The 288,358-nt window shown below is 36.2% G+C and overlaps 8 protein-coding genes, 1 long non-coding RNA gene and 1 pseudogene across 10 annotated transcripts; 6 read left to right on the forward strand and 4 right to left on the reverse strand.

The window, feature by feature from the left end:
* The first annotated feature begins 10,461 nt into the window (after positions 1 to 10,461).
* Positions 10,462 to 12,192, forward strand: LOC125818849 (LRR receptor-like serine/threonine-protein kinase FLS2). The gene has a single exon (XM_049498365.1). The coding sequence runs from the start codon at positions 10,462 to 10,464 to the stop codon at positions 12,190 to 12,192; it is 1,731 nt and encodes a 576-aa protein (XP_049354322.1).
* A 16,362-nt stretch (positions 12,193 to 28,554) lies between these two features.
* LOC125818850 (receptor kinase-like protein Xa21) lies at positions 28,555 to 208,554 on the forward strand. The gene is made up of 3 exons (XM_049498366.1): positions 28,555 to 29,167; positions 52,045 to 52,112; positions 208,324 to 208,554. Exons 1-3 carry the CDS (start codon positions 28,555 to 28,557, stop codon positions 208,552 to 208,554), a joined length of 912 nt encoding a protein of 303 aa, XP_049354323.1.
* Positions 60,243 to 91,544, reverse strand: LOC125818815 (uncharacterized). The gene is made up of 2 exons (XR_007442420.1): positions 91,449 to 91,544; positions 60,243 to 60,513 (listed from the first exon to the last, which is right to left on the reverse strand). It is a non-coding gene; the product is annotated as an uncharacterized LOC125818815 (long non-coding RNA).
* Positions 60,280 to 196,499, forward strand: LOC125818793 (receptor kinase-like protein Xa21). 2 transcript variants are annotated; one of them, XM_049498304.1, is made up of 3 exons: positions 60,280 to 61,504; positions 164,758 to 164,825; positions 196,334 to 196,499. In XM_049498304.1, the coding sequence occupies exons 1-3, from the start codon at positions 60,280 to 60,282 to the stop codon at positions 196,478 to 196,480; spliced, it is 1,440 nt and encodes a 479-aa protein (XP_049354261.1). In that variant the 3' UTR covers positions 196,481 to 196,499. The 2 variants fall into 2 exon arrangements, with proteins under 2 accessions (XP_049354261.1, XP_049354260.1); XM_049498303.1 differs by lacking the exons at positions 164,758 to 164,825; positions 196,334 to 196,499 and adding an exon at positions 61,631 to 62,003.
* Positions 208,555 to 212,977: 4,423 nt separating the features above from the next.
* On the forward strand, positions 212,978 to 218,383 carry LOC125818851 (receptor kinase-like protein Xa21). Its single transcript, XM_049498367.1, has 5 exons — positions 212,978 to 213,015; positions 215,997 to 216,489; positions 216,751 to 217,684; positions 217,863 to 218,101; positions 218,159 to 218,383. Exons 1-5 carry the CDS (start codon positions 212,978 to 212,980, stop codon positions 218,381 to 218,383), a joined length of 1,929 nt encoding a protein of 642 aa, XP_049354324.1.
* A 27,116-nt stretch (positions 218,384 to 245,499) lies between these two features.
* LOC125818853 (probable leucine-rich repeat receptor-like protein kinase At1g35710) lies at positions 245,500 to 246,888 on the forward strand. The gene is made up of 3 exons (XM_049498368.1): positions 245,500 to 245,508; positions 245,853 to 246,319; positions 246,414 to 246,888. The coding sequence occupies exons 1-3, from the start codon at positions 245,500 to 245,502 to the stop codon at positions 246,886 to 246,888; spliced, it is 951 nt and encodes a 316-aa protein (XP_049354325.1).
* Positions 246,889 to 250,801: 3,913 nt separating this feature from the next.
* LOC125818854 (receptor kinase-like protein Xa21) lies at positions 250,802 to 252,047 on the forward strand. The gene is made up of 3 exons (XM_049498370.1): positions 250,802 to 250,981; positions 251,024 to 251,555; positions 251,704 to 252,047. Exons 1-3 carry the CDS (start codon positions 250,802 to 250,804, stop codon positions 252,045 to 252,047), a joined length of 1,056 nt encoding a protein of 351 aa, XP_049354327.1.
* Positions 252,048 to 262,602: 10,555 nt separating this feature from the next.
* LOC125818855 (uncharacterized) lies at positions 262,603 to 264,415 on the reverse strand. Its single transcript, XM_049498371.1, has 6 exons — positions 263,934 to 264,415; positions 263,821 to 263,833; positions 263,335 to 263,616; positions 263,120 to 263,239; positions 262,675 to 263,033; positions 262,603 to 262,630 (listed from the first exon to the last, which is right to left on the reverse strand). The coding sequence occupies exons 1-6, from the start codon at positions 264,413 to 264,415 to the stop codon at positions 262,603 to 262,605; spliced, it is 1,284 nt and encodes a 427-aa protein (XP_049354328.1).
* Positions 264,416 to 266,395: 1,980 nt separating this feature from the next.
* Positions 266,396 to 268,069, reverse strand: LOC125818857 (uncharacterized). Its single transcript, XM_049498373.1, has one exon. It carries the CDS (start codon positions 268,067 to 268,069, stop codon positions 266,396 to 266,398), a length of 1,674 nt encoding a protein of 557 aa, XP_049354330.1.
* Positions 268,070 to 276,994: 8,925 nt separating this feature from the next.
* Positions 276,995 to 280,587, reverse strand: LOC125818858 (uncharacterized; annotated as a pseudogene).
* Between the last annotated feature and the right edge of the window lie 7,771 nt (positions 280,588 to 288,358).

The following is a 288,358-nucleotide window of genomic DNA, read 5'->3' on the forward strand; positions in this document are numbered from 1 at the left end:
GTTCGTAGTTTCTTAGGGTTAGCTAGGTACTACAGAAGGTTTGTAGAGGGATTTTCTTCAATTTCAGGCCATTAATGAAGCTGACTCAAAAAGCAGCTAAGTTCCAGTGGACTGAGGCTTGCGAGCACAGTTTCTAGGAGCTTAAGGACAGGTTGACATCAGCACCAGTTCTTGCATTACCAGACGGTTCAGAAGGCTATGTGGTGTATTGTGATGCTTCTGGTGTTGGGTTGGGATGTGTTCTAATGCAACATGGTAAGGTTATCGCATATGCTTCAAGGCAGTTGAGGAAGCATGAGAAGAACTATCCTACCCACGATTTAGAGTTGGCTGCAATTGTGCATTCTTTAAAGATATGGAGACACTATTTGTATGGCATTCATGTTGACATCTTCACAGATCATAAGAGCCTTCAATATATATTTAGACAGAAGGAATTAAATTTGCGACAGTGTCGATGGCTTGAGTTACTGAAAGACTATGACGTGGATATTTTATATCATCCAGGAAAGGCGAATGTGGTAGCCGATGCCCTCAGTAAAAAATCTATGGGTAGTTTATCCCACTTAGGTGTTGACAAATGGGAGCTTGCGCGAGAGCTTTATCAATTAGCTAGTTTAGGAGTCAGATTGTTAGAGGCAGACGATAGTGGGGTCACAATTCAGGATACAATCGTATCATCTCTAGTTGTAGAAGTAAAATCACGGCAACGAGAGGATCCTAGCTTAGAGAAGCTTAGAGCCAAGGCTAAGGATCCACAGTCTTTAGCATTTGATATAGCAGAAGATAGAAATCCTCAGATATAGCGGTCGATTGTGTGTTCCAAATGTTGCAGGGTTTTGACATCGAATTATGGAAGAGGCACATCATTCCCGTTATTCTATTTACCCTGGTTCAACGAAGATGTACCATGATATTAAGGAAATCTATTGGTGGCACAGGATGAAGAAGGACGTTGCTGAATTTGTGGCATAGTGTCCTAACTGCCAACAGGTGAAAGTTGAGCACCAAAATCCCGCTGGGCTAGTTCAGGAGATAGCCATTCCTTTGTGGAAGTGGGAAGCAATTAATATGGATTTTATTACAGGGTTACCTCAATCGCGTCACAAGTTTGACTCTATTTGGGTAATTGTTGATAGACTAACAAAATCAGCCCACTTTTTACCAGTCAGGGCTACTTTTTCGGCCAAAGACTATGCAGGGCTTTATATTAGAGAGATTGTTAGGCTACACGATGTCCCAGTATCTATTATCTTTGATAGAGGCGCACAATTTACCGCCAACTTCTGGAAGTCCTTCCAGAAAGGACTGGGGACACATGTTAATCTTAGTACTGCCTTTCACCCTCAGACAGATGGCCAGGCTGAGCGTACAATTTTGACACTCGAAGATATGTTACAGGCGTGCGCTCTAGACTTCAAGGGGAGTTGGGATGCCCACTTACCTCTTATAGAGTTCGCATACAATAATAATTATCATTCCAGAATCGGGCTGGCACCTTATGAGGCTTTGTATGGGAGAAAATGTAGATCCCCCATTGGATGGTTCGGTTGATTGGACTCGACTTAGTTCAGAAGCTAGCGGCACCGGTTGTTCAGCCTGACGATTTGGAGGGCGTCATGCCACTACGGGAGCAGAAGATGCTCGGGGTGTTCCTTAGACTATCACCGCCGAGGTTTTCTGGGGCAGTGGGGGAGGATAACCACGAGTTTCTAGTTACTTGCCGCGAGCGGCTACAGACTTTGGGTTTAGTGGAGTCGAGAGGGGCAGACTTCACCGCTTACCAGTTAGACGGTCCCGCCAGGCAGTGGTGGCATACATACTTAGAGACCAGGCCAGCTGGGTCTCCACCGGTCACATGGACTGAGTTTTCAGAGGCCTTCTTGGCCCGATTTATTCCCAGGAGCATCAGAGATCAGCTCAGAGATCAGTTTGCTCGGTTAGAGCAGGGCTCCATGACAGTATCAGAGTATGAGGCCCGGTTCCACGAGCTCTCCAGGCATGCCGCCATGATATTACCTACTGAGGAGGAGAGGGTTCGTTGTTTTGTTCGGGGTTTGAGACTACATTTGCGGATTGAGACTCAGTCTTTTGTCTCAGCGGGCCGCTCATTTCTGGATGTAGTGGACCATGCCCGCACTATCGAGCAGCTCCGTCGCGAGGCCCAAGGGGCAACGGCAAGAGAGCTAGACAGGAGGATAGCTATGATAGGCGCCGTTTCAGACCCCGAGAGTCTTATGATAGATCCCAGCAGAGGTTTCAGTCGGGTCAGTCTAGTAGCCCCTTCCAGGCTGCTCTCCAGGCATCAGAGGGTGATCAGCACCGCCATATTGGTTTTAGTGCCGGTCCTAGTCGGGGCCGAGATAGTTCACAGATGGGTTCTTCTGGCCGGGGTAACCGACCTCCAGCTCTCAGTCGACAGTCCCAGGGGTGTTATGAGTGTGGGGATTTAGATCATTGGGCCCGCGAGTGTCCCCATCGCAGGTTAGCCTTACCCGCTCCACAGGCAGTTAGGCATGCGCCAGCACCTCCAGCTAGAGGCAGAGGCCAGGGACAGGACCGTAGGGGTGGTCACCAGGGTATACGGGGTGGTCCCCGAGGAGGCAGATTAGGGGGCAGAGCCGATGCACAGGGTAGGGGAGTCCAGGCCCACTTTTATGCAGCTCCAGCTAGAGCAGATGTGGAGTCCTCGGACGATGTGATCACAGGTACAGTGTTATTATGCCAGCAGCCCGCCTTGGCTTTATTTGATCCAGGCTCTACTTTTTCGTATGTTTCTGTCTACTATGCCTCTCGATTGAGATTGATGTCTGAGCCTCTGGTAGCGCCGTTGCGTGTGTCGACCCCCGTGGGTGAGTCTTTAGTAGTGGATCAGGTATTTCGATCTTGCTTAGTTACTATCCAGGGGCGTGACACCCGGGCTGACCTTATATTGCTTGACATGGTTGATTTTGATGTGATTCTGGGCATGGATTGGTTATCCCCTTATCGCGCTGTTTTAGATTACTTTTCTAAGACTGTTACCTTAGCCATTCCCGGTATTCCTCCGGTGGTGTGGCAGGGATCTCGTGGTAGCACACCAGTTGGGGTTATCTCTTTTATTCGTGCTAGGAGGCTAGTGGCTAGCAGATGCTTATCATATTTGGCCTATGTACGTGATGTGAGTAGGGAGGTTCCTCCGGTTGAGTCAGTTCCTGTTGTTCGTGACTTCATAGATGTGTTTCCTACTGATCTACCTGGCCTACCCCCAGAGCGTGATGTTGATTTTCCGATTGAGCTTGAGCCAGGTACTCGCCCTATTTCTATTCCGCCATATCGGATGGCTCCTGCAGAGCTCAAGGAGCTCAGTGTTCAGCTTCAGGATCTCTTGGGTAAGGGATTCATTCGGCCTAGTGTATCGCCTTGGGGTGCCCCAGTCCTCTTCGTGAAGAAGAAGGACGGTACTATGCGATTGTGTATTGACTACAGGCAGCTGAACAAGGTGACGGTGAAGAACCGTTACCCCATGCCTCGTATTGATGATTTGTTTGATCAGCTTCAGGGTGCCGTGGTATTTTCTAAGATTGATTTAAGATCCGGCTACCACCAGTTGAGGATTAGGGCAGCGGACGTCCCTAAGACCGCATTTAGGACTCGTTATGGCCATTATGAGTTCTTGGTGATGTCGTTTGGGTTGACTAATGCCCCTGCCGCCTTCATGGACTTGATGACACGTGTGTTCAGGCCATACCTTGATTTATTTGTCATTGTCTTCATTGATGACATACTGGTATACTCGCTGAGCCGGAGTGAGCATGAGCAACATTTGAGGATAGTGCTCCAGACTTTGAGAGATCAGCGGCTTTATGCCAAGTTCTCAAAGTGCGAGTTTTGGCTTGAGTCTGTAGCCTTCTTGGGGCACGTGGTGTCCAAGGAGGGTATTAGGGTTGATCCGGCGAAGATTGAGGCTATTCGTGATTGGCACAGGCCCACCTCTGTGACTGAGATTCATAGCTTCGTCGGATTGGCAGGCTACTATAGGCGTTTTGTTGAGGGATTTTCTACTATAGCAGCGCCTTTGACTCGGTTGACTCGCCAGGATGTTCCCTTTGTTTGGTCAGAGGAGTGTGAGGCGAGCTTTTTGAGGCTCAAGGAGTTATTGACCACCGCTCCTATATTGACTCTTCCAGTTGAGGGCGAGGGCTTCACGGTGTATTGTGACGCATTCGGCGTTGGTTTGGGTTGTGTATTGATGCAGCAGGGCCGGGTTATTGCTTATGCGTCGAGGTAGCTTAAGATTCATGAGCGCAACTACCCCACCCATGACTTAGAGTTGGCGGCGGTAGTTTTCGCACTTAAGATTTGTAGGCACTACTTGTATGGAGTTCGATGTGAGATCTATACCGATCACAGGAGTCTTCAGTACATCATGAGCCAGAGGGACCTTAATTCGAGGTAGCGTCGTTGGATTGAGCTCCTGAAGGACTATGACCTATCTATTCTCTATCATCCGGGCAAGGCGAATGTGGTAGCGGACGCCTTGAGCCGAAAGGCAGTGAGTATGGGTAGTCTATCCTTCTTATCTGTTGAGGAGCGACCCTTGGCTATGGACATTCAGTTCTTAGCCAATAGCATGATTCGGTTGGATATCTCAGATTCTAGACGTGTCTTGGCCCATATGGGAGTTCAGTCTTCCTTGCTTGACAGGATCCGTGGTTGTCAGTTTGAGGATGAGGCCTTGGTGGCCCTTAGAGATCGAGTGTTAGCGGGTGATGGTGGTCAGGCTACCTTAGATCCTGATGGAGTGTTGAGATTCGCCGGCCGCATCTGTGTTCCGAGAGTTGGGGATTTGATACAGTTGATACTTTCTGAGGGCCATGAGTCTAGATACTCTATCCATCCGGGCACAGCGAAGATGTATCGTGGTCTGAGGCAGCATTACTGGTGGAGTGGCATGAGGAGAGATATTGCTGACTTTGTTTCCCGTTGCTTGTGCTGCCAGCAGGTAAAGGCCGAGCATTTGAGGCCTGGTGGCGAGTTCCAGAGATTACCCATTTCGGAGTGGAAGTGGGAGCGTATCACTATGGACTTCGTTGTGGGGTTACCTCAGACTTCTAGAGGTGTTGACAGCATTTGGGTCATCGTGGATCGGTTGACTAAGTCAGCACACTTCATTCCTGTCCATACTTCCTACAGTGCTGAGAGGTTAGCCCGTATCTACATTCGAGAGGTGGTTCGTCTTCATGGTGTGCCTGTTTCCATCATCTCAAATCGGGGCCCACAGTTCACATCTAGCTTCTGGAGGACCTTCCAGGATGAGTTGGGTACCCGTGTTGACCTTAGCACAGCTTTCCACCCGCAGACTGATGGTCAGTCGGAGCGCACGATTCAGGTTCTTGAGGACATGTTACGGGCTTGTGTTATGGATTTTGGAGGTCAGTGGGACCAGTTCTTGCCTTTGGCAGAGTTTGCGTATAACAACAGCTACCACTCTAGTATTCAGATGGCCCCATTCGAGGCATTATATGGTAGGCGTTGTCGCTCTCCAGTTGGTTGGTTTGAGTCTACAGAGCCTAGGCCGCGTGGTACAGATTTGCTTCAGGAGGCCCTGGATTAGGTGAGGGTGATTCAGGATAGGCTCAGGACGGCTCAGAGTAGGCACCAGAGTTATGCGGATCGGAGGCGCCGGCCTTTGAGATTCTCTGTTAGTGATCGGGTATTCCTCCGTGTGTCGCCCATGAAGGGCGTGATGAGGTTTGGGAGGCGGGGCAAGCTTAGCCCCAGGTACATTGGGCCATTTGAGATACTCCGGACAGTTGGAGAGGTTGCTTATGAGTTGGCCCTACCTCCAGCATTTTCAGCCATCCACCCGGTTTTTCATGTCTCGATGTTGCGGCGGTATGTTCCTGATGAGTCCCATGTGCTCCAGTATGATGCAGTCGAGTTGGATGATCGTTTGACATTTGTAGAGGAGCCAGTTGCCATTCTAGCCAGAGATGTGGGGAGATTGCGCTCGAGAGCCATTCCTGTTGTTAAGGTCCGTTGGAAACATCGTCCAGTTGAGGAGGCTACCTGGGAGATCGAGCATGAGATGCGGGCACAGTTCCCCGACTTATTTGAGCATTCAGGTACTTCTTGACTCTTACTTTCGCGGACGAAAGTTCTTTTAGTAGTGGATATTGTAATGACCCTCCAGGTCATTTTTTTTTTAAATTAAAGAATTCATTTCATCGTTTAGAGCATTCCTGTAGCGACCCCAAGTCATTTATGACTTGCTGGCACTGACTGTTCGGTCGCCTGGTCGTTCGTTTGGGTTTTAGGCCCGTTTTCCTGTTTTGGAGATTTTTATAACTTGAAAAGTTGACTTTCGTCAACCTTCTTGGAAGTCGTGCTCAGATGAAAATTTTGACGGCTAGGTTAGCTTCGGAAGATCGATTTTGTTCTAGAACGACCCTTTGTTCACTTCCCGAGATTTTAAATAGCAGTTGTGGAATCTGGTTCAAAACGATACTGGATGTGGGACCCACTTTTCGTCGAAGCGAGCTCCAAATGGAAATTCCGCCTTCACCGTTGAGTCCGAAATATCATTTCCAATCAGATTCCATATAAGGTTTGTATTTTTCCGACTCCGAACGAGTCCGAAACATCAAAACTTAAGTTTGAAGGGTTGTAGAATTTTGACGCGGCGGTGACGTGGCAGAGCCACGTGACGACACGTGGCAGAGGAGTGAAATCTGGAAATTTCCAGAATTTAAGACGAAATTCGTCTATTTTTTTTCCTTCAACTTCAACTTGAGATTGCTCCTTCTTTTTTAGTCCAAATTAAGTGATTCAAAAGGCAAACTTCAAGAGAATTTCGAGGGGAATCTAGCGGTGGTCTCAGAAACGCGAGGGGAGGTTTCATTTGAGGTAAGAAATCGATTTTTAGCCACTGCCAGGGTGATTTCCGGATGGTTTTGTTGTTGAATTTTGAAATGTGATATCTTGATCATTGTAAGTCCGTTTTGAGTCATTCTTGGGGCTAACTTGTAGAGTTTTTCGCAAGGATCGTCGTGGTATAATCTGTTTGGGTTGAAAGGGCCTCGTTTTTCCGGAAATTGGTGAACTAGGGCCTGCTACTTTTAATTGTTGTGGCTGATTTGCGGTGTTTTAAGCATCTGTTTGTGCTATAATTTTGGGGTATTAGTTTAGTAAGGTATTTGGGACGTTTCCACGGAGTCGATTTTGAGATTCTAATTGTGGGCCCCACAATCCCGTTTTAGACCCGATTTTGGGTCCGTCTTCGAAAAATATAATTTTAGTGTCAATTTATTCGTAATGACGAGGTGATTAACCTTTTGTTAGTGGGGAAACATTTGGAGACCGTTCGGAGAGGAAAAGATCCGGTACCGTGAGTCGGAGCACGCGTGATCGGCTTTCAGGTAGGCTATGGCTTTCTCTCGTGAGATTGAGCATGTTTAGGCAGTTGTTTATTGATTTGCTTGAGTATGGAGGGGTTCGGGTGTCGAGCACGCTAAATTTCTATAATTCCTGCCTTAGACCTTATTTCGGGAAAGTGTTTGATTATGACAGCATGTCTCTTGATATTATTGAATATCCATATCTTGTGGTGTATATGATAATATTGAATTGAAGTATGTTTGGCCTTAGTCTAGGCTTAGACTAGTGTTGCCTTAGACTTGCGAGATTTCGGATGTCGTTGGGCAATAGAACTTTTTCCGACGTCGTTTCGGACGGTCAGCTCCTTGTAGACTGATATAGCAGACTTGAGTCTGATAGTCGGTAACTCAGCTTATGACCTTGTATCCATAATGCCCTGCTTTTCTATTAGCTACAGTACCCGGTTAGAGTCCGTGGTCCAGCTTACCTGTGATCTGGTTTTGGCTACAGTACTCGGTTCGAGTCCGCGGTCCAGCCCACCCGTGCCCGACCTTTGGCTACAGCACCCGGTTCGAGTCCGTGGTCCAGCCCATATAGGTTGACTCATTAGCTATAGTACCCGGTTCGAGTCCGTGGTCCAGCTTGCACGTGGTGTATTCCTAATTCCTCACTAAAGCTTCAGTTTAGTCTTGATTACTCTCATCTGTAGGTTGAGGTTTTGGAGGTTGGAGAGATTCTGATTAAAGTCCGGGACGTAATGAAATCCTGGAATATGATTGGGAATGGTTCAGTTAAAAGTCCGGAATTTGGTAATATTGTGATAGACCTTCTAGCTCCATTATTTTACTTCAACTGTCGGTCCATATGCCGGGCTTATGGGGGTCCGTTCAGGTGGTTTCTTTTATTGTGCACGAGCGTACCCGTCGGGTTTATGGGAGCCCGGCGGAGTTAGTTAGATTGCTTGTCTTTGTTGCCTGTACGCTCGTGTACATACCCCCATTTACTACTCTTTGCACTTGATGTGACCCTTTATTTGCATTTCAGTTTACTTTTGCTTATCTTGCTCAGTCGACCGATGATGCCTACTGGGTACTTGTTGTTTTGGTACTCATGCTACGCTCTGCATCTATTTTGTGATGCAGGTCCGAGCACTAGTAGCCAGCGTTGATCTAGCTTGGAGTAGACTTATCCGGAGACGGGGGTGAGCACACGACGTTTTGTACTATTTCAGTCTCCATCTGTATATATAGACTTGTCTTTTTCCTTTCGAGACAGTCCAGTCTCTGTTGTCCGGTTCTAGGACTTGTACTCATTTTGTAGTAGCTCTGTACTAGTGACTTCCAGGTTCTGGGAGGGATCTTTATTTGTATATATGTTTTTGGTTTGCTTCCGCCTGTTTATATTGTTATTTGCCTACTCCTATTTAATTTCTACCCTCAGACCCATTACTTGTTGTTCCGGGTTACGAGTTGGCTTACCTGCTGGTGGGTTATAGTAGGTGCCATCATGACTTGATAAATCGGGTCGTGACAAAATCCAATTCAGATATAACTTGCCCAACGCCAATAATATGACCTGATTTAATCTATAACATTGACCTACCCAATTTATCTTTAAAACATAAAGAAGCCCTAAAACACCTCTTCTTCTCTATCTAGCAAAGGTAAGTGTTGTTTGATGAAGTTGAGCCATCAATTGTGTGCTCACCAAACAATTGTAACATGCACTAACAAATTACCTCGATTTTCATCAAAATGAAGCCACACATTAGCCCAAAAATGTAATAGTAAACCACTACGAATTGGATTTATTTTAAATTGAATAGTTCTTTTTATTCAATGATTTAAAATTGTAAGTTCATGTCCACTATTTATTATTAATTGATAAGTGTTAATGCTCCCAAATGTTTTGATGATCTCCTTACAAATGCACGGACCCGGTCCTCTGCAGAGTATGCTCGTCCAGGGTCATATGTTGTATAGCTGGAAAGTTGTCTGCGTCAGAAGGTTGGTGAGATGCCAGTGTCCTGAACCAATCAGAACGAACGAGGTTGTTTGTACGCTGGACAATAGCTCTTCATGGTTGATATATTCAACTCACAAACAACAAAATTATTCATTCATTCAAAGAGAGATATTCAAGCTTCAAAATAGCAGAGACCTGATAGAGTGTATTATGGCTTTCTGTACCAGCTGTTACCTTGAGTGCTTGTAATTGTGCTTATATTGTAGGAATCGTTTCGTTTGTGATTGAAACGTTTGAAGCTTGTGTGAATCATTGTAAGAACTTAGTTGTGAGTAACTTAGTATCTTACATAAAATTCTATATTAATCAGTTAGGATTAGTATAGTGGACAGTGTTGTATCTTCTTAGGCTCAGTTAAGTAATAGGTGATATTACTTAGTGTGGAGATTAGCAGGTTAATCTCAAGTTGTAAACTGTGTTTTACTCTTGCTTGTGAAGATTAGTGAAAGCAATTTGAAAATCCCTGTGAGACAGGTCGTGGTTTTACTCCCTTGAGCAAGGAGGTTTCCACGTAAAGTTGTGTGTACAATATGTACTTTCAGTATATATTTACATTTAGTATTTATCTGCTTTTGTCCTTGTAAATTGTGCTAAGGACCTGGTCCTATCGTAGCTGAGTGGACGTATATATTCCAACATTAATATTAATAAAATTTCACACATAAACTTTGTACTGTCTCAGTAACAAAAGGTCAAACGACATGCTATTTTCTAATCTTATCTTAGACTGTAGAGACTTCCATTGACTTGGTTTTGGACCATACAATATATATGATCCATATGTTTTTGTCTTTATAAAGTTGGCCAATGTGAGATGATATTGCAATAAAAGTTTGTGGGAATCTTTAATTTCTTCTCAAATCAATTAGTCAAACACAAACTGATACTCTTTATAAATAAATACAAGTGGGGATGGAATTCTTACCTTTTAAACAAAAATAGAAACTTGAATGAGATAATCAAAAGCATTTAGGCTTGGAAAAGGTTAAGGGTAAGACTTCATACACTTGTGAGATTACTTCATAATACATTTGAAAAACAAAGGTATCAATCTGTTTCCAAGTGCATAGTAATATCATGAAGAAGAACATTGTCTTCTTGATTCTTCTCTTTCTAATTCAACTTTCTTTATCATTTGCTTCCTCAAATGAGACTGACCTACAAGCTCTATTAGCTTTCCGAAATCTTGTTACAAGTCCCACTTATTTTTTGGCCAATAAGTGGACAAAAAATACCTCTTTTTGCTCTTGGTTTGGTGTCACTTGCACTCGAAAGAGCCAAAGGGTTGTGACCTTGGCACTTCCTAATTTGCAACTTCAAGGCACAATTTCCCCGTCTTTGGCCAATTTGTCCTTCCTCAGTGTTCTCAATCTCCAGAACAACAGCTTCTGCGGTGGCATCCCTTTTGGACTTGGCCAAATGCCTCGTTTTCGAGTGATTGATGTTAAAAACAATCAACTCAACGGAAGTATACCAACAAATCTATTTCAAAACCAGAGAGTTCAAGTAATTTCGTTGGCTTTCAATGAACTCAGTGGTAAAATGTGGAAAGGGCCATGGTATGTACCCAAACTCAGAGTCTTGGATCTCACCAACAATAGCCTCACGGGTATGATCCCTCCTTCTTTTGGAAATGCCACAAAAATGATGAACTTCATTTTGTCTGGGAATAGAGTCAGCGGCAACATTCCAAAGGAGATCGGTAATCTGAGCCAACTTGCAGACTTGTCCTTGTTGGATAATCAATTAACATGTTCCATTCCCAGTACACTGTTTAATATCTCGTCGCTACTTGGCGTATCTCTGTCATTCAATAGCCTTTTTGGTCCTCTCTTGCTAGATGAAGGGAATAATGTGTCGAATCTGTACTTTTTAAGTATATCTAACAACCAAATTTCTAGTTGCATTCCTTCCAGCATATGCCAACTCACAGAGCTCAAAGTTTTTTCCATATCTTTCAACAATATAACTGGAGACATACCGAGAAATATTGGTTGTTTATCCAAGCTCGAGACGTTCTTGATTGGCGACAATCCAATAAAAGGGACTATTCCTACTTCATTGGGAAATATTTCCACCCTGCGATATATTTATTGTCAAAACAATCATATAGTGGGGCAAATTCCTTCAGAACAAGGGAAGCTATCAAATTTGAGGCAATTAAGCTTTGGGAAGAATTATAATCTTATTGGTCAAATTCTAGAGGATATTTTCAAAATATCTTCTTTGGAAATAATTGATCTCAGTTTCAATAACCTCTCAGGTAGAATTCCAACCACTACAGGTCTTCATCTTCCAAACATTAAGGATCTTATCTTGGGAGACAATCAACTGGAAGAAGACATTTCATTGTTCATAACAAATGCTTCTAAGCTTGAGATACTGGATCTAGCACAGAACTTCTTTGCCGGAACTATTCCTAACAATTTGGGGAATCTCCGTGAGTTGCGAGCACTGCTCCTATATACTAATGAACCAACAGAGCATGAGTTGCGATTCTTCAATTCTTTGGTGGACTGTAGGATGTTGAAATATCTACAAGTGGGTAACAATCCATTGATTGCCGTTCTGCCCAATTCTATTGGGAATCTTTCATCTACTATTGAAGACTTTCATATAGCAGATGCACACATCAATGGCCTGATCCCCACAAGTATAGGCAACATGACCGGTCTTACATCCCTAAGCCTCCAAGGAAACAACTTGACAGGGAGTATTCCTTCTGATGTTGGTAAGCTTAAACAACTTCAAGGGCTGTATCTATATAACAATAAATTGCAGGGACATATTCCAGAGCCATTTATCTAATTTGGTTCAATTAAATCTGTATGGTAATGAGCTCTCTGGATCAATTCCAAAATGCTTAGGAAATCTTAGCATGCTACTAAAGCTTTATTTGGGTTCTAATAAATTTTCATCAAAATTTCTGTTGAGCCTTTGGAAGATGAGTGGTCTTCTCTATCTAAGTGTGTCACAAAATTCAATAGAGGGAGAGCTTCCATCAGATATTGGGGGGACTTAAAGCCATTGTAGAACTATATCTTTACAATAATCACTTTTCAGGTGTGATACCAACCAGATTGGGGGAACTCCAAAACCTGTAGTATCTTGACCTATCCAACAATTTATTTTTTGGCCAAATTCCATTATCCTTTGCCAACTTGATAAGCTTGAATTCTTGAAAAATGAGAAAGTATGCAAGAGGTTTGATACCGAATGTGAAGTGATGAGAAATGTTAGACACATAAATCTTGTTCCAGTGATTACTACATGTTCTAGTGACTATATAAGAGCCTTTGTTCTGCTATTTATGCCCAATGGAAGTCTAGAAAATTGGCTGTACAAAGAAGATCGCCACTTGAACCTTCGTCAAAGGGTCACTGTAATGCTTGATGTAGCTATGGCAGTTGAATATCTACATCATGGTCATGTCACTCCAATAGTTCATTGCGACCTAAAGCTGGCCAACGTTCTTTTGGATGAAGATATGGTGGCTCATGTTGGTGATTTTGGAATCTCTAAAATTTTAGCCATAAGCAAGTTCATGGCTTAAACCGAGACATTGGGCACTCTTGGATACATAGCACCAGGTATAAAAAAATTTACTCTCTTTGATTTTCTCTTATATCATAATTAAGCCTCTCCAAATTCTACAAGTAGAAAAAAACAAGTTTTCATTTATGCAGAATTATTGTTGTATTTCAATTGAGTAACTTTTCTTCAATCCTTTTCTAAGAATATGGCTCGAAGGGAATAGTGTCTGCTAGTGGTGATGTTTATAGCTATGGCATCATGTTGACCTGAGGAAATGGATAATACAATCTTGATGAAAAGCTATGCAATGAAAATCTTGACCTGAGGAAATGGATAATACAATCATTTTTTGGGAGTATGATGGACATTGTGGATGCCAATTTTTTTTGTGAGGAAGTACAAATCACTTGTAAAAGTGAAATGTGCCTAGCCTCCATGATAGAATTGGCTTTAGATTGCACAAAGGAAACACCAGAATCAAGAATAACTATGAAGGATGTAGTGAAGAGGCTTAACAAAATAAACAACACATTTCTGGAAACATAGAAGTGATCAGCATCTGTTCGGATGGTGTTGTTTTGTGAGCTGCAAGTTAATATGATGCTTTTTGTTTCTTTAGTAAAGTCTTCGTATAGTATTACTTGGAGTCATATACTGTTTGTAATTTCATTTGAGTATTTTAAACCTATTTTAGTTTATCTATTTGTAATTATGTTTTGAATGCACTATTTTGCTTTATGTTCATTATTTGTATTCAATAAACTTTTTTTGATAAACTGAGCACTTTTCATTTCCTTGTACTAATTACTGTATTCTTTGGACTTTAGATGCAGAACAGGAAATGTGCTTTTAAAAATCAGAGGAACATCGCATTGACTCGCTATCACAAAAAAAGGATTTTAGGCATTTTTCATGTATTAACGTTAGTCCAGTGAGCCATTGATAATTAGTGATTGACCCCCAAACTTGAAGGGAAAGTGGTGATTGTTACAACTTCTACACAAGGTATTGGATTTAGCATAGCTCAGAGACTTGGATTTAGCATAATTAAGCCTCTCTAAGGTCTAAAAAGAAAAAGAGCAAGTCTTTATTTATGCAGAATTATTGTTGTACTTCAGTTGAGTAACTTTTCTTCTTCTTTTTTCTAAGAATATGGCTCGGAGGGAATAGTGTCCACTAGTGGTGATGTTTATAGCTACAGAATCATGTTGATGGAGGTTTTGACCAAAAGAAAGCCAACAGATGAAGAGATATGCAATGGAAATCTTGACTTGAGGGAATGGATTACACTATCATTTTCAGGGAGTATGATGGACGTTGTGGATGTCAATCTTTTTTGTGAGGAAGAACAAGTCACTTATAAAAGTGAAATCTGTGTAGCGTCGATGATAGAATTGGGTTTAGACTGCACAATGGAAATGGCAGAATCAAGAGTGACCATGAAAGAAGTAGTGAAGAGGCTTAACAAAATCAAGAACGCATTTCTGGAAACATAGAAGTCATGGTGTTCTTTTCTGAGCTGCAAATCAATATGAACCTTTTTGTTTACCTGGTTTCTTTTTTAATACTACTTGAAGTCTTTGAGTGGTTTTGGACCTAATTAACTCTATCTATATGTGATTATGTTTTGAATGCAGGAAAGAAACCAGAAATAAAGGTATTTAGCTGCACTATTTTTGTTTCTTCAATAAAGTTGTCGTATAGTACTACTTGAAGTTTGTAATTTCATTTGAGTGGTTTTGGACCTATCTATTTGTGATTATGTTTTGAATGCTTGAAAGAAACCAGAAATAATGGTGTTTAGCTGCACTATTTTGTTTTTTGAATGTAATAAAACAATTAGTGAATTGAGCACTTTTCATTTCCTTGTACTAGTTACTGTCTTCTTTGGACTTTACCTGGACAAGAATTCCAACAAGCCTATCTTAACACCAGAGAGTTCCAAAGAAGAATTGGTATTCTGAGCATTTTTGTCGTCCTTGGTCGATAATTAATTAACATGTTTCATTCCCGTAACACTGTTTCATTCCGATGGTGTGAAATTTGGAGTTTCTAAGTATATCTTGTAAGATTAAATACTTTCAGGATCTTGAACATGATAATCTTACATAGAGAATGTTAGGGAACATACCTGATGAGGAAGACATCATCACAGAGAAAAGCGGAAGCGATAGTCGTAAATTGGTTTCTACCTCCTTGCCCTAACTTTATGTTACCACAACCATCAGCGCTGGAATTAATGTAGAGAATATGTGGTAACCCTAATGGGTGGAGGGAGGACCAATTTATAGAGGTTATGACTTAATCTGGTACGTCCATCAAGTAACCAATGTACGGACGAGATCTATTCCTTATTAAATATTATTTATGGTATTACTTTGATTCCAAGTAAACTTGGGCCATAAGTAAGAAATAATTAATAGTAAATAAATAATAATTCTTACATTCTCCCACTTGGCCCAATGACCATATAACATTAATATTTAATAAACATTAGTTGCGCATCAAATAAATCTCTTCTACAATGTCCATCATAAATACTGCAATATAACAAACTACTAATGCGAGTTATGGCGGTTGTACATAAATTTTAAGTTACATACTTCCTTCCATATACTACTGCATTAGCAACTTATCATACTAGGTTCATAAGCTATAAAAACATATAACATTTTATGGTCCACAATAATGTCTCATAGAGACTTATCTAGTGATATCTCAAACAATAATGTGTACACCATTATGAGAAACAAGAAATTCATTAATGTATATCAAAAACATATAATTTGAGCTCAGAGTGTAAAAATATCATAAGTGCATCAATCATAAGTACAACCAAGACCCATTCTTTGAACATGTTCTTTAAATGTCTTTGGTTGTAAGCCTTTTGTTAACGGATCTGCAATCATGAGATCAGTTCTAATATTCTCAAGTAACATTCTTTGTTTCTGAACTTCTTCCTTAACAGTAAAGTACTTTAATTTCATATATTTGGCACCTTTGGAGTACTTATCGTTCTTGGAAAAGAATACTGTTGCAGTATTATCACAATAAATTTTCAGCGGCTTGGTAATGGTGTCGACAACCCCAAGTCCTGAAAATAAAGTTCTGCAGCCATAATGCATGAATTGTGGCTTCACAACATGCCACAAATGTTCTTTGTAGTTTTTTTTTTCCAGTGGTAAATTCCAGGATTACTTTGATATCTTCCTAGCATTCTGACCAAAAAGCTAATATACGGTCTTGTGCAAGTTTGAACATACATCAAACTTCCAAAAATAGAAGATAAGGAATTATTTTCATTTCTTTTCGTTCTACATCATTCTTTGGGCATTGCATGAGATTAAATTTGTCCACTTTTTGAATAGGAACTATTATTGCTGAACAATTGTTCATGTTAAATCTCTCTAGAACTTTTTCGATATAACCTTTTGAGACAGTACCAATAATCCTTGTGATCTATCATGGAATATTTCTACCCCTATCACATAGGATGTCTCACCCATATTTTTTTCATTTTAAAGTTCATAGAGAGCAAGTATTTTGTCTCACGCAATATGCCTAAATCATTAGCAACAAGTAAAATGTCATCAACATACTTGACCAACAATATAAACTTACTCCCACTAATCTTTTGGTATATTCACCGATCAACGGTAATTTCCTTAAATCCAAAAGATGTTATGGTATCATTAAACTTTATATACCATTGTCGTGAGGCTTGTTTGAGTCCATATATTGTCGTCTTTAGCTTACACACCATTTGATTTTTTTCTTCTTTAATTTCGAAACCCTTTAATTGGTCCATATAAACATCCTCATTCAAGGTCTCCATTAAGAAAGACAGTTTTCACATCAATTTGATGTAACTCTAAATCATAATGAGCTACCAAAGCCAAAACAATTTTTAATGAGTCTTTCTTTGAGACCGGTGAAAAGGTCTCTTTATAATCAATGCCTCCTTTTTTAGTGTATCCCTTGGCAACAAGTCTGGCTTTATATCGTTCTATATTGCCATTAGAATCGCGTTTGGTCTTGAAGACCCATCTACATCCGATTCTTTTAGAACTTTCTAGTAATTGAACAAGATCCCAAACTTTGTTGTATTCCATGGATTTTAACTCTTCATTCATGGCATTAATCCATTTATCAAACTTAGCGCTTTTTATGGCCTGTGAAAATGAAACCGGATCTTTGTTAATTCCAATGTCAAAATCTGACTCTTGCAAATAAATCACATAATCATCTGAAATGACCGTTTTTCTTTCTCTTTGAGATTTTCTTAATGGCACTGTTTGTGGTTCATTTGCGTCAGATATTTGAGAGTTAGTTCCTTTTTGAAGTGTTTCACCCAAATATTGTTCAACATTGTTAAAGTGTTCTTCAACAAGAGGAACAACATTTGTTATTGGTATGGAAGTAGGTACATTTATGGGCAATGAAATATTTACCCTTACCTCATTAATTTCCACACTTTGTCGTTCAACACTCCCACTAACTTCACCATTCTCAAGGAATTTAGCAATATAGACCTGGACATTATTTTGATTCGTTATACTTCCCATAATATTCACCACCTCTATCTGACCTAATGATTTTCACTTTATATCTAATTGTTTTTCAACCTTATTAACGTACACTTTGAGAGCGTCCGCTGTTTGAGATTTTTCTTTCAACAAATAGATAAATCCATAATGTGAAAATCATCGATACAGATGATAAAATATTGTATCCACCTAAAGATGGAACATCAAAGGGTCCGCAAATATCAGTGTTTATAATTTCAAGAAGTTGAGTGCTCCTTGTGGCACCTTTCTTGGTATGCTTGGTTTGCTTTCCTTTAATGCAATCCAAACATATATCAAGATTAATAAAATTCAGATTCGGAAAAATCTCATTCTTTACTAATCTTTTTAATCTTTTTTTGGATACATGATCCAAACATTTATGCCACAAATAAGCAGGAGTTTCATTTAGTGAACTACGTTTCATTCCAACAATTTGATAAATAGTAATAAGGAATTCAGAAAAAATTATTATCGAGTTTCAATCTATATAACCCATCAATAAGAACACCAAAAACATAAATAATATTCTTATGTAAATTGAAACAATCATGTCCAAACTTAAAAACAAATTCAGAAACATCAAATCTTGAAAGAGAAATCAAATTCCTAGAAATTGAAGGAACATAAAGAGTCTGTAATAAATCAAGGTGATGTCCAGTCTCCAAGATCAAATTATAAGTCTATATGCCTTCAATTTTAGCCTTCATATGATTTCCCATGAACAAGAGATCCTTATTTGGATTTGTAGTTTGGATCGTAGTGAATCCCTGCAACATAGTGGATACATGAGTAGTTGCACCAGAATCAAGCCACCAAGTATTATTAGGAACTTCTACTAAATTTGATTTGAAACATACAAAAGCACTAAATGTACCTTTCTTTTCAAATCAAGCTTTACGTTTCAGGCAATCTTTCTAATAGTGTCCTTCCTTTTTACAGAAACGACACACATCAACCTTGAGTTCCTTATAAGCATTCTGTGGAACTTTAGCAGGTGCTTTCTTTTTCTTAAACTTGTTGGATTTCACTTTAAGTCCTTTACCAACTCCTTGACCTATGGGGTTAATGGAATGACCTCCTTGTTTCTTAAGTCTTGACTCCTCTTAAGTAAGCATACTGGACAATTCACTAACATTCCATTTATCCTTAATAGTGTTATAGTTAATTTGGAATGGTCCATACTCAAGAGGCAATGAGTTCAAAATGAACTGAACCAAGAAGGTGTCATCCACTTTCATCCCCAAGGTCCTAAGTCTTGCTGCAATGTTAGTCATCTCGATGATATGATTTTGCATACTACGCGACCCATCAAACTTCATGGTCGTGAGTTTAGCCATTAGTGTACCAACGAGAGACTTATCAGCAGAACGAAAACGTTCTTCCATAAGCTTCAGGTATACCCTGGCACTTTCTGTTTGTGGAATAGTACTCTTAATGTTGTTAGCAACAGTCATTCGCATGAACATAAGGCATAATCTTTTTGAGCGTTTCCATGATTTATGAAAAGACTTCTCATCCTCACTGCTCTTATCAGTAATGGCAGTAGGTTTGTCATTCAGCAAAGCCAAGTCAAGATCCATTACACCTAAGTGGAACTGTACTTGTTCATGTCATTCAGAGAAGTTCAATCCATTGAACACAGTAACAGACGAAGCATGCGAATGAAGGAATAACTGCAAAATAGATATACATGCTCACAAATCAGAAAATAATGTGAATTCAGTAAAGCGATAAAAATATATCGTAATTCTCCTTTGGGTAGATACTACGACACACTGTCATAATTTAAATGCCAATTTTATCTTTAATAGGTAATTGAATATTTTTTAATCAAACATATACGACATCTTTGGATATATACAATATATGCTTGACTAAAAAGCTTAATTTACCTCATAATTTTCACTATTCGTAGAATGATTGATTCACCTTTGAGTAAATTCTTAAGTTCTAGCAATAGTGAAAGTCAATTTATCTATTTATTTTCAATATAGGCATTTCATTAACTTTCATAGATAAATGACAATTTTATGAATGCACATTTTTCTTAACCATACTAGTTTGGCCACTTTGGTGACTAACAAACTATATAAATACAAATGCACACATAATATCATAAAATATTGTGCATGTGAATAATTTTATACAATTTAGTTTGGCCACTTTGGTGACTAACAAAACTATAGAAACATAATACATGCATCAAGTGATCATAAATATGATATGTGTAGACGATAATTTCTCTAGTTTGGCCACTTTGGTGACTAACAAACTATAGAAACATAATATATGCAACAAGTGATCATAAACATTGTATGTGTAGATATTAATTTCTCTAGTTTGGCCACTTTGGTGACTAACAAACTATAGAAACATAATACATGCAACAAGTGATCATAAACATTATATGTGCATACATTAATTTCTCTAGTTTGGCCACTTTGGTGACTAACAAACTATAGAAACATAATACACACATATAATTTATTGCTTAGTATAACGACCACTTTAATTTATTGCACAATTTTAAAAACAAAACATAATTATTGTATTATGGAAAGATTAAGGTTTTTCAGAATTTGTGCAAATTAAATTTTGCTAACAACACTTTATTAACATAAGAATCCAAACACCTTAAATAGTCAAGGACAAAATTACGCTACTACAAAAGGATTCAACAATAAGTTTGAATATAATTTGTTTGGACAAAATTAAACTTACAAGAAATTTTCTCATTAAAAAGTGTTGCTAATCACAAATTATTAAAATAACAAACAATAAGTTGCACGTAATATTGAAATTCTTATTAACGTAATATTGAAATTCTTATTAACTGTTTATACACGTGTATTAGATTCCTTAGTTGTTAATGTCAATAATGACTTGAAACAATTCAATATCATATATAATTTTGTATGGAATCAATAGAACCATTATGCATAAGGTTCAACGAAATTTTGACAAAATAAATAAATAAAAATTTACTTATTTTAATTAATTTCAGAAGAGATACGAAGATTATCCGTTCAAACAATCCAGGCTTTGATACCACATGTAAGATTAAATACTTTCAGGATCTTGAACATGATAATCTTACATAGAGAATGTTAGGGAACATACCTGATGAGGAAGACATCATCACAGAGAAAAGCGGAAGCGTTAGTCGTAAATTGGTTTCTACCTCCTTGCCCTAACTTTATGTTACCACAACCGTCAGCGATGGAATTAATGTAGAGAATATGTGGTAACCCTAATGGGTGGAGGGAGGACCAATTTATAGAGGTTATGACTTAATCTGGTACGTCCATCAAGTAACCAATGTAAGGACGAGATCTATTCCTTATTAAATATTATTTATGGTATTACTTTGATTCCAAGTAAACTTGGGCCATAAGTAAGAAATAATTAATAGTAAATAAATAATAATTCTTACATATCTCACAATCTAACTTCTGGTCACATTCCTTCCAACATTTGCCAACTCACAGAACTCAAAATTCATTCATTTCTGTTAACAACATAACTGGAGAAATACCCTTCAAAAAATAAGTGAAGGGTATTTTATTATAAGTTTTCTATTGGAAAGGTGTGAGGCTTCTGCTATAATCTTGAGTTTAATTGCGACAAAAACAATCTAACAATTTCATTGAAAATATGTTTAGATGTTCTTTTCTCATTGCAAAATGGTATTTGTTGAGTTAAGCAAGAATTAAGGGTGTATTCTTTATAGGGGAAAAACATTTCTCAACTTTTTCATATATGGTTACAGAGCAGTTGCTATAGATTAAGACTTCAGTTACGAATAACTCACTGTAAGAAAACAAAAGGTATATATATGCGGAACTTTTCTTGTATATTTGATTGATCTTTTCTATTGTGCAAGGCCTTGTATATATACAGCAAGAAAAAGAATCCTAACAGTTTACTAATAACAAAGAAAAGACTCCTAACAAGACATGTATACATCCTATTCGTAGTTAACTAGTACAAGTAAGTTAGCTTATAATACTTCATCCCACTGTTGGCTGAGATTGTTAACCAACTGTGCCCAAAAGACCAAATCAAAGAACCAATAAGCCATTTGAATCTGTGTGCGGATGCTCAGTACTCTTTGTACTTCTTGTCTTCGTTAGTGAGCAGATCAATATTCACACCAACACCCTTCATCAAGTTGGAGGGGATGAGAATACGCCCAACTTGCCCAATAAGGTGTGATGCAGAGGCAATGGTTTAGTGAACAAATCAGCTGGTTGGGATGAAAATTGAATGTGAGAAAGTGAAATGCAAGGTGTGCCTAAGGCTGGTTTTATTAACAATAAAAAAAAAAGATCTTTAAGCAAGGTCCTATGCCTTATTTTACTAATCCTAATAAGGTAGCATGCCTCTACTAATTACTGGATTTATTGGATCTTGTTGTTGTTGTTGAAACTGTCATATGATTTTGTTTTGCCAATCACATCGATAGGTGCCTTGGAATAAATTCCTTAGTCACCTAACCATCCCAACTATGTTGCCTTTCATGTGTCTTCTCTTTGCTTATGTTGCTTCCACTTCTTCGTTGCTTAGTTGAGATCTCCCCATTCTTGGCTACCTTACCAAATAATATGTCTAGCATATCCTCCTCATCATCTCCGTCAAACATGTCACTGCCCAAGTCAATATCATGAGTTGTAGTTGGACTAAGTCTTGAAACTACAACTTCTGGCTCATGGCTCTTTTCCAATATCTTGATCGTAATGGTCAAATTCTTTTTAGAGTTATCAACCATCACTTCCACAGAAGAATTGGTAACCTTATAATATGGTCTAAATTTAATTTTCACATACCTTTTTTACAATGCATTCAATTGAGTTCATCATGTTCAAAATTCTGATATTCATAATTTAATAAGACTTAAGTCATCCACGGCCCCTTAAAGTTGTCCGCATAATTCACTTAGACTCCTGATATGACTTGTACTTATTGAACACTTAAATTGTTCAAGACATGTACCTGTTTAAACACAAAACGCTGATGTGTCAAACTAAGTGTATCTCAGCAATTGAGCGCTTGAATGCATTTTTTTTATTTTTTGAAAATAAATTTATACCTTCTTTCTTGACACTTGGCATGTATTGACTAAATAAATGAAAAATTAATTTAATTACATTATCTTTTGATTAAAATAACCCCACCCCCACACCCATGTACCAGTCCTCTCTTCTTCAACCCCCAATTTTAAAGACTTAAAATTTCTCTGCCTTTTGTTTTGGCATAATACATATATTGGACCTTAAACTTGGCTTCAAATTTTAACTTTGACCTCCAACTTTCATAGTGCACAAACAAACACTTTAACTATCCAACCTTTTAATAAATAAACACGCGATTTTTGGAGCCAAGAGCGTGAAATGCAAACGCTTCCACGTGTATTAGTGAGCCACTCAATGGCTGCCAACTAATTAAATACTTTACACGTCCATTTTAGAACTAAAAAAATAAAATTAATTAAGGGTAGAGTTGTCATTTCAGCATTTTTTTTACTGTTGTAGGCCTCGAAATTTACTCCTAACTCGCGCAAAATACGTGCACATCATGCGTTTTGCCAGGTAAGACACGCGTGTTTATTTATTAAAAGGTTGGATAGTTAAAGTGTCTGTTTGTGCACTATGAAAGTTGGAGGTCAAAGTTAAAATTTGAAGCCAAGTTTAAGGTCAAATATATGTATTATCCCTTTTGTTTTTGCTGTTCTTTTTTTTTTCTTCGTTTTTTGTTATAGACAAATAGTCGAACTTGCAAGAAGAAAGAAAAAAATTGACCACTGAAGTCAAAAAGTCTATTGACATTTATGTATCTCTATTTTCATAACTTCGATTGAGCAACCATCACCATTCTTTAAACTTATTGAAAATAATATACATTTTTTTGATATACTTTGATTTCTCTTCATTATCGATTTCGAAATAATTTATCGACGTAAATTATTTTTTCAAAAATCTCAATAATCACCGGAGGAATAGAAAACAATTAACAGGAGAAGAAAAGGAAAGAGGAAAGGTTTAGGTGGGTGTATTCGGGATGGGGTGGGGGACATATTTTCTTTTTTGTGATCGCCAGAGGAATCAATGGTTGGATGGCGATGGCGGAATCACATGGAAGAAAATGAAGAAGAAAGGGCAACAGGTTAGATGAGGTGGGGTGGGGGAGAGAGATTTTCTTTTTTATCATTTATATTAATTTAATTTTCTAGCTTATTAAAGGGTGAAAATTATATTTTATTTTTCAAATTTAAAATTTTAGGCCCATGTGCCATGTGTCATAATTCTATTCGTGATTTTGTCAAGATAATGTGTGTGATTTACACACACAATATTTTTAAAGCTAATTGTCATTTGATGTTCAATAGATAAATATTCGCCACTACTAAAGTGTCAACTAGGTAAAGGTCTCAGTTGAAGTGTCTAAGTGAATTATGCGGGCAACTTTAAGGGGCTGTCAATGACTTGAGCCATTTAGATAATGTGGTATGTGTTCACGTGAATCCACATAAGCTAGATGGGCTGGCGGAGATTACAATGTGGAGAATTGAATCCTCATCAATGTGCTAAAAGTTTTAAGTAGAAAGACAATCACCCGAAATTTCAATAAGTAAAAAAAATTAATTTGTTTGAAATTTCAATAAGTATAATATTTAGAATTGACGGTGGAAACTACCGCGAAATTGCTCCAAAAGAAATTTCAAAGGAAATGACATTAAAATAACTATTGTGTAGTAAATTTCAAAGGAGATGACATTAAATTTCAAAGGAAATTTATTATTGCAATAAAGATGGTTGTTGACATTAGTCGGATTAGGTAAGACTGTAAGAGCTAATTAATTCTAATTAATTCTTCCTCCATTCAATTTTACTTGTTCATAACATCAAAAAAAGATGGTTACTTTTACTTATCAAATTATTTTTAAAAAACAAAAGATAATTTATCATTTCATACCGATTTTACCCTTATTATTAAGTACATCCGTGATCCGCCTGAATGGTATCTTTTTACTTGCTTCAAACATGACCTGTGTTTGTTCACTGCCTGACCTCCCATTCACTTGGTTCTGGCCATATAAATTAATGCAAGTTTTTTAATTTATATCTATACTACCTTAAAAACGTGAACTTCCAAATTTAAATATTGAATTACTATAATACTCCAAATTAAAATATTTATCTTATTTATTTAATTAATTGTATTATATTAAAAGTAGATACTTTTTTATCATTAAAGGGTTGTGATCCCTATATACAATAATGGAATTAAGTAATACATTTGAAAAACAAATCATGCTTAAACTATTACTCTATTATTTGGCGAGTTTCATACCTAAACTATATGATGTTCACATTAAATGTCATATTCCTCCTCCATGAAGTTTTAATATGAGCTCCTGGGTTTTGTAGTTTATGTATTAAACTTGCAAAGCGAAAATACTTGAGTGGTTTATTAACCTATTCACTCTTAAACGAGTGTTGTGATTACTATATCTCTCAGTTATATATTACATATAAAAATCTTCTTAGAATATATATGTTCACAAGTGTTATTAACTATACAGTGAAATCTGGAAAAAATAAAAATAGAAGTACAAAACACCAATTTTTTAGAAGAATATTATTTTGTATTCCCCGGATTTTAATAACACAAGCAAATTTCTAGTGGAAGAGTTACCATAATAATAATAATGAACAAACCATAGATTATAATTAAATAGGGTTCCCTTATTTATATGAAAAAGAGATCAAACAGAATTCCTTCTACATTTTAATATTTTATCAAATAATTTTCAACTTAAGGACCATTTCATCATACCAAAAAAATTAATGTTTTGTATTACTCCCTCTGTCCCTAATTACTTGTCCATTTTTTAATTGACACACTTATTAAGAAAACAATAATTGATGTAGTGAGTTTATCATTTTACCCCTATTAATTATTAAGTGGATGAATTAAAAATTAGTTCTACCATTTTCAAAGTAATTAATTGAGGGTATAATGGATAAATTTTTTTTTTGTCATTTCTTGATTTGTCAAAATGAACAAATAATTAGGAAAAATTAAAAAAAATGTGGACAAATAATTAGAGACAGAGGGAGAGGGAGTATGATTAATGTGATAGTACCTGTGGGGGCAGTGAAGACTATGGAAATAGTGATATCGAAGACTTGGGCAAATACCAATTGCTCTGTCAACATAAGTGTTGCTATATAAATTATATTATTTTGTATAATTGGAAACATGTAAAAAATTATATTATTTTCTATTGAATCATTTTTATTTATTATTTAAAATATTTTAATAGTTTTAAAAAAATTATTTTAATAAATAATGTTTTATCACTCTTATAACATGTAAGAAGTTAAAATTAAGTTTGAACTCACATGAAATCACATATACCCGCAACCCGCCCGCCCCACATTAATTAAAAAAAAAACCCATTCAACCCGCTCCGAACAACCTTAAACCCGTCCCACCCCACATAGCCTTAAACTCATTCGGCCCCGCATATCATTGCCGTCCCTATATATAATAATGGAATAATGTAATACATTTGAAAAACAAACCAAGCGTTGAAGCAGTCTGTTTCCAAGTGCATATACAGTAACAACATGAAGAAGAACATTTTCTCATTATTGATTCTTCTCTTTCTAATTCAATTTTCTATATCATTAGTTCCTCAAATGAGACTGATCAACAAGCTCTACTAGCTTTCCAAAATCTTGTTACAACTCCCACTCATTTTTTGGCCAAAAATTGGACCAAAAATACTTCTTTTTGCACTTGGTTTGGTGTCACTTGCAGTCCAAAAAGGCAAAGGGTTGTAGCCTTGACTCTTCCTAATTTGCAACTTCAAGGCACAATTTCCCCCTCTTTGGCCAATTTGTCCTTCCTCAGTGTTCTCAATCTCCAGAACAACAGCTTCCGCGGTGGCATCCCTTATGAACTTGGCCAAATGCCTCGCTTGCGAGTGATTGACGTTAAAAACAATCAGCTCAACGGAAGTATACCAACAAGTCTATTTCAACACCAGAGAGTTCAAGTAATTTCATTGGCTTTGAATGAATTCAGTGGTGAGATGTGGAGAGGGCCATGGTATGTACCCCAACTCAGAGTCTTAAATCTCAGGAATAATAGCCTCACCGGTATAATCCCTCCTTCTGTTGGAAATGCCACGAAGTTGCTGAACTTCAGTTTGTATGGGAATAAAGTTGGCGGCAACATTCCAAAGGAAATTGGTAATCTGAGCCAGCTTGCATTTTTGTACTTGTTCAATAATCAATTAACAGGTTTCATTCCCGCAACATTGTTTAATATTTCATCACTTGTTGCCCTATCTCTTGGAACCAATAGCCTTTCTGGTCCTCTCTTGCTTGGTAAAGGAAATATTGTCTCAAATCTCAACTTTTTAAGTATATATGACAACCAAATTTCTGGTTGCATTCCTACCAACATATGCCAACTCACAGAGCTCAAATTTTTGTCCATATCTGTCAACAACATAACTGGAGACATACCAAGAAATATTGGTTGTTTATCCAAACTCGAGAAGTTTTATATTGGTAATAATCTAATAAAGGGGACTAATCCCACTTCATTGGGAAATATTTCCACTCTGCAATATCTTCATTGTGGAAATAATCGCATAGTGGGGAAAATTCCTCCGGAATTAGGAAGGTTATCGAATTTGAGGGAATTAAGCTTTGGGATGAATTATAATCTTATTGGTCAAATTCCAGAGGCTATTTTCAACATATCTTCTTTGGAATTAATCAATTTCAGTTTCAATAACCTGTCGGGTAGAATTCCAACCACTACAGGTCTTCATCTTCCGAACCTTGAAGTACTTCAGTTGGGAGGTAATAAGCTTGAAGGGGAAATTCCGTTGTTCATAACAAATGCTTCCAAGCTTCAGATAATATCGCTAGATGATAACTCTCTCACAGGAACTATTCCTAACAATTTGGGGAACCTTCGTGAGCTGCAAATACTGCTTCTACATACTAATCAACTTACCAATGAACCAAGAGAGCATGAGTTATTATTCTTCAATTCTTTAGCGGACTGTAGGATGTTGAAATATCTACAAGTGGGTTCCAATCCATTGAATGGCGTTCTGCCCAATTCTATTGGGAATCTTTCATCTACTATTCAAAACATTTATATAGGAGACACACACATCAATGGCCTCATCCCCACAAGTATAGGCAACATGACCGGTCTTATATCCTTAAGCCTTGGCGGAAACAACTTGACAGGGAATATCCCTTCTGAGATTGGTAAGCTTAAACAACTCCAAAGACTCGATCTATCTAACAATAAATTGCAAGGACATATTCCAGAAGTGGTATGCAATTTGTCTGATTTGAATCAATTATATCTGTTTGGTAATGAGCTCTCTGGGTTAATTCCAGAATGCTTAGGAAATCTTAGCATGCTTCAACAGCTTTATTTGGCTTCTAATAAATTTTCATCAAAACTTCCATTGAGCCTTTGGAAAATGAGTGGTCTTCTCTATCTAAACATGTCACAGAATTCAATAGAGGGAGAAGTTCCATCAGATATTGGAGGACTGAAAGCCATTGTAGAACCATATCTTTCCAGTAACCACTTTTCAGGCATGATATCAACCAGATTCGGGGAACTCCAAAATCTGCAGTATCTTGACCTATCCAACAATTCATTTTTTGGCCGAATTCCATTATCCTTTGCCAACTTGATAAACTTGGAATTCTTGAATTTGTCTTTAAATGCACTGTCAGGTACTATTCCTAAGTCTTTGGAAAAACTCTCATACCTTAAAAGCATTAATGTTTCATTTAATGATTTAGAAGGTGAAATACCGAGTGGTGGTGTGTTTGCAAATTCCACTCTGCAATCATTTGTTGGGAACAAAGGTCTATGTGGAGTGCACATATTAGAGATTCCTGCTTGTGCTATCACTAATCCTGGAAAACAATCAAAGCTTAAGGAGGTTCTGCTAAAAATTGTTACTCCAGTGGTTATTGCATCCTTTCTGATATTCTTGTTCGTTTCAATTTGGATAATGAAACGACAGAAGAAAGGGAAGTCCAAAGATGTGGAGAAGATACCGGAGATGGGGACTCATCAATTAGTTTCTTATCACGAGATTCAACGAGCAACAAATAATTTTGATGAATCCAATTTAATTGGTGAGGGAAGCTCTGGCTCTGTGTACAAAGGCACATTGTTTGGTGGAACTGCAGTGGCTATTAAGGTTCTCGATTTGGAAAATGAGCAAGTATGCAAGAGGTTTGATGACGAATGTGAAGTGATGAGAAATGTTAGACACAAAAATCTTGTTCCATTGATTACTACATGTTCTAGTGACTATATAAGAGCCTTTGTTCTGCAATTTATGCCCAATGGGAGTCTTGAGAATTGGCTGTACAAAGAAGATCGCCACTTGAACCTTCATCAAAGAGTCACTGTAATGCTTGATGCAGCTATGGCAGTTGAATATCTACATCATGGTCATGTCGCTCCAATAGTTCATTGCGACTTAAAGCCAGCCAATGTTCTTTTGGATGAGGATATGGTGGCTCATGTTGGTGATTTTGGAATCTCTAAGATTTTAGCTGTCAGCAAGTCCGTGGAACATACAGAAACATTGGGCACTCTTGGATACATTGCACCAGGTATAAAAATCTACTCTCATTGATTTTCTCTTATCATAATTATATTTCAATTGAGTAACTTTTCTTCATTCCTTTTCTAAGAATATGGCTCGGAGGGAATAGTGTCCACTAGTGGTGATGTTTATAGCTATGGCATTATGTTGATGGAGGTTTTGACGAAAAGAAGGCCAACAGATGAAGAGATATGCAATAGAAATCTTGACTTGAGGAAATGGATTACACTATCATTTTCACGGCGTATGATGGACATTGTGGATGTCAATCTTTTTTGTGAGGAAGAACAAATCAGTAATAAAAGTGAAATGTGCATAGCGTCGATGATAGAATTGGGTTTAGACTGCACAAAGGAAACGCCATATTCAAGAGTGACAATGAAAGAAGTAGTGAAGAGGCTTAACAAAATCAACAACACATTTCTGGAAACATAGAAGTGATAATCATCGATTTTCTTAGCTGCAAATTAATATGATGCTTTTTGTTTCTTTAATAAAGTTGTTGTATAGTACTACTTGATGTCTTTGTGATTATGTTTACTCTATGATCTATTTGTGATTATGTTTACTCTTATGATCTATTTGCTGAAACAATTCAGAATGCAAGTTCCAAATAGTTCCTACACCATTGGTTTGAATACCGAAGGAAAAATCAGGACATTGTAGACGAATGCAGAGTCTGTCCAGTGAATAAAATCTTTGGTTTTGTATAAAAGAGCAGTAGTTCCTCTGTTTTCTCTTTCATTTCCTATGACGACTCTCCAAATCCCATCAGGCCCTAACCACGCGGTGGCCGGGTTGGGTCCCTAAACAATTCTTTCTCCTCTTCATTTGGTGTCATGATTGGACTACGAGGTGATTTAACCCATTCGACTAGGTAAGGGTTGGATGGGTCTCCTGAATAAGGTAAATACTTAATGTAATATTTCACAAAATCACGATAACCTCACCAACAACCGTTGATGTGATATTTTTGGAGTTCTTACCTTTAAACAAAAAGGAATAAGCTAGTTGGGCAAACGGGAATTACAATCTGGAGAATCAAATGCTCATCAGTAAAGTAAAAGTTTAAGTAGAAAGTCAATCAACCGAACTACTAAGAAATATGAATCCAATTATTGTTATTTATTAATTTAAAATCATTGTAAAAAATTATAAACTTAACATCATAAATCCGCCTCTCATGTGGATATGTAAAAGGTCAAGCAACTTGTTTTAGACAGCCGTTGACTGACTTTTCTCAATCAATTCCTTAACCCTTAGTTTACGCAATTCCTCAATGTGACGACATTTCAATAATGTGTAATACCCCACAAATAAGTTTGTGGAATGGCCAAACACATATGTAGACCCTTAAACTTGTCCTTAAATTTTATTTTGGCGCTCCAACTCAATGTTGGTCCATTTTAACCCTTCAACTCCAACTTTTATGTTCCATTTTGGCACTCTTTTTCAAAGAATCAACTAAGTGGGATGTGAGTACTTCACATGCCATTATTGTGTGAAAAATAATGGATGAACATAGTTTTTTTAAAAAAATATATATTTTTTTAGAGTTTTTGTACATTATTGTATGAGAAAATAATCGACGAAAGTGTGTTGGTTTTTTTTTAAAAACAATTAGTTAAATTAAATAATATCACATATATTTTTTTTTCATATCTAGTCTACTTGGACTAACTCAAATATCAGTTTTCTAATTTTTCATTCAACTAAATACGAGTGAAAAAAAAACTCATGTTCATTGCTAATTAATAACACTACAAAAAAAATATTGAAAGTCAATAGACTTCGTTGGATTGTCATTGATTTATTTAAGAAAGAAAATCGACGCACTTTCGTTGGTTATTTTTCACTCAAAAATATAGGGAAACTCTTAAAAAGAAATTGTTACTTTTTTTATAAAAAAAATAAAATCAATGATCATCTGTCAGTTTTAATTTTTTACATTAACTAACGGATGATCCCCGATTTTTAAAATGCAAAATTGCAGTTGAATAACATATATAGAACTAAAAAAATCATAAAATTAGTCGTTTGTATTATATGGTACATAAAAGAAATAGAGTGGAAGGATAATCTTTTATTATTTTTAAAAAAATACTTTTTTTTCTTTCACTCTTTTAGAGAGTGTTTGATGCACACTCTCTACCATATCAATTAGAAGTGTCAAAATGGAACATAAAATTTGGAGTTGAAGGGTTAAAATGAAACAAAGTTGAGTTAGAGTGCCAAAATAAAACTTAGAGACAAGTTTAAGGGTCTGCATATGTGTTTGGCCTTGTGGAATTATCACAACCATTTAACTTAATTATTATATCATTTTTGTCCACCTTACATAAAGAGTGTGTGCACTCTCTCAAAGAGAGTGAGCACCTAAAATAACTAATATAATTTTATTTTTACACGTGTTTTATTATAAAATATATTTTCTAATTATTTTAACTTTTTTTCCTTATTATTTTCTCTTTCTTTCTTCTTTCTTCTTTCTTCTTCAAAAATTCATTGTCATCTCCATTGAACCTTTTCACTTTCAATGTCACCATTTTTACCACAATTTTACCTTCTTCTTTTTTTTACTATTTGTTTTACTCTCTTTAATTTTAAAACTTTATGTAAATATTTTTTACATTTCGAACAACTTGATAAACCCCATTATATTTCAAGATGATTAGGATGTATCATATAGTTTTTTTAAATCTGATTTCGATCAAGTTCTTTCAATTTTCGGGGAGTTCATTGATTCTTTTAAAATTATCATTTCTAATTTTGAAGTTATATGAAAAAAGAGTGTTATATTCTAGTGTTTTGATGATCCTCACAAATACAGGGATCCGGTCCTTTGCAGAGTATTTCCATCTAGATTCATAGTGGTGCATAGTTGTAAAGCTATCTTTACAGCTGCCTTGTCAGGTTGGTTGGTGAGATGTGCAACGTACTTCACCAATAGGAAGGGCGTACAAAGTTGTTTGTTTAAATGATCAAAACCCTTGTTGGTAACTGCTATATACAACAATAAACATTATTCATTCAAGAAGAGAGAGAGAGAGCCAACAAGTCTTTTTCAAGAACTCAAGCATCAAAGAACACAGGGACCTGGTCCCGAAAAGTCTGCGTACGAGAAAAGGACGAAAAGACAATTGTCAAAAGGTTGTCGACTCTGATATGGTTGGTGCACAACTTTTCATAACAGCAGGCTCTCAGCCAATAGCCTCGTCCCAAGGGTTTGTGTCCATGGTGATACAGTCTCTTCTCAAAACACAAACTCAAGATTTGGCAAACAAAGTTGTGAATTTCTGAAAATTCATAAGCTTAAAAGGAAAGGTTAACTTCAAGGAAGAACAATGATCATGCTCAACAAAGGGACCTGATAGAGTGCTGAAGCGTCTTTGTTGAGTTTGAGCTTTGTGTCTATCATTTTATAAGGTTCATTTCAATAGACACAACCTCAGTTTTTTGTATCTTGAAAATTCTCAAGAACACAAGCAAAAATCCCATCTATCAAGAAGTATTATCCTCAAGAGCACCTGATAGAGCTGCAAACTGTCTAGTTGTCTTAGGATTATATCTTTCGTGCTTATATTGTAAATTTACTCCTTTTTGGGTATGTAGCAAGAGTTAATGGGAAATGGAGGGAAGATGAAAAGAGAGGAACTTGGAAAGTTGGAAACTTTAAGAGCTGGGAACTTGAAAAGTCCTCTTATGCTTTAGTGAAAAGACATTTCTCCCTCATCGGTAGTGGAAAGAAAAATAGGAGAGTTTAAATATAGAAACACTCCTATTAATTGTTAAAAGGGTTGGAAAGAGGGACCCCCTAGCTTTGTCGTCGTTCGCTCGACTTCGGCTTCGGAAAATGATCGAGAGATTATTTTTTGGACAAAGTTTGTTTTAATTATTTAGTTAGTTAATTAACCAAAACGTTTCAATTATTTAGTTAATTGAACGACTTGACTTGGATTCGCGCGCGACCCATTTTATTTTTTCCCGCTGTTGGAAGTGAATGTTCTGAAAGGTTGCAACTTTCAAGAACAACCATGACTGTTTGAAAGGTTGCAAACTTTCATGAATGGTCGTGTGGATTCTGAAAGGGTTGCAACCTTTCGGAACCAATTCCTTTTTCCTATAAATACATTGATTCTTCAGACTTTTTCTTACGAATTTTTTTGATTTCTTTTTTTTTTCTTTTGCACAAAATTTCTTCGTGTACTTTACTACTGTTGAGTGGTTCGCTGACACTAGAGTTTTGGGTATCATCATTCTATCTTAGGAGGACATATTCCAAATCAAACCTCAGATACTAGAGGGGAATAATTTCCTTAAGGGGACACTGATGCATTCAGTTGCTTGATCTTTTCTATTCTGTTTTTCCAGATTCTGGTACGTTGTTACAACTTTTAGTTTGTAAATTAATTTATGTTCTTCTGCTCTTCACTAGTTCATTAAACTTTGGTAACTTCGTGTTTCTGCAAAATTTATTGGAATCAGTACTACTGTTTTTAAACACAGATTGGCAACATTCCTAATCTATAAAGGAATTAGATCGTTGTTCAGTTCATCTAAAAGTCTAGATTGATGTTAACTGATTTAGTGGGTAGTGTTGTCTTTGCTTACTCAAATTCTAAATCATCTAGGAGCTAGCTGATTTAGTGGGCAATTTTGTATCTGCTTAGTTAAAATCTTAGTTGTCTAGGGTGAAATGACTTAGTGGGCAGTGTGGTATCTACTTAGGCTCAGTAAGTAATAGGCGTATTACTTAGCTTTGATATTAAGAGGTTAATCTCGTTGGTGGTTGTAATCTGTGTTTCACTTTTGCTTGAGAAGATTAGTGAAAACAGTTGAAAATCCTGTGTGACAGGTCGTGATTTTACTCCCTTGAGCAAGGAGGTTTCCACGTAAACTGCTGGTGTTGTTTTTTGTTCATTATTTAGTCTTCATTACTGCTCTTGCTAAGTCAAGGGACCTGGTCCGTTGGCTGATAGTGGACGCACTTATTCTATCAAGGAGTAATTGATGATATCTCCAAAATTTTAAATTTTCTTAGAAAAATAATTAGTTTTGTTATCAATAATTCAATAATAGTGATCGATGACAGTGGCAGCACCACTCCTAAAACTCCACACGAAGAGAGTACTGCTGAATCACCCGAGTATATATCAATCTCAAATTAGCTATTTGAATGAACTCCTACAGTATCCATTCTGCCTTTTCCAGTGTTATTTCACTCCAAGACAATTCTGTTACAGCAACTAAGTCTAGAATTACTTCTTAACTATTTTTCTTCTTATATTAACTCAGAAACATGTATTACGTATTCCGAATACAGGCCTCATATTGGCATTGCATCTCCCTTTTTCTAGTATTGTAATGAAAATGATGCTCTCAATACTTCATATTTCACTGTCCAGTAAATGCGAATCTACCAACCTAAGATGCATATGTTAAGAGATCATGATCATCGATTAGCAATATCAATATATCATGATGTGAGTGGTATAGGAAATAGTTTAAATATACCCCTATACTACATGAAATAGTTTAAATATACCCCTAGTTATTCTTTCGAGCTAAATATACTCCTCCCGTTATACTTTCGAGCTAAATATACCCTTATGACTAACAGAGGACACATGTAAGGTTAAGATTAAAAGAACTATTCAATTTAAAATAAAACAAATTCGGATACAACCCGCCCCACCTCAATAACCCGGTCTAATCTATAACATTGACCCACCCAATTTTTCTTTCAAACAAGGAAACCTAACGTCCATTGAGTACCCTCCATTGGCACATACACTAACAGGATCCTCCCACTTTGGATCGATTTTATTTTTAAAACAATGATAATCAAGCTCAACTCATGGTAAGTTTCCCATGTTATGTTGGATGTCCCAAAATAAATGAGACTTTCAGATCAAGCTCAATGTCTAGGACTCTGAAATTCGCCCAGAAGGTCAAGCACGAGTAGTAGTAAAATTCTTGTTGCTAGTGAAGTTTGAAACTAGCTACTTCGTTATTCCACAAATTTTCAGTTTTCCCCTATATATATATATATATATATTTCCTATCATTATCGTTCCAAAATAACATTTTTTATTTCAAATCTTACAAGTTTGTACTCGTTTTATCTAATTTTGATTGTTGATATTGTTGTTTTCCTCACCTGTGGCTAATGTTCGAATTAGACAAGAAAAAATAGCTCCGAAGAGAACTCAATTGGACATTAGGATAACTTGTTTGGAAGATAAATTATGTGTTAGGTCAGGTTATTGGGGCGGGGCGGGGCGGGTTAGAATGTGATTTATTTTAAATTGAATAGTTCTTTTAGGGTGTGTTTGGTATGAAGGAAAATGTTTTCCTGGAAAACAAGTTGATTTTTGACTTATTTTCTCATGTTTGGTTGGTGAGTAAAAAATATTTTCCGGAAAAGATTTATAGTGTTTGATTTAAGAATGAAAAATATTTTTGAGAAATATCTATTATTTTTACTAGAGTAGAAAATAAATTTTGAAATTGAAAATAGTTTTTAAAAACAAACTTGAATTTTTTTTGGGGGTGGGGGACTGGTAGGGGGTGGGTGAGGGGGGGGGGTCAAGGGTAGGGGGTGAAAAATTGAAATTTTGAAGTTGAAAATATTTTTTAAAAACAAACTTAAATTTGTTTTTGGGGGGTGGGGGCTGGTAAGGGGGTGGGTGGGGGGGTCGAGGGTTGGGGTTAAAAATAAAATTTTGATGTTGAAAATATATTTTAAAAACAAAATTAAAATTTTTTTTTGGGCGTAGGGGGGGGGGGGGGGCGGGCTGCGTAGGGGTGAAAAAAATGAAATTTTGAAATTGAAAATATTTTTTGAAAAACAAACTTAAAATTATTTTTTGGGGGTGGTGGGGGGGGGGAGTGGTAGGGGGGGTGGGTCGGGGGTCGAGGGTCGAGGGTCGAGGGTAGGGGTGAAAAAATGAAATTTTGAAATTGAAAATATTTTTTAAAAACAAACTTGATTTTTTTTTTTTTGCGGAGGGGGTGGGTGGGTGGGTGTGGGTTCTAGGGGTGAAAAAATGAAATTTTGAAATTGAAAATATTTTTTAAAAACAAACTTAATTTTTTTGTGGGAGGGGGGGGGGCTAGGTAGAAGGTGGGTGGGGGGGGGTCAAGGGTAGGGTGAAAAAATGAAATTTTGAAGTTGTAAATATTTTTTAAAAACAAACTTAATTTTTTTTCTCTTTGAAGGGGGTTGGGGGCTGATAGGGAGGTGGGGGTGGGGGGGTGACCGGAGAGGGGGTGGGTGATCGAGGATCGGGATGAAAAAATAAAAATTTGAAGTTGAAAATATTTTTTAAAAACAAATTTAAATTTTTTTTCTTTTTGAAGGGGGTTGGGGGCAGATAGGGGGGTTGATGGGCGGGGGGGGGGGGAGGGCGAGTGTAGTGGGTGAGGGGTAAAAAAATAAAAAATTGAAATTAGAAATATCTTTTAAAAACAATTTTTAATATTTTTTTGGAGGGGGTGGGGGTAGGGGTAAGAGTGGGGTAAAAAAATTGAATTTAAAAACAAGCTTTAAATTTATTTTTTTGGGGGGGGGGGGGGGTGGTTGGGGGATGGTTTGAGGGTAGGGACAAAATAAATTGATTTTTTCAACAAAAAAATAATTGTAATTTGAAGTTGGAAGAGAGTTTTGGAAAATGTTTTCCTTAAGTTTTGAGGGGAAGTCATTTTCCTTAAATTTGAGGAAAATGAATTGATTTGGAAAACATTTAGCCCAACCAAACATGAGAAAATTGGAAAACATTTTCGAAAAATGTTTTCCTTCGTACCAAACACACCCTTAATCTTAATCATTCATGTGTCCTCTGTTAGTCATAAGTGTATATTTAACCCGGAAGTACAACGGGAGGGGTATATTTAGCCCAAAAATATAACTAGGGGTATATTTAAACTATTTCATATAGTATAGGGGTATATTTGGCCCTTGGCCATAAATAATATAGTAAGTCAATAACACGCGATATAAACAACACCAACCAACATTTAAGTACCAAACACTAAACTCTAGTGCTATGTAATTTGTAACAATTGCTCAAATAAATCCATCAAGTATCATGCCAATACCAGTCTGTCATAGGATACCACAACCAGTGGCGTAGCCAGGAATTTAATGAATGGTGTCCAAACTTTTAATAGTATTTTTTTTAAAAAAGCAACGATTTAAATTACCAAAACAAATAATCAAGTTAAGCAATGTTTAATTAAATATAGGAATATTTTAAATAGAATTACAAGTGTATAATTTAAAACTAACATAAATAAATAAACTACTATTGAAAACATAATTTAAATATATTATTACAATTGTACTCGACGAGATTTCATATCCTGAAACGTTTTTATAATAGACACATTAGAAATAGTACGAAATACTTTCTTTTCTACATAAGGCACTATACAACCGTCTAAAAACTCATCATCCATTCGATTTCGCAAGTCATTTTTAGAGTATTTAAATCAATGCTTTGTTTTTTAGAAGAATGTGACAACATCTCTAATTGATCTACCATTGTTTCTTTATTTGGTTGTCTTAGAGAAGTCGAACTTTTTTTTGGTACTCTATTATAATAATTCCTCATGTCTATTGAAACTTGAAACTAAAATATTAAGTTGGTTATTTTTATTATAAAATAAGAGAACGAGAAGAAAAATCAGAGAGAATTATTGAGATTCTATTCTTAATAATATTGTGATATGATTTGGGTAAATGAGTCTCATATTTATAAAGAAAGAAAACCTTGTTCCATAAGGAAGAAATATTAAAATTTAAGGAAATCTTATTCCATAAGGAAAAGGTATTAAAATTTAAGGAAATAATTCAATTTTAATTGAAAAAAATCCACAAGAAAAAGTATTAAATTTAAGGAAATCTTATTCTACAAGGAAAAGGTATTAAAATTTAAGGAAATAATTCAATTTTAATTGAAAAAAATCCACATGAAAAAATATTAAATTTAAGGAAATCTTATTCTACAAGGAAAAGGTATTAAAATTTAAGGAAATAATTCAATTTTAATTGAAAAAAATCCACAAGAAAAAGTATTAAATTTAACGAAATCTTATTCTACAAGGAAAAGATATTAAAATTTAAGGAAATAATTCAATTTTAATTGAAAAAAATCCACAAGAAAAAGTATTAAATTTAAGAAAATCTTATTCTACAAGGAAAAGGTATTAAAATTTAAGGAAATAATTCAATTTTAATTGAAAAAAATCCACAAGAAAAAGTATTAAATTTAACGAAATCTTATTCTACAAGGAAAAGATATTAAAATTTAAGGAAATAATTCAATTTTAATTGAAAAAAATCCACAAGAAAAAGTATTAAATTTAAGAAAATCTTATTCTACAAGGAAAAGGTATTAAAATTTAAGGAAATAATTCAATTTTAATTGAAAAAAATCCACAAGAAAAAGTATTAAATTTAACGAAATCTTATTCTACAAGGAAAAGATATTAAAATTTAAGGAAATAATTCAATTTTAATTGAAAAAAATCCACAAGAAAAAGTATTAAATTTAAGAAAATCTTATTCTACAAGGAAAAGGTATTAAAATTTAAGGAAATAATTCAATTTTAATTAGAAAAAAATAGTTAGTAGAGCCGGGATTCGAACTTGAGTCTTGGGAGACCTTCATGATACTATTAACCACCAAGCTACTAAACTTTTATGTTAAAATCATGCATGTTTATTTACTTAATTGAATTCAAGCAGTCAAAATAATTACAGAAAAAGAAAACAACCCTGCGGGGAATCGAACCGGGATAAAGAGTAGGATTGCACAGGCTATTGCCAACTCCACTGCGCATCACTTTGTTATTTGAGGGGGTCCAAATTCTATATATATCAATATAAAGTCAAAATTTTACGTGTATATATAATATAATTTTTCGATGAAGGGTGTCCAATTGGACACCCTGGAGCCTACGTGGCTCCGCCCCTGACCACAACACATGGTTGAAGCTGCATCACAAACTCTATTGCTAAAATAAGCCGATCTAAAAGCTCGATTGAAGGAATATAAAAGAAACCAAAATTATAAACCCATATCGAACCCAACCCATTGATGGTTCGTCAAAAACATCATTATAACCATAAGCTGTCATATTATTGCTATGTTGGCCATAAAAGAAGGCCAACAAATGAAGAGATATATTAGAACGCTATTACTGTTACTGCACTCCACACATGTAGTTACTGCTTAGTGTTTTTACTGCATAGCTGCACTATTTTTTTTTTCTTTTTTTGAATGTGATAATGAGTGAATGTGAAAAAAAAATTTAGTGAAAATAATCTAACAATTTCATTGAAAATATGTTTTAGATGTTATTTTCATACCATCTTTGATCGCTACAGATGCCTTAAAAACTAATCCATTTCCTTGTAGAAGTTGGTCAAGCTCAAATCAATCTTTACAAAAGGACAAGGGTGAAATAAAGAAAGAAAAAAGTTGTCTTTGCCAAATAAAAATCAAGAGAGTTATTCCAAGCGAGGCCAACCTATTCAAAGAGATCGAGAAAGCGGAAGAAAGAAGTTCTAGAGTTAGAATTTCATTTGTGTTTTAGAGTTGCATTGATTCATCTTTGAATCAGTGTTTAGAGGTTGTTCTTGGAGAGTAGAGTCATTGAGTGAGCTGTATCAAGAAGTGGGTTTGACTTCTTGCAGAGTAGAGTCTTGAGTGAGTTGTACCAAGAAGTGAGTTTGACTTCTTGGAGAGTAGGCTCTTCGATTATAGTTAATCAATACAGAGTATAGGTACTAGAGTTAATTAGTTCCTTGATTATTGAGTTGTAATCTTAAGTTGTGCTTGAAGAAAATAAAATTGTGGTGTGGTTTTTCCCTTCCTTGAGGGAGGAAGGTTTCCACGATAAAATCTTTGTTTTATTGTGTTGTGTCTTTACTTAGGCAATTTTACAAGAACCTGGTTCTTTATTAGGGGTGAGGTCTCTTCAGTAGGAATTTAGGAGTGAATGAGATGGTTTGATTATGAAAACTGATTTTCTACACGTTTAGGGTAATTTGGATGACTTTCTATAGGTTTCTAGGACAATAATACCCTTAAAAAAATGAGCTGGGAGTTAGGATTTTACTCCAGCAGACAATGAGGTCTGTATTCACTTCGTAACACGGATCATCGCGAAGTTATTGTTAGGTTAGAGCGTCTCCAGTAAATCAACCATGATGTTTTACTCAGAACTCTAATTGAGGCAAACTTGGTGGCGTTGGAAAGATGATTCATAGAACTATAATTTGATAGGTTATATGCCACCTCATTCATTATATTCTGAGAGATATGATTGTCTGAAGTTGACCTAAGTATAATCTTATATTGAAACTCAATCGGTAAGAAAGATTTCAATTTAACTTTGTGCTCGAAGATTCTAGTGACCTCAATTGATATCCAAAATCATTCCCCAACTAAAGAATTAACCTTAGCACCTAAGAAACATTAAGAATCACTCGGCGCGACCTTATATGAATGAAGAATAGAACGGGTCTTAACTTATAAATATTCGGGGTGTAACAATCAAGATTTAACATGTGAAACCTGTTGGGAGTTTATTTGCCCTGATTTCTTACCATAAATAGGTTTTCCTTTTAGGGAAATGTTTTAATATTTTGAGTAGTCATTTTCTTGTAGGAAATGTTTTAGTACTCTATAAATATATGATTGTTTCTTCTAACTTAATCAATATTCACAATGTAGTCCTAGGGTTTTAAGAGTTACGATTGTGGTGGAGAATTTTGTGTACCTCCTTGTATTCCAAGGGAATTGATTGAGGTTGTTTCTCCCTATATTTTGTACTCTCATATTTATAGTGGATTGCTTATCTCCTTTGTGGACGTAGGTCAATTGACCAAACCACGTCAAATCTGTCCCTTTGGTGTGATTCTCGTTTGTCTTTTTACTCGTGGTCTTACGAGGTTTGCTTTGCTAGCTTTCGCGTTACACCTGATTATTTTCGGCCCTAACAAGTGGTATCAGAGCCAGATTCAATGATGGAGTCAGAGCCATGGTTCAATGATGGGGCCAGGTTAGAGATGAGTGTTCATTTTGGCGGGTGTAATTCTGGCCGCAACCTTTTTGACAGTAATGCAGATCTTTGTTGGAGAAATTGTTTCAGAGAGGTTCTCTATGTCGAGATGTAGATTTGAAGGAGGAGATTATGGAGAAGAGATGCAAAATCCTAAAGATTAATGTGAAGAAGGTGGAAAAATTTATTTTGTCAGAAATTCAGGCCAAGGGGGAGATTTGTTGGGATTTATTTCCCCTGATTTCTTACCATAAATAGGTATTCCTTTTAGGAAAAGCTTTTAATATTTTGAGTAGTCCCTTTCTTGTAGGAAAGGTTTTAGTACTCTATGAATATATGTTTGTTTCTTCTAACTTAATCAGCATTCACAATGTACTCCTAGGGTTTTAAGAGTTACGATTGTGGGGGAGAATTTTGTGTACCTCCTTGTATTCCGAGGGAATTGATTAAGGTTGTTTCTCTCTATATTTTGTACTTTGATATTTATAGTGGATTGCTCATCTCCTTTGTGGACGTAGGTCGATTGACCGAACCACGTTAAATCTGTCCCTTTTGGTGTGTTTCTTGTTTGTCTTCTTACTCGTGCCTTCTTATGGTTTACCTAAATTTCACTTACAAATATACTATCTTGACTTTTATTTTGTACCCAAAAATTATCTTCCTATCAAATCTTCACATTAATTCATCTTCTATTGGGTTTGACTCCACAAGGGCCAAACCAACTCTTTCAAGAAGGCTAACAAATGAAGAGATATGCAACAAAAATCTTGACTTGCAGAAATAGATAACACAAACATTTACATGGACTATGATGGATGTCAAGAGGCTTAACAAAACATAGTAAGTTAGTTTCTGAGCTGCCAGTTAATATGATGTTTTTTGTTTACCTGGTTTCTTTTGTAATTTCATTTGAGATTGTAAATTAACTTTTATATGCTTTTGTAATTTCATTTGAGTGGTTTTGATTGCCCTAGAGGAGCCTTTCTCATAATTTAATGGCATATTTGAACTTTTTTCCTTATAATAATAATAATATGTTGTTGAATTTAAATTGGGAAACTTCTAAAAACTTTTGCAAATAGTCAAGTCAAGGTTGTGGAAACAAAGCATATGTGTGAGTGGCTGTGAATAATTAGGAACTTCGTAGAAATGAATTTCTTGATATTTAGTGTAATTTAATTTGTTATAGTAGGTTAATTATTACTCTTTCCGTTCCAATTTACTTGTCAAATATTTTTTTAATTTGATGTCCCTTTTTACTCGTCAATTTTGACAAATCAAGACAGGACAAAAAATGTTTTCCTATTATATCCTCAATTTATTAACATTGAGTTAATGTCTTTAAAAAATGTAGTGAGTAAATATATTTGGGATCTCATTAATTAATAGAGTTAAAATGGTAAACTCACTACACCAATTATTATTTTCTTAATAGCCGTGTCAAATCAAAATTTGACAACTAAAAAGGAACTGGCGATATATTTAGCTTAAGTTACTTCTTAATGTTATTAAATAGAGTTGACATAATATATAAACATGTCATTTTACTAGATCTTAATTAATATTTATGCCCTCGGAGTGTTCACAAGTGGACTGACTTTTCTTTGGTTTTGTGAAAATAATGCATGCAAGTTGTCAGGTACTATTACTAAGTCTTTGAAAATGATGATTTCAATCAATTTCCCTACCACTCAGTTTACGCAATTCACCTACATTCTTGTGTTTAATTTGTCAATGTATGTCTCAATATGATGACATTTCAATTAAAGTTTGTGGAAATCACAACCATTTAACTTTATTACTATGCTTATAAAAAAAGAAATCATTTTATCTATAATTGTTAGAATATATGATAAATATATTCTAGATATTCTGATTTATTAGAATATCTGATAAAGATATTCTGATTCTTTATATATATCACATTAGTTAAGTGTATATTTAGTTCCTATTATAGCTAGTTAGTTTCCTTAATTATAGTCTTGTATTGATTGTATATAAACCCATTGATATCAATGAAATAAGCAAGGGATTAAACTCTTTCATGGTATCAGATTTCTAGGGGCAAACCTTCCGCTTCCTCTTCAACCCCCCCCCCCCTTCTCTTCTTCGTCTCTTCTTTATCATCATGTCGGAATAAAAAATCTTCCTTTCACCCTGCTTTTGATGTATCCAACATCAAGAACCATGTTCCCATCGCTCTTGAGATGGAGAATGTCCAGTATTCCACATGGGCGGAACTATTTAAGATTCACGCACGATCCCATCGAGTTCTTGACCATATTATTCCTTCGGCAAAGGACAAGGAGAAAATGCCGAAAACAAAGGAGGAGAAAGAACTTTGGTCGACTCTTGATGCTACTGTTCTACAGTGGATCTATGCCACTATATCTCATGATCTTCTACATATGATTCTTGAGCCTGACACCACGACAGTGGAGGCTTGGAATAGATTGCGTGACATATTCCAAGATAAAAAACACTCTCGTGCCGTCACCCTTGAGTACGATTTCACTCATGTGAACATGGAGGATTTTCCAAGTGTCTCTGCCTATTGTCAGCACCTCAAATCTTTGTCGGACCAACTCAAGAATGTCGGTTCTCCCGTCGACAACAATAGACTAGTTCTTCAACTGGTCTCTGGCCTCACTGAACCCTACAAAGGTGTGGCCACTCTCATTCGCCAATGTGATCCTTTACCCAAATTTTATCAGGCCCGTTCGATGCTCACTCTTGAAAAGGCCGGCCTTGCTAAGAAGGCGGCACATAGCTCCTCATCAGCTATGGTTGCTCGTGAGTCGACTGGCTCACATGATATTGTTGATCATTCCTCTTCACACCGTAATACTAATGGTGGGAAGAGAAACCAATAACACAACAATAATCGCAACATCAATGGTGGTCGTAAAGGCAGCAAGGGTGGTAGCGGCGGTGGGGGTAAGGCCAAAGGTGGTGGTCAGATGGGAGGCGGCAACAACCACGGTGGCGGACAACAACCAACAGGTTAGCATCCGCTAACCAATTCTCCATGGGCTGGAGGTCAATCGTGGCCTTGGATGGCACCGTGGACTCCCTGGGCTATACCTCCTTGTCCATATCCGTCAAACTCATGGACAAGGCCCAATTATGGACAACAGCCGAAACATCAGCCTGGTATACTTGGGCCCAGACCGCAGCAGGCCTACACGATAGCTCCAACTCCAACCGACATTGAAGCTGCAATGCATACTCTTGGAATAACTCCTCCGGATGCGAATTGGTACATGGATACCGATGCCACTTCTCATATGACATCCGCACAAGGTAACCTCACGTCTTATTTTAATATGAGTAATAAACGTGGTATAATAGTTGGAAATGGTCAATCAATTCCAATTCATGGTTATGGTCACACTAAATTATCTTCGCCGTGTCCTCCCTTACAATGAAACAATGTCCTTCATGCCCCTCACCTTGTTAAAAATTTGGTGTCAGTGAGAAAATTTACAACCGATAACTCTGTCTTTGTTGAATTTGATCCGTGTGGGTTATCTGTGAAGGATTTTCGAACAGGGAGACCGGTAATGAGGTGTGAAAGTCGGGGCGAGCTATATCCCATCACTACTCTAGTCACTTCTCCATCTACTTTTGCCGCTTTGGTACCATCCCTTTGGCATGATCGTCTAGGTCACCCGGGAGCACCTGTTTTGAACTCTCTTAGGAAGAATAAATTGATTGAATGTAATCAAATTAAAGACACTCGTATTTGTCATTCTTGCCCTCTTGGAAAACATGTTAAGTTGCCCTTTTATCCTTCAAATTCTCACACTATTATGCCATTTGATATTATCCATAGTGATCTTTGGATGTCCCCTATTTTGAGTTCATTGGGTCATCAATACTATGTCTTGTTTGTGGATGATTATTCAAATTTTTTGTGGACTTTTCCTTTATCGCACAAATCACAAACGTTTTCCACATTTTTGAGTTTCAAGACATTTATTCGAACCCAATTTGAGCGGGACATAAAGAATATTCAATGTGATAATGGCACATAATTTGATAATGGCCTGTTTTGGGATTTTTGTAAAGAAAATGGTATTTCGTTCGTCTTTCATGTCCTCATACATCCCCTCAAAATGGGACAACTAAAAGACAAATTCGTACGATCAACAACATTGTTTGTACTTTATTGGCCCATGCGTCCCTTCCTCCTTTTGGCATCATACGTTGCAAATGGCGACTTACCTTCTCAATATCCTTCCTCATAAGCAATTAAATTATTAGTCTCTTCTTCGCATCCTTTATCAAAAAGATCTATCTTGTTCTCACCTTCGAGTGTTTGGGTGTTTATGTTATGTGCTTATTCCCTCTACAACCATAAACAAACTCCAACCCCGGTCAACTCCTTGTGTTTTTTTTAGGTATCCGTCAAATCATCGTGGGTATAAATGCTTTGATTTGTCATCTAGAAAAATCATCCTTAGCCGTCACGTAATATTTGATGAGACACAATTTCCTTATGCAAAGTCTCATACTTTTCAAACTCACACTTATAGGTTTCTAGATGATGGGCCATCTCCCTACCTGGTCCATCATTTCACTACCTCTCTTAACCCACAAGTTGCACCTGTTCCTAACGCGCCCGCACGCACCTCGCCCAACCTAGCGAGTGGTTCCGATGTGCCCAGAGTGCATCACGGCCTTTCCCAGTCGATCACTGGCCTTCCCCAGTCGACTACACCGATCCCATCTACTCTTTCCACTCTCCATCCAACTCTCTTCCTCGCCCCCCTCCAATCTCTCTCTCACGTCTGCCTACGGGTCCAGTTACTAGGAGTCAACATGGGATTACAAAGCCTAAGAAGTCTTTCAACCTTCTTACATCAACATCTAAATCACCCCTCCTAGTAACCCTGTGTCTGCTCTTCATGTCCTAAATTGGAAATTGGCTATGAATTATGAATATAATGCTCTTATTGAAAATAAGACGTGGGAGTTGGTTCCCTGTCCTCCAAATGTTAATGCAATTAGGTCTATGAGGATTTTTGCTCATAAAGAAAGATCTCATGGTTCATTTGAGAGGCATAAAGCCCGTCTTGTATGTGATAGTAAAACTCAACAGGTTGGCGTGGATTGTGGTAAGACGTTTAGTCCAGTCGTCAAACCAGAGACTATTCGCACGGTTCTCAGTTTGGCTCTCTCTAAAGCTTGGCAAATTCATCAGCTTAACGTCAAAAATGCCTTCTTACATCGGGAACTCAAGGAGACTGTTTACATGTATCAACCTTTGGGGTACCAGGATCCTGATCGCCCTAATCATGTGTGTTTGCTGAATAAATCTCTCTATGGGCTCAAACAGGCTCCAAGGGCATGGTATAAAAGGTTTGTTGACTATGTCCGTACTCTTGGGTTTTCTCAAAGTACTTCGGATCATTCGTTGATCATTTATCATCGAGGTACTTCTATGGCTTATCTTTTACTGTATGTCGATGATATCATTTTGACTATTTCGTCGGATAAGCTCTGTCAGTCTATCATCTCCCTTCTAAGCTCGAAATTTGCTACGAAGGACTTGGGCAATTTGAACTATTTTCTGGGCATTGCAGTCACTCGTCATAAAGGTGGTTTATTTTTATCACAAAAGAAATATGCTATTGAGATCATTGAACGAGTTGGCATGTAATCATGCAAGGCATCTCCCACTCCGGTTGATATAAAACCGAAGCTCGATACTACTATGAGCAAACCGTTTGAGGATCCATCTCTTTATAGGAGTCTTGTTGGAGCACTTCAGTACCTTACATTCACAAGACCTGATATTACGTATGTAGTGCAGCAGGTATGCTTATTCATGCATGACCCGAGGGAGGAACACATGCACGCACTTAAGCGCATTTTGCGCTACATACATGGTACTATGGACTTTGGTCTTCACCTATTTCCTTCATCCACAGCCACTCTTATTTCATACACTGATGCTAATTGGGGTGGATGCCCGGACACACGATGTTCAACGTCGGGTTACTGTGTCTTTCTGGGTGATAACTTGATCTTTTGGTCCGCAAAACGCCAGGCTACTTTATCCCGTTCTAGTACAGAGGCAGAATATCGAGAGGTGCCAATGTGGTTTCTGAGTCATGTTGGTTGCGAAATTTACTTTTGGAACTTCATTGTCCTATCCAACAGGCTACATTTGTGTATTGTGACAATGTGAGTGCCATATATCTTGCTAGTAATCATGTTCAGCATCAACGCACTAAGCATATTGAAATGGATATACATTTTGTACGAGAAAAGGTGGCTCGCGGCCAAGCTCGAATATTACATGTCCCCTCGCGTTATTAGATTGCAGACATATTCACCAGAGGTCTTCCGTTGGTGTTATTTGAGGATTTTCGGGACAGTCTTAGCATTCGGCGACATCCCGCTTCGACTGAGGGGGCGTGTTAGAATATATGATAAAGATATTCTAGATATTCTGATTTATTAGAATATCTGATAAAGATATTCTGATTATTTGTATATATCACATTAGTTAAGTGTATATTTAGTTCCTCTTATAGATAGTTAGTTTCCTTAATTATAGTCTTGTATTGATTGTATATAAACCTATTGATATCAATGAAATAAGCAAGGGATTAAACTCTTTCGATAATGACAAAAAAAAAAAATAGTAGTTATACATATGTTCTAACATGTAATTTAAGACTAAAAAGTTCAAAAGTTTTCAATGCCTTCTCAAATGGCCTGTCCAATCATACTATGTCATACAAACTAGAACATAGGGAGTTGTTTATGTATAAACAACACACAGACACACAAATTAAATGAAGAGTGAATAGGTTAAAGAAAACTTGAAATATTCTTGTTTTGTTGATTTCATACCTAAACTAACGGATGTTCTTGTAAGGGTTGGAGACAAAGGGGTGCAAGCAGGGGCGTAACTAAATGGGGGTTCGGACGAATTCAGTAGTTTTTCCGTAGATCCTAAATTGTTATTAAAAAAGTAAATGAATATATATATATATATATATATATATATATATATATATATATATATATATATATATATATATATTAACTTGTGAACCTCTAACAAAATTGATTAATTTATTTATTGTTATTAAATAAATAAATAAAAATATATATGAGAGTGTATATCAAACTTGGTTCTGGACCATATAATATATATCCATATGTTTTTAAATTTATTTCTTAATAATGCAAGTAATTGATTGACCATATAATATAAATATATATTTTCTTTCTTTCTTAATAATCCAAGTTGACTGACTTTTCTTAAATGAGAAATTTCCTTGCCCCTGAACTTACGCAAACGCAACACTCTTCTTGTGTTTGTCTTTATAAAGTTTGCCAATGTGAGATGCTATTGCAATATAAGTTTGTGGAAATCATTAATTTCTTCTCAAATTACAAACGAGTAAATATCTTATAAATGTCACTCCAATAGTTCATTGCGACCTAAAGCCAGGCAATATTCTTTTGGATGAAGATGGTGGCTCATGTTGGTGATTTTGGAATCTCATGGTCTTGACGAAATGAAGGCCAACAGATGTAGAGATATTCAATGAAAATCTTGACTTGAGGAAATGAATCACACAATCATTTTCAGGGAGTATGATGGATATCGTGGATGCCAATCTTTTTCGTGAGGAAGAACAAATCACTAGTAAAAGTGTAATGTGCATAGCGTCCATGATAGAATTGGCTTTAGACTGCATAAAGGAAATGCCAAAATCAAGAATAAGCATGAAAGATGTAGTGAAGAGGCTTAACAAAATCAACAACACATTTCTGGAAACATAGAAGTGATCAGCATCGCTTCGGATGGTGTTTTTTGTTTCTTTAGTACTACTTGGAGTTATGCATTGTTTGTAATTTCATTTGAGTGGTTTTGAACCTAGTTTACTTTATCTATTTGTAATTATGTTTTGAATGAAACTATTTTGCATTAGCTTCTTCATTTGTATTCAATAAACTTCTTTTCATTTCCTTGTACTAATTACTGTATTCTTTGGACTTTAGAAATGAGTTTATTATGAAAAGACATTATACAGAGGAACGTCACTTGGACTCGCTCGCTATCACAAAACAGGATTTTAGGCATTTTTCATGTATTAACGTTAGTCCAGTGAACCATCGATAATTAGTGATTGACCCCCAAACTTGACCAGACATTTTTACGCCTAATTTTATTTATGAGGAATAAAATTAGCTGACCAACTTGTTTGGTGAACCGACCTTTAAACAGCCTTTGAGCTATGTCATGACATATTTTTCCGTCTAATTACTGTTGACATCGATGATTTTTATGATTCGATTATTAAATTAATTAACAACGTCGTCATCGTCATCGCCTATCCAAGAAGAAGAAGAAGAAGAAGAAGTAGTAAATATCATATTTCTCTCTCTCTACACAAGGTATTGGATTTAGCATATCTCAAAGACTTGGATTTGAAGGTGCTTCTGTTGTTATCTCCTCTCACAAACAGGTTTTTTCTTCACTCCAAAAATTAGTGTGAGGCTTCTGCTATAATCCTGCGTCTAATTTTTGTCCTTGGTCGATAATCAATTAACAAGTTTCATTACCGCAACACTGTTACCTCTTGCTTGATCAATGGAATATTGTGTGATATCTAAAGTTTCCAAGTATATCTTACAATTTAATTTCATTCATTTCTTTGAACAACATAAATAGAGAAATACCCTTCAAAAATTAAGTGAAGGATATATATTTTATTATCATTTTCCTTTGGAAAGATTAGTGTGAGGCTTCTGCTATAATCCTGAGTTTAATTTCATTGAAAATATGTTTTATAGGTTGAATGACAATTTGATTGCTAGACATGTCTCAAAAACCTTGCTATTTTAATACACAAGATTTTTCATAAACAATGTCACATTTATATAAAAGAATCAATAAACATTTCTGTTATAACTTTAGTGACCTGAGTATGAGTATAAGCTGAAAGAGATCAATTCTACTTAACTGCACATTTTTTCCAATTCATGTTTTCTCTTTGTAAAATGGTACTCCTTTGTTGAGTTAAGAAAGAATTAAGGGTGTATTCGGTACACGGGAAAAGTATAAAAAGACATTTTAATATTTTGTCGTTAAAAATATTATATTAACTACAAAAAGAAAATTTGTCTCCAAATATGTACTAGTATTTATGACGAATCGTGATCTTCATCTTCTCATTGCTATCCTTTTCCATAAGAACAAATATAATGGACCAGTCTCTTCATTCTTATTTAACATGGCAGAGTGCGCACTGAACTTAGCCTCCTCTCCTCCTGCTCTCTCTGCTAACTTGTGCATCGGAGAAACTCAGTGCGCAAGTGAAAGTGTACGATTCCGAGGAGGAACTTGCTGTGGCTCTAGCGAAGTACACTGCCTATTTATCGGAGAAATTTTGTAAGGAGAGAGATGTTTTTACTGTGGTTGTTTCCGGTGGTTCACTTATCTAGTAATGATTGATTAATTCTCTTCGTTTCTACTAGGAAATTGGCGGAGCCACCATACCATATATTGATTCAATAGACTGGTCGTAATGGCACGTTTTCTGGGTGGATGAGAGAGTGGTTCGAAAGGATCATCCTGATAGCAATTATATATGATGGTTTTCTATCCAAGGTATATTTGCATCCCTTCCTACAATATATTTATTGATTTTATTTAGTGCTGCCAACATACTGTGTACTTTCTTCATTAGCTTTCTATTTCACCCTCTCCTCTGTTTATTTGTTGTTTTTCCCCCAACTTTTGTGATCTTTTGCTTGTTTGCCTGGTCAAAATGTGGGACGTACTAGTGATTTGATTTCCTCTCATCAGATACCCCAAAGTATTAGTAGAGTTATTCAGATGAAATATTTGGGAAAATCAGTTGAGAAAGTAATTATGTGAGGGCGTTAGGCCAGCGGAATGCTAGTCATGCATACTATAAACATATCTTTTTCCTGCAGTTTATTCTCCTATTGTATTTTATCTACAAGTTAGGCATGTGTTTGCATCAATAACAGATTGATCATACCGAATGCAAAGGAAAAATATATGGTGGCACATTTTGCAGCTGCTATATTCAGGATGGAGCCGGTAATACATGTGAGGCTTCTGCTATATTCATGAGTTTATTTTATATAGAGGAACATCAAAGTCGGTATCAGAACAGTATGTAAAGAAGCTAAGGTTGATTGTTTAGGTAGTAAAAGAAGCATTTTTCACAACACTGGAAGAAGCAATGGGAAAGAATCAATTAGCTGTTTCTACTTCAGAGTATTTGTCAAACATATGAAAACTGATTTCTGCATCAAAGCTTTGCACATGTGATTACTATATAATTTATTATTGAATTAATATAATCTAATTTAACTTTGAAAATGAGTCAAATTGACTTTCGAAAAGCGCAACATGACAAAGAAGATCGCCACTTGAACCTTCATCAAAGAGTCACTGTAATGCTTGATGCAGCTATGGCAGTTGAATATCTACATCATGGTCATGTCACTCCAATAGTTCATTGTGACCTAAAGCCAGCAAACGTACTTTTGGATGAAGATATGGTGGCTCATGTTGGTGATTTTGGAATCTCTAAAGTTTTATCCATAAGCAAGTCCATGGCTTATACAGAGACATTGGGCACTCTTGGATACATTGCACCAGGTAAAAAAAAATCTTCTCTCTTTGATTTTCTCTTAGATCATAATTAAGCCTCTCTAAGGTCTAAAAGTAAAAAGAGCAAGTCTTTATTTATGCAGAATTATTGTTGTATTTCAATTGAGTAACTTTTCTTCAATCCTTTTTCTAAGAATATGGCTCGGAGGGAATAGTGTCTGCTAGTGGTGATGTTTATAGCTACGGCATCATGTTGATGGAAGTCTTGACCAAAAGAAGGCCAACAGATGAAGAGATATTCAATGAAAATCTTGACCTGAGGAAATGGATAATACAATCATTTTCAGGGAGTATGATGGATGTTGTGGATGTCAATCTTTTTTCTGAGGATGAACAAATCACCAGTAAAAGTGAACAAATCACCAGTAAAAGTGAAATCTGCATAGCGTCGATGATAGAATTGGGTTTAGACTGCACAAAGGAAACGGCAGAATCAAGAGTGACCATGAAAGAAGTAGTGAAGAGGCTTAACAAAATCAAGAACACGTTTCTGGAAACATAGAAGTCATGGTGTTCTTTTCTAAGCTGCAAATTAATATGATGCTTTTTGTTTATTTTTTAATAAAGTTGTCGTATTAGTACTTGAAGTCTTTGAGTGTTTTGGACCTATTTTACTCTATCTATTTGTGATTATGTTTTGATTGCTCGAAAGAAACCAGAAATAAAGGTGTTTAGCTGCACTATTTTGTTTTTTGAATGTGATAATGTGGGGGATAAAAATAAACAATTAGTGAAAATAATCCAACAATTTCATTGAAAATATGTTTTAGATGTTATTTTCATACTATCTTTGATCGCTAGAGATGCCTTAAAAACCTTCCTAATTTTTTCATAAACAATATCTTCATATTTCTATCCCTCAAGTCAGGACAATAAAACATAGCAGTCTGGTCAAACAGAGAAGAAAAATAAAACAATACAAGGCCAAAGAAAAAGTTATTTTCTCATTGCAAAATGGTATTTGTTGTGTTAAAGCAAGAATTAAGGGTGTATTCTTTATAGGGGAAAAACATTTCTCAACTTTTTCATATATGGTTACAGAGCAGTTGCTATAGATTAAGACTTCAGTTACTTTAGATTAGCTCACTGTAAGAAAACAAAAGATATATGCAGAACTTTTCTTATATATTTGATGATCTTTTCCATTGTACGTATATATATATACAACAAGAAAAAGAATCTTAACAGTTTACTAATAGCAAAAAACAGACTCCTAACAAGATGTCTATACGTCCTATTCGTAGTTAACTAGTACAAGTAAGTTAGCTTATAATACTTCAGCCCACTGTTGGCTGAGATCGTTAACCAACTGAGCCCCAAAAGACCAAAAGAACCAATAAGCCATTTGAACCTGTGTGTGGAGGCCCAGTACTCTTTGTACTTCTTGTCTTCGTTAGTGAGCATATCAATATTCACACCAACACCCTTCATCAAGTCTGAGGGGATGAGAATACACCCAACTTGCCCAATAAGGTGTGATGCAGAGGAAATGATTTTGTGAACAAATCAGCTGGTTGGGATGAAAATTGAATGTGAGAAGTGAAATGCAAGGTGTGCCTAAGGCTAGTTTTATTAACAATAAGAAAATGATCTTTAAGCAAGGGGCCTACTAGCTGATTTAGTGGGCAGCGTTGTATCTGCTTAGTTAAAGTATAAGTTGTCTAGGGTGAGATGACTTGGTGGGCATTGTGGTATCTGCTTAGGCTCAGTAAGTAATAGGCGTATTACTTAGCTTTTGAGATTAAGAGGTTAATCTCGTTGGTGTTTGTAATAAGTGTTTCACTTTTGCTTGAGAAGATTAGTGAAAACAGTTGAAAATCCTGTGTGACAGGTTGTGGTTTTACTCCCTTGAGAAAGGAGGTTTCCACGTAAACTGGTGGTGTTGTTTTCTGTTCATTGTTTACTCTTCATTACTGTCATCTAAAATGTCTATATGCATCATAAAAAGAATAATAGCTATATGGCTTTAAATGAGGACGATAACTAAATAGGCTTGTAAGGTGATCATTTCTTTTTGCAAACAGAGTCGTTACTTCAATGCCCTTGCTGCTAGAATCCCGCTGTTCTTCCAGTAGCCACTCAAGAGACAAGATGAACCAAAGAATATATAATATGAGCAAGCCACTAAATAAGAAAGGTACAAATACTGCAAAATTTTCGAATAAAACTACTACTGTGGTGAAAAAGAAACACGTTCTGAATGTAGTTGGTATTACACATTGAGTTCTCAAAAAAAAGAGGTTGGTATTACACATTGATCCAAAAGAGGAATCAACTGAGCCTACCTGTTTGAAAAGACAAATAGCAAGACACTGGCCTAGATCTCAATCGAAAGTCCATTTCAGCAGCTGCTACTATACTGAACCATCTGGGAATGCATCCTGCTTGCCGTTGACATATATAGTACTCAACAACTGCTTTCATTTGTCCGAGTGATATATAGTTTACATGAACTATAATAACTGGTTTCAACTTCTTCAGATTAGCATCTTTTCTTACAGTCTTGAATAGGACCTAGGTAGATATCCATTGTTCTCCTGGAAGCGTATATACCCAGGATGTGATGGAAAAGCCAGCTCTTCACTGAAAACTGCCTGGTCCCAGGAATTTGGCTGAGTAGTAAGCCGATCTAAGAGCTCGATTGGCCAAATATAAAAGAACCAGAATTATAAACCCATTTCGAGCCCAACCCATTGATGGTTCATCAAAAAACATCATTATAACCATAAGCTGTCATATTATTGTTATGTTGGCCATCATGTTGATGGAAGTCTTGACGAAAAGAAGGCCAACAGATGAAGAGATATGCAATGAAAATCTTGACTTGAGGAAATGGATAACACAATCATTTTCAGGGAGTATGATGGACGTTGTGGATGCCAATCTTTTTTGTGAGGAAGTACAAATCACTTGTAAAAGTGAAATCTGCATAGCCACCATGATAGAATTGGCATTAGACTGCACATATCTGGAAACATAGAAGTGATCGGCATCTCTTCGGATGGTATTCTTTGTTAATATGATGCTTTTTGTTTCTTTAGTCATTCGTACTTCCTGGAGACATGTATTGTTTGTACTTCAGAGTGTTGCATTTCCCTCATTTTGTGATTTTAGATTTGAGTAGTCTTCAATATGTTTTGAATGCTTGAATAAAATCAAGAAATATTATGGAAGTGTTTAGCTGCACTAGTTTACTTTCGGTTAGCAACTTACTTTAATTTCAGTTTTTTTTTAGCAACTTACAAAAATGACTATATTTATAGGGTTATTAAAGTTCAATAGCTATAAATATGGTATTTATAAAAATGACTACAATTTAACTCTTTTTCTAGCTATATTATTGTATATGTTTTTTATTTTTCTATTTATACACCGATACAGTTTTAATTATAATGAACTAAATAAGGAAACTGTATTAATTGTTCAAATTCAAATTAGTTTATTTATTTATAAAAGGGAAAAATGACAAATATACCCCCGAACTATTGTAAATGGTATGCAGATACCCTTCGTCATACTTTATGGGCATTGGTGCCCCTGCCGTCCAAAAACTAGAGTGTATATGCCCTTCACGCTAACGGAAGACTAAATAGGGACACGTGGCGCAATCTTATCCTTTGATCCGATGTCGGGTCGATGGATAAGATTATGACACGTGTATGTCCGTTAGTATAAAGGGTATATATGCTCTAGTTTTTGGACAGCAGGGGCACCAATGTTCCTAAAGTATGACGGAGGGTATCTGCATACCATTTACAATAGTTTGGGGGTATATTTGTCCCTTTTCCCTTTATAAAATGTAAAGTATTAATATATCAAGGATACAAGTATTTGTAAAAACTTAATGTATTAATATATTAACAAGATAAAGTATAATAATTTAGCATATGAACACGATAATCATATTTGAAAAATGAATACATTATTGTTAAACAAAAAAATGAATACACCAATATAGTATACATATAAATACATTATTGTCAAACAAAAGATGGATATATTTGACAATACATAAACAAAAAACATGAAAAATCATAGAATGTGTAGGTAGCAAAAGTGTGCAAGCATTCAGCTGTATAAAAAATGAAAAAAACCAACAAACGTCAATCTCTTTTTGGTCAAGTTTTTCTTATAATACTTGAGGCTTGGAGTTTACTCATGTATTTGTTTATAAAAAAAAAGATTAATGTATCCAATTATACTTGTATTGCCTAATTAACCTTTCAAATTCGATAGATTACTTATGTATCCAAATATACTTGTATTCACAAATCACCATTTCAACTTGTGTTAATATTAGAATACAAGTATCTATGTATATAACTATTCTACTATATACAAATTTGACAATACACAAACATCGATCTCTTTTTGTTCGTGTTCTTCTTGTACTACTTTTTTTTTATAACTATAGCCATTGTAATGTAGAAACAAATAATTCTTCAATCAAAAGCCTATAAAAATAGATGCAATAGATATGTATACAAATATGATCTTCATAAAAAGAGGAGAAAATCAATTAAACGATATCTGATGAATTCAAATTACAAAAATTGCTCCTAGCATCATCAAAAAGATCTTAAATTGGAAGAAATTTGGGAGAAAATTGAATTTTTTGTGATGTAGGAAGATTGATGAAAGAGAAAGGATTAACGAGGGTAAACATGGGGAACCAATCGCATAAAACATGCCTAGACATAATTAATTAGTTGTGTAATAATAATTTTCCTATTTAATATTAATGACTTTTCTGATTATTTATATATAATTAACTTTGCTATTTTTTGTGTAGTTATATCCATATAACATAAAAATAAAATAAACTGTAGCTATTTATTTTAAATGTATATTAATGTTTGCCATATTTTGTAGTTTTTCCTTTTGTAGAGCTGCTCAAATATAAACTATTTGTTACGTTAATTTTTATTTCAGTTTTCATTATAGAGTAAAGCAAATCTAACTGTCTTGCTCATGCGTTTCTTTCTTCTTATTTTTTTTTTTTTGTACTTTTAATTTGTCATATATATTAACTTTCACCTTTAAGAATGAATTTGATAAAATGTTTACTCATTTTTTTGTTGAAAAAAAAAGCTGAAACATATAGCATTAGGTTAATGGTGGATAAGTCATGTATGAAGAGACAATAAATTCTATAAAAAATAATAGTATGTTTATAAATACTCTGATTTCCAAACTATAAATAATAAGACTTTTACACCTTAATTTTTAGTATTTATGATCAAATAATTAGTTTAAAGTGTTTGTGGATAAAATCTTAAGGACCATTCCATACGTTTGCAGGGAAGATTTGAGAAATAATTAAGGGCAAGACTTTGTACACTTGTGATATTACATTGACTGTTGTTGTTGTTGATGCCGTGAAGACTTGGGCAAATACCAATTGCTCTGTCAAGTCAACACATAAAGTGGTATGATATAATTGAATAATATAGAGTCGTCTCTATTAAGGAATGTTTTACCGTGATGTGATACTTCCCAATACGAATGGAAATTTCCTCAAAAATAAAACTACTTGTTACGTAATAAATCGAAATAATAATGATCATCAACAAATTATTTTTTATATGGTTCCTCACTTATATATTTTAATTTTTTACCGATTTAGTTATGTCTTACTTGAGCCGAATGTTTCCAAACTGTCTCTCTACCTTCAATACAAGATAGGAATAAAACTGTGTACGCATCACCCTACTTTCTGTTCCTTAGGAAACACACTGAGTAACATAAATAATAGAATAGAGCCTTTTAATTTTCATTATTATTATTATTATTATTATTGATTATTCATTATTTATTATTATTATTGATTATTCATTATTTATTATTTATTATTATTATTATTATTATTATTATTAAATCACCAATTTACCCTCCATTAGAAAAAAAGAGCTATTACAGGTTAGTTGGTCCAAAGATGATAAATGCATGTGGGGTTATGATGGCAACTTAGGTCAAGCAACATGCAATTTTTCCAAACTTGTCTTACACTGCATGACCCCTTAGGTTGACTTGGGTTTGTACCATATATATAATGCAACCTTTTTTTATTTATATAATTTTGTTTTAAAATAATTTAAGTTAACTGACTTTTCTCAATCAATTTCCTTAACCCTTAGATTACGCAATTCCTCAATGTGATGACATTTCAATAATGTGAAATACCCCCACAAATAAGTTTGTGGAAATCAAAACCATTTAACTTCACTAGTACGTTTGTAAAAAAGATAATATATTTAACTTTAAACATTTCAGTTTTTCTATAATGAGAAAATAAATAAATTATAGTCATACATATATTATGATATATTTAAGATTAATAATTTCAAAAGTTTTCACTGCCTGCTCAAATTTCTTATCGATTCAGACTATGACATATAAACAACAAACATACCCACAAATTAATGTATTGTATTATTGATGTGATAGTACAATTGCTTTGTCAAGTCAACGTACAACAGAAGTGTTGCTATATAATGGAATAATATATACATTTGAAAAACAAATCAAGCTTTGAATCAATCATGAAGAAGAATATTGTCTTATTGATTCTTCTCTTTCAAATTCAATTTTCTCTATCACTTTCTTCCTCAAATGAGACTGACCAACAAGCTCTACTAGCTTTCCAAAATCTTATCATTACAAGTGATCCTAGTCATTTTTTGACTAATAATTGGACCAAAAATACCTCTTTTTGCTCTTGGTTCGGTGTCACATGCACTCCAAAAAGGCAAAGGGTTGTAGCCTTGACTCTTCCTAATTTGCAACTTCAAGGCACAATTTCCCCATCTTTGGCCAATTTGTCCTTCCTCAGTGTTCTCAATCTCCAGAACAACAGCTTTCGTGGTGGCATCCCTTATGGACTTGGCCACTTGCCTCGCTTTCGAGTGATTGATATTCAAAACAATCAGCTCAACGGAAGTATACCAACAAGTCTATTTCAAAACCAGAGAATTCAAGTTATTGCATTGGCTTTCAATGAACTCAGTGGTGAAATGTGGAGAGGGCCATGGTACGTACCCCAACTCAGAGTCTTAAATCTCAGGAGCAATAGTCTCACGGGTATAATCCCTCCTTATGTTGGAAATGCCACAAAAATGATGAACTTCGATTTGTCTGAGAATAGAGTCAGCGGCAACATTCCAAAGGAGATCGGTAATCTAAGCCAACTTACAGGGTTGTTTTTGTACAGCAATCAATTAACAAGTTTCATTCCCACAACATTGTTTAATATTTCGTCACTTCTTGCCTTATCTCTTGCAATCAATAGGCTTTCCGGTCCTCTCTTGCTAGATGAAGGGAATATTGTGTCAAATCTGAAACGGTTTAGTATGTCTAACAACCAAATTTCTGGTTGCATTCCTTCCAACATATGCCAACTCACAGAGCTCAAAGTTTTGTCCATATCTTTCAACAATATAATTGGAGACATACCCAGAAATATTGGTTGTTTATCCAAACTCGAGGAGTTTTATATTGGTGATAATCCAATAAAAGGGACTATTCCCACTTCGTTGGGAAATATTTCCACTCTGCAATATCTTTATTGCAAAAACAATCGCATGGTGGGGCAAATTCCTCCGGAATTAGGGAAGCTATCAAATTTGAGGGAATTAGGCTTTGACAATAATTCTAATCTAATTGGTGAAATTCCAGAGGCTATTTTCAACATATCTTCTTTGGAAGTGATTGCTTTCAGTTTCAATAACCTCTCGGGGAGAATTCCAACCACTACAGGTCTTCATCTTCCTAACCTTAAGGAACTTAGCATGGCAGTCAATAAGCTGGAAGGGGAAATTCCATTGTTCATAACAAATGCTTCTAAGCTTCAGATACTGAATCTATTTAGTAACTCTCTGACAGGCACTATTCCTACTAATTTGGGGAATCTTCGTGAGCTGCAAATACTGCTCCTACATACTAATCAACTTACCAATGAACCAACAGAGCTTGAATTGCGATTCTTCAATTCTTTGGCGGACTGTAGGATGTTGCGATATCTATCAGTGGGGTTTAATCTGTTGAATGGCATTCTGCCTAATTCTATTGGGAATCTTTCATCTACTATTCAAAACTTTGAAATAGCAGATGCACACATCAATGGCCTCATCCCCACAAGTATAGGCAACATGAGCGGTCTTATATCCCTAACCCTTGGCGGAAACAACTTGACAGGGAGTATTCCTTCTGATGTTGGTAAGCTTAAACAACTCCAAGGGCTGTATCTATATAGCAATAAATTGCAAGGACATATTCCAGAGACGGTATGCCATTTATCAAACTTGGTTAAATTATATCAGTATGATAATGAACTCTCTGGTTTAATTCCAGAATGCTTTGGAAATCTTAGCATGCTACAACACCTTTTTTTGGGTTCTAATAAATTTTCATCAAAATTTCCTTTGAGCCTTTGGAAGATGAGTGGTCTTCTCTATCTAAGTGTGTCACAAAATTCAATAGAGGGAGAACTTCCATCAGATATTGGAGGACTGAAAGCCATTATCAAACTATATCTTTACAGTAACCACCTTTCAGGTGTGATACCGACCAGATTGGGGGAACTCCAAAACCTGCAGTCTCTTGACCTATCGAACAACTCATTTTTTGGCCAAATTCCATTATCCTTTGCCAACTTGATAAGCTTGGAATCCTTGGATTTGCCTTTAAATGCCTTGTCCGGTACTATTCCTAAGTCTTTGGAAAAACTCTCATACCTTAAAAGAATTAATGTTTCATTTAATGATTTAGAAGGTGAAATACCAAGTGGTGGCGTGTTTGCAATTTCCACTTTGCAATCATTTCTCGGGAACAAAGGTCTTTGCGGAATGCACATATTGGAGATTCCTGCTTGTGCTATCACTAATCCTGGAAAACAATTGAAGCTTAAGGAGGTTCTGCTAAAAATTGTTACTCCAGTGATTATTGCATCCTTTCTGATATTCTTGTTCGTTTCAATTTGGATAATGAAACGACAGAAGAAAGGGAAGTCCAAAGATTTAGAGAAGGTACCGGAGATCGGGACTCGTCAATTAGTTTCTTATCACGAGATTCAACGATCAACAAATAATTTTGATGAATCCAATTTAATTGGTGAGGGAAGCTCTGGCTCTGTGTACCAAGGCACATTGTTTGGTGGAACTGCAGTGGCCATTAAGGTTCTGGATTTGGAAAATGAGCAAGTATGCAAGAGGTTTGATACCGAATGCGAAGTGATGAGAAATGTTAGACACAGAAATCTTGTTCCAGTGATTACTACATGTTCTAGTGACTATATAAGAGCCTTTGTTCTGCAATTTATGCCCAATGGGAGTCTTGAGAATTGGCTGTACAAAGAAGATCGCCATTTGAACCTTCATCAAAGAGTCACTGTAATGCTTGATGTAGCTATGGCAGTTGAATATCTACATCATGGTCATGTAACTCCAATAGTTCATTGCGACCTAAAGCCAGCCAACATACTTTTGGATGAAGATATGGTGGCTCATGTTGGTGATTTTGGAATCTCTAAAATTTTAGCCATAAGCCAGTCCATGGCTTATACAGAGACATTGGGCACTCTTGGATACATTGCACCAGGTATAAAAAAGAATCTACTCTCATTGATTTTCTCTTATCATAATTAAGCCTCTCCAAGTTGTAGAAGAAAAAATTGAATTATTGTTGTATTTCAACTGAGTAACTTTTCTTCAATTCTTTTCTAAGAATATGGCTCGGAGGGAATAGTGTCTGCTTGTGGTGATGTTTATAGTTACGGCATCATGTTGATGGAGGTTTTGACCAAAAGAAGGCCAACGGATGAAGAGATATGCAATGAAAATCTTGACTTGAGGAAATGGATAACACAATCATTTTCAGGGAGTATGATGGATGTTGTGGATGCCAATCTTTTTTCCGAGGAAGAACAAATCACTAGTAAAAGTGAAATCTGCATAGCGTCCATGATAGAATTGGGTTTAGACTGCACAAAGGAAATGCCAGAGTCAAGAATAAGCATGAAAGAAGTAGTGAAGAGGCTTAACAAAATCAACAACATATTTCTGGAGACATAGAAGTGATCATAATCTGTTCAGATGGTGTTCTTTTCTGAGTTGCAAGTTAATATGATGCCTTTTGTTTATTCAGTGAAGTCGTCGTATAGTACTACTTGGAGTCATGTATTGTTTGTAATTTCATTTGAGTGTTTTGAACCTATTTTAGATGCAGAACAGGAAATGAGTTTATTAAGAAAAGACTTTATACAGAGGAACATCACTTGGACTCGCTATCACAAAAACAGGATTTTAGGCATTTTTCATGTATTAACGTTAGCCCAGTGAGCCATCGATAATTAGTGATTGCCCAAACTTGAAGGGATAGTGGTGATTGTTACAGCTTCTACACAAGGTATTGGATTTGGCATAGCTCAGTCAGGATTTGAATGATTCTTCTGTTGTTATCTCCTCTGGCAAACAGGTTTTGTTCATCACAACAATTTGGGTGATTCTTTCATCAGTTTTCCTTTGGAAAGATTAGTGTGAGGCTTCTGCTATAATCCTGAGTTTAATTGCGACAAAAATAATCTAGCAATTTCATTGAAAATATGTTTTAGATGTTATTTTCATACTATGCTATAGACATATATATGATCATTTATACTTATAGGTTGAATGACGCTTTGATCGCTAGAGATCTCTCAAAAACCTTGCTACACAAGATTATTCATAAACAATGTCACATTTATATGTGAGAATCAATAAACATTTCTGTTATAACTTTAGTGACCTGAGTATGAGTATAAGCAGGCTGAAAGAGATCAATTCACTTAATTGCACATTTTTTCCATTTCACATAGTACACATAGGAATTCAATTGGGAGAAGAAAATCACAGCTTAAGAATTAAGCTAAGGGTGAATTCGGTACAGGGTAAAAACATTTCTAAAATAAATTTGACCATTAAAGTAATAAACCCAAATTAGCGGTTGAATCAAAGAAGTAAAAAATTTCACGTGTGTGAAGGATCAATTAATATATCCTACATGACTTTTTAAAAATTAAAACTTAAAAAATAAAATTTAAAATTTATGTTTTCACTTTCTTAAGATCAAAATGGTATATCTGATTTATTTGTGTAAAAATAATGAAATATATGATCTACTTTTATAATGAGGGTATATCAGCTCTAAATCGCAAAGTTGAGATGATATTGCAATATAAGTTTGTGGAAATCATTAATTTCTTCTCAAATTAATTAGTCAAATACAAACAAGTAAATATCTCAAAACGTCACCCAACTTTGAAAGATTATCCTGTAATGTCATTCAACTTTGTTTTATATCAATAAAATCACTTAACTTTGAGTTTTTCTTTTATAAAATTACTCAATCAATTTTACCATTAAAAGTAATAATTTTACATGATAAAGTCACCCATCATCCCCGTCAAATATGTCACTGCCCAAGTCAATATCATGAGTTATAGTTGGACTAAGTCCGTCAAATTTGTCACCACCCAAGTCAATATCATGAGTTATAGTTGGACTAAGTCCGTCAAACTTGTCACCACCCAAGTCAATATGATGAGTTGTAGTTGGACTAAGTCTTGAAACTACAACTTCTAGCTCATAGCTCTTTTCCATACCTTGGTGGTAATGGTCAAGTTCTTTTTAGAGTTATCAATTGTCACTTCCATAGAAGAATTGGTAACCTTATAATATGGTATAAATTTAATTTTCAAATACATATTTTACGATGCTTTCAATTGGGTTCATCATATTCAAGATTCTGATATTAATAATTTAATACTTATGTTTAGCATGTACAACCATGATGATTGATGGAGTTAAAAGGCAATTAATAAGGAAGACCTAAAATCATACGATAGGAATTGTCTTGATAAATATATACAATTTCCTAGAATCCATGTAGAGTTATCGAAAAATCAAGCACGATATATAGGAGATAAAGAGTCATATTACATGATAACCAGTTGGTTGGTATCAAATGTCCTAGTTGTAGTACGAAAGTGATAATGTATCATCTTTTTATAGGTTGGTTGGTGCAATTGAATTTTACATTATTGTCTATAAATTTTGCTCACTCGTTCGGGATTGAGACATAATAATTTTGAATATTCTATTCTCAGATATTGCAATGGTAATAGATGTTCAATGCAAGTTGTGACGTGGTCAGGGGGAGATCTAGCTAATGTGGTATGTGTTCACGTGAATCCACATAAGCTAGATGGGTCGATGTGGATTACAATGTGGGGAATCAAATCCTCATTAATAAGCTGAAAGTTTAAGTAGAAAGACAATCAACTGAGCTACTGAGATTTCCGCCATTTAATTATTACTTCTCCTTTGCCTATAATAAAAATTAATTTCTTTGAAATTTCAAAAGGTATAGTACTTAGAATTGACCGTAGAAACTACCGCGAAATTGCTCCAAAAGAAATTTTAAGGAAATGACATTGAAATCAGAGGTGTATCCAGGATTTCAAAATCCCTCTTGACTTGTAGAACTTGATTTTCAACTAAAAATCTTGTTTTACCCATTCGATTTCCGAAGTAATTTTTGAACTATTTTATCCCCGGTTCCTAATCATATCATTATGGGTATCGTTAGGATCCTTTTGATGAACTATATCCATTATTGATAGTTGGGGATTATTCGGGTGATCGTGTGGCTGAGGAGGTGCTCTGATAGAGTTGTTCGTGTGATGTTTCGGCCTTCGAGGTAAGTTTGGCTATCCATTTCTTGGCCTGATATGAGTAACTAACCTTGGTTAGGAAGTCAACTGTGAAATGAGTAGTAGTATGAGTCTTAGAAGTTGGTGTGGTTGACCTCCTTATTTTGTTTGTATGACGACTATTTGTTATGCTTAGCGTGTGTGGAGGCTTGTGTTATACTTTTAATTGTTGCTGAAAACCTGTGATATTTGAGTAATTGCTCGAGCGAGCGGTTGTGTGGCCAATCCTTAATATGGCATTGAGATGCCTAAGTTAGGGGATTGACTTGATTTTTGGAACATCTTTAAAATGAAAGAAATTCTTTCTAAGTGGTAAAGACTGATTTTCAAATGGTTTCACCTATTATCCTTATCATTTGAGAACATGTTTCATGACTTGCTTGGGAATCTAATACTATTTGACATCCTTGATGAATTGATTATGCATTTGTGTTGTATATGTTGTGATGCATTTATCCTCATGCAACATATCATTATTTATGGAAATATGAGAAAGTAGAGAAACACGAAGAAAATGTGACATCTTACTTATATCCTGGATCATGAGCTAGGTGGCAAGTTGATGAGATTATGAGACAGGTATATCGACTTTGAGTCCCCCATGGGTCCTTGTCTGGAATATAGGATATAAAGATTCATATTACATGATAACCAGTTGGTTGGGATCAAATGTCCTAGTTGTAGTACGAAAGTGATAATGTATCATTTTTTATAGGTTGGTTGGTGCAATTGAATTTTACATTATTGTCTATAAATTTTGCTCACTTGTTCGGAATTGAGACATAATATATCGAATATTCTGCTCTCAGATGTTGCAATGGTAATAGATGTTCAATGCAAGTTGTAATATGGTCAGGGGCAGATCTAGCTAATGTGGTATGTGTTCACGTGAATCCACGTAATTTAAATGGACCGATGAAGATTACAATGTAGGAATCGAATTCTCATCAATAAGCTAAAAGTTTAAGTAGAAAGAAAATCAATTGAAATTTCAATAAGTAAAAAAAATGAATTTCTTTGAAATTTCAACAAGTACATAGTATTTAGAATTGACAGTAGAAACTAACACGAAATTGCTCCAAAAGAAATTTCAAGGAAATGACATTGAAATAACTATTGTGTAGTAAGTAGTACTATCACTATATATATTTATTATTGCAATAAAGATGGTTGTTGACATTAGTTGGATTAGGTAAGAGTTAATTAATTTCTCAGTTATATATTACACTAGTTTCTTCGCACGTGCTTCGCACGTGTGCTTCGCACGTGTGCTTCATGAGAATTTTTATAGATACGTTAGAATGACTAAAATTTCATGGAAATATATATATGTAAATTGTAATGAATAATAAAATGCAACAATTACAAAATAAGAATAAAGACTTACGGCAATAAAACATTCATAGAAAACTAAATTAAGAAGTCTAATAGAGAAAAAAAAAGACAAAAAGAAACAATTTAAGAAAAAATACAATGTAGACTTTATTCTTATAAGACTGATGTATATATAGATGAAAAAATAAGTACAAAATTAGTACATAGCTCTCTGAGTTCTTATCGACTCCTTCCATATCCTATCAAAATTCAAGAGTCTTCTTCATCTACTTTAACTATGGAATAAAAATAATATCCTAATAATCTTGGTAGGGGTTTCATGAGATAAAGAAGTTGAATTTATATAGATAGAATAGAAGGAATATCAAAAGATATCTTTTTAGTTTAAATATTTGGAGGTTATGAATATAAAAAGATGAGAGTTATGGATATTAAGAGTATAAAAGTTGAATAAGTAATTAGAAAATAATAATAAATAAATGAAAAATAGGAAAAAGAAAATTAAAGTTAGCAAACCATGTAGAAAGAACAACTAAAGTTCTTATCACGTAATTAAGCCTCAATGAATTTAAATTTGTGAAGCTAGAGTCATTCTTTAATAATAATCAAGAGGACATTATCCATGTGTGTGTCTCCATTTTGCAGATTTGCACTCTTTAAATTATTAAATTTCGTTATTTATCATAAAGGATAATACTTCACATAAATTATATTAATTATGAGAGGGGTTAAGGAAAAAGTTATGAGAAGAGGAAAAGTATAGTAATTTAGGTAGAGATTTTTAAAATAAAAATAAAAATTACATATAGATTATAGATGATAAATATTAATAAATTAGACATTTAATTAGGAATTAATCTTAGGAAGTTTAAAAGTCATTAACATTTTAATTAAACTTATACAATCAAATATTTAAATATTTTATAACATTTTAATTTATAGAAGGGGTAAAACCGTAAATCAACTTTCAACTTATTTTGTTCATGCTTTTAGTAATACTAGTTCCGAGAACGTGCCTTGCACGTTTGACCTTTATTATTATATAAAATTTATATAGGCCTAACTTATGTATAGAAACATATGTAATATCAACCCAATTAACTTAAAAAAACAATAAAATATACATGTCATCATATGCATACAAAATGAAAAAGGTAAAACAAAGCAATATATTAATCTGAATAAGAAAGAATAACGATAAATTAAAAATTTCATAAGAAAGTCTAGTGGACTAACATTTTATGTTCAATTTATAAAGGAAGAAACTATTTATGCCGTGATAGAATTATTAGCAGCCCAAGAATAATTCATAATCAAGCATAATAATAAGTTAATAGATGGTTAAGAGAGCCGACATATGAGAAATATCAATGGAACCTTACCAGTCACATTGAAGATGAATTTAGAAGAAGAGGAGGAGGGGGAGAACATCAATGGATCTAGTCTAGCATGATCTGGCTATTTACAAAATCTGAAAGATTACTATTAGAAGTTGAAAAGAACTTTAAAACATTGAATTGGTATGGGAAAATGCTAAGTCATTCTAGAGTATTGAAATAAGTGGCAGTACCAAGGAAATTAATCCATCCGTATGTATACTCAAATACATATTAATTATATTATTGTAAAACATAATATGATATTCTTAATTAATGATAGAATATTTAATAAATTAGATATTTTATAACATTTTAATTTAATATAGGGGAAAAACAACAATTTAACTTTTTCCTAAATGTCTTCCCACTTTTAATAATATATATGATGATATATTATTATTATTATTATTATTATTATTATTATTATTATGTTTTTAATGAAAAACTGACTTTTCAAATTCCTCAGGCATTTTACTATTTCATTAAAAAAAAAGTAGATTTCTAGCATCCCATAATATTTATATTTAATATATAAACTGACTTTTCAAATTCTTCAGGCATTTTACCATTTCATTAAAAAAGAAAGTAAATTTTAGCATCCCATAATATTTATATTTAATATATAATAACTAATAATATATGATTTTTTTTAAAAAAAAATTAGTACAAGGGTAAAATGGTATTTCAACTTTATACTTTGGAGCTTCCCACTTATAATAATAAACTAGTTTCTGAACACGTGCTCTGCACGTGTATCCCATGCATCGATACACATTTTTTAAAGTAATATAAGCAACACTAATATTGGTAAATAATAAGTTGCACAAAATTCCATTTGAAACATACAAGCTCAGACATGATTGTAAATACAGTTTGAGTTTGTCAAATAACATAACTAAATTTAGCTAGACAGTTAAGCATGATGCGTACATATACCACAAGCCAATAAAAATGTGATGTATAATTTTGGTCCATCCATTCGTATAGCATATTTTTTTGATACATTAATCTATAATACAAATAAATATAAATTTACTTATTGTGGGATTCAATCCCTAATGAATATCACTGTTTAAAAGAGAAATAGAAAATTGCAAACCACAACAAAGACACATTTGAATAGAAAAATCAAAATATTTTAGTATGTCAATACTCATGCATCTTGATTGAAGCTATGCAACGTCATAACAATTTAAAGGCTCATGTCAAAAAAATAGATTGAACCTTTACTCGCATAAATTTTTCTACTTCAAATTTGTAACACTTTTTCTTTTAGCCAAAAGATTTCCGAAATAGGTATATAAAACTTTATTTGCAAAACAGAATAAGTGATCAACTTTAGTTAAGAGTAGTGCTACAAAGAAGGAAAAAAACACTTGTTTTCATCTTCTCTATAGTGCAAAGTTTGCACATCTCGTGATGCTAAATTCTCAGGCTCGTTGCACTGCAAAAATTAGTGCATCCAAAAGAATAAGAAAAAGCTTTATACTCAACCAAACTGTGATATCAAATTAAAGAAGTCAATGTTAAATAAAAAATAGCTTCATACTGAAACACAATATTGTGCTTTTTATTAGTAAAATCATGTTATGGCCAAACAAACTCGGCAATATTTATAAAATTGAAATATAAAATAGCTACAATAATTAATTAAAACTTCAAGTACAATATGGATCATCTCTATGAACTGAATGATCAGGGAAACAAAGAAAAAGAGCATAAAAGATTCATATATTCTTACCATGAAATTTGATCAATAAATAAATTTAGCAATAAAATTAATGCAATTGTCATAACATTTGTACAGTATGAGCTTGGCAAAAAACAACATTTATTCAAGAAACGATATAGAATTGTCTAGAAAGGGAAAAAAATATATATATCAAACACTGTAAAATTTAAGAAGTAATAGTAAACCAAATTTAAATAAACACTACAAGAAGTAGGAAACTTACCTCTTTCAATCTTCTGTTGGCTTTTTTACATTTTTAAAATTGTGTAGTCTTGGAGGAGTAGTTCTCTCAATTTTGGAAGAGAACATGTTCCTTTTTAGCAGTGAGAACATAAGATATAAAGGGATTGTATAGATTTAATAGAATTTAGAGGGGTGTAATTAATTTCAAATTGATATTATAAATTGAGAGATTACAGTTTTCAAAGTGATTTTAATAAGAAGAAACTTTTGGGTTTTCAAAATTATGAATGTAAGCAGCTAGACTATGTTTTTTTACTTTAAAAAAATCACCTTTTAAATGGATGTAGCATATAATTTATGTTGAATTTGTTGCAAGTCTTTTCAAATTCTTCAATGGTTTGGAGCAGTAAAACGTCTTTCTCCTAATTAATTTTTTTTAATCTTTATTTGAATGCACATTTACATCTTTATCCAAAAAAATATTGGAGTAAATTTTGATTGAAGGATAAAAGTGTCATTTAACTTTATAAGCATATTTTTATAATTCAACTTTTTAACTTGGAGGCTTCCCACCTTTAGTAATATTGTGTGCATATATATATATAATGATGATATAATATGATGATGATGATAATTAAATTAAATATACATATAGATTATAGATGATAAATATTATTAAATTAGATATTTTAATTAGGAATTAATCTAAGGAAGTGCAAAAGTCATTCACATTTTTATTAAAATGATACAATTTAACATTTAAATTAAACAATTAAATGCTTTTATAACATTTTAATTTATAGTAGGGGTAAAATCGTAATTCAACTTTTAACTTTTTTTTATTTATAGTTACAATTGTACAAAAAAAAAACATTATTTTAAATATACAAGAAATTGAATTAAAGAAGAGAACAATAAAATGAAGACATTGATATAACCACTGCAAGTGAAAGAAGTTACTAATAATCTAACTCTTCCAACTGATTGCAATAAAATTGATTCTTAAAAAAAAGTAAACAATTGCAGCATACAAAGAAATAAATGAGGAATTTAGTAAAACATGGGGATCAGAATAAGAGGATTCTATAACAAAAAATTGTCTACCCAATCTATCATGTCATAACAAAGCAGTTAACTTCTTGGGCACAATTCTCATATGGGTACCCCTCTCTGGTGCCACGGTCATGCGCAACAGTTTCTTTTCAATTCCTCTAGCTAAATAATTTCCCCTTATTACAAGTGTCATTTTCTCAATAAAATATGATTGTATGGTTCTGATGTACCTATTTGAATTTCATACAATGGAGGATATCATATAAGCCTATTTATTGTGATGTAGCCCTTCAAAATTTCACACATAACTGATAATAGTCTTTTCATTTTTCATGCACCCCTTCAAATTTCCCAATTAAGTCTTAAAGTCTTTTGAACTTTCAAATTAATTTACAGAAAATGTAGTTCAATAATTTCATTTAATTACATTTTAATTAATTTGTTGTAAGGGCAAAATGGTAATCCAACTTTGAAGATGAGAGGTTCCCACTTTTAATAATATATGATGATATGATATAGAGTCAATCTCAATACTACTCAACCATGATCCATCATATAAGCCCTAATCAAGTTCATTCATGTCTACAAGATTTACTCATAATCAATTCATGTCTAGGTGATCTAATCTAAGGCAATTCATTAAGAAGTTCATCAATCTTAGAAGGTCACATCTAAACCCTCAATTTGCCTCTTTCATGACATAACCCTAGGCTATATCACCCTAGAATCTTAGGTTAATCAAGAATATTACATGTAGAATCATACTTAAATCATGTAATTACATCATAATCAACTCACATCCAATCAATTGGATCAACTTTCAACAACATTGATAGTGTAAAGAAGAATCATAGCTAGGATTGGAAAAACTCATGGATTCTTTAGGAATTCGAGTTAAAATCATATAAAATCAGTAATACATTCACAAACAAACATAATTCAATCTTTAAAAGCAACTTTGAAAGGAATCCATGGGGTTGAGTTGAAACCCTAGCTTTTTGGGGAATTCTAGAATTGAGATAAAAACTTTTGAAGGGACTCCTTGGGTGCTAGCTGCCCAAGGATCAAAACTACCATACCTTAGGTGTAGAATCCAATCAAATTTGTATGAAAAAGCCCCCTTCTTCAAGCCCTAGTTGATCTCTTTCTTGGTCTTCAATGGAGTTCTAGAGAGAGGATTTTTGGAGAGGAGGGTATTTGGGTTTTGATTGGGGGTCTTGAGATTAGGGTTGTTCATGGTTATGGTTAATAAACCAAATCGAACTGCAATTCGAACCAAACCGATTAAAAAATCCGGTATTTGGTTTGATTTGGTTAGGTTTGGTTTTACATTTTGAAAAACCGATACTATTTGATTTGGTTTTGGTTTTACTAAAAAATAACTGCAAAAATAACCAAACCAAACCGATAAATTAGATATATAAATTTTATAATTATTTATATATTATTCATAAATAAAATATAAATATTTTATTAAATTTTAAGTAACTTAAGTCTTTAACTTTACCATTTTCTCAAGCCCACCACATAAATTTTAGCCCATCTATTATAATCATAAGTCCAAGTCCATCAAAATTCATTATTTTAGTCTTTACCTACCATACCTTTCATAAGATAATTACACCTTCTCTTAATTAAATCACTTTGTTCGTGTAATGATAACTTTAGTATTGTTTAATTGCTTAATTGAACCAACAATAGCTTTTCAGTGGATTGTTCATGTGCTAGGTGTTTGTGTCTATCAAGATACGTATGTCCTCAAAAATTTATTACTTTCAAACTAAAAAAACTAGAAAAACTGAATCAAACCGAACTAAACCGTCAATAACCAAACCGACAGTTATTTTTTTCGTTTGGTTTGGGTTGGTTTTAGAAATTTAAAAAACAGACTAGATTGGTTTGGTTTTGGTTTGACCAATAACCGATCCAAACCGAACCACGAACACTCATACTTGAGATATAATGAATTAAAAGGTGTTTTAATGACATAAAATACTTTATATAGGTAAAATAAACCCATAATAAATGACCCGTAATGAAAAATAACTAAAATGGAAATTACCTAAAGACTCCTACATTTGCCGAGTTTTGGACAGCAAGTGCAGTGGTGACCCATGCCCATGACCACGGACCGTGGGTCCACTCACGCCTCGTCCTGGTGGTCCATGGGTGGGGTCTGCAGCTTGCCATCCTGGGGCCTTGACCTACGGAGCCTATCCACGAGGCGTGGAGGGACCTACGCCCCGTAGGTCCCATCCGTGGGTCACAACATTTTGGAAATTTTTGGTTCTTTGGGGTAGCCTTAGGGTTAGACTTTAGGGTCCCCCTCAAGGACCCTTGTGTCACGCCCCGAGCCTACACCCTGGACGTGGCCGGCACTCGAAGACCATTGTTGGCCCCAAGTGAACCCTTGGCCTGGCTTTCTTAACTCAGCGGAAACCTAACTTAACAGAATAACTCCATGCAATGCAAGGACATAAAACAACTTAATTGATAAAATCTGGCCCAAAAGGCAACTCGAGTCTCAAAATAGAATATTTACATATATACATAGATGAGAGACTCAATACTAACTGACTGACTGTCTATGAAGCCTTTAAAATACTGAGATGGATGTTGGGACAGACCCCGCAACATCCTAATAAAGCAAAACTAAGAGAACAAAATAATCGAGTCCTCCGGAATGCAAAGAGGCTCACCACTGACTCTGGAGTGCTCAGCTGGATCAACGGCATGCTGGATGCTGATCCTGGGTACCTGTGTCTGCATCATCATAAGATGCGCCAACTAGCATCAGTACATTAAATGTACGAGTATGCGAGCTGGAAACTAAGCAACATAGACTAGAAGGAAATCTGGAAGAAACTAAAAAGCTTACTTGGCTCAACTCAACCTGACTGACTTCTTTCAATACAAGGCAATTTAAAACAAGTGCGATATAAAGAAAGACTGTTTAAAACCTGCTATAAACTCTGAGTGTATACAAAGATACAATAAGCCTGAGATGTATATAGAAATACAATTGAACTGTTGTATATAAAAATACAATAATTTATGTGTATGAAAATACAATAACTGCTGTGGGAGTTTCTCTAACCGACAATCATCACATAGAGCTATAGTGATGATACAACGATCGACCTCACGTTGCCACAGCATCCTATACCCGGCCAAAGGTATAAAACCTGAACTGCCTAATGGATCCACTAGTCTATCTGGAGAAGGATTCATCTAAAAAGTATGATCCTTTTCTACCCATGGTGGCTAACATGGTTCTATGGGGGCTGTGGGTTCCTTGAACGCTCCCCCAACTTGGTGCTCGATACTACTCCCAAAATATACTAGCTCTTATGTTTTAAAAAAAAACATACTTCTTCCTGCTGATTTGAGATAATTACTCAAAAACTTGGCTCAAAGGCTATCTTGGAAATCGTAGTTTCCTCTCTTGCTTCATTTAGAAAGCGATAACTCTTTTTCTGGAAAACTAGCCCGAAGGCTCTTTGGAAATCTCAGTTTCCAATCTTGTTTAAATGTGAGAACATTTCTTTAAAACTTCTTCGGGAATACATAGTTCCCCAATAACTTTTGAGAAATGAACTCAACTTTATACTCTTGACTTAACTTGAAACTCTTTACTTAACTTGAAACTCGAGCCTTAAAATGAAGTTAAAACATTCAATAAAGACTCTTGAACAACTTTAAAGACTTGCTTGGACTTACTTCCTAACTTCTAAGATTGACTCTAACTGCACTTGACGTTGATCCAAACTTTCCTCAAATTGGATTATGAATTCAAGGGTAATGATCTCATGTTTATGGATGAGTTCGGGAGGTTTAAATGTACCTTAGAGTGTTAAAAACAACTATAAAACATAGGTACATTACCAAGGAACATGTATGAAAAAGTGGGGAAAGAATGGGAAAACTTGGCGTCCTTGGCGCTCTGAGAGGCGCGGAGCGCCAGACCAAAAACTTCAAAAGGGCCTGCTGGTGCTCTGCTAGGCGCGCCACCCCAAGGGCTGGGTTTCAGAGCCCCTTTTGGGGCGCGCTGGCTGGCGCGACGCCCCAGCCCTTTTCCCCGAAAACTCGACTTTTCTCCTTCCTTTTTCTAACTCAAAACCTTCTAAACCTCAAAGGTTCCAGCCCCAAACACTTAGAATCACTAAAACCCTCGACATACAATAGATTCAACTCAAAAACACCACCAGAAACATACACCGGACAAACAAGAACTTCAACACAACACAACTACAACTTCAACAAACATCACCACAAGATTTCAACAACCACAACTAAATCTTTTCTTGGAATTTGAAACGAGTTTGGCGTGTGGGGGAAAGAATCACCCAACACTATGAACTCACATACCTATTAGGGATCACCCCTGACGATATCCACGACGATCTTTGATGAAACCTTGCTTGATCTTCTTTTTCTCCTCTTCTTCTCCTCTTCACTCTCAAACCCTCACTCTCACTCTTTTAAAATGGTAAAAACTGATCTAAAATCAGTCTAACACACTAATATAACCAAACCAATTGATTAGGGAAAAGACCAAAATACCCTTACAATTTCCGGACGGACTTCCCTGCCAACTGCCCAACTTCCAAAGGGCATAACTTACTCATACAAACTCGAAATCGAGCAAACTCAGCGGCGTTGGAAAGATCATTCCACAAGCTTCGCAAAAATAACTAGAACTACACCTAAATCATCCTGAGCTAGAAGTTATTACTGTTCCAAGTTGGCCAAAAACTCACTTTTTCCCATACTTGACAAATTTTCCAGATTTTTAAATTCTTTCCAAAAAATGACTATTTCCAATTCTAAGCCTCTTCATAGTTATTTCAAATTGCCGGATGTTAAAATATCTCCCCCTTGGGAACATTCGTCCTCGAATGAGATTACTCTTACAAGGCTAAGAGTGTAACATCAAACGCAAACACCAACAAGCAACCATGCAAACGACAACAACATTCTCACTATAACTTAAAGAACACTAAGAAGGAAATTAGCACCTTGATTTGCATTTCCTCCGGATTCAAAGAGATATGGATATCTCTTTTTCATGTCCTCTTCGGCTTCCCAAGTAGCTTCCTCAACAAATTGGTTCCTCCAAAGGACCTTGACTGAGGCTACATCCTTTGTTCTAAATCTGTGAACCTGGCGATCTAGAATCTGAACAGGAATGTCCTCATAAGATAAGCTATCAGTGATCCTGATCTTCTCAGTAGGCAGGATCAATGAAGGATCGCCTATGTACTTCTTCAACATGGAGATGTGAAAAACTGGATGAACCACTTCTAGTTCCTGTGGTAGCTCCAACTCATAAGCTACATTGCCAACCCTCTTGACTATACGATAAGGTCCAATATACCGGGGACTAAGTTTCTCCTTCTTACCAAACCTCATAACCCCCTTCATGGGTGAAACTCTCAAATATACCCAATCATCTTCTTCAAACTCTAATGCCCTTCTCCTAACATCAGTGTAGGATTTCTGGTGACTCTGTGCCGTTTTCAGCCGCTCTTGAATCACTTTCACCTTCTTCATAGCTTGGTGAACTAAATCTGGTCCTATCAACTGTGCTTCACCAATTTCAAACCATCCAATAGGAAATCTACATCTTCTCCCATAAAGAGCTTCATATGGAGCCATCTGGATGCTAGAGTGATAACTGTTGTTGTAGGCAAACTCAATGAGAGGTAGGTGATCATCCCAATTACCTTTGAAATCGATCACACAAGCCCTCAACATATCTTCTAGATTTTGAATAGTGCGCTCTGCTTGCCCATCAGTCTGAGGATGAAAGGCAATACTTAAGTTCACATTTGAACCCAAGCCTTTCAGAAAAGATTTCCAAAACTGTGCAGTAAACTGTGCACCTCTATCTGAAATAATGGAGACTGGGACTCCATGAAGTCTAACTATCTCTTTGATATATAACTTGGCATAATCTTCTGCTGAATGGGTAGTCTTTACTGGTAGAAAATGGGCTGACTTTGTCATTCTGTCGACAATTACCCAAATAGAATCATGCTGTCTACGAGACATTGGCAACCCTGTGATGAAATCTATATTGATCATCTCCCACTTTCATTTCGGTAGTTCTATCCTCTGAGCCAAACCACCGGGCCTTTGGTGTTTGACTTTCACTTGCTGGCAATTTGGACACTTAGCAACAAACTCTGCAATGCCCTTCTTCATGCCATTCAACCAATAAATTTCTCTCAAGTCACGATGCATCTTTGTGGAACCCGGATGAATGAAATATCTGGAGCTATGAGCTTCTTCCATAATCCTCTCTTGGAGTCCATCCACCATAGGTACACACAATCTTCCTTGATATCTCAATACACCATCTCCCCCTTGTTCAAAAGCTAATACTTTTTGCTTTTGAACATTTGCCTTCAACTCAAGCAAAATGGGATCTTGATCTTGTTTCTCTTTCACTTCTGACACTAGTGATAACTCGGCCCTACTCGTCAGTTCTATTCCTCCTTCAGCGGAATCTATAAGTCTGACTCCCAAGTGTGCTACTCTGTGCACATCTCTTGCTAACTCTCTCTTTGCTTGTCCTGTCACTAATCCTGGAAAACAATCAAAGGTTAAGGAGGTTGTGCTAAGAATTATTACTCCAGTGATTATTGCATCCTTTCTGATATTCTTGTTGGTTTCAATTTGGATAATGAAACGACAGAAGAAAGGGAATTCCAAAGATGTAGAGAAGGTAACAGAGATCGGGACTCATCAATTAGTTTCTTATCACGAGATTCGACGAGCAACAAATACTTTTGATGAATCCAATTTAATTGGTGAGGGAAGCTCTGGCTCTGCGTACAAAGGCATATTGTTTGGTGGAACTGCAGTGGCCATTAAGGTTCTCAATTTGGAAAATGAGCAAGTATGTAAGAGGTTTGATTCTGAATGCGAAGTCATGAGAAATGTTAGACACAAAAATCTTGTTCCAGTGATCATTACATGTTCTAGCGACTATATAAGAGCCTTTGTTCTGCAATCTATGCCCAATGAAAGTCTTTAGAATTGGTTGTACAAAGAAGATCGCCACTTGAACCTTGATCAAAGAGTCACTGTAATGCTTGATGCAGCTATAACAGTTGAGTATCTACATCATGGTCATGCCACTCCAATAGTTCATTGCGACTTAAAGCCAGGCAACGTTCTTTTGGATGAAGATATGGTGGCTCATGTTGGTGATTTTGGAATCTCTAAGATTTTAGCTGTCAGCAAGTCCGTGGCACATACAGAGACATTGGGCAATCTTGGATACATTGCACCAGGTATAAAAAATCTACTCTCAATCAGTTTTCCCTTATCATAATTATATTAAGCCTCTCCAAGTTGTAGAAGTAAAAAGAGAATTATTGTTGTATTTCAAATGAGTAACTTTTCTTCAATCCTTTTCTAAGAATATGGCTCGGAGGGAATAGTGTCCACTACTGGTGATGTTTATAGCTATGGCATCATGTTGATGGAGGTTTTGACCAAAAGAAGGCCAACATATGAAGATATATGCAATGCAAATCCTGACTTGAGGAAATGGATCACTCAATCATTTTCAGGGAGTATGATGGAAGTTGTGGATGTCAATCTTTTTTCTGAGGATGAAGAAATCACCAGTAAAAGTGAAATCTGCATAGCCTCCATGATAGAATTGGCTTTAAACTGCACAAAGGAAACGCCAAAATCAAGAGTGACCATGAAAGAAGTAGTGAAGAGGCTTAACAAAATCAAGAATGCATTTCTGGAAACATAGAAGTGATCATCATCTGTTCGGATGGTGTTCTTTTCTGAGCTGCAAATTAATATGATGCTTTTTGTTTGTTTAATAAAGTAGTCGTATAGTACTACTTGAAGTCATGTATTGTTTGTAATTTCATTTGAGTGGTTTTGGACCTATTTTACTCTATGATCTATTTGTGATTATGTTTTGAATGCTTGAAAGTAACCAGAAATAAAGGTGTTTAGCTGCACTATTTTGTTTTTTTGAATGTGATAAACAATTAGTGAATTAAGCACTTTTCATTTCCTTGTACTAATTAATTATTGTCTTCTTTGGACTTCACTTGCACAAGTATTCCAACAAACCTATCTTAACAACAGAGAGTTCCAAAGAAAAATTGGTAATCTGAGCAAGCTTGCATTTTTGTCCTTGGTCGATAATCAATTAACATGTTTCATTGATTTGATCGCTAGAGATGTCTCAAAAACCTTCCTATTTTTATACGACAAGATTTTTCATAACCAGACCCTTTTGTCTTCTTCTTCAACAATCTGTACAAAATCCAGCTCGCCTATGTCAGTTTTGCTGAATGCCTCTCAAAGTGAGAGTCTTTCCATTATATAGAGAGAATAACGATTACACATTTCTAAAGATCCGTCATTTCTATCCCTAAAGATCAGCTATTCTATCTCTACAAATCTGCTATTCAATCCCTCTAAATCAACTTTGCTATCCCTCCAAATCATCTATTCTATCACAATATTTATTCCTTTGATTCTACAACAAATCTATATGATCATGCTAATTTATATCACTATATGATTACATTAATATATACAATTGTTTAGATGTCCATCATGCTAACATCCCCCCTCAAATTGATGTTGGTGGATCAAGAAGCATCAATTTGCCTACTAGAAACTAATAGCGTTGCCGTGCCATGTATTTTGTAAACGCATCAGCTATTTGAATATCAATGGACACATGTGGAAGAGTAATGACTCCTTTATCTACAACTTCTCGTATATAATGACAATCTACTTCGATGTGTTTGGTCCTCTCATGGAAACTGGATTAGTAGCAATCTGAATAGCACTTGTATTATCAGCATGGAGAGGAGTAGGATGAGATTGAGGAAATCCAATTTCAGCAAGTAATCCACGAAGGCATACAACCTCGGAGCAAGCAGTAGATATGGATCGATATTCAACCTTTGTTGAAGATTTTGACACACGATCTTGCTTTTTACTCTTCCAAGATATCAATGACTCTCCAAGAAACATGCACCAACCAGTGACTAAACGACGAGTATCAAGACATCCCGCCCAGTCAGAATCACCAAAAGCATTAAGACGAATAGGAAAACGTACCACTTGGAAAAAACAATCCATGAGTAGATGTTCCTAGAAGATACCGAATGATGCGACGAACAGCCACCAAGTGGAGATGACGAGGAGCTTGCATAAATTGACGAACTTGTTGCAATGCAAGAGAGATATCAGGCTGAGTAATAGTAAGGTAATTTAGACTCCCAACTAATTGTCGAAACATAGTTGGATCAGGAAGAAGATTGCCTTCCTCACGACGATACTTCACATTTAATTCCAATGGAGTATCTATGGAGGAGGAATCTTGAAGACCAGCCAAAGAAATCAAATCCTGACTATAATTGTGTTGGTTTAGAAACACACCTGAAGCAACATTATGAACTTCCAAACCCAAAAAATATGTAAGAGTACCAAGATCTTTTATATGAAAAGAATCTTTAAGTTGCTATTGGAGGCTAGTGATTAGTGAAGAATCAGTTCATGTGATGATAATGTCATCTACATACACCAAAAGAAGAACACAACCTGTAGATGTTTTTCGAAGAAACAAAGATGAGTCATATTTGCTCTGTTTAAAAGAAAATTGTAGCAAAGTAGACCGGAACTTATCAAACAAAGCTCTTGGAGCTTGTTTTAATCCACACAAAGACCGCTTCAACTTGCATACATTTGATGTAGGCGATGAGAACAAACTAGGTGGATGTTTCATATAAATGTCTTCTTTGAGATCACCATGGAGAAAAGCATTTTTGATATCTATTTGATAAAAAGACCAGTTTTGTGAAGCAGCAATGGCAATAATAGTTCGCACCGTAGTCATTTTGCTACGGGCGCAAAAGTCTCCTCATAGTCCACCCCATACTCTCGTCTGTTACCAAGAATAACCAATCGACCTTGTACCAATCAAGAGTTCCATCAAAATGAAGTCTAATTGAATAAATCAATTTACATCCAATAGGGCGAACATTTGAAGGACATGAAACAATGTCCCATGTGTCATTTTCTTTAAGAGCCAAAAGTTCCTCCTCCATTGCTTTTTGCCAACATTCAAGCTTGGAGACTTGTGAGTAACCTGTTGGAATAGAGATGGTGGATAAAGTAGAAGAAAAACCATACAATTTAGGAGTTTGAGACACTCTGGTAGATCGCCGAAGAGGCTCAGGAGGAGCAGGTCTTGAAGAAATCTCAGATTCTGGTTGTGGAGCAGTCTCAGGTGGCGGATCTATTTTGGGATGTGGTAAAGTTGGCCGACGTCATTCATACACAAATCCTAGTATGAACCGCTTAGAAGACAATGACATCCTCAAAAGTAGGAATAAGAGGAGAAACAAAAGATGACTCAACATGAGTAGGAAAGAAATATTGATTCTCAAAGAAAATAACATTTCTAGAACACACGAAATTTGTTAGAACTTGGATCATAGCAAATAAAACCTTTCTGTGAAGTACTATAGCCCATAAAAGCACATTTAATAGACTGAACATAGAGTTTATTGCGTTGAGAAGGAGGCAGGTGCACAAAACAAACACAACCAAATGTATGAAACCTATGGTAGCTGGGATGCTTGTGAAAAAGACGATAATATGGAGACTCAAGATTTAACACTTTAGATGAAGGTCTATTAATCAAATAGGCAGCAGTAGACAAAGCTTCAACCCAATATTTAGATGGAACAGAGGACTCAATCAATAAAGTACGAGTGACATCTAAAAGATGACGATTTTTACGCTCAGCAACCCCATTTTGCCGTGACTTATATGGACAAGAGCGTTGTGATACAATTCCTTTCTCAAGCAAGAAATTATTGAATTCATGAGACATATATTATCCACCAGAATCAGATCTTAAAATTTTGATGCACGTGGAAAATTGAGTCTTAACGTAAGCCAAAAATTTCTTGAATATGGAAAACAATTCCGATTTGGATCAAAGAAACTACACCCATGTAAACCGACTATAGTCATCTATAAATGTCACAAAATACTTGAAATGAACATGAGAAATAACTGGTGAAATTCCCCAAACCTATGAATGACATCAAAACACTTTGCAGCACGACTACCAAAATTAGGAAAAGGAAGAGTTTTACTTTTGCCTAATTTACAAGTAGAACAATCAAATAAAGCAATTGAAAATTGATTTTCATTTCCCAATAAACCAGAAATGGACAAATGAGACAACACAATAGAATTTGGATGTCCTAGACATTTATGCCAAACCTCATTCTTAGTAGTGGTAGAAGCAAAAGCTAGAACAAAAGGAATAGAAAAGTGTATAGGAAACAATCTTCCAACTTTAGGCCCCTTCGCAATTATTGTCCCCGACACCTGATCCTACACAAGGCAACCATTACGAGAAAAATTCACATCACAATTGTAATCTACCAATTGGCCAACTGAAATAAGACTAGTGGAGAGCTTTGGTGAAACAAAAACATTCTTGAAAGTTTCAGTAATATCCCCAACCTTGGTAATGGGTAAATTTGTCACACCCCAAATCTGGATGTGATGGCACGTGTCCATTTCCCACCGGACATGTCAGCCTAACCCAACCACAACGATAGAAAAGTAGAAATACGAGAATAAAAGATAATAAATAAGCGGAAGACTTTAATTAAGACTCAACACTACCCAGAATTTGGTTGTCACATGTACAAACCTCTAAATACAAAATTCGAATAAAAATATACAAGTCTCAGAGTATAGTTCCCGAATAGAACAAAACTGAAAGTAAAGATAACTCAAGGGCACGTCTGGAATGAACCGCTACCTCTCGAGTATGTCCCGAAGCTCAATCTACTAAAGAAAATACTAAGCCGAATCTGAGAGAGAGCTGTCAACCTACACAATTGTGTAGAAGCAAGGGTGAGTACCAAAAACCACAGGTACTCGCAAGTAACTCTAAACTAAGCAAAACTAGCAGCTACAAACAACTCTTTTCAATCCCAACCGAACCACCGAAACTTCAATCTAGCAGCAAACCAACCAACCTATACTAAACAGATCATATTCAACAGCCAGAACCAACAATATATCCTCATCAACCTCAGATCAACAAATAAGAGCAAGTAGATCAAATTCCACATAAGAAGGGTAAACCGATACAATCCACACATCACAGACAAAGATAAGGCAAATGCGATGCAAAATGCAATAATGATGTCATGTAGTCGTGATGCATGTCTGTCCTACGATGCACATCTGTTGACATAATCAGTCTACGCTGAATACTCAAATCAGAACCCATGGGGGCCACACATGGACTATGTATCACCGCCAGAACTAGATCTCATCGGCATCCAAATCGCTAGCCGGAGCTAGTCCATCTCATATATCTCTAGCCGGAGCTAGTCTCAACTGTGTCTCATATCCATCCATCCTCATATCAGTGTCTCAGAACTCATGTAACAGATAGTTCACACATGGGATGAATAATGAATATGCACATGTCATCAATCACAATCATATCACGATCACATCATAGTATTACACATCATCTATCTCAATCACAACCATATCACGACCACATCATAGTATTACACATCACCTGTCTCAATCAGAACCAATTCACGGCCACGTCATAGTATTACACATCACATGTATCAATCACAACCATATCATGATCACATCATAGTATTACACATAATCTGTCACAACATCAATGTCTGTATCAATCATAGCCTACTCATGCTCTTCTATCCCCTCAATATCAGTTATCACATGACTTATTCAACAAATTCAAGTCACATATAACACATTTAGCTCGTTTTATTCCCCATCTTTCATTTACAACAATTTCAATCAACAAATAAAACCCATCCTCAATCCCCATTACTCCCAACACAATTAGGAAAGTAGTAATGTGTAGTCTAAGAGTTTTACAAAGTTTGGAAGCCACTTGCCTTAAAACGAACTCCAAAAGTTACTTGACTTGAGCCTTTACTTTTCGAGTATAATCCGGATCACGATAATCTATTCAAACAATTATTCACAATCAAAATTCGAGTCCAATGACACCAAAATCAAGAAATTTAGGGAAAAAGGGCAAAACGGTCCAAAAGTCTCATACCGGAAAACGATACCCAAATCTGGAATTTTTTTATGTAAAATGATCCTTAAAGTATTTGGAAGCTAATGGTGAAATCCAATTTGAAAACGGAGTTGAAATCAATTCACAAACTCAATTTGAAGGAAAATCCACGTTCTTGAAGAAGCCTAAAATATTCGGATCCGAAACCCCGACTCGAAAATGAAATATCTCTTGAAAAACATCTTACCCATGCTTAGATAAATTCAAATATGAAATTTCATCAAAAACGGAGTTAAGATTGACCTTGAAATTCTCAATTTATCAAACTTTAACTTTATCGGGAAAGTCCAAATTGTACGCGGTTAATATGATGAAAATAATCGATGAATCAATAATTTTATGTTAAAATCAGTTTACCCATAACATAAGGATCGTAAATATACCTTTTTCATCAAAAAGGGAGTCCAAATCGATAAAACCTCAATTTTTCCCAAGAGATTTACGGATAGGAAAAAAACCAAATAAAGAAATTATGAGAAAATGTTGAATTGAAGATTGAATACTAACCCTCATATTAATTCAAGAAGAAACCCGTAAGAATCACTCCATTCCGATCTCTAGAACTCCCGATATGCTCAAAATACCAAATGAACACAGTCTGAGATTTTTATAATAGTACATGGCTGTTATGCACCAGAAAAACAGCAGTTAATCTTTCACTAAAAAGGCCGTAATTTCCTCATACGATAGTGAAATGACCCTATTCTTTTTTGTAAATGTCTTAAATAATGATACGGACCTGCTCGTTCAATTGGAGCTCAATTTCATGCTCGTTTCCCAGTCAAATATCATTTCTACTCGGTAAACAATTATTTCTTATTTGCGATAAAAGTCCAATCTCGGGTTAGCGAAAATGCACCAAAATTTGCAGATAAGTCCTATAATTCATGCTCAAAATTTCAGAACCTTCGGAATAATTTTTCGACCTTTAAAACTAATAATGAACCCTTTAGTTGCCACAATTTGTTGAAATAGTGTCAGAGCATCCAAGAAGCTTAAAAGCTCACCCAAAACTCATTTGGCACTTCCCGAACACAAACCAAATATGCTAATAGCTTGAAAATGACATTTCGGACTCAATGAAATCGTCGGAATTTGAATTCGAGGTCTCCTTGACCCGGTATCCGATAAGGCGTCAGGAAACTAACTTTAGGCTCAAAACCTCGAAACGCACTCGGGGCCTCTAAAAATTCAACCAAGACTCATTCTAGACTTAGAATCACCCCCTGAATCCAACGGTGCCCTCGGAATTCCATTTCGAGCCCTGGAACCTCGTTTGTTGACCAAAGTCAACTCTTGATCAAAATTTCACAATTTTTGCAACTTAGGACCTCAAATCTTCGTTTTAACTCCAAATTCGACTCCGTAAAATCTCATAGACCCGTTTCGACATTCTAAAACTGCTGGAATCGACGGAAATCCGATTCGAGTCTCGAAACTCCAAATGACTCGAAATAGCACTTTTAACCAAACTTTAATTTTTTAAAACTCAACTTTCCAAAACCTCAACTTTTCATCAATTTTCCTTCAAACCAACTTCGAAAATACAACAATTAGGACTCGGGGCAGCTATCGAGAGGGGTAAAACGGTCATTTTATGAAAATTTCCAAAAATGACCTTTAGGGTCATTACAAAATTACTACCATTGGCAACTTGAATTTGTGTTGGACCAATAAACTCACGGATGTTTTTGAGTAAATTAGTTGAGTTGGTCATATGATTGGAAGCGCCAGAATCAACAAGCCAAAATTTAGATATTACCTCATTACTTTGCAAACCCAAAGCTGAAAATGCAGACAAGATTATTTGTTGTACCATTTCAGGAGTAAGAACTTGTCCAACTGAAGACGAGCTATCTGTAGTGGAACTATTTATCCCAACTTGAAAAGCATTTTCCTTACGGTTTTGAGGACGTGTGAGACACTCTTTGATAATGTGTCCTTGTTGTTTACAATAATTACAGAACTTCTTGCCACAATTGCTACCAATATGACCATATTTCTTGCAACTGTAGCATTGATTTCTAGCCATATCCATGTCCTTTCCTTTCCCTCGAGCTGTAAATGCAACAGTGACAACATTTCCTTGATGAAAGCATTTTGTGTGAAGAGACGCTTTTCTTCACGAAGTAATTCTCTAAAACAAACATCTAACGAGGGAGATGGATCACGGTTCATCAAGTTGGAGCGAACACTTTCAAAATTATATCATAATTTCATCAAATTGATCTCGCTTGCTTTGTTCATGAACTCCTTGAATGATGGACAGAGATTCAGGAAGTATTTTAGCATAAACGATATCGGTAAATTCAGTCCATAAGTTCTGAAATCCAGATAAATAATCTTGAATAGAGAGACCTCCTTGAGAGTACATAGCAACTTCATGTTCTAACTGAAAGCGCCTTGCGCTATGGTCTTGGTTGTAAACCTTTTGTAAATAATCCCACATAGCCTTTGCTATCTTGTATGGCCTGATATTAAGAACAATAAGAGGGTCAATTGACCCTAAAATTCATGTCATCACCCGAGCATCTTTAACCTTCCATTGACCGAGGTTTGTAGGATCGATAGGAGTAGGATCGCTTCCATCTATATGTCCCCATAAACCTTTTCCGGTGACAAATAGTTGGAATTGAAATTCCCAGGCAGAGTAATTTTTTCCAGTGAAACGAACATGGAAGACTCAAACTGATGTGACGCCATGCTCTTGACAAGCTAAGGAAGATAGAAATGCAATGATACAAAATAACCAGAATGACCAAGACTAAGATTCCAAGATGCCTAAAATTCCAAGATACTTAGGACTGACTGTTGACTAAAAAAAAGTAAGCAGTACCAAAACTTTAAAAAAAAAATTCTGAAAGGAACCACAGATGAAAGACACTAAGAATCAAAGCACTGAAAAAGGCTCTAATACCATGTCAGTTTTGCTGAATGCCTCTCAAAGTGAGAGTCTTTCCATTATATCGAGAGAATAAAGATTACACATCCCTAAAGATCCGTCATTCCTATCCCTAAAGATCAGATATTCTATCTCTACAAATCTGCTATTCAATCCCTCTAAATCTGCTTTGCTATCCCTCCAAATCAGCTATTCAATCGCAATATTTATTCCTTTGATTCTACAACAAATCTATATGATCATGCTAATTTATACCACTATATAATTACATTAATATATACAATTGTTTAGATGTCCATCATGCTAACAGCCTAGCCTTACTGTTCATTCGAAAAGGTTTTGGGAGCTCTTGGTTCGAGTTGGTAATTTTGTCAAGTGGAGGAGGTGAAGTCGATCTCTTCATGCTCGTCGGCCTAGTTCGCTGCACCACAAGAGGTAATTCTTACCTTCATTTACGTACGTTTTGCTTGTATGTTCCTTGATTAAGTTTTTATTTTGTTCACTGGGTTGCTTATTTATTTTTAAGACTAGTAACTGATCTGTTTAATGTGACTTTATTCTGGTTTTCGTATAGAAAGAGAGGTATATTTTCAGTGTTTTAAATCATTTTTCGAAATAAGTTTTTATTATGATTTAATACTTGTGTTTGCTATTGTAAAGATGTGTTTGGAAAGGATGGACTCCTCAAATGATCATCCTGATAGCAATTATTTGCTTGCTTATGATGGTTTTCTATCCAAGGTATATTTATTTTATTTAGTGCTGCAACTGTGTAGTGCCCCTAATGTGTTCCCTGTTAATATGTAATTCACATTATATTTCTTATCTTTAACACATTTTGTGCACTCTCTGTTCAATAGATCAAAAAGTGCCATGATCCACTTTTTGGCAGTTTATTCCTCACTTGTTTCAGTGAGGATCAGGAACTCGGTAATAAAACTGCAGTTTATTCTCCTATTATATTTTATCTACAAGTTAGGCATGTGTACAGATTGTTTGCATCAGTAACAGATTGATACCGAATGCAAAGGAAAAATATATGGTGACATTCATTTTGCAGCTGCTATATTCAGGATGGAGCCGGTAATACGTGTGGGGCTTCTGCTATATTCATGAGTTTATTTTATATAGAGGAACATCAAACTCGGTATCAGAATAGTATGTAAAGAAGCTAAGGTTGATTGTTTAGGTAGTAAAAGAAGCATTTTTTAGAACAGTGGAAGAAGCAATGGGAAAGAAAGCCTATGACCAATTAGCTGTTTCTACTTCAGAGTGTTTGTCAAACATATGAAAACTGGTTTCTGCATCAAAGCTTTGCACATGTGATTACTATCTAAATTGTTATCGAATTAATATAATCTAATTTAACTTTGAAAATGAATCAAACTGATTTTCGAAAAGCGCAACATGACAATTAAAAGTGGACAGAGGGAGTACAAGCAAATATTAGTACATGCATAACAATAACAGAGAAGATGGTGCAGCTGCTCTGATCCTTCAAAGCGTTTCATGTCCATTGGCATTTGTTTTTGGAACCCACTCTAGATTACATGGATGGGAAAAAGTTATAAAATCAGATAGAGAAAAGCAGTCGAAAAGATAATCTTATTCATTCAGAACCCAAACTTTAAATTCAATAGATAAGTACAACCTACAACTAAATTTAAGGAAACTAACTATAATCTGTACTCTTACCGTAACTAACAATTACAGTAACTAATGCTTAATACACCCCCTCAAGTTAGGTGTAGTGCAACAATGCCTAACTTGGAATGACATCGTTCAAAGGCTGGTTTTGGCAAGGACTTGGTAAATGTATCAGCAAGTTGATCACAAGCGTTACAAGAACCTGATGCGCTTGAACTTGGTTCCTAGCATAACAGAAGTCGACATCAATATGTTTCATACGGCAATGAAACACTGGATTATGGTAGAGATAAGTGACACCAACATTGTCACAAAAGATTGTGGGTGTATTTAGAATGGTGATACGCAATTCATTAAGCAAGTTGTGCACCCATATGAGTTCGGTAAGTGCATTTGCAACTGATTTGTACTCTGCTTCAGTGGATGAGCGAGCTACAACTTGTTGCTTTTTGGATGACCAACTCACTGGATTGGGCCCAAAGAAAAGAACATAACCTGATGTGGATATTCTGTCATTCGGGTCTCCGGCCCAATCGGCATCAGAGTACATGTAAAGATTGTTGTCTGAGTTGCAAAGAACTCGAAGACCTGAAGTTGTTGTGGCTTTAAGATACCGTAGTAGTATCCTCTTAACCGCCTTCCAGTGTTCATGGTAGGTTCATGCATAAACTGTGATAGTTTGTTGACAGCATAAGAAATATCAGGCCGTGTGAATGATAAATCTTGTAACTTACCAAGGGTGCGCCTGTGTAGAGTGTAGCATGAGCAGGCGGAGAACCATCAGCTGCCCAAGGTAGTTTACCGGAGCACATTGGAGTCAAGAGTACTTTACAATCTTGCATATCCAATTCAGACAAAATATCATGAATGTATTTGGATTGAGAGAGAATAAGACCATCTGACATTTTTTTTAACTTCGACACCCAAAGAGTAGTCTAAGTAACCAAGATCCTTCAAAGAAAACCGACTTTTATTCCATTTTGTTAAACAAAACCTAAGTAGTGTCAACTGTCAAGGAAAAAATGGATAAATTCCTTTTCTTATTTTCCTCCATTTAATCTGTTTTCACATTAATCTTTTTGCTACTTATTTTCCTCCTCCTTATTAATCTGTTTTCACATTTTGAATATATTATATTTTGGAATTAAAAGAAAACAAAAATAAAAATAATAAAATAGATTTTTTAAAAAAAAAAAAGTGAAATCACACATGACAGTCTGTGTAGTAGTGAGTGTCACGTTTGATTTTCTTCAAAAGAAAACATAAATATTTCTTCCATTTTGTGCTAATTAGAAAATTGATAGTAACATTTATTCTTTCTATTATGACTTTTATCTCGTTTTGTGAAACACAACCCAATTAGTGTCTTTCTTTCTTTTTACATTAATCCGTTTGTTACTTTTTTTCCTCCTCCGTATGAATCTGTTTTCACATTTTGGAAATTACAGTCTATACTTTTCAACATTTTATTTGTTTTGGTGCTAGATATATATAGTGGAGTAACTTTGATCATTGGAAATACAACACACACAAATTAATTTCCTTGAAACATTATATATCATATGGAGAAGCACATTTTCTTATTAATTCTTCTCTTTCTAATCCAATTTTCTATATCACTTGCTTCCTCTAATGAGACTGACCAACAAGCTCTATTAGCTTTCCAAAATCTTATTATTACAAGTCCCACTCATTTTTTGGCCAATAATTGGACCAAAAATACGCAAAGGGTTGTGGCCTTGACTCTTCCTAATTTGCAACTTCAAGGCACAATTTCCCCATCTTTGGCCAATTTGTCCTTCCTCAGTGTTGTCAATCTCGAGAACAACAGCTTCCACGGTGGCATCCCTTATGGACTTGGCCACATGCCTCGCTTGCGAGTTATTGACGTTAAAAACAATCAGCTCAACGGGAGTATACCAACAAGTCTATTTCAAAACAGGAGAGTTCGAGTAATTTCATTGGCTTTCAATGAACTTAGTGGTGAAATGTGGAGAGGGCCATGGTATGTACCCGAACTCAGAGTCTTAAATCTCGGGAACAATAGCCTCACGGGTATAATCCCTCCTTCTGTTGGAAATGCCACGAAGTTACTGAACTTCAGTTTGTATGGGAGTACAGTCGGTGGCAACATTCCAAAGGAGGTCGGTAATCTGAGCCAACTTGTAGAGTTGAACCTGGCCGATAATCAATTAACAGGTTCCATTCCCGCAGCACTGTTTAATATCTCATCGCTACATTCTTTATCTCTGGCAATCAATAGCCTTTCCGGTCATCTCTTGCTTGGTGAAGGGAACATTGTCTCAAATATGAACGTTTTAAGTATATTTCTCAATCAAATTTCTGGTTGCATTCCTCCCAACTTATGCCAACTCACAGAGCTCAAAGTTTCGTCCATATCTTTCAACAATATAACTGGAGACATACCCAGAAATATTGGTTGTTTATCCAAACTCGAGCAGTTTCTTATTGGTGATAATCCAATAAAACGGACTATTCCCTCTTCATTGGGAAATATTTCACTTTGCATAATCTTTACTGTGGAAACAATCGCATAGTGGGGGGAATTCCTCCGGAATTAGGGAAGCTTTCAAATTTGAGGCAATTAACCTTTGACAATAATTCTAATCTTATTGGTCAAATTCCAGAGGCTATTTTAAACATATCTTCTTTGGAAGTGATTTCTTTCCATTACAACAACCTCTCGGGGAGAATTCCAACCACTACAGGTCTTCATCTTCCAAACCTTGAAGGACTTTACTTGGGACACAATCAGCTGGAAGGGGGAATTCCATTGTTCATAACAAATGCTTCCAAGCTTGAAATATTGGAGCTAAATAATAACTTTCTGACAGGAACTATTCCTACTAATTTAGGAAATCTTCATGAGCTGCGATCACTGCCCCTACATACTAATCAACTTACCAATGAACCAAGAGAGTGTGAGTTGTTATTCTTAAATTCTTTGATGGACTGTATGATGTTGAAATATCTACAAGTGGGTTCCAATCCATTGAATGGCGTTCTGCCCAATTCTATTGGGAATCTTTCATCCACTATTCAAAACATTTATATACGAGATGCATACATCAACGGCCTCATCCTCACAAGTATAGGCAACATGAGCGGTCTTACAGCCATAGACATTGAAGGAAACAACTTGGCAGGAAGTATTCCTCCTGATATTGGTTCTAATAAATTTTCATCAAAATTTCTGTTGTGCCTTTGGAAAATGAGTGGTCTTCTCTATCTAGACGTGTCACTGAATTCAATAGAGGGAGAACTTCCATCAGATATTGGAGCACTGAAAGCCATTGTAGAACTACATCTTTCCAGTAACCACTTTTCAGGAATGATACCAAGCAGATTCGGGGAACTCCAAAACCTGCAGTATCTTGACCTGTCGAACAATTCATTTTTTGGAAAAATTCCATTATCCTTTGCCAACTTGATAAGCTTAGAATACTTGGATTTGTCTTCAAATGCGTTGTCAGGTACTATTCCTAAGTCTTTGGAAAAACTCTCATAGCTTAAAAGCATTAATGTTTCATTTAATGATTTAGAAGGTGAAATACCGAGTGGTGGTGTGTTTGCAAATTCAACTCCGCAATTATTTCTCGGGAACAAATGTCTTTGTGGAATGCACATATTGGATATTCCTGCTTGTGATATCACTAATCCTGGAAAACAATTAAAGCTTAAGGAGGTTGTGCTAAAAATTGTTACTCCAGTGGTTATTGCATCCTTTGTGATATTCTTGTTGGTTTCAATTTGGATAATGAAAAGACACAAGAAAGGAAAGTCTAAAGATGTTGAAAAGGTACCGGAGATCGGGACTCATCAATTAGTTTCTTATCACGAGATTCAACGAGCAACAAATAATTTTGATGAATCCAATTTAATTGGTGAGGGAAGCTCTGGCTCTGTGTACAAAGGCACATTGTTTGGTGGAACTGCAGTGGCCATTAAGGTTCTCGATTTGGAAAATGAGAAAGTATGCAAGAGGTTTGATACCAAATGCGAAGTGATGAGAAATGTTAGACACAGAAATCTTGTTTCAGTGATTATTACATGTTCTAGTGACTATATAAGAGTCTTTGTTCTGCAATTTATGCCCAATGGTAGTTTTGAGAATTGGCTGTACAAAGAAGATTGCCACTTAAACCTTGATCAAAGAGTCACTGTAATGCTTGATGCAGCTATGGCAGTTGAATATCTACATCATGGTCATGTCACTCCAATAGTTCATTGAGACTTAAAGCCAGCCTACGTACTTATGGATGAAGATATTGTTGGGATATACTATTAACCATATGGTTGAGTTATAGTATTGATTTTAATCCTTTATAAAAACTTTACGTTTTCTGTTAATTATTAGGGAAAATGCACAAGTATCCCCTAACTATACTCGAAATTCCAATGATACACTTTAACTATACATGAGACCTATTACCCCCCCTAAATTATTTTAAAGTGTAATAAACGCACTCTTTCGTGCTGAGGTGGCACAAAGAGTGTGTTCACTCTCTTAGAGGCATGTGAGATACGGAAAAAGGTATTAAAATCTGATTATGGACACGTGTTCATTTTTAATTGGACATTTTATAATTAACTAGTAGAGATAGTTAATTAACTTTAAAACTTAAATTGACATTTTTTTAAAATTAAATTTCTTTTTTTCTTTATGAAATAGAGTCAAATTTTATCATTTTTCACAACATATTTAAATTGTCAGAGAATTCTTTTCAGTGTTTTTCATTGATTTGTATAGTATCGAGAGAATATTTTTTTCTTTTTCATTTTTTACTCAAATGAATTACTTGAAATTTGCTAATGAGAAAAAAATTGCATATTAGGAATTTAATTTAGGCAACATATAAAGAGCAAAATTTAAATTAGAGTTTTTTTCAAATATAAAATTATAAATAAATAATTTAATTACCATCCCTTTTCAATTATCCATGTCATACCCCTACCCTTACCCCCAACCCTCACCCCGCCCCGCCCATATCCTCACTCCTGCCCCCCGCTTCAGTTCTCCACAATCTCCATGCCGCTTCAGTTCTCCATCAATAACACCCTCCCTCATTCTCTTCCCTTCTCACTTCAATCAACCTTTATCTTAACCCAAATTCATACAGAAAAAAATGACCACAATTTTGAATTCTTCTCGAATTAGAGTTCAAAATTTAGGTAGTTTCTTCAATGGAGATTGTGGACCATGTTTTACGAAATTTATTTGGATTGAAAGAAAAATAAAATTGATAGTAGATATTGAATTCGGTGGTAGTGAAGGGATACATTTGGTGGTGGGTTATAATTTTCATGGTTATTGCTATGAGTTTTAATGGTTAAAATAAGTGGGTTTAGTGGTTATGGCGTTGGTGTTGATAATGAAGAAGAAGGAATCAAATGACATGAAATTTTATATATTTTTTTTATAGATATGATCATTTATTGACGTGGTGTTGACATAATGATGATTTGGAGGTGAGTGTAAAACACCTCCCATCATGTGAGTGGCTATATAGGTTTTAGGCTGTGTTAATTAAGGGTGTGTTTATTACACTTAAAAATAATTCAGGGGGGTAATAGGACTCATGTATAGTTAAGGTGTTTCGCTGGGATTTCGCATATAGTTGAAGGGGGTACTTGTGCATTTTCCCTAATTATTACAATAAAGTCTTTGTTTGAATGGATCATTGTATTTATATGTGTGTCCATTGCTTATATAGTAGACAATTTTTGGGTATGGAGTTGTTTAACTCATACGTGGAAGATTAAAATTGTCGGTTCTTATAAGTTATAAATTAAATGTTCACAATCAAAGATGAAGTTGGACAAACATCTTGATGATTGTAACACAAGATTAAATATAATTCAATCTTAATTATGGAAATGGTAAAATCCAACTTCTTGTGTTAGTACATTTTGCATGTATTAAACGGACCAAATTGAGATATGTATTTAGGTTCTGAATTTCAATAAATAATATCTCTAGTCTATTACATGAGCTTATACTCTTAATCTTGATGTAGTTATTATGATCTGTTTAGTGTGATTTATTATTTTAATCTATTAAAAGGTGAGACTCTATGATGAGTCAAAAAATTCCTAATGGATTGGATAATAACAAATTACGTTCGTGAAATAATAATTAGTTGATAGAACCATATCTCGGATATGAGAAAGAAGACATCCCTTTATGGTTGCTTATAAGTAGTCACGTAAAAACCCTGCAGGTGGATTATATATGTATATTCGTCACGTGAATTAATTTAAGCATAAAGATGAAGGATTAAATTAATCAATGGAATAAATTTTTCAGATGTTTGATTTAATTGATTGGTGTCGGTAATTCTAACATTGGGAGTTAAATAAGTTGTAACGGTAAAAAACTGAAATTAAATAGAGAAGTGCAGTTATAGATTTCTAGTGGTACAATTTGTGATTTATTATGATATGGTTAATTCATGCTTTTACGAATTAAATATTATAATTGGAAGCCTCTGCTAATAAATTCGCGGTCCCTACTATGCCTAGTTAATTGATCGAGTTCGGAAAAGAAAAGGACTGTTAGTATTTTTTTCAATTTTGGAATAAATTATTTTTGACTTTTATTAGTTTAAAAGAGAAAAAACTTTTTATTTCCTTAAAAGGAAAAAGGAGAAAATATTGTGTTTCTTTGTTTCCTAGAAGATGAAAGAGACAAATAATAGTGTTCAATGGTTATTAGTGGCTATTGATGGTGTTAATGGTTGTTGGATACCCTTGGTGTTTAATGGCTTTCTAAATACACTTAATAGTATTTAGTGGTTGTTGATAACTATTGATCATGGTTGTTGGATACTCTTAACAGTGTCAAGATGCACTTAATAGTATTTAATGGTTGTTGATGACTATTGATCATGGTTGTTGGATACACTTAAAAGTGTCTTAATACACCTAAAGGTATTTAATGACTATTAATGGCTATATATGACTAGAAACATTTCATCTCTCAAACCTTTCCCTTCTACTGAAAAGTATAAATAGGGGTGATGGTTCTCAAGGAAAGATAATCCTTTTTTTCTGAAAATTTTCTTGCCCACACAAGACTTGATTGAGAGAGTTAGTCAGGAATTAGTAGAAGGCTGCAATCCTGGAGTCTCAGTCCCTGAATGGGTTGTGTGAAAGCTACAAAAGGTTAGAGTTTCACAATTTATTTAGTTTACATTATTATGCTATTATGTAAGTTTGTGATTCTGGATAATGCTTCCGCTGCGCATATTCTAACAGATATGGTGGCTCATGTTGGTGATTTTGGAATCTCTAAAATTTTAGCCATAAGCAAGTCCATGGCTTATACCAAGACATTGGGCACTCTTGGATACACTGCACCAGGTATAAAAAATCTAGTCTCTTTGATTTTCTCTTATATCATAATTAAGCCTCTCTAAGGTCTAAAAGTAAAAAAAAGTAAGTCTTCATTTATGCAGATTTATTGTTGTATTTCAATTGAATAACTTTTCTTCATTCCTTTTCTAAAAATATGGCTCGGAGGGAATAGTGTCCACTACTGGTGATGTTTATAGCTATGGCATCATGTTGATGGAGGTTTTGACCAAAAGAAGGCCAACAGATAAAGATATATCAATGCAAATCTTGACTTGAGGAAATGGGTCACTCAATCATTTTCAGGGAGTATGATGGAAGTTGTGGATGTCATTTTTTTTTTCTGAGGATGATGAAATCACCTGTAAAAGTGATATTTGCATAGCCTCCATGATAGAATTGGCTTTAGACTGCACAAAGGAAACGCCAAAATCAAGAGTGGCCATGAAAGAAGTAGTGAAGAGGCTTAACAAAATCAAGAACGCATTTCTGGAAACATAGAAGTGATCATCATCTGTTCGGATGGTGTTCTTTTCTGAGCTGCAAATTAATATGATGCTTTTTGTTTCTTTAAGGGATAAGACGCAAGTACCTCCTAGACTATGACCGAAATCTCAGAGACACACCTAAACTTAACTAGGTGTTGTGTGTCTCTGGGATTTCGGTCATAGTCTAGGGGGGTACTTATACCTTATCCCTTTCTTTAATAAAGTTGTGGTATAGTACTACTTGAAGTCATGTATTGTTTGTAATTTCATTTGAGTGGTTTTGGACCTATTTTACTTACTCTATAAGTGAAAACTCTTATAAAGTTAAATAAATATTATTTTAAAATGTAATACCAACTTAACCTCAGTGAATCCATCTTACTATTTTCTTTCTTTAAAAACAAGGGTGAAATTATAACTTTATAATATTAGATCGATATTGTGCATAACTTTTAAACAATGAACCAAACCTTCCAAATATAATTTATAAAAAAGCCCAAAAAATGTCGAATCAAATGAATTTGATTCATTAATATTAGGTAATCAAACTTAATCATTGTAGGACAATGTAGAAGTCATACTTGATATTTCTAACCTTATGAATTCATCAGCCTCAAAATTCTTTTCGGTGTTTCTAAATAAAGTGAAGATGTCAAACTTGCTATACTCTCTATTGTTAATCTCAGATCATAGATAGATTAATTTGAAATATATATATATATATATATATATATATATATATATATATGAATGATCAAAATTTTACTAACAAACAATAGAAGATGGAAAAAGAGGAGAAAAGAAGGAACTTTATCATAGGAGTACGTAGAACTACTAGTGGAAGAGCCCAAGATGACAAATTTGTATTTGGTAATATAATGGTATATATTGATTTAGCTGCAACTCTTCATATTCTTTAATTTAAAATTAAAAGGGGGGAAACCTTGATTCATGTACTTATTTAAGAACAATTATTTAGTTTTAATTATTAACTAATTACATATGACTCCTAAAATTCTAGAAATCCTAATTGACTCTTGTTCTTCTACATTACCTTTCTAATAAATAACTTACCATTCAAAAAATAATTAAAATATTAATATTTAATTAATTAGAAGTTTAATTTAGCTTATGGGTAAAATGGTAATCCAACTTTTCATCATTGGAGCTTCCCACTTTTAATAATACTAGTGTTTGGACAAGTGCGTTGCAGGTATATATCCCATATAACTTTTTTATAGATTTGTTCGAAAGATTAAGATTCTATAAAAATACATGTATAATAAGTAATATAATACAACAATTACAAATTAATCATTAAAAGTTTGATAAGAAACACCAAATGAGTAGAGTATTTTAAGGATCCAACTGTTAATTTTAAATTTTGGTAAGTATTTAACAAAGTTCCACTAAAGACATAAATGACTAATTCGAGCCATATAAAAATACAGACTTGTTACAATTAGAAATTCATAAAAAATTAAATTAAAGAAGACCAAAGAAAAATGTGCGGAAGTTGAATTCTCAAGAGAAAACCAATATGGAGCAAATAATGTGCAACTACTCACTTTTAGCTGAAAGGATTAGTAAAAAGGAGAGGAATTGAACCAATAAAAAATCAAAACTAACATACCATATGTACATGAGTACCACAAAAAGAAACAAGAATATTAAATTTGTGTATAAATTTATAATTAGTACCTTAAAATTAACAGAATGTACATTTCGAATAATTTAGAGTAATACACGAAAATAGTTCAATCATCAAAAGAAAACTATAATAGGACAGGCTAAACAAACATCTTCAAGAAAAACAATATTTTCCTATTGGAGCAAGAACGATTGCAATCGAACATAGAAGATTGGAGTGAATGAAAGCAATAGGAGCTCCTCTTAATGCGGCTATCCATGTAACTACTGTATGTTGGAACATTTGGTTCAAGAGAAGCGTTACCACAAAATTTAGAGATATGGCAATGTGAGAAAAGAGATACCAACATCATAATAGAATATTCACATTCTAATGTAGTAGTCAATGCAACAATTAGGAACAAAGAAATCGCTTAAGAACTTACTCGACATTGGAAAACCCATAAGAGTAGATGAAGATTCAAGCAGAGATTTTATCTGCAGGGTAGAATATTCTATCAGAAGAAGTGAAAACACACAGAATTTTTATGAAGATTAAGCAAAAATTTAACAGAATTAGATGAAGATTAAACAAATATTGACAGAAGAACTTAAAAAATGATGAAGAACTTATTTAAGATTGTAAATCAAGAAGAATATAAATGAAATCAATAAACAATTTGACATGCAGCTTAGTGAAACTTCCATCTATACTCTTCTAGATTCCTTAGCAAAATCCAAGGGTTTATGTAAAGTAGATAAAGGAAAAACGTATAAAGAATTTGGCAAAAATTAAATGATAAACAAACCTTAACACTCTAGTGTAACCCGTTGTGAAGATGAAGAGAATCAAAAAGTTCTTGAGGATGATGAAGAGACTATTATATCCTTGAGAGCATAAAAAAAGAGAGACGTATGGATCTCTTGTCCTTGGTATTATAAATGGTATTATGGTAGTAACTCAACTTTAAAAGGATATTTTTGGTATTTCACCTTTTAACTTTTTTTGTTCCCACTTTTATTAATACTAGTTTCTTGACACGTGCCTTGCACGTGATTACCAATTCCAAAAATATATGTTATAGTAAATAGTATTGCTTATTTAAGCGAAGATTTGAATAATAAGCTTATCAAAAACTAATATTGCAGATTCTTTTGTGAATGTTCAATGTGGATCGCCATATATATCTCTTATTCACACAAACCTATGAAGATGGTCAATGAAAAAATTTATTAGTTAAATGTAATAATGTATATATTTATTTCAGTTTGATGATAGTCAAACATGTAGTTAGTCTTATCTCACTAATATTGCCTTATAGACAATATTTGCTTTGTATTTTTCTTGTCATCTAACCAGATGTGTTTTGCATGTATATTCCACGTTAAATTATTTAGATGTCATATGAACATGTGAAGAAAACAACTACATTTTATATACTCACATATTTTCACATTTGTTGTGAGTTTTTGAAGTTATCTTGTTAACTTGATAATACATTTGTGACATATATAATACTTTAATTTAAATATAAATACCTACTCAAATATAAATATATATTTGCATTAATGAAAATATTTATCTCATAAAATTAACTATTAAATAAATAATATAAATTAAGCTAATACAAACTTCAACTGACGTTATTACAAGTCATATGAACTTTTCTTCGTCTAAAATACTGAAATACTAAGAAATAGTAAATAAGTAAAACAAAAGGGCAATGTTTATATAGTAATAACTATTTTGAAGCAAATTTCATGAGAGTCTAAATCACATAAGTAGCATTGATAAATAAAGTCATTATTTTGTATTGAGCATCAAAAACAAATTGAATTAAAAATATTCCTACTTTTTTCTTATTTAGTTTTTTGTTACATTTTTATGACAAAAACTTCACTTGTCATTTTCATTTTTTTTAAAAATAGTTATATCACATTCTGTTTTTAAAGTTGTACTTTTTAGAAAATGATTTTCAAAATTAGATAATTTAATTATTTATTAAATTAAACAAAATCATAAATGCACCCACACAAGCCATACTATATGTGTATGTGTATGTGTATTTATTTAAAAGAGAGGATAATATTGTGCAAGTAAATTAAATGTTAAATGATCATAATAATACTAAAAATTATTTAACTAAAGAATAATTAATTGTCAAATGATCATAATAATAATCAAAATGATCACGCTAAGGAATACTACTCTGCATATAAATTAACAAAAATGTAATTTGTGAACGAAGAATATGATAATTATGATGATATGTATTCATCATCATTCTCATAATATTTATATTTATTTTATTCTTACAAAATGAAACACTTATTAAAATCGTTAAAAGAATATGAAAACGACATAAGTAAGGAACACCAACTAAATTTAATTAGTGATTGACATACATGATCCATTGATATGAAATTCTTCGAAATTCCTCCATTTATCTATCGTCGATTTCTTCTTCTTCTTTGTTGCATTGGAGAGTATGGTGGTCCTTCTCCTTCAATTATAACAACACAATTTCATATCAAACAATTAAGAAAAATGACATATATATATATATATATATATATATATATATATATATATATATATATATATATATATATATATATATATACACACACACAATACACTACTATACTTTCCTTCAATTATAACAACATAATTTCATATCAAACAATTAAGAAAAATGACATATATATATATACACACAATACACTACTATACTTTTCCTCATTTTCTTTTATGATCTCACGTGAATGTAATACGTTTTTTGTTTGAATGTAATATTTGTTTTATAGATGTTTCGATTCGTTATGAAGAGCTTGATTTAAAAAGATGTGAATGATGTTATTAAGAATAATAATTTTCTTCAAAGATGTGGGTTAGGAAGTTGAGATTCTTTTTAGGGATAAGGTTAGTTATTATTTGAAATTTAAATTTGAAATTAATTATTTAGATATTTTTGTGGCTAATTTTGAGATTTCTTTTTTTAAAGACGTGATATCTTTTTTTTTTTTTTTAATTGGAAGTCTTTTCTTTCTATTAATAAAAATAAGACATATTATATGTATATAATTTATAAAAAAAAAATTTACAAAGAAAGGGGAAAAAATACACCATTTCAACTAATCCACCGTTTAACTTTTTTTTTTTTTTACAATAAGTTTTTTCATTTTTTTTAATGGTTATTTTTTTTCCCTACAATCGATTTTTAATTTATGTCACGATCCAGACTGTCGTGATTGACACCCACACTAACCCTCTGGTGGGAGAACCACTACTACAACCAAACCAAACAACTAATCTAAAAACTAAAGCATTTAAGTAAATGAAAGCAGAAATAATAGCTACACTGAAGTTCTCATAAACTCCAACAAAAGATCTAACAACTAATAACGTGGAAGAAATAACCTAGAACATGAAAGTCAATGTACCAAAACATTTAACAATGAATCAAGTCTAAACAAGAAGTGGTACAATCCCAAACTAATGAACTAATCACTAACTAGAACATAAGTCTAAGTCCAAAAATGGTGGACATAGACGAAAGAGAATTCCATGGCAGCCCGGAAGAATTGGCTCACCCTTGAATTCGAACGATCACTGATCTCCTAAGCGAGGTCTGTCAGTAGCCACTTGAAGATGCCATGTACTCAACAAAAATAAGAGCAAGTGCAGTCTTTGTACACAACCACAATGTACTGGTAGGATCACGGGGCTATCCCACTAAATGCAACATAAGCAAGTCAAGACAATATTATAATCACATGCATATATATCAACATATACAATATTATCAACATTTACGAACAACGAACAACTTCACATTTTATATCAAATCATTGGTCCTCTCACGGAACCCAAACCTAAACAGTTAGCATACCAGAACGTGGTACCCGATCCCAATGTTATGCTGGAACGTGGCAATCGATCTGTCACGACCCGATTTCTCAAGTCATGATGGCACCTACTATAACCCACCAGTAGGTAAGCCAACCCGTAACCCGGAACAACAAGTAATGGGTCTGAGGGTAGAAACTAAAAAAGAGTAGGCAAATAACAATATACACAAGCGGAAGCAAACCAAAACATAAATACAAATAAAGATCCCTCCCAGAACCTGGAAGTCACTAGTACAGAGCTACTAACAAAATGAGTACAAGTCCCAAAAGTGGACAACAGAGACTGGACTGTCTCGAAAGGTAAAAGACAAGTCTATATATACAGATAGAGACTGAAATAGTACAAAACGTCGTGTGCTCACTCCCGTCTCCGGATCAGTCTGCTCCAAGCTCGATCAATGCTGGCTACTAGTGCCCGGACCTGCATCACGAAATAGATGCAGAGCGTAGCATGAGTACCAAAACAACAGATACCCAGTAGGCATCATAGGCCGACTGAACTTGAAAAGTAAAGGCAATATGAAAAGAAGGAATAATACAAACCGAGGGTCAAAAGCAAAAATCTAAGTAACAATGGAATGCACACGAGTGTACAAAGAACTAACTAAAGTAATCTATAAGCTAACTACACCTAACTGGGCCCCCATAAGCCCAGTAGGTACACTTGTGCGCAAGTTAAATAAAAACGCGAACGGACCACCATAAGCCCGACGAGTACACAGAATAACTATAACTAAAGAGAATTGCATAAAAGAACCCAAGAACGAAGAACATCAAACCAGAACCTCAACCCTAATTAGTAGAATCTGACAGTACGGAGACCGGACCTCGAACCGGATGCTCACCAAAAGTACCCAACTAACCAATCACAAGTATCAAGTATATGAGGCCGGAACTCTAACCGGATGCTCTATATAAGTATCTGGGCAATAGAGGCCGGAACTCTAACCGGATGCTCTATATAAGTATCTGGGCAATAGAGGCCGAAACTTAAACCGGATGCTCTATAAAGGTGCCAATGTAGCTGCTGAAAGAGTCCTAATCGATCCACACTCATAAATGCCCATGGAACGCCGTCCATACTTAGCCAATCAATGTAAGTCTTTGGAACCAAATCGAAAATCAAATTCAAATCGCGAGTAGAACTAGTGTCGCCGATGTAACTCGTGAAGCCGTAACATCAGGGAAAATAATAATAACTATAGTCGGAGAAAGAGTATCGCCTAACTAAGGCCTAAACTATCAGACTCAAGTCTGCTACACCAGTCTACAGGGATCTAAGCCGGTCGAGCGACGTCAGGGCAAAACTAAGGCCTATTGGATCCGAATCATGTATTTCTAAGGCAAGCCCTAGTCAAACCTAAACTAAGGCCCAACATGCTTCAAATAAACAATAATTAAGCATGCAAGCACTCTACATAGCGAGGAGGGTCAATTAATAACACAAAGCATGCTCACAGTTACCCGGTAATTTTTGAAATATGCCGAAAACATGATTTCTAAATACCTATGTATGACTCAATAACTACCAACCCAAATCCCAACTAATCAACATGCATTCACACTCTCAAGCTCAATCTAAGAGAGGGAAACCATAGCCTACCTGTAGGTCAATCACACGCGCTCCAAAATCACTTCTCCGGAGCTTTCCCTTTTCGAACGGTCTCGAAACGCTGCCCCGCTATCAAAAATAGAGTCACAACGTTATTACAGTCGTTTAGACACCAAAATCACAACAAACGGAGACGGGTCAATTTTGGAGTCAAAACAGGAATCGTGGGACCCGTGCTGAAAATTCTGGAATTGACCCCAAAAGTGGGTCCTAACCAGTTCCCCCAGCTCATGTCCCAAAATGGGACACAATTCGAGGCTCGGGAACAACACAATATCAACATGCTACTAAAACCCAATTTTTCTCAAAAACTAGAAATTGGACAACAGTTGAATTAGTGTATTTACCAGAAACTGGAGGTCTACAGTGAAATGCGACAACACCACGACATTCTCCTCGAAAAACCACTCAAGATAGCCTCAAAAATCACTGAAATTGGACCTAGAATGTCTGAGAAAACAAGTCTCAAAAATTTCCAAAATTAAGCTCACAAAAAGGGTGCGGTAGCAGGTATTTTTCGAAAATTACCTCAAACGGGGACTCCAAATCACTATCCGATCTCACCAACACGTTGTCCTCGAAAAATCTCACAACTTTGCCTTTTCAATCGCCCAAATCGGTTGAGAGATGAGAGAGTTATGAGGGTTTGAAGTTTGGGAAATGTTGCTGATTTTCTGCAATTTATTGCAGAAAATCTGCAATAATTTCCAAAACTTAAAACTCCAATGGGGTGCTCCGATCTTGTTCGGAACCCCGTGTATGCAAACGAGATATGCAACCATACCAAATTCGACATTCCAGACTCAACAGCGCAGTCGAAATTTCCATTAGAGTTCATTTCGATAAAAAGTGAGTCCCACTTCCAAAAACCATTTTAAGTCAAAACCCACAAAAGGGCTCGGAAAGATATCGAAAACCTCCAGACACAAAAGAAGGGTCAATCTAGACCAAACTTGACATTCCGGAGCTAACCACGCTGACGGAATTCTCATCCGAGCACGTTTACTCAGAATGTTGACCAAAGTCAAACTTAGGCTTAAACTTAAAGTTAAAACGCCTAATCGCACTGACTCACACTGAAAACCTCGGGAGTCATGACGACCATGCTACTAGCCTAAAGTGACCCTTATGGAGCTGATGGAATCGTCAGAATTGGATTCCGATGTCATCTTCTTGAACTTTTGATCGAAAATGATCGTTCAAGGTTCATAAGCTCCAAAACACAAAAACTCGCACCAAGACCAAACGAACGACTGGGTGACCAAACTGCCAGTCTTAGCAAATCATAAATGACTTGGGGTCGCTACAGGAAGGCTCTAAACGACACACAGAAGGCAAGACACAGAAATGACCATGAGGGTCATTACACGATCCCATAATTATGCCGAAACGTGGAAACTGATCCCATTCACACACCATAATCACAATCATAAGTACATAATTAAGATCATACATTTAAGTTATGATTTCATGGAAATCATCATTCATCCATCTCATTTACAACAAGTGTGATCAACATTGCAACATTCATACATATACAAGTATCATAATGAAGCAAGAACAAACATACATCACACAATCATAGAATCACAATCATCACCTACCTCGAAACAAGCTTGAAACCCTAGAAACTTGATCCTTCCCTTTTCGGATTTATCCCGCTTGTTCTTGGTCTACAAAAAATCATAATAACACGGGAATCAACAAACAATCGCTAATTACTCGAAACTATAACAATTCTATGAACCCTAGATCAAACCCATGATCCCGAGTATCCCAATTAGGGCTGTTTTCACCATAGAATCTATATAAAAACCCCTCTCTATCAATATTAATCCATTCTATTACGTTCTACGGATTGAAAAATGAATTCAGGGAGTGAAAAACTTACCTTTAGCTTTAAGAATGGTGAAAAATGAGTAGGAGTCGCCTGAGGTTTGTTCCTTAGCTCTAAAAATAGAAAAGTGTCAAATAAGGTCATTTAGGGGTTTATTAGTGACCTTAAGTCGCGTATGGCCTGCCACAGCTGCCCTCACCCCGCTGTAGCGGCCCCGCCAGAGCAACCAAATTCCTCGCCAAGGTGGGTTTCACGAGACAGTGAGCTAACTAATCTTTAAGTCATGTTGAGCCCGCCATAGGGGTCCTCACCCCGCTGTAGCGTCCCCGCCAGAGGGACGAAACCCAGTGCCAAAACGGCCAAAACAAAACATAATTCTATTTAAAGAATTCCAAAACTACCACTTCACAACACACCTCTAACCCACGACGCTCAGAAAAAACTCTTTACGCTAAACCGATTCCGGGAGTTCTACTTGCCCGAATTCATTTCCGTAAAGTCGTACAAATTTCTTAACGAGTTATCTAACCACTCATGTAATCAAAAGCATTATAATTCACCGATTATTACCAGATTTCCCTACACCTCGATGACTTCGATTTCGTCCAAATTTGGACAAGGTTGGGAAAATCCAAATAGTATGAAAAAGTTTTCAGGCCCCAAATTTTCCCTCGTTGGCATTTCTATAACGACGGGAATATGTCATTCCAATATATACCAATTTACCCATCACTCGTCCCCGAGTGACAAAACTTTGGAAAATAGGCTAAGGAAGGAATGAAGTAGTACCTGATTCGACAAACAATTAGCGATACTTGTCTCGTATGTCTCTATGGGTTTCTCAAGTAGCTTCCTCAACTGGACGATGCTTCCATTGAACCTTCACGGACTTAATCTCCTTGGTCCTCAACTTGTGCACATCATGATCAAGAATTGCAATCGGTTCCTCCTTATATTGGAGGTCCTTGTCTAACACAATTGAGTTCCACTTAATGATATAATCCCCGTCACCATGATACCTCTTCAGCATGGATACATGAAATACTGGGTGAACACTTAATATATTAGGAGGTAAAACCAATTTATACGCTACCGGCCCCACACATTCAAAAATCTCAAGGGACCAATGTATCTAGGACTTAACTCACCTTTTTTACCAAATCTCATCACCCCTTTCATGGGTGATACCTTAAGAAGAACATTTTTGCCGGATTGAAACGCCATGTCTCTCACCTTATGATCCACATACTTCTTCCGTCTACTCTGGGTTGCTAGAAGCTTAGCTTGAATACTCCTCACCTTATCTTGAGCATCCTTCACTAACTCAACCCCCAAAGGTTTCACATCTCTGGCCTCAACCATCCTATGGGTGATGATCTACATCCCCTCTCATATAATGCCTCAAATGGTGCCATATCAATGCTGGAGTGATAACTATTGTTATAAGAAAATTCACACAAAGTTAAGAACTTATCCCAATGTCCTCCAAAATCAATCACACATGCCCTCAACATGTCTTCCAATACTTGAATAGTCCGCTCCAATTGTCCATCCGTCTGTGTATGAAAAGCTATACTAAAAGTGAGTTGTGTGCCCAATTCATCATGCAATTTCCTCCAAAACTTGGAAGCGAATTGGGTACCATGATCTGAGATGATAGAAAAGGGGCACTTCATGCAATCCCACTATCTCTTTCACATAAATCTTAGCCAATTGTTCAGCATTATAGTATATTCTTACCGGAATGAAATGGGTTGACTTGGTCAATCTATCAACCACTACCCAAATAGAATCAAACTTCCCCAAGATCTTGGGAAGGCCAACCACAAAATCCATAGCTATCATTTCCCACTTCCATTCCGGAATTGACATTCTTTGAAGTAAACCTGCAGGCCTTTGATGTTCATATTTCACTTGTGACAATTTTGACACTTCGCCACAAACTCTGCTATGTCTTTTTTCCTACTAGGCCACCAGTAAATTCGTTTCAGATCTCTATACATCTTGGTCACACCTGGATGAATAGAATATTGCGAACCATGAGACTCTGCCAATAATTTCTCAACTATGTCATCTATCTTAGGAACAAATATTCTCCCTTTAAAATTAAGTACACCATTCGCATCAAGAGTGGTCTCTTGTACCTTACCAATCGCAGTCTTCTTTCTAAGTTCTTCAAAATTCTCATCCTCAAATTGCTTGGCCTTGATCTCTTCAATGAATGTGGCCCTCACTTGAATGCTAGCTAACACCCCACCTCTTTCTGAGATGCCTAACTGCATGAACTTAGACTCTAAGGTCTGAATTTTTTTAGCCAAAGGTCGCTTGGCTACACTTAAGCAAGCTAAACTCCCCATACTCACCGCTTTTCTACTCAAAGAGTCTGCCATAAGATTAGCCTTACCCGAATGGTATTGAATGCTGACATCATAATCTTTAAATAGCTCTATCCACCTTCGCTCTCTCAAATACAGATCCTTTTGAGTGAACACATGCTGCAAACTATGATGATCAGTAAACACTTCACACTTAACACCATAAAGATAATGCCGCCAGATCTTAAGAGCGAATACTACCGCTGCCAACTCTAAATAATGCGTTGGATAATTCCTCTCGTGCACCTTCAATTGGCGCGATGCATCGGCTATAACATTTTTATCATGCATCAACACAGCACCCAAACCAGAATGTGAAGCATCACAATAAACAACAAAATCTTTACCTTCAACCGATAATGCTAGAATAGGCGCGGTGGTCAAGAGAGTCTTGAGCTTTTGAAAGCTCTCCTCACATTTTTCAGTCCATTCAAATGGTATCTTCTTTTTGGTCAAATTAGTCAAGTGAGTGGCAATAGAAGAAAAAATCTTCAAAAATCGACGGTAGTAGCTAGCGAGCCCCACAAAACACCTAACTTTCGTCATAGAGCTAGGCCGAACCCAATTTTTAACCACCTCAATCTTTTGAGGATCTACCATTACCCCTTCTTTTGAAACTACATGCCCCAAAAACGCAATAGAAGTCAACCAAAATTCACACTTAGAAAATTTAGCATACAACCTTTGTTTCCCAAGAACACCCAGAACAATACGAAGATTCGAATAGACCAAAACATCATCAATGAAGACTATCACAAACGAAATAAGAAATGGCTTGAACACCCCATTCATCAAACTCATAAAAGTTGCAGGCGCATTAGTCAAACCAAAGGACATAACTAGAAACTCATAGTGCCCATAGCGAGTCCTAAACACCGTCTTGGGCACGTCCTCAGGCCTAATTTTTAATTGATGGTAACCAGACCTTAGATCAATTTTAGAGAAGACTTATGCACCTTGCAATTGGTCAAAAAGATCATCTATTCGAGGCAAAGGATACTTGTTTCGAATAGTGACCTTATTCAATTGCCGGTAATCTATACATATTCTCATACTACTATTCCTTTTCTTAACAAACAAAACTGAGGCACCCCATGGGGATGCACTATGTCGAATAAATACTTTATCAAGAAGCTCTTGGATTTGAGCCTTAAGATTTTTTAATTCTGCTAGAGCAATACGATATGGAGAAATTGAAATGGGACACGTACCAGGTTCCAAATCAATACAAAAGTCTATATCACTATCCGTAGGCATACCAGGCAAATCAATAGGAAACACTTCTCTAATTTCTGACACCACATGAATTGACTCAATAGATGAAGACTCAACCTTAATATCCCGGATATGAGCCAAATAAGCTAAACAACCCTGCCCTACCAGTTTCCTAGCCCGAATGGAGGATATGATCTTAACTTGCTTAGGCTTGTACACCCCTTACCACTCTAATTTTTTCATTCTCGAAATTTCTAGAGTTACAGACTTAGTATTACAATTTAACATAACATAATAGGGGGACAACCAAGTCATGCCTAAGATAATATCAAAGTCAGTCATATCCAAAATCACAAATTCGACCCAAGTTTGAAAACCCATAAACAAAATAAGACAAACATGATAAACATGGGTGACTATGACTGACTTTCCAACTGGAGTAGAAACATGGATATGGGCATTAAGTATATCACAAATCATATCAAACTCTAAGGCAAATCACACATATACATAAGAATAAGTAGAACCCGGATCAAATAACACATTAGCCATTTGGTCACAGACAAGAATAGTTCATGTGATCACTGCGTCAGATGCCTCTGCCTCATTCTTGCCTGGAAAGGCATAACATTGAGCCCTATCAACTTGACGAACCACTTCCCTACCTGGTTGCACGTTACCTCTGCATGCATTACCATTTCCTCTACCTCAACAGTCTCGCTGATTACCTCCTCGCCCACCTTGTGGACCCGCTCGACCATTATTACCATTTCCCGCGGGTACCACCGCTTTAGTCTGCTGATTCGCGGGCTTAAACACACGTGGTTGGGGACAATCTATCCTCATATGTCCATGTTCTCCACAATTGTAGCAAGTACGATCAAAAGATGGCCTGCCGCCCGTCGAAGGTGCGACTCCCTGTCTATCCTGAAAATTATAAGATGGAGTTCCCGAGTAGTTACCTGTAGAGGCGGGCATAGCGGACTGAATTGGCTTGGTTGCAAGCGTTGACCTTTCGGACCCTCTAGCATAAGAACCATGAAAGTTACTCGAGTTCTTGGCCCTTTTTGCCAACATCTTGGCTTGACCGTCTCGCCTTACCTCGGCCTCCACTTTCTTACACTGTCTGTCACCTCATTAAAGCTCCTCCCTACAGAAGTCATATGAACAGATAATACTTGCAACTCAGAATTTAGTCCCCTAATAAATAATCGGATTCTCTCTTCCTCAGTAGTCACCAATTGAGTAGCATATCTAGACAGAACATGGAACTTGGCCTCATAAGCAGCCACAGTCATACCACCTTGCTCCAAAGCCATGAACTCATCCTTCTTGCAATCCCTCAAAGTCCTAGGCACATACTTCTCAAAAATCAAAGCATGAAATTGGGTCCAAGTAAGTGGAGGTAAAGTAGAAGATTTGCATTCCATATAAGCTCTCCACCATTGCTTAGCCTCACCTTGAAGTTGAAAGGACACAAACTCAACCCCATGCTGATGGACAATACCCAACTTATGAAGCCTCTCATAACAATCTAAGATGAACTCATAAGCATCCTCAATCTCAGAACTAAGAAATACCGAAGGCTTAACCTTCAGAAACTTAGTCAATATTTGATGCTCGTTACCAGTCATAACAGAACCCAACAAAGGACAGAAGAAAACATCATTACCTCCCGTTCCACCCATCTTGGGCGCAGTGCTAGCAATAGGGGGATTAGCGAGAGCTTGAGTTGCTTGAACATATGGAAGAACTCTAGGACCAACCAATCCTTTCAAGAACGACATGATATGTCGAGCTAACACTAGGTCCAAATAAGGAATACTTGTAGCACCAGCCTGCACCTCTTCCTCTTGTCCAATCTCCTCAACATCCTCGACATCCACATTCTCCTCTATCTTTTCATGTTACACTGGAGGGTTCTCATTCATAGGAGCATTTCAATAGGTACCTTATTTCCAGCGGGTGCTGCTTTTCCATGACCTCTACCCCTAGCTCTTCCTCTACCCCTGCCTCGATCACAACCTCTCGCTATAGATTCCTCAATCGAAGCATTGACGGGAGTTACGGGTCTGACGCCATTGAATCTAGTATTAACCATCTGCGGACAGAAGAGTGAAGGAGGTTAGATACCAATTTGAATTGATAGATACCAATTAGAATCAAGTTATAGCACAAAAGGAGACGAGAGAAAAATAGAGAGATTTCCTAAAGTCCTATAGTCTCTCGAAGAAAAATAAAGGGATCCCCGTACCGTTTCGCGAGACTCTACTAGACTCGTTTCGGTACATCGAGATCAATGAACCTAGTCTCTGATACCAACTTTGTCACGACCCAGACCGTCGTGATTGACACCCCCACTAACCCTTCGGTGGGAGAACCACTACTACAACTAAACCAAGCAACTAATCTAAAAACTAAATCATTTAAGTATATGGAAGCAGAAATAATAGCTAAACTAAAGTTCCCATAAATTCCAACAAAAGATCTAACAACTAACAATGCAGAAAAAATAACCTAAAACCTGAAAGTCAATGTACCAAAACATCTAACAATGAACCAAGACTAAACAAGAAGGGGTACAACCCCAAACTAATGAACTAATCACTAACTAGAACATAAGTCTAAGTCCAAAAATGGTGGACATAGACGAAAGAGAATTCCATGGTAGCCCGAAAGAATTGGCTCACCCTTGAATTTGAACGATCACTGATCTCCTTAGCGAGGTCTGTCAATAGCCGCTTGAAGATGCCCTGTACTCAATAAAAATAAGAGCAAGTGCAGTATCAGTACACAACCACAGTGTATTAGTAGGATCACGCGACTATCCACTAAGTGCAAAAAAAGCAAGTCAAGACAACATTTTAATCACATGCATATATATCAACATATACAATATTATCAACATTTACGAAGAACAAACAACTTCACATTTTAAATCAAATCATTGGTCCTCTCACGAAACCCAAACCCAAACAGTTAGCACATCAGAACGTCGTACCCAATCCCAATGTTATGCCAGAACGTGGCAACTGATCGATCCCATTAATACACTACAATCACAATCACAAGACATCATCAATATCATACATTTAAGTCATGATTTCATGGAAATCATCATTCATGCATCTCATTTACAACAAGTGTGATCAACATTGCAACATTAATACATATACAAGTATCATAATGAAGAAAAAACAAACATCTATAACAATCATAGAATCACAACCATCACCTACCTCGAAACAAGCTTGAAACCCTAAGAAAATTGATCCTTTCCTTTCCGGATTCGTTCCTCTTGTTCTTGGTCTACAAACAATCATAATAACATGGGAATCAACAAACAATCGCTAATTACCCAAAACTATAACAATTCTATGAACCCTAGATCAAACCCATGATCCCAATTATCCCAATTAGGGTTGTTTTCACCATATAATCTATATCAAAACCTCTCTCCATCAATATTAACCCATTTTATTACATTCTACGGATCGAAAAATGGATTCGGGGAGTGAAAAGCTTACTCTTAGCTTTAAGAATGGTAAAAAATGAGTAGGAGTCGCCTGGGGTTTATTAACGACTTTAAGTCGCGTCTGGCCAGCCACAACGGCCCTCACCCTGTTGTAGCGGCCCCGCCAGAGCGACCAAATTCCCGGCCAAGTCGGGTTTCGAGAGACAGTGAACTAACTAATATTTAAGTCGCGTCGATCCCGCCACAGCGGCCCTAACCCCACTGTAGCGGCCCTAACCCCGCTGTAGCGGCCCCGCTAGAGCGACGAAACTCAGCGCCAAAGCGGCCAAAGTGAAAAAGAATGCTATTTAAAGAATTCCAAAACTCCCACTTCATAGTACACCTCTAATCCACAACGCTCAGAAAATACCCTTTTTGCTAAGATCGATTTCGGGAGTTCTACTCGCCCGAATTCAATTTCATAAAGTCGTACGAATTCCTTATAGAGTTATCTAACCACTCATGTAATCAAAACCATAAATAATTCACCCAATTGTTTCCAGATTTCCCTACACCTCGATGACTCCGATTTCATCCAAATCTGGACAAGGTTGGGAAAATCCAAATACTATGAACTCTTTCTGATGTGGTACCTAGAATTTAGTAGGGTTTCAAACTTAATCAACTATTGCAAATAACAGTTGAGATTTTTAAAGAAGAAGAAGAGTAGAAAACCTAAACAAATTGTAGTTTAAAAGTTAGAGGAAACACCTCTATTTATAGCTAATAAATAGTATTATGAATATGTTCTGATTGTACCTTATCAGATAAGTTACAACCCTTCAAAAAAGTCCCTCCTTATTGGAAAATACATAACCTTTTGAAAAAGTCACAACTCATCGGATAAGGCACAACCCTTTGGTAAAGTCGCAACCCTTTGAAAAAATCACAATTCTTTGGAAAAGTCACAACTCATCGGAAATGTCACAACCCGTCAAAAAAGTCACAACCCTTTGGAAAAGTCACAACTCATCGAAAAAGTCACAATCCATTAAGGTATCAACTTTTAATATAACATAATTAAATAAATTGAGTATTTTTAATTGGGGGTATTATAGTAATTCAACATTCATGTTTGGAAGTTCATGCTTTTAAGGTAGTATAGATAGATATACATATAGATATAGATATAGATATGATAATATGGTGATGATATGATGCTTGAAAGAAACCAGAAATAAAGGTGTTTAGCTGCACTATTTTGTTTTTTGAATGTGATAATGAGTGAATGTGAAAAAAATAAACAATTAATAAATGTTTGCCTATTATTTATTTTCCCTTTTGAATAGTGCAATTATTATTTTCATATTTCTATCCCTCAAGTCAAGACAACAAAACATAGCAGTCTGGTCAAACAGAGAAGAAAAATAAAACAATACAAGGCCAAAGAAAAAGTTATTTTCTCATTGCAAAATAGTATTTTTTGAGTTAAACAAGAATTAAGGGTGTATTGTTTATAGGGGAAAATCATTTCTCAACTCTTCCATATATGGTTACAAAGCATGTGCTATTTAACAGCTGTTATAGATTAAGACTTCAATTACTTTAGAATAACTCACGGTAAGAAAACAAAAGATATATGTGGAACTTTTCCATTGTACAAGAACCCGGCTCCCCTCCGGTGTGTATCGCCTTCCGTCCAGTCCTAAATAAACAACGCCTGTTAACTTATTTAATCAGGTCAATAATGAATTCCCTTCACTATTTCTCAAATTGGAGGGGATGAGAATACAACCAACTTTCCCAATAAGGTGTGATGCAGAGGTTCAAGCAATGATTTAGTGAACAAATCAGCTGGTTGGGAAGAAGATCGAATGTGACAAAGTGAGATGTAAGGTGTGCCTAGGGCTAGTTTTACTAATAATAAAAAAGGAATCTTTAAGCAAGGGACCTATGCCTTATCTTACTAATCCTAATAAGGTAGCATGCCTCTACTAATTACTGGATTTATTGGATCTTCTTGTTGTTGTTGAAACTGTCATATTATTTTGTTTTGCCAGTCACATCGGTAGGTGCCTTGGAATGAATTCGTCAGCCACCTTACCATCCCAACTATTTTCCCTTTCATGTGTCTTCTTTTTGCTTATGTTGCTTCCACTTCTTCGTTGCTTAGTTGAGATATCTTTATCCTTGGCTACCTTATCAAATAATATGTCTAGCATATCCTCCTCATCATCTCCGTCAAACATGTCACTGCCCAAGTCAATATCATGAGTTGTAGTTGGACTAAGTCTTGAAACTACTACAACTTCTGGCTCATGGCTCTTTTCCAATACCGATCACCTACCTCTTATCGAATTTGCTTACAACAATAGTTACCACTCTAGCATCCAAATGGCTCCTTATGAAGCTCTTTATGGGAGAAGATACAGACCTCCAATTGGATGGTTTGAAGTTGGTGAAGCTGGGTTGATAGGACCATACTTAGTTCATCAAGCTATGAAGAAGGTGAAGGTTATTCAAGAGAGGTTGAAAACAACGCAGAGTCGTCAGAAATCCTACACTGATGTTAGGAGAAGGGAGTTAGAGTTTGAGGTAGATGATTGGGTATACTTGAAAATTTCACCCATGAAGGGTGTTATGAGGTTTGGTAAGAAGGGGAAGCATAGTCCCTGGTATATTGGCCCTTACAAAATATCGATAAGGGTTGGTAGTGTAGATTATGAGTTGGAGCTACCACAACAGTTAGCCGCGGTTCATCCGGTATTTCATATTTGCATGTTGAAGAAGTACATAGGCAATCCTTCATTGATTATACCCACTGAAGATATTGGAATCAAGGATAGCTTGTCTTATGAGGAGATTCCTGTTTAGATTCTAGATCGCTAAGTTTGCAAGTTGAGAACAAAAGAGGTAGCATCAGTCAAAGTCCTTTAGAGGAACGAATTTGTTGAGGAAGCTACTTGGGAAGCTGAGGAAGATATGAAGAAGAGATATCCACATCTCTTCAAATTCGGAGAAATTTCAGATCAAGGTACTAATTCTCTTCTTAGTACTCTTTAATTTATAAGTTGGCATGTTGTATTTGCAATGCTTGTTGGGTGTTTGAGTTGAATGTTAGATGATACACCTTTAGCCTAGTAGGAGTAATCTCATTCGAGGACGAATGATCCCAAGGGGGAGATATTGTAACATCTCAAAAATTGAAATAACTAGGAAGAAGTTGAGAATTGGAAACATCCATTTTTGGAAAGAATATAAGAATCTGGAAATTTATTATGTTAAGTTGAGTTTTTGGTCAACTTCAAATGACCATAACTCCTAGCTCAGGATGAGTTAGGTGTGTTTCCAGATATTGTAGGAAATATCTTGGAATATTCTTTCCAACGCCACCAAGTTTGTACGATTCTGAGTTCGTATGAGTGAGTTATTCCCATTGGAAGTTGGGCTGTTCAAATAAGGAAAGTCCAATCCGGATTTTGAAAGGGTATTATGGTCTTTTCCATACCCTATTATTTTATTTCGATTTTTGGAGTTTAATTAGGGTCAAATTAGAATTTGATCAGTTTAGTCAATTGGAAATTCACGTTAGGGCTTGGAGAAAAGAGAAAAGAGGAGAAAGGATAAGAAAAACTCAATATTCGCCAAGATCGTGCGATTTGGTTGTGGATTTCGCCAAGGATTTAATCCAACAAGGTATGTGAGACTTTCATAGTGTTGGGTTCGTTCACCCACGCGCCAAACATGTTTAGTTCAGCGAAATTCGTTCTAAAAAGGTTGAAAGTTTGATGTTATTGATATGCATTATTGAATTTTATGTTGTTCTTGAAGTGGGTTGATATTGAGAAGTTTCTGAGATCCTAACGTCGAATCATAGAGTTGTTTTGAGTTAGGTTCTTTGATACATTTGCTGGATATTTGAATCTAAAGAGAATTTGAGAAAAATAGTCGAGTTTAGGCGAATTGGGATCGGAAAACAAAAAAGTAAAAAGTCAGGCGAATCTGGGCAGTAGGGCCGCGTCGCGGACCTGAACCTCAGATTTGAGAAAAAGCACTTCATATTGCGGAGCAGTTACAGACCGTTCTGCCTCAAAAGTTATTTTCGCGACCAGAAATTTAAATATATCTCTGCGTCGCAGACCAGCTTTCAGGCAGTGATTTCTTGATCTTTTCTCATGGTTAGCTATCTAAAAACACTCCTAAACATCATGAGATCTTTCCTATCACAAATCACAATCCTTGAATCCATAATTCAATTCAAGGAAAGTTAAGAGTCAAGTCTAGAAGTTAAGAAGCAAGTCAAGAGAAGTTTATAAAGTTTTTCAAAAGTCTTTTACAAACGTTTTAACTTTGTTTTAAGTTAAGCAAAGAGTAAAGAGTTGAGTTCATTTCTCCAAAAGTTATAAGTGAATTAAGTATTCCCAAGAGTTTAAAATGTTTTCATATTTGAACAAGAAAGGGGTACACTGATTTCCAAGAGAGCTTTTAAGCTAAGTTTTGAGTAATTATCTCAAACCAAATATAGAAGTTTTGTTTTAAAACATATGAGCTAGGTATATTTTGGGAGTAGTATTGAGCACCAATATGGGGATATGAGTTCATATTAACTCAAGTCTCCATAAACCATGTAGTCATCATGGGTAGTAAAGGATCATACTTTTTAGATGACTCTTTAAGTGCTTTTTAGCATAGATTAGTGGATCCACTTAGTTAAGGCGTTCTATATGACAGCAAGTATAGGACAATTCTGGTAGCGTGGGCAAGACGTTGTATCACCACTTAGGCTCATAGTGGTGGTTGTCGGTTAGAGAATCTCCCACATAAACTATATTACTTTGTTATACGAGTACAAATGAGTTTGTTATTGCATTTCTTTAACAAACTAAGTTGATTTCTACTGTTTTAAAAGCTTTCTGTATATTGCATGTGTTTTATTGCTTTATATTGAATTAAGTTATTCAGGAGTTGAGTAAAGCCAAGGAAAGTGTTTCTTTCAGATTCTTTTCAAGCTTAAGTTATGTTTAGCGTTCCAACTTGCATACTCGTACATTCAATGTACTAATGTCAGTTGGCATGCATCATCTTATGATGTAGACGCAGGTAACCAGGATCAGCATCTCGCGCCTCGTTGATCCAGTTGAGCACTCAGAGTCTATTGGTGAGCCTCATTACTTTTTGAAAAGCTCCTTTTGACATTGCTTTCTAGTTTTCAGTTGTTAGGATGATCGGGGGTCCTGTCCCGACATCCCTCTTTGTTTTAAAGGCTTCACAGACAGATAGTTATAGTTCTTTAGTCTTATTCATTTCAGTTGTATTCGTTTAAGACTTGATTTTCCATTTTGGCTAAGTTATTATCGCTTAAGTTATTGCATGAGTTACAATTCTTATGTTTAAGTCTTCCGCTGAGTAAGTAAGCCAGACCAAGGGTTCACTTGGGGCCAATAATGGTTCTCGAGTTCCAATCCCACCCAGAGTGTAAGCTCGGGGAGTGACAGTTTTGCTAACCTAAGTTCAGAAAATGGAGTATATTTGTCATCATAAAAAAGGGAGAAATTAATGGCTTGAAGAAACTCTCAAATTGATTTTGATGATGAAAACATGAACCAGGTTCACATAAGACATACCAGACTTAAACATATAAAAGGCGGGAAGAAATCACTTATTTAGATATGACGTAGCAAAAAGTGTTCAAAACAGCAAACCAAGTTAAATAAGGAAAAGAATAAAGGCAGACGACTCATAGGCGGTTAAGGAAGAAGGCAAACAAGTTCTATAAGGAAAATAATTAGTGTTCAAGGAAAAACTAATTCCTTTCCTTGTAGAAGTTGGTCAAACTCAAATCAATCTTTACAAAAGGACAAGGGTGAAGAAAGAAAAAGTTGTCTTTGCCAAATAAAAATCAAGAAAGTTATTCCAAGCAAAAGCCAACCTATTCAAAGAGATCGAGAAAATGGAAGAAAGAAGTTCTAGAGTTGGGATTTCTTTTGTGCTTTAGAATTGCATTGATTCATCTTTGAATCAGTGCTTAGAGTTTGTTCTTAGAGAGTAGAGTCTTTGAGTGAGTTGTACCAAGAAGTCAGTTTGACTTCTTGGAGAGTAGAGTCTTGAGTGAGTTGTATCAAGAAGAGGGTTTGACTTCTTGGAGAGTAGACTCTTCGATTATAGTTAATCAATAGAAAGTATAAGTACAAGAGTTAATTAGTTCCTTGATTATTGAGTTGTAATCTTGAGTTGTGCTTGAAGATAATAAAATTGTGGTGTGGTTTTTCCCTTCCTTGAGGGAGGAAGGTTTCCATGATAAAATCTTTGTTTTATTGTGTTGTGTCTTTACTTAGGCAAATTTATAAGATCCTAGTTTTTTATTAGGGGGTAAGGTTTCTTCGGTAGGAATTTAGGAGTGAATGAGAGGGTTTGATTATGAAAACTGATTTTCTACACGGTTAGGGTAATTTCGATGACTTCCTATAGGTTTCTAGGACAATAATACCCTTAAAAAATGAGTTGGGAGTCGGGATTTTATTCCAGCGAACAATGAGGTCCATAACTACTTCGTAATGCGGATCATCGCGGAGCTGCTGTCAAGTTAGAGCGTCTCTAGTAAATCAACCATGATGTTTTACTTAGAACTCTGATTGAGGCAAACTTGGTGGCGTTGGAAAGATGATTCATATAGCTATAATTTTATAGGTTACAGGCCACCTAATTCATTATATTCTGAGAGATATGATCGTCTAAAGTTGACCTAAGTATAATCTTATATTGAAATTCAATCGGTAAGAAAGATTTCAACTCAACTTTGTGTTCGGAGATTCTAGTGACCTCAATTGATATCCAAAAATCATTCCCCAACTAAAGAATCACTACCAAAAAATTGCCTTATAGCCACGGTCGCGAAAATTGTGGCAAAATTAGCTAAAAAATAAAAAATGCGTAGTATGAACTGTGGCTAAAATAGGCGGGTAAAATTTCATTCCCTCCCTTTATTTTTTCATTTTCCTCCTTTTCTATTATTTCCCTCTACTCACTCTCTTTTCTCTCACTTCTCCCAAAATCTAAATCGATTTCTGCCCAAAATTCAACTCTCTTCTTCAAAATTGATTTCTATCAAAAGCCGCTTCAAATAGTTGTGGAATGTGGTAAGTTTGCTTCATTCAAGTAACAAATCTTTGGAATCTGTCTTTAAACTCAAAATTGAATGTAGGGTTTTGGATAAAGTTTTTGTTTATTGAAGTTATGAGCTTTTGAAATCTGCAATTTGATGTGTTTTTATTGGGTTTTCTAGTTGTAAAGAATAAAAATTTTAGTGGTAGGTTATAAATCCTACTTTATTTATGTTGGGAAAATCATGCTCACACCTCTGGAAATATTGATGGATAGATTTTCACCATGAATTTTGTAGCTAATATTATACATTGGAGGAATTATTACCATAAATCGATAACCTATATACTTATATATAAATCTTGAGAGGTGTGAAATTTTGCAGGATTAGATCTCCTTTTTTTTGTTCTGTGCATTTCAAACCATGTTCTAGTTATCGTTTGTTTCTATATAAGGAACATGAATTTAAGTCCAACATTTGAAAAATTAAAGAGTAGTGCCAATCTGGGATCAAATACGTTACTACTTGTTTTAAGTTTTATTAGGTTTTCTAGTTGTAAGAGCACAATCATTGTTAGAAAACCTATGAGGACAACAAGCTGACAACAATAGCACAACTTCCCTAAATTTGGATCAACTAGATGACCAAGTTGTGAATGAGAATAACAACTCATACTCTCAGTAATGACAATTTAATTTCTGTCACGCCCCGAGCCTACACCCTAGGTGGGACCGGCACCCGGAGACCATTGTTGGCCCAAGCAAACCCTTGGCCTGGCTTTCTTAACTCAGCGGAAACCTAACTGAACAGAATAACTCAATGCCATGCAAATACATAAAACAACTTAGCTGATAAGATCTGGCCAAAAAGGTAACTTGAGTCTCAAAATAGAATATTTACATATATACATAGATGAGAGACTCAAAACTAGCTGACTGACTGTCTATGAAGCCTCTAAAATACTGAGATAGATGTGGGACAGACCCCGCAACATCCTAATAAAACAAAACTAGGAACACAAAAATATCCGAGTCCTCCGAAAAGCAAAGAGGCTCACCACTGACTCTGGAGTGCTCAGTTGGATCAACGGCGTGCTGGGTGCTGATCCTGGGTACCTGCGTCTGCATCATAATAAGATGCAGGCCATCTGGCATCAGTACATGGAATGTAAGAGTATGCGAGCTGGAAAACTAAGAACCAAAGGCTAGGAGGCAATCTAGAAGAAACTGAATAACTTACCTGGCTCAACTCAACTCAACCTGACTGACTTTTTTCAATATAAGGCAATTTAAAACAAATGTGATATAACGAAAGACTGTTTAAAACCTGCTATAAACTTTGTGTGTATACAAAGATACAATAAGCCTGAGATGTATATAGAAATACAAACGAACTGATGTATATAAAAATACAATACCTTTTGTGTATGAAAATACAATAACTGCTGTAGGAGTTTCTCTAACCGACAACCATCACATAAGAGCTATAGTGATGATACAGCGATCGACCTCACGCTGCCAGAGCATCCTATTCCCGGCCAAAGGTATAGGACCTGAACTGCCTAATGGATCCACTAGTCTATCTGGAAAAGGATTCATCTAAAAAGTATGATTCTTTTCTACCCATGGTGGCTAACATGGTTCTATGGGGGCTGTGGGTTCCTTGAACGCTCCCCCAACTCGGTGCTCGATACTACTCCCAAAAAAATGTACTGGCTCTTATGTTTTTAAAACATATGTCTTCCTGCTGATTGAGATAATTACTCAAAAACTAGCCCGAAGGCTCATTGGAAATCTTAGTTTCCAACCTTGTTTAAAAGTAAAAACATTTCTTTAAAACTTCTTTGGGAATACATAGTTTCGTAATAACTTTGAGAAATGAACTCAACTTTATGTTCTTGACTTAACTTGAAACTCTATACTCTTTGCTTGACTTGCAACTTCAGCCTTAAAATGAAGTTAAAACATTCAATAAAGACTCTTGAACAACTTTATAGACTTGCTCGGACTTACTTCTTAACTTTGCTTGACTTGACTCTAACTTCACTTGACTTTGATTCAAACTCACCTTGAATTGAATTAAGGATTCAAGGTATATTATCACATGTTTATAGATGAGTTTGGGAGGTTTAAATATACCTTAGAGTGTCGGAAACAACTATGAAACATAGGTACTTTACCAAGGAACATGCATGAGAAGGTATGAAAAGAAAGGGGAAACTTGGCGTCCTTGGCGCTCTGCAAGGCACGGAGCGCCAACCTTCAAAGTTCAGAGGGGACCTGCTGGTGCTCTGCTAGGCGCGCCGCCCCAAGGGGGAAACTTCAGAACCACTTTTGGGGCGCGCTGGCAGGTGCAACGCGCCAACCCCTTGCCCAGAAAACTTGACTTTTTCTCCCTCTTTTTCCAACTCTAAACCATCCTAACTTCAAAGGTTTCAACCCCAACCACTAAGGATCATAAAATCCCTCAACATACAAGAGATTCAACTCAAAAATACAACCAAATCATGTCCCAAATCAACAAGAACTTCAACAACACAATTAACAACATCTACAACACAACCAACAACCTTCAACAAGAACAACGCCAAACTTTTCTCAATAATAAAATGAGTTTGGCATGTGAGGGAAAGAACCAGCCCAACACTATGAACTCACATACCTAGTAGGGATCACCCCCGACGATATTCACGACGATCTTTGATGAAAACCCTTGCTTCTTCTTCTCCTTCTCCTCTTCTTCTCCTCTTCACTCTCAAGCCTTAACTCTCACTCTTTTAAAAAGGGACAAACTGATCTAAAAATCATTCCAACACTAAAATATAACCAAAGGAATTGATTAGGGAAAAGACCAAAATGCCCTTAAAATTTCCGGACGGATTTCCTGCCAACTGCCCAACTTCCAAAGGGCATAACTCACTCATACGAACTCGGAATCGAGAAAACTTGGTGGCGTTGGAAAGATCATTCCACGAACTTTGCAACCATAACTAGAATTACACCTAACTTACCCTGAGCGAGAAGATATGACTGCTCAAAGTTGGCTAAAAACTCACCTTTTTCCCATACTTAGCCAAATTTCAAAAAAAATTCCAAATTCAATCCAAAAATGAAATTTTCAAATTCTTAAGCCTCTCCATAGCCATTTCACATTGCCGGATGTTACAATATCTCCTCCTTGGGAACATTCGTCCCCGAATGAGGTTACTCTTAAGAGACTAAGGATGTAACATCAATTCAAGCACCCAACAAGCAATCATGCAAACAACTATAACATGCTCATTATGATTTAAAGAGCACTAAGAAGGAAATTAGTACCTTGGTCTACATTCCCTCCGGATTCAAAGAGATATGGATATCTCTTATTCATGTCCTTTTCGGCTTCCCAAGTAGCTTCTTCAATAAATTGGTTCCTCCAAAGGACCTTGACTGATGCTACATCTTTCGTTTACAACTTATGAACTTGGCGGTCTAGAATCTGAACAGGAATCTCCTCATAAGATAAGCTATCCTTGATCCTAACATTTTCAGTCGGCAGGATCAATGAAGGATCGCCTATGCACTTCTTCAACATAGAGATGTGAAAAATCGGATGAACCGCTTCTAATTCTTGCGGTAACTCCAACTCATGAGCAACATTGCTAATTCTCTTGTCTATGCGGTAAGGTCCAATATACCGGGGACTAAGTTTTCCTTTCCTACCAAACCTCATAACCCCCTTCATGGGTGAAACTTTCAAATATACCCAATCGTCTACTTCAAACTCTAACGCACTTCTCCTAACATCAATGTAGGATTTTTGACGACTCTGTGCCTTTTTCAACCTCTCTTGAATCACTTTCACCTTCTCCATAGCTTGGTGAACTAAATCTGGTCCCATTAACCCTGCTACACCAACTTCAAACCATCCAATAGGAGATCTACATCTTCTCCCATAAAGAGCTTCATATGGAGCCATCTGGATGCTAGAGTGATAACTGTTGTTGTAGGCAAACTCAATGAGAGGTAGGTGATCATCCCAATTCCCTTTGAAATCGATCACACAAGCCCTCAACATATCTTCTAAAGTCTAAATAGTGCACTTTGCTTGCCCATCAGTTTGAGGATGAAAGACAATACTTAAGTTCACATTTGAACCAAACCTTTCTGAAAAGATTTCTAGAACTGTGCAGTAAACTGTGCACCTCTATCTGAAATAATGGAGATTGGCACTCCATGAAGTCTCACTATCTCTTGTATATATAACTTGGCATAATCTTCTGCTGAAAGGGTAGTCTTTACCAGTAGAAAATGGGCTGACTTTGTCATTCGGTCGACAATCACCCAAATAGAATCATGCTGTCTGCGAGACCTTGGCAACCCTGTGATGAAATCCATATTGATTATCTCCCACTTCCACTCCGGAAGTTCTATCCTCTGAGCTAAACCACCGGGCCTTTGGTGCTCAACTTTCACTTGTTGGCAATTGGACACTTAGCAACAAACTCTGCAATGCCCTTCTTCATGCCATTCCACCAATAAACTTCTCTCAAATCACGATACATCTTGGTGGAACCCGGATGAATGGAATATCTGGAGCTATGAGCTTCTTCCATAATCCTCTCTTGGAGTCCATCCACCATAGGTACACACAATCTTCCTTGATATTTCAATACACCATCTCCCCTTTGTTCAAAAGCTAATACTCTTTGCTTTTGAACATTTGCCTTCAACTCAAGCAAAATGGGATCTTGATCTTGTTTCTCTTTCACTTCTGACACTAGTGATGACTCGGCCCCGTTCATCACCGCTATACCTCCTTATGCGGAATTTGCAAGTCTGACTCCCAGGCGTGCCAGTCTGTGCACATCTTTTGCTAACTCTCTCTTTCCTTCTTCAATATGGGCGGTGCTTCCCATAGACAACATGCTTAAAGCATCAACAATAATATTAGCCTTACCTGGGTGGTAAAGAATACTCAGGTCATAATCCTTAAGTAATTCTAACCACTTCCTCTGTCTGAGATTAAGCTCCTTCTGAGTGAACACGTATTGAAGACTTTTATGATCAGTAAATATGTCAACATACACACCATACAAGTAATGACGCCAAATCTTTAAAGCGAACACTACAGCAGCCAACTCTAAGTCATGGATTAGGTAATTCTTCTTATGAACCTTCAACTGCCTGGAGGCATAAGCTATAACCTTGTCATTCTGCATTAAGACACAACCCAAACCAACTCTAGATGCATCACAATAAACCACAAAACCTTGAGTACCTTCTGGTAAGGTCAAAACTGGAGCTATAATCAACCTCTTTTTCAATTCTTGAAAGCATTTCTCCAAGGTTCAGACCATTGAAATTTCACTGTCTTCTGAGTCAACTTTGTCAAAGGAGATGCAATAGACGAGAACCCCTCAACAAACCTTCTATAATAGCCAGCTAACCCCAAGAAACTCCTAATTTCAGTTGGAGATATGGGTCTAGGCCAATTCTGTACTGCCTCAATTTTTCGAGTATCAACTTTAATTCTCTCACCAGACACAATGTGGCCTAGGAACGCCACAAACTTAAGCCAAAACTCACACTTAGAGAACTTGGCATACAACTCCTTATCTTTTAAAGTCTGAAGAACTATTCTGAGATGACTAGCATGATCTTCTTCATTCCTTGAATAGATTAGTATGTCATCAATAAAGACAATAACAAACATATCTAAATAAGGTTTGAAGACTCTATTCATTAAGTCCATGAAAGCTGCCGGTGCATTGGTCAAACCAAAGGACATAACCAAAAACTCATAATGACCGTATTTGGTCCTGAAAGCTGTCTTTGGGATATCACATTCCCTTACTCTTAACTGATGATAGCCTGATCTGAGGTCAATCTTCGAAAAACAAGTGGCATCTTGAAGCTGATCGAAAAGATCATCAATCCTCGGAAGAGGGTACTTGTTCTTGATGGTACCCTTATTCAACTGGCGGTAATCTATACACATCCTAAGGGTACCATCTTTCTTTCTCACAAACAAGATCAGAGCACCCCAGGTGAGACACTCGGTCAAATGAAACCCTTTTCTAGAAGATCTTTCAACTGCTCTTTCAACTCTTTCAACTCTACTGGTGCCATTCTATATGGCAGAGTAGAGATAGGACGAGTATCTGGAATGAGATCTATGTCAAAATCTATTTCTCTTTGAAAACTAAGGTTTCGAAACCAATTTCGCAACTTTGGCAATTTTGGTTAAGTTTTGGAAAAAAATTATAATTTGGAAGTCGCCACTTAATTTTTAGGAAAAATTAAGAAAACCATTTAAAAAGGGAATTTTTGAAAGAAAAAACATTAAAACCAGAGTCGGGTAAGAGTTCAAATAATCCTCTAAGGAAGGGTTAAAGCATCTTAGAGAATCCACTAACATGCGGTTGACCGACGGATTTAAAAGCTTGGCTAATTTTATAAAAATACTTGTAAAAATCTTATGAAAATCTTAGATAAAAATCTCTTGATAATTCTAAAAATCTCAAGAATAAACCTAACTTAAAACTTTTATTCATAGTCATTTTCTGAACCATACGATTAATTCAAACTCATAAGCATGGATTAAAGGGTCTTGTTTATCAACTACGAAAGGATATAGAAAATTCTTAAGTCATTCATACAAAGTCTTGAGTGAATTTTAAAGACAACTAATTTAGTTTAAGCAACTTAACAATTTTATCCTATTCAAAAATTTGAACTAAATGATTAGTTCAAACTCATAAATGGATTCGAAGCTTTTTAATAACTATGAAAGAACATGAAAGGTTCTTAAGTTATTCTAATAAGCTTAAATTGTTTAAATTAAAATGAATTTTGAAAATTTAAATACTTAAAGTAAATAAATAACGAAATAGAAAAGTCATGAAAGAACTCCCGAGGATTCATCTAAGTTGGATATGAGAAGAAAATGTTAGCATTCACAATAAACAAAATAATAATGAGGATATAAAGTAAACAATGAATAAAATAACTGAAATTTCCAGTCCCTATTCGACCATTTTGGGGGCTGAAATGTTAAATCTGCCGCTTCATCGGTTAAGGGTTTTAACCCAATTTTGCTCTTCGTTTTTTCAGCTTTTTGAGGCTGCTGCTGCTGCTGTTTTTGAACTTTTTAAAGTCCGAAAAATGCTATTTCCAGCCCTTCGAAACTGCTGCAATTCTACCTCATTTCAGCTATTCAAATTTTGGCCAATTTGAATGGGAAAACACTTTCATTTCAGCTCTTTTGAGCTGCTGTTGCTTGCTGGTTTTTTGGGTTTTTTACCCAATAAATTTAGCTTTCCTTTCAACGACTTGGATGAGGTTGACTCGAAGAGAAATGAATGCAAGGATAGGAGTCCCAATAGGCTCAAACAAGAAGGTTCATGTAAAAGGAAGAAAGATAAGAATTAACAGAAGTCTAATTATCGCCTCATGAACTAAACAATATCAAATACACTAAATATTGACTTAAACAAACTAGAATGAGCAAACACTTAGGCAAGAACTAAAGGAGAGAGTAATTTAAACAAGTGTTGAAGTTGCCGACTCAAATAACATGAAGTATTGACCAGAATTCCATAGCAATTCAACACTTGATCAAGAGACAAAGTTGACAAATTTTAAGAGAAATTTAATTAGCATAAGCATAGCCACAATATATCTGGAAAGAAAGCATTCCAGACAGCCAAGGTAAAATGAGAAATCAATTTAATTTAAACTACTAACCAACTAAATAGAGCAGTGAATACTAACTAAGCAGTTGATCAATACTAACTGGAAAATTTCTAATGTAAACAAAGCTTTATGTCTCAAAGTTAAACCCATAACGAATATTCAAAATTCAACCTCTAATAAAATCAAACTAACCACGTAAACAGACCAACACTTATACCACGCCTAAGTTGAACCTTTAAAATCAGCCCGAGACAAATAGAGAGCAGAAAATAAGATGATACCATCGTAGCATTTAACAGTAAGTTCAAGAAATTATGTACTCAAATTCAAGAAGGGGTCTGAAGACAGTGAATCAATAGACCTTAGGATGCATAAGAGCCATGATATAAGCTTTCGTTCATCCACTCCTAGCTCTTTGGAGAATGCTAAAGAGCAACCCCAAAGATAACCTATTTTCAACACAAACATGGCAGTCCAGCTAGCAAGAATAATGCATTTTTAGGTTGTTTTCGATCCAATCAGAATGTAATGCAAAAAAGCCAACCAGGTAAAATTTGCCATTAATTATAGACATGTTCATATCTCACATAAATAAAAATCTCAAAAGAACTTAAACACAGATCACCAACACCAGTAGCCTTCTCTAACCACATGATTCGTCCTAATCTATAAACAGTGAATTTCTCAAGCAGTTATGATCGAAAACTCAAACAACACATAAGGAAAACTTAGACATTCAGCAGAAAGGATTCATCAATATATAGAATTTAAGAAACATAACTAGCCTTAAATTGACTGTAACAAATAACACAACAACATAGACTAAAATTGAACTAATAAAAAGGAAAGGAAAGAATTACCTGGTTCTGGGCAGCGACTGGAACTCGAGTGAACGCACCGAACTCCACCACCACTCCGACTCAAAATAGCCGCGAATCAATAGAATTTCAGTAACGAAAATAAGAACTCCCAAAAACTTAGCGGGGTGCTCTTTTCTTCGCCTCCCAAAAAACTCCCCTTTGAATAGTAAGAGGAAATGGGTTTATATAGGACAAATAACGAGTTGAATTTGAAGATGGAATTCAATGTGGGACTTGAGAAATTTCAAAAATCCTTGAGCGGATAAGGATTGCCAACTAGGTAGTCTACTAATTCGTACCATTTTTTGAACGAAAGTGGGGAAAAAAAAAGGAAAATTGAGAGGATAATGCCGTTGGGAACGTTTTGGAAACCTCCAACTGTCTTCAAGCTCGTGCTAAGCACGCTTAAACGTACGAATTGAAGGAGAAAAGGGGGAATCGAAGAGGCAAAAATTTGGGAATGGGTTAGTTCTTTTCTGGGTGAAAGTTGCTGGAGTTGTGCGTGTGTTACTGTTGGATGAGGGAAATTGAGAATAGAGGAGTATAGGGGTTATTTGGGCTGGGTTAGGTGATATTGGGCTAGAGAAATGGGTCTTCTCTTTTACTTGGAATGAAATATTGAGAGTCCAATTTGATTTCAAAGGAAGAAGGACCATCGGTCTTAAAAAAAATGAAAATGATAAAATTTAGAACCAAATAAATTATGTTTTCAATTAATTATTAAGCTTCTTAATTCCGACAATGTAAGGATAATTATTTTGACATAAAAACCTTAGTCATTTTGAAATAAAAAGATTAGTTATGTAGCCTAATTGACTTTCAAGGGGAAAAAATGCACACTTAGTTAAAACTCCGATTTTTGGTAAGAAGATTTTCTAAAATTTTATTTAACATGAAAAATATATGAATCTACATATATTATAAATATAAACAGATACAATCTATATAAAAAATAACAAAATGTCTTGAAAATTAGTTTTAAAATATTTTTTGGTTTGCGAAAACAATTATTTCAAATTGTTTGAAATTGGAGAAGCTTGAAAATTAATTAAATGTGGAAGGCCAAAATTGGATGTCAACACTTTATCAGGAGGAATTCCGGGTAGATCATAAAGAAAAACTTCTGGAAACTCTCTTTCTATAGGAACTGACTGAAAAGGAGGTATCTCAACACTAGAGTCATTAACTCAGACAAAGTGATAGTTACAACCCTTTGAAACTAACTTCCTCACCTTAAGGTACGAAATAAAACGACCCTTAGGCACTGCTGAACTACTACTCCACTCTAAGACTGGCTCATTCGGAAACTGAAACTTGACTGCTCGAGTTCCACAATCTATCGATGCATAACAAGCCTGGAGCCAATCCATACCTAGAATGACATCAAAATCTACCATGGCTAACTCAACCAAATCAGCCATGGCGCTCTTGTGATTGATGGAAACAGGATATTCACGATAAACTCTTTCTGCTAGAATAGGCTCCCTAACAGATGTAGAAACACAAAAGGGTTCACAAAGTCTTTCAGGAAGAACATCAAACTGATTTGCAACATAAGGAGTTACAAAAGATAAACTTGCTCCTGGGTCTAGCAAAGCATATACATCAAAAGCAAAGACTTTGATCATACCAGTGACAACATTTGGAGAGTTCTCTTGCTCATGACGACTAGTGATGGTATAGAGGCGGTTTGCTCCTACACCTGTACTAGAAGTAGCTCCTCTAAGTGTCGTCCTGTCTGGTGGAACAACTGAAGAAGACTGTGCTCTATTGCCCCCATTACCCTGCCTATTCTTTGGACACTCTCGCATGAAATGTCCATTCTGACCACACTTGAAACAACCAATAGAGCCCTCTCGACAAATACCTGAGTGGTTCCTACCACACTTGGCGCAGGCAGGAGGTTTATTACTCTCTTGCGCCACACTACCCGAAGACTGTGCTGGTCTAGTCTTGAAGTCCTTCGAATTCTGGCCATTAAATTCACCTCTGTATCTGGGTGCAGGTGCCCTGGCAGATGATGGAGCAGGTCCCTTCTGCCTTTGCTTAAAGGAGGAACGGTTTGAATTACCTTTCTGCTGCCCGGACTCGCTACCGGTCTTAGCTCTCTTATTTCTGAACTCTTCTTTGTCTCTCAGCTTCTCTTCCTCAACCTGTTGCACATAAACCATCAACCTTGATATGTCCATGTCCCCAATAAGCATTGCAACCCTACCTTTCTTACTTGACAACAGAGACAACCCAGCAACAAACAAGCTCATTCTATTTCTCATGTCCGCCACCATCTTCGAAGCATAGCGGGATAATTGTGTGAACTTTAAACTGTACTCATGAACACTCAAAGACTCCTGCTTAAGTGTGAGGAACTCACGTACCTTGACCTTTTTCAATTCTCCGGGAAAGAAACGCCCCAAGAAAGCTTCCTCAAAACAGGCCCAATTCGCAGGTGGTGCATTCTCAACTCTGCCCCCTTTCCACTGGTCGAACCAAGTTCTAGCGACATCCTTCAATTAATACGCAGCTAGTTCAACCCACTCAATATCTGCCACATGCATCACCTCAAAAAATTTCTTCAACTCATCAATGAAGTCCTCTGGATCCTCAGTAGTACTTGAACCCATGAAACTCAGAGGATTCATCCCCAAGAACTCACGAATCCTTGAAGTGTCAGTTCCTTCATGTCGAGCTCCCCTTTGCTGACCAATCTGATTAGTTACAGCTTGACTCAAAATAGAATATTTACATATATACATAGATGAGAGACTCAAAACTAACTGACTGACTGTCTATGAAGCCTCTACAATACGGAGATGGATGTTGGGACAAACCCCACAACATCCTACTAAGACAAGACTAAGAATACAAAATAACCGAGTCCTCCGAAAAGCAAGGAGGCTCACCACTGACTCTGGAGTGCTCAGCTGGATCAACGACGTGCAGGATGCTAATCCGGGGTACCTGTATCTGCATCATAATAAGATGCAGGCCAACTGGCATCAGTACATGGAATGTACGAGTATGCGAGCTGGAAAACTAAGAAACAAAGGCTAGAAGGAGATCTGGAAGAAACTGAAATAACTTACCCGGTTCAACTCAACTCAACCTGACTGACTTCTTTCAATATAAGGCAAATTTAAAACAAGTGCGGTATAAAGAAAGACTGCTTAAAACACACTATAAACTCTGTATGTGTATAAAGACACAATAAGCCTGAGATATATATAGAAATACAATGAACTGATGTATATAAAAATACAATAATGTATGTGTAGGAAAATACAATAACTGTTGTGGGAGTTTCTCTAACCGACAATCATCACATAAGAGCTATAGTGATGATACAGCGATCGACCTCATGCTGCCAAAGCATCTTATACCTGGCCAAAGGTATAAGACCTGAACTGCCTAATGGATCCACTAGTCTAATCTGAAAAGGATTCATCTAAAAAGTATGATCCTTTTCTACCCATGGTGCCTAACATGGTTCTATGGGGGTTGTGGGTTCTTTGAACGCTCCCCCAATTCGGTGCTCGATACTACTCCCAAAAATGTACTGGCTCTTATTTTTTTTAAAACATATATCTTTCTGCTGATATGAGATAATTACTCAAAAACTAGCCCGAGGGCTCTTTTGGAAATCTCAGTTTCCAACCTTGTTTAAATGTAGAAACATTTCTTTAAAACTTCTTTGGGAATACATAGTTCCCTAATAATCTTTGAGAAATGACTCAACTTGGAACTCTTGACTCTTTACTCTTTACTTGACTTGCAACTTGAGCCTTAGAATGAAGTGAAAACGTTCAATAAAGACTCTCGAACAACTTTGAAAACTTACTTGAACTAACTCATTAACTTTGCTTGACTTGACTCTAACTTCTCTTTAACTTTGGTCCTAACTCGCCTTGAATTGGATTATGGATTCAAGACGTATAATTGCATGTTTATAGATTAGTTCGGGATGTTTAGAAACACTTTGGGGTGTTGGAAACAACTAGGGAACATAGGTATAACACCTAGGAACATGCATGAGAAAGCATGGAAAGACTGGGAAAACTTGGCGCTCTGAGAGGCGCGGAGCGCCAGACCCAAAACCTCAAAGAAGGCCTGCTGGCGTACTGAGAGGCGCGTTGCCCCAAGGGGAAAACCTCAGAGCCCCTTTTGGGGGGCGCTGGCAGGCGCGACGCGCCGATCCCTTGCCCAGAAAACTCGACTTTTCTCCCATTTTTCTTCAACTCTAAACCACCCTAACTTCAAGGGTTCCAATCCCAACCACTAAGGATCATAAATTCCCTCAACATACAAGAGATTTAACTTCAAACACACAACCAAATCTTGTCCCACAACCAACAATAACTTCAACAACACAACTAACAACTTCAACAACAATTCCAATCTTTTCTCAAATCATAAAATGAGCTTGGTGTGTGGGGGAAAAGATCAACCCACAAAAAGAACTCACATACCTTGATAGGGATCTCCCCCGACGATTTCCACGACGGAACCTTGACGGAACTAGTTGATCTCCTCTTTCTTCTCTTCTTCTTCCCCTTCTTCTCTTCTTCTTCTCAAGCCCTAGCTTTTACTCTTTTAAAATGGGACAAAATGATCCAAGTATCATCCTAACTCAACACTATAACCTCAAAAGAAATAGCTAGGGAAAAGACCAAAATGCCCTTAATTTTCTGGACTGTCAACTGCCCAACTTTCAAAAAGAATATCTCACTCATACGAATTCGGAATAGAGCAAACTCAGTGGCGTTGGAAAGGTCATTCCACAAGCTTCACAACCATAACTGGAACTACTCCTAAAGCATCCTGAGATGGAAGTTATGACTGCTCAAAGTTGGCCAAAAACTCACTGATTTCCACACTTAGCCAAATTTCCAGATTTTTAAATCCTTTCCAAAAATGAAAATTTTCAAATTCCAAGCCTCTTCTTAGCAATTTAAAAATGTCGGATGTTACAGCTGGCAGGCGCGACGCGCCAACCCCTTGCCCAGAAAACTTGACTTTTTCTCCCTCTTTTTCCAACTCTAAACCATCCTAACTTCAAAGGCTTCAACCCCAACCACTAAGGATCATAAAATCCCTCAACATACAAGAGATTCAACTCAAAAACACAACCAAATCATGTCCCAAATCAACAAGAACTTCAACAACACAATCAACATCTACAACACAACCAACAACCTTCAACAAGAACAACCCCAAACTTTTCTCAATAATAAAACGAGTTTGGCGTGTGGGGGAAAGAACCAACTCAACATTATGAACTCACATACCTAGTAGGGATCACCCCCGACGATATCCACGACGATCTTTGATGAAAACCCTTGTTTCTTCTTCTCCTTCTCCTCTTCACTCTCAAGCCCTAACTCTCACTCTTTTAAAAAGGGACAAACTGATATAAAAATCAGTCCAACACTAAAATATAACCAAAGGAATTGATTAGGGAAAAGACCAAAATGCCCTTAATATTTCCGGACGGATTTCCTGCCAATTGCCCAACTTCCAAAGGGCATAACTAACTCATACGAGCTCGGAATCGAGAAAACTTTGTGGCGTTGGAAAGATCATTCCACGAACACGAACTTTGCAACCATAACTGGAACTACACCGAAATCACCCTGAGCGAGAAGATATGACTGCTCAAAGTTGGCCAAAAACTCTACTTTTTCCCATACTTAGCCAAATTTCCAAAATTTTCAAAATTCAATCCAAAAATGAAAATTTCAAATTCTTAAGCCTCTCTATAGCCATTTCACATTGCTGGATGTCACAATTTCTTCTTCAAGTTTTGTTGGAGCTAGCTCACAAATGAAAAATGAGTCGTTACTTGTCCACATTAGAGGTTAGAAGTAATTTCATATTTGTCACGCCCCGAGCCTACACCCTGGAAGGGACCGGTACCCGGAGACCATTGCTGGCCCCAGGTGAACCCTTGGCCTGGCCTTCTTAACTCAGCGGAAACTTAACTCAAAAGTACAACTCAATGTAATGAAAGGTTATAAAACAACCAACTGATGCATAACATGCAAAAAGGCAGCTCGAGTCTCAAAATAGAATATTCACATATATATATATATACATAGATGAGAGACTCACTACTAACTGACTGACTATCTATGAAGACTCTAAAATACTGAGATGGATGTTGGGACAGACCCCGCAACATCCGAATAGAACAAAACTAAGTACACAAAATAATTGAGTCCTCCGAAAAGCAAGAAGGCTCACCACTAACTCTGGAGTGCTCAGCTGGATCAACGACGCGCAGGATGCTGATTTGGTGTACCTGAATCTGCATCGTCATAAGATGCAGGCCAACTAGCATCAGTACATTGAATGTACGAGTATGCGAGCTGAAAAGCTAAACCATGACTTAAGCTTGAAAAGAGTACAAGAGAACACTTACCTTGGCTTTGTTCAACTTATGAATAACTGAACTCATTATATAAAGCAATAAGACACATGCAATATATAAAGCTTGTAAAACTCTTAAATCATGACGTAAAAATCATATTTATAATATCATGAAAATACCATGCTTCCTCTCAAGGTCTACTTGTGCAATGTATGAATGAAGTCCCATAACCCCATCCATACTAAGCAGAACCCTCGAGGAACCATGCTCTTTCTACTGTGGGAGCTTCTCTAACCGACAACCCACCACTATGAATATGAGTGGTGATAAACCGTTTTACCTCACGTTGCCCGAGGACCATCCTATACCTTGCCGTGATATAGGAAGCTAATGATACAACGTTTTACCTCACGTTGCCTGAGGACCATCCTATACCTAGTCTTGATATAGGAAGCTAACTTTACTAAGTGGATCCACTAGCTTAACTTTACGGGTTCATCTAAGAAGTATGACCCGTTAACTCCCATGTTGGCTACATGGTTCTTATGCAGAGTTGAGTTTAATATGAACTCGCGTCCCCAAATCGGTGCTCGATACTACTCCCAAAATGCTTTGACTCATAAGTGTTTTAAACACATCTTTCTTTAAATGAGATAATTACTCAAAATCTAGCCCAAAGGCTTACTTGGAAACGATGTTCCTTTTTCTTGAAGACTAGCCCTAAGGCTCTTTTGGAATCATAGTTCCTTTCTTACTCAAATGTAAACACATTTAGAAACTTCTTTGGGAATACATAGTTCCCTAATAGCTTTTGAGAAATGAACTCAACTTACACTCTTGACTTAACTTGAGTCTTGAGACTCCTTACTTAGCTTGAAACTCTAAGTTCTTTACTTGACTTGAAACTTGAGTCTAAAAATGAAGTTAAAACGTTCAATGAAGACTCTTGAAAAGCTTGGAGGACTTGCTTGACTTTACTTCTTAACTTGGCTTAACTTGACTCTAACTTCTCTTTAACTTTGATCCTAACTCACCTTGAATTGGATTATGAATTCAAGACATATAATCGCATGTTTAGAGATGAGTTCGGGAGGTTTAAATGTACATTAGAGTGTTGGAAACAACTAGGGAACATAGGTATAACACCTAGAAACATGCATGAGAAAGCATGGAAAGAATGAGAAAGCTTGGCGCTCTGAGAGGCGCGGAGCGCCAGGCCCAAAAACTTCAGAGAAGGCCTGCTGGCGCGCTGAGTAGCGCGCCGCCCCAAGGGCTGGGCTTCAGAGCCTCTCTTGGGGCGCGATGACAGGCGCGACGCGCCAATCCCCTTGCCCAGAAACTCGACTTTTCCCCCTCTTTTCTTCAACTCTAAACCATCCTTACTTCAAAGGATCTAACCCCAAACACTAAGGATCATCATATCCCTCAACGTACCATGGATTACAACTCAAAACACAACCCAATCATGTCTTACAACCAACAACAACTTCAACAACACAACTAACAACATCAACAACAACTAACAACTTCAACAACAATTCCAATCCTTCCTCAAATCATAATATGAGCTTGGTGTGTGGGGGAAAGGATAAAACCACACAAATAACTCACATACCTTGATAGGGATCATCCCCGACGATTTCCACGACGGAAACTTGTTGATCTCCTCTTCTTCTCTTCTTCTTCTCCTTCTTCTCTTCTTCTTCTCTCCTTCACTCTCAAGAACCCTAACTTTATCTCTTTAAAATGGAATAGAAATGATCCAAAATCAGCCTCACACACCATATAATCCCAAAAGAAATGGCTAGGGAAAAAAGACCAAAATGCCCTGAATTTCCCGGACAGATTTCCCTGCCAACTGCCCAACTTCTAAAAGGCATAACTTGCTCATACGAACTCGGAATCAAGTAAACTCAGTGGCGTTTTTAAGCTCATTCCACAAGCTTCACAACCATAACTGGAACTACTCCTAACTCATCCTGAGCTGGAAGTTATGACTGCTCAAAATTGGCCAAAAACTCACTGATTTCCAAGCCTCTTCTTAGCTATTTCAAATTGTCGGATGTTACAATATCTCCCCCTTGGGAACATTCGTCCTCGAATGAGGTTACTCTTACAAAGCTAAGGGTGCAACAATAACTCAAACACCCAACAAGCAACTAAGCAAACACAACAACAATCACAACATGCTCATTATAATTTAAAGAGCACTAAGACGGAAATTAATACCTTAATCCGCATTTCCTCTGGATTCAAAGAGGTGTGGATATCTCTTCTTCATGACCTTTTCGGCTTCCCAAGTAGCTCCCTCAACAAATTGGTTCCTCCAAAGGACCTTGACTGAGGCTACATCCTTCGTTCTCAACCTACGAACTTGACGATCTAGAATCTGAACAGGAACCTCCTCATAAGATAAGTTATCCTTGATCTTAATACTATCAATCAGTAGGATCAACGAAGGATCGCCTATGCACTTCTTCAACATGGAGATATGAAATACCGGATGAACCGCTTCTAGTTCCTGTGGTAACTCCAACTCGTAAGCAACATTGCCAATCCTCTTGGCTATGCAGTAAGGTCCAATATACCGGGGACTAAGTTTCCCCTTCTTACCAAACCTCATAACCCCCTTCATGGGTGAAACCTTCAAATAAACCCAATCATCTACTTCAAACTCTAACGCCCTTCTCCTAACATCAGTGTAGGATTTCTGACGACTCTGTGCCATTTTCAACCTCTCTTGAATCACTTTCACCTTCTCCATAGCTTGGTGAACTAAATCTGGTCCTATTAACTGTGCTTCACCAACTTTAAACCATCCAATAGGAGATCTACATCTCCTCCTATAAAGAGCTTCGTAAGGAGCCATTTGGATGCTAGAGTGATAACTGTTATTGTAGGCAAACTCAATGAGAGGTAGGTGATCATACCAATTGCCCTTGAAATCGATCACACAAGCTCTCAACATATCTTCTAGAGTCTGAATAGTACGCTCTGCTTGCCCATCAGTCTGAGGATGAAAGGCAGTACTTAAGTTCACCTTCGAATCCAAGCCTTTCTGAAAAGATTTCCAGAATTGTGCAGTAAACTGTGCACCTCTATCTGAAATAATGGAGATTGGGACTCCATGAAGTCTCACTATCTCATGAATATACAACTTGGCATAATCTTCTGCTGAATAGGTAGTCCTTACCGGTAGAAAATGGGCTGACTTTGTCATTCTGTCGACAATCACCCAAATGGAATCATGTTGTCTACGCGACCTTGGCAACCCTGTGATGAAATCCATATTGATCATCTCCCACTTCTATTTCGGAAGCTCTATCCTCTGAGCCAAACCACCGGGCCTTTGGTGCTCAACTTTCACTTGCTGGCAATTTGGACACTTAGCCACAAACTCTGCAATGTCCTTCTTCATGCTATTCCACCAATAAACTTCTCTCAAGTCACGGTACATCTTTGTAGAACCCGGATGAATAGAATATCTGGAGCTATGAGCTTCCTCCATAATCCTTTCTTGGAGTCCATCTACCATAGGTACACACAATCTACCTTGATATCTCAATGCACCATCTCCCCATTGTTCAAAAGCAAACACTCTTTGCTTTTGGACATTTGCCTTCAACTCAAGCAAAATGGGATCTTGGTCTTGTTTCTCTTTCACTTCTGACATTAGTGATGACTCGGCCCTGCTCGTCACCGCTATTCCTCCTTCTGCGGATTCTATAAGTCTGACTCTCAAGCATGTCAGTCTGTGCACATCTTTTGCTAACTCTCTCCTTCCTCCTTCAATATGGGCGGTGCTACCCAAAGACAACCTGCTCAAGGAATCAGCAACAACATTAGCCTTACCTGGGTGGTAAAGAATACTCAGGTCATAGTCCTTGAGTAATTCTAACCACCTCCTCTGTCTGAGATTAAGTTCCTTCTGAGTAAGCACGTATTGAAGGCTCTTGTGATCAGTGAATATATCAACATGCACACCATACAAGTAATGACGCCATATCTTCAAAGCGAACACTACAGTCGCTAACTCTAAGTCATGGGTCGGGTAGTTCTTCTCATGAACTTTCAACTGTCTGGAGGCATAAGCTATAACCTTGCCATTCTGCAATAGGACACAGCCCAAACCAATTCTAGATGCATCACAATACACCACCAGACCTAGAGTACCTTCTGGTAGCGTTAAGACTGGAGCTGTAATCAATCTCTTTTTCAATTCCTGAAAGCTTTTCTCACAAGCTTCAGACCATTGAAATTTCACTGTTTTCTGAGTCAACTTTGTCAAAGGAGATGCAATAGACGAGAACCCCTCAACAAACCTTCTATAGTAGCCAGCTAAACCCAAGAAACTCCTAATTTCAGTTGGAGATGTGGGTCTAGGCCAATTCTACACTGCCTCAATCTTCCGAGTATCTACTTTGATTCTGTCACCGGACACAATGTGGCCTAGGAATGCCACAGACTTGAGCCAAAACTCACACTTAGAGAACTTGGCATACAACTCTTTGTCTTTCAAAGTCTGAAGAACTGTTCTGAGGTGATTAGCATGATCTTCCTCATTCCTTGAATAGACTAGTATGCCATCAATGAAGACGATAACAAACATATCTAAATAAGGTTTGAAGACTCTATTCATCAAGTCCATGAAAGCTGCTGGTGCATTGGTCAATCCAAAGGACATGACCAAAAACTCAAAATGACCATATCTGGTTCTGAATGTTGTCTTTGGAATATCACATTCCCTTTCTCTTAACTGGTGATAGCCTGATCTGAGATCAATCTTTGAAAAACAGGTGGCACCCCGAAGCTGATCGAAAAGATCATCAATCCTCGGAAGAGGGTACTTATTCTTGATGGTAACCTTATTCAACTGACGGTAATCTATACACATCCTAAGGGAACCATCTTTCTTTCTCACAAACAAGACCGGAGCTCCCCAAGGTGAGACACTCGGTCGAATGAAACCCTTATCTAGAAGGTCTTTCAACTGCTCTTTCAACTCTTTCAACTCTGCTGGTGCCATTCTATATGGCGGAATAGAGATAGGACGAGTATCTGGAATGAGATCTATGCCGAAGTCTATTTCTCTCTCAGGAGGAATTCCGGGTAGATCATCAGGAAACACTTCTGGAAACTCTCTTACTACAGGAACTGACTGAAAATGAGGTATCTCAACACTAGAGTCATGAACTCGGACTAAGTGATAGATACAACCCTTTGAAACTAACTTTCTCGCCTTAAGGTACGAAATAAAACGACCCTTAGGCACTGCTGAATTACTACTCCACTCTAAGACTAGCTCATTCGGAAACTGAAACTTGACTGCTCGAGTTCTACAATCTATCGATGCATAACTAGCATGAAGCCAATCCATACCTAGAATGACATCAAAATCTACCATGTCTAACTCGACCAAATCCGCCATGGTGCTCTTGTGATTGATGGAAACGGGACAATCACGATAAACTCTTTCTGCTAAAATAGAATCCTCAACAGGTGTAGAAACACAAAAGGGTTCACAAAGTCTTTCAGGAAGAACATCAAACTTATTTGCAACGTAAGGAGTTACAAAAGATAAACTTGCTCCTGGATCTAGCAAAGCATACACATCAAAAGCAAAGACTTTGATCATACCAGTAACAACGTTTGGAGAGTTCTCTTGCCCATGACGACGGGTGATGGCATAGAGGCGATTTGCTCCTCCACCGGTACTAGAAGTAGCTCCTCTAGGTGTCGTCCTGTCTGGGGGAGCAATTGATGAAGAATGGGCCCTACTGCCCAGATTTCCACTACCTTGATTGTTCTTAGGGCACTCTTTCATGAAGTGACCCTCTTGCCCACATTTGAAGCAACCCGTCTGGCCTTGACGACACTTCCCCGGATGGACTTTACCACACCTAGCACATGTAAGACCCCGGTTACTTCCTTGTGCTATACTATTTTGAGACTGTGCAGGTCCAGCTTTGAAATTCTGTGAATTTTGTACTGCATACCCACTTTTATTTCTGGGTGCCGGTGCACTAACAGATGATGGAGCAGGTCCCTTTTGCCTTTGTTGAAAGGAGGAACGGTTTGCATTACCTTTCTGCTGCCCGGACTCACTGCCGGTCTTAGCTCTCTTATTTCTGAACTCTTCTCTATCCCTCAGCTTTTCTTCCTCGACTTGCTGCACATAGACCATCAACCTTGACATGTCCATGTCCCCGATAAGCATTGCAGCCCTACCTTTCTTACTCGACAACCGAGACAGCCCAGCAACGAACAAACTCATTTTATTTCTCATATCCGCAACCATCTCTGGAGCATAGCGGGATAGTTGGGTAAACTTCAAACTATACTTATGAACACTCAAAGACTCCTGCTTAAGTGTGAGGAACTCACGTACCTTGGCCTCTCTCAATTCTCGAGGAAAGAAATGCCCCAAGAAAGCTTCCTCAAAAGAAGGCCAACTCGCAGGTGGTGCATTCTCAACTCTGCCCCTTTTCCACTGGTCGAACCAAGCTCTAGCAACATCCTTTAATTGATATGCAGCTAGTTCAACCCGCTCAGTATCTGCCACATGCATCACATCAAAAACCTTCTTCAACTCCTCAATGAAGTGCTCTGGATCCTCAATAGTACTAGAACCCATGATACTCGGAGGATTCATCCCCAAGAACTCACGAATCCTTGAAGTGTCAGCTCCCTCATGTCTCGCTCCCCTCTGCTGACCAATCTGATTAGCCACAGCTTGATTCAACATCCTAATTGCCTCTCTGAACTCGGCATTAGAAACTTCCCCTTGATCTTGCACTCCCGGTGCATAGGGTAACTCTTGCTCATCAGCATAACGTCTAGGAAGACGTCCTCTACCAACTCTTCGTGGAGGCATGATTATCTGAAAACACACGCAAGCACAGATTAGGAAGAAACTCTTTAGAGATAAACTCTAACGCACGAGATGAGTGTGAAAGAAATGAGAAATCTTCCTAAATGTTGTAGCCTCCCAATTATAGATGTGGCGCGCTTCACACCGATAGAATATTTACATATATATATACATAGATGAGAGACTCACTACTAACTGACTGACTATCTATGAAGCCTCTAAAATACTGAGATGGATGTTGGGACAGACCCCGCAACATCTGAATAGAACAAAACTAAGTACACAAAATAATTGAGTCCTCCGAAAAGCAAAGAGGCTCACCACTGACTCTGGAGTGCTCAGCTGGATCAACGACGCGCAGGATGCTGATCTGGGGTACTTGAATCTGCATCGTCATAAGATGTAGGCCGACTGGCATCAGTACATTGAATGTACGAGTATGCGAGCTGGAAAGCTAAACCACGACTTAAGCTTGAAAAGAATACAAGAGAACATTTACCTTGGCTCTGTTCAACTTATGAATAACTGAACTCAATATATAAAGCAATAAGACACATGCAATATATAAAGCTTGTAAAACTCTTAAATCATGACGTAAAAATCATATTTATAATATCATGAAAATACCATGCTTCCTCTCAAGGTCTACTTGTGCAATGTATGAATGAAGTCCCATACCCCCATCCATACTAAGCAGAACCCTCGAGGAACCATGCTCTTTCTACTGTGGGAGCTTTTCTAACCGACAAACCACCATTATGAATATAAGTGGTGATACAACGTTTTACCTCACGTTGCCCGAGGACCATCATATACTTTGCCGTGATATAGGAAGCTAATGATACAACGTTTTACCTCACGTTGCCTGAGGACCATCCTATACCTGGTCTTGATATAGGAAGCTAACTTTACTAAGTGGATCCACTAGCTTAACTTTACGGGTTCATCTAAAAAGTATGACCCGTTAACTCCCATGTTGGCTACATGGTTCTTATGCAGAGTTGAGTTTAATATGAACTCGCGTCCCCAAATCGGTGCTCGATACTACTCCCAAAATGCTTTGACTCATAAGTGTTTTAAACACATCTTTCTTTAAATGAGATAATTACTCAAAATCTAGCCCAAAGGCTTACTTGGAAACGATGTTCCTTTTTCTTGAAGACTAGCCCTAAGGCTCTTTTGGAATCATAGTTCCTTTCTTACTCAAATGTAAACACATTTAGAAACTTCTTTGGGAATACATAGTTCCCTAATAGCTTTTGAGAAATGAACTCAACTTACACTCTTGACTTAACTTGAGTCTTGAGACTCCTTACTTAGCTTGAAACTCTAAGTTCTTTGCTTGACTTGAAACTTGAGTCTAAAAATGAAGTTAAAACGTTCAATGAAGACTCTTGAAAAGCTTGGAGGACTTGCTTGACTTTACTTCTTAACTTGGCTTAACTTGACTCTAACTTCTCTTTAACTTTGATCCTAACTCGCCTTGAATTGGATTATGAATTCAAGACATATAATCGCATGTTTAGAGATGAGTTCGGGAGGTTTAAATGTACATTAGAGTGTTGGAAACAACTAGGGAACATAGGTATAACACCTAGAAACATGCATGAGAAAGCATGGAAAGAATGAGAAAGCTTGGCGCTCTAAGAGGCGCGGAGCGCCAGGCCCAAAAACTTCAGAGAAGGCCTGCTGGCATGCTGAGTGGTGCGCCACCCCAAGGGCTGGGCTTCAGAGCCTCTCTTGGGGCGCGACGCGCCAATCCCCTTGCCCAGAAACTCGACTTTTCCCCCTCTTTTCTTCAACTCTAAACCATCCTTACTTCAAAGGATCTAACCCCAAACACTAAGGATCATCATATCCCTCAACATACCATGGATTACAACTCAACACACAACCCAATCATGTCTCACAACCAACAATAACTTCAACAACACAACTAACAACATCAACAACAACTAACAACTTCAACGACAATTCCAATCCTTCCTCAAATCATAATATGAGCTTGGTGTGTGGGGGAAAGGATAAAACCACACAAATAACTCACATACCTAGATAGGGATCACCCCCGACGATTTCCACGACGGAAACTTGTTGATCTCCTCTTCTTCTCTTCTTCTTCTCCTTCTTCTCTTCTTCTTCTCTCCTTCACTCTCAAGAACCCTAACTTTATCTCTTTAAAATGGAATAGAAATGATCCAAAATAAGCCTAACACACCATATAATCCCAAAAGAAATGGCTAGGGAAAAAGACCAAAATGCCCTTAATTTCCCGGACAGATTTCCCTGCCAACTGCCCAACTTCTAAAAGGCATAACTTGCTCATATGAACTCGGAATCGAACAAACTCGGTGTCTTTGGAAAGCTCATTCCACAAGCTTCACAACCAAAACTATAACTACTCCTAACTCATCCTGATCTGGAAGTTATGACTGCTCAAAGTTGGCCAAAAACTCACTGATTTCCACACTTAGCCAAATTCCAGATTTTCAAATCCTTTCCAAAAAATGAAAATTTTCAAATTCCAAACCTCTTCTTAGCTATTTCAAATTGTCGGATGTTACAATATTAGAGTTGATTGTTGCTTTTTATTCTTTATTATTATTTTGTTGTTGTCATTACTTTTCATTTGTGTTAATCGCTTGTAAAAATGATAGATACTTCAACAGGAGAAGTTACTACTCAAAATATGCAATCAGATCGAGTTTTGAACTTTGAAAAAATTAAAAAATTACGGTGGAACTAAATGGTAATGGAAAAGGAAGTGACAATGGTTCAAATTTGATTGTGAGATTTCCTGGCAAACTTTCTCAAGTGTTTGTATTTTGGCCCATATCAGTTGAATGATGGGATAGGATGCCACATGAAAAAACAAAACAACAATGACAACTTATTGAGGTAACTAGCTAACTTTATTGCCATTCAAATAATGTTATCTTTTTCAATAGGTACCGATTTATGAATACAAACATATTTGAAGGAGAATTTTGAGTTTCATTATGACATAGGATTTAAATGGGTGATGCAATCTTTACGCGAGAGGCGGAGGACCCATAAATATAAGTTACGATGTAATAACTTCTATTCCAACAAAAGTAAAGAAGAGCTATTTCTCAAGCCTCCCGAAAATGTGGATTATATCGATTGGACTGCCTTTGTGCATCACTGTAATGAAGATAAGGTGAAGGTAATTGTTGTTCATAATTTGATTTTTTCTTTCTCTCATTTTTTGGGTAAATAATTTTTATTATTAACCAAAATGGACTTTACAACTCAAGGAAAAAATAAAAAATAGAAGAACTAGGTTTGATATTCATCGAAATCTCTAGGCTTGCATATGTAGACTCTTAGAAAAAAAAACAATTTCAATGCAGTTTACGTTGGGTATACATTCAGTTCTCCTAGTTTTCTAGCCCACTGAGGTCTCAAATCGGCTCTCAAATATACTTTTTGAAGGATGATTTTGATTAGGACTTCATCTATTCTTCTTGGCTTTGGAATATCCTCAGTTAGACATATGCCACAAGTGTTAGATTATCCTTGTAAGTGTTATTCTGTAAATAGAATCCCATAAAACATTTCCTTTGCATTAGTTTTCAGCCCATTGCAATTCACACTGCTACTCCATTGGACTCCTGCTACATAACAACTTTACTTCAGGAAAGTATGGAAAGGAAGAAATATGAAACTTTCTAACTCCTAAGTTCTGTACATACACAATATAACTCATTTTGTACATTTAAATATGCCTTCAACTATAAATACAATAAGAATTAGAAGTTATAACTTATAAGCTAAATCTGTAGAGACAAAAATGGCTGAAAATTACTAGTTACTTATAAGAAACCTATGTGATGTCAATGAATGCTTCAAATATGTTGGTAAGTTCTTGTTTCGGCTTTGCAATGTCTGTTTTTGCTCTCTCCCTTCAACATCATTAGAGCTTAAACTTTTTTCTCGCTCCGATATCTTCCTTTTAAATTTTATATTGCATCCTTTGTGTGGAAGTAGATACTCCTTTTAAGATGCCAACAATGATGAAATAGGATATAGTTGTATGATTGTTGAAAAATCCAAATGAACGCGCGTGTTATAAAGACCATTGTGAGTCTGAAAATTTACAGATTTTTGTTTGCTTTCATTAAGTAATATTGTTGGTGTTGGCTGTGTTAAAGCGATTTATATAGCTTTAAGAACTTGTGTCCTACATCTTGTGAAATTGTGCACAAAATGTAAAAAATAGAAAGAAACCTAAAGTCTCGCATGCATGTGGTAGCAACAGCAATGCAAGGAGAGGTCGTCAAATGGTATGTTTCTTTACCTTGAACTCTATTTGGAAATCATTTTATCGTATCAAGTGAAATGTGTTTCATGTTTATTTTTTATTTATATATACTTGATTAATGACAGGAGCAGAAATTGGGAAGACCTGTGTGTCGGAGTGAGGTTATTTTGCCAACTTTACTGAAGAAGGATGGTAATTATGTGAATGAAGAAGGAAAGATTTTAACTGTAAGATTTATATACCTGTCCATTTTCAAATTTCAGTTATGGTGTTGATTTATTCTTGTCTTTTTTCTTTGGTCCATAGCCTAGCATAAGACTCAACTAGCTATCAAAGAGTAAAAACAAAAAATAACTAATGTAGGTGAGAAGTGAGCTTATTATTCTAGCAGCTGCCTTTGTGCTACAAATGTGTCTGCCCAGGATGCTCTTCATCTTTCCTCGTCAAATAACTTTGAAATTGTGATCGTTTGTTTTGTGTTCTCTCATTACACATTAGAAAGTGGTTTTTGTTTAAGTTTTAGTCAAAATAGTTGATGTCTTATAGTAATACTTTTGTTAATTTATTTTTTTGTACAGATTTTGTTTACTTCTGTTAGTAGTAGTGCTTTGGGGTGTGTTCTATTTGCTTTTAGTATTGTGAAAATATCCTTTCTTGTAGGATAAGATATCGGAGCATCTACCTAAAGATCAGGAACTTGCTGCCAGTTCCGGTGTTCCTATGCAGATACTAGCTCATCCTAATGATGCCATTGGAAAAATGTATGGAGTTGAACATTCTGGTTGTGTGCATGGAAAGGTGGTAATGTTTACCCTTCAAATGCCTTTGGAATGCCTCGCATTCAATTAGTCATGCGAATCTTGGTAGCTCTAGTAGTATGTCTCATCAACGTGTTGGAGACCTAGAGAAACATGTAGAAACCTTGAAAGAAAAGGGATATAAAGAGACCAAAGAACAACTTGAGGCGACCAAATAAACGCTCAAGGAAACTACGAATCGGCTTGTGCAAAATGAGAATCAGTTGGCAACTCTTCATAGGTTTTTACAAGCTAAGTTTGGTAGTGAGTTGCCTACTTTCAACTTATCTTCTTAGCCTTTAGTATATTTTAAAACAAACTATATATATGGTGTTTCTTTTAACTTTTAGTATTTCCATTAATTACTCTAATATTTGTGGTCTTTTGTATGAATATTCAAGGTTTGAAGCTCTTATTTTTTGCGACTATATGTAGAACAATGTTGGAACTTTGATCATTATTATAATAGCTAATTTTCTGTGTATACTAGATTAGTGAATCATTTGGAAATCATTTTATTGCATCAAGTGATAATTATGTGATCACTGTGAATGCCTATCAATTAGTGTATTGTTATTGGGATATATAGCAGGGAAATTATTGTTTTGTTTAAAAAAAAAAAACACACTTTTGCCACTGTTGAAACGTAGCTAGTTCATATATTTGTGTGACAGTTATGAGCAAATTACCAATGCCTAAATTAGCCACGGTTAATATATGGGTAAGTCATGATTTGTTGTAGGCAAATTTACCCATGGGTAGACCGTGGCTAAACACAATCTAAACCGTGGCTAGAAGAATGTTACCGCGGACACTAAAACCGTGGCAAATTTCATGGCGACGCCCCTATTGGGCACGCAGTTGACGTGGCTAAGTGGTCGTGGCCAATACGTGATAGCCACGGTTTGGCTACCATTTAGCCACAGTTTCACGTGTGGCTAAAAGGCAATTTTTTTTTGTAAGAAACATTAAGAATCACTCAGCACGACCTTATAACTGGTCTTAACTTAGAAATATTCAGGGTGAAACAGTCAAGGTTTAACATGTGAAACCATTTTATGGTTTATCTAAATTTCACTTACAAATATACTATCTTGACCTTTCATTTTGTACCAAAGAATTATCTTCCTATCAAATCTTCACATTAATTCATCTTCTATTGGGTTTGACTCCACAAGGACCAAACCAATTCTTTCAAGAATGCCAACAAATGAAGAGATATGCAACAAAAACCTTGACTTGCGGAAATGGATAACACAAACATTTCCATGGACTATGATGGATGTCAAGAGGCTTAACAAAAGATAGTAAGTTAGTTTCTGAGCTGCCAGTTAATATGATGCTTTTTGTTTACCTGGTTTCTTTTGTAATTTCATTTGAGATTGCTAAATTAACTCTTATTTTCTTTTGTAATTTCATTTGAGTGGTTTTGATTGCCCTAGAGGAGCCTTTCTCATAATTTAATGGCATATTTGAACTTTTTCTTATAATAATAATGTGTTGTTGAATTTAATTTAGGAAACTTCTAAAAACATTTTGCAAATAGTCAAGGTTGTGGAAACAAAGCATATGTGTGAGTGGCTGTGAATAATTAGGAACTTGGTGGAAATAAATTTCTTGATATTTAGTGTAATTTAATTTGTTATAGTAGGTTAATTATTACTCTTTCCGTTTCTATTTACTTGTCAAATATTTTCTAATCTGATGTCCCTTTTTACTTGTCAATTTTGACAAATCAAGAAAGGACAAAAAATATGTTCCTATTATATCCTCAATTTATTAGCATTGAGTTAATATCTTTGAAAAATGTAATGAGTAAATATATTTGGGATCTCATTAATTAATAGAGTTAATATGGTAAACTCACTACACCAATCATTATTTTCTTAATAGGCGTGCCAAATCTGAATTTGACAAGTAAAAAGGGACGGACGATATATTTAGCTTAAGTTACTTCTTAATGTTATTAAATAGAGTTGACATAATATATAAACGTGTCATTTTACTTGATCTTAATTGATATTTATGCCCTCTGAGTTGGAGTGTTCACAAGTGGACTGACTTTTCTTTGGTTTTGTGAAAATAATGCATGCAAGTTGTCAGGTACTATAACTAAGTCTTTGAAAATGATGATTTCAATCAATTTCCCTACCCCTCAGTTTACGCAATTCACCTATATTCTTGTGTTTTTGTCAATGTATTTCTCAATGTGATGACATTTCAATTAAAGTTAGTGGAAATCACAACCATTTAACTTTATTAGTATGCTTATAAAAGAAATCATTTTATCTATAATGACAAAAAATAAATTGTAGTTATACATATGTTCTGACACCTAATTGAAGACTAAAAATTTCAAAAGTTTTCAATGCCTTCTCAAATTGCCTGTCGAATCATACTATGTCATACAAACTAGAACACAGGGAGTCGTTTATCTATAAACAACACACAGACACACAAATTAAATGAAGAGTGAATAGGTTAAAGAAAACTTAAAATATTATTATTTTGTTAAAATTATTATTTTGTTGATTTCATACCTAAACTAATGATGTTCTTGTAAAGGGTGGAGACAGAGGGGTGCAAGCAGGGGCGGAGCTAAATGGGGGTTTGGAAGAACTCAGTAGCTTTTCCGTAGATCCTAAATTGTTCTTAAAAAATTAAATAAACATATAAACATACATATATAACTTGATCTCATTTCACATTTATACCACATAGGACTCATGTGTCTACTTGTTCAACTTTATATAAGTTTAAGTGTCTACTTTTGCACACCAAAGTTGGAGAGCATAAATGTGAAATGAGATCAAGTTAAAGGGCACATTTTGTATTAAACACAAACAATTTTTTTAAAAGGAAACATGTTTTGCAATATCTTGAGTTCATTATAGTTCATGGGTTTTATGAAACTTGCAAAACGAAAATAGTTTAATGGTTTATTAAGCTATTCACTCTTAACCAAATGTTATGATTACTATATCTCTTCAGTTACATATTACATATAAAAAATTTCCTAGAATATATATGTTCACGACTATTATTAACTATACAAATAATTTTAGTGCGTTATCAATTTATTTGCATCTAAGGACCATTCCATACTAAAGAAATTAATGTTTTGTATGTGTGACAGAACATGTTGGCACTGAAGAATTGGAAAATAGTGATATCTACATTTCCAAGGTAAGAGTAAGACTTTGTACATTTGTTAGATTACATTGGATGTTGTTTTTGTTTTAAGAGTAAGACTTGGGCAAACACCAATTGCTTTGTCAAGTCAACAACATAAGTGGTGCTATATATTTGAAAAAACAAATCAAACTTTGAATCAATCTGTTTCCAAGTGCATAGCATATAGTAACAGCATGAAGAAGATTAATATTGTCTTATTGATTCTTCTCTTTCTAATTCAATTTTCTGAATCATTTGCTTCATCAAATGAGACTGACCAACAAGCTCTACTAGTTTTCCAAAATCTTGTTACTAGTCCTAGTCATTTTTTGGCCAATAATTGGACCAAAAATACTTCTTTTTGCTCTTGGTTTGGTGTCACTTGCACTCCAAAAAGGCAAAGGGTTATTGCCTTGGATCTTCCTAATTTGCAACTTCAAGGCACAATTTCCCTGTCTTTGGCCAATTTGTCCTTCCTCAGCATTCTCAATCTCGAGAACAACAGCTTCCACGGTGGCATCCCTGATGGACTTGGCCACTTGCCCCGCTTGCGAGTCATTGATATTCAAAATAATCAGCTCAGCGGATGTATACCAACAAGTCTATTTCAACACCGGAGAGTTCAAGTAATTTCTTTGGCTTTCAATGAACTCAGTGGTGAAATGTGGAAAGGGCCATGGTATGTATCCGAACTCAGAGTCTTGGATCTCAGGAACAATAGCCTCACAGGTATGATCCCTCCTTCTGTTGGAAATGCCACAAAAATGATGAACTTCAGTTTGTCTGGGAATAGAGTCAGCGGCAACATTCCAAAGGAAATTGGTAATCTGAGGCAATTTACAATGTTGCGTTTGTACGATAATCAATTAACAGGTTTCATTCCCGCAACATTGTTTAATATTTCGTCACTTCTTGTCCTATCTCTTGGAATCAATAGTCTTTCCGGTCCTCTCTTGCCTGATGAAGGGAATCTAGCAACCAAATTTCTGAACTTTTTAAGTATATCTGGCAACCAAATTTCTGGTTGCATTCCTTCCAACATATGCCAACTCACAGAGCTCCAAGCTTTGTACATATCTTACAACAACATAACTGAAGACATACCCAGAAATATAGGTTGTTTATCAAAACTCGAAAAGTTTTATATTGGCAATAATCTAATAAAAGGGACTATTCCCACTTCGTTGGGAAATATTTCCACTCTGCAATATCTTGATTGTGGAGAAAATCGCATAGTGGGTCAAATTCCTCCGGAATTAGGGAAGCTATCAAATTTGAGGAAATTAATTTTAGCCCATAATTCGAATCTTAATGGTCAAATTCCAGAGGCTATTTTCAACATATCTTCTTTGGAAGTGATTGATTTCAATGTCAATAACCTCTCAGGGAGAATTCCAACCACTGCAGGTCTTCATCTTCCTAACCTTAAGGAACTTAGCTTGGGAGTGAATCAGCTTGAAGGAAAAATTCCATTGTTCATAACTAATGCTTCCAAGCTTGAGATACTGGTGCTAGTACACAACTTTCTCACAGGCGCTATTCCTACTAATTTAGGAAATCTTCGTGAGCTGCAAGATCTGTTCCTACATCATAATCAACTTACCAATGAACCAAGAGAGCGTGCGTTGTTATTCTTCAATTCTTTGGTGGACTGTAGGATGTTGCGATATCTACAAGTGGGTTACAATCTGTTGAATGGCGTTCTGCCCAATTCTATTGGGAATCTTTCATCTACTATCCAAAGCTTTGAAATAGCAGAAGCACACATTAAAGGCCTCATCCCCACAGGCATAGGCAACATGAGAGGTCTTACAGCCCTAGACGTTGAAGGAAACAACTTGTCGGGAAGTATTCCTTCTGAGATTGGTAAGCTTAAACAACTCCAAGGGCTGTTTCTAGACAACAATAAATTGCAGGGACATATTCCAGAGGCAGTATGCCATTTATCTAATTTGGTTCAATTATTTCTGGATGGTAATGAGCTCTCTGGATCAATTCCAGAATGCTTAGGAACATTTAGCATGCTTCAAAGTCTTTATTTGGGTTCTAATAAATTTTCGTCAAAATTTCCATTGAGCCTTTGGAAGATGAGTGGTCTTCTCTATCTAGACGTGTCACAGAATTCAATAGAGGGAGAAATTCCATCAGATATTGGAGGACTGAAAGCCATTGTAGAACTATATCTTTCCAGTAACCACTTTTCAGGAATGATACCAAGCACATCCGGGGAACTCCAAAACCTGCAGTCTCTTGACCTATCGAACAATTCATTTTTTGGAAAAATTCCATTATCCTTTGCCAACTTGATAAGCTTAAAAGACTTGGATTTGTCTTTAAATGTGTTGTCAGGTACTATTCCCAAGTCTTTGGAAAAACTCTCATACCTTAAAAGCATTAATGTTTCATTTAATGATTTAGAAGGTGAAATACCGAGTGGTGGCGTGTTTGCAAATTCCACTTTGCAATCATTTCTCGGGAATAAAGGTCTTTGCGGAATGCACATATTGGAGATTCCTTCTTGTGCTATCACTAATCCTGGAAAACAATCAAATGTTAAGGAGGTTGTGCTAAAAATTGTTACTCCAGTGGTTACTACATCCTTTTTGATACTCTTGTTCGTTTCAATTTGGATAATGAAACGACAGAAGAAAGGAAAGTCCAAAGATGTTGAAAAGGTACTGGAGATTAGGACTCACCAATTAGTTTCTTATCATGAGATTCAACGAGCAACAAATAATTTTGATGAATCCAATTTAATTGGTGAGGGAAGCTCTGGCTCTGTGTACAAAGGCATTTTATCTAGTAGAACTGTAGTGGCCATAAAGGTTCTGGAGTTGGAAAATGAGCAAGTATGCAAGAGATTTGATACCGAATGCGAAGTGATGAGAAATGTTAGACACAGAAATCTTGTTTCAGTGATTACTACGTGTTCTAGTGACTATATAAGAGCCTTTGTTCTGCAATTTATGTCCAATGGAAGTCTTGAGAATTGGCTGTACAAAGAAGATCGCCACTTGAACCTTCATCAAAGAGTCACTGTAATGCTTGATGCAGCTATGGCAGTTGAATATCTACATCATGGTCATGTCACTCCAATAGTTCATTGCGACCTAAAGCCAGCCAACGTACTTTTGGATGAAGATATGGTGGCTCATGTTGGTGATTTTGGTATCTCTAAAATTTTAGCCATAAGCAAGTCCGTGGCTTATACCGAGACATTGGGCACTCTTGGATACATTGCACCAGGTATAATAAATCTTCTCTCTTTGATTTTCTCTTATCATAGTTAAGCATTCTAGAAGTAAAAAAAGCAAGTCTTCATTTATGCAGAATTATTGTTGTATTTCAATTGAGTAACTTTTCTTGAATCCGTTTTTAAGAATATGGCTCGGAGGGAATAGTGTCCACTAGTGGTGATGTTTATAGCTATGGCATCATGTTGATGGAGGTTTTGACGAAAAGAAGGCCTACAGATGAAGAGATATGCAATGGAAATCTTAACTTGAGGAAATGGATCATACAATCATTTTCAGGGAGTATGATGGACGTTGTGGATGTCAATCTTTTTTCTGAGGAAGAACAAATCACTAGTAAAAGTGAAATCTGCATAGCTTCCATGATAGAATTGGGTTTAGACTGCACAAAGGAAACGCCAGAATCAAGAGTGACCATGAAAGAAGTAGTGAAGAGGCTTCACAAAATCAAGAACGCATTTCTGGAAACATAGAAGTCATGGTGTTCTTTTCTGAGCTGCAAATTAATATGATGCTTTTTGTTTCTTTAATAAAGTTGCCGTATAGTGCTACTTGAAGTCATGTATTGTTTGTAATTTCATTTGAGTGGTTTTGGACCTATCTATTTGTGATTATGTTCTGAATACTTGAAAGAAACCAGAAATAAAGGTGTTTAGCTGAACTATTTTGTTTTTTTGAATGTGAAAAAAAATAAACAATTAGTGAAAATAATCTTTTTAGATGTTATTTTCATACTATGCTATAAACATAATGATCATTTACAGGTTGAATGACACTTAAATCTCTAGAGATGTCTTAAAAACCTTCCTATTTTTCATAAACAATATCTTTATATTTCTATCCCTCAAGTCAGGACAACAAAACATAGCAGTCTGGTCAAACAGAGAAGAAAAATAAAACAATACAAGTCAAAGAAAAAGTTATTTTCTCATTGCAAAATGGTATTTGTTGTGTTAAAGCAAGAATTAAGGGTGTATTCTTTATAGGGGAAAAACATTTCTCAACTTTTTCATATATGGTTACAGAGCAGTTGCTATAGATTAAGACTTCAGTTACTTTAGAATAACTCACTGTAAGAAAACAAAAGATATATGCAGAACTTTTCTTGTATATTTGATGATCTTTTCCATTGTACAAAGCCTTGTATATATACATGTTAATGATACAGAATATTCACAAATCAGATATAGCCTTTGCTTAACCGCAATGTCGATCCAACCTCTCTTTTCTTCCTTCCTCCATGGATACTGATCCAAAGTCACCAGACAGCTCATCTCGTGCTACAGTCACCAACACTCCCAACATAACATCACACTTGGGTGAGGTGCTTGCATGCATCAATGCTGCTGCACAATTACCATTGAAACTGACTTCCACCAACTTTGTTTCGTGGAAAATCCAGTTACACTCTCTTCTCATTGGATACAATTTCATGGGGTATATCAATGGCTCCGTGCAAGTTCCTGATGATGAAACTAATTTTCAGACAAGACAAGACAAATTAATCCTTCATGCCATCTTGGCCTCGGTTTCAGAGGCTATTGTACCATTCATAGCCTCTTCCAAGACTTCTCACCGTGCTTGGACAATAATCCAAAAAACATATGCAAACAAATCCAGATCACAAATCATGTCTCTTAAAGAAAGCCTCTCTGTGATTCAACGAGGTGAACAAACTATATCTGAATATCTTCAGCAGATCCGTACTATGGCAGACAGCCTTGCGCTTGTTGGTTCGCCTATTTTACAAGATGATCTCATTCTCTACACCCTTAATGGAGTTGGCCCTGATTACAAGGAAATAGCTGCTGCTATTAAGGCCCGTGATACCTGCATCTCATTTGAAGATCTTCATGACAAACTCACAGACTTTGAATCCTATTTGGCCAAGTCCAAATCTATGGGTTCTGATGTCTCCATTGCCACAGTGAATGCAACAACCAAGTCACGTCAACCACAACACCGCAACAGAGGTTCCTACTCTAATCACAATCAGCCGGCCATGTCTCACAGAAATTTGGGACAGCATGGGGGAAATCAGAGATCTCACAAGCCTCGTGTCATCTGTCAATTGTGTGAAAAGCCTGGGCATGTTGCAAAGAAATGTTACAGAGCCAAAGAAATCATACTTGGAACTCCGACACCAAATTCAAATCGTTGGTTGAAAAACACTTCGAAAAACCAATAAAAACTCTCTTCACTGATGGTGGCACTGAATATCTTAAACTCAAAGAGCTTTTTGCCACTCATGGAATAAGTCATTTAACATCTCCACCATATACTCCACCAACACAATGTCTATGTCGAAAGGAGACACCGTCAAATAGTTGAAACCAGGCTCACTCTTCTTCACCAAGCTTCTGTACCTCCATCTTTCTGGTCGCATGCTTTTCAAGCTGCCACTTATCTGTACCCCGACACTTGACTATCAATCCCCATTTCAACACTGCTCCCAATAGAACCAAACTGTGTGTCTTTGGATGTCTTTGCTTTCCTTGGTTGCGACCTTATGCAAATCACAAACTTGAGCCTCGCTCTAAGCCATGCATCTTTATTGGTTACTCCTCAAATCAAAGTGCCTACAAATGTTATGAACCTGTGTCGAAAAAGATCTTCTTTTCTCGGCATGTTCAATTTGTGGAGTCCACATTTCTATGTTCCTCGCAACTGTTACCATCTTCCTCTGTCCATGTTTCATGGAATGCTGCATCAAATTCTGCCACTCTTTTCACACTACCAGTTCCCTCATCTGTAAAATGGCCTTCACCGTCTCCAATTGTGGACACTGTCATTTCTTCTCCTCCGTGTAGAGAATCTCCCCAAGGAACTTCAGATTCTTCACTGTCTTCTCCACCCTGTCAAACAAACACTCAGATACAACAAGGTCCCACGCGTAACCTTCCCATGACCACACGGTCTCAAAACAACATTTATAAACCTAAACAAGCCTTCACCACAGCAAAACATCCCATTAGTTCCTCCATTGAGCCATCATGTGTTACACAAGCCATTAAAGATCCTGAATGGAGAGCAGCAATATCAGAAGAATTTAATGCTCTTGTTAAAAATGGTACATGGGAACTTGTCCCTTTTCAACCTCACTTTAATGTCATCGGTTGTAAGTGGATTTTCAGGATAAAACGAAATGCTGATGGAACTATTAGCTGCTATAAAGCATGTCTAGTAGCTAAAGGCTTTCAGCAAAGACCCGGGCCTGACTATCATAACACATTCAGTCCTGTTATTAAAACAACTACCATTGGAGTAGTCCTATGCATTGCCTTGAAACTTGAGTGGAAGATTAGGCAACTTGATGTCAACAATGCTTTCCTTCAAGGATCATTGCAGGAAGAAGTCTATATGAGTCAACCACCTGGGTTTGTTGACTCTACTAGACCATCTCACATTTGCAAGCTAAAGCAAGCAATTTATGGTTTAAAACAGGCACCTAGAGCTTGGTATCATGAACTGAGCAAATTTATTCTCTCTCTTGGCTTTGTTCAGTCTCAAAGTGATGCATCTTTGTTCATCTATGCACATGGTTCTGTCCTTTGTTATTTCCTGGTGTATGTTGATGACTTACTGATTACAGGAAATTCCAATCAGTTTCAGGAACAACTTGTTTCCACTCTCTCTACACGGTTCTCCTTAAAATATCTGGGCAGCTTACATTATTTTTTAGGGGTTGAACTCATCCCAACAACCAGGGGCCTCTTTTTTTCACACACAAGTATATCAGGGACATTCTTGACAGATTCGATTTGAGTGGTGCTAAACCTGTTGCATCCCTATGTCCACTTCAGTTGAATTAAAATTGAAAGATGGAACTGCTTTGATCGATGCCAAATCTTATTGGCAGTTAGTTGGCTCCTTACAATACCTCAATCTCACCCGTCCTGATATTTCTTACAGTGTTAACAAGTTATCTCAGTTCATGCAGAATCCTACCACAACGCACTGGCAGGCTCTTAAGCGAGTGTTACGCTATCTTAAAGCTACCATTTACCATGGTCTTCATCTCAAACGTGACTCTCCATTGATGCTTCGAGCCTTTTCTGATGTGGATTGGGCAGGGAATTTGGACGACCGTAGCTCTACATCTGCCTACATTGTCTACCTAGGCAGCAATCCTATTTCTTGGAGCTCAAAGAAACAAAAAACTATAGCTCGTTCTTCCACAGAAGCAGAGTACAGAGCTGTTGCCTCTACTGCTTCTGAACTTGCTTGGGTTCAAGCCTTACTTCATGAACTACATCAGTGTCCATCCTAAACTCCCACCATCCTATGTGATAATATTGGCACAACTTATGCTTGTGCCAATCCCGTCTTTCACAGTCGAATGAAGCATGTTTCTATTGATTTCCATTTTGTCCGTGATAGGATTGCCAAGGGGCAGCTACGCGTTGTCCATGTATCCACGAAAGACTAATTGGCAGATGCACTGACTAAACCACTGTCCAGACAAAGGCTTGAGTTTCTTCGATCCAAGATCGGCGTATCTGATGGATCCTCCGTCTTGCGGGAGCGTGTTAATGATACAGAATATTCACAAGATCAAAACAAATCAAGTAGCAAATCTGGCTCAATCAAAATCCCATGAAAGCAGCAGTCAAATCAGATTAGTGATAGTAATTGATTCTGATATATCAGATCACGTGATTTTAGGGATTATATGAAATTGTAGTTGTGTATATATATACCTGTACTCTACAGTAAATATATGGAGTTCTTATTCTCACATATCAAGTCTTTTACAATACAGCAAGAAATAGAATCCTAACAGTTTACTAATAGCAAAGAAAAGACTCCTAACAAGATGTGTGTACGTCCTATTCGTAGTTAACTAGTACAAGTAAGTTAGCTTATAATACTTCAGCCCACTGTTGGCTGAGATCGTTAACCAACTGAGGCCCAAAAGACCAAAAGAACCAATGCAATAAGCCATCTGAACCTGTGTGTGGAGGCCCAGTACTCTTTGCACTTCTTGTCTTCTTAGTGAGCAGATCAATATTCACACCAACACCCTTCATCAAGTTGGAGGGGATGAGAATACACCCAACTTGCCCAATAAGGTGTGATGCAGAGGCAATGATTTAGTGAACAAATCAGCTGGTTGGGATGAAAATTGAATGTGAGAAAGTGAAATGCAAGGTGTGTCTAAGGCTAGTTTTATTAACAATAAAAAATTATCTTTAAGCAAGGGGCCTATGCCTTATCTTACTAATCCTAATAAGGTAGCATGCCTCTACGAATTACTGGATTTATTGGATCTTCTTGTTGTTGTTGAAACTGTCATATGATTTTGTTTTGCCAGTCACATCGATAGGTGCCTTGGAATAAATTCCTTAGTCACCTTACCATCCCAACTATGTTGCCTTTCATGTGTCTTCTTTTTGCTTATGTTGCTTCCATATCTTCATTGCTTAGTTGACATCTCCCCATGCTTGGCTACCTTATCAAATAATATGTCTAGCATATCCTCCTCATCATCTCCGTCAAACTTGTCACCGCCCAAGTCAATATCATGAGTTGTAGTTGGACTAAGTCTTGAAACTACAACTTCTGGCTCATGGCTCTTTTCCAATACCTTGGTCGTAATGGTCAAATTCTTTTTAGAGTTATCAACCAACACTTCCACAGAAGAATTGGTAACCTTATAATATGGTCTAACATGTACCTGTTTAAACACAAAACACTGATGTGTCAAACTAAGTGTATCTCAGCAGCTATTGAGCGCGTGAATGCATTTTTTTTATTTTTTGAAAATAAATTTGTACCTACTTTCTTGACACTTGGCATGCATTGACTAAATAAATGAAAATTTAATTTAATTACATTAATCTTTTGATTAAAATAACCCCACCCCCACACCCATGTACCAGTCCTCTTCTTCTTCAACCCCCAATTTTAAAGACTTAAAATTTCTCTGCATTTTGTTTTTGCTGTTCTTTTTTTTTTCTTCGTTTTTTGTTATAGACAAATAGTCGAACTTGCAAGAAGAAAGAAAAAAATTGACCACTGAAGTCAAAAAGTCTATCGACATTTATGTATCTCTATTTTCATAACTTCGATTGAGCAACCATCACCATTCCTTAAACTTATTGAAAATGATATAAGTTTTTTTTATATACTTTTGATTTCTCTTCATTGTCGATTTCGAAATAATTTATCAACGTAAATTATTTTTACAAAAATCTCAATTATCACTGGAGGAATAGAATATAACAATTAACAGGAGAAGAAAAGGAAAGATGAAAGGTTTAGGTGGGTGTATTCGGGATGGGGTGGGGGACATATTTTCTTTTTTCTTGATCGTCAGAGGAATCGATGGTTGGATGGTGATGGCGGAATCACATGGAAGAAAATGAAGAAGAAAGGGCAATAGGTTAGATGAGGTGGGGTGGGGGGGGGGGGTGGGGAGATTTCTTTTTTATTATTTTTATTAATTTAATTTTCTAGCTTATTAAAGGGTGAAAATGATTTTTTATTTTTCAAAATTAAAATTTTGGGCCCATGTGCCATGTGTCATAATTCTATTCGTGATTTTGTCAAGATAATGTGTGTGAATTACACGGCACAATATTTTTAAAGCTAATTGTCATTTGATGTTCAATAGATAAATATTCGTCAATATTAAAGTGTCGACTAGGTAAAGGTCTCAGTTGAAGTGTCTAAGTGAATTATGTGGGCAACTTTAAGGGGCTGTCAATGACTTGAGCCATTTAATAATTATGATTAGCATACAATCATGATGATTGATGGAGTTAATTAAAAGGTGCGTAGACCTAACTAAAATCATACGAAAGGAATTGTCTCGATAAATATATACAATTTCCTAGAATCCATTAGACTTACCAGTAAATCAAGCACGATATATAGGAGATAAAGATTCATATTACATGATAACCAGTTGGGTGGGATCAAATGTCCTAGTTGTAGTACGAAAGTAGTAATATATCATCTCTTTATAGGTTGGTTACGTTGGTGCAATTGAATTTTACATTATTGTCTATAAATTTTGTTTACTTGTTCGGAATTGTGACAAAATTATTTCGAATATCCTGCTCTCAAATATTGCAATGGTAATAGATGTTCAATGCAAGTTGTGATGTGGTCAGGGGCAGATCTAGATAATGTGGTATGTGTTCACGTGAATCCACATAAGCTAGATGGGCTGGCGGAGATTACAATGTGGAGAATTGAATCCTCATCAATAAGCTAAAAGTTTTAAGTAGAAAGACAATCACCCGAAATTTCAATAAGTAAAAAAAATTAATTTGTTTGAAATTTCAATAAGTATATTATTTAGAATTGACGGTGGAAACTACAGAGAAATTGCTACAAAAGAAATTTCAAAGGAAATGACATTAAAATAACTGTTGTGTAGTAAATTTCAAAGGAAATTTATTATTGCAATAAAGATGGTTGTTGACATTAGTTGGATTAGGTAAGACTGTAAGAGCTAATTAATTCTTCCTCCATTCAATTATACTTGTTCATAACATCAAAAATAGATGGTTACTTTTACTTATCAAATTATTTTTAAAAAACAAAAGATAATTTATCATTTCATACCGATTTTACCCTTATTATTAAGTACATCCGCCTGAACGGTATCTTTTTACTTGCTTCAAACATGACCCGTGTTTGTTCACTGCCTGACCTCCCATTCACTTGGTTCTGGCCATATAAATTAATGCAAGTTTTTTAATTTATATCTATACTACCTTAAAAGCGTGAACTTCCAAATTTAAATGTTGAATTACTATAATACTCCAAATTAAAATCTTTGTCTTATTTATTTAATTAATTGTATTATATTAAAAGTAGATACTTTTTTATCTTTAAAGGGTTGTGATCCCTATATACAATAATGGAATTAAGTAATACATTTGAAAAACAAACCAAGCTTAAACTATTACTCTATTATTTGGCGAGTTTCATACCTAAATTATCGGATGTTCACATTAAATGTCATATTCCTCCTCCATGAAGTTTTAATATGAGTTCCTGGGTTTTGTAGTTTATGTATTAAACTTGCAAAGCGAAAATACTTGAGTGGTTTATTAACCTATTCACTCTTAAACGAATGTTGTGATTACTATATCTCTCAGTTATATATTACATATAAAAATCTTCTTAGAATATATATGTTCACAAGTGTTATTAACTATACAGTGAAATCTGGAAAAAATAAAAAATAAAATAAAAATAGAAGTACAAAACACCAATTTTTTAGAAGAATATTATTTTGTATTCCCCGGATTTTAATAACACAAGCAAATTTCTAGTGGAAGAGTTACCATAATAATAATAATGAACAAACCATAGATTATAATTAAATAGGGTTCCCTTATAAATATATGAAAAAGAGATCAAACAGAATTCCTTCTACATTTTAATATTTTATCAAATATTTTTCAACTTAAGGACCATTTCATCATACCAAAAAAATTAATGTTTTGTATTACTCCCTGTCTCTAATTACTTGTCCATTTTTTAATTGACACACCTATTAAGAAAACAATAATTGATATAGTGAGTTTACCACTTTACCCCTATTAATTATGAAGTGGATGAATTAAAAAATAGTTCTACCATTTTCAAAGTAATTAATTGAGGGTATAATGGATAATTTTATTTTTTTTGTCATTTCTTGATTTGTCAAAATGGACCAATAATTAGGGAAAACTAAAAAAAATGTGGACAAATAATTAGAGAAAGAGGGAGTATGATTAATGTGATAGTACCTGTGGGGGCAGTGAAGACTATGGAAATAGTGATATCGAAGACTTGGGCAAATACCAATTGCTCTGTCAACATAAGTGTTGCTATATAAATTATATTATTTTGTATAATTGGAAACATGTAAAAAATTATATTATTTTCTATTGAATCATTTTTATTTATTATTTAAAATATTTTAATAGTTTTAAAAAAATTATTTTAATAAATAATGTTTTATCACTCTTATAACATGTAAGAAGTTAAAATTAAGTTTGAACTCACATGAAATCACATATACCCGCAACCCGCCCCGCCCCACATTAATTTAAAAAAAAACCCATTCAACCCGCTCCGAACAACCTTAAACCCGTCCCACCCCACATAGCCTTAAACTCATTCGGCCCCGCATATCATTGCCGTCCCTATATATAATAATGGAATAATGTAATACATTTGAAAAACAAACCAAGCGTTGAAGCAGTCTGTTTCCAAGTGCATATACAGTAACAACATGAAGAAGAACATTTTCTCATTATTGATTCTTCTCTTTCTAATTCAATTTTCTATATCATTTAGTTCCTCAAATGAGACTGATCAACAAGCTCTACTAGCTTTCCAAAATCTTGTTACAACTCCCACTCATTTTTTGGCCAAAAATTGGACCAAAAATACTTCTTTTTGCACTTGGTTTGGTGTCACTTGCAGTCCAAAAAGGCAAAGGGTTGTAGCCTTGACTCTTCCTAATTTGCAAATTCAAGGCACAATTTCCCCCTCTTTGGCCAATTTGTCCTTCCTCAGTGTTCTCAATCTCCAGAACAACAGCTTCCGCGGTGGCATCCCTTATGAACTTGGCCAAATGCCTTGCTTGCGAGTGATTGACGTTAAAAACAATCAGCTCAACGGAAGTATACCAACAAGTCTATTTCAACACCAGAGAGTTCAAGTAATTTCATTGGCTTTGAATGAATTCAGTGGTGAGATGTGGAGAGGGCCATGGTATGTACCCCAACTCAGAGTCTTAAATCTCAGGAATAATAGCCTCACCGGTATAATCCCTCCTTCTGTTGGAAATGCCACGAAGTTGCTGAACTTCAGTTTGTATGGGAATAAAGTTGGCGGCAACATTCCAAAGGAAATTGGTAATCTGAGCCAGCTTGCATTTTTGTACTTGTTCAATAATCAATTAACAGGTTTCATTCCCGCAACATTGTTTAATATTTCATCACTTGTTGCCCTATCTCTTGGAACCAATAGCCTTTCCGGTCCTCTCTTGCTTGATAAAGGAAATAGTGTCTCAAATCTCAAATTTTTAAGTATATATCACAACCAAATTTCTGGTTGCATTCCTACCAACATATGCCAACTCACAGAGCTCAAATTTTTTGTCCATATCTATCAACAACATAACTGGAGACATACCAAGAAATATTGGTTGTTTATCCAAACTCGAGAAGTTTTATATTGGTGATAATCCAATAAAAGGGACTATTCCCACTTCATTGGGAAATATTTCCACTCTGCAATATCTTCATTGTGGAAATAATCACATAGTGGGGCAAATTCCTCCGGAATTAGGAAGGTTATCGAATTTGAGGGAATTAAGCTTTGGGATGAATTATAATCTTATTGGTCAAATTCCAGAGGCTATTTTCAACATATCTTCTTTGGAATTAATCAATTTCAGTTTCAATAACCTGTCGGGTAGAATTCCAACCACTACAGGTCTTCATCTTCCGAACCTTGAAGTACTTCAGTTGGGAGGTAATAAGCTTGAAGGGGAAATTCCATTGTTCATAACAAATGCTTCCAAGCTTCAGATAATATCACTAGAAAATAACTCTCACAGGAACTATTCCTAACAATTTGGGGAACCTTCGTGAGCTGCAAATACTTCTTCTACATACTAATCAACTTACCAATGAACCAAGAGAGCATGAGTTGTTATTCTTCAATTCTTTAGCGGACTGTAGGATGTTGAAATATCTACAAGTGGGTTTCAATCCATTGAATGGCGTTCTGCCTAATTCTATTGGGAATCTTTCATCTACTATTCAAAACTTTGAAATAGGAGACACACATCAATGGCCTCATCCCCACAAGTATAGGCAACATGACCGGTCTTACATCCTTAAGCCTTGGCGGAAACAACTTGACAGGGACTATTCCTTCTGAGATTGGTAAGCTTAAACAACTCCAAGGACTCTATCTATCTAACAATAAATTGCAAGGACATATTCCAGAAGTGGTATGCAATTTGTCTGATTTGGTTCAATTATATCTGTATGGTAATGAGCTCTCTGGATTAATTCCAGAATGCTTAGGAAATCTTACCATGCTTCAACAGCTTTATTTGGCTTCTAATAAATTTTCATCAAAATTTCCATTGAGCCTTTGGAAAATGAGTGGTCTTCTCTATCTAAACGTGTCACAGAATTCAATAGAGGGAGAACTTCCATCAGATATTGGAGGACTGAAAGCCATTGTAGAACTATATCTTTCCAGTAACCACTTTTCAGGCATGATATCAACCAGATTTGGGGAACTCCAAAATCTGCAGTATCTCGACCTATCGAAAAATTCATTTTTTGGCCGGATTCCATTATCCTTTGCCAACTTGATAAACTTGGAATTCTTGAATTTGTCTTTAAATGCATTGTCAGGTACTATTCCTAAGTCTTTGGAAAAACTCTCATACCTTAAAAGCATTAATGTTTCATTTAATGATTTAGAAGGTGAAATACCAAGTGGTGGTGTGTTTGCAAATTCCACTCTGCAATCATTTGTTGGGAACAAAGGTCTATGTGGAGTGCACATATTAGAGATTCCTGCTTGTGCTATCACTAATCCTGGAAAACAATCAAAGCTTAAGGAGGTTCTGCTAAAAATTGTTACTCCAGTGGTTATTGCATCCTTTCTGATATTCTTGTTCGTTTCAATTTGGATAATGAAACGACAGAAGAAAGGGAAGTCCAAAGAGGTGGAGAAGATACCGGAGATGGGGACTCATCAATTAGTTTCTTATCATGAGATTCAACGAGCAACAAATAATTTTGATGAATCCAATTTAATTGGTCAGGGAAGCTCTGGCTCTGTGTACAAAGGCACATTGTTTGGTGGAACTGCAGTGGCCATTAAGGTTCTGGATTTGAAAAATGAGAAAGTATGCAAGAGGTTTGATACCGAATGTGAAGTGATGAGAAATGTTAGACACATAAATCTTGTTCCAGTGATTACTACATGTTCTAGTGACTATATAAGAGCCTTTGTTCTGCTATTTATGCCCAATGGAAGTCTAGAAAATTGGCTGTACAAAGAAGATCGCCACTTGAACCTTCATCAAACGGTCACTGTAATGCTTGATGCAGCTATGGCAGTTGAATATCTACATCATGGTCATGTCACTCCAATAGTTCATTGCGACCTAAAGCCAGCCAACGTTCTTTTGGATGAAGATATGGTGGCTCATGTTGGTGATTTTGGAATCTCTAAAATTTTAGCCATAAGCAAGTTCATGGCTTATACCGAGACATTGGGCACTCTTGGATACATTGCACCAGGTATAAAAAAATCTACTCTCTTTGATTTTCTCTTATATCATAATTAAGCCTCTCCAAATTCTACAAGTAAAAATAAACAAGTTTTCATTTATGCAGAATTATTGTTGTATTTCAATTGAGTAACTTTTGTTCAATCCTTTTCTAAGAATATGGCTCGGAGGGAATAGTGTCTGCTAGTGGTGATGTTTATAGCTATGGCATCATGTTGATGGAGGTTTTGACCAAAAGAAGGCCAACAGATGAAAAGCTATGCAATGAAAATCTTGACCTGAGGAAATGGATAATACAATCATTTTCAGGGAGTATGATGGACATTGTGGATGCCAATCTTTTTTGTGAGGAAGTACAAATCACTTGTAAAAGTGAAATCTGCATAGCCTCCATGATAGAATTGGCTTTAGATTGCACAAAGGAAACGCCACAATCAAGAATAACTATGAAGGATGTAGTGAAGAGGCTTAACAAAATAAACAACACATTTCTGGAAACATAGAAGTTAATATGATGCTTTTTGTTTCTTTAGTAAAGTCTTCGTATAGTACTACTTGGAGTCATATATTGTTTGTAATTTCACACACACACATACACATAGTCCCTATGAATGGCCGATTAATTGTTGGGTTTCATTAAATCACCTCAAAGATAGTCTTAACATGGTGTGGTATTGTCCGTTTTGGGCCAAGCTGTCAGGGTTTTCCCATATTATCTGTAACTCGATTTTATCCATTTAAAATATAAGTCGAGTCGATTACTTTATCCATTTTTGTTTAACTCGTTTTCGATCGATTCGTTCGTTTGCCACTCCTTACAATCTATCTTCTGGTCACATCCCTTCCAACATCTGCCAACTCACATTACTCAAAATTTCTTTCAACAAAGGCAGATGTACATTTCTAACTTTGCAGGTGATATATCCTCATTAAAAAAGTAACGCATTTATACTTGTCATCTATCTAAAGCATGATTACTTTTTCGTTAACAAACTCATTGAATTAGAAAAAAATAATCATAAAGTACTTATTTTAACTTCTAAAAATATGATGTAAACTTTAAAAAATTACCTCATCCATTTTTTTTAATATCTTCAGGCACGACTTAGTTGAAAAAATGGATGTTCATGTGACAATGAACTTGAATACCCCTTGTTAAAAATGTATTCATATGACAATTTCCATTCATAAAAATAATTTTGTTATTTTGTTACTTTGCCTTATTATTGACGAGTGCAATTCATGTATTAGAGTGTGTTTATAGAACCAATTTAAATCATGATAAGATGTTTAGATGGTCATAAGCAAAAGTTAAGGTTTACAATACGATACATTATGAAACAATACGTAATAAATAATAGTAAAATTAAGGTCCTTTCTAGATAAAAAAAAATACAGGTAAAAATAAGATTTCATGTACTCAAAATTGACTTTCAGATACATAATTTTCTACATCAGATACTTGTGTTTAAGAGACATTATAATTAAGTTAATGTATCTAGATGATCACTGGATAGATAATTTTAGTATCAAGCGGATACTTGAGGCAAAATCTGAGTATCTATCTATGTATTTTACCAAAAAGAAAATATGAGGAAGTTAAAAAAAAGAAAAGGAAAAGGGTTCAAAATATATTTGAGTTTTGACCGAAATTGTTGTAACAATCCCAAACTTTGGGGAGGATCTATTACCATCTGCACTATTTAATAGTGTATTTTAAATGTATTTATGTGCCCACGTAGACAAGTTGTTATTTATAACTAGTCTCTGGACACGCGCAACGTAACGCGCGTGTGTTCCATATGTCAATAATTTAAAACTCTTATAAAGTTAAATAAATATTATATTTTAAAATATAATACCAACTTAACCTCAATCAATGCATCTTACTATTTGCTTCCTTAAAAAAAAAGGGTGAAATTATAACATTATGATATTAGATCGATCCTATGCATAACTTTAAAGCAATGAACCAAACCTTGCATATATAATTTATTTAAAAAAACCACGAAAATGTCGAATCAAATGAATTTGGTTCATGTAAATATAAGGTAATCAAACTTAGTCATTGTAAGACAATGTAGAAGTCATACTTCATATTTCTAACTTTATGAATTCATCTTGCTCCAAATTCTTTTAGGTGTTTCCAAATAAAGTGAAGATGCCAAACTTGCTATTTACTTTATTGTTATTCTCAGATCATAAATTAGTTTAGTTGGTTTATTAAAAAAAATTCATACCAGCTTCAAAAATTAAATGCAAAGAATATCATTATTAATTTTAAAAGTAAAATAATCATTTAGATGAATAAAATAAAATAGTTCGGAGTATTAGACAAATCTTTTAAAAAAAAGTTCAATTAGTATGCATCAAGTAAAAAATGTTTATTTTAATTCACCGAATAATTTCATAGCATTGAAAGAGAGTATGTAGTTGTTTGTACCTAGAGCTTCATCCTAAATTTTTCTATTTTTCTCTCTTTTCTCTTCATTTGAATTCATGAATATAGACACCTCAACTATTGATTAGTTTAAGCAAAAGTAAAATTAAATAATATTAAAAAAATAAATTCCTCTCTTGTGTCCATTTGTATTTTCAAAACATTATAGTTGCGAACCTAATAAGTATACTAATTAGTAATTAGTTGAGAATACCAAAATTACTCCAAGCCAAATAGCACATGATAGTTTGATACGTTGCAAGGCAATATGTGTAGTGATTTTACATTTCTACACAAAATAGTAACAAGAAATTCCAGAAAGAGAAATAATCATAAATAAAGAATATAATTGAAACGATCCTTTCTAATTTGTAAAAATCTATAAATGATAAAAATCTTACAAACAAACAATAGAAGATGGAAAAAGAAGGAACTTTACCATAAGAGAACGTAAAAATGCTAGTGGAAGAATTCAAGATAACAAAATTGTATTTGGTAGTGGTATCTATTGATTTAGCTACAACTCTTCATATTCTTTAATTTAAGATTAAAAGTAGGGAAACCTTGATTCATGTACATTCTAGAAAACCTAAATAGCTCTTGTTCTTCCACATTCCCTTTCTAATAAATAATTAAAATAATATTATTAAAATTCTAGAAAACCTAAATAGCTCTTGTTCTTCCACATTCCCTTTCTAATAAATAACTTACAATTCAAAAAATAATTAAAATAATATTATTAAAATTCTAGAAATCCTAAATAGCGCTTGTTCTTCCACAATCCCTTTCTAATAAATAACTTACAATTCAAAAAATAATTAAAATAATATTATTTAATTAATTAGATGTTTAGTTTAGTTTAGGGGTAAAATGGTATCCAACTTTTTATCTTTAGAGCTTTTCACTTTTAATAATATATGATGATGCAATATTTATGATGGTCGCGTGAATATATACCTTTAAAATACACTATTAATAGTGGAGGGGGTTAAAGGTCCCGCCCAAAGTTTGAGATTATAACAACAATTTCTATCAAAGTTCGGATATATTTAAGACTTTATTCCCTAAAAATAACAGTCAGCTAAATATCAGGATCATATAATCTAGGGAAAAAGGTTCGAAATATATCCAAACTTTGACCGAAATTGTTGTAACAATCCCAAACTTTGGGCAAGACCTATTACCCCGCACTATTTAATACTAGTGTATTTTAAAGATATATAGGTGTCCATGTGGACATCATAAATATTGCATCATTATAAATAGTAACTTGTCCAGCTAGGCACTTATATATCCTTAAAATACACTATTAAATAGTGTAGGGGGTAATAGATCCTGTCCAAAGTTTGAAATTATTACAGTAATTTCGGTCAAAATTCAGATATTTCAGACTTTTTCCCAATAATTTATTTCTTGCTTACTTGAAGTTGTGAATATAGGAAATCTTAGCCTCCAATCTTTTTTTCAGGTTCATATTATTATAACAATAATGTTGCCCTTTTCATTTGAATTTGATTGAATATATTATATTTTGGAATTCAAAGAAAACAAAAATAATAATAATAACATATATTTAAAATTTATTTTTATTTTTTAAAAAAAAAAGTGAAACCACACTTGACGACGTGTGTAGTATAGTGTGTGTCACGTTCGATTTTCTTCTAAAGAAAAGATTAAAATTTCTTCCATTTTGTGCTAATTAGTGAATGTGTGTTGTGTAACACAGTCTTGTAAGGTTGATTTGAAGGATTGACTCCTATTGACTTGCTATTAACAATATAATGAAAATTTAGCAACAATTATTCTTTCTATTATGACTTTTATTTCGTTTTGTGAAACACAACCCAAATAATGACTTTTTTCTTTTTGCTACTTATTTTCCTCCTTTTAATCTGTTTTCACATTTTATTTGTTTTAGTGCTATATATATAGTGGAGTAACTTTGGTCACTGGAAATACAACACACAAATTAATATGGAGAAGCACATCTTCTTATTGATTCTTCTCTTTCTAATTCAATTTTCTGTATCACTTGCTTCCTCTAATGAGACTGACCAACAAGCTCTGTTAGCTTTCCAAAATCTTATTACAAGTCCTAATCATTTTTTGGCCAATAATTGGACCAAAAATACTTCCTTTTGCACTTGGTTTGGTGTCATTTGCACTCCAAAAAGCCAAAGGGTTATGACCTTGGCTCTTCCTGATTTGCAACTTCAAGGCACAATTTCCCCATCTTTGGCAAATTTGTCCTTTCTCAGTGTTCTCAATCTCCAGAACAACAGCTTCCGCGGTGGCATCCCTTATGGACTTGGCCACATGCCTCGCTTGCGAGTTATTGATGTTAAAAACAATCAGCTCAACGGAAGTATACCAACAAGTCTATTTCAAAACCGGAGAGTTCAAGTAATTTCATTGGCTTTCAATGAACTCAGTGGTGAAATGTGGAGAGGCCCATGGTATGTACCCCAACTCAGAGTCTTAAATCTCGGGAACAATAGCCTCACTGGTATAATCCCTCCTTATGTTGGAAATGCCACAAAATTGATGAACATCAATTTGTCTGGGAATAGAATCAATGGTAACATTCCAATGGAGATCAGTAATCTTAGCCAACTTGCATTTTTGTCCTTGTTCGATAATCAATTAACAGGTTCCATTCCTCCAACACTGTTTAATATCTCATCGCTACTTGGCATATCTCTGTCATTCAATGGCCTTTCTGGTCCTCTCTTGCTAGATGAAGGGAATATTGTGTCAAATCTGAAGCATTTAAGTATGTCTAACAACCAAATTTTTGGTTGCATTCCTTCCAACATATGCCAACTCACAGAGCTCAAACTTTTGTCCATATCTTTCAACAATATAACTGGAGACATACCTAGAAATATTGGTTGTTTATCCAAACTCGAAAGGTTTTATATTGGTGAAAATCCAATAGAAGGGACTATTCCCACTTCATTGGGAAATATTTCTACTCTGCAATATCTTGATTGTGTCGACAATTGGATGAAGGGGCAAATTCCTCAAGAATTAGGGAAGCTATCAAATTTGAGGGAATTAAGCTTTGCCAATAATTCCAATCTTATTGGTCAAATTCCAGAGGCTATTTTCAACATATCTTCTTTGGAAGTGATCAATTTTAGTTTGAATAACCTCTCGGGGAGAATTTCAACCACTACAGGTCTTCATCTTCTGAACCTTAAAGAACTTTACTTGGGAGACAATCAGCTTGAAGGGGAAATTCCATTGTTCATAACAAATGCTTCCAAGCTTCAGACACTGGCGCTAAATGATAACTCTCTCAAAGGAACTATTCCTAACAATTTGGGGAATCTTCGTGAGCTGCAAATACTGCTCCTACACACTAATCAACTTACCAATGAACCAAGAAAGCATGCGTTGAAATTCTTCAATTCTTTGGCGAACTGTAGGATGTTGAGATACCTAGAAGTGGGTAACAATCCGTTGAGTGGCGTTCTGCCAAATTCTATTGGGAATCTCTCATCTACTATTGAAAAAAATTATTTAGCAGATGCACACATCAATGGCCTCATCCCCACAAGTATAGGCAACATGACCGGTCTTACATCCTTAAGCCTTGGCGGAAACAACTTGACAGGGAATATTCCTTCTGAGATTGGTAAGCTTAAACAACTCCAAGGGCTGTCTCTAGATAACAATAAATTGCAGGGACGTATTCCAGAGGCGGTATGCAATTTGTCTGATTTGGTTCAATTATTTCTGGATGGTAATGAGCTCTCTGGATTAATTCCAGAGTGCTTAGGAAATCTTAGCATGCTACAACATCTTTATTTGGATTCTAATAAATTTTCATCAAAATTTCCGTTGAGCCTTTGGAAGATGAGTGGTCTTCTCTATCTAGACGTGTCACAAAATTCAGTAGAGGGAGAAGTTTCATCAGATATTGGAGGACTGAAAGCCATTGTAGAACTATATCTTTCCAGTAACCACTTTTCAGGAATGATACCAAGAACATTCGGGGAACTCCAAAACCTGCAGAATCTTGACCTGTCGAACAATTCATTTTTTGGCAAAATTCCATTATCCTTTGCCAACTTGATAAGCTTAAAAGACTTGAATTTGTCTTTAAATGCATTGTCAGGTACTATTCCTAAGTCTTTGGAAAAACTCTCATACCTTAAAAGCATTAATGTTTCATTTAATGATTTAGAAGGTGAAATACCAAGTGGTGGCGTGTTTGCAAATTCCACTTTGCAATCATTTCTTGGGAACAAAGGTCTTTGCGGAATGCACATATTGGAGATTCCTGCTTGTGTATCACTAATCCTGGAAAACAATCAAAGCTTAAGGAGGTTGTGCTAAAAATTGTTACTCCAGTGGTTATTGCATCCTTTCTGATATTCTTGTTCGTTTCAATTTGGATAATGAAACGACAAAAGAAAGGGAAGTCCAAAGATGTGGAGAAGGTACCGGAGATTGGGACTCATCAATTAGTTTCTTATCATGAGATTCAACAAGCAACAAATAATTTTGATGAATCCAATTTAATTGGTCAGGGAAGCTCTGGCTCTGTGTACAAAGGCACATTGTTTGGTGGAACTGCAGTGGCCATTAAGGCTCTCGATTTGGAAAATGATCAAGTATGCAAGAGGTTTGATACTGAATGCGAAGTGATGAGAAATGTTAGACATAGAAATCTTGTTTCCGTGATTACTACACGTTCTAGTGACTATATAAGAGCCTTTGTTCTGCGATATATGCCCAATGGGAGTCTTGAGAATTGGTTGTATAGAGAAGAGTCCCACTTGAACCTCCTTCAAAGAGTCACTGTAATGCTTGATGCAGCTATGGCAGTTGAATATCTACATCATGGTCATGTCACTCCAATAGTTCATTGCGACTTAAAGCCAGCCAACGTTCTTTTGGATGAAGCTATGGTGGCTCATGTTGGTGATTTTGGAATCTCTAAGATTTTAGCTGTCAGCAAGTCCGTGGCACATACAGAGACATTGGGCACTCTTGGATACATTGCACCAGGTATAAAAAATCTACTCTCATTGATTTTCTCTTATCATAATTATATTAAGTCTCTCCAAGTTGTAGAAGTAAAAATAGAATTATTGTTGTATTTCAATTGAGTAACTTTTGTTCAATCCTTTTCTAAGAATATGGCTCAGAAGGAATAGTGTCTTCTAGTGGTGATGTTTATAGCTACGGCATCATGTTGATGGAAGTCTTGACCAAAAGAAGGCCAACAGATGAAGAGGTATGCAATGAAAATCTTGACCTGAGGAAATGGATAATACAATCATTTGCAGGGAGTATGATGGACGTTGTGGATGCCAATATTTTTTGTGAGGAAGAACAAATCACTTGTAAAAGTGAAATCTGCATAGCCTCCATGATAGAATTGGCTTTAGACTGCACAAAGGAAATGCCAGAATCAAGAATAACCATGAAAGATGTAGTGAAGAGGCTTAACAAAATCAACAACGCATTTCTGGAAACATAGAAGTGATCGGCATCTGTTTGGATGGTGTTCTTTTCTGAGCTGCAAGTTAATATGATGCTTTTTGTTTACCTAGTTTCTTAAGTCGTTAGTACTTCCTGGAGACATGTACTGTTTGTACTTCAGAGTGTTGCATTTCCTTCCTTTTGTGATTTTAGATTTGAGTAGTCTTTAATATGATTTGAATGCTTGAATAAAATTAAGAAATATTATGCAAGTGTTTAGCTGCACTAATATACTTTCTGTTTGCCTCTACTTCATATTCAACTATTTATAAATGGAATGCTTAGTTGGCGTTGGTGAATTTTGCAGGTGAATGGAAGACCAGATCCTAATAATTCAATATTTTTTACACACTTTGGTTAGAACCTAATTTCTCTAACGGAATCGTCAAGCTATTATAATCCATTTTAACCCGGTAAAAATAGAGTAGTACATATTGGAGATTATTCTAGTTTTTGTGTAACGTGTGTTGCACGTATATGTCATGTAAATTATTTGCAAGACTGATGTAATTAAAGTCACTTTGTAAAAATATTTATGACTTATTTTACCTTGCAAGTTCAAAAGTTTTAATTTTATTTTTAATCTTTTTACCTAGTCAAACACCATCACACAAATGAGGACAAGTAAAGTACTAATTTGCACTTATTAGAACTTAGAAGATGCATTATTACAACTAAAAATTAGTGTTATAATGCTAATTTGCACTAATTAGATTATTATTGATCCTTAAAATTTCACGAAAGAGGAGTTTTGCTCACTTTGAGATGATTAAAAGATCATATATAAAAAAATAAACCTCTATACAGCTAAACATAACTACTCATAGCGTATCAACGAGGATTGTGATGGAGTGATGATTACTCATTCATCCTTAGCAAAAAGTTGTCGTATAGTACTACGTGAAGTCTTTGAGTGTTTTGGACCTATTTTACTCTATCTATTTGCGATTATGTTTTGAATGCTTGAAAGAAACCAGAAATAAAGGTGTTTAGCTGCACTATTTTGTTTTCTGAATGTGATGAAACAAAAATAGTGTGCTTCTATTCACCAAACAAATTTAAAAATACTTTATAAAGACTAATGGGACCCATCCTATCTTCAGCTTTCATGGAATTATAGGGGGCATGCTTTGTAATTAAATGATAAAACGATAGGCTTTTTTTAGAGCTCTTGATGGAATCCAATTAATAAAGCATAAAAGATAACTCTGCTAAGCAACTTTATTTAATAAAACTTTGTAAAAACTTTAATACCCTCAAACTTTTATTTAATACCCAAAAACTGACTTGTTGAAAAACTTGAAACTCTCTCTTCTAATATATAGAAGAAATGTTACAATCTAATTTCTGGTCACATTCCTTCCAACAACATAACTGGAGAAATACCCTTCAAAAATCAAGTAGTTTTCCTTTGGAAAGATTAGTGTGAGGCTTCTATTATAATCCTGAGTTTAATTTCATTGAAAATATGTTTAGATGTTATTTTCATACTATTCTATAGACATATATATGATCATTTATAGGTTGAATGACACTTTGATCTCTGAAAAAACCTTGCTATTTTTATACGCAAAAATTTTCGTAAACAATGTCACATTTACATAAGAGAATCAATAAACATTTCTGTTATAACTTTAGTGACCTGCTGAAAGAGGTTTAAGGATCAATTCAACTTAAGCAAGAATTAAGGGTGTATTCGGTACAGGGGAAAAACATTTCTCAACTTTTCCGTATATGGTTGATCAACTGTGTGGGAATAGACATGACACAGTCACGTTGGCGCTTTTGTCAATCAACAACAACGTCTCAATGTCAAACAAGTTTGGACATATTTTTGTTGATAGTTTACTTAAAATAGTGACTCCTATTGCTTGACGAATTAAAATAAAACCTCTTAACAAGAATTCTTCCTTCTATTATGAGTTACCCGATTTTGTGAAACACAACCCAAGTAGTAGTTAGTAGTGTCAACTGTCAAGGAAAATATGGATAAATTCCTTTTCTTATTTTCCTCCTTTTAACCTGTTTTCACATTAACCTTTTTGCTACTTATTTTCCTCCTACTTATTAATATGTTTTCACATTTTGGAAATTAGAGTCTATTTATTTAAATTAATGAAGGTATTTAGCTGCACTATTTTGCTTTTTGTCTGCAAGCTCGGAAATCTCTCTTTTCGCCTCTCTCCTTCATTTGTATTTGCCTCGGAATTTTTACCTAGTCAATGTGTAGAACATAAACTCTAATGAGATTAAAAACATGAATAGATTAAGCACCTGTTGATAATGTATTTGCCTCAGTATCTCCTGCAGAGGGTGAGCCCTATCGGAACGAGCCCTACCGCTACACAATTTCAAATTAGTTGGATTTCAATATGAATATTCAATATCAAATGATAAAGAATATTAAAAATTGGTAAAAGGGCAAATGTACATTTCTAACTTTGCAAGTGATATATCCTCATTAAAAAAGTGACGCGTTTATACTTATCGTCTATCTAAAGCATGATTACTCTTTCGTTGACAAACTCATTGAATTAGAAAAAATAATAATCTTAAAGTACTTATTTTAACTTCTAAAAATACGATGTAACCTTTAAAGAATTTCCTTATCCATTTTTTTTAATCTCTTCAGGCCTGACTTAGTTGAAAAAATGGATGTTCATGTGACAATGAACTTGAATACCCCTTGTTAAAAAAGTATTCATATGACAATTTCCATTCATAAAAATAATTTTGTTATTTTGTTACTTTGCCTTATTATTGACGAGTGCAATTCATGCTTTAGAGTATGTTTATATAACCAATTTAAATCAGGATAAGGTGTTTATATGGTCATAAACAAAAGTTAAGATTCTGTCACGACCCAGACCGTCGTGATTGGCACCCACACTAACCCTCCAGTGGGAGAACCACTACTACAACTCAAACCAAGCAACTAAACCAAAACTTAGGCATTTAAGTTACAGAAGCAAGTTAAAAACTAGGGAAGTAACTAGAGTTTCCATAAACTCTAACAAAAGTCTAGAAACAATAAACAACAAATGCGGAAGAAATAACCTATAACCTAAAAGTCAATGTACCAAAACATATAACAATGAACCGAGTCTAAACAAGAAGGGATACAACCCCAACTAATGTATTAATAACTAATAGAACATAGTCTATGTAACACCCCAGAGAATTTTTCGAACTAAGACTCAAGCCGTCCTTCATGTGGAGTGAGATTTTACCGAGGAATAAAAATTTCTTGAGTGTTAAGTTAAGGTCCCTAGATGTAGCACATTGAGTTCCAAGAAGAGTTGAATTGGAAATAGTCATTTTTGGAAAGAATTCAAAAATCTGGAAAGTTTGGCTAAGTATGGAAAAAAGGTGAGTTTTTGGTCAACTTTGAGCAGTCGTAACTCCTAGCTCAGAATGATTTAGGCAAATTTCAAGTTATGTATGGAAATCCCTTAGAATTATCTCTCCAACGCCGCTGAGTTTGCTCGATTTCGAGTTCGTATGAGTGAGTTATTCCCTTTGGAAGTTGGGCTGTTGGCACAGCCGCACAGGGCAGTCCGTTCGGAAATTTTAAGGGTATTTTGGTCTTTTCCCTAACCAATTCTTTTGGTTATTTAAAGGGTCTAAGCTGATTTTTAGATCAGTTTTCTTTTTAAAAGTGAGAGTTAGGGTTTTGAGAGAGAAGAGGAGAAGAAGATAAGAAGGAGAAGGAGAAGAAGAAGAAGGTTCGTGGAGATCGTCGTGGATTTCGTCGGGAGTGATCCCTATTAAGGTATGTGAGTTCATAGTGTTGGGTTGGTTCTTTCCCCCACACACCAAACTCGTTTTATTTCCGAGAAAAGATTGGTTGTGTTGTTGAAGTTGTTGGGTTAAGTATAGAGTTCCAAGTTAAGTCTAGAGTTCCAAGTTAAGTCAAGAGTTTTCAGTTAAGTCAAGAGTTTCGAGTTAAGTCAAGAGTCAAGAGTTGAGTTCATTTCTCAAAAGTTATTAGGGAACTAAGTATTTCCCAAAGAAGTTTATAAATGTTTTCACATTTAAGATGAGAGGAAAACTGAGATTTCCAAAAGAGTTTTGAGCAGTTTGAGCACTATCTCTATTAAAAAGAAAAGATGAGTTTTGCAAAAGAGTTTCTAAAATATGATTAGTATGACAAATCGAGTATGTCATCAATGTTTAAACAGTATGGTATCTAGATATACCATCAATGTTTAAGCAGTATGAATATCCTGAGTCATCAATGATCATATTAAAAAAATATATGGTTTTGAGATGTTCTTTTTAGAAAGAGTTTTCAAGATCCTTTGGGCTAAGTTTTGAGTAATTATCTCAACTAAAGAAAGATGTGTTAAAAACACTTATGAGCTAAAGTATATTTTTGGGAGTAGTCTTGAGCACCGAATTGGGGACACGAGTTCATATTAACTCAACTCTCCATAAGAACCATGTAGCCAAACATGGGATTTCTTGGGTCATACTTTTTAGATGATCACGAAAGTTAAGCTAGCAGATCCACTAAGCAATAGTGTTCTATATGACGGCAAAGTATAGGACAGTTCTGGCAGCGTGGACAAGACGTTGTGTCACCACTTAGATTCATAGTGGTGGTTGTTTGTTAGAGAACTCCCACAGTAGAAAGAGCTTGGTTCCTCGAGAAGTTCTGCTTAGTATGGATGGGGGTATGGGACTTCATTCATGCATTGCACAAGCATGGTATTTTCATGATATTATAAATATGATTTTTGACGTCATGTTTTAAATAGTTTTGTAAGCTTTATATATATTGCATGTGTCTCATTGCTTTATATTGAGTTCAGTTATTCATGAGTTAAACAGAGCCAAGGTAAGTTCTCTTTTGTATCCCTTTCAAGCTTAAGTTGTTGTTTAGCTTTCCAACTCGCATACTCGTACATTCCATGTACTGATGCCAGTTGGCCTGCATCTTATTATGATGTAGACGCAGGTACCCAGGATCAACATCCAACACGCCGTTGATCCAGTTGAGCACTCCAGAGTCAGTGGTGAGCCTCCTTGCTTTCCGGAGGACTCGGTTATTTTATGTTCTTAAGTTTTGTTTTGTTAGGATGTTGCGGGGTCTGTCCCAACATCCATCTCAGTGTTATAGAGGCTTCATAGACAGTCAGTCAGTTAGTTTTGAGTCTCTCATCTATGTATATATATAAATATCCTATTTTGAGATTCGAGTTGCCTTTGTGGCCATATTTTATAAGTTAAGTTGTTTTGTAACCTTGCATTTGCATTGAGTTATTCTGTTAAGTTAGGTTTCCGTTGAGTTAAGAAAGTCATGCCAAGGGTTCGCTTGGGGCTAGAAATGGTCTCCGGGTGCCGGTCTCGCCCAGGGTGTAGGCTCGGGGCGTGACAAACTTGATATCAGAGCACAGAGTTCAAGTGTCCTAGGGTGTCTATGAAGCCGTGTTAGTAAGATCTTGTTTATGGTTGTGAGGGCCCCACTTCTATAAATGAGAGACTACAGACATTTAAGAAAAGTCTCCCTTCTTTCACACTCTTAATCGTGCAATAGAGCTAAGTCATAGAGATCTATTCTAACTCGTGCGTTCTCAGAATCTTTCGACTACCCATCATACTAGAGGTGGTTGAAAAGCAGAGTCAGTTCTTTGTCGATGAGTTGTTCTTAGCAAGAGTCTTGAGAAAGTCATGAGAATTCAGAGGGGCTTAAGAGAAGCCCAAGAGTAAGTTAAGTGTTCAGTTTCAGAGTAATGCCTTCATATGAATCGTGCATTTGAGCTAAAAGTGAGTTGTACTCTCTTCTCTAAGTATTGTTTCAGCTGAGATCCTTATGAGGAGGTATGTTTAGAGCTTGGGTATGATTTTCACCCGAAAGAGTAGCATGAGTTACGAGATTCTAACAATGAACCAAGTCATAACAAGAAGGGATACAACCCCAAATAATGTACTAATAACTAATAGAACATAGTCTAAGTCCAAAATGTGGACATAGACGAAAGGAGAACTCATGGCAGCCCAGAAAATTTGGCTCACCCTTGAATTTGAACGACGATCACTAATCTCCTAAGCAAGGTCTATCTGTAGCCGCTTGAAAATTTCATGTACTCAACAAAATTAAGAGCAAGTGTAGTATCAGTACACAACGACAGTGTACCGATAGGATCACGCGGCTATCACACTAAGTGCAACATTAGCAAGTCAAGACACCATTATAATCACATGCATATATATCAACATATACAATATTATCAATATTTACGAACAACGAATAACTTCACATTTTATATCAAATCATTGGTCCTCTCATTGAATCCAAACCCAAATAGTTAGCATACCAAAATGTGGTATTCGATTCCATAATTATGCCGGAACGTGGCAACCGATCCCATTGTTATATCGGAACGTGGCAACCGATCCAAGTTAGTTATGCCGGAACGTGGCAACCGATCCATTCAACACACCACAATCACAATCACAAGTATATCATCAAGATCATACATTTAAGTCATGATTTCATGGTAATCATCATTCATCTATCTCGTTTACAACAAGTGTGATCAACATTGCAACATTCATACATATACAAGTATCATAATGAAGCAAGAACAAACATACATCACACAATCATAGAATCACAACCATCACCTACCTCGAAACAAGCTTGAAACCCTATGAAACTTGATCCTTCCCTTTCCAGATTCGTTCCGCTTGTTCTTGGTCTACAAACAATTAATATAATACGGGAATCAATAAACAATCACTAATTACCCGAATTACTAACAATTCTATGAACCCTAGATCAAACCCATGATCCCAATTATCCAAATTAGGGTTGTTTCAACCATAGAATCTATAACAAAACCCTCCCCCATCAATATTCACCCATTCTATTACGTTCTACGGATCGAATAATGGATTCGGGGAGTGAAAGGCTTACCTTTAGCCTCAAGAATGGTGAAAAATAAGTATGAGTCGTCTGGGTTCGTTCCTTAGCTCTAAAGGTCGAAAAGTGCATAATAAGGTCGTTTAGAGGTTTATTAATGACCTTAAGTCGCGTCGAGCCCGCCACAACGGCCCTCATCCCGCTGTAGTGACCCCACCAGAGTGACACTAATCCCGCTAAAGCGGCTTACACGGAACCAGTGAAGCATTTAAAGAATTACAAGACCCCTATTTCACAACACACCTCTAACCAACAACGATCAAAAAATACCCTTCACGCTAAGATCGATTCCGGGAATTCTACTTGCCCGAATTCAATTCTGTAAAGTCATACGGATTTCTTAGCGAGTTAGCTAACTACTCGTGTAATCAAAATCATTATTAATTCATCCGATTGTTACTAGATTTCTCTACACCTCGATGACTCCAATATCGTCTAAATCTGGACAAGGTTGGGAAAATCCAAATACTACGAAAAAGTTTTCTGGCCCTAAATTTTCCCCCGTTGGCTTTTCTATAACGACGGAAACAAGTTGTTACAATAGATATCAATTTACCCATCACTCGTCCCCAAGTGATCAAACTTAGGAAAATATGCTAAGGAAGGAATGGAGTAGTACCTGAATCGACGAACAATTGGGGATACTTGTCTCCCATGTCCCTCTCGATTTCCCAAGTAGCTTCCTCAACTGGACGATGCTTCGATTGAACTTTCACGGTCTTAATCTCGTTGGTCCTCAACTTGCGCACATCACAATCAAGAATTGCAATCGGTTCCTCCTCATATTGGAGGTCTTAGTCTAACACAATTGAGTCCCACTTAATTATCTAATCCCCGTCACTATGATACCTCTTCAACATAGATACATGAAATACCGGATGAACACCAGATAGATTAGGAGGTAAAGCCAATCTATACGCTACCGGTCCTATACATTGAAGAACCTCAAAGGGACCAATGTATCGCTGACTTAACTTACCTTTCTTGCCAAATATCATCACCCCTTTCATGGGTGATACCTTAAGAAGAACATTCTCACTGGTTTGAAATGTCATGTCTCTTACCTTATGATCCGCATACTTCTTTTGTCTACTATAGGCTGCTAAAAGCTTAGCTTGAATGCTCATCACCTTATCTTGAGCATCCTTCACTAAATCTACCCCCAAAGGCTTCACATCTTCAGTCTCAAACCATCCTATGGGTGATCTATATCCCCTCCCATAGAGTGCCTCAAATGGTGCCATATCAATGCTGGAGTGATAACTATTATTATAGGAGAACTCACACAAAGGTATGAATTTATCCCAATGCCCTCCAAAATCAAGCACACATGCCCTCAATATGTCTTCTAATACTTGAATAGTCCTCTCCGACTGCCCGTCTGTCTGTGGATGAAAGGATGTACTAAATGTAAGTTATGTGCTCAATTCATCATGCAATTTCCTCCAAAACTTGGATGTGAATTGGGTACCACAGTCTGAGATGATAGAAAGGGGCACTGATGAGTCCACAAATTGGACTCATTTAGGGCTTTATTTTGATAGAATTAGTGTCCTCGAATGCTTATTTCATCTCAATATCTGATGAAAACTCTTAAGTTTCAGGTATTTGAAGTTTTAGCGGAAGTATGGACGCTTAGGGGCAAAAAGGAACAAAAAGGCTGAAAAGAACGAAGAAGCTGAAGCCTGAGCTCCGCCAAGCACACTTGGTGAGTCGCCAAAGGGACAAAGTCCACCCTTTGTTCCAGTATGCTAAGCCCTGAAGGATGAGGATATAAAAGGCGATGAAAGGAGCAGTCGGCGTTTCACCGAGTCATTCGGCGACTTCGACTAACCTCGCCGAGCGATCCGCCATCACTAATTTCTGAAGTCTATAAATACTAAACTCTTTATTAATTTTAGGAGTGGAATTATTATTTTAATTTTCATAATAGAATAGTACTTTTTTGTGATATTTTCTCTCAAGTTTCGAGAGGGTTTTTTTGGAGACTTAAAGAAAGAAGGATTTCATCTTCCTCAAGTTGGAAGTGGGTCTTCTCCATTCTTCTTCCTTTGCTTAAATCAATGTTTAATTTCTTATACCCATTTGATTTTAGTATCATTTTAGGTCTATTTTGTTATTTCTTGATGTGTGGCTAAAAACCCCATTCTTGGGGTGTGATTTAGCAAATATGTGTTGATATTGTTATTGTGTCTTGCTTGCTGATAGGTTAAATGCATTTTAATGGTGATTTCACCTAGTGGGTGTGGTTTAATTTAATGGGTTTGTAGTTTCAAATACAAAATCACCCATGTGTTTTCGGCTTGCCCGAGAGAGAGGTCGCGAAACCAAGACCACTAGACTGATGGCCTAAAGAGTGGGTTGACATGAGGTTCAGCCCGAGAGGGTGAGCCCTAGTCCCATATCCTAACACTCAGCTCAAGAGAGTGAGTGGGGTAAGGCGTAGGCTGGTCTTCATGCGGCAAATGGGTGTCCGAGAGGAACGCATTTGAAACGGGGTAAGTTGCCCGAGAGGGAACTTATTTCCATTTAAAGCTTAGCCTAGTCACTATTATCTTGCAAATTCCCTATCGAAAACATGTACCCAACGATTTATCTCAACTTGTATAGCGGTCACACCCCAAGAACTTCTCCATATACTTGATTTTCTTGTTATTTTAGTTGTTTATACTACTTGTGACAAAACCCCAATTTGATACTTGACACTTTTGTGTCACCCCTTTTAATTGACGATGTTTTTATTCGTTAATGTCTTTAGCTACGACTAGTTAGAGCTAAATTTTATTTTTCTATCAATTCTCAAAATCACTCCTTTGGGACACGATCTCAACCTTTAGTTGGGTTACTATATTATCGACAATAGTAGACACTCAAACCGTAGGTTAGTGTCGTTGGTCACGATAAGCATCAGTCACCCCATGCAACCTCACTATCTCTTTCACATAAACATTAGTCAATTGTTCAGCATTATAATCTATTATTACCGGAATAAAATGGGCTGACTTGGTCAATCTATCAACCACTACCCAAATAGAATCAAACTTTCTCAAAGTCTTGGGAAGACCAACTACAAAATCCATGGCTATTATTTCCCACTTTCATTCCGGAATTGGCATTCTTTGACGCAAACATGTAGGCCTTTGGTGCTCATATTTCACTTTTTGACAATTTTGACACTTCGCCACAAACTCCGCTATGTCCTTCTTCATGCCCGTCCATCAATAAATTCGCTTCAAATCTCGGTACATCTTGGTCACACTCGGATGGATAGAATATTGCGAACCATGAGACTATGCCAAAAATTTCTCAATCAAGTCATCTACTCTAGGAACACATATTCTCCCTTTAAAGTTGAGCACACCATCTGCATCAAGAGTGGTCTCTTATGCCTTACCATTAGCAGTCTTCTTTCTAAGCTCCTCCAAATTCTTATCCTCAAATTGTTTGGCCTTGATCTCCTCAATGAATGTGGCCCTTACTTTAATACTAGCTAACACCCCACCTCTTTATGAGATGCCCAACTGAATGAACTTGGACTCTAAGGTCTGAATTTCCTTAGCCAAAGGTCGCTTAGTTACACTTAGGCAAGCTAAACTACCCATACTCACCGCCTTCCGACTCAAAGCTTCAGCCACTACATTAGCCTTACCCGGATGGTATTGAATGGTGACATCATAAACTTTAAGTAACTCCATCCACCTTGGCTATCATAAATTCAGTTCCTTTTGAGTGAACACATACTGCAAACTACGATGATCAGTAAATACCTCACATTTAACACCATAGAGGTAATATCGCCAGATCTTAAGAGCAAATACTACATCTGCCAACTCCAAATCATGCGTTGGATAATTTCTCTCATGCACCTTCAATTGGCGCGACGCATAGGCTATAACATTCTTATCCTGCATCAACACAACACCCAAAACAGAATATGAAGCATCATAATAAACAATAAAATATTTACCTTTCACCGGTAATGCTAGGATAGGTGCGGTGGTCAAGAGAGTCTTGAGCTTTTGAAAGCTCGCCTCACATTTTTCAGTCCATTCAAAGGGTACCTCTTTTTTTGTCAAACTTATCAAGTGAGTGGCAATGGAAGCAAAATTCTTCACAAATTGACGATAGTAGCTAGCGAGCCCCACAAAACACCTAACTTCCGTCACAGAGCTAAGCTGAACCCAATTCTTAACCGCCTCAATCTTTTGAGGATCTACCATTACTCATTCTTTTGAAACTACATGTCCCAAAAATGAAACCGAAGTCAACCAAAATTCACACTTAGAAAATTTAACATACAACCTTTGTTTCCCAACAATACGAAGATGGTTGGCATGCTCTTCCTCACTTTTCGAATTGACCAAAATATCATCAATAAATACTATAAAAATGAATCAAGGAATGGTTCGAACACCCCATTCATCAAACTCATGAAAGCTACAGGCGCATTGGTCAAACCAAACGACATAACCAAAAACTCATAGTGCCCATAGCGAGTTCTAAATGATGTCTTCAGCACATCCTCGGGCCTAATTTTCAATTGATGGTAACCGGATCTTAGATCAATCTTAGAGAAAACTGATGCCCCTTGTAATTGGTCAAAAAGATCATCTATTCGAGGCAAATTGTACTTGTTTCGAATAGTGACCCTATTCAATTGCCGGTAATCTATACACATTCTCATACTAACATCCTTCTTCTTAACAAACAAAACTGGAGCACCCCATAGGGAAGCACTAGGAAGAATAAATCCCTTATCAAGAAGCTCTTGGATTTGTGCCTTAAGCTCTCTTAATTCTGCCGGAGCCATGCGATATGGAGGGATAGAAATGGGACGTGTACCAGGCTCTAAATCAATGCAGAAATCTATATATCTATTCGGAGGCATACCAAGCAAATCATTAGGAAACACTTCTATAAATTCCAACACCACAGGAATAGACCCAATGGATGGAGCCTTAATCTCAACATCCCTAATATGAGCCAAATAAGCCAAACAACCCTGCATTATCAATTTCTTAACCCGAATGGAGGATATGATCTTAGTTCGCTTAGGCTTGTACACCCCTTGCCACTCTAATTTTTCCCTTCCCGAAATTTCTAGAGTTACGGACTTAGTATTACATTTAAACACAACATAATAGAGGGACAACCAAGTCATACCTAATATTATGTCAAAGTCAATTATATCCAAAATCACCAAATCAGCCCAAGTCTGAAAACCCAAAAACAAAATAGGACAAGCACGATAGACATGGGTAACTATGACCGACTCTTCAACTGGGGTAGAAACATGGATATGCGCATCAAGTATATCACAAATCGTATCAAACTCTGAGGCAAATCGCACAGATACATAAGAATAAGTAGAACACGAATCAAATAACACATTAGCCATCCGGTCACAGACAAGAATAGTACTTGTGATCACCGCGTCAAACGCCTCTACCTCATTCTTGCCCGGAAAGGCATAACACTGAGCCCTGTCATCTTGACGAACCACTTCCCTGCCTGTTGCACATTACCTCTGCCTGCATTACCATTTCCTCTACCTCCGCGGCCTCGCTGATTACCTCCTCGCTCACCTTGTGGATGTCTTCTACCATTATTACCATTCCTTACGGGTACCATTGCTCTAGACTGCTGCTTCGCAAAATCTAACACACGTGGGTGGGGACAAACTCTCCTTATATGCCCAGGTTCTCCACAGTTGTAACAAGTACAATCAAAAGATGGTCTGCCGCCTGTCAAAGGCGCGACTCCCTGGCTATCCTGAAAATTATGAGATAGAGTTTCAGAGTAACTACCTGCAGATGAGGGCATATCAGACTGAATTGGCTAGGCTGCAAGCGTTGGCCTTCCAGACCCTTTGTACTAAGAACCTTGAAAGTTACTCGAGTTCTTAGCCTTTTTCGCCCATGCCTTAGCTTGACCATCTTGCCTCAACCCTTCCACTTTCTTAACATAGTCTGTTATCTCATCAAAGATCCTCCCTGCAAAAGTCATATGAACAGATAACACTTGCAACTCAGAATTTAACCTCCTAATAAATAATCAGATTCTCTTCTTCAATAGTCACCAATTGAGTAGCATATTTAGACAAAGCATGAAACTTGGCCTCATGCAGCCACAATTATACCACCCTGCTCCAAAGCCATGAACTCATCCTTCTTGCAATCCCTTAAAGTCCTAGTCACATAATTCTCTAGAAACAGAGCATGAAATTGGGTCCAAGTAAGTGAAATGTAAAGTAGAAGATCTGCATTCCATATAAGCTTTCCACCACTGCTTAGCCTCACATTGAAGTTGGAAAGACACAAACTCAACCCCATGTTGATGAACAATACCCAGTTTATGAAGCCTCTCATAGCAATCTAGAATGAACTCATAAGCATCCTCATTCTCAAAACCAAGAAACACAGGAGGCTTTAGCTTCACAAACTTAATTAGTCAACATTTCATGCTCATTACCATCATAACAGAACCTAACAAAGGATGGAAGAAAGCATCATTACCTCCAGTCCCACCCACCTTGGGCGCAGTGCTAGCAACAGGGGGATTAGCGGGGGCTTGAGTTACTTGAACAGAAGGAAGCACTCCAGGACCAACCAATCCCTTCAAGAACAACATAATTTGTTGAGCTAACACTGGATACAAAGGAGGAACACCTGTAGTTCCATCCGGCACCTCTTCCTCATGTCCAACCTCTTTAACATCCTCAACATCAACATTCTCCTCTATCTCTTCATGATGCGCATGAGGGTTCTCATTCACATGAACATACTTAATAGGAGCTCCATTTCCAGTAGGCGCTACTTTTCCACAGCCTCTACCCCTAGCTCTTCCTCTAACCCTGCCTCAACCGCAACCTCTGGATGCAGATTCTTCAATCGGAGCATTGACGGGAGCTACAAGCTTGACACCGTTGAATCTAGTATTAACCATCTGCGGACATAAGAGTGAAGGAGGTTAGATACCAATTTGAATCGACATATACCAATTGAAATCAAGTTATAGCACGAAGGAGACAAGAGAAAATAGAGAAATTTCCTAAAGTCCAATTGCCTCTTGAAGAAAAGTAAAGGCATCCTCGTACCATTCAGCGAGACTCTACTAGACTCGTTTTGATACATCAAGATCAACGAACCTAGGCTCTGATACCAACTTTTTCACGACCCAGACCGTCGTGATTGGCACCTATACTAATCCTCCGGTGGGAGAACCACTACTACAACTCAAACCAAGCAACTAAACTAAAACTTAGGCACTTAAGTTACGAAAGCAAGTTAAATACTAGGGAAGTAAATAGAGTTCCCATAAACTCTAACAAAAGTCTAACAACAATAAACTAACAAATGCGGAAGAAATAATCTAGAACCTGAAAGTCAATGTACCAAAACATCTAACAATGAACTAAGTCTAAACAAGAAGGGATACAACCCCAAATAATGTACTAATAACTAATAGAACATAGTCTAAGTCCAAAATGTGGACATAGACGAAAGGAGAACTCATGGCAGCCCGAAAAAATTGGCTCACCCTTGAATTCGAACGACGATCACTGATCTCCTAAGCAAGGTCTATCTGTAGCCGCTTGAAGACGCCATGTACTCAACAAAAATAAGAGCAAGTGCAGTATCAGTACACAACGACAGTGTACCGATAGGATCACACGGCTATCACACTAAGTGCAACATTAGCAAGTCAAGACACCATTATAATCACATGCAAAAATATCAACATATACACTATTATCAATATTTACGAATAACGAACAACTTCACATTTTATATCAAATCATTGGTCCTCTCATGGAATCCAAACCCAAATAGTTAGCATACCAAAATGTGGTATTCGATCCCATAATTATGCCGGAACGTGGCAAACGATCCCATTGTTATATCGAAACGTGGCAACCGATCCAAGTTAGTTATGCCGGAACGTGGCAACCGATCCATTCAACACACCACAATCACAATCACAAGTATATCATCAAGATCGTACATTTAAGTCATGATTTCATGGTAATCATCATTCATCTATCTCGTTTACAACAAGTGTGATCAACATTGCAACATTCATACATATACAAGTATCATAATGAAGCAAGAACAAACATACATCACACAATCATAGAATCACAACTATCACCTACCTCGAAACAAGCTTGAAACCCTATGAAACTTGATCCTTCCCTTTCCAGATTCGTTCCGCTTGTTCTTGGTCTACAAACAATTAATATAATACGGGAATCAATAAACAATCACTAATTACCCGAATTACTAACAATTCTATGAACCCTAGATCAAACCCATGATCCCAATTATCCAAATTAGGGTTGTTTCAACCATAGAATCTATAACAAACCCCCCCCCCCCCACCAATATTCACCCATTCTATTATGTTCTACAGATCGAAAAATAGATTCGGGGAGTGAAAAACTTACCTTTAGCCTAAAAAATGGTGAAAAATAAGTAGGAGTCGTCTGGGTTCGTTCCTTAGCTCTAAAGGTCGAAAAGTGCATAATAAGGTCGTTTTGGGGTTTATTAACGACCTTAAGTCGCGTCGAGCCTGCCACAGCGGCCCTTATCCCGTTGTAGTGAACTGTCACGACCCGATTTCTCAAGTCATGATGACACCTACTATAACCCACCAGTAGGTAAGCCAACCCGTAACCCGGAACAACAAGTAATGGGTCTGAGGGTAGAAACTAAACAAGAGTAGGCAAATAACAATATAAACAGGCGGAAGCAAACCAAAAACATATATACAAATAAAGATCCCTCCCAGAACCTGGAAGTCACTAGTACAGAGCTACTAACAAAATGAGTACAAGTCCCAAAAGTGGACAACAGAGACTGGACTGTCTCGAAAGGTAAAAGACAAGTCTATATATATAGATGGAGACTGAAATAGTACAAAACGTCATGTGCTCACTTCCGTCTCCGGATCAGTCTTCTCCAAGCTCGATCAACGCTAGCTACTAGTGCCCGGACCTGCATCACGAAATAGATGCAGAGCGTAGCATGAATATCAAAACAACCGGTACCCAGTAGGCATCATAGGCCGACTGAACTTGAAAAGTAAAGGCAATATGAAAAGAAGGAATAACACAAATCGAAGTCAAGAACTAAAATCTAACTAACAAGGGAATGCACACGAGTGTACAAAGAACTAACTAAAGTAATCTATAAGCTAATTACACCTAACTGGGCCCCCATAAGCCCAGAAGGTACACATAATAACTATAACTAAAGAGAATTGCATAAAAGAACCCAAGAACGAAGAACATCAAACCAGAACCTCAACCCTAATTAGTAGAATCTGACAGTACGGAGGCCGGACCTCGAACCGGATGCTCACAAGAAATACCCAAGTAACCAATCACAAGTAACAAGTATAAGAGGCCGAAACTCTAACCGGATGCTCTATATAAGTATTTGGGCAATAGAGGCCGGAACTCTAACCGGATGCTCTATATAAGTAACTGGGAATAGAGGCCGGACCTTAAACCGGATGTTCTATATAAGTATCTGTGCAATAGAGGCCGGACCTTAAACCGGATGCTCTATAAAGGTGCCAATATAGCTGCTGAAAGAGTCTCAATCGATGCACACTCATAAATGTCCATGGAACGCCGTCCATACTTAGCCAATCAATGTAAGTCCTTGGAACCAAATCGAAAATCAAATTCAAATCGCGAAGTAGAACTAGTGTCGCCGACGTAATTCGTGAAGCCGTAACATCGGGGAAAATAAGGATAACTAAAGTCGGAGCAAGCGTATCGCCTAACTAAGGCCCAATCTATCAGACTCAAGTCTGCTACACCAGTCTACAGGGATCTAAGTCGGCCGAGCGACGTCGGGGCAAAACTAAGGCCTATTGGATCCGAATAATGTATTTCTAAGGCAAGCCCTAGTCAAACCTAAACTAAGGCCCAACATGCTTCAAATAAACAATAATTAAGCATGCAAGTACTCCACATAGCGAGGAGGGTCCGTTAATAACACAAAGCATGCTCACAGTTACCCGATAATTCCCGAAATAGGTCGAAAACATGATTTCTTAACACCTATGCAAGATTCAATAACTACCCAACCCAAATCCAAACTAATCAACATGCATTCACATTCTCGAGCTCAATCTAAGAGAGGAAAACCATAGCCTACCTGTAGGCCGATCACACGCGCTCCAAAATCACTCCTTCGGAGCTTTCCCTTTATGAACGGTCTCGAAACACTTCCCCGCTATCAAAAATAGAGTCACAACGTTAATACGGTCATTTAGACACCAAAATCACAACAAACGGAGACGGGTCAATTTTGGAGTCAAAACGGGAATCGTGGGACCCGCGCAGGAAATTCTGAAATTAACCCCAAAAGTGGGTCCTAACCAGTTTCCCCAGCTCATGTCCCAAAATGGGACACAATTCGAGGCTCGGGAACAACACAATATCAACAAGCAACTAAAACCCAAATTTTCTCAAAAGAATAGAAATGGGACAGCAGCTAATTCAGCGTTTTTACCAAAAACGGGCGATCTACAGTAAAATCTAACAACACCACAATGTTGTCCTCGAAAAACCACTCAAGATAGCCTCAAAAATCACCAAAATCGGATCTAAAATGGCTAAGAAAACAAGTCTAAAAATTTTCCAAAATCAAGCTCACAAAAAGAGGTCTGGCAGCAAGTATTTTTCGAAAATTACCTCAAACGGGGACTCCAAATCACTATCCGAGCTCACCAACACGTTGTCCTCAAAAAATCTCACAACTTAGCCTTTTGAATCACCCAAATCGGTTGAGAGATGAGAGAGAGATGAGAGACAGATGAGGGTTTGAAATTTGAGAAATGTTGCTGATTTTCTGCAATTTATTGCAGAAAATCTGCAACATTTCCAAAACTTAAAATCCCGACGGGGTGCTCCGAACTCGTTCGGAACCCCGTGCACACAAACGAGATATGCAACCATACCAAATTCGATATTCCAGACTCAACGGCGCAGTCAAAATTTCCATCAGAGGTCATTTCGATAAAAAGTGGGTCCCACTTCCAAAAGCCATTTTAAGTCAAAACCTACAAAAGGGCTCGGAAAGATATCGAAAACCTCCAGACAGAAAAGAAGGGTCAATCTAGACCAAACTCGACATTCCGGAGCTAACCACGCTGACAGAATTCTCATCCGAGCGCGTTTACTCAGAATGTTGACCAAAGTCAAACTTAGGCTTAAACTTAAAGTTAAAACGCCTAATCGCACCGACTCACATTGAAAACCTCGGGAGTCATGTCGACCATGCTACTAGCCTAAAATAACCCTTCCGGAGCTGATGATATCGTCAGAATTGGATTTCGATGTCATCTTCTTGAACTTTTGATCGAAAAAATGATCGTTCAAGGTTCATAAGCTCCAAAACACAAAAACTTGCACCAAGACCAAACGAACGACCAGGTGACCGAACTGTCAGTCCCAGCAAGTCATAAATGACTTGGGGTCGCTATAGGAACGCTCTAAACGACACACAGAAGGCAAGACACAGAGATGACCATGAGGGTCATTACATGAACCCGCCAAAGTGACACTAATCCCGCTAAAGCAGCTTGCACGGAACCAGTGAGGTATTTAAAGAATTCCAAGACCCCCATTTCACAACACACCTCTAACCAACGACGATCAGAAAATACTCTTCACGCTAAGATCGATTCTAGGAGTTCTACTCGCCTGAATTCAATTTCGTAAAGTCATACGGATTCCTTATTGAGTTAGCTAACTACTCATGTAAGCAAAATCATAATTAATTCACCCGATTGTTACCAGATGTCCCTACACCTCGATGACTCCGATTTCGTCCAAATCTGGACAAGGTTGGGAAAATCCAAATACTACGAAAAAGTTTTTCGGCCCCAAATTTCCCTCCGTTGGCTTTTTTATAACGACGGAAATAGGTCGTTACAGATTCAGAATACGATACATTATGAAACAATGCGTAACAACAATAGTGAAATCAAGGTCCTTTCTAGATAAGAAAATACAGGTAAAATTAAAGGAAAAATTGTATAAAATAGCAAACTATTAATTCAAATTAAATGCTATAGCCATAGTTTATTTTAATTGTAATTCGCAGCAAACATCCCCCTTTTTTTCCATCTAATTCAATATACAATTAACCATTTTTGGTATACAATTAGCCATTTTATACATTTTGGTATAAAATGTATAGAATGCGTTTGTGTTTGTATAAATCGAGAGAAAAGTGTATGTACAAATACAAATACATATATTTTTGTCATATACACTTATAATTATACAAATACAGATCTTATCATACAAATTACAATGTATAAATGAATTTATACAAAACTGAACAATATGTATAAAATTGGATGTTTGTAGCGAATTATACAAATCAAAAGCTCCATAGCAAACATAAAATTTGCTATGGAGCGCAGTTATGCAAACTATAGCTATATCATACAAATATGATTTTTATGTTTTCTATATGTAAAAGTTGCTCAAAATTAAATAAGATTTCATGTACTCAAAATTGATTTTGAGATACATAATTTTCTATATCAGATACTTGTGTTTAAGAGACATTCTAATTAAGTTAATGTATCTAGATGATCACTGGATAAATAATTTAAATATCAAACAGATAATTGAGGCAAAATTTAAGTATCTATCTATGTATTTTAGCAAAAATAAAATATGAGGAGGTTAAAAAAAACAATAAACTAAATATCAGGTTCATATAATTTACTTCTTGCTTACGTGAAGTTGTGAATATAGGAAATCTTAGCCTCCGATTCTTTTTTCAGGTTCATATTATAATAAAAATAAATGTTGCCCTTTTCATTTGAATTTGATTGAATATATTATATTTTGGATTTAAAAGAAAACAAAAATAGAAATAATTATTTCTAATCTATTTTATTATAATAAAATAGATTAGAAAAAAAAATTAAAAAAGTGAAACCACACGTGACAACGTGTGTAGTAGTGTGTGTCACGTTTGATTTTCTTCTAAAGAAAACATTAAAATTTCTTCCATTTTGTGCTAATTAGAGAATGTGTGTTGCGTAACACAGCCTTGTAAATTTGATTTGAAAGATTGACTCCCATTGACTTTGCTCTTAACAATTATTCTTTCTATTATGACTTTTATTTCGTTTTGTGAAACACAACCCAATTAGTGTCTTTTTTTCCTTTTGGAAATTATAGTCTATACTTTTCAACATTTTATTTGTTTTAGTGCTATATATATGTATATATATCATATATCATATCTTACTAAAAGTGGAAAGCTCCAAAGTGAAAAGTTGAATTACATGTGTTGTGATGCATCCATCCTCATTCATCTTATCATGTTCTTGGAAAATTGAGAAAAATGTAGAGATTCCTTTTGAGAAAGAGAATGAGACACCTTTTTATATCCTTGACTACACTGAGGTGGCAAGTTGATGAGATATTGAGATTGTGATTTGGTATAAGGACTGCGAGTCCCCTGTGGGTCCTTGTCTGGGAGCCTTAGCTTGACAGGGTGTATATGATAGGTTGTGCGACAACCTTGATTCCACTGTACTACCACATCATTGCATTGCATTAATCATTTAAATTGCTTGACTTGTCTGTGATATGAGAACTGTTGTGACCTTATGTGTTTACTTTACTCGCGCCGTTCATTATAAGTTGGCGGCATCGATGGCAGAATGAGACTTTTTTGTATGTAGGTGGAAGCGTTCCTTAGTATATTCTATAAGTTGATTAATTTCTTTTGCTCAGTCGGCCAAGACTACTGAGTACTTGTGGATTGTACTCACCCCCTGCTTCTGTTATTCATTTTATGCAGATCCTAGTCATGTTGAGCTTTGCATCAGTTGATTGGATCCAGTGGAGTTCTCTCTTTCGGAGTTGTGGTTAGATCATGTTTTCCGAATCACCATTAATCTCTTTCTATCATTTAAAGTCTTTAACTTTCTTTTCAAAGACTTGAGATATATTTCACATTCTAAAAATGTATTAGATGCTCTTTATACTTATGCTACCAGGTTTTGAAGATATTCTTTGTTGTGTTTTTTGTCGTTTGTGGTCTGACTTCCCTTTGAGAGTCTCTTATGTGTATTTCTTTCAGCTTATACATTTTTTTGGGATTCTCGGGGTGTGTGCCATCATGACCTCAACTTTTGGGTCTTGATACTAACAAAATTTACCGTTGATATCTTTCTTGTTAGCTCCAAAGAAAAATCTCATGAAATCACAATCACTCACCTTTATTAGTCTGTTCAAAACTAATTTACTTTTATCTAAAAGTAAAACTACACTTAAATAATTTATAATTTATTTCTACAAAATGTGTTTGTTGCTACAACATTTTATAGACTATTCAATTATTGATAGCGTGATCAAAGACAAATTCAGAATTTACCTGTAACATTTCTAATAAGCATTAAATACATTATATTTTTAAAGTTATAGGTTCATGTACACTATTTATTATCATTAGTAAAATTTCACACATAAATGTACTGCCCCAATAACAAAAGGTCAAACAACATGTTTTTTTCTAAACTTGTCTTGGACTATGGAGACTCCCATTGACTTGGTTCTGGACCATACAATATATATCCATATGTTTTTGCCTTTATAAAGTTGGCCAATGTGAGATGAAATTCTTACCTTTAAACAAAAACAGAAACTTGAATGAGATAATCAAAAGCATTAAGGCTAGATATAAAATACTTTTGGAAAAGGCAGAGGAGTCATTTTAAGGACAATTTCATACGTTTGCAGTGAATATTATGGAAATAGTTAAGGGTAAGACTTCGTACACTTGGGCAAATACCAATTGCTCTGTCAAGTCAACACATAAAGTGGGACGATATAATTGAATAATATAGAGTCGTCCCCGTTAAGGAATGTTGTACCGCAATGTGATTCTTCCCAGTACGAATGGAAATTTCCTCAAGAATAGAAAACTACTTGTAACGTAATAAACCGATAATAATAATGATCATCAACAAATTATTTTTTATATGGTTCCTCACTTCTGTATTTTAATTTTTTACCATTTTAGATATAACTTACTTGAGCCGAATGTTTCGAAACTGTCTCTCTACCTTTAATACAAGATAGGAATAAAGCTGTGTACCCATCACGTACCCTACTTTCTATTCCTTAGGCAACACACGGAGTAACAGAAATAATAGAATAGAGTTGGCCCATACCTTTTAATTCTCATTATTATTATTATTATTATTATGAAGGATTAAATTACCAACAAGTCTATTTCAAAACCGGAGAGTTCAAGTAATTTCATTGGCTTTCAATGAACTTAGTGGTGAAATGTGGAGAGGGCCATGGTATGTACCCGAACTCAGAGTCTTAAATCTCGGGAACAATAGTCTCACAGGTATAATCCCTCCTTATGTTGGAAATGCCACAAAATTGATGAACTTCGATTTGTATGAGAATAGAGTCAGCGGCAACATTCCAAAGGAGATCGGTAATCTGAGACAACTTACAGAGTTGTATTTGTACAACAATCAATTAACAGGTTTCATTCCCACAACATTGTTTAATATTTCGTCACTTCTTGCCTTATCTTTTGGAATCAATAGGCTTTCCGGTCCTCTCTTGGTAGATGAAGGAAATATTGTCTCAAATCTCAACTTCTTAAGTATATCTTACAACCAAAATTCTGGTTGCATTCCTTCCAACATATGCCAACTCACAGAGCTCAATTTTTTGTCCATATATTTCAACAAAATAACTGGAGACATACCCAAAAATATTGGTTGTTTATCCAAACTCGAGAAGTTTTATATTGGTGATAATCCAATAAAAGGGACTATTCCCACTTCATTGGGAAATATTTCCACTCTGCAATATCTTTATTGTGGAAACAATCGCATAGTGGGGTAAATTCCTCCGGAATTAGGGAAGATATCAAATTTGAGGGAATTAAGCTTTGTCCATAATTATAATCTTATTGGGGCAAAATTCTCATACCTTAAAAGCTATCAAATGCGTTGTCAGGTACTATTCCTAAGTCTTTGGAAAAATTCTCATACCTTAAAAGCATTAATGTTTCATTTAATGATTTAGAAGGTGAAATACCGAGTGGTGGTGTGTTTGCAAATTCCACTCTCCAATCATTTCTCGGGAACAAAGGTCTTTGCTGAATGCACATATTGGAGATTCCTGCTTGTGCTATCACTAATCCTGGAAAACAATCAAAGCTCAAGGAGGTTTTGCTAGAAATTGTTACTCCAGTGGTTACTTCTTCCTTTCTGATATTCTTGTTGGTTACAATTTGGATAATGAAACGACAGAAGAAAGGGAAGTCCAAAGATGTAGAGAAGGTACCGGAGATCAGGACTCATCAATTAGTTGCAATGGGAGTGTTGAGAATTGGTTGTATAGAAAAGAGTTCCACTTGAACCTCCTTCAAAGAGTCTCCATAATACTTGATGTGGCTGTGGCAATCGAATATCTACACCATGGTCATAACACTCCAATAGTTCATTGCGACCTGAAGCCAGACAACGTTCTTTTGGATGAAGATATGGTGGCTCATATTGGTGATTTTGGAATCTCTAAGATTTTAGCTGTCAGCTAGTCCGTGGCACATACAGAGACATTGGGCACTCTTGGATACATTGCACCAGGTATAAAAAATCTACTCTCCTTGATTTTCTCTCATCATAATTAAGCCTCTCCAAGTTGTAGAAGTAAAAAAAAAAACAAGTTTTCATTTATGCAGAACTATTGTTTTTAATTCTTTTCTTCATTCTGTTTTTAAGAATATGGCACGGAGGGAATAATGTCCACTAGCGGTGATGTTTATAGCTATGGCATCATGTTGATGGAGGTTTTGACGAAAAGAAGGCCAACAGATGAAGAGATACGCAATGGAAATCTTGACTTGAGGAAATGGATAACACAATCATTTTCAGGGAGTATGATGGACGTTATGGATGCCAATCTTTTTTCTGAGGAAGAACAAATCACTTGTTAAAGTGAAATGTGCATAGCCTCCATGATAGAATTGGCTTTAGACTGCACAAAGGAAACGCCAGAATCAAGAGTGACCATGAAAGAAGTAGTCAAGAGGTTTAACAAAATCAACAACACATTTCTGGAAACATAGAAGTTATGGTGTTGTTTTCTGAGCTGCAAATTAATATGATGCTTTTTGTTTCTTTAATAAAGTTGTTGTATAGTACTACGTGAAGTCTTTGAGTGTTTTGGACCTATTTTACTCTATCTATTTGTGATTATGTTTTGAATGCTTGAAAGAAACCAGAAATAAAGGTGTTTAGCTGCACTATTTTGTTTTTTGAATGTGATGAAACAATTAGTGAATTGAGCACTTTTCATTTCCTTGTACTAATTAATTACTGTCTTCTTTGGACTTTACCTTCACAAGTATTCCAACAAACCTATCTTAACACCAGAGAGTTCGAAAGAAAATTTGGTAATCTGAGCCAGCTTGCATTTTTGTCCTTGGTCGATAATCATTCCCGAAACAGTTGTTGTCCCTCTTGCTTGATCTGAAGTTTCTAAGTATATGTTACAATCTAATTTCTGGTCACATTCCTTCCAACAACATAACTGGAGAAATACCCTTCAAAAATCAAGTAGTTTTCCTTTGGAAAGATAAGTGTGAGGCTTCTGCTATTATCCTGAGTTTAATTTCATTGAAAATATGTTTTAGATGTTATTTTCATACCATGCTATAGACATATATATGATCATTTATAGGTTGAATGACACTTTGATCTCTAAAAAAAACCTTGCTATTTTTATACGCAAAATTTTTCGTAAATAATGTCTCATTTACATAAGAGAATCAATAAACATTACTGTTATAACTTTAGTGACCTGAGTATGAGTATAAGCTAACAGAGGTTTAAGGATCAATTCTACTTAAGCAAGAATTAAGGATGTATTCGGTACAGGGGAAAAACATTTCTCAACTTTTCCGTATATGGTTGGTCAACTGTGTGGGAATAGACATGACACAGCCACGTTGGCGCTTTTGCCAATCAACAACAACAACGTCTCAATGTCAAACAAGTTTGGACATATTTTTGTTGATAGTTTACTTAAAATATTGACTCCTATTTCTTGACGAATTAAAATAAAACCTCTTAACAAGAATTCTTGTATCTATTATGAGTTTGCCGACTTTTATTCCATTTTGTGAAACACAACCCAAGTAGTGTCAACTGTCAAGGAAAAAATGGATAAATTCCATTTATTATTTTCCTCCTTTAAATTTGTTTTCACATTAATTTTTTTGCTACTTATTTTTCTCATCCATATTAATCTGTTTCCACATCAATCTTTTTGCTACTTATTTTCCTCTTACTTATTAATCTGTTTTCACATTTTGGAAATTAGATTCTATTTATTTAAATTAATGAAGAAGGTATTTAGCTGCACTATTTTGCTTTTTGTCTCTCTTTTCGCCTCTCTCCTTCATTTGTATTTGCCTCGGAATTTTTACATAGTCAATGTGTAGAACATAAACTCTAATGAGATTAAAAACATGAATAGATTAAGCACCTGTTGATAATGTATTTGCCTCAGTATCTCCCGCAGAGGGTGAGCCCTATCGGAACGAGCCCTACGCTACACGATTTCAAATTAGTTGGATTTCAATATGAATATTCAATATCAAATGATAAATAATATTAAAAATTGGGAAAAGGGAAAATGTACATTTCTAACTTTGCAGGTGATATATCCTCATTTAAAAAGTGACGCGTTTATACTTATCGTCTATCTAAAGCATGATTACTCTTTCGTTGACAAACTCATTGAATTATAAGAAAAAATAATAATCTTAAAGTACTTATTTTAACTTCTAAAAATACGATGTAACCTTTAAAGAATTTCCTTATCCATTTTTTTTTTAATCTCTTCAGGCCCGACTTAGTTGAAAAAATGGATGTTCATGTGACAATGAACTTGAATACCCCTTGTTAAAAAAGTATTCATATGACAATTTCCATTCATAAAAATAATTTTGTTATTTTGTTACTTTGCCTTATTATTGACGAGTGCAATTCATGCATTAGAGTATGTTTATAGAACCAATTTAAATCAGGATAAGGATAAGGTGTTTAGATGGTCATAAACAAAAGTTTAGATTCACAATATGATACATTATGAAACAATACGTAACAACAATAGTGAAATCAAGGTCCTTTCTAGATAAGAAATATAGGTAAAAGGGAAAATTGTATGAAATAGCAAACTATTAATTCAAATTAAATGATATAGCCATAGTTTATTTTAATTGTAATTCGCAGCAAACATCCCCTTTTTTTGTCATCTGATTCGATATGCAATTAGTCATTTTCGGTATACAATTAGCCATTTTATACATTTCGGTATAAAATGTATAGAATGCGTTTGTGTTTGTATAAAGCGAGAGAAAAGTGTATATACAAATACAAATGCATATATATTAGTCCTAACACTTATAATTATACAAATACAGATCTTATTATACAAATTAAAATGTATAAATGAATTTATACAAAACTGAACAATTTGTATAAAATTGGATGTTTGTAGCGAATTATACAAATCAAAAGCTCCATAGCAAACATAAAATTTGCTATGGAGCCAGTTATGCAAACTATATCTATATCATACAAATATAATTTTTATGTTTGCTATATGTGAAAGTTGTTCAAAATTAAATAAAATTTCATGTACTCAAAATTGATTTTGAGATACATAATTTTCTATATCAGATACTTGTGTTTAAGAGACATTATAATTAAGTTAATGCATCTAGATGATCACTGGATAAATAATTTTAATATCAAACGGATAATTGATGCAAAATTTAAGTATCTATCTATGTATTTTAGCAAAAATAAAATATGAGGAGGTTAAAAAAAACAATAAACTAAATATCAGGTTCATATAATTTACTTCTTGCTTACGTGAAGTTGTGAATATAGGAAATCTTAGCCTCCGATTCTTTTTTCAGGTTCATATTATTATAAAAATAAATGTTGCCCTTTTCATTTGAATTTGATTGAATATATTATATTTTGGAATTAAAAGAAAACAAAAATAGAAATAATTATTTCAAATCTATTTTATTATAATAAAATAGATTAGAAAAAAAATATTAAAAAAGTGAAACCACACGTGACAACATGTGTAGTAGTGTGTGTCACGTTTGATTTTCTTCTAAAGAAAACATTAAAATTTCTTCCATTTTGTGCTAATTAGAGAATGTGTGTTGTGTAACACAGCCTTGTAAATTTGATTTGAAAGATTGACTCCCATTGACTTTGCTCTTAACAATTATTCTTTCTGTTATGACTTTTATTTCGTTTTGTGAAACACAACCCAATTAGTGTCTTTTTTTCTTTTTGGAAATTTATGTCTATACTTTTCAACATTTTATTTGTTTTAGTGCTATATATATGTATATATATATATCATATATCATTTCATATCTTACTAAAAGTGGAAAGCTCCAAAGTGAAAAGTTGAATTACCATTTTATCCCTACACTAAATTAAATTATTATAAAATATAATTAATTAAATATTATATTATTAATTAAGAAAATCATCTTATCCAATACTACTCCAGAATGAACACATACGTTGCATACTTAAAGTTTAATGACAATCAATCAAGTATTTGAGTATACAAAGGGGTGGATTAATTTTCTTGCAATTGACGCTTATTGCAGCCTATTCAGTACTCTGGAATAACTTTTCATCTTCCTAAACTAATTCATTGTTTGAAAGTTCTTTTCAACTTTCAAGTGTAGCTTTAGAATTTTATAAATTGCCAGATCAACAGAGGCGTATCTAAGGGGGGGGGGGTCACCGGGTTCACATGAACCCATGGTCCCCTCCCGAGATCATATATAGTAGTGTTATAATTTAAAAAAATATTGAAATATAGATGCGTGAAACCACACTTCAAGTATCAGATAATGCGATTATGACTGGGTGCACCTCTCTCCGCAAGGTTAGAAAGTTGAATTTTATATTTATCTTGTTTTATTTTTCTTTCTAAAATTAGATAACACTTCTCTAAGTGGTAATTGGTATATAAGAATTAATTTTAGACCTATAATTTTAAAATTTTAAAGGTTTTCAATAGTAAAAACCTAAATGTTGAACCGATCAAATTTATATCATAGATCAACCTTTATATAACAGTGCACCCATCATCTCAAAATCCTGAATACGCCTCTGCAGATCAGTAAATCATGGTAAATTCATTGAGGTTCTCTTCTGGAGTTTCAATACCACCAATCTTCCTCCTCTCCTTCTTTTTCATTATTTATCTTCAATATGTCTGTTAAGGGGTTCCATAATTCCATTGTTATTGCTCATATATTTTGTCTCTCTTAACCATATGTATTAAGTTATTAACTGTGCCTGATTATGAGGGATTCTTGGGCTTCTAATAATTATGCCGCGACACAAGGGACAACAGATGCAGTTAAAAATGCTACTAGCATGAACAAACAAGAAGTATATATATGCATATCACATCATGGACGTCTTTGTTCAACATTTAAGCTACTAGCTCTTCCTTTTTTTTTCCTTTGTTTTTATTCAGTTACTTAGATTTGAGTATTATTCCATTAAGATGTTTGATGTTTCTGATTTGAAGAAGAGGAGGAAGTTGTGTTAATTGCAAGAATGTTATGACTTTCTAATTTCTTTGATTTCATCTAATAATAATATTTGATTACTAGCGTGAAGTAGGAATCAAAATATATATGTTGATTTCGGTTCATTTGTGGAATTGCTTTTTAAATAATCCTCATGAGTTATATTTATTAAATCACCATCTTTAATTAGTTCGAGAGAAGACAACTGTAAAGGATCTAATTTCCTGTAGCAGCTGTAATTGCATTCATATTGAATCTTAAAATTATCAAGTCTAAATCTTTATTTTGTCAATGCCAAAAAGAGGCATAGTGAAACTTGGATTTAATTACCAGAAAGTAGAAAAATGAAACGCTATGAGATTTAGGAGTTAAATAAATTACAATCCTTTAGCCTCCAACAATCCCAATAATACCAAATATAATACAATATCAATAATACCAACTTCTCATGACTTATTCACACTAAAAAAACAACATAATTAACAATTGATTAAGAAAATTAAACTAAGATGATAATATATATATATATATATATATAGAGAGAGAGAGAGAGAGAGAGAGAGAGAGAGAGAGATATTATACTAAAAGTGGGAAGAACTCAATATTGTACACACTTAATACAGTTGAAAGAAAAGGAGAAAATCTCTATGCTCTCTTCTCTTGTCTCTTTTTATTTGTTTTTTTTTTAATGTTTATGTTTCTTGTTTGTTTTTATTGTATAACATTTTATTGTTTGATTGTTATTATTAATGAGAATTTCCAATTTTCTATATCACTTGCTTCCTCTAATGAGACTGACCAACAAGCTCTATTAGCTTTCCAAAATCTTATTACAAGTACCACTCATTTTTTGGCCAATAATTGGACAAAAAATACTTCTTTTTGCTCTTGGTCTGGTGTCACTTGCACTCCAAAAAGCCAAAGGGTTGTAGCCTTGACTCTTCCTAATTTGCAACTTCAAGGCACAATTTCCCCGTCTTTGGCCAATTTGTCCTTTCTCAGTGTTCTCAATCTCGAGAACAACAACTTCCACGGTGGCATCCCTTATGGACTTGGTGACATGCCTCGCTTGAAAGTTATTAATGTTAAAAACAATCAGCTCAGCGGAAATATACCAACAAGTCTATTTCAAAACCGGAGAGTTCAAGTAATTTCATTGGCTTTCAATGAACTCAGTGGTGAAATGTGGAGAGGGCCATGGTATGTACCAAAACTGAGAGTCTTAAATCTCGGGAACAATAGCCTCACCGGTATAGTCCCTCCTTCTGTTGGAAATGCCACAAAAATGATGAACTTCAGTATGTCTGGGAATAGAGTGAGCGGCAACATTCCAAAGGAGATTGGTAATATGAGCCAACTTGTAGAGCTATTATTGTTTGACAACCAATTAACAGGTTTCACTCCTCCAACATTGTTTAATATCTCGTCTCTACTTTCTGTATCTCTGGCAAACAATAGACTTTCCGGTTCTCTCTTGCTTGATGAAGGAAATATTGTCTCAAATCTCAACATCTTAAGTATATCGTACAACCAAATTTCTGGTTGCATTCCTTCCAACATATGCCAACTCACACAGCTCAAAGTTTTGTCCATATATTTCAACAATATAACTGGAGACATACCCAGAAATATTGGTTGTTTATCCAAAATCGAGAAGTTTTATATTGGTGATAATCTAATAAAAGGGACTATTCCCACTTCATTGGGAAATATTTCCACTCTGCATAGTCTTTACTGTCGAAACAATCGCATAGTGGGGGGAATACCTCCGGAATTAGGGAAGCTATCAAATTTGAGGCAATTAAGCTTTGCCCATAATTATAATCTTATGGGTGAAATTCCAGAGGCTATTTTCAACATATCTTCTTTGGAAATGATTGATTTCAGTTTCAACAACCTCTCGGGGAGAATTCCAACCACTACAGGTCTTCCTAACCTTAAGGAACTTATCTTGGCAGTCAATCAGCTTGAAGGGGAAATTCCATTGTTCATAACAAATGCTTCCAAGCTTGAGATACTGGAGCTAGATCGTAACTCTCTCACAGGAACTGTTCCTAACAATTTGGGGAATCTCCGTGAGCTGCGAGCACTGCTCTTACATACTAATCAACTTACCAATGAACCAAGAGTGCATGAGTTGCGATTCTTCATTTCTTTGGCGGACTGTAAGATGCTGTGATATCTACAAGTGGGTTCCAATCCGTTGAATGGCATTCTACCAAATTCTATTGGGAATCTTTCATCTACTATTGAATACTTTAATACAGAAGATGCACACATCAATGGCCTCATCCCCACAAGTATAGGTGTCACACCCCAAATCCGGATGTGATGGCACGTGTCCATTTCCCACCGGACACGTCAGCCTAACCCAACCACAACGATAGAGAAGTAGAAATACGAGAATAAAAGATAACAAATAAGCGGAAGACTTTAATTAAGACTCAACACTACCCAGAATTTGGTTGTCACATGTACAAACCTCTAAATACAGAATTCGAATAAAAATATACAAGTCTCAGAGTATAGTTCTCGAATTGAACAAAACTGAAAGTAAAGATAACTCAAGGGCACGTCTGGAATGAACCGCTACCTCTCGAGTATGTCCCGAAGCTCAATCTGCTAAAGAAAATACTAAGCTGAATCTGAGAGAGTGCTGTCAACCTACACAATTGTGTAGAAGCAAGGGTGAGTACCGAAAACCACAGGTACTCGCAAGTAACTCTAAACTAAGCAAAACTAGCAGCTACAAACTACTCCTTTCAATCCCAACCGAACCACCGAAACTTCAATCTAGCAGCAAACCAACCAACATAAACTAAACAGATCATATTCAACAGCCAGAACCAACAGTATATCCTCATCAACCTCAGATCAACAAATAAGAGCAAGTAGATCAAATTCCACATAAGAAGGGTAAATCGATACAATCCACACATCACAGACAAAGATAAGGCAAATGCGATGCAAAATGCAATAATGATGTCATGTAGTCGTGATGCATATCTGTCCTATGATACACATCTGTTGACGTAATCAATCCGCGCTGAATACTCAAATCAGAACCCATGGGGGCCACACATGGACCATGTATCACCGCCGGAACCAAATCCCATCGGCATCCAAATCGCTAGCCGGAGCTAGTCCATCTCATATATCTCTAGCCGAAACTAGTCTCAACTGTGTCTCATATCCATCCATCTTCATATCAGTGTCTCAGAACTCATGCAATAGATAGTTCACACATGGGATGAATAATGAATATGCACATGTCATCAATCACAATCATATCATGATCACATCATAGTATTACACATCATCTGTCTCAATCACAACCATATCACGGCCACATCATAGTATTACACATCACCTGTCTCAATCACAACCATATCACGACCACATCATAGTATTACACATCACCTGTCTCAATCACAACCATATCACGGCCACATCATAGTATTACACATCATCTGTCTCAACATTAATGTCTGTATCAATCATAGCCTACTCATGCTCTTCTATCCTCTCAATATCAGTTATCACATGACTTATTCAAGAAATTCAAGTCACATATAACACATTTAGCTCATTTTATTCCCCATCTTTCATTTACAACAATTTCAATCAACAAATAAAACCCATCCTCAATCCCCATTACTCCCCAACACAATTAGGAAAGTAGTCATGCGTAGTCTAAGAGTTTTACAAAGTTTGGAAGCCACTTGCCTTAAAACGAACTCCAAAAGTTACTTGACTTGAGCCTTTCCTTTTCGAGTATAATCCGGATCACGATAATCTATTCAAACAATTATTCACAATCACAATTCGAGTCTAATGACACCAAAATCAAGAAATTTAGGGAAAAAGGGCAAAACGGTCCAAAAGTCTCATACCGGAAAATGATACCCAAATCGGGAAATTTTTTATGTAAAATGATCCTTAAAGTATTTGGAAGCTAATGGTGAAAACCAATTTGAAAACGGAGTTGAAATCAATTCACAAACTCAATTTGAAGGAAAATCCACGTTCTTGAAGAAGCCTACAATATTCGGATCCGAAACCCCGACTCGAAAATGAAATATCTCTTGAAAAACATCTTACCCATGCTTAGATGAGTTCAAATATGAAATTTTATCAAAAACGGAGTTAAGATCGACCTTGAAATTCTCAATTTATCAAACTTTAACTTTACCTGGAAAGTCCAAATTGTACGTGGTTAATATGATGAAAAATAATCGACGAATCAATAATTTTATGTTAAAATCAGTTTACCCATAACATAAGGATCGTAAATATACCTTTTTCATCAAAAAGGGAGTCCAAATCGATAAAACCCCAATTTTTCCCAAGATATTTATGGATAGAAAAAAAAACCAGATAAAGAAATTATGAGAAAATGTCGAATTGAAGATTGAATACTAACCCTCATATTAATTCAAGAAGAAACCCGTAAGAATAACTCCATTCCGATCTCTAGTACTCCTGATATGCTCAAAATACCAAATGAACACAGTCTGAGATTTTTATAACAGTACATGGCTGTTATGCACCAGAAAAACAGCAGTTAATCTTTCACTAAAAAGGCCGTAATTTCCTCATACGATAGTGAAATGACCCGATTCTTTTTTGTAAATGTCTTAAATAATGATACGGACCTGCTCATTCAATCGGAGCTCAATTTCATGCTCGTTGCCCAGTCAAATATCATTTCTACTCGGTAAACAATTATTTCTTACTTGTAATAAAAGTCCAATCTCGGGTTAGTGAAAATGCACCATAATTTGCAGATAAGTCCTATAATTCATGCTCAAAATTTCAGAACCTTCGGAATAATTTTTTGACCTTTAAAACTAATAATGAACCCTTTAGTTGGCACAATTTGCTGAAATAGTGTCAAAGCATCAAAGAAGCTTAAAAGCTCACCCAAAACTCATTTGGCACTTCCCGAACACAAACCCAATATGCTACTAGCTTGAAAATGACATTTCAGACTCAATGAAATCATCGGAATTTGAATTCAAGGTCTCCTTGACCCGATATCCGATAAGGCGTCAAGAAACTAACTTTAGGCTCAAAAACTCGAAACGCACTCGGGGACTCTAAAAATTCAACCAAGACTCATTCTAGACTTAGAATCACCCCCTGAATCCAACGGTGCCCTCAGAATTCCATTTCGAGTACCGGAACCTCGTTTGTTGACCAAAGTTAACTCTTGATCAAAATTTCACAATTTTTGCAACTTAGGACCTCAAATCTTCGTTTTAACTCCAAATTTGACTCCGTAAATTCTCATAGACCCGTTTCGACATTCTAAAACTGCTGGAATCAACGGAAATCCGATTCGAGTCTCGAAACTCCAAATGACTCGAAATAGCACTTTTAACCAAACTTTAACTCTTAAAAACTCAACTTTCCAAAAACTCAACTTTTCATCAATTTTCCTTCAAACCAATTTCGAAAATACAACAATTAGGACTCGGGGCAACTATCGGGAGGGGTAAAACGGTCATTTTATGAAAATTTCCAAAAATGACCTTTAGGGTCATTACAATAGGCAACATGAGCGGTCTTACTTCCCTAGACATTCAAGGAAACAACTTGATAGGGAGTATTCCTTCTGATGTTGGTAAGCTTAAACAACTCCAAGGGCTGTGTCTATCTACCAATAAATTGCAGGGACATATTCCAGAGGTGGCATGCCATTTGTCTAATTTGGTTGAACTATATCTAGATGGTAATGAGCTCTCTGGATTAATTCCAGAATGCTTTGGAAATCTTAGCATGCTACAAAAGCTTTATTTGGGTTCTAATAAATTTTCATCAAATTTTTTTGTGAGCCTTTGGAAGATGAGTGGTCTTCTCTATCTAAGTGTGTCGCAAAATTCAATAGAGGGAGAACTTCCATCAGATATTGGAGGACTAAAAGCCATTGTAGAACTATATCTTTACAATAACCACTTTTCAGGTGTGATACCAACCAGATTGGGGGAACTCCAAAACCTGCAGTATATTGACCTATCGAACAATTCATTTTTTGGCAAAAATTCCATTATCCTTTGCCAACTTGATAAGCTTAGAATTCTTGAATTTCTCTTTAAATGCCTTGTCCGGTGCTATTCCTAAGTCTTTGGAAAAACTCTCATACCTTAAAAACATTAATGTTTCATTTAATGATTTAGAAGGTGAAATACCGAGTGGTGGCGTGTTTGCAAATTCCACTTTGCAATCATTTCTCGGGAACAAAGGTCTTTGCGGAATGCACATATTGGAGATTCCTGCTTGTGCTATCACTAATCCTGGAAAACAATCAAAGCATAAGGAGTTTGTGCTCAAATTTGTTACTCCAGTGGTTATTGCATCCTTTCTGATATTCTTGTTCGTTTCAATTTGGATAATGAAACGACACAAGAAAGGAAAATCTAAAGATGTTGAAGAGGTACCGGAGATCGGGACTCATCAATTAGTTTCTTATCACGTGATTCAATGAGCAACAAATAATTTTGATGAATCCAATTTAATTGGTGAGGGAAGCTCTGGCTTTGTGTACAAAGCCACATTGTTTGGTGGAACTGCAGTGGCCATTAAGGTTCTGGATTTGAAAAATAAGAAAGTATGCAAGAGGTTTGATACCGAATGTGAAGTGATGAGAAATGTTAGACACAGAAATCTTGTTCCAGTGATTACTACATGTTCTAGTGACTATATAAGAGCCTTTGTTCTGCAATTTATGCCCAATGGTAGTCTTGAGAATTGGCTGTACAAAGAAGATCGCCACTTAAACCTTCATCAAAGAGTCACTGTAATGTTTGATACAACTATGGCAGTTGAATATCTACATCATGGTCATGTCGCTCCAATAGTTCATTACGACTTAAAGCCAGCCAACGTACTTTTGGATGAAGATATGGTGGCTCATGTTGGTGATTTTGGAATTTCTAAAATTTTAGCCATAAGCAAGTCCATTGCTTATACCGAGACATTGGGCACTCTTGGATACATTGCACCAGGTATGCTGGTCTCTTTCTATATATTTTCCAAAATCATAAAAGCAAGTGTCTGTTAGTACATAATTATGTTATATTCAAATGAGTAATTCTTTTTCATTTTCATTCTTTTTCTAAGAATATGGCTCGGAGGGAATAGTGTCTGCTAGTGGTGATGTTTATAGCTATGGCATCATGGTTATGGAGGTCTTGACGAAAAGAAGGCCAACAGATGAAGAGATATGCAATGAAAATCTTGACTTGAGGAAATGGATCACACAATCATTTTCAGGGAGTATGATGGACGTTGTGGATGCCAATCTTTTTTGTGAGGAAGAACAAATCACTAGTAAAACTGAAATGTGCATAGCGTCCATGATAGAATTGGGTTTAGACTGCACAAAGGAAATTCCAAAATCAAGAATAAGCATGAAATAAGTAGTGAAGAGGCTTAACAAAAGAAACAACACATTTCTGGAAACATAGAAGTTAATATGATGCTTTTTGTTTCTTTAGTAAAGTCTTCGTATAGTACTACTTGGAGTCATATATTGTTTGTAATTTCATTTGAGTGTTTTGAACCTATTTTAGTTTATGTATTTGTAATTATGTTTTGAATGCACTGTTTTTCTTTCTGTTCATTATTTGTATTCAATAAACTTCTTTTGATAAACTGAGCACTTTTCATTTCCTTGTACTAATCACTGTATTCTTTGGACTTTATATGCAGAACAGGAAATGCGCTTTTTAAAAATCAGAGGAACATCACTTGGACTCGCTATCACAAAAACAGGATTTTAGGCATTTTTCATGTATTAACGTTAGTCCAGTGAGCCATCGATGATTAGTGATTGCCGACATCGATGATTTTAATGATTTGATTATTAAATTCGCAACGTCGTCATCGTCTATCTTCTGGTCACATCCCTTCCAACATCTGCCTACTCACATTACTCAAAATTTCTTTCAACAAAGGGCAGATGTACGTTTCTAACTTTGCCGGTGATATATCCTCATTAAAAAAGTGATGCATTTATACTTGTCGTCTATCTAAAACATGATTACTTTTTCGTTAACAAACTCATTGAATTAGAAAAATAATAATCTTAAAGTACTTATTTTAACTTCTAAAAATATGATGTAAACTTTAAAAAATTACCTCATCCATTTTTTAATCTCTTCAGGCCCGACTTAGTTGAAAAAATGGATGTTCATGTGACAATGAACTTGAATACCCCTTGTTAAAAAAGTATTCATATGACAATTTCCATTCATAAAAGGGAAAATGCATAAGTACCCCCCCAACCTATACCCGAAATTCCAGAGACACAACTAACCTTTACTAAGGTCCTATTACCCCCCCGAACTTATTTTATATGTAATATTCTACCCCTTTTTGGCCTACGTGGCACTATCTTTGTGGGCCCAGTGCATGTTGACATTTTTTTCAAGATAGTGCCACGTATGCAGAAAAGGGGTAGAATATTATAGATAAATTAAGTTCGGGGGGTAATAGGACCTTAGTAAAGGTTAGGTGTGTCTCTGGAATTTCGGGCATAGGCTGGGGGGGTACTTATGCATTTTCCCTTCATAAAAATAATTTTGTTATTTTGTTACTTTGCCTTATTATTGACGAGTGCAATTCATGTATTAGAGTGTGCTTATAGAACCAATTTAAATCAGGATAAGATGTTTAGATGGTCATAAGCAAAAGTTAAGGTTTACAATACGATACATTATGAAACAATACGTAATAAATAATAGTGAAATTAAGGTCCTTTCTAGATAAAAAAAAAATATAGGTAAAAATAAGATTTCATGTACTGAAAATTGACTTTCAGATACATAATTTTCTACATCAGATACTTGTGTTTAAGAGACATTATAATTAAGTTAATGTATCTAGATGATCACTGGATAGATAATTTTAGTATCAAGCGGATACTTGAGGCAAAATCTGAGTATCTATCTATGTATTTTACCAAAAACAAAATATGAGGAAGTTAAAAAAAAGAAAAGTCTAGGTTCAAAATATATCTGAGTTTTGACCGAAATTGTTGTAACAATCCCAAACTTTGGGGAGGACCTTTTACCCATCTGCACTATTTAATAGTGCATTTTAAATGTATTTATGTGCCCACGTAGACAAGTTATTATTTATAACTAGTCTCTAGACACGCGCAACGCATGTGCGTTGCGCGTGTGTTCCATATGTCAATTGTAACATCCGGTAAGTTGAAATAACTATGAAGAGGCTTAAAAATCGAAAATAGTCATTTTTGGAAAGAATTAAAAATTTTGGAAATTTGGCTTAGTATGTGAAAAAGTGAGTTTTTGGCCAACTTTGAGCGGTCATAAATCCTAGCTCAAAATGATTTAGGAGTATTTCCAGTTATGGTTGCGAATCTTGTTGAATGATCTTTCCAACGCCACCGAGTTTGCTCGATTCCGAGTTCGTATGAGCGAGTAATGGCCATTGAAAGTTGGGCAGTTGGCAGGAAATCCGTCCGGAAAATTTAAGGGCATTTTGGTCTTTTCCCTAGCTATTTCTTTTGAGATTATATTGTGTGTTAGGCTGATTTTGGATCATTTTTATCCCATTTTAAAAGAGAAAGAGTTAGGGTTCTTGAGTGGAGAAGAGAAGAAGAGAGAAAGAAGAGAAGAAGAAGAGGAGATCAAGGAGTTTCTGTCAAAGATCGTCGTGGAAATCATCGGGGGTGATCCCTACTAGGTATGTGAGTTCTTAGTGTTGGGTTGATCCTTTCCCCCCACACACCAAACTCATTTCATTATTGAGAAAGGATTGGATATGTTGTTGAAGTTGTTAGTTGTTGTGTGATGTGGTTGATTGTGTTGTTGAAGTTCTTGTTGGTTGTGTTCTTGAGTTGAAATCTATTGTATATTGAGGGATTTTGTGATCCCTAATGGTTGGTATTGGAACCTTTGAAGTTAGGGTGGTTTAGAGTTGAAGAAAAGAGGGAGAAAAGTCGGGTTTTCTGGGGAAGGGGCTGGCGCGTCGCGCCTGCCAGCGCGCCCCAAAGGGGACTCTGAAGTCCAGCCCTTGGGGCGGCGTGCCACTCAGAGCTCCAGCAGGTGCCTTCTGACCTTCAAGGGCTGGTGCTCCACGCCTTGCAGAGCGCCAAGGACGCCATGTTCCCCCATTCTTTCCATGCTTTCTCATGCATGTTCCTAGGTATTATACCTATGTTTCCTAGTTGTTTCAAACACTCTAATGTACATTTAAACCTCCCGAACTCATCTATAAACGTGCGATTATGTCTTGAATCCATAATCCAATTCAAGGCGAGTTAGGATCAAAGTTAAGGGAAGTTAGTGTCAAGTCAAGCAAGGTTAAGAAGTAAGTTCAAGCAAGTCCTCCAAGCTTTTCAAGAGTCGTTATTGAACGTTTTAACTTCGTTTCAAGTTTCAAAGTCAAGCAAGAGTGTAGAGTTCCAAGTTACGTAAAAAGTCTCGAGTTTCAAGTTAAGTCAAGAACATAAAGTTGAGTCTTTTTTTCAAAAGCTACTAGGGGACTAAGTATTCCCAAAAAGGTTTGTAAATGTTTTTACATTTGAGTGAGAAGGGAACCATGTTTTCCAAAAGAGCTTTCTTGGCTAAGTTTTGAGCAATTATCTCAATTAAAGAAAGATGTGTTCAAAAACACTTATGAGTCAAAGCATTTTTGGGAGTAGTATTGAGCACCGAATTGGGGACACGAGTTCATATTAACTCTACTCTCCATAAGAACCATGCGCCAACATGGGACTTGACGTATCATTCTTTTTAGATGATCACGTAAGATTAGGCTAGTGGATCCACTAAGCAAAAGTAAGGTCCTATATCACGGCAAGGTATAGGATGGTCCTTGGGCAACGTGAGGTAAAACGTTATACCACCACTAGGGCTCATAGTGGTGGTTGTCGGTTAAAGAATCTCCCATTTAAAAGTTATACTACTTTTATATAAATAAAGTTGAGTTGTTATTGCTTCAATCCTTAACTAACTAAGTTGTTTGTAATGTTTTAAAAGCTTTATATATCGCATGTGTCTTATTGCCTTATATTTGTATATATATATTGAGTTCAGTTAAGTTATTCTTGAGTCGTACAGGGCCAAGGTAAGTGTTCTCGTGTATTCCTTTCAAGCTTAAGTCGTGGTTTAGCTTTCCAGCTTGCATACTCGTACATTCCATGTACTGATGCCAGTTGGCCTGCATCTTATTATGATGCAGATACAGGTACCCGGATCAGCCTCCTACACGTCGTTGATCCAGCTGAGCACTCCAGAGGTAGTGGTGAGCCTCCTTGCTTTCCGGAGGACTCAATTATTTTGTGTACTTAGTTTTGTTCTATTAGGATGTTGTGGGGTTTGTCCCAACATCCATCTCAGTATATTAGAGGCTTCATAGACAGTCAGTCAGTTAGTTTTGAGTCTCTCTTCTATGTACATATGTAAATATCTATTTTGAGATTCGAGGTGCCCTTGTGGCCAGATTCTTATAAGTTAAGTTGTTGTGTAAACTTGCATTGCTTTAAGTTATTCTGTTGAGTTACTTTTCCGCTGAGTTAAGGAAGCCAGGCCAAGGGTTCGCTTGGGGCCAACAATGGTCTCCGAGTGCCGGTCCCGCCCAGGGTGTAGGCTCGGGGCGTGACATCAATAATTTAAAACTCTTATAAAGTTAAATAAATATTATATTTTAAAATATAATACCAACTTAACCTCAATCAATTCATCTTACTATTTGCTTCCTTGCAAAATAAGGGTGAAATTATAATATTATAATATTAGATCGATCCTATGCATAAATTTAAAGCAATGAACCAAACCTTGCATATATAATTTATTTTAAAAAACCACGAAAATGTCGGATCAAATGAATTTGGTTCATGTAAATATAAGGTAATCAAACATAGTCATTGTAAGACAATGTAGAAGTCATACTTCATATTTCTAACTTTATGAATTCATCTAGCTCCAAATTCTTTTAGGTGTTTCCAAATAAAGTGAAGATGCCAAACTTGCTATTTGCTTTATTGTTACTCTCAGATCATAAATTTGTTTAGTTGGTTTATTAAAAAAAAAATTCATACCAGCTTCAAAAATTAAATGCAAAGAATATCATTATTAATTTTAAAAGAAAAATAATCATTTAGATGAATAAGATAAAATAGTTCGGAGTATTAGACAAATCTTTTAAAAAAAAGTTCAATTAGTATGCATTAAGTAAAAAATGTTTATTTTAATTCACAGAATAATTTCATAGCATTGAAAGAGATTATGTAGTTGTTTGTACCTAGAACTTCATCCTAAATTTTTCACTTTTTCTCTCTTTTCTCTTCATTTGAATTCATGAATATAGACACCTCAACTATTGATTAGTTTAAGCAAAAGTAAAATTAAATAATCCTAAAAAAAGAGAAAATGCATAAGTACCCCCCAACCTATGCCCAAAATCCCTGAGACACACCTAACCTTTACTAAGGTCCTATTACCCCTCGAGCTTATTTTATATATAATTTTTTACCCCTTTTCGGCCTACGTGACACTATCCTTGAAAAAATTGTCAACACGCGCTGGGCCCACAAGATAGTGCCACGTAAGCCGAAAAGGGGTAGAAAATTATATATAAAATAAGTTCGGGGGGGGGGGGGTAATAGGACCTTAGTAAAGGTTAGGTGTGTCTATGAGATTTCGGGCATAGGTTGGGGGGGTACTTATGCATTTTCCCTTAAAAAAATAAATTCCTCTCTTGTGTCCATTTGTATTTTCAAAACATTATAGTTGTGAACCTAATAAGTATACTTATTAGTAATTAGTTGAGAATACCAAAATTACTCCAAGACAAATAGCACATGATAGTTTGATACGTTGCAAGACAATATGTATAGTGATTTTACATTTCTACGCAAAATAGTAACAAGAAATTCCAGAAAGAGAAACAATCATAAATAAAGAATATAATTGAAACAATCCTTTCTAATTTGTAAAAGTCTATAAATGATAAAAATCTTACAAACAAACAATAGAAGATGGAAAAAGAAGGAACATTACCATAAGAGAACGTAAAAATGCTAGTGGACGAATTCAAGATAACAAAATTGTATTTGGTAGTGGTATATATTGATTTAGCTACAACTCTTCATATTCTTTAATTTAAGATTAAAAGTAGGGAAACCTTGATTCATGTACATTCTAGAAAACCTAAATAGCTCTTGTTCTTCCACATTCCCTTTCTAATAAATAATTAAAATAATATTATTAAAATTCTAGAAAACCTCAATAGCTCTTGTTCTTCCACATTCCCTTTCTAATAAATAACTTACAATTCAAAAAATAATTAAAAAAATATTATTAAAATTCTAGAAATCCTAAATAGCGCTTGTTCTTCCACAATCCCTTTCTAATAAATAACTTACAATTCAAAAAATAATTAAAATAATATTATTTAATTAATTAGATGTTATGTTTAGTTTAATTTAGGGGTAAAATGGTATCCAACTTTTTATCTTTAGAGCTTTTTCTTTTAATAATATATGATGATGCAATATTTATGATAGTCGCGTGGGCATATACCTTTAAAATACACTGTTAATAGTGGAGGGGGTTAAAGGTCCTGCCCAAAGTTTGGGATTATTACAACAATTTCGATCAAAGTTCGGATATATTTAAGACTTTATTCCCTAAAAATAACAATCAGCTAAATATCAGGATCATATAATCTAGGGAAAAAGGTTCGAAATATATCCAAATTAAACTTTGATCGAAATTGTTGTAACAATCCCAAACTTTGGGTAAGACCTATTACCCTGCACTATTTAATACTAATGTATTTTAAAGATATATAGGTGTCCACGTGGACATCATAAATATTGCATCATTACAAATAGTAACTTGTCCAGCTGAGCACTTATATATCCTTAAAATACACTATTAAATAGTGTAGGGGGTAATAGATCCTGTCCAAAGTTTGAAATTATTACAGTAATTTCGGTCAAAATTCAGATATATTTCAGACTTTTTCCCAATAATTTATTTCTTGCTTACGTGAAGTTGTGAATATAGGAAGTCTTAGCCTCCAATTTTTTTTTTCAGGTTCATATTATTATAACAATAATGTTTCCCTTTTCATTTGAATTTGATTGAATATATTATATATTGGAATTCAAAGAAAATAAAAATAAAAATAATAAAATAGATTTAAAATTTATTTTTATTTTTAAAAAAAAAGTGAAACCACACTTGACGACGTGTGTAGTATAGTGTGTCACGTTCGATTTTCTTCTAAAGAAAAGATTAAAATTTCTTCCATTTTGTGCTAATTAGTGAATGTGTGTTGTGTAACACAGGCTTATAAGGTTGATTTGAAGGATTGACTCCTATTGACCTGCTCTTAACAATATAATGAAAATTTAGCAACAATTATTCTTTCTACTATGACTTTTATTTCGTTTTGTGAAACACAACCCAAATAATGTTTTTTTTTCTTTTTGCTACTTATTTTCCTCCTTTTAATCTGTTTTCACATTTTATTTGTTTTAGTGCTATATATATAGTGGAGTAACTTTGGTCACTGGAAATACAACACACACAAATTAATATGGAGAAGCACATCTTCTTATTGATTCTTCTCTTTCTAATTCAATTTTCTATATCACATGCTTCCTCTAATGAGACTGACCAGCAAGCTCTATTAGCTTTCCAAAATCTTATTACAAGTCGTAATCATTTTTTGGCCAATAATTGGACCAAAAATACTTCCTTTTGCACTTGGTTTGGTGTCACTTGCACTCCAAATAGGCAAAGGGTTATGGCCTTGGCTCTTCCTGATTTGCAACTTCAAGGCACAATTTCCCATCTTTGGCAAATTTGTCCTTTTTCAGTGTTCTCAATCTCCAGAACAACAGCTTCCACAGTGGCATCCCTTATGGACTTGGCTACATGCCTCGCTTGCGAGTTATTGATGTTAAAAACAATCAGCTCAACAGAAGTATACCAACAAGTCTATTTCAAAACCGGAGAGTTCAAGTAATTTCATTGGCTTTCAATGAACTCAGTGGTGAAATGTGGAGAGGCCCATGGTATGTACCCGAACTCAGAGTCTTAAATCTCGGGAACAATAGGCTCACTGGTATAATCCCTCCTTATGTTGGAAATGCCACAAAATTGATGAACATCAATTTGTCTGGGAATAGGAGCAATGGTAACATTCCAATGGAGATCAGTAATCTTAGCCAACTTGCATTTTTGTCCTTGTTCGATAATCAATTAACAGGTTCCATTCCTCCAACACTGTTTAATAGCTCGTCACTACTTGGCATATCTCTGTCATTCAATGGCCTTTCTGGTCCTCTCTTGCTAGATGAAGGGAATATTGTGTCAAATCTAAAACATTTAAGTATGTCTAACAACCAAATTTCTGGTTGCATTCCTTCCAACATATGCCAACTCACAGAGCTCAAACTTTTGTCCATATCTTTCAACAATATAACTGGAGACATACCTAGAAATATTGGTTGTTTATCCAAACTCGAAAGGTTTTAAATTGGTGAAAATCCAATAGAAGGGACTATTCCCACTTCATTGGGAAATATTTCTACTCTGCAATATCTTGATTGTGTCGACAATTGGATGAAGGGGCAAATTCCTCAAGAATTAGGGAAGCTATCAAATTTGAGAGAATTAAGCTTTGCCAATAATTCTAATCTTATTGGTCAAATTCCAGAGGCTATTTTCAACATATCTTCTTTGGAAGTGATCAATTTTAGTTTCAATAACCTCTCAGGGAGAATTCCAACCACTACAGTTCTTCATCTTCAGAACCTTAAAGAACTTTACTTGGGAGACAATCAGCTTGAAGGGGAAATTCCATTGTTCATAACAAATGCTTCCAAGCTTCAGATACTGGTGCTAAATGATAACTCTCTCAAAGGAACTATTCCTAACAATTTGGGGAATCTTTGTGAGCTACAAATACTGCTCCTACATACTAATCAACTTACCAATGAACCAAGAGAGCATGAGTTGAAATTCTTCAATTCTTTGGTGAACTGTAGGATGTTGAGATATCTAGAAGTGGGTAACACTCCATTGAGCGGCGTTCTACCAAATTCTATTGGGAATCTCTCATCTACTATTGAAAAAATTCATTTAGTAGATGCACACATCAATGGCCTCATCCCCACAAGTGTAGGCAACATGACCGGTCTTATATCCATAGACATTCAAGACAACAACTTGGCAGGGAATATTCCTTCTGAGTTTGGTAACCTTAAACAACTCCAAGGGTTGTATCTAAGTAACAATAAATTGCAGGGACATATTCCAGAAGCGGTATGCCATTTATCTAATTTGGTTAAATTAACTCTGCAAGTTAATGAGCTCTCTGGATTAATTCCAGAATGCTTTGGAAATCTTAGCATGCTACAAAAGCTTTATTTGGATTCTAATAAATTTTCATCAAAATTTCCGTTGAGCCTTTGGAAGATGAGTGGTCTTCTCTATCTAAGTGTGTCACGAAATTCAATAGAGGGAGAAGTTCCATCAGATATTGGAGGAATGAAAGCCATCTGTAGAACTATATCTTTCCAGTAGCCACTTTTCAGGAATGATACCGAGCACATCCGGGGAACTCCAAAACCTGCAGTATCTTGACCTATCGAACAATTCATTTTTTGGCAAAATTCCATTATCCTTTGCCAAATTGATAAGCTTAAAAGACTTGGATTTGTATTTAAATGTGTTGTCAGATACTATTCCTAAGTTTTTGGAAAAACTCTCATATCTTAAAACCATTAATGTTACATTTAATGATTTAGAAGGTGAAATACCGAGTGGTGGCATGTTTGTAAATTCCACTTTGCAATCATTTCTCGGGAATAAAGGTCTTTGCGGAATGCACATATTGGAGATTCCTTCTTGTGCTATCACTAATCCTGGAAAACAATCAAAGGTTAAGGAGGTTGTGCTAAAAATTGTTACTCCAGTGGTTACTACTTCCTTTCTGATATTCTTGTTCGTTTCAATTTGGATAATGAAACGATAGAAGAAAGGAAAGTCCAAAGATGTTGAAAAGGTACTGGAGATTAGGACTCACCAATTAGTTTCTTATCATGAGATTCAACGAGCAACAAATAATTTTGATGAATCCAATTTAATTGGTGAGGGAAGCTCTGGCTCTGTGTACAAAGGCATTTTATCTAGTGGAACTGTAGTGGCCATAAAGATTCTGGATTTGGAAAATGAGCAAGTTGTAAAACCTTTTCAATAATTCTATATGTGATGTACATGAGTGAATGTATATAGAGTCTAACTTAAGAGTCCTATAGTTACACAAGTACAGTAACAAAACCAACACAAACTAGGAGATAAGAGACTAATCCTAGTTGGACTACAAACGCTGCATCATCTGTCTTCATTCCCCCTCAAGTTGAGCAGGGTGCTGAACTACTGTCAACTTGTTCTTTAAATCAAGAAAACGAGACTTTGACAAGGGCTTGGTGAGCACATCAGCAACTTGATCATGAGTACTCACATATCGAACTGAAAGTGACTTAGCACGAACCTTAGCGCAAACAAAATGAAAAACAATTTCCATATGTTTGGTACGAGAGTGGAAAATGGGATTAGCTGTCAAGTAGGTAGCACTAAGGTTATCACACCAAAGGATAAGAACAGTAGATGTGAAGCAACTATCTCCCGAAGAAGGAATTCAACCCAGGTAATTTCAGATGTAGCTGCTGCTAATGCCCGATACTCAGCCTCAGTGCTGGACCTAGAGATAGCTCATTGCTTACGTGAAGACCACGAGATTGGTTATCACCAAGAAAAATAGCAAAACCAGTGGTGGATTTTCGATCATCCACATCTCCCCCCAATCCGAATCAGAATATCCGTGAAGCAAGTTATTTGACGTACGTTTGAAGAACAGGCCATGGGAAACAGTAGCTTTTATATAACATAAAATACGTTTCACAGCTATCCAGTGAACATCCAGGGGACAATTCATGAATTGGGATACTTTGTTCACATCATAAGCAATGTCTGGTCGAGTGAAAGTGAGGTACTGAAGTGCCCCAACGGTGCTGCGATATAAAGTAGGATCATTGAAAGGAACACCATAAGTAGAGGATAACTTCGACGCAGGTTGCATGGGTGAGCAAACAGGACTACAAGCAGCCATATGTACTCGATTAAGAAGGTCCTCAACATATTTACGTTGAGACAAAAACAATCCCTCACTGGTCCAGGTTGCTGCAATGCCCAGAAAATAAGAAAGAGTGCCAAGGTCACGAATAGCAAACTGGGCCTGAAGTTGTGTAACGAGTGACTTAATTCGAGCAGGGTTATTACCCATTAACAATATATCATCGACATACACCAAACAAAACAACTTATCAGTAGCAGTGGATATGTAGAATAAAGAGCTATCAGTCTTGGAATCGAAGAAGCCAAGAGAGAAAAGCGCATCAGTTAATCGTTTGTTCCACATACGAGGTGCTTGTTTTAGATCGTAAAGAGAGCGTTTCAGTAGACAAACATGATCAGAATGAGATGGATCAACGAATCCAAGAGGTTGCGACATATAAAAAACCTCATCTAAATGCCCATGGAGAAATGCATTTGAAATGTCCAGTTGTGTGATATTCCAACCGTTAGTCATAGCTAAGGAGAGTAACAATCTGATTGTTGTCGGCTTCACCACCGGACTAAATGTGTCCACAAAGTCAATTCCAGGACATTGATGATACCCCTTGGCAACTAAGTGTGCCTTGTGACGATCCAGAGACCCGTCAGATTTCAACTTTGTTTTGAACACCCAACGACAACCTATAACATTCTGAGAAGATGATGGAGGTACAAGTTCCCAGGTTCCATTCTGAATTAAAGCATTATACTCGTCAGTCATCGCACGACGCCAATGGTCCTCTTTTGAAGCTTGTGAATAACAAGTAGGTTCCTCACTAGAGTGCGTAATAACAGACAAGGAAAAGGGAATCTTAGGCTTCAACGAACCTGTTTGAGTACAAGTAACCATGCGTTGAACAGGAGGTAGTGGAGCCGGAGATGAATTATTATCAGATGGAGCAGTAGGCAGTGGTGAGTGGATGTTTGTTCCCACTGAAGGTTGGTGCAAAGCTGGACTAGACGAAGGTAATAGAGAAGCGATAACACTTCTCAGAGGAAGCATGAGGGGTTTGGTTGAGAAGGCAACAACGGTAGTTGTAAAGTTATTGGGTCACTAACAAAATTGGTCGATGAGCTGGGAACCTTTGCATCCTGTGATGAAAATGGAAACACATTTTCATAAAAAATGACATGACGAGATACAAAAACATTTCCTGAATCAGGGTCAAAACATTTATACCCCTTATGAATTTTACTATATCCTAGAAAAATACAACGTTTAGTCCTAGGTGACAATTTGTCCTTTGCGTAAGGACGAAGGCAAGAAAAACAAAGACAACCAATTAAGACACGAAATAAATAGTAATCGAGATCTGTTTGAAATAGAACAAAAAATGGGGATTGATGTTGTAGCCGAGGTGTAGGTAGTCTATTAATAGTATACACGGCTGTTTCAAAAGCATTAGTCCAAAAACGAGAAGGAACATTAGAATGATGCAATAGTGCTCTCCCTATTTCAACAATATGCCTATGTTGTCGTTCCGCACAACCATTTTGTTCGGGAGTATAGGGAAAGGAGGATCTTTGTGTAATCCCATTATCACGTAAATATTGTGTCAAGACTTGAAACTCAGCTCCCCAATCAGCTTGAAAAGATTTAATAGATCGTCCAAAATACTTTTCAACAATAATACAAAATTGGATAAATATAGAAAGAACTTCAGACTTGAAGGGAAGAAAGTAGATCCAAGTGTATTTACTAAAATGATAAAAAAAGATGACATAATATCGATAACCATCATTAGAAACAACCGGGGCAGGGCCCCACACATTTGAACAAATTAAATCAAGGGGCCAGATGCCTTAAAAGTAGACTTGCTAAACGGGACTTTATGACTCTTACTAACAGCACAAGCAATGCATAAACTAGATGGTTTACTAGACGTGAAAACAGCAGCCGGTAATGCTTGACGAACTATATGATAGGATGCATGCGCCAGACGAGCATGCCAAACAGCAAGAGAAGTAACAAATGAAGCTGGTGAGAGTAATTTCGTCACCGGAAGAGAATAGAGTCCATCAGTACTCGGGCTGGTGTGTAGTTGTAATATCCGACAATTTGAAATAACTATGAAGAAGCTTGAAATTGGAAATAGTCATTTTTGGAAAAATTCAGAATATGGAAATTTGGGTAAGTATGGAAAAAGATGAGTTTTTGGCCAACTTTGAACAGTTATAACTCCTAGGTCAGGATGATTTAGGTGTAGTTCTATTTATGTTTGCGAAGATCGTGGAACGATCTTTCCAACGCCACCGATTTTACTCGATTCCGAGTTAGTATGAGTGAGTTGTGGCCTTTGGAAGTTGGGCAGTTGGCGGGGAAATCCGTCCGGAAATTTTAAGGGCATTTTGGTCTTTTCCCTAATCAATTCTTTTGGTTATATTTAAGTGTTGGACTGATTTTTAGATCAGTTTGTCCCATTTTAAAAGAGTGAGGGTTTTGAGTGAAGAGGAGAAGTAGAGGAGAAGAAGAGAAGAAAGAGGAGATCAAGCAAGTTTCCGTCAAAGATCGTCGTGGATATCGTCGGGGGTGATCCCTACTAGGTATGTGAGTTCATAGTGTTGGGTTGATCCTTTCCCCCACACGCCAAACTCGTTTTATTTTCGAGAAACGATTGGTTATGTTGTTGAAGTTGTTGGGTTGTGTTGTTGAAGTCCCTTGTTGATTTGGGACATGTTTCCGATTGTGTTTTTGAATTGAAATCTATTGTATGTTGAGGGTTTATGATTCTAAGTATTTTGGGGCTGGAACCTTTGAGGTTGAGGAGGTTTAGAGTTGGAGAAATGAAGGAGAAAAGTCGAAGTTTTCGGGGAAAAGGGGAGGCGCGTCGCGCCTTGCAGAGCGCCCCAAGAAGTGTTCTGACCTTCTCCCCTTGGGGCGCCGCGCCTTGCAGTGCGCCACAACTGCCTCTCTGAGCTTCGAGGGCTGGCTCCCCGTGCCTTGCAGAGCGCCAAGGACGCCAAGTTCCTCCATTCTTTTCACACTTTCTCATGCATGTTCCTTGGTATTGTATCTATGTTTCATAGTTGTTTCCGACACTCCAAAGTACGTCTAAACATCAAGAATCCCTCCATAACATGTGATCAAACACCTTGAATTCAAAATCCAATTCAAGGAGAGTTAGTTTCTAAGTCAAGTGAGGTCAAGAGTTAATCCTAGAAGTTAAGTAAGTCAAAGCAAGTTTTTCAAAGTTGTCAAGAGACTTTATTGAACGTTTTTACTTCGTTGTAAGACTCAAGTTTCAAGTCAACTAAAAAGGGTATAGAGTTTCAAGCCAAGTGAAGAGTCTCAAGTTTCAAGTTAAGTCAAGAGCATAAAGTCGAGTCCATTTCTCAAAAGTTATTAGGGAACTATGTATTTCCCAAAGAAGTTTCTAAATATTTTTTTTACATTTGAGTAAGAAAGGAACATCGATTCCAACAGAGCCTTTGGGCTAGATTTTGAGTAATTATCTCAAACTAAAGAAAGATGTGTTTAAAAACACTTATGAGCTAAAGTATATTTTCGGGAGTAGTCTTGAGCACCGAGTTAGGGACACGAGTTCATATTAACTCAACTCTCCTTAAGAACCATGTGGCCAACAGGGGATTTAACGGGTTATACTTTTTAGATGATCCTGTAAGTTAAGCTAGTGGATCCACTTAGTAAAGTTAGCTTCCTATATCACGGCCAGGTATAGGATGGTCCTTGGGCAACGTGAGGTAAAATGTTGTATCACCACTAAGGCTCATAGTGGTGGTTGTCGGTTAAAGAGTCTCCCACTAAAGTTATATTACTTTTATATAAGTAAAAGTCGAGTTGTTATTGCTTTAATCATTAACGAACTAAGTTGTTTACAATGTTTTAAAAGCTTTATATATCGCATGTGTCTTATTGCCTTATATATATTGAGTTCAGTTAAGTTATTCTTGAGTCGTACATGGCCAAGGTAAGTGTTCTTTTGTATTCCTTTCAAGCTTAAGTTGTGGTTTAGCTTTCCAGCTCGCATACTCGTACATTCCATGTACTGATGCTAGTTGGCCTGCATCTTATTATGATCCAGACGCTGGTCCCAGTATCAGCATCCATTACGCCGTTGATCCAGCTGAGCACTCCAGAGTCAGTGGTGAGCCTCTTTGCATTCCGGAGAACTCAATTATTTTGTGTTCTTAGTTTTGTTTTATTAGGGTGTTGGGGGGTCTGTCCCAATATCCATCTCAGTATTTTAGAGGCTTCATAGACAGTTTGTCAATTAGTTTTGAGTCTCTTATCTATATATATGTAAATATTCTATTTTGAGATTCGAGTTGCCTTTGTGGCCAGATTTTATAAGTTAAGTTGTTTTGTAACCTTGCATTTGCATTGTGTTATTCTGTTGGATTTGGTTTCCGCTGAGTTAAGAAAGCCAGGCCAAGGGTTCGCTTGGGGCCAGAAATGGTCTCCGGGTACCGGTCCCGCCCAGGGTGTGACAAACTTGGTATCAGAGCACATTGTTCAAGAGTCCTAGGGAGTCTATGAAGCCGTGTCTATAGAGTCCTAGTTATCGGTGTGAAGCGCACCACATCTATAATTGGGAGGCTGCAACATTTAGGAAGATCTCTTATTTCTTTCACACTCAACTCGTGCGTTAGAGTTTATCTCTAAAGAGTTTCTTTTTAATTCATACTTACGCGTGATTCAGATAGTCATGCCTCCACGAAGAGTTGGCAGAGGGCGTCTTCCTAGACATTATGTGGATGAGCAAGAGTTACCTTATGCCCCTGGAGTGCAAGATCAAGGGGAAGTTTCCAGTGCTGAGTTCAAGGAGGCAATTAGAATTCCGAGTCAAGCTGTAACTAATCAGATTGGTCAGCAAAGGGGAGCTCGACTTAAAGGAGCTGGCACTTCAAGGATTTGTGATTTCTTGGGGATGAATCCTCTGAGTTTCACGGGTTCGAGCACTACTGAGAATTCAAAGAACTTCATTGAAGAGCTGAAGAAGATTTTTAATGTGATGCGTGTGTCGGATACTAAACGAGTTGAACTAGATGCGTATCAATTGAAGGATGTTGCTAGAACTTGGTTTGACCAGTGGAAATGAAGTAAAGCTGAGGATGCACCACTTGCGAGTTAGGCCTGTTTTGAGGAGGCTTTCTTGGGGCATTTCTTTCCTCGAGAATTGAAAGTGGCCAAGGTACGTGAGTTCCTCACACTTAAGCAGGAGTCGTTGAGTGTTCATGAGTACAGTCTGAAGTTCACACAACTATCCCGCTATGCTCCAGAGATGGTGGCGGACATGAGAAATAGAATGAGTTTGTTCGTAGCTGGACTGTGTCGGTTGTCGAGTAAGGAAGGTAGGGCTGCAATGCTTATCGGGGACATGGGCATATCAAGGTTAATGGTCTATGTACAACAGGTTGAGGAAGAGAAGCTGAGGGACATGGAAGAGTTCAGAAGTAAGAGAGCAAAGACCGGTAATGAGTCCGAGCAGCAGAAAGGTAATGTGAATCGTCCGTCCTTCCAAAAAAGGCAAAAGGGACCTGCTCCATCATCTGTTAGAGCACCTGCACCCCGATACAGAGGGGAATTTAATGGCCAGAATTTGAAGGACTTCAAGGCTAGACCAGCACAGTCTTCAGGTAGTGTGGCACAAGGAGGTAGTTTGTTTTTTGCATGTGCTAGGTGTGGTAGAGTCCATCCAGGGAAATGTCGTCAGGGCCAGATAGGTTGCTTTAAGTGTGGACAAGAGGGTCACTTCATGAAGGAGTGCCCAAAGAATAAGCAAGGTGGTGGAAATCTGGACAGTAGGGCCTAATCTTCTTCAGTTGCTCCCCCCGATAGGACGGCACCTAGAGGAGCTACTTCAAGTATAGGCGGAGGAGCGAATCGCCTTTATGCAATCACCAGTCGCCATGAGCAACAGAATTCTCCAAATGCTGTCAATGGTATGATCAAAGTCTTCGCTTTTGATGTGTATGCTTTGCTAGATCCAGGAGCAAGTTTATCTTTTGTAACTCCTTATGTTGCAAATAAGTTTGGGATTCTTCCAGAAAGACTTTGTGAACCCTTTTGTGTTTCTACACCTGTTGGGGAATCTATTCTAGCAGAAAGAGTCTATCGTGATTGTCCTGTTTCTATCAATCACAAGAGCACCATGGCTGATTTGGTTGAGTTAGACATGGTAGATTTCGATGTCATTCTAGGTATGGATTGCCTTCATGCTTGTTATGCATCGATAGATTGTAGAACTCGAGTGGTCAAGTTTCAGTTTCCGAGTGAGCCAGTCATAGAATGGAGTAGTAGTTCAGCAGTGCCTAAGGGTTGTTTCATTTCGTACCTTAAGGCAAGAAAGTTAGTTTCGAAGGGTTGTATCTATCACTTAGTCCGAGTTCATGACTTTAGTGTTGTGATACCTCATTTCCAGTCAGTTCCTAGAGTAAGAGAGTTTCCAGAAGTTTTTCCAGATGATCTACCCGAAATTCCTCCTGAGAGAGAAATAGATTTCGGCATAGATCTCATTCCAGATACTCGTCCTATCTCTATTCCGCCCTATAGAATGGCACCAGCAGAGTTGAAAGAGTTGAAAGAGCAGTTGAAAGATCTCCTAGATAAGGGTTTCATTCGACCGAGTGTCTCACCTTGGGGTGTTCCGGTCTTGTTTGTGAGAAAGAAAGATGGTTCCCTTAGAATGTGTATAGATTACCACCAGTTGAACAAGGTTACCATCAAGAACAAGTACCCTCTTCCGAGGATTGATGATCTTTTCGATCAGCTTCAGGGTGCCACTTATTTTTTGAAGATTGACCTCAAATCAGGATATCATCAGTTAAGAGTAAGGGAATGTGATATTCCAAAGATAGTTTTCAGGACCAGATACGGTCATTATGAGTTTTTAGTCATGTCTTTTGGTTTAACCAATGCACCGGTAGCTTTCATAGACTTGATGAATAGAGTCTTCAAACCTTATTTAGATATGTTTGTTATTGTTTTTATCGATGACATACTAATCTATTAAAGAAATGAAGAAGATCATGCTAGTCATCTCAGAATAGTTCTTCAGACTTTGAAAGATAAAGGAGTTGTATGCCAAGTTCTCTAAATGTGAGTTCTGGCTTAAGTCTGTGGCGTTCCTAGGCCACATTGTGTCCGGTGATGGAATTAATGTTGATAGCCAAAAAATTGAGGCAATACAGAATTGGCCTAGACCCATATCTCCAACTGATATTAGAAGTTTCTTGGGACTAGCTGGCTATTATAAAAGGTTTGTAGAGAGGTTCTCGTCTATTGCATCTCCTTTGACCAAGTTGACTCAGAAGACAGTGAAATTTCAATGGTCTGAAGCTTGTGAGAACAACTTTCAGGAATTGAAAAAGAGGTTAATTACAGCTCCAGTTTTGACGTTACCAGAAGGTACTCAAGGTTTTGTGGTGTATTGTGATGCATCTAGAGTTGGTTTGGGTTGTGTCGTAATGCAGAATGGCAAGGTTATAGCCTATGCCTCCAGACAGTTGAATGTTCATGAGAAGAACTACCCAACCCATGACTTAGAGTTGGCTGCTGTAATATTTGCTTTGAAGATATGGCGTCATTACTTGTATGGTGTGCATGTCGACATATTCACTGATCACAAGAGCCTTCAATATGTGCTTACTCAGAAAGAGCTTAATCTCAGACAGAGGAGGTGGTTAGAATTACTCAAGGACTATGACCTGAGTATTCTTTATCACCCAGGTAAGGCTAATGTTGTTGCTGATTCTTTAAGCAGGTTGTCTATGGGTAGCACCGCCCATGTTGAAGAAGGGAAGAGAGAGTTAGCAAAAGAAGTGCACAGACTAGCACGCCTGGGAGTCAGACTTACAGATTCCGCAGAAGGAGGAATAGCGGTGACGAGCGGGACCGAGTCATCACTAGTGTCACAAGTGAAAGAGAAACAATATCAAGATCCCATTTTGCTTGAGTTGAAGACAAATGTTCAAAAGCAAAAAATATTAGCTTTTGAACAAGGGGGAGATGGTGTATTGAGATATCAAGGTAGATTGTGCGTACCTATGGTAGATTGACTCCAAGAGAGGATTATGGAAGAAGCTCATAGCTCCAGATATTCCATTCATCCGGGTTCCACAAAGATGTATCGTGATTTGAGAGAAGTTTATTGGTGGAATGGCATGAAGAAGGGTATTGCAGAGTTTGTTGCTAAGTGTCCAAATTGCTAGCAAGTGAAAGTTGAACACCAAAGGCCCGGTGGGTTGGCTCAGAGGATAGAGCTTCTAGAATGGAAGTGGGAGATGATCAATATGGATTTCATCACAGGGTTGCCAAAGTCTCGCAGACAACATGATTCTATTTGGGTGATTGTCGACAGAATGACAAAGTCAACTCATTTCTACCGGTAAAGACTACCCTTTCAGTAGAAGATTATGCCAAGTTATATATTCAAGAGATAGTGAGATTTCATGGAGTCCCAATCTCCATTATTTCGGATAGAGGTGCACAGTTTACTGCACAGTTTTGGAAATCTTTTCAGAAAGGCTTGGGTTCGAAGGTGAACTTAAGTACTGCCTTTCATCCTCAGACTGATGGGCAAGCAGAGTGTACTATTCAGACTTTAGAAGATATGTTGAGGGCTTGTGTGATCGATTTCAAAGGTAATTGGGATGATCACCTACCTCTCATTGAGTTTGCCTACAACAACAGTTATCACTCTAGCATCCAGATGGCTCCATATGAAGCTCTTTATGAGAGAAGATATAGATCTCCTATTGGATGGTTTGAAGTTGGCGAAGCAGGGTTGATAGGACCAGATTTAGTTCACCAAGCTATGGAGAAGGTGAAAGTGATTCAAGAGAGGTTGAAAACGGCACAGAGTCGCCAGAAATCCTATACTGATGTTAGGTGAAGGGCATTAGAGTTTGAAATAGATGATTGGGTATATTTGAAAGTTTCACCCATGAAAGGGGTTATGAGGTTTGGTAAGAAGGGGAAACTTAGTCCCCGGTATATTGGACCTTACCACATAGCCAAGAGAATTGGCAATGTTGCTTATGAGTTGGAGTTACCCCAGGAACTAGCAGCGGTTCATCCGATATTTCATATCTCTATGTTGAAGAAGTGCATAGGCGATCCTTCATTGATCCTGCCGACTGAAAGTGTTGGGATCAAAGATAGCTTATCTTATGAAGAGATTCCTATTCAGATTCTAGATCGTCAAGTTCGTAGGTTGAGAACGAAAGATGTAGCATGAGTCAAGGTCCTTTGGAGGAACCAGTTTGTTGAGGAAGCTACTTGGAAAGCCGAAGAGGACATGAAGAAGAGATATCCATATCTCTTTGAATCCGGAGGAATTGTAGATCAAGGTACTAATTTCCTTCTTAGTGCTCTTTAAAATTTTAATGAGCATGTTGTTATTGTTGTATTTGAATGATTGCTTATTGGGTGTTTGAATTGATGTTGCACCCTTAGCCTTGTAAGAGTAACCTCATTCGAGGACGAATGTTCCCAAGGGAGAGATATTGTAACATCCGACAATTTGAAATAACTATGAAGAAGCTTGAAATTTGAAGTAGTCATTTTTGGAAAAATTCAGAATCTGGAAATTTGGCTAAGTATGGAAAAAGATGAGTTTTTGGCCAACTTCGAACAGTTATAACTCCTAGATCAGGATGAGTTAGGTGTAGTTCCAGTTATGTTTGAAGTCCCTTATTGATTTGGGACATGTTTCTGATTGTGTTATTGAATTGAAATCTATTGTATGTTGAGGGTTTATGATTCTAAGTATTTTGGGGCTGGAACCTTTGAGGTTGAGGAGGTTTAGAGTTGGAGAAATGAAGGAGAAAATTCAAAGTTTTCGGGGAAAAGGGGAGGCGCGTCACGCCTTGTAGAGCACCCCAAGAGGTGTTCTTGTCACGCCCCGAGCCTACACCCTGGGCGGGACCGACACCCGGAGACCATTTCTGGCCCCAAGCGAACCCTTGGCCTGGCTTTCTTAACTCAGCGGAAACCTTAACAGAATAACTCAATGCCATGCAAAGACATAAACAACTTAACTAATAAAAGTATGGCCCAAAGGGCAACTCGAGTCTCAAAATAGAATATTTACATATATATATACGCATACATGGATGAGAAACTCAAAACTAACTGACTGACTGACTGACTGTCTATTGAAGCCTCTAATATCCTGAGATGGATGTGGGGATAGACCCCGCAACATCCTAATAGAACAAAACTAAGTACACAAAATAATTGAGTCCTCCGGAATGCAAGGAGGCTCACCACAAACTCTGGAGTGCTCGGCTGGATCAACGACGTGCAGGATGCTGATCCGGGGTACCTGTATCTGCATCATAAGACGATGCAGGCCAACTGGCATCAGTACATGGAATGTACGAATATGTGAGCTGGAAAAGCTGAACCCCAACTTAAGCTTGAAAGGAGAACAAGAGATCACTTACCTTGACTCTGAACAACTCATATAAATAACTGGACTCAAAGTAAAGCAATGAGACACAAGCCATACATATAAAGCTTGTAAAAGAATGTAAACAACTTAGATCGTTAAGGATAAAATGATAACAAACTCGACTTTTCATTTATAAACATATTACAGCTTTGTGGGAGGTTCTTTAACCGACAACCACCACTACGAGCCTAAGTGATGATACAACGTTTTACCTCACGTTGCCAAGGACCATCCTATACCTTGCCATCGATATAGGACCTTACTTTTGCTTAGTGGATCCACTAGCCTAATCTTACGTGATCATCTAAAAAGAATGATACGACAAGTCCCATGTTGGCGCATGGTTCTTATGGAGAGTTGAGTTAATATGAACTCGTGTCCCCAATTCGGTGCTCAATACTACTCCCAAAAATACTTTGGCTCATACTTTTAAAATAACTTCTTTCTTTGATTGAGATAATTACTCAAACTTTAGCCCAAAGGCTCCTTTGGGAAAAACATGTTCCCTTCTTATTCAAATATAATAGCATTTACAACCTCCTTTGGGAATACTTAGTTCCCTAATAGCTTTCTCTTTTTTTAAAAAAAAAGAACTCAACTTTAAACTCATGACTTAGCTTGAAACTAAGACTCTTACTCGACTTGAAACTTCACTTGACTTGGAACTATCTTTCCTTGAATCGGAATTATGAATTCAAGGTGTTCGATCACATGTTATGGAAGGATTCTTGAACGCTTAGACGCACTTTGGAACGTCGAAAACAACTATAAAACATAGGTGAATTACTTTGGAACATGCATGAGAAAGTGAGAAAAGAAGAGGGGAAACTTGGCTGAGACTTCAGATTTCTGGTGACACAGATAGGACTTACGGACGCCATCGACGGACCGTAGATGGACTTACGGTCCGTAGATTGCGTCAGAGATTTTCCCCAGAATTCATTTAAGAAAAAGACTAAGTGTTGACCTACGGTCCTGACATACGGTCCGTAGGTCAGGCCACAGACCGTAGGTCGTGACCGTAGATCAATGCCCCAAAACCAACTTCTGTTCCGATTGACGGTTGACCAGTACGGACCGTCGATCGATCTACGGTCCGTAGGTCAGTCCCGTAGATGGGGATCAACAGCCTAGAAATTTCTGCAAATCGATGGTGGATCAACCTTTAAAGGGTCATAGCTCTTAGAATCATAATCCCCTCAACATACAATAGGTTTCAACTTAATGCACACCCAATCAAGCCTCACAACGAACAATAATTCAACAACCTCAACAACAATATCAACAACAACTAACAACTTCGACACTTCAACAACAATTCCCAATCTTTTCTCAAAGCATAGAATAAACTTGGTGTGTGTGAGGGAAAGGATCAACCCACACGAAAAACTCACATACCTTGATAGGGATCACCCCCGACGAAAATCCACAATGGTCTTGACAAATCTCCTCTTTCTTCTCTTCTTCTTCTTCTCCTTCTTCTCTTCTTCAATCTCAAGAACCCTAACTCTTTCTCTTTCAAAAAAAAATGGGACAAAAATGATCCAAAGATCATCCTAATACAACAATATGAGCTCAAAAGAATTGGCTAGGGAAAAGACTAAAATGCCCTTAATGATTCCCGGACGGATTTCCTTGTCAACTGCCCAACTTTCAAAGGTCATAACTCCCTCATACGAACTCGGAATCGGGCAAACTCGGTGGCGTTGGAAAGATCGTTCCACGAGCTTCGCAACCATAACTGGAATTCCACCTAACTCATCCTGAGCTAGGAGTTACGACTACTCAAAGTTGGCCAAAACTCACATTTTCCACACTTAGCCAAATTTCCAAATTCGTCAATTTTTCCAAAAAATGACTATTTCCGAATTCAAGCCTCTTCTCAGCCACTTCAATTGTCCGGATGTTACAATATCTCCCCCTTGGGAACATTCGTCCTCGAATGAGGTTGCTCTTACAAAACTAAGGGTGTAACATCTAACTCAAACACTCAACAAGCAATATGCAAACAACAACAACAACAACAACATGCCCATTATATTTTAAAGAGCACTAAGAAGGAAATTAATACCTTAATCCGATTCCTCCGGATTCAAAAAGATGGGATATCTCTTCTTCATGTCCTCTTCGGCTTCCCAAGTGGCTTCCTCAACAAATTGGTTCCTCCAAAGGACCTTGACTGAGCCACATCTTTGTTCTCAACCTACGAACTTGGCGATCTAAAATCTGAACCGGACTTCCTCATAAGATAAGTTATCCTTGATCTTAACACTTTCAGTCGGTAGGATCAATGAAGGATCACCTATGCACTTTTTCAACATAGAGATGTGAAATACCGGATGAACCGCTGCTAGCTCTTGTGATAACTCCAACTCATAAGCAACATTGCCAATCCTCTTGGCTATGCGTAAGGTCCAATATACCGGGGACTGAGTTTCCCCTTCTTACCGAACCTCATAACGCCTTTCATGGGTGAAACCTTCAAATATACCCAATCGTCTACTTCAAACTCTAATGCCCTTCTCCTAACATCAGTGTAGGATTTCTGACGACTCTGTGCCGTCTTCAACCTCTCTTGAATCACTTTCACCTTCTCCATAGCTTGGTGAACTAAATCTGGTCCCTATCAACTGTGCTTCACCGACTTCAAACCATCCAATAGGAGATCTACATCTTCTCCCATAAAGAGCTTCATAGGGAGCCATCTGGATGCTAGAGTGATAACTGTTGTTGTAGGCAAATTCAATTAGAGGTAGGTGATCATCCCAACTACCTTTGAAATCGATCACACAAGCCCTCAACATATCCTCTAAGGTCTGAATAGTGCGCTCTGCTTGCCCATCAGTCTGAGGATGAAAGGCAGTACTTAAGTTCACCTTTGAACCCAAGCCTTCTGAAAAGATTTCCAGAACTGTGCAGTAAACTGTGCACCTCTATCTGAAATAATGGAGATTGGGACTCCATGAAGTCTCACTATCTCTTGAACGTACAACTTGGCATAATCTTCTGCTGTATTGGTAGTCTTTACCGGTAGAAAATGAGCTGACTTTGTCATTCTGTCGACAATCACCCAAATAGAATCATGTTGTCTGCGAGACTTGGCACCCCTGTGATGAAATCCATATTGACCATCTCCCACTTCCACTCTGGAAGTTCTATCCTCTGGGCCAAACCACCGGGCCTTTGGTGTTCAACTTTCACTTGTTGGCAATTTGGACACTTAGCAACAAACTCAGCAATGCCCTTTTTCATGCCATTCCACCAATAAACTTCACGCAAATCACGATACATCTTGGTGGAACCTGGATGAACGGAATATCTGGAGTTATGAGCTTCCTCCATAATCTTTCTTGGAGTCCACCTACCATAGGTACACATAATCTACCTTGATATCTCAATACACCATCTCCCCCTTGTTCAAAAGCTAATACTCTTTGCTTCTGAACATTTGCCTTCAACTCAAGCAAAATGGGATCTTGATCTTGCTTTTCTTTCACTTCTGACATTAATGATGACTCGGCCCTGCTCGTCACCGCTATTCCTCCTTCTGCAGAATATGTAAATCTGACTCCCAGGCATGCCAGTCTGTGCACATCTTTTGCTAACTCCCTCCTTCCTTCTTCAATATGGGCGGTGCTACCCATAGACAGCCTGCTCAAAGAATCAGCAACAACATTGGCCTTACCTGGGTGGTAAAGAATACTCAGGTCATAATCCTTGAGTAACTCTAACCACCTCCTCTGTCTGAGATTAAGCTCTTTCTGAGTAAGCACATATTGAAGGCTTTTGTGATCAGTGAATATGTCGACATGCACACCATACAAGTAGTGACGCCATAACTTCAAAGCAAATACTACAGCAGCTAGCTCTAAGTCATGGGTTGGGTAGTTCTTCTCATGAACCTTCAACTGTCTGGAGGCATAAGCGATAACTTTGCCATTCTGCATTAAGACACAACCCAAACCAACTCTAGATGCATCACAATACACCGTAAAACCTTGAGTACCTTCTGGTAGCGTCAAAACTGGAGCTGTAATCAATCTCTTCTTCAATTCCTGAAAGCTTTTCTCACAAGCTTCAGACCATTGAAATTTCGCGGCCTTCTGAGTCAACTTTGTCAAAGGAGATGCAATAGACGAGAACCCCTCAACAAACCTTCTATAATAACCAGCTAAACCCAAGAAACTCCTAATTTCAGTTGGAGATGTGGGTCTAGGCCAATTCTGCACTGCCTCAATTTTCCGAGTATCAACTTTAATTCCATCACCGGACACAATATGACCTAGGAACGCCACAGACTTAAGCCAAAACTCACACTTAGAGAACTTGGCATACAACTCCTTGTCTTTCAAAGTCTGAAGAACTATTCTAAGATGGTTAGCATGATCTTCTTCATTCCTTGAATAGATTAGTATGTCATCAATAAAGATAATAACAAACATATCTAAATAAGGTTTGAAGACTCTATTCATCAGGTCCATGAAAGCAGCCGGCGCATTGGTCAAACCAAAAGACATGACTAAAAACTCATAATGACCGTATCTGGTTCTGAAAGCTGTCTTTGGAATATCACGTTCCCTTACTCTTAACTGGTGATAACCTGATCTGAGGTCAATCTTCGAAAAACAAGTGGCACCCTGAAGCTGATCGAAAAGATCATCAATCCTTGGAAGAGGGTACTTATTCTTGATGGTAACCTTATTCAACTGGCGGTAATCTATACACATCCTAAGGGAACCATCTTTCTTTCTCACAAACAAAACCGGAGCACCCCAAGGTGAGACACTCGGTCGAATGAAACCCTTCTCTAGAAGATCTTTCAACTGCTCTTTCAACTCTTTCAACTCTGCCGGTGCCATTCTATAAGGCGGAATAGAGATAGGACGAGTATCTGGAATGAGATCTATGCCGAAATCTATTTCTCTCTCGGGAGGAATTCCGGGTAGATCATCAGGAAAAACTTCTGGAAACTCTCTTACTATAGGAACTGACTGAAAATAAGGTATCTCAACACTAGAGTCATGAACTCGGACTAAGTGATAGATACAACCCTTTGAAACTAACTTTCTTGCCTTAAGGTACGAAATAAAACGACCCTTGGGCACTGCTGAACTACTACTCCACTCTAAGATTGGCTCACTCGGAAACTGAAACTTGACCACTCGAGTTCTACAATCTATCGATGCATAACAAGCATGAAGCCAATTCATACCTAGAATGACATCGAAATCTACCATATCTAACTCAATCAAATCAACCATGGTGCTCTTGTGATTGATAGAAACAGGACAATCACGATAAATTCTTTCAGCTAGTATAGATTCCCCAACCGGTGTAGAGACACAAAAGGGTTCACAAAGTCTTTCAGGAAGAACACCAAACTTATTCGCAACATAAGGAGTTACAAAAGATAAACTTGCCCCTGGATCTAACAAAGCATATACATCAAAAGCAAAGACCTTGATCATACCAGTGACAACATTCGGAGAGTTCTCTTGCTCATGGCGACTGGTGATAGCATAAAGGCGATTTGCTCCTCCACCGGTACTAGAAGTAGCTCCTCTAGGTGCCATCCTGTCTGGGGGAGCAACTGATGAAGATTGGGTCCTACTACCCAAACTTCCACTACCTTGATTATTCTTAGGGCACTCCTTCACGAAGTGACCCTCTTGCCCACACTTAAAACATCCCGTCTGGCCATCACGACATTTGCCCGGGTGGGTTCTACCACACCTAGCGCATGTAGGAAACAAACTGCTTCTTTGTGCCACACTACCTGAGGACTGTACTGGTCTAGCCTTGAAGTCCTTCGAATTCTGGCCATTATGACCACCCCTGTATCTTGGTGCGGGTGCGCTAACAGATGGTGGAGCAGGTCCCTTTTGCCTTTCTTGGAAGGACGGACGATTCACATTACCTTTCTGCTGCCCAGGCTCATTACCGGTCTTGGCTCTCTTACTCCTGAACTCTTCCCTATCCCTCAGCTTCTCTTCCTCAACCTGCTGTACATAGACCATTAATCTGGATATGTCCATGTCCCCGATAAGCATTGCAGCCCTACCTTCCTTACTCGACAACCGAGACAGCCCAGCAACAAACAAGCTCATTCTATTCCTCATGTCCGCAACCATCTCCGGAGCATAGCGGGAAAATTGGGTGAACTTTAGACTGTATTCGCGAACACTCAAGGACTCCTGCTTAAGTGTGAGGAACTCACGTACCTTGGCCTCTTTCAGTTCTCGAGGAAAGAAATATCCCAAGAAAGCTTCTTCAAAACAGGCCCAACTCGCAGGTGGTGCATTCTCAACTCTACCCCCTTTCCACTGGTCAAACCATGTTCTAGCAACATCCTTTAGCTGATACGCAGCTAGTTCAACCCGCTCAGTGTCTGCTACATGCATTACATCAAAAATCCTCTTCAACTCCTCAATGAAGTTCTCTGGGTCCTCAGTAGTGCTTGATCCCATGAAACTCGGAGGATTCATCCCCAAGAACTCACGGATCCTTGAAGTGTCAGCTCCTTCATGTCGAACTCCCCTTTGCTGACCCACCTGATTGGCTACAGCTTGACTCAACATCCTAATTGCCTCTCTGAACTCGGCATTAGAAACTTCCCCTTGATCTTGCACTCCCGGTGCATAGGGTAACTCTTGCTCATCAACATAGCGTCTAGGAAGACGCCCTCTACCAACTCTTCGTGGAGGCATGACTATCTGAAAACACGCGCAAGCACGGATTAAAAGGAAACTCTTTAGAGATCAACTCTAGCGCACGAGATGAGTATGAAAAAAAAAGGGAAACCTTCCTAAATGTTGTAGCCTCCCAATTATAGATGTGGCGCGCTTCACACCGATAACTAGGACTCTACAGACACGGCTTCATAGACACCCTAGGACTCTTGAACTCTGTGCTCTGATACCAAGTTTGTCACGCCCCGAGCCTACACCCTGGGCGGGACCGGCACTCGGAGACCATTGCTGGCCCCAAGCGAACCCTTGGCCTGACTTTCTTAACTCAGCGGAAACCTACTCAACAAAATAACTCAATGCTATGCAGAGGCATAAACAACTTAAATGATACATATCTGGCCAAAAGGCAACTCGAGTCTCAAAATAGAATACTTACATATATACATAGATAAGAGACTCAAAACTAACTGACTGACTGACTGTCTATGAAGCCTCTAAAATACTTAGATGGATGTTGGGACAGACCCCACAACACCCTAATAAACAAAACTAAGAGAACAAAATGATTGAGTCCTCCGAAATGCAAGGAGGCTCACCACAAACTCTGGAGTGCTCGGCTGGATCAACGACGTGCAGGATGCTGATCCGGGGTACCTGTATCTGCATCATAAGACGATGCAGGCCAACTGGCATCAGTACATGGAATGTACGAATATGTGAGCTGGAAAAAGCTGAACCCCAACTTAAGCTTGAAAGGAGAACAAGAGATCACTTACCTTGACTCTGAACAACTCATATAAATAACTGGACTCAAAGTAAAGCAATGAGACACAAGCCATACATATAAAGCTTGTAAAAGAATGTAAACAACTTAGATCGTTAAGGATAAAATGATAACAAACTCGACTTTTCTTTTATAAACATAATACAGCTTGTGGGAGGTTCTTTAACCGGCAACCACCACTACGAGCCTTAGTGATGATACAACGTTTTACCTCACGTTGCCAAGGACCATCCTATACCTTGCCATCGATATAGGACCTTACTTTTGCTTAGTGGATCCACTAGCCTAATCTTACGTGATCATCTAAATAGAATGATACGTCAAGTCCCATGTTGGCGCATGGTTCTTATGGAGAGTCGAGTTAATATGAACTCGTGTCCCCAATTCGGTGCTCAATACTACTCCCAAAAATACTTTGGCTCATGCTTTAAAATAACTTCTTTCTTTGATTGAGATAATTACTCAAACTTAGCCCAAAGGCTCTTTGGGAAAAACATGGTTCCTTCTTATTAAATATGTAAAACATTTAGAACTTCTTTGGGAATACTTAGTTCCCTAATAGCTTTCTCTTTTTTTACTTAACTTAAACTCTTTACTTTGACTTGGCTTGAAACTCTTACTCAACTTGAAACTTCACTTGACTTGGAACTATCTCTCCTTGAATCGGAATTATGAATTCAAGGTGTTCGATCACATGTTATGGAAGGATTCTTGAACGCTTAGACGCACTTTGGAACGTCAAAAACAACTATAAAACATAGGTGAATTACTTTGGAACATGCATGAGAAAGTGAGAAAAGAAGAGGGGAAACTTGGCTGAGACTTCAGATTTCTGGTGACACAGATAGGACTTACGGACGCCATCGACGGACCGTAGGTGGACTTACGGTCCGTAGATTTCGTCAGAGATTTTCCCCAGAATTCATTTAAGAAAAAGACTAAGTGTTGACCTACGGTCTGACTTACGGTCCGTAGGTCAGGTCACCGAGGTCGTGACCGTAGATCGATGCCCCAAAACCAACTTCTGTCCGATGACGGTTGACCAGTAGGACCGTCGATCGATCTACGGTCCGTAGGTCAGTCCCGTAGATGGGGATCACAGCCCAGAAATTTCTGCAAATCGATGGTGGATCAACCTTTAAAGGGTCATAGCTCTTAGAATCATAATCCCCTCAACATACAATAGGTTTCAACTTAATGCACAACCCAATCAAGCCTCACAACGAACAATAACTTAAACAACCTCAACAACAACTAACAACTTCGACACTTCAACAACAATTCCCAATCTTTTCTCAAAGCATAGAATAAACTTGGTGTGTGTGAGGGAAAGGATCAACCCACACGAAAAACTCACATACCTTGATAGGGATCACCCCCGACGAAAATCCACAATGGTCTTGACAAATCTCCTCTTTCTTCTCTTCTTCTTCTTCTCCTTCTTCTCTTCTTCAATCTCAAGAACCCTAACTCTTTCTCTTTCAAAAAAAAAATGGGACAAAAATGATCCAAAGATCATCCTAATACAACAATATGAGCTCAAAAGAATTGGCTAGGGAAAAGACTAAAATGCCCTTAATGATTCCCGGACGGATTTCCTTGTCAACTGCCCAACTTTCAAAGGTCATAACTCCCTCATACGAACTAGGAATCGGGCAAACTCGGTGGCGTTGGAAAGATCGTTCCACGAGCTTCGCAACCATAACTGGAAATACTCCTAAATCATCCTGAGCTAGGAGTTACGACTACTCAAAGTTGGCCAAAACTCACTGATTTCCACACTTAGCCAAATTTCCAGATTCGTCATTTTTCCAAAAATGACTATTTCCGAATTTCAAGTTCCTTCTAAGCCACTTCTAATTTTCGGATGTTACAGTTCTGACCTTCTCCCCTTGGAGCGCCGCGCCTTGCAGTGCGCCACAACTGCTTCTCTGAGCTTCGAGGGCTGGCGCCCCGCGCCTTGCAGAGCGCCAAGGACGCCAAGTTCCCCCATTCTTTTCACACTTTCTCATGCATGTTCCTTCGTATTGTATCTATGTTTCATAGTTGTTTCCGACACTCCAAAGTACGTCTAAACATCAAGAATCCCTCCATAACATGTGATCAAACACCTTGAATTCAAAATCCAATTCAAGGAGAGTTAGTTTCTAAGTCAAGTGAAGTCAAGAGTTAAGCCTAGAAGTTAAGTAAGTCAAAGCAAATTTTTCAAAGTTGTCAAGAGCCTTTATTGAATGTTTTTACTTCGTTGTAAGACTCAAGTTTCAAGTCAAGTAAAAAGGGTATAGAGTTTCAAGCCAAGTGAAGAGTCTCAAGTTTCAAGTTAAGTCAAGAGCATACAGTCGAGTCCATTTCTCAAAAGTTATTAGGGAACTATGTATTTCCCAAATAAGTTTCTAAATGTTTTTTTTACATTTGAGTAAGAAAGGAACATTGATTCCAAGAGAGCCTTTGGGCTAGATTTTGAGTAATTACCTCAAACTAAAGAAAGATGTGTTTAAAACACTTATGAGCTAAAGTATATTTTTGGGAGTAGTCTTGAGCACCAAGTTGGGGACACGAGTTCATATTAACTCAACTCTCCATAAGAACCATGTGGCCAACATGGGATTTAACGGGTCATACTTTTTAAATGATCCTATAAGTTAAGCTAGTGGATCCACTTAGTAAAGTTAGCTTCCTATTTCACGGCCAGGTATAGGATGGTCCTTGGGCAACGTGAGGTAAAACGTTGTATCACCACTAAGGCTCATAGTGGTGGTTGTCGGTTAAAGAATCTCCCACTAAAGTTATATTACTTTTATATATGTAAAGTCGAGTTGTTATTGCTTTAATCATTAACGAACTAAGTTGTTTACAATGTTTTAAAAGCTTTATATATCGCATGTTTCTTATTGCCTTATATATATTGAGTTCAATTAAGTTATTCTTGAGTCGTACAGGGCCAAGGTAAGTGTTCTCTTGTATTCCTTTCAAGCTTAAGTTGTGGTTTAGCTTTCCAGCTCGCATACTTGTACATTCTATGTACTGATGCCAGTTGGCCTACATCTTATTATGATGCAGACGCAGGTACCCAGGATCAGCATCCAGTACGCCGTTGATCTAGCTGAGCACTCCAGAGTCAGTGGTGAGGCTCCTTGCATTCCGGAGGACTCAATTATTTTGTGTTCTTAGTTTTGTTTTATTAGGGTGTTGCGGGGCCTGTCCCAACATCCATCTCAGTATTTTAGAGGCTTCATAGACAATTAGTCAGTTAGTTTTGAGTCTCTCATCTATATATATATGTAAATGTTCTATTTTGAGATTTGAGTTGCCTTTGTGGCCGGATTTTATAAGTTAAGTTGTTTTGTAACCTTGCATTTGCATTGAGTTATTCTGTTGGGTTAGGTTTCCGCTGAGTTAAGAAAGTCAGGCCAAGGGTTCGCTTGGGGCCAGAAATGGTCTCCGGGTCCCGGTCCCGGTCCCGGTCCCGCTCAGGGTGTAGGCTCGGGGCATGACAGTAGTATCCCCTTTGTTTCCAAGTCCTTAATCAAAAAATGATCAGGAAAAAATTCAACAGAAACATTATTAGACTTGGCAAAAGAACTAATAGAGACCAAATTCTGAGTAGCGGTAGGAACATGTAGAATATGATCAAGTTTAAAATTTTTATCAGAAGCACTGATGAAACTTTTACCTATGTGAGATATGGGTAATTTAGAATCATTACCTAGAGTGACTTCTTCAGGATCTTGATATTCAGAATGAAAAGCAAGATTATCAAGATTAGAGATAGGATGATGCATGGTACCACTATCCATCAACCAATTCTGTATAGGTAAGGTTTGGGTGCTGGCCAAATGTGAGGCAGGGCGGCCGGATATTCTGGTTCCATTAGAATTTTTTGGTGAGGGACAGACTCGTGCAATGTGCCCTTTGCCTTCACAGTTGTGACAAACAATTTGTGACATGTCTGAAGGTATTGGATTAGAGGGCTGGTGGGAAACACGATTTTGAGTCGACTGAGAGAATCCTTGATTCTGATAGCGTCCACGACCTCGATAACCTCTTCCTACTCTCCCACGACCACGATGAGGAGTGAATGAACTCTGGGTAAACTATGTCGTGGGTGCAATAACAGTAAGAGCTTCATCTCGTTTTAGTTGACGTTCTTCATTCAACAACATTCCATATAAAGCGTCAAAAGAAATATCCTCTTGACGTGATTCAAGTGATCTTGTGAAAGGACGATAAGTTGGTCCTAATCCAGCAAGAACAAATTCGACCAAATCATCATTGGAAATTGGTTGCTGCAAGGCAACCAACCTGTTAGAAATTCCCTTCGCCTTTATTATATACTAGTTTCCGTGCACGCGCGTTGCGCGTGTTTCCCATATTAATGATATTTTAAAAAATACATACATAATTAGTTTTGAAAATACATGTAGCAAAAATTTGCAACTAAGATTATTTTTGAAGAACTAACAAAAATAGTTGTTCATCCAATTGATTAAACTATAAAAAAAAATTTGGTGAGTATATAATATATTATATATGTATAATTCATTTGTAATGTGTACGATCATGTGTAATCAATATATATATATATGTGTGTGTGTGTGTGTGTGCCGGTTTGAAAAAATAATAGTAAATCTACCCAACTATTTAAGTGAAGATACCTATATTTTGTGGTAGCTAAAATAGTTTTTTTTCAATGATATCATATCAAAATAAAAGAAAATTTTCCTTTTAAAGTTTGATACTATATTTATATATGACGCGGATACTCCTAATTCTTTCTATAAAATGAATTAGTAAATTCAAATATGAAGACACATTACAGAATACAAAATATTACGAAATAATTTTTTCAATACCAATCACATGATGTCATGAAGGCATATAACCTGCGATATCCAACTACTATATCAACAATAACAAACAAATTAAGATGAATGTCAAAGATGTAAACTTTTAACTTGGTAGTTCCCAATTTTTTAACTTGGTAGTTCCCACTTTTATAGTAAAATGCTACTACAAGATATCATTTTATAACTCCCTCCAAATACACAAATAACGTCGTATTAATTATCTATAGCCGTAAACAATTATAATTACAGTACGTTATAAGAATAAATCAATTAATGAAAATTCTAAAATCAAGTCTTCCAAAGAAACCAACTTCCTCCTTTTCATAGCTCATGAATTTCTGCTAGCTGCACTCCATATATCATCCAATGAATGTTTAATGTTACATGTAAATTGATATGACAATTATTCAATTCCAACATGTATCAACTCTACATGTTTCTCCAACTCCCATTTTCTTTATTTCATTCAAAAGGAAATATTTAAAGGAATAGAAAGAAAATGAGAAGGAAGGCCAGATTTTTTTTACTCAACTAAAGAAACAAAACTGGAAGGAAATGGAAATCATTTGTTACCTTTATATAGTGTTTTATTTTATGTTCTTTGAAATTCCTTTTAACATAATATGTATTTATTAACCTACACTTAAATACTTAATGAACTATTCAAATTCTACTGATTGTTATATATTAACAAAGATTGATTACTAATTTAGAAGTGTTAGAATTTGATAAGTCAACTTAAAGAAAATGAAAAGACAAATTATAGGAATTGTAAAAGTTAGGTAAAGTAATACATGATGTGTTAATTTAAAGCAATTAATCATGTATTATGTGAATTCCTTGGATACGTTTGTCTGAGCATTAAAGTACCACTTTTCCACTTCCAAATCCCGTTCAATTTATGTAATTGAAAAATTAATTAATTGAATTTTATTTAACTTTCACCTAAGGTGCGCAAAATAATATTTTTTAATTAGATATTTAATTAAATGTTTGATTTAATTAGATAATATATATATATATATATATATATATATATATATATATATATACTTACGAAATTGTAAAAGATAATGTACTAATACACATATAAGAATATGAAGAATCAATTCTGAAATTGTTAAGACGCACGCTGCATATATAAATGACTTCTAATGACTTCTTGAAATTACTAATTGATATGTGGAGAAGCATATAATTATGGTTGATTCATTGTATTGTACTCAATATGATATTTAGCATTTATTTAAACGTATATTTACAATTTTTTGCACAAATTATTAAAGGAGTATGTCTTTATTTCAAGATTAAAATGTTTAATTAATTATATTAGATGAATTTAATTAAATATTTTATAACATTTTCATTTAGTGTAGGGGTAAAATGGTAATTCAACTTTTCACTTTGGAGCTTCCCACTTATAATAATACTAGTTCTGGACACGTGCAATGCACGTGTATCTCATACTAATTTATATAGAATCATTAGAATTAATTATAAATGTACTTTCTGATAGAAAAAAGTTTTATAATTGATAGAAATTTCATTTTGACATATGAAAGTATCCTTGCAATGAAAACATTTTTCTAGCCTGAAGTTTTAGTTTAGAGAACTGATTGGTTAAAGGCTAAAGGTGACAGGAAAATTTAAAATAAAATATGCTAAGAAATCACGTGAACATCCAGCGAAATACAAGCAACACAGAACAAAAGTAGTTAAATATAAAGATAACAACAGTGACCTACATACTTGGTAACAATTCATATGTTCTTCACAGAAAAAAGAAAATAAAAACAAAAAATTAGAAATAATTGAGTTAGTCAAAATTCTTACTGGTACAACAGTTTCTTGTTTTGCTATCCAAATCACTCCACCTTAAGAAATGAATTACTACATGTTGAGTTTTGGATTGAAAACCCATCACAAATCCATATATGTGTTTTTTTTTTTCATGAGTTTACATTAATTGTAAACAATAAATATATCAAGTCAGTTTAATTGGACTAACTTTTCAGTTTCTCAAAAAATTGTTACACTTTCAAAAAAATGTGCATGTGCAGAAGTATTTACGATAAATCATTTAATGAAGATAAATCAAATATTGTGAAAATAACAAGGAATGTGGAACGTTGTGAAAAACAATTAATAGGAGAGAACAAGAAAAATTAAATTAATTAGCAGTAATAATTGAGGTAATTCATATTGTTATAAATGAAGTTTTTTAGATGCAAAAAATATGTGTAAGTTACATTACATATGCTCATAATAGGTGAAAAAATAAATTTGACTCATTAAGGAAGAAATTGTTCAACTTCTCATTTGTGTAAGAAGTTACTTACAAAGTACGTAATGGGCGAATAAATTAGTTTCACACATTTCAGGAGAATTGAATGTGGAGGATTAAAATATGATTGTTGATTTTTTTTATTTACTCATTATTTATGTTATTTAAACATTACTATTTAATTTGATTTTAATTCAATGAAGGGTCGTAAATTTTGTACTGTGCTGAACTTGCATTTCAACCTTCAAGTAATTAAAATATGATTGTATAATATTTAATTTAATGTTTTATAATATTTTGATTTATTGCAATGGTGAACTTGTAATTCGACGTTGATGAGAAAAGCTAATACAATATGATATGATTAAATATAGAATAACAAATTAAGTCTTTAAAAAGGGATAAAAATGTCTAGCAACTTTCTATGGACATTGTCGTCTTTCATTTTTTGATATAATACTTTCCCACTTTGAACATTTACTATATGATATGCTTTTTATTTTCAACTTTGAAGGTTGGAGCTTCCCACTTTTAATAATATATGAATGATATAATATATGATATATGATACATTAGTAATATATATGATATGATTATGAATCATAACTTTTCAAATTCTTCCGTTAAGAGAATTATGAGTATAATTAAAAGCAATATCAATGTACTCATTTATCAAGAAAATAATAATTTAATTATTAAAGTACTTAAGGACTTAAATTCTACCATTATGTAATTAAAATATTTGTATTTAATTAAATAATTAATCAAATTTTAATTTAGTAAAAGGGCAAAATGGTAATTCAACTTTTTACTTTGGAGCTTCCCACTTATAATAATATATGATGACTCAATACTTGCATTCTCTCTTTGTAAATTATGCAACTGAGATTTTAACTCACGAATTTGTGGCGTTGAACCAGAAGCATAAGCAGTCACAAGTTTAGTCCACACTTTTCGAGCAGTTTTAGCACCAACTAGTTGAGGTAATATACCTTCAGAGACTGAAGCAACGATCCAACTTAGGACAAGTTGATCTTCTCTCACCCAAGAATTATAGGCAGGGTTGGGTTCATTATTATCCAAAAGCCGTTCTGGAATTACCTCATTACCTTCAATATGATAATCAAGACCACAACCCCTAACCATAGGGAGAAATTGTGTCTTCCACAACAAAAAAATGGAGGATGTAAGTTTAGCAGGCAGTTGATGGGCAAGGTTGGGAGAAGTAAAAGCAGTAACAAAGGAATTATGTGTAGTGGATGATGTTCCAGACGTAGTAGAAGTAGAGTCGCCTGCCATTGCCGTCGTTGCGTTGTGTTTTTTTTTTTTGGTTGTTTAAACCTCTTAGGGCTTTGATACCTTGTAAAACCTTTTCAATAATTCTATATGTGATGTACATGAGTGAATATATATAGAGTCTAACTTAAGAGTCCTATAGTTACACAAGTACAGTAACAAAACCAACACAATCTAGGAGATAAGAGACTAATCCTAGTTGGACTATAAACGCTGCATCATCTGTCTTCACAGGTATGCAAGAGATTTGATACCGAATACGAAGTGACGAGAAATGTTAGACACAGAAATCTTGTTTCAGTGATTACTACATGTTCTAGTGACTATATAAGAGCCTTTGTTCTGCAATTTATGTCCAATGGAAGTCTTGAGAATTGGCTGTACAAAGAAGATCGCCACTTGAACCTTCATCAAAGAGTCACCGTAATGCTTGATGTAGCTATGGCAATTGAATATCTACATCATGGTCATGTCACTCCAATAGTTCATTGCGACCTAAAGCCAGCCAACGTACTTTTGGATGAAGATATGATGGCTCATGTTGGTGATTTAGGCATCTCTAAAATTTTAGCCATAAGCAAGTCCATGGCTTATACCGAGACATTGGGCACTCTTGGATACATTGCACCAGTTGTAAAAAATCTACTCATTTTTTGGCCAATGATTGGACCAAAAATACTTATTTTTGCTCTTGGTTTGGTGTCACTTGCTCTCTAAAAAGCCAAAGGGTTGTGGCCTTGACTCTTAACTTCAAGGCACAATTTCCCCGTCTTTGGCCAATTTGTCCTTTCTCAGTGTTCTCAATCTCGAGAACAACAATTTCCACGGTGGCATCCCTTATGGACTTGGCGAAATGCCTCGCTTGAAAGTTATTGATGTTAAAAACAATCAGCTCAGCGGAAGTATACCAACAAGTCTATTTCAAAACCAAAGAGTTCAAGTAATTTCATTGGTTTTTAATGAACTCAGTGGTGAAATGTGGAGAGGGCCATGGTATGTACCAAAACTGAGAGTCTTAAATCTCTGGAACAATAGCCTCACCGGTATAGTCCCTCCTTCTGTTGGAAATGCCACAAAAATGATGAACTTCAGTATGTCTGGGAATAGAGTGAGCGGCAACATTCCAAAGGAGATTGGTAATATGAGCCAACTTGTAGAGCTATTCCTGTTTGACAATCAATTAACAGGTTTCATTCCTCCAACATTGTTTAACATCTCGTCTCTACTTTCTGTGTCTCTGGCAAACAATAGCCTTTCCGGTTCTCTCTAGCTTGATGAAGAAAATATTGTCTCAAATCTCAACATCTTAAGTATATCTTACAACCAAATTTCTGGTTGCATTCCTTCCAACATATGCCAACTCACACAGCTCAAAGTTTTGTCCATATCTCTCAACAATATAACTGGAGACATACCCAGAAATATTGGTTGTTTCTCCAAACTCGAGAAGTTTTATATTGGTGATAATCTAATAAAAGGGACTATTCCCACTTCATTGGGAAATATTTCCACTCTGCATAATCTTTACTGTTGAAACAATCGCATAGTGGGGGAATACCTCTGAAATTAGGGAAGCTATCAAATTTGAGGCAATTAAGCTTTGCCCATAATTATAATCTTATGGGTGAAATTCCAGAGGCTATTTTCAACATATCTTCTTTGGAAATGATTGATTTCAGTTTCAACAACCTCTCGGGGAGAATTCCAACCACTATAGGTCTTCCTAACCTTAAGGAACTTATCTTGGCAGTCAATCAGCTTGAAGGGGAAATTCCATTGTTCATAACAAATGCTTCCAAGCTTGAGATACTGGAGCTAGATCGTAACTCTCTCACAGGAACTGTTCCTAACAATTTGGGGAATCTCCGTGAGCTGCGAGCACTGCTCCTACATACTAATCAACTTACCAATGAACCAAGAGTGCATGAGTTGCGATTCTTCATTTCTTTGGCGGACTGTAAGATGCTGCGATATCTACAAGTGGGTTCCAATCCGTTGAATGGCATTCTGCCCAATTATATTGGGAATCTTTCATCTACTATTGAATACTTTAACATAGACGATGCACACATCAGCGGCCTCATCCCCACAAGTATAGGCAACATGAGCGGTCTTACTTCCCTAGACATTCAAGGAAACAACTTGATAGGGAGTATTCCTCCTGATGTTGGTAAGCTTAAACAACTCCAAGGGCTGTGTCTATCTACCAATAAATTGCAGGGACATATTCCAAAGGCGGCATGCCATTTGTCTAATTTGGTTGAATTATATCTGGATGGTAATGAGCTCTCTGGATTAATTCCAGAATGCTTTGGAAATCTGCATGCTTCAAAAGCTTTATTTGGGTTCTAATAAATTTTCATCAAAATTTCTATTGAGCCTTTGGAAGATGAGTGGTCTTCTCTATCTAAGTGTGTCGCAAAATTCAATAGAGGGAGAGCTTCCATCAGATATTGGAGAACTAAAAGCCATTGTAGAACTATATCTTTACAATAACCACTTTTCAGGTGTGATACTAACCAGATTGGGGGAACTCCAAAACCTGCAGTATATTGACCTATCCAACAATTCATTTTTTGGCCAAATTCCATTATCCTTTGCCAACTTGATAAGCTTGGAATTCTTGAATTTGTCTTTAAATGCCTTGTCGGGTACTATTCCTAAGTCTTTGGAAAAACTCTCATACCTGAAAAGCATTAATGTTTCATTTAACGATTTAGAAGGAGAAATACCGAGTGGTGGCGTGTTTACAAATTCCACTTTGCAATCATTTCTCGGGAACAAAGGTCTTTACGTGTAACATCGTGTAAGTTGAAATAACTATGAAGAAGCTGGAAATTGGAAATAGTCATTTTTTTGGAGAGAATTCAAAATCTGGAAATTTGGTTAAGTATGGGAAAAAAATGAGTTTTTGGTCAAATTTGAGCAGTCATAACTCCTATATCAGGATGATTTAGGTGAATTTCCAGTTACTTTTGGAAAGCTCTTGGAATTATCTTTCCAACGCCGCCGAGTTTGCTCGATTCCGAGTTCGTATGAGTGAGTTATGCCCTTTGGAAGTTGGGCTGTTGGCACAGGGCAGTTTAGTCCGAATTTGTAAGGGTATTTTCGTCTTTTTCCCAACCATTTCTTTTGGTTATATTAAGGTTTTAGACTGATTTTAAATCATTTTTTCCTTTTTAAAGTGAGAGTTAGGGCTTTTGAGAGAAGAGAGAAAGAAGAGGAGAAAGAGAAGAAGAAGCAAGGATTCGTCAAGATCGTCATGGTTTTCATCGAGGGTGATCCCTATTAAGGTATGTGAGATCATAGTGTTGGTTTGGTTCATTCCCCCACACGCCAAACTCGTTTTAATTCTGAGAAAAGATTGGTTGTGTTTGTTGAAGTTGCGGTTGTGGGTGTTGAATTCTCGTGGTTGTGTTGTTGAAGTTTCTAGTTGATTTGGTACATGTTTCCGGATGGAATTTCGAGTTGAATCTATTGTATATTGAGGGTTTTAATGATTATGAGTGTTTGGCGAAAGAACCTTTGTTGTTGAGAGGGTTTAGAGTTGGAGAAACTAAGAAGAAAAGTCGGATTTTCTGGGGAAAAGGCTGGGGCGTCGCGCCAGCCAGCGCGCCCCAAAAGGGGCTCTGAAGTTCCCCCCTTGGGGCGGTGTGCCATGCAGTGCGCCCAGCAGGCCTTCTGGATTTTGAGGGATGGCGCCCCGCGCCTCTCAGAGCGCCAAGGACGCCAGTTCTCCTCATTTCTTCCCCACTTTTTCATACATGTTCCTTGGTAATGTACCTATGTTTTATAGTTGTTTCCAACACTCTAAGGTACATCTAGATATCCCGAACTCATCCATAAACATGAGATCATTACCCTTGAATCCGTAATCCAATTCGAGGAAAGTTAGGATCAAAGTCGAGTGAAGTTAGAGTCAAGCTTAGAAGTTAAGAAGTAAGTCAAAGCAAGTCTTTAATGTTTTTCAAGAGTCTTTATTGAACGTTTTAACTTCGTTTTAAGGCTCAAGTTTCAAGTTAAGTAAAGAGTATAGAGTTGAGTTCATTTTCTCAAAAGTTATTAGGGAACTAATTATTCCCGAAGAAGTTTATAAATGCTTTTTTTTACATTTGAGTAAGAAAGGAACTATGTTTTCCAAGAGAGCCTTTGGGCTAAGCTTTGAGCAATTATCTCAAACTATAGAAAGATGTGTGTTTAAAACACTTATGAGCCAAAGTATTTTTTTGGGAGTAGTATTGAGCACCGAATTGGGGACATATTAACTCAACCCTCCATAAGAACCATGTAGCCAACATGGGACTTGATGGGTCATTCTTTTTAGATGATCACGTAAGTTAAGCTAGTGGATCCACTAAGTAAAGCAAGGTCCTATATCACGACAAGGTATAGGATGGTCCTTGGGCAACGTGAGGTAAAACGTTTTATCATCACTAGGGCTCATAGTGGTGGTTGTCGGTTAAAGAATCTCCCACTAAAGTTATATTACTTTTATATAAGTAAAGTTGAGTTTGTTATTGCTTTATCCTTAACGAACTAAGTTGTTTATAATGTTTTAGAAGCTTTATGTATTGCATGTGTCTTATTGCTTTACTTTTGAGTTCAGTCATTCATGTGTCGAACAGAGCTAAGGTAAGTGTTCTCTTGTTCTCCTTTCAAGCTTAAGTTGTGGTTTAGCTTTCCATCTCGCATACTCGTACATTCAATGTACTGATGCCAGTTGGCCTGCATCTTATGATGATGCAGACGCAGGTACCCAGGATCAACACCCAGCACACCGTTGATCCAGTTGAGCACTCCAGAGTCAGTGGTGAGCCTCTTTGCATTCCAGAGGACTCGGTTATTTTGTTCTCTTAGTTTTGTTTCATTAGGATGTTGCGGGGTCTGTCCCAACATCCATCTCAGTGTTATAAAGGTTTCATAGACAGTCAGTCAGTCAGTTAGTATTGAGTCTTTCATCTATGTATATATATAAATATTCTATTTTGGGACTCGAGTTGCCTTTCTGGCCAAGATATTTATCAGTTGGGCTGTTTTATGACCTTTCATTGAATGGAGTTATTCTGTTGAGTTAAGTTTTCCACTGAGTTAAGTAAGCCAGGCCAAGGGTTCGCTTGGGGCCAGCAATGGTCTTTGTGTGCCGGTCCCGCCCAGGGTGTAGGCTCGGGGTGTGACATTACGGAATGCACATATTGGAGATTCCTGCTTGTGCTATCACTAATCCTGGAAAACAATTAAAGCATAAGGAGGTTGTGCTCAAATTTGTTACTGTAGTGGTTATTGCATCCTTTCTGATATTCTTGTTGGTTTCAATTTGGATAATGAAACGATACAAGAAAGGAAAGTCTACAGATGTTGAAAAGGTACCGGAGATCGGGACTCATCAATTAGTTTCTTATCACTAGATTCAACGAGCAACAAATAATTTTGATGAATCCAATTTAATTGATGGGGGAAGCTCTGGCTCTGTGTACAAAGGCACATTGTTTGGTGGAACTGCAGTGGCCATTAAGGTTCTGGATTTGAAAAATGAGAAAGTTTGCAAGAGGTTTGATACCAAATGTGAAGTGATGAGAAATGTTAGACACATAAATCTTGTTCCAGTGATTACTACATGTTCAAGTGACTATATAAGAGCCTTTGTTCTGCAAATTATGCCCAATGGAAGCCTAGAAAATTGGCTGTACAAAGAAGATCGCCACTTGAACCTTCATCAAAGGGTGGTCACTGTAATGCTTGATGCAGCTATGGCAGTTGAATATCTACATCATGGTCATGTCACTCCAATAGTTCATTGCGACCTAAAGCCAGCCAACGTTCTTTTGGATAATGATATGGTGGCTCATGTTGGTGATTTTGGAATCTCTAAAATTTTAGCCATAAGCAAGTTCATGGCTTATACCGAGACATTGGGCACTCTTCGATACATTGCACCAGGTATAAAAAATTCTACTCTCTTTGATTTTCTCTTATATCATAATTTAGCCTCTCCAAATTCTACAAGTAAAAAAAAAAACAAGTTTTCATTTATGCAGAATTATTGTTGTATTTCAATTGAGTAACTTCTCGACATTCCTTTTCTAAGAATATGGCTCGGAGGGATTAGTGTCTGCTAATGGTGATGTTTATAGCTATGGCATCATGTTGATGGAGGTTTTGACGAAAAGAAGGCCAACAGATGAAAAGCTGTGCAATGAAAATCTTGACCTGAGGAAATGGATAATACAATCATTTTCAGGGAGTATGATGGATGCCAATCATTTTTGTGAGGAAGTACAAATCACTTGTAAAACTGAAATCTGTATAGCGTCCATGATAGAATTGTCTTTAGATTGCACAAAGGAAACGCCAGAATCAAGAATAACTATGAAGGATGTCGTGAAGAGGCTTAAAAAAATCAACAACACATTTCTGGAGACAGAGAAGTGATCATCATCTATTCAGATGGTGTTTTTTTCTGAGTTGTTTAGTAAAGTTGTCGTATAGTACTACTTGGAGTCATGTATTGTTTGTAATTTCATTTGAGTATTTTGAACCTACTTTACTTTATCTATTTGTAATTATGTTTTGAATGCTAGCTTGAAATTAGAAACTAGAATGAAGGTGTTTAGCTGCACTATTTTGCTTTCTGTTCATTAGTTTCTTTATTTGTATTCAATAAATAAACTTATTTTGATAACCTGAGCACTTTTCATTTCCTTTGTACTAATTACTGTATTCTTTGGACTTGAGATGCAGAACAGGAAATGAGTTTATTAAGAAAAGACTTTATACAGAGGAACATCACTTGGACTCGCTATCACAAAACAGGATTTTAGGCATTTTTCATGTATTAACGTTAGTCCAGTGAGCCATCGACAATTGGTGATTGACCCCAAACTTGAAGGGGAAGTGGTGATTGTTACAGCTTCTACACAAGGTATTGGATTTGAAGGTGCTCCAATTTGGGTGATTCTTTCATCTGATTGTATATGCTAACAAATGGGTTTGATGAACTGAAGAACTTGTACTTTTTTAGAATTTCACACACATACACATGATCCCTAGGAATGGCGGATTATATTGTTGGGTTAAATCACCTCAAAGATAGTCTTAACATGGTGTGGTATTGTCCGTTTTGGGCCAGGCTCTCATGGTTTTCCCATATTATCCATTGGGTAACTCGTTTTTATCCATTTAAAATATAAGTTGAGTCGATTACTTTATCCATATTTATTTAACTCGTTTTCGATCGAATCATTCGTTTGCCACTCCTTACGATCTATCTTCTGGTCACATCCCTTCCAACATCTGCCAACTCACATTACTCAAAATTTCTTTCAACAACATAACTGGAGAAATACCCTTCAAAAATTAAGTGAAGGATATTTATTATCAGTTTTCCTTTGGAAAGATTAGTGTGAGGCTTCTGCTATATTCCTGAGTTTAATTGTGACAAAAATAATCTAGCAATTTCATTGAAAGGATGTTTTAGATGATATTTTCATACTATGCTATAGACATATATATGATCATTCATACTTACAGGTTGAATGACACTTTGATCGCTAGAGATGTCTCAAAAACCTTGCTATTTTTATACGCAAGATTTTTCATAAACAATATCACATTTATAATATTGTTATACGTAAGATTTCTTAAATTTGATCTCCCTCTTTTTCAGTATCACTCAAAAGTTTCTTTATATAGTAGGAGTAATTGTGAAAAATTAAAGTTGATTTTTTGGAGGTACAAAAAATATCTTAGATATTTAGTAGAACTTTCTAGAATTTGGTAAAGTAAATATCTTTTATATCAATACTTAAGAAAAATCTAGATATTCTAGATAATTAATATTTATAGTAAAGGATAGAATAATCTAGATTCTTGTTAGATAGTTGGAAGATAAGGTTATCTAGATTTTTCTTGTAGATCTATCTAGAATAATTTCTAGAAGCATCCCTACACTAGTATAAATAGGGATGGCTATAATCATTTGTAAAAAACCCAATATAAGCTAAGACCAACCTAAATAACCCAAGAACCAAAGAACAACCCAAATCAAAGTCTTCTTCCATAAACAAGTTCTCCTTTCTAGTTTCCTCTTCTTTAGTTGAGTCTTCGAATCTTACTTAACGATCTTGGGCTAGCAGAAGGTTCTCCGATTATACTTTTCTTCTGCTATTCTCACAATAATATCATACACTCAGCATCTTTCTTCTCTAGAGTTTGCTTAATTCAGCTCATCTTTCAGCATGAGGATTTTTTGTATATAATATTTGCTATGCAACTTAATAGAATCCTGAGGACAAAATGGTCATTGTTGATGTACCCCACAACTTTGCGATTTTAAGTTGATAATACCCTTTGTTACAAAAGTGATTCACATATACTTTTGCTCCTTCTCACTCATGATTTTTTCCTCTAAAAATAAGTATGAATGAAAAAAGAGAAAAAAAAAGTAAGAAAAACATTTAAAATTAATTTTTTTCGACTCTATTGAATTTTTTTTTTGTATCTGTAAAAAAATATATTCTACAATAAAATAAGTGAAAAAAATAAATTTGACCATTAAAATAATAAACCCAAATTAGTTGTTCAATCAAAGAAGTAAACAAAATTCACGTGTGTGAAGGATCAATTAATATATCCTACATGATTTTTTTAAAATTAAAACTTAAAAAATAAAATTTAAAATTTATGTTTTCACTTTCTTTAGACCAAAATGATATATCTGATTTATTTGTGTAATAGTAGTGAAATATATGATCTACTTTTATAATAAGGGTATATCAGCTCTAAATCGCAAAGTTGAGAGCTATATCAAACTTGGTTCTCGACCATATAATATATATTCATATGTTTTTATATATATTTCTTAAATAATGCAAGTAATTGACTGACCATATAATATAAATATATATTTTCTTTCTAAGTTGACTGACTTTTCTTGTGTTTGTCATTATAAAGTTGGCCAATGTGAGATGATATTGCAATATAAGTTTGTGGAGATCATTAATATCTTCTCAAATTAATTAGTCAAACGAGTAGATATCTCAAAATGCCACCCAACTTTTAGGGATTATCTTATAAAGTCATTCAACTTTGTTTTATATCAATAAAATGACTTAACTTTGAGTTTTTCTATTATAAATTACTCAATCAATTTTACCATTAAAAGTAATAATTTTACATGATAATATCACCCATCATCCCCGTCAAATATGTCATTGCCCAAGTCAATATCATGAGTTATAGTTGGACTAAGTCTGTCAAACTTGTCACCGCCCAAGTCAATATCATGAGTTATAGTTGGACTAGGTCTTGAAACTACGCCTCTAGCTCTGGCTCTTTTCCAATACCTTGATGGTAATGGTCAAGTTCTTTTTAGAGTTATCAATTGTCACTTCCATAGAAGAATTGGTAACCTTATAATATGGTATAAATTTAATTTTCAAATACATATTTTACGATGCTTTCAATTCATGAGTTCATTATGTTCAAGATCCTAATATTAATAATTTAATAATTATGTTTAGCATGTACAACCATGATGATTGATTGAGTTAATTAAAGGCAATAAGGTAGATCTAAAATCATATGAAAGGAATTATCTTGCTATATATATATATGCAATTTCCTAGAATCCATATATATATATATATATATATATATATATATATATATATATATATTACATGATAACCAGTTTGGTTGGGATCAAATATAATGTCGTAGTTGTAGTACGAAAGTGATAATAAATAATCTCTTTATAGGTTGGTTTGTGCAATTGAATTTTACATTATTGTCTATAAATTTTGCTCACTCGTTCGGGATTGAGACATAATAATTTCGAATAATCTGCTCTCAGATATTGCAATGGTAATAGATGTTCAATGCAAGTTGTGACGTGGTCAGGGGAAGATCTAGCTAATGCGGTATGTGTTCACGTGAATCCACATAAGCTAGATGGGCCGATGTGGATTACAATGTGGGGAATCGAATCCTCATTAATAAGCTGAAAGTTTAAGTAGAAAAACAATCAACTGAGCTATTAAGATTCCCGCCATTTAATTATTACTTCTCCTTTGCCTATAATAAAAAAATTAATTTCTTTGAAATTTCAAAAAGTAGTACTTAGAATTGACCGTAGAACTACCGCGAAATTGCTCCAAAAGAAATTTTAAGAAAATGACATTGAAATCAGAGGTGTATCCAGGATTTCAGAATCCCTCTTGACTTGCAGAACTTGATTTTCAACTAAAAATCTTGTTTTACCCATTCGATTTTTGAAGTTATTTTTGTAACATCCGGTAAGTTGAAATAACTATGAAGAAGCTTAAAAATCGAAAATAGTCATTTTTGGAAAGAATTTTGGCTAAGTATGGAAAATAATGAATTTTTGGCCAACTTTGAGCAGTCATAACTCCTAGCTCAGGATTACTTAGGAGTAGTTCCAGTTATGTTTGCGAAGCTTGTGGAATGATCTTTCCAATGCCACTGAGTTTTCTTGATTCCGAGTTTGTATGAGCGAGTTATGCCCTTGGGCAGTTGGCAGTGAAGTCCGTCCGGAAATTTTAAGGGCATTTTGGTCTTTTCCCTAATCATTTCTTTGGGTTATATTGAGGTGTTAGACTGATTTTTGGATCATTTTTTTCCCTTTTTAAAGAGTGAGAGTAAGAGTGAGAGTTAGGGCTTGGGAGATAAGAGAGAAAGAAGAGGAGAAGAAGAGGAGAAAGGGAAGATCAAGCAAGGAGATCATCGTAGATTTCATCAGGGGTGATCCCTATTTAGGTATGTGAGTTCTTAGTGTTGGGTTGATCCTTCCCCCCACACACCAAACTCATTTTTATTATTGAGGAAAGATTGGTTGTGTTGTTGAAGTTGTTGGTTGTTGTTGATGTTGTTAATTGTGTTGTTGAAGTTCTTGTTGATTTGGGACATGTTTCCGGTTGTGTTTGTGAGTTGAAATCTATTGTATGTTGAGGGATTTATGATTCTAAGTGTTTGGGGCTGGAAACCTTGAAGTTAAGGAGGTTTAGAGTTGGAAAAATGAAGGAGAAGAGTCGGATTTTTGGGGGAAAAGGCTGGGGCGTCGCACCAGCCAGCGCGCCCCAACAGGGGTTCTGATGTTTTACCCCTAGCGTGGCACATCTCTCAGAGCGCCACAGCAGTCCTTCCGAGCTCCAAGGGCTGGCGCTCCGCGCCTCTCAGAGCGCCAAGTTTTCCCATTCCTTCCCCACTTTCTCATGCATGTTCCTAGGTGTTATACCTATGTTTCATAGTTGTTTCCGACACTCCAAAGTACGTCCAAACATCAAGAATCCCTCCATAACATGTGATCAAACACCTTGAATTCATAATTCCAATTCGAGTGAAGTTAGTTTCCAATTCAAGTGAAGTTAGTTTCTAAGTCAAGTGAAGTTAGTTTCCAAATCAAGTGAAGTTAGAAGCCAAGTGAAATTAGAAGTCAAACTTAGAAGTTAAGTAAGTCAAAGCAAGTCTTCAAAGTTTTCAAGAGTCTTCATTGAACGTTTTAACTTCATTCTAAGGCCCAAGTTCCGAGTTAAGCATAGAGTTCCAAGTTAAGTATAGAGTTTCAAGCTAAGTAAAGAGTCTCAAGTTTCAAGTCAAGTAAAGAGCATCGAGTTTCAAGTCAAGTCAAGAGTTTTCAGTTAAGTCAAGAGTTTTGAGATAAGTCAAGAGTCAAGAATTGAGTTCATTTCTCAAAAGTAATTAGGGAACTAAGTATTTCCCAAAGAAGTTTATAAGTGTTTTCACATTTAAGTTGAGAGGAAACTGAGATTTCCAAAAGAGTTTTGAGAAGTTTGAGTACTATCTCTTTTAAAAAGAAAAGATGGGTTTTGCAAAAGAGTTTCTAAAACATGATTAGTATGACAAATCGAGTATGTCATCAATGTTTAAACAGTATGGTCTCTAGATATACCATCAATGTTTAAGCAGTATGAATATCCCGAGTCATCAATGATCATATTAAAATATGGTTTTTGAGATGTTCTTTTTAGAAAGAGTTTTCAAGTACCTTTGGGCTAAGTTTTGAGTAATTATCTCAACTAAATAAAGATGTGTTTAAAACACTTATTAGCTAAAGTATTTTTGGGAGTAGTCTTTAGCATCGAATTGGGGAAGCGTTCAAAGAACTCATAGCCCCCATAGAACCATGTAGCCAAACATGGGATTTCTCGGGTCATACTTTTTAGATGACCAAGAAAGTTAAGCTAGCGGATCCACTAAGCAAAAGTAAGGTCCTATATCACGGCAAGGTATAGGATGGTCCTTGGGCAACGTGAGGTAAAACGTTGTATCACCACTTAGTTTCATAGTGGTGGTTATCGGTTAGAGAAACTCCCATAGCAGTAGAAAGAGCTTGGTTCCTCGATAAGTTCTGCTTAGTATGGATGGGGGTATGGGACTTCATTCATGCATTGCACAAGTAGACTTTGAGAGGAAGCATGGTATTTTCATGATATTATAAATATGATTTTTACGTCATGTTTTAAATAGTTTTACAAAGCTCTATATATAGTGCATGTGTCTCATTGCTTTATATTAAGTTCAGTTATTCTTGAGTTGTACAAAGCCAAGGTAAGTTCTCTTTTGTATCCCTTTCAAGCTTAAGTTGTTGTTTAGCGGTCCAACTCTCATACTCGTACATTCCATGTACTGATGCTAGTTGGCCTGCATCTTTTGACGATGCAGAAGCAGGTACCCAGGATCAGCATCCAGCACGCCGTTGATCCAGTTGAGCACTTCAGAGTCAGTGGTGAGCCTCCTTGCTTTCCGGAGGACTCGGTTATTTGTGTTTTTAAGTTTTGTTTTATTAGGATGTTGCGGGGTCTGTCCCAACATCCATCTCAGTATTATATAGAGGCTTCATAGACAGTCAGTCAGTTAGTGTTGAGTCTCTCATCTATGTATATATATTATATTCTATTTTGAGACTCGAGTTGCCTTTTTGGCCAGATTTTATGAGTTGAGTTATTTTATGACCTTTCTTTGTATTGAGTTATTCTGTTGAGTTAAGTTTCTGCTGAGTTAAGAAAGCCAGGCCAAGGGTTCGCTTGGGGCCAGCAATGATTTCCGGGTGCCGATCTCGCCTAGGGTGTAGGCTCGGGGAGTGACAATTTTTGAACTATTTTACCTCCGGTAATTCCTAATCATATCATTATGGGTATCGTTAGGATCCTTTTGATGAACTATATCCATTATTGATAGTTGAGGATTATTCGGGTGATCGTGTGGCTGAGGAGGGTGCTCTGATAGAGTTGTTCGCGTGATATTTCGGCCTTTGAGGTAAGTTTGGCTATCCATTTCTTAGCCTGAGATGAGTAACTAACCTTGCTTAGGAAGACAACTGTGAAATGAGTAGTAGTATGAGTCTTAGAAGTTGGTATGGTTGACCTCCTTAATTTGTTCGTATGACGACTATTTGTGATGCTTAGCATGTGTGGAAGCTTGTGTTATACTTTTAATTTTTGCTGAAAACCTGTGATATCTGAGTAATTGCTCGAGCGAGGGGTTGTGTGACCAATCCTTAATTTGGCATTGAGATGCCCGAGTTAGGGGCTTGACTTGATTTTTGGAACATCTTAAAAATGAAAGAAATTCTTTCTAAGTGGTAAAGACTGATTTTCAAATGGTTTCACCTATTATCACTACAAAAAACTGCTAAATTGTGGCGGTTAATTTATAGGGGTCATAACAAACCCCTACTACACATTCAATTTGTGGCGTTTGTGCTAACCTCTGCAAAATAATTCATTTTATGGTGGTTTTAGTGTGGAAATTGCAAAAGACCTCCTCTATAAATTCTATTTGTGGTGTTTGTGCCACCTTCGCAAAATAATTCTTTTTATGGCGGTTTAAGTGTGGAGGTTGTAAAAGACCCCCACTATAAATTCAATTTGTAGCATGTGTTTCAACCTCCCCAAAATCATTCTTGTTGTGACGATATTTTTGTGGGGGGCATTTGCACTACAAAAGAACAGAACGATCCTGGCGATTTATTTCACATATAACGACGGTTTATAATTAACAATCATAATTTTTGTGCACTTGATAATGACTTATGTAATTTGTATTTCGGCGATTTCAAATCGACATAAAATGTATATTTTATATAATATTATCACTGTATGAAATAATATTTTAACTAATTCGACCCTAAGCAATCAACAATCACGTAGTCACAAATTTAGATCATATTTTGCACTTTTTATGAAATCAATAAGCATTCATAATAATTTTAACACTTTAGCCTCATTTGTATACATTAAGATTAAGACGTTTGAATCTGAATGCACATCTGAATGATTCTGTAGATCTGAACACTAAATGATTAAGATTGTTTGTTTTTAAATATTTGAATATATATAATTTATTAATATATAGACACAATAAAATTATAATTCAAATAAAAGAGTAGTTAAGCATTACATTAATAAACTATTAGAAAAAAATCATTTTTGATAAACGTTAAGATATGTAAAGTGTAAATAAATTTTTTTAAGTTTGATAAAATGAAATGGAACTACATGACTATATATAAAATTAATGATAAAAAGGGAAAAGGGTTTGAAAAATACTCCAACTTTGGCCGAAATTGTTGTTACGATACCAAACTTTGTGGAGGGTCTTTTACCTCCTGCACTATTAAATAGTGTATTTTAAAGATATATATGTGCCCACGTGGACAAATTAGTAGTTATAATGATGCAATATTTATGTTGTTCATGTGGACACATATATACCTTTATCCTTGTCATTTGAGAACATGTTTCATGACTTGCTGAATTTGGAAATCTAATAGTATTTGAAATCCTTGATGAATTGATTATGCATTTGTGTTTTATATGTTGTGATGCATTTATCCTCATGCGGCATATCATTATTTATGGAAATATGAGAAAGTAGAGAAATACTATCTTTTTAAGGAAGAAAATGTGACATCTTACTTATATCCTTGACCATGAGCTAGGTAGCAAGTTGATGAGTTGTTGAGATTATGAGTGGTATATAGACTGTGAGTCCCCCATGGATCCTTGTCTGAATATAGGAGATAAAGATTCATATTACATGATAACCAGTTGGTTGGGATCAAATGTCCTAGTTGTAGTACGAAAGTGATAATGTATCATCTTTTAATAAATTGGTTGGTGCAATTGAATTTTACATTATTGTCTATAAATTTTGCTCACTTGTTCGGGATTGAGACATAATATATCGAATATTCTGCTCTCAGATATTGCAATGGTAATAGATGTTCAATGAAAGTTGTAATATCGTTAGGGGCAGATCTAGCTAATGTGGTATGTGTTCACGTACATGAATCCACATAAGCTAAATGGGCAGATGGAGATTACAATGTAGGGAATTGGATCCTCATGATCAATAAGCTGAAAGTTTAAGTAGAAAGACAATCAATCAAAATTTCAACAAGTAAACAAAAATGAATTTCTTTGAAATTTCAACGAGTATATAGGATTTAGAATTGACAGTAGAAACTAACACGAAATTAATCCAAAAGAAATTTCAATGAAATAACTATTGTCTAGTAAGTAGTACTATCACTATATATATTTATTATTGCAATAAACTGAACATAAGTGTTGCTATAATACATTTGAAAAACAAATCAAGCTTTGAATCAATCATGAAGAAGAACATTCTCTTATTGATTCTTCTCTTTCTAATTCAACTTTATGTATCATTTGCTTCCTCAAATGAGACTGATCAGCGAGCTCTACTAGCTTTCAAAAATCTTATTATTACAAGTCCCAATCATCTTTTGGCCAATAATTGGACCAAAAATACTTCTTTTTGCTCTTGGTTTGGTGTCACTTGTACTCCAAAGAGGCAAAGGGTTGTGGCCTTGACTCTTCCTAATTTGCAACTTCAAGGCACAATTTCCCCGTCTTTGGCCAATTTGTCCTTCCTCAGTGTTCTCAATCTCCAGAACAGCAGCTTCCATGGTGGCATCCCTTATGGACTTGGCCACTTGCGTACATTACTACTACTTCTTTGGATCGTGACTCTAGTAAAGAGAAAATTGAATTAGAAACCTTTGACGACATGCCTGAGACTATTAAGGAGCTATGTCATGATAATTTTTTTTTTGAAGATTGAGGATAGCCACTACTAAAAAAACAGTGAATACCAACCTATAAATACCGACCTCCGGAGGTCGGTATTCCCTGAAATACCGACCTAAAACCGACATCCCAGCTTAGGTCGGAAAAAGCTTGGTCGCTATTCAATACCGACCTCTCTAGGTCAGTATTTACTGACCTCTCGAGGTCGGTTTTTATTTTATGTCAGAATATTCATTCCGACCTCCGGAGGTCGGTTTTTATTTTATGTCAGAATATTCATTCCGACCTCCGGAGGTCGGTATTTTTATTTTTGTAATGTTGAAATTCCGACCTCCGGAGGTTGGCATTTTTATTTTTGTAATGTTGAAATTCCGACCTCCGGAGGTCGGTATTTTTATTTTTGTAATGTTGAAATTCCGACCTCCGGAGGTCGATATTTTTATTTTTGTAATGTTGAAATTCCGACCTCCGAAGGTCGGTTTTCTGCTGCAAAACAGGCAGCAAATTGCTGCAATTTTTAGTTGCCCACCTGCATATTTATACCAAAACAACCCAAAGCCAAATAAACTTCATCCAACCAAAACAACCCAAAGCCAAATAAAATTCATCCAACCAAAACAATCCAAAGCCAAATAAACTTCATCCAACCAAAACAACACAATATTTTCAACATATACATTAAACTATTTCAAAATAAACTTCATCCAACTTCAAAATAAACTAAAATACGATCAAATTAAACAATTCCAAAAATATAGAAGTCTAAAATGTCAAATAGATACAACTACTCCTCATCACCCTCACTCTCCTTATCAGACTTACCATTCTCATCACCCTCACTTTCCTTATCAGACTTATCATTCTCATCACCCTCCTAATCAGATCCATTACTGCTAGCCGGACATGGAGGAAGAATATTTCCTGATTCAAAAAGAAAAGTTAGTTGGGCTTGAAGCGCTGCATACCTCTTGTTCTCTACCTCCTTTGCTGCCGCAATCTCCTCCTCTCTCTTCTTCTCTCTTTCTTCTCTCTTCTTCTCTCTTTCGGCTACAGCAGTAAGCTCGGCATTGAGATAAGCTATCTTACTCTCCATTGCAGATATTGTCTCTCTATCCCCACCATCAAAGCTTGAGGATGATGAACCACAATACCAAGACTTCTTCTTCTGATATGCCTTTTCTGGATAGCTGTAGACTGAACCTCTAATCGGTTCACCAGCACTATGTTTCCAAAGATTCTCGTTTTCTTCTTGTGTAAATGGTCTGTCCTGACTCTCAAGAGGTAGAGTACTACGATATTCCTGAGATATTCGTATATACCTATCCTGTAATTTAAACAAAGAACTCTACGAATAAGAATGTAATATATACAAGGAAAAGAAAAAAAAATTAGTTTGAATGGAGTTCTTACATATGTCTCTTGAGCACGTGGCTCAATCCATCTTTCTTCTTCTATGGGGTTCGCACTCTTCTTGACGTGAGTAACCTTGAACATCTCTGGTACAGCTACCGGCCTACCCAACTCTTTTTCCTGCAAATAACATATATAGAATTTGATCTCATTAAACTCTAAAAAGTACTTATCAAAAAAGAAAAAAAATATTTTACTAAATTAAGAAAGTATACCATTCTTTCCTTCCTAGTAACCTGGCTAATAGCTCCACCAGTGTGCAAAGAGCCTCTTTTTTCTGATGCGCGAGCCATTTTCCCAATCTCACTCCTCTTTTTAAATGTTTCATCAGTACTCAAATGTTTCAGTAACAAAGCCCATCGATCCGGAAACATAAACTTAGGCATTATGTTTTCTCTTCGACAATCACAAAATGTGCTATAAAGCAACTTTGAAGCTTTAAGCTTGAAGTTCACTTGAACGTCATCCTCGTGTTCGGGAGCCCATACATAATATTTCTGTAATAAAAAATTACTAAATATTTATTGTTCAAATGACTAGAGAATTTAAATGTATATGATATGAATTTAATTTATATATATTCTTACCTAAAATTCATTGAACATTTGCCCTTGGACGTTAAGTGGAATCGAACTCCAATTCAGATACATACCATTATAGTGAGTTCCGATGCACTTTAAAATAATCTTTGCCATACCCACATCCGGACGTAAGCTGAAATACGAGTTCATTGACGAAGTAGAGTAAACAAAAAATAATCAATCAATTAAAATATAAATAGATAAATGAAAGATGAAACATAATTAAATCATACTTGTATCCTAATGGCTCGATGTCGAGTCTCCGAAAATTGTCTCTATCGCCTGGCTGAGGACCATGTGCATCTGAGTGCTGGGTGGTGGGAGTATTAGGCTCTGAGCCATTGGATTCAATATGATGATTGGAAAGTCCAATTGATCCACTACTAGTATTCAAACTATTGCACTGACTAGCACTAGCTGATGGTATGTTAGACCCACGACCAAGATGTGAATAGCCCTGCAATGTTTGGTAACCCGAACTAGGTACCACAGTGGGTGTAGATATAGTATAACTAGATTGTGGAGCCATATGAGTAGAGGCATCATGTGATTGGTGTGTCGAGTGAGTAGTTGAAACTGAGGCTCTTTTTGAAATATTAACTCGAGAGGGCTCATCAGATATAACGACCCCAGTGGGCCTTCTCATAGCATTGGCCTTAAATTTCTTTTTCGGATTAGCGGATTTTTTTGATTTACCCTTGTCTTTATCTACCATCTATATCAAATAAATATAAAGATTAAAACAAAGTAGTACAAAATAATGTCACAATGTCGAACAAATATATCAAACAAAGTTATCATAACATAAGGCTTAATCCAAATAGTCTTTCACAATGTCGAACAAACGTTAAAACTACTAAAATATAAAGTATACTCAAATACGAATAGCTAAAAATCCACCAACTAAACATACAAATTGTTATTCATCCTCTTCGGAAGTTTCTTCATCATCTATCTATTCACATGCATCATCTTCGGAAGTTTCCTCCTCATCTATCCATTCATCTTCTTCAAAAGTGTCCACCTCATCCTCCTCCATATTTGTTGGCATATCTAACTCTTCTCTATTAACTTCTTCTAATATGTGATCAGGATGCTCCAAATTCATTTCTAACTCAGCATCCACTACTTGATGAACACTTGATATTTCATTTTGATATGCAACACCCAATTCATTCTCAACTTCCACTCGCCCCATCGGTTTTGTTTTGATTACAACCCACCAATCAGACTTATCCCTACGCAACGGATAAGGAGCATAGTACACTTGCTTAGCATTTTGTGCAATAATAAAAGGATCATAAGCCTTATACTTCCTAGTGTGCTTGACTTCAATGATATTATGCTGCTTAAGCTCCCTCGTACCTCTTGAAGTTGGATCAAACCACTTGCATTGGAAAAGTACTATTCTTTTGATTGGCCAACCCGAATACTCCAACTCTACAATCTCCTGTAGGACGCCAAAATAATCAACATTCTCATTTTGATTTCCATTATCACCTTTAACCCAAACACCACTATTATTAGTTTTCTTATTATTTGAGTATTTCTCTATGGCAAATTTAAAACCATTTACGTTATATTGGGACATTGTGTGAACTGTAATCGGTCCCCAAGAAATATCCTTGAAAAATTGATCAAATGTGGCGACATTTTCTGAATTGTAGACCTATATATAATTAGTAAATTAAAAGCAATGTTAGTAGAAAGAAGAGTACACTAATCTCTTAATAGGTGTATATATTACAACACTTACCCAATTAGTATACCACGTTATAAATGATGGAAACACTTGATCATGACCATATTGGCTCACAAAATAACTGTAGAATCACATTGAAAATACAGTTAGTTTCCTTAATAAAATCGGAGTTGAATATATGTTGTTTACATATTTAATTTTCTTACTCTAAGAAGGGTTGGACTTCTGGACAATTCAACAAGACATGAAGCTCTGCAGATTTTTTCTCCTTTTCGGTAAGTTTGTGCAATGTACGCTTTTTTGAACCCTTACCCGGTTGGTTGAAGATTGATAATGATTGTACTGCAGGATCATTCCCAGTAACATCATGTCGATTAGGTCTGTTTCTAAAACACGACACATAATCATCAAAGTAGTAAGAACAAAAGTGGAATCTTTCTTTAGCTAGATATACTTGAGCCATACAGCCCTCCACCCTATGTTTATTCTTAATACCCCTTTTAGACTTGCCAATGCTCCTGTAAAATTTTATATTAGATATATAATTTCAAAAGATATATTAACGATTTATGAAATAAGAATAAATGTGTTATAGTTACTTACCGCTCAAAAGGATACATCCACTTATATTGAACTGGACCTCCCAGTAGAGCTTCATGAACAAGGTGAATAGGAAGATGTTCCATCACATCAAAGAACCCAGGTGGAAGAATCTTCTCCAACTTATTACTAATAACAACTATATTTTTGGCCATCTCAACCAGATTCTCTACTCTCAATGTGCTGGAACACAAGTCTTTGAAGAACAAACTGATTTCAGCCATCGGTTTTCATATGTTTTCAGGCAATCCACAAAAAGCAATCAGAAGGAATTGTTCCATAAAAACATGACAGTCGAGACTTTTCATCCCATGTAATATTCCACGCTCAATGTCAACCCTCTTTCCCAAATTTGAGGCATATCCATCTGGCATTTTCAAGCTTTCCACCCACTCACAAATTTCTCTTATGTTCCATTGTGAATGAATAACTAGCCTTAGGCTTAAGTAACTTGTTGTTGGCAGACTCCTGTAAATGCAACTCCAGTCGTCTACAATGTTCTGGTAAGTCAAGTCTAGCCTTAACATTATCTTTTGTCTTGCCAGTTACATCCATTACAGTGTTGAACAGATTATCAAAATAATTCTTTTCAATATGCATGACATCGAGATTATGTCTAAGCAAATTATCTTTGCAATAAGGTAACTCCCAAAATATACTCTGTTTAGTCCAATTATGTGCAACACCATACCCATCAAATTTGTACGATGGTTCCTCAGTTACCTTTGGAAAATTTTGAACCCTTTCCCAAATATCATCACCCGTTAATATTGGTGGTGGACCATCTCGTTCAGTTTTATTCTTTTTAAATGCATATTTCTTTCTCCTAAACTCATGATCACGTGGCAAGAACCGACGATGACAATCAAACCATGAATTCTTTCGGCCATGTTTTAATGTGAATGATTTAGTATCTTCCATACAGTAGGGACATGTTAACTTTCCAGCTGTCATCCATCCAGATAGCATTCCATAGGCAGGAAAATCATTAATAGTCCACATTAAAGTAGCACGCATGTTGAAATTTTGTTTACGAGAAATGTCCCATGTTTCTACCCCCTCAGACCACAACAATTTCAACTCATCAATCAAAGGTTGTAAGTACACATCAATCTTGCTTTTTGGATTACTCAGACCAGGAATGACACAATTCAGAAATATATATGGACTTGTCATACACATCTCAGGTGGAAGATTATACGGTGTAATAAACACAGGCCAGCAAGAATATGGTGTAGCCCCAACTGAAAAAGGGGTGAAACCATCCGCACACAAGCCTAGCCTAACATTCCTTGGTTCAGCAGCAAAATCTGGATAAGTTCTATCAAAATGTTTCCAAGCCTCTCCGTCAGATGGATGACACATGACACCAGATGGCCTTCTATTTTCACGGTGCCATCTCATATGAGGAGCAGAGCTATTTGATGCATACAACCTTTTCAATCTTGGTATAAGAGGTAAATAATGCATCGCATTAATAACAAGTTTTTTTCCGGTAGAATCAATCTTATAGCGAGGGTGACTACAAAACTTACAAGACTCTAGATTGACATCCTCCTTAAAGTATAACATGCAACCTTTTTCATAACAATCAATTCTTATCGAGGAGAGTCCTAACTTAGACACCAATGCATTTGCTTTATAATAAGAATCAGGAATCTCTACATTGGGATCAACTAATTCCTTCATAAGTTCTATCATAGAGTCCATTGCTCCTTGAGAAATATTATTGTCAGATTTGATACTTAACAATCTAACTGTAACAGACAATTTAGAGTGTTGACTCCCGTTGAACAAAGGACTACTACAATCACGCAATTGTTCATAAAAGATGTTTGCTTTTTCATTAGGAGCTTCTTCTACATTTTCTCCTTGTTCAAAATTAGAATGCATCCCAAAAGCATCATTAATCATATATGACATTCTAGAACCTTGGAAATAATTATGCTCGGTAGATCTACTACTTTCACCGACAACAAAGTTATTAAACATAGTGTCACTTTCAACCTCACCATGGCTAGTCCAAACTGTATACCCTGTTTTGAATCCATTCATCATAAGATGCATAGCAACAGTCTCTGTTGTATGATATCTCACATTTTCACAATTAACACACAGACACCTAATCAATCTTGAATTTAAAAAATCATCAAGTGTCATTGCATGATTTATAAATCTAGTGACACCTTCTGCAAATTCTGGAATCATACCCGCTCGACCAGGATTGTTTCTATTATACATCCAACTACGATCAGGATTCATCTACACAAACAATAATGATAATTTTAATTCCATCAACTAAATAACATTTGAATTTATTTAAACAACTTAACCACTTTCTAAGTCTAACTAGTTTTGACATATTTATTTTAACTTATTTAAACAACATAACAACTTTTGAACTTTAACTACATTAGTTTTGACTTAATTCCAACAACTAAATTCACTAACTAAACCGACATTATTTATTTTAACTTATTTAAACAACATAACAACTTTTGAACTTTAACTACATTAGTTTTGACTTAATTCCAACAACTAAATTCACTAACTAAACCGACATTATTTATTTTAACTTATTTAAACAACATAACAACTTTTGAACTTTAACTACATTAGTTTTGACTTAATTCCAACAACTAAATTCACTAACTAAACCGACATTATTTATTTTAACTTATTTAAACAACATAACAACTTTTGAACTTTAACTACATTAGTTTTGACTTAATTCCAACAACTAAATTCACTAACTAAACCGACATTTTTCATTTTAACTTATTTAAACAACATATCAACTTTTTAACTTTACCTAGTTTAGTTTTGACTTAGTTCCAACAACTAAATTCACTAACTAGACCGACATTATTCATTTTAACTGATTTAAACAACATAACAACTTTTTAACTTTACCTAGTTTAGTTTTGACTTAGTTCCAACAACTAAATTCACTAACTAAACCGACATTATTCATTTTAACTTATTTAAACAACATAACAACTTTTTAACTTTACCTAGTTTAGTTTTGACTTAGTTCCAACAACTAAATTCACTAACTAAACCGACATTATTTATTTTAACTTATTTAAACAACATAACAACTTTTGAACTTTAACTACATTAGTTTTGACTTAATTCCAACAACTAAATTCACTAACTAAATCGACATTATTTATTTTAACTTATTTAAACAACATAACAACTTTTGAACTTTAACTACATTAGTTTTGACTTAATTCCAACAACTAAATTCACTAACTAAACCGACATTATTCATTTTAACTTATTGAAACAACATAACAACTTTTTAACTTTAACTACATTAGTTTTGACTTAATTCCAACAACTAAATTCACTAACTAAACCGACATTATTTATTTTAACTTATTTAAACAACATAACAACTTTTGAACTTTAACTACATTAGTTTTGACTTAATTCCAATAACTAAATTCACTAACTAAACCGACATTATTTATTTTAACTTATTTAAACAACATAACAACTTTTTAACTTTACCTAGTTTAGTTTTGACTTAGTTCCAACAACTAAATTCACTAACTAAACCGACATTATTTATTTTAACTTATTTAAACAACATAACAACTTTTGAACTTAACTACATTAGTTTTGACTTAATTTCAACAACTAAATTCACTAACTAAACCGACATTATTTATTTTAACTTATTTAAACAACATAACAACTTTTCAACTTTAACTACATTAGTTTTGACTTAATTCCAACAACTAAATTCACTAACTAAACCAACATTATTCATTTTAACTTATTTAAACAACATAACAAATATATTATTTCTAAATTTAAAGCTAAGTGTCAACACTAGATGGACACAAATCGATCTTGCAAGAAAATCAATTTTGTCATCTATAGGATCAACTAGTGTTGGTACTTATGCTTAACAAACACTCGATGGACACAAAAAAATTATCACAAAATTGAAGTTAAGAATTAATACTAGATGGACACAAACACATTACTGAAAACAGTTGTACTTTAACTTAAGAAATTTAGAAGCACCAACCTTATCTCCAACTTTGATGAAAGAAGCAATATAGTCTTGTATCAACTTTTTTAGATGTTGAGCTTCCTCAATTGCCTAGCACGAAAAGTTCTTAAATTAGTTAAATATAAACTTCATATCCAAGAATATTAGTTATATATATATATATATATATATATATATATTCAAGTTTTAATAAGTTCAAGTTTCAATTCAAGTTCATATCTAATTTCTAAACTTAATTAGTTATATATTCAAGCTAATTAGTTCCAAGTTCAAGTTCTAATTTCAAGTTCATATTCCTAATTAAGTTCAATTTATAGTAAATTCAAGTTATAATTAATTATAAGTTCTAATTAAGTTGTAATTCAAATCCCTAAAATTCTAAATTCAAACTAGCTAGCTAGTGTCCCAACTTCAAACTATTAATTAGTCCTAAAATATCAAATATAATTCAAACTATTAGTCCTAAATTCCAAATTCAAACTAGTCTCAAAATCACAAATTGAAAGTACTCCTAGAATTCAAAAATCAAACTATAGTGCTAAAATCCCAAATTCAAACTATTAGTAATCCTAAAATCTCAATAATAATTCAAACTAGTCCTAAATTCAAAATTCAAACTAATCTTACAATCACAAATTCAAACTAGCCCTAAAATCAAAATTCAAACTAATCTTAAAATCACAAATTCAAACTAGCCCTAAAATCAAAATTCAAACTAATCTTAAAATCACAAATTCAAACTAGCCCTAAAATCCCATAATCTAACTAGTACTAAAATGCTAAATTCAAATTAGCTAGTTATTCCTAATCCCAAATTCAAACTATTAGTCCTAAAATCTCAATAATAATTCAAACTAACTCAAATAATACCCAAGTTCAAACAACTCCTTAAATACCCTAATTCAATCTAATCTTACAATTCCAAAATCAAACTAATTAACTTAAGAAATACCGAATTTCAAACAAATCCTAAGATACCCTAATTCAAACTAACCCTAACATTAAAATTTTCAATTCACAATCAACAAACACAAACTAACAATCAAATAATCCCTAATTCAAACTAACAATCAAAAACCCTAAACCATTCACTTACTAACTAACAATCAATAAAACTAACAATCAATAAAACTAAGTATATTAGTACTCTAATTTTGAGATACTTCAACTAAATAGAAATTCTAAAAATTCACCTTCAGTAAGAAGGTCGGGGATGGAGGCGCTAGTCGAGATGGAGGCGGCGCCGGTCGGGATGGAGGCAGCACCGGTAGGGATGGAGGTGCACGACCTCCTGCTGCTGGGCGTGACTTCCTCTGCAGCTGCCGCGACCTTCCTCTGCTGTTGCGAAGGTGGCGTGGCGGCGATCGGGGATGGTGGCGTGGCGGCAGTCGGGGATGGTGGCGTGGCGCCGGTCGGGGATGGGTGGGGATCGGCGCCGATAGGGGTGGGTCGAGGGTGGGTCAGGGGTGGGGAGTGAAAGTTGACTTAGGTTTTGAGAGTTAGACTTTAGGAGTAAGACTTGTTATACCCCATTTTAACTTGAGGTCAAAACGTGTACAACATATTGGTGATTTCCAAATTAAATAACTTAAGAAGTCGCCACCTAATTTAATTATGGTGAATTAGGACACCTAAATATTTAACTAAGTAATACTAAAATGACTTCAATTAAATGGTCTACTAAACCTATGTAATTCTAGATAAGAGTTCTAATTATCCTAAAGGGATGGTGTCAGGCTTCCTTTAAAATCTGTTAAAAACAGTTAACCAGCAAAACATAGGTTAATTAATTAAACTAAAAATTAGTGCTAAAGAATTAAAAAAAACATGAGTTGGAAAAAACATTTTAACATTAAAAAAAAACTCTTTTATATTTTGAAAGAATGAACTTACATTTTATTTTTTTTCTGAAAATAAAATAAAATAGATAATCATTTGTTTTAAATGACAATTGTTTGTACAAAGTTTGGTACCAAAATGTACTAAAAGAAAAGTCTCTATATATGAAGTCAATATGCATGCCTTTAAAAAATATTGTTTACACCTTGAAATCAATAACACATTATGCACTGGAAAGACTCTTTAGAGTTTAAAATAGAACGACAAATCTTTAGTAAAAGAAAATCATTTGTTTGAAGTAACTTTGTTTGAACCAAAATTTATTGCTAAAGATCTGAAAATAATAAAAAAGATTTGTGTTTGTAGTAGCACTGTAAGGACTTAAAGCACCTTTTAAGACATTTGCAGTTGAAAAATTTCAACGAAAAAAGAAAAAAATTACCAATTTTTAAACAAAGAAAACACTTAAAGATTAAAGGATACATTTAAGATCCTTAAAAGGTTTTCTTTTCTTAAAAAAAAAAACCGGTCGATGTTGAAGGCAAAAAAAATAAGTAAACAAAAGCTAAAATAGTTGTCTATTAACTAATGAATTTTATTTTTTCTTTTACACCTAGACAAGCAATCAAAGTGTAAGAAATATCACATAACACATATATCCACAAATAACATTAACAACAGCAACATAACAACAAATAACTAGGAAATTTGTAAAGGAACATTTTCCAGATTTCCTTGCTACTGGATGAGTCTTGAGGACATGAGAGACACAAAGTAAAAGAGTGGATGCACATTTTCATAGTCTAGCGATAGCATGAGACTATACGGCGGTAAGAGTCTTTCATGAAGACTCCATTTAGCTCCCGAAGTGTTCATGCAAATAAAAGAAGTAAAGAGAATTAGTAAGACAATTAAACCTCGCTCGATATTGAATAAACTAGAAATATAATTGAGTTAAATAGCATAACGAACATACCATCCAAAACATGAAAACTTGCAAATGCGGAACAAATCTCAAAGAAAACTATTACGACGCCTTTAAAGCACAAAAATAATAATAATAATAATAATAATAATACACAATCCCTTCTACTTGAGCTACAAACGAACTAGTCGTTAAAGACTTGAATTAAAAAAAATACTTATGCCATAAGTTTTCAAGATTTATACATGTTGTAATGCTATTACTTAAAAATAAAACAAAATACATACACAATATAATTAACAAAAGAGCACAAAACATAAATTAGTACTTGTATGCAAAAAGTAAGTTGCACAGGAATGTTTACAGTCGTGACTTTTAATAAGGGAGCACCTAGTTGCTAACCTTTTTTTTTATATATTTATAATTAGAACAGAGACTATCGTCATCGTCGTTAAGCATGTTTGTTATACACAGGAAAATATCAACATTGAAACTTTAACATATAAGCACACAAGATAAATCATTTAACTGGGAATGAAACAGCAACAACACAACTCATATAAATCCAATTATGAAACTAAGTCATTAACAAATATCTAGTTATAGAGCTAACCCATTCTTTAAATTCAAGGTCTAGTAAATGAGGTGAAAACAATTTCTGATCTGTATAAATCTCAAAAAGGGATACAAATCCGTTTTTAACATCAACATATAATAATAGCAAACTAAATAAAATTAGTTCTAGTAGAATTTGAGAGAAATGTAAAACTTATAAGATACAGGGTGCGAAGCTACTGTAGTGTACCCACAATTAGAGTTTATATTTTAAGAAAAAATAATAATATGATCTACACGTTTTTACATAGGAATGCATAGATATATCAAATGATCAGCAACCTGGAGCAAGAACTGATGCATATATACTATAAACACAACCATCTCCTTTTATTCATAATGTCTAAAACATAAAAAATAGAGAAGAAATGAATTTAGATTTTCAAATGAAAAACATAAATACAGTTTCCACATAACTTTGAATATAGCTAAACTAGGCAAGAATTTCTCTACATATAAATTTCTTAGAGTAACATAACGTTTTCCCACAGAAACAAAACAGAGGAAAAAGAAGAGAATGTCACCTGCTATAGGGCAGTGAACGGGGCTGCTGCGATCAAGTGTCTATATTCGAACAATGACAAACTCGAACAAGCTTGAAACTTGAGTTTCGGTCGAGATCGAAAGAGGATGTAAAGGCAATATTTTAGAGAAGAAAATAGTAGTTAAAATAGTGCTATGGGGACATGAAAAGGCTTCTAAAAAATGGATGCTGCCAAGGCTTCCATGGAGGCTGAAAAATTTGCCTCAATATGAATGTCAAGACCACTTATTTATAGGACAAGAAATGATAGGGTTAGCGATTTTGAGCGGGATTTTTCTAAACTCTAGTCAAGACACCCGTTTGAATTTTGAACGTTGCGTGCTTGACATGAGAATAGAGTAGTTGAGCCATGTCCATGGCTGACAAGTTTTTGTTGTATTTCTCTAAAAATGGAAGGTGGAAGAGAGACAAGACAAGACAAGACACGACTACTGGGTTGAAAATTTTGAAAATTATGTTTCCCAGGGGATAATGGGCTTTTCAGAGATATTTAGAAGGAAATTATATGGGTTGAAAGATGGTTTGGGCTAATTTGAGGGGTTTTGGGCCGAATTTCTTAGCCTTTTCCTTTCTTCTTTTAAATTATTTTGGGCTTCTTACTTTATAATTAATATAAAATATACCATAAGATGACAACTAATAATTTACGTAATAAAACATAGCTAATATAAAATATATGTGCAAAATATTGACTTAAATTAATTTAATAAATACGAGGCTAGAAATAAGATGACGACAATTGATTATTTAAGAAAAGAGGTATAGAAAGTGATAACAATCATCTCGACAATAAACGTATAATTTTAAATAGATAAATAGTTGTAATAGTAAAAATAGTTGTGAAAAAGGATTATTTTATATGTTATCAAATTAGAAGCTCGAAAATGATAAATTAGAAGAAAGAATGGTCAAAATTGGGTGTCAACAACTTGTCCCTCTTTGACCAGAGACGATGTAAGAGTTTTTGGGCAAAGAAGTTGACGTAATAGCCAATTTTGTCCCGACCAACAAATAAGACCTTGAGAGAGTATGAGACAATATGAACATTGTATAACTGATGAGATATAGGATTTGAAAACAAGGTAGTCGCAAGCTTAAAAAAAAATCGCCCCAGTATTAAACTATGATGTTATTGGTATTGTGATCTAGGAGAGTATTCAAGATTGGTGTCGAGTATAGTTCAAGGTAGACCTTTGACCTTTGTTGGAAAGATGAACTTTCTCAACAAATTGCCCCAATTCACTGCTTAGATAAAGTTCCACGTTGTGCTAAAACTCCTGCAGAACTCAAACTTGACAAAATAGTTAATAATATTAAACAAAAAGCATGGTGCGATAAACATATGGAAATAACACCTCCTGGGTGTGAATTTATGAAAATGCAGCCTTGCAAGCCGAAATGACTTAATGAGATGAAATCTTGCAAAATTTATTAAAACGGTTTTAAGGCCGATGATTCATGAGAAATGATGCTTCTTAGCGATGATTAATGAAAATGAGGCCTTAACCAAATAAATTATGTATATGAGGCTTTTAGCCAAATGATTTAAAAATGAGACTTTTTAAGTCAGGTGGTTTGTGAAAAGGAGGTCATTGAAAGCAATACAGACTGGTAAAACATTTGTGCAGTAATATTTGAAAACATATGTGCAATCAACTGAAAATATTTGTGCAATGCATTAGAAAAGCGATAAAGCAATGTGGGATTCCTTTTTAAAATACTTGAAAGTATTTGTGCATTTGAAAATATGCCTTTGTGCGAAATATAAAGCATTTGAAAATATTTAGAAGCATTTGTGCAGTGCGTTTGAAAACAATTGAAGGCATTTGTGCAGTGCATTTGGAAATATGCATCTGTGCAAAGCATTTGTGCGGTGCATCTGAAAGCATTTGTGCAGTGCGTATAAAGTATTTGAAAGCATGCATGCGAAAAATCCGAAAGCAATTGTGTGGTGCTTTTGAAATATATCTCGAAGCAAAGGTGCAGTGCGCTTGGAAATATCTGAAAGCATTTGTGCAGTGCATTTAAAGGCATTTGTGTAGAGCAAAATCATGTGCAATGTTTTATTAAATAGTTTTTGCTATCAACACAATTGAAAATTTATAAATCCTTACTTATAAGTCTTCGAATCATAAATTTATAAGTAATTCAAACCACTCGACATATAGTCCTTTCGATGCTATAGATGTTATTGACTTTTCAGCTTCTATTAATCCAGACAAACCTTCACTCAAAGAAAAATTATAAGTTTTGGGGGAGGTTGATTCGCGTTGACTTTGAAGGTCCCTTTTCATACTTCTTTCTTCCAACTTTGCTTGGACTCATAACCTCCGTCCGTTCTAAATCATGGTTAAATGAATAACAAGAAAATAAATAAAAAGGAAACATTTGATTGAAAATCATATTTGAAATAAGATAAAATTATGTATGTATATATAGCAAGAATTTTGTCGAACTTTAAATTGTGACATGTCATGAAACAAAGCGAACGTCCTTTATCTGAAATCTTTCCTCTGTCGGATGATTCGATTGACCATATACTCTTCAAATATCTTGATATCTTCTTGCAGTGATGCCCCTTAAAAATTGTCCCAGTTTTGGCGAAAGAGATACGTCGTCTTTTGGTCACGATGATACCAAATCTTCTATAGGCTGCACATTATTCTATCAAAACACCAAGCCAAACATAACCTAAGGATACAATTAAAAATGAAATAAAGGGGCCGAACCCTCTTCGGGTTGCCTACGTATCCAAAAGGAATCAGGCCATACGTAGTTCGCTACATACAAAGAAAGAAAAGAAGAAAAAAAAGAAAAAAAAATTCTAATAAAGTGACCGAAGCCGATATAGGCCGCCTACGTATCCCACCGAGGGTATCAGGCCAAGCGTAGTTCATATTACATAGAAAGGAAATTTTGCAAAACTTACTAAAAGACCAAATCCGATGTGGATTTCCTACGTATCCCGCCGTGGGAATCAGGTCAAGACGTAGTTTCGATACATGACAAAAAGATTAGAAGAAAGTGAAATAGAAACCTCTAGGTGTAGTATCTCTTAACCGCATCTGCATTGATAGCTTTTGGCCATATCTTACCATCCATTTCTGCTAGAATCAAAGCTCCTCCAGTCAGTACTCGGTGAACCATGTAAGGTCCTTGCCAATTAGGTGCAAACTTTCCCTTAGCTTCATCTTGGTGCAGAAATATTCGCTTTAACACCAATTGTCCCGGTTCAAACTGTCTCAATCTTACTTTCTTGTTGAAAGCTTTGGCAATCCTGTGTTGATAAAGTTGCCCGTGACAAACTGCATTCATTCTTTTTTCATCAATGAGCATCAATTGTTCATACCGATTTTGTGTCCACTCGGCATCACTTAACTCAGCTTCTTAGATGATCCTCAGAGATGGTATCTCAACTTCCATTGGTAACACTGCTTCTGTTCCATAAACCAAACGATAAGGTGTTGCCCCAGTCGAAGTCCTGATTGTGGTGCGGTATCCAAGAAGGGAAAATGACAAACTCTCATGCCAATGCTTGTAGTTACCAATCATTTTCCGCAATATCCTCTTGATATTTTTGTTGGCGGCCTCAACTGCTCCATTCATCTGAGGTCGATAAGGAGTGGACTTGCGGTGAATAATTTTAAACTTCTCGCATATCTCATGCATCAAACCACTATTGAGATTAGCTCCATTATCTGTAATAATTGACTCGGGGATCCCAAATCTACAAATGATGTTATTGCGAACAAAATCTGTCACCACCTTCTTTGTCACAGACTTGTATGAAGATGCTTCTACCCACTTTGTGAAGTAATCAATAGCTACCAGAATGAACCTGTGTCCATTTGAGGCGGCTGGCTCAATAGGGCCAATGACATCCATTCCCCAAGCTGCAAATGGCCAAGGAGAACTCGTCACATTTAGCTCATTCGGTGGAACCCGAATCAAATCACCATGAATTTGACATTGATGACACCTTCTCACAAAACGGATACAGTCTGTTTCCATGGTCATCCAAAAATATCCAGCTCGCAGAATCTTCTTTGCCAAAGTGAAACCATTCATGTGTGGCCCACATGTACCCCCATGTATTTCTTCAATCAACTTGCTTGCCTCTTGAGAGTTAACACATCTTAACAATCCCAAATCTGGAGTCCTCCTATAAAGGATTTCCCCACTTAGGAAAAAGTGATTTGCTAGTCTCCAAAGTGTCCTCTTTTGAACATTGTTTACTCCTTCTGGATAGTCTCCTTCTCTGATATACCTCTTAATGTCATAGTACCAAGGTTCTCCATCCGGTTCTTCATCTACATGGAAACAATAGGCTGGTTGATCCTGCACATTGACCTTGATGGGATCTATATAGTTCTTGTCTGGATGTTGAATCATAGAAGCCAGGGTTGCCAACGCGTCTGCAAACTCGTTCTGAGCTCGTGGAATATGCTTGAATTCTATCTTGACAAATTTCTTGCACAATTCTTTCACACACAACAAATATGGGAGTATCTTCACATTCTTTGTGCTCTATTCACCTCGAACCTGATGAATCAATAAGTCGGAATCACCTATAACCAACAATTCTTGTATATTCATGTCAACAGCCATTCTAAGCCCAAGAATACAAGCCTCGTACTCCACCATATTATTTGTGCATAAGAATCTGAACTTTGTTGAGATAGGATAATGTTGACCTGATTCTGAAATCAACACTGCTCCAGCACCGACTACTTTGGAATTCGTAGCACCATCAAAAAACATTCTCCACCTGGGATATTCTTTGAAAATATCCTCCCCAATAAATAAAACCTCTTCATCAGGGAAATAAGTTTTAAGAGGCCTGTACTCTTCGTCCACGGGATTTTCAGCGAGATGATCAGCTAGCGCTTGTCCCTTGATGGCTTTTTGAGTGACATAAACAATGTCGAATTCACATAGCAAAATTTGCCACTTCGCCAACCTTCCAGTGGGCATAGGCTTCTGAAATATATACTTGAGTGGATCCATCCTTGAGATGAGAAAAGTGGTATACGCACATAAATAATGTCTCAACTTTTGTGCAACCCAAGTCAAAGCACAACAAATGCGCTCCAATAAAGTATACTGAGCCTCATAAGGAGTGAACTTTTTGCTCAAGTAGTATATAGCTTGCTCCTTCTTTCCAGTTTCGTCATGTTGTCCAAGCACACATCCAAATGCATTGTCAGACACTGACAAATACAACAACGGTCTTCCAGATTCTGGGGGCACCAAGACTGGTGGACTAGATAAATACTCCTTGATTCTGTCGAAAGCTTTTTGGCAATCTTCCATCCATTTTGTTGCAACATCTTTCCTCAGCAACTTGAAGATTGGCTCGCAAATTACAGTGGATTGTGCAATGAATCGACTAATGTAATTGAGGCGTCCAAGAAAACTCATTACATCCTTTCGACTCTTTGGAGGAGGCAAGTCCTGAATAGCCTTTATCTTTGAAGGATCTAGCTCTATCCCTTTCCTACTCACGATGAAACCCAACAGCTTCCTGGCAGGGACACCAAATGCACACTTCGCAGGATTTAACTTCAGATTGTATCGCCCTAATCTGTCAAAAAACTTCTTCAAATCTGTTATATGATCTGAACTCTTCCGTGACTTGATGATGACATCATCCACATAGACTTCAATCTCTTTGTGGATCATATCATGAAATATGGTAGTCATAGCTCTCATATATGTTGCCCCTGCATTCTTGAGTCCAAAAGGCATTACCCGGTAACAATATACTCCCCAAGGCGTGATGAATGCGGTTTTCTCTGCATCTTCTTCATCCATTAGAATCTGATGATATCCTGCAAAGCAATCAACAAATGACTGCAACTCATGCTTTGCACAATTATCAATAAGTATGTGAATATTTGGGAGAGGAAAATCATCTTTCGGACTAGCCTTGTTGAGATCTCGATAATCTAGGTATGGATTGGCTTCATGCTTGTTATGCATCGATAGATTGTAGAACTCGAGCAGTCAAGTTTCAGTTTCCGAATGAGCCAGTCATAGAGTGGAGTAGCAGTTCAGCAGTGCCTAAGGGTCGTTTTATTTCGTACCTTAAGGCAAGAAAGTTAGTTTCGAAGGGTTGTATCTATCACTTAGTCCGAGTTCATGACTCTAGTGTTGAGATACCTTATTTTCAGTCAGTTCCTATAGTAAGAGAGTTTCCAGAAGTTTTTCCTGATGATCTACCCGGAATTCCTCCTGAGAGAGAAATAGATTTCGGCATAGATCTCATTCCAGATACTCGTCCTATCTCAATTCCGCCATATAGAATGGCACCAGCAGAGTTGAAAGAGTTGAAGGAGCAGTTGGAAGATCTTCTAGAGAAGGGTTTCATTCGACCGAGTGTCTCACCCTGGGGTGCTCCGGTTTTGTTTGTGAGAAAGAAAGATGGTTCCCTTAGGATGTGTATAGATTACCGCCAGTTGAATAAGGTTACCATCAAGAATAAGTACCCTCTTCCGAGGATTGATGATCTTTTCGATCAGCTTCAGGGTGCCACTTGTTTTTCAAAGATTGACCTCCGATCAAGCTATCATCAGTTAAGGATAAAGGAACGTGATATTCCAAAAACAGCTTTCAGAACCAGATATGGTCATTATGAGTTTTTAGTCATGTCGTTTGGTTTAAACCAATGCGCCGGCTGCTTTCATGGACCTGATGAATAGAGTCTTCAAACCTTATTTAGATATGTTTGTTATTGTCTTTATTGATGATATACTAGTCTATTCAAGGAATGAAGAAGATCATGCTAGTCATCTCAGAACAGTTCTTCAGACTTTGAAAGACAAGGAGTTGTATGCCAAGTTCTCTAAGTGTAAGTTTTGGCTTAAGTCTGTGGCGTTCCTAGGTCATATTGTGTCCGGTGATGGAATTAAAGTTGATACTCGGAAAATTGAGGCAGTGCAGAATTGGCCTAGACCTACATCTCCTACTGAAATTAGGAGTTTCTTGGGTTTAGGTGGTTATTATAGAAGGTTTGTTGAGGGGTTCTCGTCTATTGCATCTCCTTTGACAAAGTTGACTCAGAAGGCGCGAAATTTCAATGGTCTGAAGCTTGTGAGAAAAGCTTTCAGGAATTGAAAAAGAGATTGATTATAGCTCCAGTTTTGACGCTACCAGAAGGTACTCAAGGTTTTATGGTGTATTGTGATGCATCTAGAGTTGGTTTGGGTTGTGTCTTAATGCAGAATGGCAAAGTTATCGCTTATGCCTCCAGACAGTTGAAGGTTCATGAGAAGAACTACCCAACCCATGACTTAGAGCTAGCTGCTGTAGTATTTGCTTTGAAGTTATGGCGTCACTACTTGTATGGTGTGCATGTCGACATATTCACTGATCACAAAAGCCTTCAATATGTGCTTACTCAGAAAGAGCTTAATCTCAGACAGAGGAGGTGGTTAGAGTTACTCAAGGATTATGACCTAAGTATTCTTTACCACCCAGGTAAGGCCAATGTTGTTGCTGATTCTTTGAGCAGGCTGTCTATGGGTAGCACCGCCCATATTGAAGAAGGAAGGAGAGAGTTAGCAAAAGATGTGCACAGACTGGCATGCCTGGGAGTCAGATTTACAGATTCTGCAGAAGGAGGAATAGCGGTGACGAGCAGGGCCGAGTCATCATTAATGTCAGAAGTGAAAGAAAAGCAAGATCAAGATCCCATTTTGCTTGAGTTGAAGGCAAATGTTCAGAAGCAAAGAGTATTAGCTTTTGAACAAGGGGGAGATGGTCTATTAAGATATCAAGGTAGAATGTGTGTACCGATGGTAGATGGACTCCAAGAAAAGATTATGGAGGAAGCTCATAGTTCCCGATATTCCGTTCATCCAGGATCCACCAAGATGTATCGTGATTTGCGTGAAGTTTATTGGTGGAATGGCATGAAGAAGGGCATTGCTGAGTTTGTTGCTAAGTGTCCAAATTGCCAACAAGTGAAAGTTGAACACCAAAGGCCCGGTGGTTTGGCCCAGAGGATAGAACTTCCAGAGTGGAAGTGGGAGATGGTCAATATGGATTTCTCACAGAGTTGCCAAGGTCTCGCAGACAGCATGATTCTATTTGGGTAATTGTCGACCGAATGACAAAGTCAGCTCATTTTCTACCGGTAAAGACTACCAATACAGCAGAAGATTATGACAAGTTGTATGTTCAAGAGATAGTGAGACTTCATGGAGTCCCAATCTCCATTATTTCAGATAGAGGTGCACAGTTTACCGCACAGTTCTAGAAATCTTTTCAGAAGGGCTTGGGTTCAAAGGTGAACTTAAGTACTGCCTTTCACCCTCAGACTGATGGACAAGCTGAGCGCACTATTCAGACCTTAGAGGATATGTTGAGGGCTTGTGTGATCGATTTCAAAGGTAGTTGGGATGATCACCTACCTCTAATTGAATTTGCCTACAACAACAGTTATCACTCTAGCAACTAGATGGCTCCATATGAAGCTCTTTATGGGAGAAGATGTAGATCTCCTATTGGATGGTTTGAAGTCGGTGAAGCACAGTTGATAGGACCAGATTTAGTTCACCAAGCTATGGAGAAGGTGAAAGTGATTCAAGAGAGGTTGAAGACGGCACAGAGTCGTCAGAAATCCTACACTGATGTTAGGAGAAGGGCATTAGAGTTTGAAGTAGACGATTGGGTATATTTGAAGGTTTCACCCATGAAAGGCGTTATGAGGTTCGGTAAGAAGGGGAAACTCAGTCCCCGGTATATTGGACCTTACCGCATAGCCAAGAGGATTGGCAATGTTGCTTATGAGTTGGAGTTATCACAAGAGCTAGCAGCGGTTCATCCGGTATTTCACATCTCTATGTTGAAAAAGTGCATACGTGATCCTTCATTGATCTTACCGACTGAAAGTATAGAGATCAATGACAACTTATCTTTTGAGGAGATTCCTGTTCAAATTTTAGATCGGCAAGTTCGTAGGTTGAGAACAAAGGATGTAGCCTCAGTTAAGGTCCTTTGGAGGAACCAATTTGTTGAGGAAGCTACTTGGGAAGCCGAAGAAGACATGAAGAAGAGATACCCATATCTCTTTGAATCCGCAGATCAAGGTATTAATTTCCTTCTTAGTGCTCTTTTAATTATAATGAGCATGTTGTTGTTGTTGTTGCATTTGCATGGTTGTTTGTTGGGTGTTGAGTTGATGTTACACCCTTAGTCCTATAAGAGTAACCTCATTCGAGGACGAATGTTCCCAAGGGGGAGATATTGTAACATCCGACAATTAGAAACGGCTGAGAAGGAGCTTGAAATTCGGAAATAGTCATTTTTGGAAAAATGACGAATCTGGAAATTTGGCTAAGTGTGGAAATCAGTGAGTTTTGGCCAACTTTGAGTAGTCGTAACTCCTATCTCAGGATGAGTTAGGAGTAGTTCCAGTTATGGTTGCGAAGCTCGTGGAACGATCTTTCCAACGCCACCGAGTTTGCCCGATTCCGAGTTCGTATAAGGGAGTTATGACCTTTGAAAGTTGGGCAGTTGACAAGGAAATCCGTCCGGGAATCATTAAGGGCATTTTAGTCTTTTCCCTAGCCAATTCTTTTGAGCTCATATTGTTGTATTAGGATGATCTTTGGATCATTTTTGTCCCATTTTTTTTTGAAAGAGAAAGAGTTAGGGTTCTTGAGATTGAAGAAGAGAAGAAGGAGAAGAAGAAGAAGAGAAGAAAGAGGAGATTTGTCAAGACCATTGTGGATTTTCGTCGGGGGTGATCCCTATCAAGGTATGTGAGTTTTTCGTGTGGGTTGATCCTTTCCCTCACACACACCAAGTTTATTCTATGCTTTGAGAAAAGATTGGGAATTGTTGTTGAAGTGTCGAAGTTGTTAGTTGTTGTTGATATTGTTGTTGAGGTTGTTGAAGTTATTGTTCGTTGTGAGGCTTGATTGGGTTGTGCATTAAGTTGAAACCTATTGTATGTTGAGGGGATTATGATTCTAAGAGCTATGACCCTTTAAAGGTTGATCCACCATCGATTTGCAGAAATTTCTGGGCTGTTGATCCCCATCTACGGGACTGACCTACGGACCGTAGATCGATCGACGGTCTGTACTGGTCAACCGTCAATCGGAACAGAAGTTGGTTTTTGGGGCATCGATCTACGGTCACGACCTACGGTCCGTGGCCTGACCTACGGACCGTAAGTCAGGACCGTAGGTCAACACTTAGTCTTTTTCTTAAATGAATTCTGGGGAAAATCTCTGACGCAATCTACGGACCTGCAGTACGGACCGTAAGTCCATCTACGGTCCGTCGATGGCGTCCGTAAGTCCTATCTGTGTCACCAGAAATCTGAAGTCTCAGCCAAGTTTCCCCTCTTCTTTTCTCACTTTCTCATGCATGTTCCAAAGTAATTCACCTATGTTTTATAGTTGTTTTCGACGTTCCAAAGTGCGTCTAAGCGTTCAAGAATCCTTCCATAACATGTGATCGAACACCTTGAATTCATAATTCCGATTCAAGGAAAGATAGTTCCAAGTCAAGTGAAGTTTCAAGTCGAGTAAGAGTCTTAGTTTCAAGCTAAGTCATGAGTTTAAAGTTGAGTTCTTTTTTAAAAAAAAAAGAGAAAGCTATTAGGGAACTAAGTATTCCCAAAGGAGGTTGTAAATGCTATTATATTTGAATAAGAAGGGAATCATGTTTTCTTTCCCCAAAGGAGCCTTTGGGCTAAAGTTTTGAGTAATTATCTCAATCAAAGAAAGAAGTTATTTTAAAAGTATGAGCCAAAGTATTTTTGGGAGTAGTATTGAGCACCGAATTGGGGACACGAGTTCATATTAACTCAACTCTCCATAAGAACCATGCGCCAACATGGGACTTGTCGTATCATTCTTTTTAGATGATCACGTAAGATTAGGCTAGTGGATCCACTAAGCAAAAGTAAGGTCCTATATCGATGGCAAGGTATAGGATGGTCCTTGGCAACGTGAGGTAAAACGTTGTATCATCACTAAGGCTCGTAGTGGTGGTTGTCGGTTAAAGAACCTCCCACAAAGCTGTAATATGTTTATAATAGAAAAGTCGAGTTTGTTATCATTTTATCCTTAACGATCTAAGTTGTTTACATTCTTTTACAAGCTTTATATGTATGGCTTGTGTCTCATTGCTTTACTTTGAGTCCAGTTATTTATATGAGTTGTTCAGAGTCAAGGTAAGTGATCTCTTGTTCTCCTTTCAAGCTTAAGTTGGGGTTCAGCTTTTCCAGCTCACATATTCGTACATTCCATGTACTGATGCCAGTTAGCCTGCATCGTCTTATGATGCAGATACAGGTACCCCGGATCAGCATCCTGCACGTCGTTGATCCAGCCGAGCACTCCAGAGTTTGTGGTGAGCCTCCTTGCATTCCGGAGGACTCAATTATTTTGTGTACTTAGTTTTGTTCTATTAGGATGTTGCGGGGTCTGTCCCCACATCCATCTCAGGATATTAGAGGCTTCAATAGACAGTCAGTCAGTCAGTCAGTCAGTTAGTTTTGAGTTTCTCATCCATGTATGCGTATATATATATGTAAATATTCTATTTTGAGACTCGAGTTGCCCTTTGGGCCATACTTTTATTAGTTAAGTTGTTTGTGTCTTTGCATGGCATTGAGTTATTCTGTTGAGGTTTCCGCTGAGTTAAGAAAGACAGGCCAAGGGTTCGCTTGGGGCCAGAAATGGTCTCCGGGTGCCGGTCCCGCCCAGGGTGTAGGCTCGGGGCGTGACACAGCCTAAAAAACAGAAGAATGGGGGATGAACAACACATCTACCCAAGAACCAGAATTAATAAACATAGAAACTAGAGAAAACCATTATGAGAATTTCATATGTAATGAGGATAAAAAATTCACTACTATTAAAGTCCTAGCCAGAATTAAAATACAAGATATTGAGTTAGAAACTTTAGCATTAGTAGACACAGGATGTACAAGTAGTATAATAAATAAAAAGATTTTACCCCCAAAATTAATCAGGATGTTAGACAAACCAATTGCAGCAATGCAAATGGATGGGACATATAATACCTACCAACATTATATTGGAAAGACTCAGGTAAGTTTTATTAATACATGTAATGAATTTTATAAACCAATGTACACACTTGACCGGATATGGGTAAGAGATCTAAACATAAATGTAGATTTTGTATTAGGATTAAAATTTATGATACAAAATAACTGTGGAACATTAATTACAAGAGATGGGGTAATATTCTTTAAACATCTTACTTATACACCAGTACAAACGATTAAATTTGAAACAAAAGGAAGACAAGTTGGTATATCTCCAAGCACTTCTGACAGTGATAGTTCACAGGTATGTTGTAAAGACTGCAAAGATAAAAGCCAACGTTGTAAAAATTTAGGCTATACAGAACAATACGAAGAAGAAGAATATGATATAAGAGAAAAAGATTATACTCTAATAGAAGTAGAAAATGAATTCTATAATTTTCAAACAGGAATCAACAGGATAGGAACAATTAGAAGTCCTAGGGACTTAGAAAACATAGTAAAAATATTAGACGAAATGGAAATAATAGGAGAAAAACCTTTAAAATACTGGGAAAATAATAAGGTAGTATGTAAATTAAATATCATAAATCCTAAATACATAATAAAAACAGCCACTATTGAAGCGACTAATCAAGACTTGGAAGACTTTAATGTACAAATAAAAGAATTACTAAATTTAGGAGTAATAAGAAGGTCTACATCAAAACATAGATCATCAGCATTCATGGTTAGGAATCATAGTGAGATCATGCGAGGTAAAGCAAGAATGGTAATTAATTACAAAAGACTTAATGATAATACAAGAACTGATGCATATAAATTACCTGATAAAAATTAATTAATTAATCAAATCCAAGGAAAAAGGATATTTAGTAAATTCGATTGTAAGTCAAGATATTGGCAGGTAAAAATGCATGAAGAAAGTATAGAATGGACAGCATTCACATGCCCGGAAGGACATTTTGAATGGTTAGCCATGCCATTTGGACTAAAAACAGCCCCTCCAATATTTCAAAGAAAAATGGACACTATATTTGGAGACTATAAAAAGATTGTCTTAGTTTATGTAGATGATATTCTAATATTTAGTAGAGATATTAAAGAGCATTTAGGACATCTACAGACAGTGTTTAGATTATTTGTGAAAAATGGAATAATAGTAAGTAAAAAGAAAATGGAATTATGTAAGAACCATATAAATTTTCTAGGAGTAACATTAGGAGAAGGTAAAATTAAATTACAACCACATATAGCAACAAAAGTATTAGATATGCCGGATAAATTAGACAATATAAAAGATTTACAAAAAATTTTAGGACTAGTAAATTACGCTAGGAATTTTATTAAAGATTTAGGAAAAATAGCAGGACCCCTATACTCAAAAACAGGTAGTAAAGGGCAAAAACATTTTAATATAGAAGACATTAAATTAGTCCAACAAATTAAAGAAAAAGTTAAAAATATTCCAGAATTAAGTATACCACTAGAAACTGATTTAATAATTGAAACCAATGGTAGTTTCCAAGGTTGGGGAGCTGTGTTAAAAGCTAGACCCAATAAATACAGCGACAAAATAGACGAAAAAATTTGTGCTTATCAAAGTGGAAAATATAAAGAAAAAGGAAATATGAGCAGTATAGATGCTGAAGTTTTAGCAATAATATATGGTCTTAATAGTTTTAAGTTATATATTTTAAATAAAAATGAGATATTAGTACAAACTGACTGTGAAGCCATAGTTAAATTTCATCAAGAAAATAAATCAAAAAGCTAGTAGCAAGAGAAGATGGCTAAATTTTATGGATACTATATCCATTTATCCAAATGTTATTTTTGAATATATAAAAGGAAAGGATAACAGTTTAGCAGATCAATTAAGTCGACTAAATATCAAAATAACTTAACCGTATATTTGTTTCAGCATGAGACCAACTAGTTCAACAGACAAAGGAAAAGGAGTAGCCTCAGCATCAGACTCATACGCTCAGACTGTATTAAGTAATATGAAGTTTAGACCTCAGACACCATCAATAGAGATGATGGATCGTATGTACTTCGGTAAGCATAATTTAATATGTTATCCGAATTCGAATTTACCTTTTAGACAATTGCCAGAATGTGTGTTAGACAAGCCTCAGAAATGTTTAGCAGATAATTTATGGATGACATATAATAAGAAAGACAATAAATATTTTATAGCTTCATTAAATGTTTTATGTCAATACTTTACAGACAAAAGTAGAGAGAATAAATTTAAATATTATGTGGTAATACATGGTAAGACTAATGGTATTTTTCAAACATGGATAGAAGTAGTAGAGTCTATAAACGGAGTTAAAACTCCTTTTTTTAAAGGTTTTAATTAT

The sequence above is a fragment of the Solanum verrucosum genome, unplaced genomic scaffold, assembly GCF_900185275.1.
Source record: "Solanum verrucosum unplaced genomic scaffold, falcon-dt-bn FXZP01000252.1, whole genome shotgun sequence".
Classification (NCBI taxonomy): domain Eukaryota; kingdom Viridiplantae; phylum Streptophyta; class Magnoliopsida; order Solanales; family Solanaceae; genus Solanum; species Solanum verrucosum.

Bases quoted from the DNA above. Each gene is read 5' to 3' on its own strand.
- LOC125818849 (XM_049498365.1), top strand. From the start codon at position 10,462: ATGAAGAAGAACATTGTCTTCTTGATTCTTCTCTTTCTAATTCAACTT.
- LOC125818850 (XM_049498366.1), top strand. From the start codon at position 28,555: ATGAAACGACAGAAGAAAGGGAAGTCCAAAGATGTGGAGAAGATACCG. The intron at 29,168-52,044 runs GTATAAAAATCT...CCTTTTTCTAAG, and splicing joins TCTTGGATACATTGCACCAG to AATATGGCTCGGAGGGAATA. The intron at 52,113-208,323 runs GTCTTGACCAAA...ATGGTTATGGAG, and splicing joins ACGGCATCATGTTGATGGAA to GTCTTGACGAAAAGAAGGCC.
- LOC125818793 (XM_049498303.1), top strand. From the start codon at position 60,280: ATGCTACAACACCTTTTTTTGGGTTCTAATAAATTTTCATCAAAATTT. The intron at 61,505-61,630 runs GTATAAAAAAGA...TTCTTTTCTAAG, and splicing joins TCTTGGATACATTGCACCAG to AATATGGCTCGGAGGGAATA.
- LOC125818851 (XM_049498367.1), top strand. From the start codon at position 212,978: ATGTCGGATCAAATGAATTTGGTTCATGTAAATATAAG. The intron at 217,685-217,862 runs GTAGAACTATAT...ATGTGTTGTCAG, and splicing joins TGGAGGAATGAAAGCCATCT to ATACTATTCCTAAGTTTTTG. The intron at 218,102-218,158 runs GTTACTACTTCC...ATGAAACGATAG, and splicing joins TAAAAATTGTTACTCCAGTG to AAGAAAGGAAAGTCCAAAGA.
- LOC125818853 (XM_049498368.1), top strand. The intron at 246,320-246,413 runs GTCACTTGCTCT...GTCCTTTCTCAG, and splicing joins ATTTTTGCTCTTGGTTTGGT to TGTTCTCAATCTCGAGAACA.
- LOC125818854 (XM_049498370.1), top strand. From the start codon at position 250,802: ATGCACATATTGGAGATTCCTGCTTGTGCTATCACTAATCCTGGAAAA. The intron at 250,982-251,023 runs GTACCGGAGATC...TCTTATCACTAG, and splicing joins AGTCTACAGATGTTGAAAAG to ATTCAACGAGCAACAAATAA. The intron at 251,556-251,703 runs GTATAAAAAATT...TCCTTTTCTAAG, and splicing joins TCTTCGATACATTGCACCAG to AATATGGCTCGGAGGGATTA.
- LOC125818855 (XM_049498371.1), bottom strand. From the start codon at position 264,415: ATGGTAGATAAAGACAAGGGTAAATCAAAAAAATCCGCTAATCCGAAA. The intron at 263,240-263,334 runs GTATACTTTCTT...TGTTATTTGCAG, and splicing joins TTACTAGGAAGGAAAGAATG to GAAAAAGAGTTGGGTAGGCC. The intron at 262,631-262,674 runs GTATGCAGCGCT...TTTTTGAATCAG, and splicing joins AAGGAGGTAGAGAACAAGAG to GAAATATTCTTCCTCCATGT.
- LOC125818857 (XM_049498373.1), bottom strand. From the start codon at position 268,069: ATGCATCTTATGATGAATGGATTCAAAACAGGGTATACAGTTTGGACT.